Below are 244,652 nucleotides of genomic sequence, written 5' to 3'. Positions count from 1 at the left end.
CCAGACAGCAGGACCCAGCCCCCACCCCCACCTGAGGAGCATGCATTCTAAAAATGGATGAATTCATTATAAAACGATTCATTCGTCTGATATTTCCTTGCAGAGGAGGGTTGACAAAAGCTAACAAACGCTGAATCACGTCCACAGAATAACTGCATGTTGCCGCCCCATCGTTTCCAGCGCTGCGTAAACTTTGTCTTTTTCACTCATTTCAGTATAGCGTGAATGCAGAATCTAACTATATTGAAAGTAAACTCACTAATAAGCGCTACAGAGTTTCATCATGCAGTGAGTTCACGACTCTGTTTGTTTACAAGGATGATGGTTAAAACAGCGCACAAACACCGTCGCTAAGTGACTACATTGTTAACGCTTGCTGCCAGCTTGACTTAAAGTTCAGTATGACAAGTCCGGGCGGGTTTCCGGGCTGTGGGTAAATGCTACTGTGTGGAGGGGCTCTAAGCAGGGTGCTTGTGCTGTAGGCATGCAACAACAATATTCCCATCCAATTCACTTTCCCTGGGACCGTTGTCAAATTTCGGGGGAAAAAAAAATTCTGAATTTTCCTCCCTTTGTACACCTGCCATTCCCCGATCCTTCCCAACCATGGATATCACACATCTCGACGCGCGGGAAGGGAGAAAATCCTCTTTATGCACTTACCTTCTTTATCACACAGTGATGATCCCATCTTACGCATCTATTCAAAAGCGAGAGCGAGGAGGGCTGGTCGTGCCGAACTTGCCGTGAGAAACCCGAACGGTACGAAAACTTTTTTCTTTTTTTTTTTTAAATCTGAGGTTTAGTCTCTGTTTTTAAACAATGGCAAAAAAAAAATGCAACACGTATTCCAACATGAGATATCCTCATCAGGGTTCAGTGCTTGGCAAGACAGCGCTTAGAGGTGAGTTCCCATACAAAAGGGCATCTATGGTACACAAAGACAAACGACATCAAGTTGCAGAGGTCCGAATGCTGCCGAAGTGGAATGACTGATAAGGAAAACCACCACCATCTTGCAGTTTGGGGAATGTAAAAAAAAAGTGTACATTGAAGCTACAAAGTAGTTCATCTGCACCTAATCTGTAAAAAAAAAAAAATTCCATGCTATTTCACGGTCTTCCTCTGGCCACCTACTTTTAATTTTTCCTATTTTATTAGTTTACATCTATATTCAACATCAGTTCATGCTTTGTTTAAATATTATTTCGGAAACCAAATGTAAGTTTTGTCAAAGAGGGTAACAACCCCGAAGGCTCAGAGCAGGATATTTTGGTTAACTGCTACTATTCACAGTCTTAATAATAGTGATATCTGAGAAAACAATCATGTACGCTGTCTGTAGTCTTGTCACTTATCGTCATCGTACAGAAGATGGAAATGGAAGCACCTCTTGATTGGTCCTCAGTAAAGACGGAATGCCTCTGGCTTGTCCCTTTCAAACCAGCCCACAGCCCCTGATCCATGGGCGCGGACTACAACTTGCGGCCTTGTGTTTGAAAGTAATTAAACTGTCATTCTGTGGCTCATGGTTACGGACACCACACTGGAAAACACAGACACCCTTGGAAAAATGCAAGGGGACTGCAGATCCGTTTAGTCTGAGGCTCCATTTGTGTAAACCTCTGCATGCTCATGTTTTCAATCATGGGGTGCAGGCTGAACAAACGCAAAGGACTGTGGGTATCCCATGCTCTGTGCGCTCGCTATCTGCCTCTAAATGGAGTTTGACATCCATTGTTTGAATCTGTGAATTAACACTGTGGTTTACTTGACTTTATGCACTCTGTATCCAATGCCACTGCTTTGTATGTGTGACTTAGTTGACACTTAATTGTTACAGAAAGCCTCTGTGTGGGGAGTCGCGGTGGCGCAGCGGTGCAGTGGGTTGGACCGGGTCCTGCCCTCCGGTGGGTCTGGGGTTTGAGTCCCCCTTGGGGTGCCTTGCGATGGACTGGCGTCCCTTCCTGGGTGTGTCCCCTCCCCATCGGGCCCTTCGCCCTGTGTTGCCGGGTTAGGCTCTGGCTCCCCGCGACCTCCGTATTGGCCAAGCGGTTCAGACTGTGTGTGTGTGTGTGAGCCTCTGTGTGGCATTCTTTACTACATTCTAGACTGGATTTATTTCTTGATCTGATCACAGGTAAGGGACATGAATTTATTTATTCATTAATTGACAGGTGTTGAGGTACCTGTCAATTAGACATTTACATTGCGAATTCGAAATAGCGTTGACATTTAGGTTCATGTACTGCGAGTGCTCGCTATAAGACTGAGGTTACATACAGTGTGCTGTGTATGTTGAAAAACAGTTCAAATTCTTTTCTTTTGAGAAATCCGTAGTAATTTAAGTGAACTAAGCATTCCAGGTGCTATTTCCTTGTCCTATGTCTCTTTTCAGTGCTCCTCCTCCTGCTGCTGTTCTTGTTGAGCAGAATGTCCCTATCGCACCCAAGCAGAAAAGCAGTTGCCCCAAAGATCATTTTTTGGTCATTTTAACATAAGTTTCTGCCATTTTTCACAGTGATGAATTTACAGATAGTTTGCTTTTGTACTACTTTATTTTTTCTGCTACTTTGTAGTATTTTCATAATGTTCTGCAAAATGAATAAGGTTCAGCAACGTTACATTTACATTTACCTTCATTCATTTAGCAGACGCTTTTGTCCACAGCGACGTACATCTCAGCAAAAGTGCAATTTATGCATTACATTAAGAGAAGGAGACATAGCTGCAGACATGAAAGTCTCAAGCAAACCTAGTTTGTTACCTACCACTTGCTGCACCGAGGTTCATCGTTCAAGTAGGTGCATGAAACACAGGATAGACAAATCCTCATACCCTCCAACCAATTTTTTTTTTTTTAATAATATATATTCTTTTAAATAATATGTTAAATGATATTTGGGACAAGAAAAGCAGAAATGGCCTTTAATTAATTCTTTTAGTATTGTAAATAATGTTAAAAGGGCCATTTAGAAGATAAAATGGCAATTTGGTAAGAATGCAATTGTTAGGAGGCAATTTCCTCAAAAATACATTCCCATGTCATTTAAAACCGGTGATGACTCAGTTTAAATGTTGTTTGAAAAACATTTTTAAACTAGTTTAAATATATCTTAGATTGCTTATTCATTAATTGTTTATTCATTTCTATTTTATGTTGAATATATTACAAAAAATGGGGGCGCGGTGGCGCACTGGGTTGGACCACGGTCCTGCTCTCTGGTGGGTCTGGGGTTCGAGTCCCGCTTGGGGTGCCTTGCGACGGACTGGCGTCCCGTCCTGGGTGTGTCCCCTCCCCCTCCGGCCTTACGCCCTGTGTTACCGGGTAGGCTCCGGTTCCCCGCGACCCCGTATGGGACAAGCGGTTCCGAAAATGTGTGTGTGTATATTACAAAAAGTTATAAATACTTTTACAAATATAAGTATTTTATATATTCCCCATGTGATACTGTCCGTTCAAACCACTCACCCCATACGGGACACGGGGAACTGGAGCCTAACCCGGCACACAGGGCGTAAGGCCGGAGGGGACACACCCAGGACTGGATACCAGTCCCTCGCAAGGCACCCCAAGCGGGACTCGAACCCAAAACCCACCAAAGAGCAGGACCAGGACCAACCCACTGCACCACCGCACCCCCTCATGTGATACCGACTTGCTGGTATTTTTCTTGCCGGTAGCAGGGTTTCTTCATGCTACATCAGCCTTCCCTTAGTTCACTTTTTTCCACACAATATAGTAAATGTAATGGAATAATGTGAATATTTGTTTATGGCAAAATTAGACAACAGGTCTTCTTTTGAATTTTCTATCCATAACTGTTTGGCACTTTTAAAATAAAGGTTTTGCTTATTTTAAAAAGTAAAGTTAGTTGAAAGTTTGTTAACTCCTGGATAATTTGCAGGATCTTGCAATGCCTGTCTCTCTAGGAGCTGAAGCAACATTAAAATTGGACACACAAGTTGTTGGGGGAGACATGGGATGAAGCAAAGAGTGGAGTTCAAGCTTAACTATTTCTCCGTCCAAGGCATTGCTGCATTTACAAACAAGAACAATGTAACCATAATTTAGAGAAGTACATCTGGATATGATCTGAATTTAATTTGGAAGAGGAATCTCCCCTTCAAAGAAAGGGTTGCGCTCTGTGATTGGAGATCATGAAAAGTTTTATTTGTTGAGCTGAACTGTCATTTGGAACGTCAAGAGACAACCTAAACTTTGTCTATGACTACACTGCATCAATGCCGCTCTTGCTTTTTGCAAGCACTTGTGTTTGCATCCAATGATAGCCCTTCATCTCTGCATGACCGTGTTTTGTATTTACACAAGTCACTTTATTGCTTACATAATGAATATTGCTTACATAATCTTAGAGACATCATGGAGGTTGAACTGAAAATCCTAGATTCATATTCATTTTGCTGGCCTGCATTAAATTTGGGGTATGCTAAACAACAGGTCTCCTTCAATTAGAAGAGGTCTTAAAACCATATCTCAACACACAAAAAAATGTCTCACGCTTGAGCAGTTTCATATGAATATCTCTTGAGTTGATTCTTTGCCTTTTGATGAGCTAAATCTCTCGTGACTTACATAATAAAGAATATGGGTGTTGTGAACTTTACTTTATAACAGAATTCCAAACTAAAGGAAATCAGGTATGTAGATATTTAGTTACAGGTTGTTTTATCGATTTTCATTAAGCTGATTTAAATAAGTGTTAAATGAGATTTATGGGGGGCGGGTTTGGCCAGGTCCTGCTCTCTGGTGGGTCTGGGGTTCGAGTCCCACTTGGGGTGCCTTGTGACGGACTGGCGTCCCGTCCTGGGTGTGTCCCCTCCCCCCTCCAGCCTTAAGCCCTGCGTTGCCGGGGTAGGCTCTGGCTCCCCGCGACCCCGCTTGGGACCAGTGGTTTCAGTCAATGTGTGTGTGTGTGTGTGTGTGTGTGTGTGTGTGTGTGTGTGTGTGTGTAAATAAGATTTTTTTTTTAATAAAGCTTAACATATAAATGTTTGCTTGCATTCAGTGAAACAAAACATTTTTCCCCTGTTGATCAAATGACCGTTTAGCAAGAAACACTAGTTACTCCAGTTTTTTATTTGAGCAGAACTAAATATGAGCACAGGACATTTTTCTATAGATGTGAAACACATTAAAACAGAAATGCCTGAGAAAAAACACATGAAGAGTGAAATGTGTTTTCGTGCTGTGAGAGAAAGTACCACTGAATGACTCCACATGCTGTCAGATTTGTGTGTGCATGAGTGACACTGTGTGTGTGGTCACATCTGAGGCTTATAATAATTTTGTTTTTGTGTGTAATGGCAAACATTCAATTTTCTCCTCAATTAACTACAACAAGCGGTCCTGTGTTTACATTCAATTTCCAGCTCTCAGTTTTTTTGAGTTTTACTGGCAAAGCTAATTTCTTTGGTGAGACCTTACATTACATACAGTATGAATGTACAGTACATGCCAAAAATGTTTTGTGCAAATATTTTCTGTATCTGCAAATCTGAACTTCAGAAATGTAACTGTATCTATCTATGTGTCTTTTTAATGGGAGAAAAGACATCTGTGAAACAACTGAGTTATTTCAGGAAAGTTAAACTGTAAAAATGTAAGGTTTTTAAAAATGTTTCTTATGTTAAGAAGGGTAATTCTTTACTTAATTGCTGCAGGTTTTTGCTGTTTCTATGAATCTCTGTTAGATGCCCTTGGGCAGCCTATTAGGAAATGAGCTATAGAAAAAATTAACTGAATCTGAACTGATTTTAATTTTGACACCAAAACTGCACATTTTATATACAAACACACAGTCTGAACCGCTTGTCCCATGCGGGGGTCACAGGGAGCTGTAGCCTAACCCAGCAACACAGGGCGTAAAGCTGCAGGGGGAGGGGACACACCCTGGACGGGATGCCAGTCCATCACAAGCTACCCCAAGCGGGACTCGAACCCCAGACCCGCCAGAGAGCAGGACCTGGTCCAACCCACCGTGCCGCCGTGCCCCCCATATGCAAACACTATATGCAAATTTGCCTTTGTGTTATTATATCTAATGGATTCCGTACATAGGCATACTCTTGTTTTCACTCTAAATGAATTCTTGGAGATTCTTAGAGACTGGGAATTCAAACTGTTCTATGTTTTATTTTTTCACAGCAAAACACCTATGGGATTTGAGAGGCCGCTAGATGAGAAGATAAGAACATCTATGCATGTCAAATCTGAAGATCACCCGAAGATTAAAATAAATATTTCAGTGACACACATTTCAAACAATTTGTTGACTTCTTTTTTCACTGACTGGGATAACCTCTTGAGTGAGTCATTTTCAGTTCCAAATCCAGATGTGTATGTTGTGTGGGAGAAGATGTTTTGCCAACCTTGTGAAGATATTTTTGGGGGAAATGTCTCCACAACAATAGTAAACCCTGAAAAACAGATCCTGTGGGGACACACCCATGACTGTGTACTGTGTCTGTGACTGAATGTGGCTATATGTGTGGCAGTATACAGATGTGTGTGTGTGTTGGTGTTCTTTCTTTTCCATATGAGGGTGTGACACTGGTAAAGATCTGCATGGGAATTCATAAGAGGGAAGCCAGAAAGTGCCACCCCCTCCACACTACCACATGAACATCCTGGACCCTGACCGAGCCGTCCCCACCTCCCTCCCCCCCCGCACAGGGACAAGGGGACTGAATTCACCAGGGGGCTCACTCACGCCAGGGCTGTTTGTTTCCGCCGTTGCTGGCAGGACTCCCCCTGGAAGAGGGGGAAAAAGAACTGTGATGAAAAGATACAAAAGACAGGCTCCCGGAGGTCCGGTGCTTAGCCTGAGCGTGGCGCTTTTGCTCTGCTTAGTGTTGAGTCGAAGCAGGGGCCTGCCTTCCCCTGGGGGGGACAGTGCGTGAGGAAAGAAGAGAGAGCTGAGGCATGAGACTCCGCTCAGCATCTGTATGTGTGTGTTTTAAAGACAGAACAATAAATGCATTTTCATGCATCAATACACGCATTTAAATTTGCATTTACATTTATCAGTTTCGCTGGCACTTTCTTCTAAAGCGCCGTACATCTCGGAAAACAATACGCAAGTGCCCAACACCAGCAGAAGGAGAAACTTGGATGCAGAAACATGAAACTTGAGTACTGTCTGTTAGTGACATGAATAAATGTATAAAATGTATAAATATAAACCAGTAGCTGCATTCAGAGGTTTTTAATTTTAATTTAAATATATATATTTTATGGGGGGTGCGGTGGCGCAGTGGGTTGGACCACGGTCCTGCTGTCCGGTGGGTCTGGGGTTCGAGTCCCGCTTGGGGTGCCTTGCGACGGACTGGCGTCCTGTCCTGGGTGTGTCCCCTCCCCCTCCGGCCTTACGCCCTGTGTTACCGGGTAGGCTCCGGTTCCCCGTGACCCCGTATGGGACAAGCGGTTCTGAAAATGTGTGTGTGTGTATATATATTTTTTCATTAAAATATTAATTTCACTAATTATTTGAACCCATCAAATGCACAGTCATTTTTCAAAAGATTCACTGGCAGCCAAGAACTAGAAGAAGTGCAACAAAAGTTTTAAAACGACACAGGTTCGAATCCAACCTGGTGCTATTGTACCCGTTATCGAGGTACTTGCTCTAAATTGCTGCGGTAAAAAATGACCTGGCTGTATAAATGGGTACGTCACTAGAGGAAAGCGGCAGTTAAACGAAGCGTAAAATTAAAGTTGATCCAAAATGTGCAGGCTTCTGGCTAGTGGGGCATAAAGATAATCTTAAAGGTCTCAGAAAAAACTGACAGAGCTTAGAAACTTGGACAACCTTGGTGCTTGGCCTGGGAAAGTGAACAGTCTGAGAGCGAGGGCATCTAGCCTCCCTGAACAAAGCGAGGGAGCACAGCTGCCTCTCGAAGGTGCACGGCTGCTGCCGTTTGTAGCCGAGATGCTGGATGAGTTTGTCCTCTGGATCTCGCTTGTCTTCTCACCGACCACGTGACCCCAGGGCTTCAGAGACTAACAGCGGCCCGCCGCCCCTGCTTCATATCTTAAATGACGTTTAGCCAAACACGGCTTCCCTGATCTGCCTCCCCGGCCGGCTGGCAGGGCGCGGGACTCGGGGCCAACGGGTTGGATTTGTTTGAGTTCCAATATGAAAATAAAGCAATGGTCTGTCATGTTATTATCTGGTTAGGTGCACCTTAGTCGTTTGCCCTGTCTTCCCTCTCTCTCGCGTGGTAATCTGATATGAAATGGTGCCAGGGCTTGTTTGAATAACGAGTCAGATTACTTCTGTCAAACATGACATTTTTCAAGGCACGAGCACACTATATGGTACGGGGCTCATGGCACGAGCTGTGTTTCCCAGATGTAAACTTTGCAAAAACAAACTTTTTTTTTTTTTTCCCACATTCACGTGTGTCTATCAGGCACTCTCATCTAGAATCATTAGTAGTGCTTTCTTCTTATATGTATATCTACACCTGGATTAATTTATATGGGCAGCTTTATACTATGTGCAGAAGAACTGCTGAATAACAAGATACGACTCCATCTGTTCATTCTATTCTATCAATAACACTTTCTCCAGTGCAGGGTTGTGGTGGTATAGAGCCTATCCCAGAAACACTGGGTGTGAGGCAGAGCACACCCTGGACAGGACAACAGTCCATCATGGGGGACTCACAGACATCGGTTCACTTACACAGTCACATACCGCAGCCAAGTTGTAGTCATCAATTGACCTAAAACACATGTGTTGGACTGTGGGAGGAAATGGGAGCACCTGGAGGAAACCCACGCAACCATGGGAGGAGCAGACAGACTCCACGCAGACTGAGCTGGATTCTAACCCATGTCTGAACCCACACCCATGGGTTCCATGAGGCCCCAGCACTACCCATGCCACCAGTAGGATCCTATTTATCTGACAACAGAAACTTCTAGAAAGTTAACTAAGCAGGTCAAAGAACTTGGGGAAGGCTCGTTGTGTCTGATGATGCATTACTGGACCTGAAAGTTTGTTCGCAATGAGATGGGTTCAGGCTAACTGTCCCCAGGAAGATGACACACAGTTTAGCTCAAAGTTCTGTGTGTTCCACGTGTAGCTGTCTGGCCTTTGGTGATCTCTGCTGAAGCTCCTGAGCAAGTCAGCTGGAGCTTCTTCCTGTGGACTGGAGCGAAGAGTCACCTGCACTTTGCTCCAGAGGTGTCGGATGGTTTGTAGACAGGTGACACGCTTGCCAAGAGGCGAGTTGATTTGAAGCCGTACGGCTGAAGACTGCTTTACCCCTTTTCGTCGAAATGCACGGAGGTGTTTGTTTCATTTACCAAGGGAAGCAACCCTTGAGAACATTGAGCCCTTCGTGGAAAGCAACTTACGAGGACAACGGCTCATGCTACGCGCAGCCTGCATTCAGGAGAAGCCACAGAAACTGCCTCTTGTCAGTATTTAGAGAGTATCGCTGGATTTAGCATTTTTGACATGTTGCTGACAGTCACAACCATAATCATACCAGACTGACTATGAGATGCAAGCAGCAGATATTTAAGCCACTAGAAAAACACAAAGGCAGATGTGAAACTGTTTATTTAAAATGCCTAGAAGTTTCGCAGGAGAGCACTGGTATGCACTTTGCGGGTGTGACTGGACATAAGGAAACAGCCTGTGATTACAAGAACCGAGAAGACCTCCATGACAGCTTGTGCTGCCCGCGAGTGGTCTGTAACCATAGACTGGTAAGTGTGGAGTGGTAACCATAACCTCCATTGCTGCTTCCTTTGCCCGTGGACACATGGATGACCAGCAGGTCGACTGAGCGATTCCTTCTTCCTAGCAAGCACCCTGGTGTCTGGTATCGGTCAGGGGTTAGGATGCCAGACCATACCTGGAAGCAAGACTGCAGTCACATCAGTGAGCCAGACACAGTGGTTCACACTGTCTAAACCGTAGTCTGCAAATGGATCAAAGAGAGAATGTGTAAAGAATAAAACAATGAATGTTGCAAATTGCTCGGAACTGGAAGTCTTCCGAGCAAGGAAACAATGTGAGGTTACATAATCCTTGTCAGGCCTGTGCCTGGTGAATTTGTGTGTGTGTGTGTGTGTGTGTGTGTGTGCGTGCGTGCGTGCGCACGCAGTTTTTTGGGACAGTGCAAAGCAAAGACACTCATGGTCTTGACTCATGTTTGTTAAGTGTCCTGCAGTAGAAACTGCCGTGAAATGAATGTACCATTTGTAATGCAATCCAAGGCGATGTAGCATCTCTAATGAAACGTTCTATGGTTTTTAATGGTTTATATCATTTCGATCGTGAATCTGAAATCCTGAAAAGCAATTTTAAACAAAATAAGTAGCACATTGCAAGGTTTTTTTTTTTTTCCCCCCATTTTTGACTCACATTTACTCATTTAGCTGACACACACACACACACACATACATTTTCAGAACCGCTTGTCCCATACAGGGTAGCGGGGAACCAGAACCAACCCGGCAACACAGGGCGTAAGGCCGGAGAGGGAGGGGACACACCCAGGACGGGACGCCAGTCCGCCGCAAGGCACCCCAAGCGGGACTCGAACCCCAGACCCACCGGAGAGCAGGACTGCGGCCCAACCCACTGTGCCACTGTGCCACTGCGTCCCCCCCATTTAGGTGACACTTTACTCCAAAGCGTCTTATACTTATTTACCCATTTATACAGCTGGGTAATTTTACTGGAGCGATTCGGGGTGAGTAAAGCAATGTACTACAGCTGAAGGTGGGTAACCTGTGGGTCCAAAGGCAGCAACTCAAACCACAATACCAGCTGCCCCTTTTAAGAAAAACTCCTCCAAATTCCACTCTCTCCGGGATAGCTCTGATGACACAGAGAGTATTTCAGTGAGGATGCATTTGACGTTGTTGCGGTGACTGATGAAACTGTTATCTGTGGCCACCCAAAGACTGTCAACAGTGGGCAGGTGTGTGTGTCCATTGTAGATGATCTCACTGAAACACCTCCATGACGCTGGTCTTTAAACTACGGGCAGATCTGACAGGTGCCTTTCTGGACGGATCTTGTCCAGGTTGTACAATTCAGAGAAGAACAGTGAATCCCAGGACAGCAGTGAGAAATTACACCCCGGAAAATGATCCAGTACAGATGCCACCATCTTCAGTATTTTGTGGGGTACGACATAACGGCCCTCCCCGCAAGCTGTTTTTAACACCGTTCATTTAAAGGAAATTAAAAAATTGTTTTCCAGCAGGCAGTGCGAATAGGTGATGAAAGATGTTCAGTGGGAGCCAACTTCAGGGAAAAGGCCCAGAGGGGTCAGTGGCATTACTGGAGGAGAAAATGCATACCCACCAATGCCCCTCAACCGAATCCACATTCCCTCCCTGCCATTCACACACACACACACGCACACACAGTATGCTCAGTCAACATACCAAAGCCGAGATGCATGCAGATATTTTCCAATCCCTTCTAAATTGTACATGTTGCACAAGAAAAACCTAACGTGCGTGCACATGTACTGTAAAAAACACTGGTGTTTGACTAGAGAGGAAAGCAGAATGGGGTGGTTTACTCTGTCCCTGCCCCAGCACAATGGCACAGAGGGAAAGAATGCTTTGTTTGTGAGGAAGTTAATATATTTGCAAATAACGCAATAATCCGCGCATAGGCTACTGCCAAACATGCCAGTGTTTGCTTGGTTATTAGACGTAAAAGAATGCCTCGAACCCTCTCATGTACAAGTAAAGGCAAACGCTTTTTATTGTGCTTGCTTTTTTCTTCTCGGAAGCCCGGGAAGGGAGCGATCGCCCCGGAACAGCCCCGCCAGGCATTCAGACCACACACGCGGCCCTATTTAGTTTACACCGCTTTTAAATAGAATGCTGTTTGGCTTAGGCGAGGCCCCACAGTCCCTTTGTTTAACAGTTTTTTGTTTTGTTTGTTTTTACGTGCTGAAGTGAACTTTTGTGGGGGCCTGTCATGGAATATGATCTTTGTAGCCATGTCACCACCCACCCACGCCAGTCTCAGGATCTTAACCCCCTTACGACCTTCCTCCGCACCCTATCCCCCCCCCCCTCAGTCCAGCAGGGCGCAGCAACATTGATCATCTCTGGTTTGAGGGGGGGATAAAGACGCTTGGTAATATACATGATAATTAATAAACAGCAATGTGTTTTTACGCTTTTCCGGGCGATGATAGAATGATCGGTGTCCAGCAGATGTGTGCAGGAGAAGTTAATGAGCTGGTAGATAAAGTAATTCCCTCTAGTGGCCAAACAGGAAACTCAACATGAGCCAATATGATTTAATCCAAACTTGGTTTGCGAGCATTTGAACTGTAGCGGTCTTCTAATTCCTCCTGCATGGTCCTGCTTGACTTCGAGGTAAAAGACTACACAATACTTCTTTTTGAAGTGAAACAACATCTACACCAAATGCGGTTCTGTGAGACATCTGTCAACACACACACACACACACACACAGGCAGACACCGTCTGAAACCGCTTGTCCCATACGGGGTCGCGAGGAGCCGGAGCCTAACCCGGCAACACGGGGCATAAGGCTGGAGGGGGAGGGGACACACCCGGGATGGGACGCCAGTCCGTCGCAAGCCACCCCAAGCAGGACTCGAGCCCCAGACCCACCAGAGAGCGGGACCCCGCCCCCCATCTGTCAATATTTAATACAAATTCATACCAGAATACAAATGACCATGAATAAATCCATTCAGAGCATGCAGAATTTTGTTATTTTTGACTGGAGAATTTTGAACTTATTTATGACCGAGTATACTATCATGACAGAAAAAGGACAATTGGTGGTGCAGTAGTTAGAGCTGCTGCCTTTGGGACCCATAGGTTAAAATCTCACCTCTGAGCAAGGTACTTACCCTAAATTATTTGAGTAAAAGTTACCAAACTGTATAAATTATAGGTAGATTAACATTGTAAGTTGCTTTGGAGAAAAGCAACTGCTAAAGGAATAAATTTTAAATAGAAAAAGATGCTCTAAGAGAAAGGTCTTCAACACATTGTCAACTATACGCTGAGTTTTCCCAAATAAAATGGGTGCATAACGTACACCACGGCCCTCCATGCAATTAAAGATGTATTAAATCATGGCAACTTAATTGCTTGATGAACTTTTTATTACCTGTTCAATACATCACATAACTGATTTAGCCATTTCTTCAGAGAATTGTCCCTACACTTTTTCATGGAGTGCCCCCAATCTTCAGCTTTTACCGAGGATTTAGTTTTGAATCGAGCCCAGAGCGAAAGTCTTTTATAGACCTGTAAAGTGATAAGTGACTTCTTTCGCACTCTGACACTGACATTATTCTCATATTTTTGGCAAACTCATTTCCTGCCTTCCTCATCCAAATGAATATGGAAATAATAATGAAGCAATAAAAATCAAGAAAAATCCTCCATGCCATGAATCATCCACCCAGGTTGGAGGAAACATCCAAACAGCCATCTGCCTGTATTATTAAAAGACAACACAGTGAAAAGTAAACTTTGAGTGCTCTGAACTAGGTAATGAAGAGTGACTGATTACAGCAGCTGTAGCCAGTTAGTCAACGGGAACACAGACACTTGACCCAAACACTTTCACATGGGTCAAACGGGTCATTTCTCCATGAGATCACCCTTGTTAGAGCTTGGTATGCGTCTTTCTTGGTCCTGTTCTAGCCCAGCTGGCAGGCGCTTGGAAATAGAAACCTTCCTGCGCTGTGCTTGTTCAGTCAGTGCTTTATCGTGAATGAATTGACTACGGAGAGGTCCTACATGCCATATTCCAATGTAACCGTTGCATAAGTGTATGTCTATGGAACGTGGTCCCTTAATTGCAAATCTTTCTCCGCTTTCCTACTGTTTCTGGCGACTGACATTTTCAAGCGTTACTTTCAAATAGTTGAATTTTGTTTAAACAAGTGAGAAGTTTGTGTCCCTACGTTAAAATTCCATTAATCACCCGATCTAATTCCTGCACATTTCACTGCATTTACATACGCTAATAAAATCTCCAGGGCAGTTTTGCTCTGAACGTGCAATGTAAGAGCCTGTATGGTGACTTCTGAAACTTTGCAGTGGTCACAGTGTCAGCCTTGGTCATGGATGATCACAGTGTTCGTAGGGTTAGTCAGGCCTGCTGGTGGAATGTCGCAGTGTCTGTGGTTCTGCTCAGCCCTGGTTCTCGATCACAGTGTCTGTAGCATTACTCAACCATTGTCCTGCATGGTCACAGTGGGATTACTCTGCTGTGCTCCTGGATGGCCACAGTGTCTGTGGAATTATACAGCTGTGGGCCTGCATGGTCACAGTATATTTTGGATTGCTCTGCCATGGTCTCGGAGGGTCAAAGTGTTTACAGGATTGCTTTAACCTTGAAGACTAGAGTATCTAATATCTGTTCAGCTTTGGGTCACAGTGTCTGCAGGATTTTCAGTGTTATTGTGGGATTTACAAAGCTACAGTGAATGAGCACCGTGTCTGAATGCCTCAGATTTGGTGCAGAGAGGTAGCAGTATTTTCGGAAGTACTTAGACCTCCTCCAGGAAAGCTACAATCTCTGTATCACTACTTAACTCTCCTTTTGGACGGTCATAATCTCTACAGGGACACCCACAGAGTAAACCTTGGACAATGTCCATTGACTGAAAATATCCAGTGAATGTCTTATCTATGACATTGAATTAACAAAGAAGAAACTGTGATAGACCTAGGTCAATTCAGTCACCTGTTCCTAAACAGTTCATCCATTAAGAAGGATTTCTGCAGAATTATATCATCTGGCATTTATTTTGACTGAGTACAGTATACGAACAATAAGACAGTGATTTGGACCGAGAAAGCACAATGCAATATCGGCTGGGAAAGTCATCGGGCATTACAGTCTGGCTCTGAGTGTGCGTGGGATGTGGCTTTACAATGGGGACCACACAGAGAGAGGAAGGGAGGGAGAGAGAATTCAAATCACAGAGCACCTGCTCTGGAAAGTAGCCCAGCAGACAGCATTTTCAGAGACGCGACAATGAGTGGATTCTGAGGGCAGTAGGCCATCAACAGGCCCCCGTAGAGCAGTAACATAGCAGCATTCCAGAATGCCTCTTATTAATATGTACCACCCTGTACTTCAAAAGCGCCAGTTTCAGATTTCATGGAAATTACAGGCTGTTGTTTTTTTTTCTCTCTGTGCAGGGGTCAAGAAGACTCTCTGGTTAATTACACCTTGCTCTTTAGAGTCTCTCCGGGCTGAAAGTGATATGAGAGCAGGCATGGTGTTTAACGCTATACATCTTAAGGGTTTGTCACCTAATACAGATCAGTGAAAAGGTTCATAGAAGCTTTTTATCTTTTTTCAACTGTGCCAGTCGCTAAACAGCAATTTCACCTGTGAGAGACACCTAAATTGAGTCCTTAAGCCAGGCACATGTTTAAAGGAGCCTGGGCCCAGTTTGTAAGGAGGGTTTTTGACAGATTCCTATGTTATGTCCCACAGCTATCATACCCTCTCTCAACTGGATCACCTGGCAGAGTGTGGAATAACTGCACATCTGGTTCTCAAGAGATCCAGGTGTCCTTGTCACCTGTCATAGTCTCTCTCCATAGCATAGGCATAACCCAATTGTGTAGCCTGACTGAGAAGATGCAGGTACATACTGGCATGACTGGCAGTCAGTGATCTTGTGTCTCTTGTATTCAGTGGGAATTCAGGGATAGGCAAGATGCCACGCTCAGCTGGAGATGGTACTGGATAAACAGCAGTAGATAATATAATTAATTACTGGTTCAAACTCTGTAGCTTTTTTTTGTATTAAAATAACGACGTTTTTATATACAAAAAGGGCAGGATACAGAACACTGTCAGGACATCAGGAAAGAAGTGGGTCTGCAGTAGATAAAATCTGCATTCTAAAATGCTGGATGAGATTTAGCAGTTCTGAGGGAGAGACTGAACTCATTCCTTACAACAGAGGCAAAAGATAACCTATGAACTTTAACTTTTGTGATCTGTTTAGAGTGGGACCACCAAGCAGCCAAAGGCAGAGGAGTGCAGCACTCTTGCAAGGGTGCAAATTTGCTATAAATTAATACTGTACACATCTCTATACAACTCTGGTCATCCAGTAATAAAGTGAAGAAGAAAGATTAGCAAAGATTAAATAAGTGAAATATCTGTAGAAGCAGGGAAACTGAGAGAATACTGTGGACAGAAGCAAATCCAAGATGTGTGCTTCCTCTTCATCCACCAATTCTTGCATCAAAGCCAGGCCTCATGCCTCATGTCTTTATGATTCAACACCCATTCACTTTCTACCGTATTTAAACCAAACTAGTTTTCCATTGGTAACCACTATGTGAAAGCAAAGACTTTTCTCTGGCCCTCCTTCATCACTGCCACGGCGCTGGGCAAATGGTCCATTTCTGAACAAACAGGAAAGGCTGGGATTCCACCAGTCCTCCCACTCTGGTACCAAGGCCAGTAATGTATTGTATAGCCATGCATTTTCATGAGACGTTTCCGAGCCCAAGACCTTCTTAGGTAAACTGCAAGTGTTTCCAGTTCCAGATTTTCTTAGTGGCTTGCAGCTATGTAGGAGAAAGCAAGGGGTGTTAAATGACCCATGGGCAATGTTGGAACTGGCATGCACTTTAGGCCTCCATATGGCTAACATCCCTGCGGTTTTAGCTCCATGCATCACATAACTCAAAGAAGAACAATTTGCAACAGCAACACGTCTTGAACTTGTATCAAACATATTAGCCATTTTAGAACATCTGATCATTTTGTTTGCAAAGAACTGCGACGTGACTGAAAAAAGCACCGAAAAGTACCAGTCCAAAAGACGAACACGAACCCATAATGCACTGGAGAAGCATCTCTGAGCTTTTACAGAGCAGCTCTACTGAGCTCCTCTGCAGTTCCTTGAGCTCTTATGTGGTATATACTGTATGTATGACTTATCTTAGGGGAAAAGAATGTGGTGATTCCATAAAGCGCTATGCAGTCACCCCTCCCCTCCCACAATTTGTTTGTTGTGTTCAATGTGGGAATGGGAGGCAGAACATTCTGCCGTGCTCTTGCACTGTGTTTGTTCTCAGATCAGCTGGTTCCATTGCTGGCCAAAAGAGGCCCATCAGGCTGAGGAGACAGAAAGTAGGAGTTATACTTTATGGCTGACATGCTTATTGTAGCCAGGCCTGGCAAACAAAAGGCCCCTCAATGGGGTTACTGTATAATGAGCACCAGTTCAGTTGTAGATATGTTGTTTCAGTGTTTCCGTCCCACTGCAGTACAAAGGGAAGAGCCTTCAAATCCAGGTCAGGTCTCTTGTAGAGTAGCACTTTACTGGGCAAAATCATTTTAGTCATTGGCAGATTAATTTTCTTGTTCGCAGGGAATGCGAGTTTCATGACACTGCAGCGGAGGGTGGGATCTCTCCTGGCATTGCCCTGTCTGAGAAGAGAGAGACATGAACCGTGTTGGATTTTCAAGCGTGGTTTTCTTTTGTGGCTTTTTAATGGAGTCTCTCTAAAGGAAGAGAAAGAAGAAAAAAGCCTGGATCCGATTCAAAGCTGCTTGGAAGAGAGTCAAGTTTTGTACAACTTAATTAAAAAGCATGGCAGCACCCATGTTTGCTCTCAAGTGCCATTGGGGTAAATTATGTAAATAGACTACTTTTTGTTTGGGAGATCTTTTTCAGATTCCTATTGAACACGATCATCTGCTTGACGGATAAAGTATGATAGTTCGGTAGGACTATGCAATGTTTCAGTTTTTTTAACACAAACAATTTAGTGCAGAAAGACAGTCATTGTGTAAAAAAGATATTAAGCTGCTCTGTTGCACAAAACAGAGCACAAAACTCTGCCAGTACAGGAGTCCAGCCTCTTTCCTCAAAGAGAAAATTGTGCACAATTACAGAAACATACAAACTTACTGAATCATTTTTGCTGACGAATTAGTAGAAATCTATTTTTCACGTGTATGAAAACAATTCGCTTGGCCTGTTAATAGCTATCTTTAGTATAAGGTCTTACGTAACTTCATTTACAATTTCACATTTAACCTGGTCCTCTTCTGGCACTTCACCCTAGAACCCATCGCTCAAGGGAAACACATTTGTTAACCGCTAAACTGCACTCCAAAGATTTTCATAAAACTGACATGCATTCAGTTCGTTGACCCTCCAATACTGCCAAGAACACTGACAGCAGAATATGGATATGAAAAAGTTATATGCACCCTGCAAAAAAATACTTCCTGCCAGTCATTATAAATTTAATCTGTATTGTACCATGTTTATCCAGTACAGTAAAACTCAAGAGTTGAGTTCACATGAGTAAAACACAAATTGCTACCCTGGGGTCAATTTTGTAATGAGAAGTTACACTTGACTTGTCTATATAAGGCATGATTGCACGATGGAGTGTAATTATCCATTAGGTCCAGTGATGAAACCCATCCTCATACCATAAACCCCCCAAAACTGAAGACAGAACAAAGGAGAAACATCATCCCCGTTTTCCATTTTTGCAACGAATGCTTATGCAGCTCAAACTGTCCTTTTTGGCATGGATGTAATTGCTTTTGGCCCTCGTCACCGAGTGACTCATGGGAGAATGGCAGGCGAGAGATGGACCATTTCATAAGCAGCAGGAGAAGACAAATGGACCATTTGTTTTTTTCTGTGAAAATGTTTGGTTCTGACCATCAACAAACTTGTAGTAAATATTTTAATTCTGGACTATGTACTCAATTAGCTGCCCACTCTAGAAGTCCCATAATAATTGTAGGTGTTAGAGAATGGACACTCCGGCATTCGGGAACGCCTCAAGGTCTCATTTGAAGACTGAAGATTGAAAAATCGTGAAAAGTCCAAAATTCAGGAGTCCAGCCACAACTGTCCCACTGTTTTCAGCGGCAAACACATTGTCCTCAGGGTTAGATACAACCTGCTCGCAACTTTTTGAAAAACAGTTGACTTTGCATTCAGAAACAAAACTCTAAGTAAGAAATTAAATTTATAAAACAATGAAGCTAGTTATAAAGCAGAAATATGTTGGGAAAAATACATAAACTGAGTGTTTACAGAAAAACCATCTAAGTATGGGATACAAATGTGGAATAATAAACACTGAGCCAGCATTGAAACATGTTTTGTTGGCATGGATTTAATTCATGTTTTTTTCCCCTTCGGTACATAGCCGAGCAGATGAAACCACGCACTAGGCCATGCTACACTGCTATACAAAAATGGAACTTTTTGTTCTCGCTTTCTCAACAGTGCGAATTTATAGAGCAGCTGCTGCAGATGTTCCCAGAGAGAAATCCAAACACTGATGTCAATCCGTTTACATACTGTGCTAGATCACACACTTGTTCTTCCACTGATTCACAGACTTTCTAAAGTCTCAAAGAACGAAAAAAAGGCATAAAATCTTGATATTTTCATATACAAATTATTTTTGTAATTTCTAACCCATTTCTAGTAACAAAACAGATTAGTCAACTATTTTACATGTTTAAGAAATTTACAATATATGTAATTTTATGCATACACCACAAAATGTGCCGTAAGATATTTTCCGTATTTTATTTATAGACTTGCTGTGTTTACGGAAATTGTTTTTCTATCGTCTACTCTAGACCCAATTTCTCAGAAATAATGTAAAATTGTACTGCTTTTCTTCCCCACTTAATATGCACTAAACTAAGGATGAAGAAAGCTGCGCTCTGCTATCCACATGAGAATGTACTTTTGTTTCCTATAGTATACACATTCTCTGCAATTATCTTTTCAATTAACAGTGTTATGACATGAAAACAGGTGTTTTCACTCAGTTTTTCAACTGATAATGTAAACTAATCCTAGTCTGAATTTTTGGTATAACTGACCATAATTCCATCTGACAATTTTATGGAAACATGCAGACACATTTTTTAAATTTGAATTATAAACATATACATTATTTTTCATGTGTCTGTGATTTTTCATTGTCATCACATCTGAGCATATAATTACTAGTTACTAAAATAACATTGAAAAATATCATTTCATGAAACTAACAGTTTTTTGAGTAATATTTTACTTTAGCTCTACTTGTCTTTTGCAGCTGAGAAGCCAAACTGGAACTGAATAAAACAGAATATGAGTCTTTTTTTTAACAGAGCTAGTGTGATGTTTACTGTAATGTGGTAAAGATTGTGTTATTTTCAATGATAACAGTGATAAATTCAGAGTTTCACTGTCAGATATTTCAGGCAATATTAACTAGATTAGATAATTAGATTTTTTCTTCTTCTTTGTGAAAAAACAATTACTATATAAATTTATTTAGCAGATGCCTTTGTTCCAGGGACTTTGCAATGATTTTACCCATTTGTACAGTTAGGTAATTTTTACTAAATCAACTCAGGTAAAGTACCTGATCAAAGGTACAACAGCACGAGTGAGATTTAAACCCGGAATGTGGAACATGCAGGTTGTAATGCAACAGCGATATAGAACACATTACCAGAACAAATACATAAATATTTAAGAAAACAAACTCTACAGATAGCACAGTGGTTCAGCACAGATATACACATACACACATATGACATCGGCCTATATGTGCATACTCTATATAGACACACATAAGCAACCAAGCAATTATTTTTCTACTTAATCATAGATGTGGTTACTTATTTGTGTATGTATGTATGTATGTATGGGATGAATAATGTTTCATTCATTCATTCATTCATTCATTCATTCATATTCTTTATCAGTATAAACAGTCAGGCACTGTCAGCAGAAGCTTTAAGAAAGGTACAGAAAAATAAACAACAACAATAACAACAACAACAACATAATAATAATAACAATAATAATAATAATAATAATAATAATAATAATAATAATGTTATTTTTGTTCGTATATTATTTTATGTATTATTATTGTTATTTTATCTTCTTCTTCTTATTATTATTATTATTATTATTATTTGAATTAGAAATAAGGGAATAAAGTGTGGAAAGTGCTGCTGCTGGTTGCAAAGACACCTTTTACGGAAGACTTAGCGTAACAGCTAGCAACGGCTGCAACCGGGCTGCTTACTCATCATGCACATTTCATACGTTCAGGTTTATTTTATTTCTCTTATTGATGAATTACGACACACAGGGCAGTGTTTTAAAAATAATTATTCAGATAATTTTCGTTCGCACGGACTTGTCTTCCGGAGCCTGAACATACTAGTCCTATGAAGATTTTAACTCGTTCACTAGTTACTAGTAGTTAGCCGAGGAGTAGCAAGCAAGCTAAGCTAGCTCTGTCGGACGGCTTTGTTTTCCCAAAACTGTAATAACTTTTTTAAAATACATATTTCCAGACGCCTTATAATCGTGTACATTTGCACAAGCGAAGTTTGTTTTTTGCAGTTTAAATTGAGTAGCAGTTAAATTGCTGTGCCCGAGAAGTGCAGCAGCAGTGAGTAACGCGTCCAGAGATGGACCATCGGCCCGCCCGGCACTTACGACGACGTCTCTGCTAGGTTTTTAAGCGATTTTAAAGAAAAAAAATTGTATTTTAAATCCTGTTCTCGTACCGTAAAACATACAAACAGCAATGAAAACCAATGGCGGCAGAATTGGAGGGACCATCACAATCGGATGGACAAGGTTTGATAAACGTTTAACATTAATTTAACACGAACACTGACTGACTTCTGCTGAGGTAACTAGACACACTACTAGTATGACATAAAATGTTTGAGGGCATTCATTCCCTCTGTCGAAGTGTTACTATTATTATTTACATAAACTATCATTTTTGGAATATTTGTAAAAGAGTCACAGCAAAAAAAAACACTTTTTTACCAGTGTATACTTAACCTTTACTTACTTAGCTCAGCTGACACTTATATCAGAGAGAGTTCCTTACAATGTTTATAATAATGAGACATTATTAAAAACAAAATATTGGTATTGTTTTCAAATTAGGAGTATCTTAAGACTTACTGTGGCTGGTATATTAGTGCTTCTGGTGAGTTCAGTGATTGTATCTCACTGTCACTGTGTTTTCACTTCCATCAGCTATGTTTGCCTTAATTACTCATGTTGGTTTTTACCTTTATTTTTAAGAAAATTTCTTATTTTAAGAAAATGCATCTCCTAAAATACACCAAGAAAAACTGAGTTTCATACAAGGCTTTTTGTCCGATTCCAGAAAGCTGCCTGCATGGGTTCTGCTGGAATGTGACACATTAACACTAACGCTTATTTGTATTTAATTAGCATGTTTTTTCTCCAAAGTGATAAACACCTCAGACCATACAAATTAGTTTATTGTCAAAGCACAGCTTGTTTGCCTGGTTTTATCATTTTGTTGGTAAACATAACTCATTCTGTACCAGGAGAAAAAGTGTAGGGGGGTGTGGTGGCGCAGCGGGTTTGACCGGGGCCTCCTCTCCAGTAGGTCTGGGGTTCGAGTCCTGCTTGGGATGCCTTGCGATGGACTGGTGTCCCGTCCTGGGTGTGTCCCCTCACCCTCCAGCCTTGCGCCCTGTGTTGCCGGGTTAGGCTCCGGCTCGCCACAATTTCAGCAAACGTGTGTGTGAGAAGAAGTGTGAAAACAAATGATAAATACAAGAATAAACTTAGCAGATTGCTGAGTACCTATGTTTAGGTAGAAAATGGAGGAGGTGGGTATCACTGCCACAGCAGAGCTCTTTTGGTGATTTATAGATTCTTCTGCAGGTTCTGGGGAGACTGCCGAAGTGGGGAAATTACTGCATGATGATGTGGAGGAGACAATGGGAGTCACTGACCATGAGACAGTTGAGGAGCCAGACCTCACGCCCCCCACATTCAAGCCACCAGTGGAGGAAAAGCCCCTTTTCCATGACAGCCGTAGGCCCCCCAGCGCCTCGGTGCCATACAAGCTTTCCATCAGTGGAGAAAGCATTCCATACACCATCAATCGGTATCTACGGGACTATCAGCGGGAGGGTGTGTGCTTCATCTACAACAATTATGTAAACTCTAGAGGCTGCATTCTGGGCGATGACATGGGCCTTGGGAAGACCATACAGGTAAATAACCTGTGAAAGATTTTGCTGGCTTTATGCCATAATTTGTCTGAGCCTTAAAAAAGCTTACAGTTATTTGAATTGTATTTGTTTGGAGCAGCGGACTGATGATGGGAGATTTTTTAAGTGCAGTGTTTATTTCTTTGCATGCTCAACAGGTATGCTTTTGTCGGTCCTTTTTCTCTGACATTATACAGGTGATTGCTTTTCTGGCTGCTGTCCTGCACAAAACAGGAACATGGGATGATGTTGAAAACAATGTTCCACATTTTTTACTGTCTCAGAGATCTTCTAAGCCATGCAGAATCAGTAAGGTAATTTTATTTTTTCTGTGATGAGCTGCAGATACTTTAGAAACCATTAAGGACTGATCTTTAAAATGTGTTGTATGTGTTCTGTATCATCTGAAGTTTTCAGGGTCAGTCAATGGGTTTACACCTGTCTGAAAATGGACAAGGCCCAAACACAGTAGATCTTTCCAATTTCATTAAAGTACGAATGGACTGTAACTCTGTCAGTCATTTGTAAACATGTAAAATTTTCTGTGTCTTAGGTGTTCCTCATCGTGGCTCCACTCTCTGTACTCTACAACTGGAAGGATGAGCTTGACACCTGGGGTCACTTCCGCATCATTGTCGTCCATGGCACCAGGAAGGAAGAAGAGTTTGCCCGTGTGAGGAGGGGGAGGTGTGAAATTGCCCTGACTACCTATGAAACACTTCGACTTTGCATGGACCAGTTCAACAGGTGCTTTTCAAGTGAATAGTGGTGACTGCAGTGCTAAATGACATTTAATATAAACCCTAGTCTGTAGCGTTTGAACTGTTTTTTCTAGATGAATAGTGAATGCGTACAGCAGATGGGAAATCAGTGCTCTCTTTGAGTTTACACTCGTAGCTGAACCAATTTAATACCTTTTTCAGAGCTCTTTTTGTTATAAGTTGAGGTGGAAAAACCAGCTGGACTTGGTCTTCCTGGACCTGTCCTGCTCTTTTTGTTTTTGTGCTTGCAAGGTTAGCATAGAGTGTTAAGTGTTTGGAATGATTTATTGGAGCTAGAATAGAGCTTGTTCTCATTCATTTAGCAGTTTTCTACTTATTTATTTGCCTATTAAATAACATAAATGGCTATTCTTGAAGACGTGGATAATGCTTCAAATAATGCATTATTGTGAGCTGACATTTTACGTTATTGGCTTTTAAATTTTATTAATGCCTGTGGCTTGTAGATCAGATTCCTTTTTATAAATGTGTTCTGTGTGGTAACCTGGCAAATCCCTCTGCTTCCTTGGCAGTATCAACTGGTCTGCCATCATTGTGGATGAGGTCCACAGGCTTAAAAATCCCAACTCGCAGATCACCCAGGCCATGAAGGAGATGAAATGTAAGGTTCGGATAGGACTGACGGGCACCATTCTGCAGAACAACTTGGAGGAGTTGTGGTGCGTCATGGACTGGTGAGTCTCCTACAGTGAACTAAGGAGACTACAGAATGTTGGAGCCTTCTCCACCAAACACATTTTCAAACATTTAGACTCAAAAGGAAGGATAGCTGCTGCGCATCAGTACTTTTAAGACTACATACATATTTGCTCATACATTGGAGTTAAGAAGCACACTTTCTGTGAGTTTCTGATGGGGGGGGGTTGAATTATCATTGTCTCATATGGGGGGAAAAATCAGGTCCTGGATAATGTTTGATAAAATTCATTAAAATACCAAAATTTAAAGGTATTTTTATGCATGAAAATATATTTTCAGTATATTTTGTAAGATTTGTAACAAAAAATATTTGTACCTTGTTTTTAATGTTAATATTTTCATTCATTTATCCATTAACAACTTGCAGAGTGTTTAATGCAGAGTTGTTCTGGTTTTACACTTATCCCATGGGGCATGGGGAAGGGTACACCCTGGAAATTTGTGATAATTTGTCTCTCAGATGTTTCTGCTGTAAAGAAATAATGTTCTCAAAATCACCATGTCTTTCACTCTGCAAAGCACATGGACAGTACAGCGATAGAGGTGCTGCATAATATAACCCCCTAACCATTTGATCCCCGCTGCAGCAGTAGTATACATGACTAAGATATTTAGCCTGAATTAATCCAGCTGTCACCAGTAGAAATTGCTCTGCTGTATGAATAGCTATTTTAAAAATGTATCAGCTAATCAGATTAATAATAGTATCGAGTCAACTATTCCAATTGTGATTTTATATTTACCTTAACTGAGAGTTTGAAGTATTGAAAAAACAGATAAAGAAATGACGTACTCTATTATTTCTTATGGGGGGAAGAAAATTTAAATTTACAAGCCCATCTTACAATCACCCCAAAATCACTCTGAATGATGCCCAATATCACAAGAAAAATGTTGAGTAACATTAAAATAGAATGAATCACAAAAATATTGTGTATAAACTACTGATTTCATAATGTAAAGTTACAATGATAGTGTCTGTGAAATAAGTTGAAGAAGAAAAAGGCTATCTATTGCATTTAAACGAACGAATGAATAATTTGGAAATTGAAGCACAGTGGTACAAAAGAGATGCTACAAACATGAGACTGTGGGGTGCCAGACCACAAGTGACTGTCTGGGCATGCAGTTCCCATAGTGCTGTCACATAGCCTTTTGGTGCTGTTAGTCTGTTTGTCACTCTGGGCTGAATGTGACAGACAGAAAACAGGATGAATAAAAAATGAAAATCTGGACCGAAAAATGGTAACTGGTATTAATAATCGGGGATTGAATAAATAAAAAAAGACCAAATCATGGGGAATGAGTGTAATTGGTTTTATTAAAGGACAAGCACAGTGTCCTCATACTTTGCATGTTAGTGAATAAAATGCCTGCTGTGAAAGTAAAATGTCCATGTAAACCAAGCTAAAATGCCATTGTACTGAATAAGAAACCTTTTATATGAAAAAGGATATATATTTTCATTAGTTGTTGTAATGTTTCATTCCACGGGGCCATGAAAATGCATCAAACAATCTAAAAGCACCAAACTGTTTAAAACCCTTTGGATAAATAATCCAGTACAACTATTAAACAGTTGTCGTTGCAATAGAATTATAATATTGATAATGCAAAGTTCCAACATAATTGTAGCTTCCAGTAGCCAGTCTTTGGAGGTTTGGTCCAGGGTTGAAGTAAATCTGGTTTACCATTTATTCATTTTTTGATAACCAGATATCTCTTCTGCTGCTGTCTTTTCAATGTGGAATTTGCAGGGCTAACCCGGGCTGCCTGGGCAGCCTTGAGTGCTTCAGAAACCGTTTTGCTGAACCTATTGAGCGGGGTCAGAGGCGCAGCACCACCAAGCGGGCGCTGGCCTTAGGCAGGGAGGCAGTGCGCCAGCTGTCCCGGCAGCTCATCCGCTGGTTTCTCAGGAGAACCAAGGCTCTCATCTGGAGCCAGCTGCCCAAGAAAGAAGACAGGGTGAGTGCAGAGACAGCAATGATTCACAGGTCTTCCACGTTGATTTCGTCAGATAAAGTCAGAAGAAGTTTGCTTAGAAGGCGTGTAACGATGACTACTTGTGATCCTAAACCGTTGGAAGTTTTGGACGTTCAACTGAAAGAACCTGAACACTGAAGGAACAAAATAATTATGAATTTTTGGAATTTGCATGTTTGGAAATACATCTTATGGCAATGTGTTGTCCAGTTTAAAAAAAACAGCACATTTACTACAGATGTGTGTAAGACATTGTGTTGTAATATTTCAGCTTAGTTATAAAACGTGCATGTATTAAATTCACAGTGAAAAATGTTACTTTTCCCAAGTTACAGATTCAGAACATTCACAATACTTGTTTACAGTTTGATTTTGGTTATTGTTATATTCACATTAGTTAAGCTGTGTTAATGGTATTGAAAAACTAAATACAAAATGCAGGGGGTGACTTCGGGGCTAAGTGACGTGTTGCAATCGTTTCAAAATATCCTACAGTGCTTTAAAGTATCAGCAGATGGTCTTTGTAAGGTTAGCTTGCATTGCTGCTTAAGGTGTACAACTATTTTGTTCAGTTACAGCAAGTGTGGTTTCTGGTCACAGTGTCAAATGTTAAGGTTTCCCCGTGGCCACTCTTCTCCTTTCTCCAGGTGGTATTCTGTTCCCTGACGGACTTCCAGGAGACGGTGTACCGCACAGTGCTGGACTCAGAAGATGTCTCCCTGCTTCTGCGCAGTGGAGAGCGCTGTTGTGGCAGTGGACGAACCAGGAGCAAGTGCTGCTTTAAGGTATCTTGTTTTCCATACTGTATGTTACCCTCATCTGACTTAAACATTGGACATCCGTCAGTGAATTCCAGACGCGTCACTCTGATGGATGCTGTTAATGCTTGTTCAGTGATTACCATATTGAAACAAAACTTGAAGAGTCCCTTTCCCATTATCGATGTTTAAATGTCTTAATTTATAATCTGGAGCGTTTTATTGAAAGCCTGAACTGATTGTTGACTTAAGTTGTTGTTAAATATTACTCTGTAATCTGTGGTTATTGCATGTGTGTTTAATAGGCGTGTGTAACTATCCCTTCCTCTCATTAAGGGTCATCGCATTTTGTCATGCAGTTGTAATGCTACCTAATGGCATTAGCAGTTAATTTTTCCATTTTGGTAATTAAGACTTTTTTTGTATGACTTTATATTCTGTTGAAGATGAAGGTCTTCAGGCTCCTGAAATCCCAGAACTTTAAGATATGCTCCTAATAATGTATACCTGATGTATACTTTTCACAGCATGGTCAATAGATGGTGCCATTTTTTTCCATATTTTTGTTATGGATAATTTATTATTTATTACAAATACTGTAATAATTTTAAAAAGACTCATTATAAAAATGCTTTGTATGTTATGAGTTATGTAATTTTAATCAGTGTTTCTGTTAATAAAATGAAATTAATGTTTGAAGTAATCCAGTATCAATATCAAATTGTAAACCAGTATAAAATATCTAAAATGTCTTTTCTTGTGTGGACAGAACAACTCAAAGGGGGTACCAGTGAAAGATGTGTATTTCAGCTACCTGGCCATACTGAGGAAGGTGGCTAACCATGTGGCCTTACTGCAGCCCAGAGGGAGCACCAGTAAAAAGCAGGTATCTCTTTCAGGGAGCGAGGAACATGCTAATTTATTGCTGAATTACAGCCTGCAGACTTTTCAAGCCACAGGAGTTGGAGTAAATAGTGCAGTAGTAGTACTGCTACTAGGTACTGGAATGGGAGCATTTGTAGCCAAATTGTCATCAAATTACATAATAATAATAATAATAATAATAATCACATATTTTTATTCATATTTATGTCACAGATCTTGCCCCAGTAATACTGTGTCTGCAGTATTATCTATTAACTTACCATTTTTCAAATTTTTTTATTTTATACATCTTAGGAGCAGTACGTGAATGAAATCTGCGAGAAAGTTTTCCAGAAATTTCCAGGCTTCACCCAGAGGTGCAAGCAGGCTGCCTTCGAGGCCATGTCAGACCCAGTGTACAGCGGAAAAATGAAGGTACAGGAAGTAGCAGATGTGGGTCTGGTGATGGTGATAATTCCGTAATGGGCCTAAATGAGCTCGGTGCCATAGCAAACCTATTCTTTACAACAGCGGCCTTTTTTTCTTTTTATATGACCGCTTTCAAACTATAAATGTTTGAAAACAAGTATGGAATTCCTTTCATCTCATCCACTTTAATTTAAAGTTATAAAGGTTTTTCTCCAACATAATTAGCTTCAGAGTTTCTTTTTTTGGCTGTATACCAATCCTTTTTTAGGCTGAATCATGGGAGTATTTTTTTTTTTCCAATGTGCACAAAGCTCTCATGTAGAACCTCCTTTGGCGGAGTGGTACCTCTTGGCCTGAATCCACTTGGGCGCGTGTGGACGCATCCCTTGAAAATGACCAGAGCAGCGTTTTTCTGAGCCCTGGCCTGATCTGTCCCTGCAGTGGCGTGTCGTGGAGTAAGGACCTGTGATTGGCAAGCATGGCTCTCTGCAGGCTCCCTCAAGCAAATGGCATATTCTGTAATACTGCCAGGGTGTTTTGAATGAGAGCTGCTTCCAAAATCAACACCACAACCTTGCCCCCACCCAAAGTAAAATCCTTACATGAAGCCATTTTGTGCATTTTTCACTATATGCAACACTGTACATGTGGACTCAGCTGGGACGCCAGAATGTGGCCCGTGATTATAATCAAAGGTAGCTTGGTTTGCACTTTCAAAGATGACCTCAGTGTGTGCAGAAGAAGCCAGGACAGACTTTGGCTTTCCTGCACAGAGCAGCCATAGAAAGCCTACTTGCTTCCAAGTTTTCCTATTTTGCCGCTATGCATAATTTATAAGCCTTAATTTAATCTTGAATTTTAATATGTTCTAACTTTATTTTGTAATAATGTGATTGTTAAATCAGTTTATTAGACACTTGCCTCATGTCTGAAAAACATATTGTTATCTGAAATATTTGTCACTGCGTGAGAAGAGCGCTCTATAAAAATGAATTGAATTGAAAAATAAATATTGATTATTTTTAAAAGAATGAGTACATTTGAAAATGTAATGTGATTATGTCAAAAAAAAGTTTAAAAGATTAAAAAAAAAAGAAGTCAAAACCTTAAATACTAATACTAAATTAAATACAAATATTTAACTGCCTGTGAAATTTTAGTAAATTCTTCATTGTTCAGTTTTCTTTATATCCGAAGATATTGAAAATATTATTTAAAATGTGTCATGATTTAAGTAATAACATGGGTAAAATAAACTGAAATATTTAATAAATGGATTTTTGCTTTTCTGTGCCATTTTCTGCTGTCTGTTGCAGGTTCTGCAGAGGCTGCTCAATCATTATGTACAGAACAAAGACAAAGTGCTCCTCTTTTCCATCTCCACCAAGGCAAGTTTGTGTGTGTGTGTGTTTACTTTGACCAGCAGTGTAACCCCGGTGATGACGAAACACAAGGTTTTTGTAGGGAGTTTGATGAGCTGTATCCTGTGACGTCATTTCGGTACACTTTCTGTTTAGTTTAGTTTATGTTCACCCCAAAACATTATATTGTGGAATGGTCAAGAGGGGGTCTCTAACAGAAGCTTGGGTGTCTCTGACTCATATTTTTTGTCTCTCCCACATGTATTTATTCACAATAATGATCAAAAGCCTTTTACCAATTCAGCACATTTTTGCATTGATGTATTAAAATACAGTACTGTAAGACAAAGGTGAGGTTTTATGCTGCAGTCAAAAATCTTTGTTTGCATGGAATAGTTTTTAATTTGAAAAGGAGGTTCATGTGGTTGGAGATGTTTTGCCTCAGACTAGGTCCACTAATAGATTAGATGACACCAGATGACCAGGGACATAATTATTATTGTGATATTAATGGTGCAAATTCTTGAAGTCTGGATAACTAATGTTTGTATATAAACTGTCTGAATAATATTGGATGGTGTGTTTCTTAAACTGCTTTAATAATATGAACTGGTGTTCTCATTATTTAGTAAACTAGCAATAAATAGAGATTGGTGAAACTATGAGGTAAATGTAATGGAGGAAGGAGATGTCAGGACACTAAATGAAATGTGGAGTTGGTGAGATGAGGTGCTCCATACGGTGGCCAGGAAGAGGTTAATGGGATCGATGTTCTCCTTGCACCCCTCAGCTCCTGGACATCCTGGAGAGCTACTGCATGGCAGCTGGGATTGAGTACAGGAGGTTGGATGGTACCACCAAGTCGAAGGACCGAGTTAAAATCGTCAAGGAGTTCAACAGTTCACTGGACATCAACATCTGCCTGGTGTCCACTATGTGAGGGCACACATTTGCTTGAGTAGCTAATAGTATATCTTATAATAATTTACCTTACCTCCCCTGTCAATTCCCACAATTTTGTGGTCTGATTTCTCTTCTGTGGTCCAAGGGCTGGTGGGCTAGGACTGAATTTTGTTGGTGCAAACATTGTGGTGTTATTTGACCCCACATGGAACCCGGCCAGTGACCTTCAGGCTGTTGATAGGTGGGTACTTCTTGTGGCATGAACTCTGAGATGTGTTGATGTTGACACCGGTCTCTGTCCTTCAGGACTTAACATTTGCCTTTCTTTAAATTCATTGTGTTGTTCCCAACCTATAGACAAACACATGCAGGTTCACTGTATCTCCCTATCTCTGTACTGGTTTTATCCTTGTTTTTCTTTGGTCTTTAGTGTCTTATGTGTTTTATTGATTCTGTTGCTTGTTCTTCATTACTGTCAGTCTTATATCATCAGATGATGGGAAGTAGTAAGGCTTTCTCTTGTGTCTATTTCCCTTTGTAGGGCATATCGCATTGGCCAGTATAGAGATGTGACAGTGCTCAGGCTGATTTCGCTGGGCACGGTAGAGGAGATCATTTATCTGCGACAGGTTTACAAACAGGTCTGAATTGTCTTGTTGATATTCTTGTGTGTGATATCATATTAACATGATATTACCACCCAGCATTATACTGGAAACATCAAATTTCAGTAGTTTCTATAACCATGAACTTATGGCCATATTACACTTTGAGTAAATTTACTGGAGTTCAAGTCTCGCTCCACAGTATTACACTAGTATCCTTGAAGAAGGCACCTATCCTGAAATTGCTTGAGTAAAATACCCAGCAATATAAGTGGTTCAAGCACTGTGAATCACTTTGGGTGGAAGGATCTCCCAAGACCAAAAATTACATATGTCACTAATTGTAATTCTGAACATCTGTTTATCAGTTGCTTGTTTCAGTTTATTTTAATAGAGCGCTCTACTCACACTCTGACACAGAATATTGAACAAAGGATCACAAGTTACAGTAGCATTGGTAAAATGTTAGTTATACATTTAATGACTGTAAGAATTACACCCACTAGTAAAGCTATTAAGTAAGTTAACTGGCATTGGAGGAAAGAAAAACAAAAATCCGAACAAAAAGACAAGAGAAAATAAACTTCTGAAAGTCCAAGTGCCAGTGGCTGCCCACCCTTCCTGGGGATTCTAAAAAGAAAAAGAATGCCAGTAGTGACCGTTAACAGAAGCAAAACTATGCAACTGTTTCTGACATTGCTATAGTCACTAGAGTGAATACATTGACGTCTGTGTGCAGCTGTGCTTATCACATCCATTATGGCATAAAGTCATGAGCTCCAGTCAGCTTGGATTGTTGGTGTTACAGCCAGTCTTGTCGTGTTTGTAACTAATCCTGAAGACCCACACATTTTGTAGGTTATAAAAAACAGAATCACTTATGTTTTTGGTTATAATTCATGAAGATTCAGCATTTTTCAGAAATAATCCATCCTTCGTGTCATGTCCATCATTGTACTATTTGAGAAGAATGCTCCTGGTTTAAGTGATATCATTTTGGCCAACTGTTCAGTTCTTCTGGAAGAATAATGACGTGTGTGGATGCAGTTTTTTCTGTTGTCCAGTAAAGTGGTAGAAATGACTGCTGTTGTTTTTTTGTGTCTTCTCCCCCCTCTTCCTGTTTTGGGTAATGAAGCAACTGCAGTCAGCTGTGGTAGGGAAGGAGCACGCACGGCGCTATTTCGAAGCCATACAGGGGCCAGATGGCCACTCTGGGGAGCTGTTTGGGGTCCGCAACCTGTTCCGGCTGCAGACCCAGGGCACCTGTCTCACGAAGCAGATCCTGGAGGTAATGTGAATGTGTGAAACACTATTGGCATTCTGAGAACACACCCTGTTCCTCTTCTTGAACCATCTGAAAGCAATATGCTCATTTCTGTGAAGTCTGAACATTGGAGTCATATCCAGGATACTGGAAAACAACACTGTATTACTAATGTGACATACCACATTGGGTCTGTGTCAGAACATTAATCTGGAGCAATTTAATGTGTCAGAGAAGGGCTTGCAAAAAAATTTGCTACAGAACACTCAGGCCCGAGTAGTCAGTAAGACTTATTAGTGACCAGAGTAGAGATCACTCCAATTAATCCAAATTTTTAAATCAGATGTACTTTATTAAAAGGTACAAGAACAGCAGCTCCTGTCCATTTGACTCTTGACTCATAATCACTGTTTCATGAATACTCTATAAATAAGAAATTCCTACAAAGAACACTGTCCAGAGGTAGACAAGATAAAATAATTAGAAATACAACACTATTTCTAAAAAATGAAAAAAGCAGTATATGTTGTTCACCTTTAAGTGCAGACAACTGCACATTAAGTTGGAACCATAGGTATTGCATAGAGGTGTGGGATGATTGAGAGCTGGCACTTCACTTGTGGCTCAAAACTGGCCGATGTAGAAGGCATATTATCTACACAATGTTCATATTCTCTTTTTGCTTCCACTCTTCTGAAAAACTGCAGCACTTACCATTTGTGTTTGCTTTCTCTCAGTACATTGAATACTGCATTGGTGCATGATTCGTATGCTTGTCATCTTTTTTAGAAAAAATAAATAGTAGATTTAAAAGTTTGTAACAATGAAAAAAATTGTCACTCAAGTTCATAAGTCAACTGTTTTATATTAAATAGCGTTACCCAGATTTTGAAGTTCTTCATTAAAATACATTCTTCAGACTTTGTTTTATGGAGGCAAAAAGTGTGTCAACCAACATTCAGACTTTGAGCCAAACGTGTTCTGTTTGTGTGACAGAGGGAGGGACACCTGGAGGCAGGCATCATGATGGCTCGCACAGCAGCAGTGGCGAGGAGAGAGAACGTGAGTAATTTTCTTTGCAGTGACCCAGGTTTTCAGTGTTTTTGCGCTACTGTTTCTTTTTTATAATGGTCTCTGTTAAGAAACCCCTTTGTAATATGTCTCTTCCCACAGATGAAATAGAAATCAGAATGTAGACATTGCCACCTACAAACTCCATGGAAACCATTCTTATGTTCATGCCGTTGTCAGCTATTGCTTAACTAACATCAGTTTAGGGAATCTTTTCTGTTTACCTCATTTGTGAGCACAATGCTTCTCCAGTTCCAGGACACAGACACAGTTTGGATATCACTAGTACACGTAATCCTAATGATTTTATGGAAATGATTTGCCTACATACGGTGTCCATGAATAGTAACTCCAGTGACAAGTTTCTGTAATCTGAAAATTTTACCTTCAGGTGTCTTTTTTTTTTTTCCTCTCTGCTGCAGGCAGCTAAAGAGCAACCAAGGGAGGCGTTTCCTAGAGGGGAATGCAGCAAGACAGATGTAGGGGGAGCTGCAGGAGTTTTGGATTTCAGCAGTGCCAGTGAGGATGAGGGTGGGCATAGTGCTCGTAAGAAGCCTTCGACCAGTACTGGGGAGGAAGAACAGTATCCTCGTGGCTCCTTGTCTGGTGGCCTAAGCCTCCTCCACCATGGGTTTTCCAGATACCTCCAAGGTAATGGGGCAAGTACTGTGAGATGCAGTGCCAGTGAGAAGAGCAGCATGGATGAGGAAGATGCTCATCGAAAAGAAGGCCACCCAGCCTGTTCAACACATCCCAAGTGGACAGTTTCAAGTGATTCTGAGGGGGATTTAAACCAAAATGAGTGTGAGAACAGGATGGTGTCCGGTGCTAGGAAAAGGGATCCAAATAATGTCTCCAGAGGTCCCCAAGTTTCAGCAGCTGTTTGCAGGAAATTGAGAGCCAAGAGGAGGAGAGTGGGCCAAAATCTAGGCCTGGGGGATCCCTGGGAGTCAGAGTCCTCCTCAGACAATGCTGAAGACGTTAAACGCATCACTGAATGCCTGCCTGGCAGTGCATGCAAGGCAGAGCACAATGCTGATGAGACGGGTGAAACAGAAACCCCAAAACCCATGGGTCAGACACATGCCAGCAATCTAAGTGGTACCGCTGACAATGGGAAGAAACACTATAGACTGGGCTCAGTTAAAGCAGAACATCTGTGTCAGCCACTGGCAGGGATGGACCTCACCTGTTCAGGGCATGAAGGTCTCTTCAAAGCAAATAAATCCCAGGCAGACACCTACGAGGCTTCAGTGCACAAAGCTTTCACTACTAATGATCCAAGGAAAACTGGCAGAACCATATGCAAGGGACTGACGAGTGAAGATGCAGTGCAGCCTGGCAAAGATCATCATGTTGGATCCATTGACAAATTATTAGGTAATATTGCAATAAAGTATAAAATACTACAAGATGCTTTAGATAAAAGGTCACCAAAACGACATATTGGTAATGGCACTAGCAGTAATACTAGCCCACATCTTGTTTGTCAGTTGCTTTTGTGTAACCATTTGCTGTGTAACAGTTTGCTCATCCAAGGTTATTCTGGATCCATAGATTTTACAGGCTTTACAGACTTGGCAGTATTTTCAATTATAGACACACTGAAACCGCTTGTTCCAAGAGGGGTCGCGGTGTGTCCCCTCCCCCTCCAGTTTTATGCCCTGTATTTCCGGGTTAGGCTCCAGTTTGCTGTGACCCCACTTTGGACAATCAGTTTGACTCTGTGTGTGTGTGTGTGTGTGTGTGTGTGTGTGTGTGTGTGTGTGTGTGTGTGTGTGTGTGTGTGTGTGTGTGTGTGTACATTGATATTTTGCACAGATAGCTATGTTTCATTGTGAGTCCATTGATCAGTTGATCATTTTAAGCTTGCTTGTTCTGCTAGCTTTTCAGATATTCTCATAAAATGACATAGGTGTGGCTCTCGTAACTTTGACTTTCAGAAAAGCCATTGTTAAACATGTGAAATGCATGGTTTACTATTTACTCTGATGACGGTTTAACCACTGACATTATTGAGTAAAGGACTGTACTTTTACCCTCAGATGGAGTACAGGAAGTTGTGTACATACACTCCAATCAGCATGTTGTGGGTTCCAGTAAAGTGGAGGAGCGCCTCAGTCGTGCTGCCATCCGGGACGTGTTCTGCTATCGGAGGAACTCGCAGGCTCCGGCCAATCAGCTGTTGGAGAGCATGGAGGTGAGCTTCTGCTAGCCTAATCGTTGTTGCAGATGTGCAGTGTAGGTTAGGGCCACCCATACTGGTGTTAGGCAATACAATTGCAAAGTAATATCAGCTAATATATCCCTTAAGTTAGAGATAATGACATGAAAATGTTTTTGGGCTGTTTTCCCGTAAATCTCTTATTATCTGGATGCATCAGATCTTTTCAGAATCAGGTTCACATTATTACTAAAACAGTTGTGTTTAAGTAAGTCAGAGAATCTTGGAAAGATTTTTTTTTTTTAATATAAATTTTAAAAAGCGCCTTTCCAGCAATCTCGGATATAATGTGTATGTGCTCTTTTCGTTGGGTTTCAGACACTATCAGCAGAGGCAAGAGCGATAGACCATGCAGGGGCTGGACCACAGGTACCCTCTGTGAAACACCCGGTTACCCAGACCCTGAAGACTGTCCATCGTACTCGAAATGTCACGTTTATCATTGGGGAGACACCTAGCGCCATTCGTAGGTAAGGTCCGGGACGTGTGCTAAGCTGGGGGTGACCCACACTTTTGGTAGTTTTTGGGGAAACATAATAATTAGAATCTGATGTGAACTTGAAAAACCATTTTGAGTGTCTTATGACCTAGATTTTTACCTCCATAAAGCCTTAAAGGGCTGAGGTAAAACAAAAGTCGGCATACACTGGTGCCTTCCAGGACCAGTGTCATCAAAATATTCTGAAATCCATAAAAAATAGCCACAGCTGCAGAACTTGCACCTGAGAAAATAATTTTACCTGTATCCAACAAACATTGGTACGGTCACATTTGGTTCTGTTCTGCACATTTTACTATGTTTGTTGGTTCGTGTGTCCCCATGGACAAATTTATTTCTGTAAAATGGCAAGTATGCTACTGCTCTCATTCTTCTAAAACCAAACTTTGTCAAAGTTTAGACTTCATGCATCAAAAAACCACCGATTACCATTTCTTTCTTAGAGCCTAGTGCATTCTGTGCTCATGTCGTTTTCCTCCAAGGAATGCTGGAAAGTCTATTGCTTGAGAGTGCTAAACATACTCCATCAGACCAGAACTATATAAGCACAACATGATAAATTTAACCCTGTGTTAAACAATGACTAATGGCACACTTGCACATGTGTCTGGAAAGGGGACCCCCGTAGGACAGAAACAAATTTTAAAAAGCATCTAGTGAATACATCCTGTAATTATATAAAAAAAAAAAAAAAAAAAAAAAAACATAAAAAAGTGAAAAAGCCCAAGGAGGAAATTCCCGGCAGTATGAGGCTGCATGCCAGCTCCTGCCGCAGCTGTGGGTGAGAACACCCCCTGCTTGGTCCTGGGGGCGGGACCACCCTGGAGTGACCCATGCTGCCAGCAATGGCCGCATTTGGGCCTTATCCTGCTGTGGTAGTTTTTCCGACCCCCGGGGCAAAGAGGCCCTGGAATTGTCCTCATTGCTTATAGACCCCAAGACCACAGTTTGTTACCACAGTGGAAAAGGATTTAATTTTATACCTTTTTTTTTTTTTTTTTTTTTTTTTTAAATCCCTAACTTAAAATTGCTGTTTCAATTAAGTCTAGACAGAGTTTTTTTTATTTGCCATTCCTAAAGAAAGTCAATGAATTGCAGAAAGACCTTGAAATTGGTTCACCTAATTTTGTTGCCTTTTTCACGCAAGTACCATGCTTTTCTCCATCAGGAGGGAACTGGAAGAGATGGCAACCTTCTTCAAGGCTGCATCCGTACAGGATTTTGCAGAAGATCTGTTGAAAAGCACCTCAGACATGCGACAGGCCATGCTGAAGGACTTCTACAGCAGCCGGAGCCCAGATCTGAAGGCTCTTCTGAGCAGGATTCTTCCAGACCCAGTGGTGGCACAGCCCAGCTCTCCTACAACAGCCAAACAATTTCAGCCTCGTACTTCATTGTCCTCTGTCTCACGGAAGCAAAAGACCAGCTGTGCAGTGAGGAGCTATGGTTCCAGATCTAAATCCTGCATTATACACCAGAAGTTAGATGTTGCCAAGCAGACATCACCAGAGAGAGAGAGGGACAAGGGGTGTCTAAACTCACGTATTGTAGAGACCCCTGAGGGCTATGATGCTCATCTGAAAGGCACTTCTGAGTCTGGTCCTCTGGCTGGACCTTCCAACAAACTGTGTAAAAAATCAAACAAACCTTCCTCTACCTCTGTACCCACACAAGACCTTCCTAGGTCCTTGCATGACAACAAAGCTCTCTTGGGACATGAGAACCCCCCAACCTTCTCTTCTTCCACAGGCTCAGAACTCAGGAGCCATAAGCATTTCCTGTCAGACCTGATAGGAGACACCTCCATTCTGGATGACTTCTTCCAAAGGAAGCCCAAGACAGCCCAACCCACTGGCCTACCTGCTGCGAGTCGAGGAGAGAGATCGAAGAACCGCTGCAGGGATGTGTGGGATATCCTCAATGAAGGAAATGAGGAGTGCATAAACAAGCTGACAGATTTGTCACAGGTGGAGATGATGTGCAAGAATGCAAAAGTAGCTGGCAAAGCTAAACACATAGAAAACAGCGAGGGCACTCAGCTCTGGCGGAAGAATGAGAAGTTTCTGTGGAAGAAATAGGGCATATGGTTATACTGACTTGCGAGACATGCTCTGAACCCAGCCACTTGTTTACAGAACCAGAAGCATTATGTCTTTTTAATTAATTAGTATTTATTTCTGCTGGAAGTGGTTTCCATTGAAGTTGAACAGCTCCTGGAGTTGTGTTTACACAAAATGTCAAAATGCATTATAAGGCTGAAATATGACCGGTCGTATGAAATAGTGTAATTAGATTCATGTTCAATTAGTCAAAAATGCTGCATATATTCTATTTAAAGTGGTAGTGATGTGGTTGCACTGAATGGCTCCAGTTAAAGTATGCAGCTGTGTAAATGGGTCAAATATTGTAATTTGCTTTGGATAACTCTCAGCTAAGCAACGGTTTAATAATAGTAATAATAATAATAATAATAATAATTGAACACAACAGTACTGTACATGTGGCACAGCACAGCCCAGGGGAAGTACTACTTGCATTTAACTGTACATGGCGACTCTTCCTTTCCACCTCTGGGCATCCTTGGGCCTCACTCACATCCTTGTCAGGCACTTTAATTTTTTCACTTGTTCAGCCTGACAACATGGAATACGTGTGTCTCTCCATGTGGTTAGCGCTAACGACAGGGGAAGTATGTAACAAAGGGTCTCTGTAAAACTAAAGAAAACTAAAGAAGAAAACTATGCTTTTTTGGCACTTTTTTGCTTTTGTCCTTCATAATAGGGGTAACTGTTGCCTCGCTGTCAAATGTCCCAGGTTCTAATCCCTGCTTCTAATTTACCATTGAGCTAGGTACTTACCCTGATTTATTCTAGTAAAAATGACCCAACTCTATAAATGTGTAAACAAACTGAGTAGCTGCGGATACAAAAGTTTCACTATAAGTGTGCTAAAAGAAAAAATGGTAGAAAATCTAACATGCTGTAATTTCAGCATCAGATCACAAAAGATCATTTCTGTAAAATGTTTTTATTTGTGCATTTGCACAGCAGTATTTTCCCATTAAAATGACAACACGGCAGACATGCAAAAAAGAAGCTAAGATGCAGGAAGGGGTGAAAAGTGCCCCATTTTAATCAGTTCAGTGTGCGAAAGTGCAACAAGTAGTTTTTGTTCAAAATTGGAAAATCTTTTTCAAGATGACACCCACAATCCCCTGCATTACTGCTGTGGTTGACCAGATTGCTGGCCCGCAGATGGCCTGCCAGTAGCCCCCCAACAGAGTGGTGCTCTCCTGGACGACTTGCCTGTTAAGTTGAGCAGTTTCATGATGCATGAGCTTGAATGAGCCATGATATCCAAAGTTCGCACATGGCTGTGACGTCTGTTCCGCAAAGATGGAAAGCACTAGTCAAAGCGATGTGTCCGAGTGGAAAAAACTTATAGTGGGGCTTTTTTAGACATCTTTGTTATTCAGTATGATCAATGGACCACACTCCTGCTGTCCACCCTTGCTGTGGTTTATGAGAAAAGGTGGGAAGACTCATCTCTGATGCAGTTGTTTAGTCTTGGCCCTCATGTACAAACATGAACACAGTGCAGGCTGTGTCTTTGAAAAGGGAGAGGCCAGAAGTGGTCTGAATGTGTGTGTGTGTGGGCATCTGTAATGTTTGGAGTGTGTACTCAGCACCTCTGGTTGCGCAGAACTTCGTCAGTGTGTTCACAAGGCAGCTGAGCGCCTCTGTCAGCAGGGATTGCTCACCGTTAGCCACACTCCCCCTTCTCCGTGTGTGGTCTCGTTCACTGCACGCACGCCGACCACTTGCTGTCATACCACTCAACACCCATCCTGGAAAGAAAGGCAGCAGGAGGTGATTAGATTTAAACCCCCTTTGTCATACCCTTAGATGCTGCTTTGCTCGCATTCCTTACCTGTTGTGGATTTTCTTTTTCGATAGAATGGAAGGTCTCCGTTTTGATCTGCATAGCATTTCAAGGCGAGTAAGATACCTGTTTGCTTGGCGGATTACACAAAACTAACATATTTGCACAGCTTGATTCTAGTTTAAGCCAGCACAACTAGAGCGCGTTTCCCAACAGTACAACCTCCCTCCCTTGTCTGAGCTTCACGTTAAGAATGAAGACCAGCGTTTTTATGGCCGTGCCCACACCGTGCAATGCGGCCCTCGCTGTCTGAACCTCTAAACATACAAACTGTGGTAGATGTGGGGTGAAGGTGGCTGCATGGGTGGGGCAGAGGCTGAGGACCGCACCACTTGCAACAAAGCTGACTGTCATTCATATAAAAATGCAAACAGAAAACAGATGTGACCTCCTTGAACCCAAGACCAAAACGCAGCAAGACAAAGGGAGGCAAGGAAATGGCCACATGGGTTCTCCCAGTGCTGCTCACAGCCTTCAAGTCAGCTGCCTGATGTTCTTCCCTGGACTGTGCAAGCAACTGGTTTTCGTGTTTGTTTATTCAGTTAGCAGATGTTTTTCTCCAAGGCGACTTACAATGTTAAAGTACTTACTACAATTCACCCATTCATACAGTTAGGTAATTTAGGGTAAGTACTTTGCTCAAGAGCACTACAGCAGTAGGTGGGATTCAACCCTGTGACCTTCAGCTATGAAGGCAACAGCTCTAACTGCTATGTCATACCCTCAGACACACGTTCCTTACCCCTCTTCATTTGTCTTCAGTGTTGGTAGCAAACCTTACATGTCTTCCCAACATTTGTAACTCCATCGAGTACTGTAATTATTTTTGACCCTCTTATATCTTGTAAGTTATGTTAATTATAGTCTGGTGTTTGTTCTAATGGTGGTACAGTGGGTTATGCTGCTTCCTCTCAACACCTGGGCTGTTTCAGCAGGGGTTTGAATCTGGCTCAGGCCATGTGGAGTTTACATGTTCTCGTCTTTGCATGGGTTTCCTCAAAGGGTCCAAAGATGCCTTTTAGGTTACCTAGTGATTCAAAATTTTACTTTGTGTGTGGCTGCCCTGCGATGGACTGGCAACCTGTACAGGATGTACCTGACTAGCCTTGTGTCCTATGCATCCAAGACAGGCTCTGAACCCCCATGACCTTCACTTGAACAAGTGGTTACTAAGTCGGTGCTTGTTTTAACAACGTAAAATACATAAAAATAAACGGCGTGCCCAGATGAAATTATCTAATGTTAGAAACATGGAAAGAAAGACAACAATGATTACCTAATGGAGTAGTTCCGCTGTGATCTAACCCTCAGTTAATATTGTATTGACCTGAAACGTGATCTGGAACTAGGGGAGTAAGTAAAGTGTCAGAGGGAGTGCTGGTGCTAATGAGAATCTGCTTTGTAAATGTAGGAAATGCGTGAAGTCTTGAGGATGGCAGAAAGGGCGAGGTGTTTATCCAGAGATCACCTTTCTGGTGTCATCAAACTCTTACTGGTGCGTCTCGTCAGGTCGCCCCTTGGGAGCAAACGTCACGCCGCAGCAATGAGGTTAACTTGGGAAGCGGGAGGTATTTCCTACGCTCAATTACGCCGTGACTGTGCCCTTCTGTGAGATGCCCAACCTGGTGGCCACATTAACACTCTGTGGCATTTCCAGTCTCAGGGCAGTTTAAAGGAGGTTGCTGTCGGTGGTCTGCCAGGTGACACGTGAACATCCCGATCACTTTCATTCACACCTCTCATGCTCCATCTCTCCCTATGGCCCTGGCGAACGGGCTGCAGCAAAACGGGTTTTTGTCACCAAGGTCTGCAGCGGACGCACTGGCGTTCGGGTTGGACACCTGGCCAAGGACTGGGACATGCAGACTGTATTGGCACACAGAGCTGCAGCCCTGGGACAGACATGCAAATAATCAATTAAAACCAGAAATGTCTGAAAGCTCCACTTTGCTCTGCACCAGGGAGCAACACAGCAGATGTCCCATGTGGTGCTGCATAAAAGAGGCATTTAAATATGAAGTTATGGCATTCGATATACATTTATGAGTCATTATCCCTAAGGCTGATTTCATCTCAGCGCCGTGCCTTTGTCATAGTTTGCACGCAGTTCAGCACAGCACCAGAATGTACATTTTTGTAAGCGTGAGAGTGTGTCAGCGTGCGCAAGATTGTTTGTACATATGCCTGTCCATTTATTGGTCTGCTGTAATTAATTTGGAAAAGTATCATGAAACGGTACCTTCCAAAGCATGACCTAATTGCATTTTATTATATTTCTTTCCATCTTCAGAAAAGAAAATGGAGCAGAAAAGAAAATATTTGTTGGCGTGAAACAATGTTGATATCATAAATCAAAATGCCACCAGGCAGAAAGGATGGATGTAAACAGAATGCATCATCAGATTAGGCTCCAGACTGGTGTAAGCTGGGGAGCGAGCGGACTGCAGAGAGCTTGCTGAATGAACGTGCAGTTGTGCGGAAATGATTCCCAGAGCGATGCGCTGACCGCGCTAAGAGCCAACGCGCTCATTTTGGGCACTGCGCCACCCTGTCCCGTTATGGGAGAAGCAGATTCTCTGTTTTAACCTGAAAGCCAGGTGTCAAACCCCATTCGAGTTACAATCGGAAGATGACCTGATGTGGAAAAGCCGTTGTGTAAGAGTCATTCACTGTGTGTGTGTGTCCGGGGGGGGACTAACTGCAAATATTTCTCTCTTTTTTTTTTTTTGCTCGTGTGAGAAGCGGGCAGGTGTGTTTGTGTGCCTGTGTGTGTTCGCTTGTGTACCAGGGGGATTGATTTCTGATGTGTGTGAGCACAGCCGCGGTCGCTGCCCTTCAGCTGCCGCACGCCGGGGCCCAAGACCGCGGGCAAAGAGCCTCGCTCCGACACGCTCTTGTTTGGCAAAAAGGAGAGAGTGCTGATAGGCCTTGGTAAACAGAGAGGTGAGCACCTGTCCTGACAGCACCCCCTACCCCTCCCTTCATGGGCAGGGGGCGGGGGGCTCCCACCTGGGACTGCTGGGTATAATGCACCCATCTGTGTCCGTCGACACACAGGCCATCCATCCCCACACCTGTTCAAACCCGAGGGGCCGCCTAGGGTTTTAATCCCTGCTCGCTTCTAGGTTCTCTCTGTAGCCTCTGTTCACATCTGGTTTTTTAAAATAATACATTGTTTTTAATCCATTTCTTTTCACCAGTTTGGGGTGTATCTACAGGCAAAATGCCCAAGTATTACCTTGTGATTATGGCGATGAGTAATATAGTTTAACGAGTGCTACGTCACAATGAGAAAAGGGACGTTGCCATTTTGACTGCACGTCTACTCTAATAAATGTCATCTTTTCGGAGCAATTTATGTTTATTTAGCAGACACTTTTCTCCAATGTAGCTGGCAGCTCAAAATTATTATTTAATTATTTTATTTTATTTTATTTTTTCCCTCCCTTGACTTTCAGTTGGGAGTTTTTTCGTTCCTTTTCTCCGTAGCCAGTAGACATACTTATAGCTTTAGTAACTGCATGGATAATGTATTACTCAAATATACAGTCAACTGTATTACTTGTTCATTCGTTTCATGCCTTTGTTCAGTGCTCTGTATCACAGTGTGAGAGCACTCGATCAAAATGAATTGAATTTAATGAAATACATATATAATAACTCAAAAGTTATTGTTACTTTAACATTTTTAAGCAAAATGATAGACAGCTGGATGTAGTGTTTCTATCTTAGGAATCTGTTTTTTTACTTGTTACTGAGCGTGGTCCTTTCATGTTTGACCTCATCCAACAGCGGTTATGTTGCAAATTAAGCAGCGTTTTCATACGTCTGCTCCAGGAAACAGTGTACAGAGTTTGGACAGTAACATCTAGACTTACGTCCTTCTTACTTAAGTGCCTGGGTGGCTCTCGTCATCGTTTTGCTCCGGTGAGATGGAGATTTTTTTTTTTCCTCGCAATAACGTGCTATCAACGGTCTGTCTCAAATGACGACTGACGTGTAAGAAGTTCATGTTTTCGTTTTCAATAGTTACAGAACTGTCATAAGATATCAGGGGGGTCATCTTAGAGTCCAGACGGCCTAGTGGGTTTGGATTTTATCCCAGGTCACACCTGTGTCGTCTCCCCTTCATTGCATCCACACCTTGCTTTAATTAAAAAGCTAAACTTCTGCCTTAAATATCTAAAGGCCACATTTGTTAAATTAAAATATTCTCTTCTCACTTCAGAAGCTCAGCTCTTTTGTCACATTGTTCCCGGTGTTTGTAAAGCACCTTATAACTTATACACCTGATTTCTGAAGCGATTCAGATTGTCTCAAAGGAAAATCATCCATTTTCTTACAATTACCTGCAACGTTTTACGGAAAGTATGAAGCCACAATCCTTTCCTCCGGGCAAACAATGTGAACATCACAGAAACAGAAAAGCACAGTTCCAAAATTGTACTGCATTCGTTTTATTAGCTTCTGAAAAGAATCCTATTTTAGGTAAGGAGTGTTTTCAGACTGTAGGTAGGTAAAATGATTGCTTTGTCCCGAAATGCGTACGAACGTCTCGTATACGGTTAAAAGTGAAATGAAAACATCCAGCTGCTTGACGTGCGGAAACGCTGATTACAACCAGACTGTGGCCAGTTCTCGGCTCTTGGACGTGTCCACCGTTAAGTCCCGGCCGCTCTCCGTGTTCCCGAGCCTTCGCCCTCGGATGTGTCGTTACAACGTGAGCCAGCGCCGGCTGTCAGGGCGCAGGACGCGGCTGTTTTCCTTTGGTCGATTTGCTTGTTTGTAGATGTCAGGGGCAGACGGGGTGCTCAGCTGGATTGGTACGAGGCTGCCGTCCTTCGTGGACCAATCCAGCACGTGAAGGGCTTCGCTAGGGGTTCCTTTTGGGCTGAAACACCACAAAACCCACTTGTTCGGTTTATGAAACATCTATTTCATAACCCTGTGCAGAGCTAGACCTCACATCGTTGTCATATTTCAAGAATGTTTATTATTATAATATTTCAAGAAGCTTACATTATCATGGTGAACAGAGCAAGTTCATGCAGATGTTTGTTGACCCATTTGAAAGATCTAGAATGCATCATAGTAAAATTGACATAACCACAGAGCTATACATAATAACAATACAATATACATTGATTGATTGTTTGAAAAAATTATTTTTTGTGTCTTCTGAATGCGTTTGCTTTGCTTCATTCCAGTGACCAGGCAACAGCGATATTACTCACTGGAATGATACTGTGTACTGTAGTACCGCTTCCTCCTTTAATAATTAGTTGTTTATAATGTGTTATTTTCAAAGGATAGATGGGAATTCTTTAAGAGGGAAATGTACGATCACAATTTAGCTTCACGTATTTCTGCCGGCTTTACTAGTTGAAACCAGAGAAGGACCATATCTCTGACTACGGTCGTCCCCCAGCCAGCGAAGGGCAAAGGCCAGTGCCGTGACAAGACAGCAGGTGGGATGGGCAGCAGTGGGGGTTTGTCCTGCTGGGGGAATTTAGCAGGACTCATCTTCGCTGAATGGGTTCACCTTTTACCGAGGGAGTTAGCCCCACCTCCCCGTTTCGGTACCATGCCACAGAGCCCTCGACCCCAGCAAGGTCCTAAGTCCTTTGCTGTTAAACCTTTCTTCTTTACTAGGATGTATATTTCACCGCCACATTTTCTCCAACTTCATCAGCAGCTGGCTGATCAAAAAGCGCATGAAGTCGACTTCAGTGTGCAATTCTGGGAAATTTCTCCCCCCTTTGTGCTGGAGGGTAATGGTGGGAGCAGCACTGAACAGCCGATGACGCACGCAGCACTGCGTAAGGCAACGTGCTGCCGCGGTGATGGGAGGTTCGGCTGCTCGCTTGCTTTCCTGGCCGAGAGCTCAGAGCTAAACTGTAATTATAACCCAACGTTGCGGATCATATTTTGGGTCATACTTACGAGGCTTTAGGGTTTGCTGCAGATGAGCAAAGGCTTGTGGCCTCAGATGAGCTTAGCCTTCTTATGGCGGCACTATTTCGCCTCTTGAGTTGACAGCTGTCAGCGTGCAACGTGTGTCGCGTGGAACACAGTTCGTTCATGTGGAGAACTGGAAATGAGCACTTTTGTCCTTGAGTGTATGCACAGTGCATTGGAAACCATTGGCTGATTGATTGGTAATTGTCTGATTTTGAGAGAGAGAGAGAGAAAAAAAAACTTGTATACCTGTAATACCTGTTCACATCATGCCATTAACCTCATTTCAGGAGCAAAAGAGCATGACCTTGTCATCATACCATCTAACTGATCATGCCCATCTCTACCAGGCAAAATGCCAGGACTCGAGGGTGGAAATCACAACCGGAGGGTACCAAGATACAGCCTCTGGCTTCACCCGCAATGCGACAGCATCCAATTCCAACAAAACTTCCGAGGAGTGAGAGACACCTCCCGGAGTCCAGTTTTCAGATGCAGAAACAACTGAAAGGCTCTAGTGCCCATGAACTCACCTCTCATGATATTATCTCCAAATGACCCCAGGCTGCTGGTTAGCCGTGTGGCCAAAGTGAGTGAAGATATTGTAAAATAAAATATATTGATTACTTCTGCTAAATAAATAGGAAAAAAGAGAAGAATCTACTGAAGGCAGTCCACTCGAGTCTAAATGGTGACGTTTTTGAATATTTTAAAAAAACTATCTATATCATCTGTTCGCTTCCAACTGTAAGATCACACAAGCAGTAAACATTTAGTAAATGTACTCTGCCTTATGCCCTATGCTTGATGAGCTCTGGACCCCCGTGGCCCTGCAAGTGGTTACTGATCACGGATGAGTGAAAAAAACAGTAGAGAACAAGGTTTCAAGATGGGTACATGTGATCTATGCACGTTTGGTTCAAGTAAGCATCTCTTTTCTGGGGCCAAAGCGTGAAACGCAAGGCAGTGGCTACAAATACAGTCCATGGCTTTGTCAGCTCAAACTCGCAAACTATGGTGTCCAAGCAAGCGCTCTAACTGCAAGGCCAACATATCAGTTTTACTTTACCAGTGACCTCTTTCTCTGGGTCTATTGGACAACATGAGCCTCTGCAACAGATCAAGTGTGCGTGTAAACCCAAGTGGTCATTTTTAATAATACAGAAAGGATGGAAAGTTTTGAACCTCGAGTAAATATTTAATGCAGCAAGAAGTAAACATAAACAAAGAGGCAATGTATGAAGAGTCCTCTGTAGCGCTGCCAAAGATCCGCGTCGTTCTGGCCTTTGTTTAGTGCATCTGGGACCGTGCGCTGCGATCTGACTGTCTGCTTCCATGTTTATCTTTATAGCCTCTTCAAGGGCTGCCATACGAGCAGAACCCTGTCCTCCATATGGCAACGCGTTTTCTAAGGCCGTCCGAATGGCTCGTGGGGATGCTGGGGGTCTCAGGGGAACCGGCCCTGACACGGACTGGGTGCCATTATTGCTGACAGCACATTTTCATTATCAGCTGTGAGAGGAAAAATGCTAAAACCTTCAAGTGGAATGAAATGTCCATTTAAGTTCAACTAAATAGTCCTTTGATTCCTTTTCATGACCTTAAGAAAAGATGACAAAGTTTAAAAGGGTGGCACAGCGAGTAGCGCTGCTGTCTCACAGCGCCTGGGTGGTGTCAAAGGTTCAATCCTCGTTCAGCCTGCGTGGAGTTTGCACGTTCTCCCCATGCCTGCTTGGGTTTCCTCCCACAGTCCAAAGACATGCTGTTCAGATTCCCTCATAGTGTGTGTGAGTGACAATGACGGAGAGAGAGTGTGTTCCACTGATGTATGGATGAGTGACCCAGTGTATATAGTGTATCTAGCAGTGTAAGTTACCTTGGTGAATAAGGTGTGTGGGCTGATAACACTACGTGGAGTTCATTGGAAGTCGCGTTGGAGAAAAGTGTCTGCTAAACACACACACACACACACACACATTTTCAGAACCGCTTGTCCCAGATGGGGTCGCGGGGAACCGGAGCCTACCCGGCAACACAGGGCGTAAGGCCGGAGGGGGAGGGGACACACCCAGGATGGGACGCCAGTCCACCGCAAGGCACCCCAAGCGGGACTCGAACCCCAGACCCACTGGAGAGCAGGAATGTGGTCCAACCCACTGCGCTACCGCGCCCCCTCGTCTGCTAAACAAGTAAATGTAAAAGGTTACAGTGCAACCGAAGACAATCTTATTGGGAAATGTAAAGCGAGAGTGCAATGTACAGTACAGGTTGAGTGAAAAGTGTGAATGTACCTGGATAACCTCAGTAAAAGTTGAACTGGACAGAAGACTGAAAGCAGAGCAACCTAAAAGTGTCCCACATCTGGGAACACACGGCGTTTCATTTCCTGCTCGGAGGTCCTAACCGAATGCCTGGTGAGAAAAGCTGGATTCAAGCAGATGTGCTCCAATTTGTGACGCGTATTTGTTAAATATTACACGTATGCAGGTCTAACAGGTGGAGCTGAACACTCACACAGTGCCCCTCGTGCTGCTAACACCCCTCATCTGGTGCGTCCGCAGTCCGGCCAAGCGGGACTTGGCGACATGACAGGAGCTCAAGACTGATAATAGTTAAAGTGACAATAATAGGGAAAATGCGCAAACGTGCGACGATGCGACCGGGCGGAATTGTTCGAAGGACTCGACGTCTTCGGCTACGTGACCGAGCGATAACGTTTCTTTTGCGGAGTCCAATGGCAGCCCAACGCAAAACACAGTGAGCGCGATCAGTTTCTTTACTCTCTAGGGACGCTGATGTTTCTCCAAGCTCAGTCACGTTTCAGTCGGTTCTCTTAGACATTCGGCTTCGAGGGCAGCCGTGTCCTTATTTGGTCCCGAGCGCAAGGTGGCCGGGCTCTGACGAACGACTTGGGTGGGCTCCGGCGGCTGTCTTCTCTCTAAGGACTGGAGGGAAGGTTCGGAACGAGCCGCTTCGCCTCGGCTTCGTCCGTTTGAACGTGAAACGCGAGGCGTTCGGAGAAGCGCGCATTCAGGGTGCCGCGGGGTTCCGCCGCAAAGGCCCTCCGAGGCTTATCGCTCAACGGGCGCACGTGTAGCTACGTCGCAGCCGTGACCACAGAGTAGATAGAGCGGTTGAGTGCACGCTCGCCGAGGAACACGATGGCACCGAGCGCTTCTTTGCTGAAGAGAAGAGCTGTTCATGCGATGTGCTTCCTGTGTAAGCGTTCCTACAAAGACAGGAAATGTTTTGCATGCTCGTAACATCGTTTCTCATCGTGCTGGAAATTCCCGTCAGCAGAACACCTATCATTAAGTTTGGGACTAATAGTTATCCTGTCGGAAATAGGGAGAGGGCGTGAAGTTGCCGTAAGGGCCGAAGAAGCCGTTTCGTGGGGCTCGGATTGCTGTCCGGTCCGCGGGCCCCGGGCCCCGGGCCGGGAGGTTCGCCGCGCTTTGTTTCCCCCGCGCGGCCCGTTTGTCAAACCTACTTATGAGAAAGGCTTTGCGATATTGAAATTTGCGAGAAACTTTCGTAATGCCAATTCTGGGACCTGTCTCATGTGTAGAGAATTTTGTAACTTCCGCAATTATTTCTTGCCTGTTAGGAGGCTTTAATGTGTTTTTAGTTGTGGGAAACGTTCGCCTGTTCCTAGTACCCGCTTTTCTAGTTGCGCTGCGTTCCATGGGGCCCGACTGACAACTGTGTTCGACGAGCTCCCCCTAGTGGTCAACTCGTGCAGTTTCCTGTACAGGTGAGTTTGGTAGAAATACAGTCCAGAAATAATTTTGTGCTGTGCGGAAATTATTATTATTATTGTTTAATAACAATGCACTCAGAACTAAGAAAAATTGTGTGAAAGGGTTAGAAGAAAGAATGTATGTTACACTAAAACTTGCAATACATCGCATTATGTTTAGGGCTGAAATGTTGAAATATCATCTACGCTTAACTCTTTACAAATGATATTGACAGTAAGACTAAGCACCTGTGCTCGCGGCTTTTTTTTTTTACTTCCGGTTCAGCTTTGCAGAGTCATTTAACTTTCGGGGTGAACAGATTTCCCAAGAATTCACACGTCGAGAACGAGCTTCTTTTTGTGTATAGGCTATATATTTGTGTAATAAAAACAAAAAAACTTGCTTGTAAGGAAAAGTCCCGAACAGTGTTTACAGTGCCGTTCGATATTGGAGTAATTTTCAAACATTTATTTCAAACATTTTATTTTTTTTCATATTCACAAAGACACTTGCCTTTTTTGTGTCGCTTCTAGTTGTTAACTTATACCTCTAACTTACATGTATAGTTTCAGGTATTGTCAAGAATTTGCTCTTCAGGACAAATTATTCGCTGAAAATCATCGCGGACAACTGGTGGTGTCATTTAGGCGACGACTTAATAAAATCTTAATTTTATATATATGTGATTAATATTTATAATAATATATAAAATTATACATATGAGTAATAAAATCTTTATCTACCCTTATAACAGCTAATACAAGTGTAACAACACACACAGACATATTGTGTATATCTTAGTAGAGAAGTCATCTTATACGCGCTTTTATATATTCAGTCATATTTATAAATATATAAAACATAATCCTCAAATGCCAGATCTTGGTTTAAACGTCACATACACAGGCAGAATACTCTCAGAAAAAATCCCGCGAAACGTGCACTCAAATCATTGGACACTGAAAGAGTGTATTCATGTTTAATACAAAATGTTTAAATCTATTACACAAATACATTTTATTGATTTAGACTCGTTAATTACAACATTAAACCGCTTTTCTCGGCTCAGTCGCAGCTTCCCGCCCACGGAAACAATGACGTCAGCAAAGAGTGTTCCCGCGCAAACGGCACGCGCCGCGGTGGGAGGTACCGCTGGAGCCCCGGGTTCCGTTTGGCGCTTGTCGCTAGATGGTGTGTAACGTCTCCATTTCGTACTTCGTCAACTGGCAGCTGAGCTTTTACAATTTCCTCCTTATGTGGCCGTACGTTTGGGGTTACGTGCCCTCATTCTTTGGCCTCCTTGGCTTATTTGCGCAGCACTTCGTTGACACTGGTGAATTGATTTCACGTCAAGAAGCTGCACATCAGGAAAATGTGACATTCAGCATTGAAGAACTTTGCGTTGCGGGCCGGTAGCGTTTTCTCATTTCGTGTTGAGCGTTAATTTTGTCCTTCAGCACAACGGCATGGACGCCTCAGAGAACGCCCTTGTTTTGCTGCGGAGGAAAGGCCGGGGGATGAGCGGTTGCGCCGTGTCTCTCGAGTCTTTCGGCCGAATTCTCCGTGACCTGGGGATGCGGGCTCCTGGTCGGCTTGAGATTCAGGACGTGTGACCTTCCGTCAATCGCATACTCGCATCGAAATCGCAGAATCTCACTCAAATCTGGCAACACCTGCTACATGGGACACAGGGACAGCTGGTACCGTAGTGGTTTGAGCTGCTGCCTTGGGACCCAAAGGTCTCGGGTTTGATTCCCACTTTCAGCCGTGGTACCCTTGAGCGAAGTATTTACCCTAAAATTGCTCCTGCAAAAATTTCCCAGCTGTACCTTAATGTTGTAAGTTGCTTTGGAGGAATGTGTCAGCTAAACGAATAAATATAAACGTATGTAAATGTGGGACAAGTGGTTCAGCAGGAAAGATCTAGACAGGTTGAGGGGAAAGTTGTGTGTGTGTGTAGGTTGGCTGTCTGCAAATGTGCTGTATGGCAGGAACCTAGGAGGGAGGCAAAAGGCCCAAAGGAACAACCCTGTGCCCCCTATCCTTTAGAGCAACCTGAGGAAATTTTTATTCCCATGGCCCACTGGCTCTCTGAACCCTCACGATGAGGTTTTGTTTTTGCTCTGTGTTTCCCAAGGGCTCCGTGCTGAACCGGCTGGTCAGGTGCAGAAGGCTGCTCGATGTGACCGAACTTTAAACAAATATTTATATAACATCTTGTCAGCCTCGGCCGAGGAGTTCACCTCCAAGGTCAACGCGCTCTCGGTCACAATCATTGTGGGAATTATCCCAACCGCGTACAGCACTGCCTCATAAGTTACCTGCACTGATCTACAGAAATATTTCCTTTTCACATTAAACTTTTATTTGAAAGGAAGCTCCTACCAGGAAATCCTCTGCTTTGCTTCCGCAACACAATTATGTAATTAACTGCATGGATTCTGTTTTCCCTGAGTTCATGATTAAAAAAGCCAACATTGATTGGACTTGTGATCGCTTTTCTACACCTAACCATCAAAAAAATTAAAATATAGCAAATCAGTTCAAAACCAGTCTAAAATGGCCAGTAAGTTTTAAAATTCGTAAAACATTTTTCTGCATCATAGCGATAATATTCCACCGCATATACTGACAAGGCTGAATCGACTGAGAAATTGTACCTATTATTCAACCATCCAGAGCAGCAAACCTTTATGAAACTTCTCAAATGCTGTTGTTTTAAATGTCATTTTTATGAGCCTGAGTTCTGACTCTTCTGTTAATATAAGCCTCCATTTTTTCTTGCATGACATCACTATGGAAGATTTTCTTTGGGATGTTTCCAATGATAGAACCCTGTGGGAAGAGCAGCTGTGAGACTGGTCATTTCCCCACCACCCTAGTATTTGTAATCACCACAATCTCTATCAAAATTCTAGGACTACTGCACTTCATGCACTAAAATTATACTATGATGTTTGGTAAAAATAAACCATATTTTTTCAGCTTAATAATTAATTACTCTCTTCCTTTTTATCTAACCAGCAACACAGCAAGATATTGTCTGGAAGCTTCAGGTTAAGTAATGGTGCTGATCAGCAGTAACCTTTGGAACTCCAGTATGTTACTGCTACTTTTCCTTATGCCAAAAAACTGGAAAAAATAATTGTTTGGCAAGGTTGTCTTATATCGTTTACCAACAAATCATACCAATTGACCAGTTTTAAATCTTTGGTATCTGATTTGTTTTGTTTTCGGACTGTGTTCTACATATAGAAAAGATACGTGAACAATGCCAGGTCAACAGGCAAGCAAGATCAGCACACTGAACATGAAGCCCTGGAACTGACCACACATAGGAAGGATCTATTGACCAACTGTGTGTCCTTTACCAGGATCCAGTGAGAGATGCTGCCATACGTGTGGTCTCCTGTCATCACGTAATTCAGAGACGTCCTCACAAACTCCTCTGCCGTAAATGTGACTAAGTTGGGCTCTTGGTAACCACTCATTGCCGTGGAGACTCCAAAGGGGGTCACCGTCTGCAAATGTGTACAAAGCAAGGAAGTATGCTGGATAAGGACAGGGATGTGAAACCTCAAGGTTGCTGGTTCCAGTCTCTAGACTGGCACTTGTATGGTACTCTTATGCAAGGTGATACACCTTAAACAGCAGCAGTAAAATACACAGCTGCATAAATGGGTAAAATTTTAAGATGCTTTAGTTTCCAGTTAAGAATACTGTATAAATAATAAGCGGAGCTCAATTACCTGGATTATGATTCCTTTTGCTTTGTACTCAGCTTGGAGACCACGAGAAAATCTCTCTGCGAAAACCTGGGCGTTAAATGAACCGGTGAGTAATGTAAACATTTTAAAAGCACATTAACTGTGTGTTTCCTCTAAAACATAACGATACGCAACCATGTCTTGACTTATTCAAAACCAGAAAAACAAAATCACGGAAAGCCTAGGGAGAGTTTAAAACAGTCTAAATGGGAAAGTGTTCATGGAAGACACTGGATGCATTGCTAAGCTTTTTAGCCTGGACGTGTGGTAATAAAAGCTGAACGCACTGACCTTTGACGCTCCGTATATAGAGTACATCGGCCAAGGAACATAAGCCACACCAGATGAAATGTTGAGAATTAATCCTCTCTTCCTTTGAGAGGAACACATAATTTAGTTTACTTGTCTTATTCATTTACATTTACCCATTTCACAAATGTTTTTCTCCAAACTTACAATTTAAAAAAAAATACCAAAATATATTCAGAAAAAAAAAAACTGACAAAAAGCTTCAAAAAGACACACAACTAACAAAACACTGTTTGTACTGCTATTTGAGCCACTATTACCAAGAAGTAGCCAATGTAAATTTTAGCTGGGTGTTTAAAGTGGTACTGCTGTAAACTGAAAAGTGATAATATTTTGCATGGAAATAAATATGACATCAAAAGGCCTTTGGTTCAGCTGCATGATGCTGTCTGAGCTTTTACCTTTTTTCCATCCCTGGTAAGACTACCCTGCACATCTGTGAAGTAAAATGAAGGTGTTTGAGTTAAAAAGGTCATAATTTAATAATAAAAGAAATCTTTTACATTCTCATATGGCGTATGTCTTTGGATTTTGGGCCTTCCACTTTATGAACCATGACTCTATAAATCTGGAATTTTTGCAGACTCTAGAGAATGTTACAGTTTATTAATAGGGTGACCTACCAGTCCTGGTGGAATAACAACTGTAACAGGGAAATGACCAGTTAAGGAGAAGTGACTAGTTCTGCATTGTCAGCAACAGGTTTTTGAACATTGAACAGTTCGGTGGGATTACTATCCAGGTCCGGGATGCTCACAAGTTTCACTCGGTGTGGCAAGCCATGCCACAGCTGGCGCTAGGGAAATATACGAAAGCCAGCCGTGCAATAAATTTCCCTGGAGCGAACCTAAACGTCCAGTCCTGCTAGAACAGGGCTTGGCACTCTGAGGTATGTATCATGAGTAATAAATAGCTTTTGCAGCTGCAACCTCAAAATTTAATTTTCAGATTATATAGGAGGAGGGAAATGACATTTATTTGAAATGGCGCTCAAGGACTGTCCTGTTCTGCCCATCGCCCAGGTGTTTTTTAGGTAAGTCCTTGAAGGCACATAGTGCAGCACTGTCCTTATCCTGTATTCTGTTTAACAAACTAACACATCTATGATTTTATTCAGGCAACTTGAGGTATACCTCCACCGCAATCTTTGACAGCTGTGCCTTATTTAGGATTCAGGGCTTAATGTCAGTGAAGGCAAACACACTCAAGAGTTCCCTTGGCCTGATACCATGATTCTTGCTGGGAAGGCTGGCCTGGCACAATTGTGGAAGTTGGGCTGGACTGACTGACTAACTGATTGACTATCCATCCATCCATCCATCCATCCATCCATCCATCCATCCATCCACCCACCTATCTAATCAACTCAACTGCTGTAATACCAATGAGTAGGGTGTTTACTCTCAAATGCTCTAGTAAAACACCAGGGTCCATTTAAACGCAGTCACAAAAGAAAAAGACTTTGAGGGGAAAAAACAGAGAAATGTTGCTCCAGTTGTCTGTTCATAGTCATCAGAACTCACCTCTGTTAAACTCTTTACATTACAGTTGATCAAATCTGTGATTTTCTGGAACAATAAATAAAAAAAATTACTCAGGCAATCAAAAACTCATGGCAGCACATCTTTCTCTGTTCTGTTAATAAAGAGATATTTGCCAATTACTGTAAATATACTGTAACTGCTAAACAGTAAGAACACACACACACAGAGTCTGAAACCGCTTGTCCCATACGGGGTCACGGGGAGCCAGAGCCTAACTTGGCAACACCCGGGACAGGATGCCAGTCTGTCACAAGGCACCCTAAGCAGGACTTGAACCCCACACCCACCAGAGAGCAGGACCCAGCCAAACCCACTGTGCCACCATGCCCCCCTCACAGTAAAAACCTATCTGCGAAATACTCCCCAGTAGAACTGGCAAGTTTTATAAAATCAGAAATGGAATTCCTATAACTTTCGTTTTTCATTGCAGTATTTTGTTCAGGGGGGGCGTCCCGTCCTGGGTGTGTCCCCTCCCCCTCCGGCCTTTCGCCCTGTGTTACTGGGTAGGCTCCAGTTCCCCGTGACCCCGTCTGGGACGAGCAGTTCTGAAGGTGTGTGTGTGTGTGTGTGTGTGTATTTTGTTCAGAAATATTGAACAATTAAGTTTGTCTGGCAAACTCAGAGACTTATTCAAATCTCTCCTTTTTTCACAGGGGGAATTTGCTCTGATCTCACGTAGTCTCCTCCCTGGATGCCCCATTCCTGCCACCTGTCCGTGGGAACGGCATGGGGTGTGCCCACCAGACCGCCTGCTATGTGGACGCTTCCGAGCGGGTCGTTCTTACCTGGGCCAAGTCTTCTTGCTCAAGGAACAGGCAAGCTTTTGCACTAGGGAGCATCCCCACATTGTTCACTGCGGGAGCAGAATGGATGGGTTCAATTAAGCAGGGCAATTATTATGCGCAGGTCAGCGTACACCCAAAAGTCAGAATGACGTACCTAGAACACCAACTTCTAAGCCCCTCAGGCTCTCCATTATGTGCTCATAAATGTCATCCTTAGTGAAGTCGGCTGTGATGATTTTCACCCGTTGCCCAGTCAGAGCCCCTGCAGAAAACATGTTGAAAGTCATAGCGCAGATCTCCATGACAGCAGAACGTCAGCGCGAAAGCTGCTGAAGCTGTGAGTCCCCTCACCTATTTCCTGCGCGGCTTTTTCCAGCTTCCACAGAGTTCTGCTCATGAGTACTATGTCCATTCCATGCTTTGCCAGCTGCACGACACATATGAGAGTAACAGATGTTGGTCTTGCTGCATGAAATAAATAACTGAGATTGGAATTCATCTACAGGGGGGTGCGGTGGCGCAGTGGGTTGGACCACGGTCCTGCGCTCCGGTGGGTCTGGGGTTCGAGTCCCGCTTCGGGTGCCTTGCGACGGACTGGCGTCCCGTCCTGGGTGTGTCCCCTCCCCCTCCAGCCTTACGCTCTGTGTTGCCGGGTAGGCTCTGGTTCCCCGTGACCCCGTATGGGACAAGCTGTTCTGAAAATGTGTGTGTGTGTGTGTGTGTGTGTGGAATTCATCTGTGAATCCAAGGGAATGTTCTTCCGTCAATGGCCATCGGACACGGGCCTCCTGTTGCACTGAGGCTCTCAACCAATGTGCTGCTTTGGGTTTTGGCTTCCAGTGTTTGCTCAGTTACAGGCCCACAAAGGTTCATCTCAAAGAGCAATGACCATTGAGGGGACCATGACCCAATGTAGAAATTATGGTTGTAACCAAGCCATTGAAATGGAACAATGGGGATGATTCGAAGAAATTTTTCCTTTTTAGAACTTCTCAGTATCCTGTGCGATCACTGTAGCTTTCTGCAGGAACCGAACTCTGGTTCAAAATTTAACATAGGACAGAAGGTACTGTAGTGGTAAGAGCAGCCACTTTATCCCCAAAGGGCCCAGGCTTGGATCACATCCCCTGCTGTGACAGTGCTGTGACGATTACCTCAACTGCATATGCTTTCCCGATGCCATCAGATCCCCCAGATATCACTGCAACGAAGAAAAATACCGCTCGTGGATTCAGTCCGAACGCTGCATGACAAAATCCATGTAAATACACAGTGATTACCTACTTTGGTATTTGTTCAGTAATTCAACGAAACAACTAAAATAGTAGGGCACAGTGAAGAATCCTCCATGCATTGTGAATTACTGCTGATCTTCAGTGTATATTACAGCACAGATATACAATATCATATATCCAGTGTACACCCAATGTCCAACATATGAACCACAGCGATACTGGTGGTCCCCAAGTTACGACTGGATTACGTTCCGCAAAACCCATCGTAAGTCGAAAATATCGTAAGTCGAAAATGCATTTAATACACCTAACCCTACCGAACATCATAGCCTAGCATTCGTGCAATGACCATTAGGGTCTTGCTGCCTTCATACCAGGCGATTATCTTGAGTTTCTCCTCAAGGGTAATTGCCCTCCTCTTCTTCTTCCCACCAGTAGCAGGAGACACAGATGGGCGTTTCTGTGACGTTATGGATGCGCAAAACACAACCGCGTGACAGACCGGGAGATGCGGATCGCTGCCGCTACCCAGCATCACGAGAGAATATCGCACCGCATTTCACCTTTCCCAGGAAAATTCAAAATTCAAAGTACGGTTTCTACTGAATGTCAATCGCCAGCTCAACGTCGTAAAGTCGGAAAATCGTCAGTTGAACCATCGTAAGTCGAGGAGCATCTGTGTATTTTCTCACAACATGTGAATGAAATGTAAAGGGTTGGGGTGCAGAACAAGAGAATCTCTTGCTGTGCAGCAGAACACCGAAGATCCTGCAGGGATGTCCCGGCAACATTCCCTCTGGGGCACGATGCGATTCTGCGGACTGTGCCTTGTTTGTGTGGCTTTGGACGGAGTATCATTTGTTTTAATGCGGTGTTCCCACAGGCTCCGTCTGCGCGCAGCTTTTTGATAAAGGAGCAGCAAGGACAATGGCAGACAGGCAGAGAGGCAGAGGACTTTGGCTGGGCTCCGTTCCAGCATCCTCCCAGGCCGGGTCCAGCCCATAGCATTTCTTTCACATCGAAGATCTGGAACTCTGTCCTTTCCTGGGGTATTCAGTGCTTTACTCTGTGTACTCCAGCCTCTAAGCTAATACTTTGACTCGGCATCTTAAAAACTGCGTAGTGCCATTTTTAACTTTCCAGCCGTTTATTCAAGTAGACATTTGAACAAGGACACTTAGGATGTTTTGTGGAATTATCCAGATACTTCAAATATCTTCTGATACTGCTGGATCACAAATGAAGTCAGTGTAGGTACTGCAAAGTCATGTGGTCAAGAGGAAATATTTAAAAGCAAAATTATTTATTGTCTTGAGGTTTTGCAAATGATTAAAACTAAATATATTTGTTGCATAGCTTACAATGTTAAACTACTAACAATCATTTACGCTGCTGGGCAATTTAACTGGAGCAATCAGGGTAAGTACCTCAAAGATACTACAGCCGGAGGTGGGTTTCAAATCTGCAACCTTTGGGTCCAAAGGCAGCAGCTCTTACCGCTGTGCTGCCAGCTGCCCCCTTTTTTTTTTGGTATTTCAATAAATACCAACCAACAAGTTCCAGCCTTTCAAAGCAGCCGTGGAGATCTTGCTTAATCGTTTCCACCTCTGAAATGCTGAACGGATGAGAATTTTACCGTAATCGGTGCCCAGTACACTTGCTTATAGAATTCGGCTCTCATTTTTAACAGAAAAAAAAAAAAAAAGACGTTGCGAACCTGTTAGACTGCCCTCATTTCAAAATCTTATTTTTTCTGCAATCATCCCAAAAACAGCAGAGCCACATCTGGAAATAAAAAAATCGATATTAATGAGCCGTGAACGTAACGGTTTGCTGTCGCCTCCCACACCTGTGCATGTTTACTGCAGGGTGGGGCTATTACTGAGACCATGGGCCACCCTGATGTGGATGTGTACATCTTTATTTCTCAGCTCTGAGACGTTCCTGAAGGGAAATTCAAAAGCGAACATGTATTTCCAGTTTAGGAGTGACGGAGCAGACTGGAACAACACTAACAGGGTGAAAGCTCTCCAGACCGTAAAGCAAATACATGATGCTGGATTTTCTTTTTTTTTCCCGCCTATTTTATACTATTTTGTTGTTCCGCACTATGATTTATGCTTAAATTTGAGCAGTAGCGGGGATGGAATTAAACACTGGTCTTCTTTACCTTGAGCAGTGTTTTTTAAACATCCTGGTTTGTAGCGGTCCGTTGAAAAAAGATACACACACACATTAAGTGTGACACTGAATAACAAGAGTTATCTCGTACTTTCAAGGACAAATAAGCATCTTGTTCGGGTCTCCCCGGATGAAGAGCGCACCGAACCATACAGAGAAATCGACCGCTTTGCCTGTTAGTGCTCAATTTGTGTCTTTTCAAACTCGATCGCTTCAGCTCTATCCCCCAAAGACGTTTTTATTGCTAGACTGCATCTACTGTAATTCTTTAGTTTTAAGCTTTACTTGTGATAATATGAATCAAATTTGTCAGGCACTATATTTTTGCAAGGTTCATGTCTGGTTTTCCTAGCAAATGGGGAAAAAAAAAAAAGTTTGGCTTTGGCACAAATTTTGGCACTGTAGCAGTCCAGAAAGATTTTGTTGTTCTCATTTAAAATGTTAGTATAGAAAAACATTTCTCTTTTTGAAGTTGTGGTGTAAAGTTCACATCTGTTTCTGCAAAGACCAAATATCATGGAAAATTTCCCTGTTTTAAGCTAATTAAGAACCAAAACCAGCACTCCCTGTCTGCACCCCATCCCTTGACTGGAAGTTTGAGGAAAGTTTGGTTTGGAGGACCTGCTGCAGAGACCATTCCGGAAAATCTCAAGTGCTCAGGAACAATTTGACCAGACATGCACATTAGGTGGGTATGGGACCCTGACTTTTATCTCACCGCTAGCTACTTAGCTCACTTAATTTCAACCATACTGCCATGTTGGTTTTTCCATTTTCCAAGTTTTGTGCCATGATCTGTCAATGCCAGCAGAGCTGGAGATGGACTTTCACCCTGCTGGGACTGAGTTTAGCGTGGTACAGCGTAATGGCTGCAGCAGGGAAGCTTATCATGGGGCTGCGGACGCTAGGATTGGTTAGGGTAACGACGGACAGGTTGAGAGCTGGGTTTCTAGAAATAGAGAAATAAACTTGTGTAAGCTTTATTACCAGCAAGTCAAAACATCTTAATGATGGATAGGTGTAAATATGACAAATGGGAGTTTGCTCTCCAGTATATTCGCACGTTTCCTTCACCGACAAGGACGCATGTTGGGTTTTCACAGCCCTGCTGAGCTCGGTCACTTGGCGAAATGGAATAAGAATCTCTTTCTCATCTCGTACTCCAAGGTCTCTGTGAGCATACAAAATGGTACAGTCTACAGCCGCTGGGTCTTGAATCATGTCTGGAACGTTGTTGACCAGCTTGTAGGCGCCAGTAGATCGGATGAGCCGGATGCCACAAGGTTAATGTGTTGTTGTTTTTATTTTTATGCTTAGCTGATGTTTAACTCCAGAATGGCTTGCAGTTCGACCAGTCTGTACAGCTGAGTATTTTAACAGGAGCGATTAAGGCAACGTCACTGCTGAGCACTATACTACCTGCTTAATCTAAACTCACATATAGAAAAAAAAGGTGAGTATAGTGCTCTGGTTTTCTCCCACAGTCCAAAGACATGTGTTTCAGGTAAACTTTTGACTCAAAATTGTCCAGAGTGTGGGTAAATGGCTAGATAGTTTAGTATAGTGTATTTAGCATTGTAAAAAAAAACAAAAGAATAAACACAAACGGTCCAAAAGTAACAAGTGACACTGAAATTGTTCTCTGTTGTGTAACCCCTGTACCTGCCAAAAACAGATTCTCAAAAGGATTTTGAACTGTGTTTATGTACATGAGTCTTGTGCGAGAATTATAATTTCATCTGCAGACTAGCTGTAGCATAATTGTGTCAGAATGGTCTAAATTGAAGGTGACTGTGACTTTTTTACAGCAACTTCATATTTGCTCTTGAGAAATCAGCTTGAAGTTTGCTCTTGATATTTATTCTTTAGGGACAGCTCGTAGTGGGGTGGTTACAGTTACTGCCTTCGGACTCAAAGGTTGCAGGTCTGAACTGCACCTCCGGCTGCAGTACCCTTGAGCAAGGTACTTACCCAAAATTGCTCCGGTAAAATTACCCAGCTGTAAAAATGGGTAAAAAACTGTAGGTAGATTAACATGGTAAGTTGCTTTGGAGAAAAGCATCAGCTAAACGAATAAACGTAAAAAAGAACAAAAAGGAGAAGGCACTGTCGAAACAAGTATGAATACCATGCACATCAGTTTCCCTGGAATGTTTAATTCTACTGCCATTATTGCCCTATATACCTACCAAAAATTTCTGTAGTCTCTAATGCAATAATTAATAGTGGAAACCTCATTTATTTGTCTTTTTAAAAACATAAGCACATAATTTTTGTAACTGATATGTACATTGCATCCCTTTTGAATATGCAGTGGTGTAAATAACTATAAAACGCACCTTGGACAACTTACCCGCCCACTGACCCAAGGAGGTGAAGAAAGAGTTAGGTAGTGGGGACCACATCCTGGCGAAAGCCATCTTCACCAGGCTCAGGAGTTTAGACCCATAAAACAAGACGACCGCTGCCCCGACAGACACGAAGAGCAACTCCGCAAACGCCATGGCAGCTCACACCCGAGTTCCTCCCCGCTGCCGTCCTGCAGGCGGCTTGTTTTTATTTTCTGCTCCCTGCCACCTGTGGCTCCTCCTGAGCTCTGCGGAGGCGCAAACCGCCACACCGGCATTCTTGCGCCGGGCGGCGGGGGACGTGTCCCTTCGAACCCTCTCCGGCACGACTCCTCCCTGCAAGCGAGGCATTACTGTCAACACCCAGCTCCACACGACATGTTCACCGCTTGCACTTTGTTCGATTCCCTTTTCTCATTTCAGATTGAGAAACGGAATACATGCCACATATTTATCTTGCGCTATCAGCACAGAGACAGAGAAATATTTGTAGTTATGTCAACTTTGAGGGCCGTGTCCTTACAAGTATCCTTCGCTAGACGCTCAGACGCAGACATATGAAACAATCATGCAAATAATATACCCATGGTGGTCCAGTTTCATAGAACATTCACACACACAGAGGCCGAAACCACTTGTCCCAAGTGGGGTTGGGGGGAGCCCAACCCGGCAACACAGAGCGCAGGGCTGAAGGGGAGGGGACGCACCCAGGATGGGACACCAGTCCATCGCAAGGTACCCCAAGGAGGACTCGAACCCCAGACCCGCCAGAGAGCAGGTCAAACCCGCTGCGCCACCACACCCCTTCCAGACGACATTCAGAGTAAGATTATGTATTTTTTTGCAGCCTCAAAAAAAGCAAACACCTTTTCGTGTTTTTCACCTCGACCTTAAAAAATAAGGTTTGCTGTGCAATCGAGCTACTTCGAATCATTTTTGTGCATTTCACTATCAACAGACAGCAAGAACAAACTTGCTATACTGTAACTACCCTTTGTTACTGGTGTTCCAGCAAGGAATGCATGCACGCACACATTGACTGAAACCGCTTGTCCTGAGGGGGTTTGCGGCGAACCAGAGCCTAACCCAGCAACACAGGGCGCAAGGCTGGAGGGGACACACCCAGGACGGGACGCCAGTCCATTGCAAGGCACCCCAAGCAGGACTCGAACTCCAGACCCGCCAGACAGCAGGACCCGGCCAAACCTGCTGTGCCACCACACCTTACCATGAGTGCGGAATACATTTATTGTAAATAGTTGCATTATGGGAAAATGTGAAATGTAAGTGTGCAACCGCTGGGGGGCACTTCTGGGGAAAATGATGGGGTGACCATGTTTGCCAGTATATTAAAAGAGAGTCTGGGAGTGCTAAGGAGTCTGGGAAGGATGATGAGAAGTGCAGGTCCTACAGGAAACAGGGTCCTCAGACTGAGAGCGTCATTTTCTTGTGCACCGGTGTTCAACAAAACGTCTGAGATAGACGCTGTCTGTGTGTTCTTCTTCGCCCCATCCAGACCCACGGTGCTGTGCGCCACAGCACTTTACTCTGCACACTCGGAGTCCCCACTTGAGAAGCCACTCCGATAATTTGTCGATATTATTTTCAGCGAGGGAGCGAGTTATGTCCTCTTCTGGGGCGTAAGAACATTCCAAACGTTGACATTTACGGTACGTGCTAACTACAGGCCTCAGAATGTGAGAGAAAGGAAAGGCCAAGGACCCTTCTGGGCTTCTGACAGACAAAATGGCAAAGAGCTGCAAGGAACTGGTTCACATAAGGAAAAGTCAGTGTGAATTTTCTGAACAATTTTAATCCAGCCAAAAAAAAAAAAAAAAATGTGTTTTAAACTGTAGTCTACCGATTTTCCTCATCAGCAGATTGAAAAAAACATCCACTGCTGTGTGATCTGTGGAAAAGTGATATGGTGCTTGTGGTAAACCTGTACAGTTCCCTATAAACTTATAACCCCATCCGCCCACGAACAGAAATGAATTCGCCATGAATAACTGAGCTATTCCGACAGCGCACCGCTCCGTTAAGCCTCAGTAAGAAACTCGCCATCTGTAATTTGGCGCCCTCTGCTGGACGGAAATGGAAACGTTTAATGAGCCAGTCTAATTGGTCCGGGGACGTTCAGCATGAACGAACTCATTCATACTGTAATGACCCGAATGAGAACGGAACCACACTAGGGGTAGTTCTAAAAGGGCTGGGCTTTATTAAGGTTCTGATCAATAGGACGGAGTGCGGTCGCGTCCGCAACCAACGACCATAACACTTTTTAGAACAAATATAACAGAGCGAGCGCACGCTTCCCACTTTCGCAGCCTCTCTGTCCAGCTCTCCGCATGCGCACTCTGATACTTCTTACGTCACACGTATTCTCTCAAACGCTGTAAGAGTGAACAACCGAGCAAAGAGGAAATAACGGAATATAACACATGAACGCAACAGAAAACCCATTTAACAATCAAGTAACAAAAGGTCCCGCAGGGTATTACAACACGTAACAAAATACGTATGCGTATAATTGTATTTTATTTTTTTTTTACATTTAAATTTATTTATTTAGCAGACGCTTTTCCCAGTGATTTCCAGTGAACTCTATGTAGTGTTATTAGCCCACACTGCTAGATACACTACTTACACTGGGTCACTCATTGACACTCACACGCTACATATTTTAATTTGCCGATTTAGGTTCGTTCACCAATAAATACACTGCAAATAGTTCTCACCAACGAAACGAACATAACATTTTTTATAAAGCACATCTTCACCATTAACACAGTTAAAAACTATATAGGCAGCGAGGACGAAGCGATGCCGGGGGTACACAGAGAATAAGCTACAAAACAAACAAGCAAGCAAATAATGAAAAATCAAACAATTATTTTGTAATGACATTGTGTGTTGATTAAAAGTAAGATATAATGCCTGGAACTATTACTAGTAATAATGTATTTTCTAATACCCGACTCAGCGCACTTAAGGTGTGTGAGCAACAGAAGCGGCACCAGCGCGTGACCCTGCGCGACTCGCGTCAGGTGTTTCACACGTCATCATTGTGCGCAGCAATTTCGTCATCGTTGCGCACAGCTGCGGTTGGTGTGTTTCGCCATGTTTGCGCGCCGCGGCACATGTTCGATGCGTCATCGCCGGGCGCCGCACTGCTTGTGTATGGCGCCATCCTAACAACGCGTGTGCGTTTCTGCTCGAAGCTGACGCCAGCGCAGTTCTCACATTCCGCACTACAGTCTTTTCACAGCAGGTCAGTAATGTTGGAACGGGTACGGCGGCCGCCTCAGAGTCCCGCTCCGCTCGCCTCGCGCTGTGAGCGGGGTTCCAGCTCCGCAGTGCAGTGGATCTGGGCCTGAGACAGAGTGAGTGTGAGTGTGTGTAGGCCGGTGTGTTTTGTCGGTTGCTGTGTGTGTGTGTGTGTTCCTGCTGTACAGGACTGTGCGCACACACACGTTTGGGGACATTCACATTGTAGTTAAACATGATGAAGTTCAATTCTACAGTCCCGAGTGTTTCTTCTTGTTTTCTTCTTGTGTTTGTGGCCGGACGACGTTGCCTAGTAGTACTACTACTAGTAGTAGTAGAAGAAACTGGAAATTTTCACCCAGAGACACTGTCTGCCTGGTCACCAACCCCCTGCACCAGTGCAGCACTGCGACGATTATAATAATAATGATGATGATGGTGATTGGGCTTATGCTGACCCGCCGGTGATGTTGGTTCAAATCCAGGTGGTGGCTCTCTCTCTCTCTCTCTCTCTCTCTCTCTCTCCAACCAATCAATGCCATCATCTACTCTGTTTTCTGAGCTGTTAGGTCTTACCCCTGAGCCAGGTGACATTTACGTTACATTTTTACATGATTTATTCATTAGCTGACACTTTTCTCCAAGCGACTTGCAAGGTTAACCACCTACAGTTATTTAGGCATTTATACAGCTGGGTAACTTTACTGGAGCAATTAGAGTAAGTACCTTGCTCAAGGGTACTGCAGCCAGAGGTGGGGATCGAACCTGCAACCTGCAACCTTTGGGTCCAAAGGCAGAAACCCTGACCGCTACGGTACCAGCTGTCCCTGGCGCTGCTGTGTCTGTGCCTCAGAGAGCTGACGGTACCCTTACATTGATGGTACGACATGAAGACAACGGCGGTGAGGTGTGGTATACCTCACACTAGACAGCTCTGTCTTGCTGTACTTTGATTAGTTGGATGTGCTTTAATAGCGCAGATGATCAATCTGCAAGCTCTGTCATCTACACATTCTGGTCTGGTCTGGCTGCTGACAAACACTTCTGCTGGTGAGCAGCTTTTTCCAACATTTATGACTTCAGGTTCCTGCACAGAGCCTAGTGTTGTACCCTGGAGAAATCTATGGACCTCTGATGTCAAGGTGAGTGCAGCAGGCCATCCGGTACAGAAGACACTTTGAACGGAAGTGGCTGCCAAACAACTGGGTCATAGAACTAACAAACATCTGTATAGGGGTCTCCGCCAAGGGTTGACGTGGTTTGTCATGACTTGGGCTGAGTGGTCTCGACAACACTGGATTCCAGTAAATGGTGTGTGTGTGTGTTGGGCTGATGTTGCACTGTGAGTCATTCCTAAAACAGTGTTTCATCAACACAGGGATGGTTTTGTCCAACACAGTGTCGAGTTTTTTTGGACTTCGCTAAATTGAGATTGACTGCAAGATGAAATTTCCTACAGTTGAAAAATATTCCTATCTAACCTACAGTGAAAGCGTAGCATCATTGATTTCTTAAATGTTTTTTAAAAAAAAAAAAAAAAAAACAAAAACTCTGGTATGGTGGAGTTCATTCCTTCAGTTGAAGGTCTGTTTGCACCCCACTTGAAATGTTACATGGATGGAGGTATGTAAAGGTCTCCTTAAACGTGTGGGTGATTCTGGTGCAGCACTTGTCTGAACGTTCCCGGTTGAACCCCCCTCCCGCAAATTTTTGAAAAAATGATTACCTAATGATGTTAGTCGCCTCGACAAATGAGTCACTTGAATAAAGTGCAATAATTGTGTGCCTGTCTAATCTGTCTGTGATGGTTACATACTAATATGTGCAATTAGTCATGAAGCAGGTGTAGTGGATGTAAAGACTGTAAGTGTACAATTTTTTCGTACATGGCAATGCAGTTCAAATGAATGGTTCCGTTTCTTGCCACCTCTGATGTTTTTGTCACATATACTGTTCTCTAGTCCTGTTAGTGGCCAGGGGTGCCATGAGATTGTCATTAATTTTGACTTTGCTGGATCATCTTAATTTTCATCATATATTTTTGACAAGTGTTTACTACAGCAGAATGTAGTAATTTTCTTGAATAAATGTCCTTTATTTTATAGTGCTACGCATGTATTATGGCTGATTAGGCTAAAGTAAATGAATATAACAGTTTCCATCTGCTTTATATAAATTTATTTGTTCACAATTGTCCAATAAGTGATCAGTTTGTCGGTTGACACATTTGACTCGTGTAAGAGTCATGAGTCACTTTATTACCTATTTAAATTGTATTGACTAAGATCAAAAGTGTTCTTGGGTGAACTGCTCCAATGGGAACCTGTCTCGTGCTGCCATTAAAAAAAGACAAATAACTTGAAGGATTCATTGCTTAAAAAAAAAAAAAAAAAGGTTGAAAACCACTGGTTTTGCCTGTCTGACTTTAGCTCCTTTCTGCCACCTTGTGGCGGAATCGTGGCAGTGCAGGTTGCATTCTGGTTAAAGGACCACACTTGTTAACAGAAGGCTGCTGTTTCAAGTCCCATGAGGAGCTGCGCTCAGCCTGAATGACTCCACTTAAACATACAGCTTTATAAATGGACATCTTTGTAAGGTGTTTTGGATAAATGTGTCTGCTTTGGGTAGATGGTGGTAATAAATAATTCATAGAGGAATTTATTAATTTTTGTAAACCGTTTATGCAGAGAGTATGAGTGCCGCTGTCCAGTGTGGCAGATGAGGCCCCAGACACGATCCTATTGGAAAGTCGTCAAGACACAAAGCAGCCCAGCGGACAAATACAGCAACAGGATGTTAGCACGTGCATCGGTGCAGTGCTGGCCTCTTGGGTTCTGTCTGCGTTTTTAATTAAAGTGTCTCCATTGCAGTTTGAGTACTTTTTGTTTGTGCTGATTTGAATTTTAAACCAAGCAATGCAAAGTGAATATGGAGTGCTCTGGTGCAGCAGTGTTCCCCTCTCAACCTCGCAGAGTTAATTTGCTTAATCGCGAAAGGATACTGTAAGGAGTGTCCAGCTGTGACATTTTTTTACTAGTCAGATAATCAGGTCTATATAGTTATCAATTTATCCATTCTGAATAAACCATTGATTTTAGCTGTTTGTTCCTGTGAATCTGCACGGAATTGGCGTAGTGGGGCAGTGACTAGTATAGTGGTTAGGGTCACTCCTTTACAGTCAGAAGGGTCCTGGTTTGAGTCCTGCTCCTGCTTTGAGCAAGGTACTTACCATGAACTGTTCTTACGCAGGTCTTTACACCTGTTTCTCCTTATGTTTACTTTTGTAATGGTTGACAGCTGTTGTACAGCATTCACAGCTGGGAGGTTTTGGAACTTTGGGAGTATGAACCTCCCCTCCCCACCTCACCCTGAACGTGTTGACATGCTCGTAGGCTTTATGGACTCTGCAATAGTCCTATTTGTGGTAGTGCCTTAGGCTGCCAAGTTAATTCTACAAACTAAATGAGATTCTTCCTCCTTTTTCCTTAACTACTTCATTAAAGGTTACATAGACTACACATTTTTAATTAAAGGGGTTTCTCATGGAAACCAGAAGCTTATGTCGGCCTGTTATTTTGAAAGCATGTTTGACCTATTGTAATATTTTCTTGAAATGTTTTTGAAATTAGTGTTGGTGCAGCGTTCAGTTATTCTCATATTCTTATTGGATAAAATTCCACTGAGACCCAGTAGCTGAATATCCGTGCCACGGCCTCCACGTTCGTTTCCCCCAAGTTAATGTGTTAATTTCCCCATGTTCCTCGTTTCTGGCTTCCTCAGGGTTCCCATGGACATCAACAGCGCCAGCTCTGTGGTCCTACAGGCCCTGACACAGGCCACCAGCCAGGACACGGCCGTGTTGAAGCCGGCCGAAGAGCAGCTGAAGCAATGGGAGACTCAGCCTGGCTTCTACTCTGTGCTGTTGGTAGGTCTCCCTGCTGCCCCAGACCCACAGACCTTTGCAATAATTTGACTTGTAACACTCTGTGTTTGATGAGCATCCCCACACCACTAACAGCTCCTCTTTGTCTGCCTTGCCCATATCAGCCAGAGTTTGCTCATCCTTGCAGCACAGCCTCTTACTGGGTGGTCAGGAAACACGTTCAGGGTGGCAGGCTCTTGAATTTCATCTGCCAGGTACAGGTGTTACACACACAGTGACATGTGATGAGTGTGTGTGTGTGTGTGTGTGTGTGTATACACGAGAGAATAGAGAGAGAGGGGAACAATACACAGATTTTCTTGATAGTTATTGCTCTGATTTCTTTTTAATGTTGTTCCTGGAAAACAAAACACTGCTTCAGGAAACCTATTTTGTGGGTTATGGTTTCTATGCAGTAGCTGCAAAAGATAAAATTTTTACGCGGCAAACTGAACTGGCTGTGTGGGGCTCCATCCAGAGCCCTCGGTACAGTACCGGGGACCAACGCAACTGTGCTCTTATTTTCATCAAAGACCATAATAACCCCACACTTGCCTCTGATGGTCATAGACGTGTTAGATGGGAAGTGCAGGGAATGGATAAACTGTGAAAGGTTCACACAAGGAAATCTGAGCATCAGTTGAAGGCCTCCAAAGTGTAAGGGATAATCTGTTACCTTTCTGTTCCTTAATTGTTTATCGTGATTATTTTAAAAAATGCATGTATAACATTTCTGCTGCATGTGATTTTAAAAATACAACTGGAAGTCAGTGCATTTTTGGTGTGCATGGGGTGTGAGAGAAGGCACACTGTAGAGATCACCATGTTGTGAGCTCCGGCACATTCCGGTGCGAGTGAGGGGGACTGCAGTGCCCTGTCCGTCCTCCTTTCCACACAGGCTGCTGTCTCGCTGTTTTTCATCACTGTATACACCTCTGGGGGCAGGGTATTATTGCCATTTGACAGAGCGTGATGCAGCTTGCCTGTCTCCATTGTGGCGAGGCAAGGCGGGTGGGTGCTGGGGGGCCCAAACGGTAGGGGGTCATGCAGTGGGGAGAAACTCAAGCCCACGGCATATACTCTTGGTTTTGGATCTCAGCTGTACCAGGTCCACATTCTGATACGGTCTTTGTACTGTTACCCTGAAACAAAGTGCTGAGCCATTCACCTCCTGAATTATATATTTCTATTAAATGCATCACAAAACCTGATGTTTATTTTAATATTTTCTACTTTTGATTTTTTTTCCCCACTCGCTGAGTAGATTCACAGTATAGATCTCATCACCGCCTAGAATAACACACTATCGATCTTGTCAGTTTTAATAGGGTTTTTAACCTCGTTAGCATTTATTCTTAATGGAAGAATGTTGTTATAGGACTTATAGTATTTGTGTTATAATGGAAAAGGAAGTTGAATGTAATGAAACAAAGTAATTCAATGTGTAATCACATTTTTGATACATTTGCACTTATTAATTTAGCTGATTCTTTTATCCAAAGCACCTTACAGTGTTAAAACTACCTGCAGTTATTTACCCATTTATTCGGTTAGGTAATTTTTACCTGTGCAGCTTCAGGGTAAGTACCTTGATGAAGGGTATTACAGTAGGAGGTGGGATTCAAGACTGTAATCTCTGAATCCAAAGGCAGGTATTCGTACCACTATGTGACCTGCTGTCCCGAAAAACCATTTGTCCTTGATTATTTGTCCCATTTCCCCCCAGAATATCTTCAACAACCACATGCTGGACGTGAACGTTCGATGGCTGGCAGTCCTGTACTTCAAGAATGGGATTGACCGCTACTGGAGGAGAGTAGCACCGCAGTAAGTCTCTGCTCTCTTCTACCAACTTAACAAAATTCTGCCTTGGAGGGTCATTTTTTCCTACTTTAGGATCTTGTCCCAATATCTGGGGGAAAAAGGTCTCTAACTTTTTAATGTCTATCTGAATAAATCTCTATGCAAATGGAATAGAAAGGCTACCGTTCCTCATATCAGTTATATGGATGTGCAGTACAGCCATTCTATATACCTACATTGTACCATAGAAGGGCAACATTACACTATAAATTCAGTAGTCAACATAACAATGAAATAAATGTGTGGTAGTGCTACACAATTAGTAGTGCTCTTTGTGGTTATTGAAGGTGTTTCTGACACACGGTTGAAATGTTTAGATTTTTTAAAAAATAAAATAGCTTTGGTCTGAAGTGTCTGTGTTCTGGGGGGTTCTTTTATCTTCCCTCTTCTGGTTTGCGTGTTTTGTGTTTGATACACATGGGTTGTATGTGTTGGGCTATACAGAGTGCGTGTGCCGTTTTGCACCCTGCACCAGTGTTTCTCTTGCTCCTTTTCCACATCTGAGCTCAAAATGGGAATTTGGCAATGCTAATGTGTGACTGCGCTTAGTCCGCTGCCCATTTGTTTGGGTCTTTAATGCCATTCAGCTGAAGTGATCTTTAAAGTGCTGAAACTGCCTTTGCTCATCTGACGTACGCAGAGCTTCTCTGAAGTTATGCATCCGTTGCCTTCGAATTGGCGGAAAGCCCTTTAAGTGGACCATGCTGATGCTGCGCCTATTATCTTCCGGAAGCAGCTTTTTTTGGTAACATGATTCACATGTTGAACACTTGAGCGAGTTACTTTTATCAGACAAGGTTTTAGTTAATCGCAGGTCTACTTTCTTCAGCGGGGCCTCGGGAGGGGGCAGTTCAATTTGCTGCTCAAAGCCCACCGATTTGCCCTGTGATGCTTACGCTGGAGTGGAGACAGAGACCAGTTATTTGACCCCTTCAGACATCACTTCTACAAGTGGACCTGATGTGTCCACTTACAGAGGTAAAAAGGAGAAGGGACACCTCGCTCTTGATCGTGCGGAAAATGTCAGTGCGTTCGTTGCTCATCACCGCAACATTTGAAACGAAGCCCTTAACCCCTGGAGCACAAGTGAGACTTGAGCCAAAGCCGGAGTTCCTGTCTCTAGTATCTCATGCTACATGGTTAAAGGTCCTTTTTCTGCAAAAAGGCATGAGAATGATGAGCACGCACACAAAATGTCTACAACCGCTTGTCCTGAGCGGGATTGCGGCGAACCGGAACCTAACCCGGCAACATGGAGCGCAAGGCTATGGGGGAAGGGACACACCCCGGACAGGACGCCGGTCCACTGCAAGGCACCCCAAGCAGGACTCTATCCTCAGACCCACCACAGAGCAGGCCTCGGCCAAACCCGCTGCACCGCCATGCCCCCCTTAAACGCTGAGCAATCAGACATACAGTATTTCATTTACACTTACAAACTCATTTAGTTGTTTGCCATCTAGGATTTGTCATTTTTCCTGTCAATGTCGTGTTCAGTTATGTTCCACAGTATGGACATGTGAGAGCTAACCACACTCTCTAATAAAGGTCACACACTCATAAGACCATCTTTACAGTCTTGCACTTGTAACAGAATTGACTGGTTTATCACGATGTGAACAGAAAGTCTCAAGCTGATGTGTCACACATTGCAAGAACAGGGTGTAAATTTTTTTTTAAAGCATTGAGTTTCTGCAGACAGTTGTAAACAGTGGCAAATGTGTCTAACTCACTGTGTTGTCTCTGTCTTAGTGCACTGTCAGAGGAGGAGAAGATGTCACTCCGCGCTGGCCTCATTACCAACTTCAATGAGCCGGTCAACCAGGTCAGCGCTCCAGACGAGTGGCAGCCGGTTCTGAACCACACCAAATCTTTGCCAGTTGGAATGTTGAGCGGAGGGATCTGTGCAATTCACAATAAGCGTGTTTCTCGTCCACATTTCCAGAGTTTTGGCTTTGATCCTGTAAACCTTGATAGTTCAACTTGTGCGTATGGTCTGATTCATAAAGGATGGCTGCATAGCTTTGTGGTACAGTCACTACACTTGACATGCACTGCTAGATTTATTTGCACTTATAGTGCACTGTCACTTGGGGAAAATTGACTTCGCACTGCAATGTTAATTTAAAAGCAAGGAAGAAGTGTTTCCTAGAATTCAAAACGTGGAACATCTCAGTTGTATGAACATGCAGGCCCGCTGAAATATTACAGGCTCAAATTTTTGGAGTGCCAGGTCCTGTTCTTCTGCAATAGAATGGTCCTTGAATTTTCTGCTGTATAAGTGGCTAAAATTGAGAGATGCCGCAAATCAAAACTGTGGCTAGGCTTAGGTAAACAATCATAACAAGGTATATTTCCCACAATGCGTAAATGTTGCTTCCAGCAATGGGTGGAAGTGGAAGTCTTGTGAGCCACTTGGTTGACTGCTCTTCAGAATAAACTGTAAGAATTCATATTCCTGGTTGATCTCTGTTACCACACAGATCGCCACCCAGATCGCAGTACTCATAGCCAAGGTGGCCCGATTGGACTGCCCACGGCAGTGGCCCGAGCTCATCCCCATTCTGCTGGAGTCCGTCAAGGTCCAGGATGGCCTGCAACAGCACCGGGCCCTGCTCACTTTCTACCATGTTACCAAGACCCTGGCCTCTAAGCGACTTGCCGCAGACAGGAAGCTCTTCCAGGATGTAAGTGTGGAATGGGGGCTGTGCTTTTAGCTGGTATTTCAGCCTACTGTGATGAGACAACCTTCTGATGGCGAGAAATGCTTTGTATGTAGTCAATTCCCCCCCCCCAATTTATGTGTGTGAGCTAAAGCGTGGTGTGAAAAAGAACAGTAGGTAATACCCCATGTGACATATCAAAATGGGTTATTCGTGCTTTAACAGATTGTTTTAAGCGTGTAAGCAGTAAATCATATTCTGCCTTTGAACTTACCTCCTGAAAAACACTTGCCGGGAATCAACTGTGACAGCGACTGCAGGTGATGTGAGGTGGAGTAGCTAAGCTTCAGTCTTGGGCTGCATTTTAAAAATGCACGTGTTCTTCTGGTAAAGCTTCCTGTTGGTTCCAATTTAACATGTTCAGTTAAAGAAACAAAAGAATTTATGTGCCGTGAACTGGCACCCTGTCTGGTTTGTACCCTGTTTACCTCACTGTGTTTCCACTGTGACCCTGTATTGGACAAATTTTAATAGATCAGGAGTTCTTAACTATTTTTATACCATAGACCCCTTTGGCAGTCCACTGAAGCCTATAGACCCTTTTTCAGAATAATGTATTTAAATGCATAAAATACATAGGATTACAAAGGAAACCAATTATATTAAAATAGTTATCAAAACATGAAAGCATAGTAATGAAATACATATGCTTACCACATTAAATAACAAGACTGTACATTGAAAATATAGGCAAGTTAGAATAATTTTTTTAAATTATTTTTTAATGACATCAGTGTGAAGGCTGATGTTGCTTAGCTTGAATAAGAACATTAACCTGTTGGGTGGCCTTTGAAAACGCAACATGCATGTCATGTTGGACATCCAATCACTTTAAATTTTTTTTCTTTTGATGGTTACAAGTGTTAAAAATTGCTGTTGTTGCAAATGGAATTAAAACTTCCATAGGTCACTTCACCTGATAGTTAACCAGCTTTTTTGCACTTGGTGACAAAGTCACAAGTACTGCAGATACTACTGTGATTTGTTGCTTACATTCATAACTGGGTATGATGCCGAATTTCATTTAGAGGTTAGTTAAAGGTGTAATTCCCCACCCAATCCAAGTTCACGGACACCTTATTATAGATGATGAATGAATGGATTAAAAAATTTTTCTAATTTCCTCATGCACAGGTAGTTCCACCATAATGTAGATACTTGTGCTCTGCTTGTGTCCTTTAATGCTGAATGGTAAAACACACTTGGGCTTTTAAAACTTTAATTATGTTGCGGTTGAGTCCCTGCTACTCTTGTGCTGCCTATTGACCTCAGACCCATGCAGTTAGGGAAAGGTACTTTTAAATTATTTGATGGAAGTCATTTTTCTGCTGAGGAAGGAATCTTGCACCTTTTCTTCCTTTTGTTTCTGTAAAAGTTAAATATTTCTGCTGACTAGCAGGTGTCCTCATCGAAAATGCATGAGAAAAGTTCTGTCTTTCCTAATGTTCTGAAATGCAGTCCATCGGAGAGCAGGTTTGATTCACAGGCTCATTTTGACTTAAGGAGTGCCTCCATACATCCAATTTGGCAAAAATTGAGTTCTTCATCGACCTCAGCAGAAGGTTGTTGATGGAATAGCAACTCAGTTCTGGTGAGGGCAACCTGCAAGACATCAGGACTCCAAATCCAACAACCACTGGAAGCAAAATTAGTGCTTTCAAGACCAACAGAACAGTTAGTGGAAACTACATCATAAATACTCGAGTTCTGAAGGTTGTAGAAACAACCGAAGACTCTTGATGCTTCTATTTGGTTCTGCACTTTTCCAGGCTGTGGACTGTGTATGAAACCTGCTGCCGTTGGGGGAGCCCAGCCCAGGCCAGCCCAGCCTTTCCTTTTTTATGGTACTGGGGATTTCTTAACATAAGGGTTTTTTCCCCTTTCAATTTCACCGGGCACACACATTCTCCTTCCGTATTCAGTGTATTTACACCCCTCCCCACAGTACCCCGGCTTTTGTACAGCTTCTTTCATTACCGTTGAAATTATATAGCAAAGTATTCTAATAAGTAACACTTATTTCAATAATGATGGTACATGGTTCTTAATCCCTGTTTGTTTTTTTTTCCCCCTTTAATGCAATGTGAACTCATCTCTGTGACAATGTTTGTGAAATGCTCTAGCAATTTAAACAAATTCCTATATGTTAGCTGAGCTTTTTTAAACTTTTTTGTTTATTGTAGCCATGTCTCTCAGCCATACTTGATATTGCTTACCAGATGTAATTTGTACATGATCTTTGTGCCCAGACAGTTTTAATCTGCTGTATTGGGGTTGCTTTTGTTCCGAAGAAGCCAACATCAATTTTCCTGCTTTAACTCCTTTTACCAGAATAGTATTAATCTTATTAAAAGGAAGAACATTAATTTCCTGAGGAAATTAACGGATGGTCCAGCATCTGCTCCAGGGGAGACATTGAAATGAAGCAAAACAGCAGAGTTTGGATGGAACGACTTTCTGCTTCTGTTATACCAATCACAGAGTGCAACCATTTTAATAAATCATCCCTTTCGAAGTTAATGGTTTAATGAGTAGTCTGTACATGAGCAAGAAATAACTTTTCTTAAAGTGTGAATGAATAGCTCAATCCACTGTATAGCCCGCTTTCCCCAGCAGCTAGTTCTCTCATTTGCACTTATAGGATGGAGCCAGAATAATTTTTGGGAACAACATGGAAAGTTTGACAAACTATCTCAGCTTGTGTGAATTTTCAAGTTCAATCCAATTTTTTTTTTTTTTGGTAATTGGGAATGGCTCATTTTATATGTAATACATCCCTTTTTTAACATTTGTGCATTTGGCTCGCCCCCATATGATTCATGTTCAAGATTTTCTCTTGCGGTTATGCTGAATTTGGTTTGTTTTGTGAAATTGGATCTATACATATTTATGATCATGGCACATTGTCTGTAGATTAGCTTTTTGGAAAAATCATACTATGCTGAGAACTAATTTCTACTGGAGCAGATTTATCCCCCCCCCCCCCACAAAATTTATCATGGAGAAAATGAAGAGTCTTAACCCCTTAATATTAGAAGAAAATACCAACGCTTATTTAAGAAATTTAATTAAGGTGTATCGGCAGTGCGGAGATGCTTTTGTAAAAGAGGTATTTGGTACCTATTGTTATTGATCTGAATGTAATCATAATGAACATTTTACTACAGCTGACTGGTACAGTTGAGGAATCTGATAATAGGAAATATAATCATCTCAAGTCATCTTGGATGTCATTCCTGCGTCATATGTTTCAAGATTGTAGAATGACATTTTCAGAGGCTGTAATGACAGTCTTACTGGAAGTGCATTCAAGGTTTGATTGTGGAGCCGCAGTCTTTGCATTTTGAAATGCTTTTCCTCTTCACACTGATTTTTGCTGTCTTCTAACAAAACCGTCAGGCCCCTCCAGTCATGGTTGTAGTCAGCCTTAGACAACGGCCTCATTTCTTTCTACTCATGTGCGTCGGTAAAATGGTCTTTGGCCAAACTAAGTAGCTCGTTGCATTATATCCTCGTGGGACTCAATTAAGAAAAGGTTTTTAGATATTTTTGTAGTATTTCTCAAAATGTTATTCAAGCCCCACCGTAAGTATGTGATATCATTTAAAAGCATAAAATATCCTGTACAAGGATATCCGGTATATTCTATAATTTAGGAAGCACACTTGAAAATGTGTCTTCTAGAGTCATCCAGAGTGATTTGTTGGGTCTTGGAGGGCATAATGCGGTTACTTTTGATGAGCTTCATATTAACTATCCCTGTTGTTTTGTACCCATCCTGTATTCCTCCAAGATATAAAGCTACCTTCTGTCAATCTAAGGAAATATTACTCTTGGTACATATGGGAAAGTAAAATGTACAGTTTTTTTTTTTTTTTAAATGTATCCATTGATTTATTTCCTGTATGACAAAAATATTGTAGATTTTAAACGAAAGAACAAGGTGACACTATATTTACAGAGAGACAGCAGATAAGATCTGTTCAGATATTCTTTATTAGCGATGAAGTGATTAGGGCGCATTACTATACATTTCTGTGACGAATTATACCACGTACAGATTTTTGTAAATGTTTAGTTCTGTTGCACGATCACATTCTTGCTTCCTTGCTCATTAGTTACCGTTATATAATGTAACCCGAGCTATTAGAAATGTTTTTCAGTGCTGTGCTTCCTAAATGTTACAGGAGTATTAATCTTATTTTGAGATTAGGTGCCGATGGTGTGAGATCGATTTTGCGAATCGGTCACTGTGTGTATTGTGTTATCAGTTCCATCAAGCAGTCTGTGGTTATATTAGTCTAAACTGCTGACCTTTTCTCCCTCATAAGAAAGTCAATGACTTATGCACTGTTTTCACCGCTGCCGGGTGTCAAGCTGTAAGGATGGGGGTTTAGGTCTCTAAAACACAACTGTGGTGAGTACAAGGTATATGTGGCACGAGAGTTTGTTGAATTATATATATATATATATATTTATATATATTTTTCCATTTATTTTTTTTTCCTTTTGAAGACTAATTGGAAGTCTTGTTTGCAATTTCTTGGTCTGCCAGACTAAAATTGTGATCCCCCCCCCCCCCACACACCTTTTTTTTTTTTTTTCCCCCCTCTCCTTTCAGGCAACCAGGCCTGCTAAACTAAATGAAATCCTGAAATAGGAATGCATGAAAAGAGTGGTGCTAAAGAGGAATATTGGGTACCTCCAGCGGAGAAACAGTTCTTAGGCTCTTCCCAGTAATACACACACGTGCACTTGCTCTTTATTGGCTCGGTTTACTCTATTTCTACAGATCAAGTATAATGGAAGAAATGAGACACTCCCTCCTTTTCTGAACCTGCAATTAATTTGGTATCAGCTATAATGTGACTTAGCAGGTGGTGCTGCTGCTCCGCTCTTCCACCATTACGGGTTCAGATTTGGCCCCAGCTGTCCGTGTTGTTTTTCTGCACCGTTTCTGGTTTTTCTCCAAACTTTACGGCTTCCTTCCGCAGGCCAAAGACCTGGTTTTCAGGTGAATCGCAAACTCTCGAATCTGTTTACATTAGTCTGTCTCTGTCTGTCTGTCTGTCTGTCTGTCATACTATACTCAGCCCTAACACCTTCTGCTTCTTGGTAATGGCTGAGCTGCTCTTACTTGACAAGCTTGTGATAACGGATTTATGAATGATACTGTGATAATTAATAGTTAAAAGTGAGAGCATAAGTATTGGATGTTGACTTTTAACATTATAAAAATCCATGGAAAAGCCTGGCGTGCAGGACTACTTTTCACAGGTACTGGATCTGAAGCTTACCTCTAGGTGGTGCTGTGTTTCTGCACGTTGTGTTTGCACTCATCTGTTTCTCAAACAGCCTTGCGTGTGCCCGCGTGTGTATCCGAGTGTTTCTTAGGCTCTCCGTGTCTTTTGGAGGCAGAGCGTGAGACTGGCATTTCTGCACATTTTGTCTAGCCACAGTGTAACGCTGTATTTTGACATGGAGTGGCTTTTCTCAAATGCCCATTTACTGGCAGAGATCCCAAAAAGATGGCAGGAATTGGAAGCACGACATTGGATTTCTCAGAGTGGCCGGTATCAGATAGGCCAGCCTGGTAATTACTGGCTTTCTGTGGCGCTGGGCCGGGACCCATCATCTCTAAGAGCACCGACTTGCCTCGCTGTGTTGGGAGTGTGCTTTGACTGCCTTTCCCAACAGTCTAACGGCAGTGCTGCTTTGTGGGTTTGAACCTGCGACCTTTGTTGAAAAGACCCAATTTCTTCAACACTGTTCCTCCTCCTTTTGGGTACATCACATTTACATTCATTTAGCAGATGCTTTTCTCCAAAACGACTTCCAAAGAACTCTTTGTAGTGTTACCAGCCCACACCTTATTCACCAAGGTGACTTACACTGCTAGATACACTACTTACAATGGGTCACTCATCCATACATCAGTGGAACACACTCTCTCTGTCACTCACACACTATGGGGGAACCTGAACAGCATGTCTTTGGACTGTAGGAGGAAACCAGAGCACCTGGAGGAAAGCTGGAAGAAAGCGCTGCAAAACCGTGTCTCGGTTTCCCTCTATTTTATACGCTACCTGCTCCGTCTTAATAGGGCCTGAGGATAGCCAGACCCCAGGTTTAATTTAGAATTCCTGTTTGTTTGTGGCTATATGTGCAGTGTCACTTTCTGATTAATTGCATCCCATGTATATTATGCATGCAGGGTCCCCTAGCTCCAGGTGCCAGTGTGTGTGTGCGCACAACTGTTGCGTACGAGCTGTCGTACATAAGGCCCATCCTCGAGGTGAATGGAACTCAGCTGTTTAATGGACTCTTCGCTGCATTTCCAGTTTGGAAAGTACAGTATTTAATCACTGCAAGACATTCCCTCCCAGTGGAATTCAGTTGAATGAATTTTGGTATAGTGCCCTTCCCAACATGTTGCTTTAAGATGCTTGCGAGAGCAAGGCAAATAATGTAATACAAATGGTGCAAGAGGACACACAACAATTAACAGGAACAAATAACTCTTCTTAAGCACATTTTAAATCAAGTACAGAAGAAAACGGACAATCAGTTCCATTTATTAGCAGGCTACCAGGTGTAAATTTTTGAACCAGCAGGAGGTTGTTGGTTCAAATCCCAGAGATGGAGTTTGGCTAAAAGCATTGAATTATATTGAAATGTTCTGACATATGACTTAAATTATAAAAAAAATTGTAATCCATTAAATTTGCCTTGTCTTCTGCAGGTGTATGTCTAGCACGCATTTAGTGTGTCGGGGAAGTGTACAGATTCGTAATGTTCCCATTGTAGTAGCCTTGAATAATATACTTGTATACTCTGTGATGAAGCAGCTGTATAAATTAGTAAAAAGCATCAGCTAAGCGACAAAGTGATGATGAGGATGATAATCAATGCATAACTAATCTGATTGACATTTGTTTTAGAAATTAGTTTTACTAACAGCAGTTGTCCACCCCCTTGAGAGACATGCGAAGGCATGTGGTAAGATCAGATGCTGTTTTGTGCTTCTGCGTGAGTCAGATCCTCTATTGTGTTGAGCCTCCAAAGCCCCTTGCTTCTGTTTCACTAGTTTATTACACTATAGTTCATGGATTACTTTTAAGTCAGAAAGTAGAAAGCATTAAAAAATAAAGTTTTGAGCTGGTTGATAGTCTGAAAAGTGGTCTTGTATGGTGCTGTTAGATAACTCTGATAAGGCAGATGATTAAAAGATGTATCTGTTGGTTTTAGAAAAGATGATGTGTTGCGCGCAGAGATTTCTGGGGCTGTAGACTTCACAGCGATCAGGGGATTTCAAAGAGAACGAAGCGCCTTTCTGGAGGGACTGACAGGACTAGTGTGAATAAATGTGTTGTGTAAAGCATCTGAGGAATTGTTGCCCTTGCCTACACCGTGTGTGAAGGTGAGCTGTGTGTTGTACTGTCATGCGGTCTACTCCAGCTGCCAGCTGACGAGATCCGGCCCGGCGGGGAATGCACGCTTCTGGTGTTTGATTTTGTGCAGCAAAGGTGTGCGGAGGACTGCTTTTATCTGTGTACCTTTGGAACATTTGCAGCACAAATCTTTCTCATGCGCTCAGCAACCACCGGTGGGCATCCTGACCCTCCGTGACGGATGGCAGCAATTATCTACCGTTACAGGCTTGCCTTTGAGCCTCAGCATTGCGTCACGAGTCTGTCTTCTAGTACACGCACGTTCACCCTGAGGCTCAAGCGCACGTACTTGTGGGGTTAATTCCCTGCAAAGTGGCACGTTCCTGTCGTGTTTGTTCAGTTCTGGGCTGCTGAGACCCTTGTGCAGGTGTGGATCGTTGACCGCTCTAAAGCTGCGAAACCACAGCAGACAACGTTCCGAACAAAGCGTTCGCCGCCAGGCAAGCTTTGCGTGTGGGTTTGGCTGAAGTTCAGCACAAGGTTGCCCCAAGCGTTATGGCATGACCCACTGAGTCTATTTCAGGCGGCGCACACCTGCTTCTCTGCATCCCCTGGAAGGAGCTCTGACGGCATTGCGGTGGGTTCTCGATGGGAAGCCGGCACATTCACGCATGCAGCATGAATAGTCGGTGGTCAGGAGAGAAAGCATAAAAGTCCATTTCCACGTGTATATACACACACTTCCTTTTACCCCCTGATGCCCTCTGTCCCACACAGCTGCTTTGTAGTGCGGTCGTATGTAAGTCCACCTTCAAACACCACCTATAAAAGTTGCCAAAAACTGGCGCCACTCAGGATTCTGTTTGCCTCGGGTTTTCTCTAAATCCCGCTGGATATGTGCAAAGCTGTCATTGGGCTTGGCATCCTCCGAAACGCCGCGCGGCCCACCAGGACACACCGCTACACCCCCACCCCCCCCCCCCCCCCACCCCCTGTGCCACCACCACTGCTGCTCTGCTGTCGCGTAGAAGGAGGAGGAAAGCAAACCATTCAACTTCCAAGTCACCTGTGGCTTCGCAGCCATCTGTAGATGCTCTTATGTCGAACCGGTCCATGCATACAAACGCTATGGGCAAACAGATTGCTTTCAAATTGCCTGTAGGCATTCTGTCTCAGAAATTGTTTCCGCGCCCTTTTGCTACGGAGAGGCAATTGAGCGTAGTAGTGTGGTGATTCCTGTCAGTTGCCGCTTTTTTGAAGGTGCCCATGTACCTACTGTGCACTTTGCATGATTGCTCTGTATATATCTCAGTTTACAGATATAGGGGTCATGACTGAACAGGTAGAATTTGTTCATTTTAGGAGGCTTCTGGCACTAATAGAACAGGATTTTATCGTTGTTTAGCATTATGGAATACGTAAACATGCATTTATGGAGAAGACAAGGAAACCAAATTTTTTTTTTTTTTTTTTTGAAGTAACTAAGATAAGCGTTTGGACTTTTCAGCAGTTTGAGAGGTGCTTAAGGCCAAGTGCCCCCCCCGCGCAGTACGCAAATGCACATAATGGATTTGCGTATGAGTTTTGCATTTTTGTCCTTTATTTTTACCACGAACTCAGTTGGTTCCCAGTTCCATTTAATCTCTCAATCTTAAAACTCATTTTCTAGCCATGTACTTGCTGTGTGTGCCAAGATCGACACGTATTGCAGAAAGAGCTGGCCGGCAGCATTAGAATTCCGATCTGTTCCGACCTCTCGCCGTCTCCCAAGGGCACCCCCGTAGTGCATGTTCATCTGGAGTTCCCCTTCTGTAATTCCTTTCCTCTTTACGCCTAATTTAATGCCCAAATTTGAGCCTTGATTCTCCCTAATCAGCCGTATGATTCTTTCTTTAATAGCCCATGATTTTCTCTGTATAGCACTAGCTGACACTGGGCAACACTGCCTGCTAGGGGCCTGAATGGTAAATGATATAAACAGCATGTGAGGTGGCACAAATTATTAGTGGAGCCTTTGATTGTTACTGTACTAATGTACTGGTTTCATTATACAGCTGTAATAATTGAATGTGAGTTTAATACAAAAAGCATCTTCAATGTGATGGCTCAATTGTAGCTCCCTGTCTGTAGAAGAGGCCCACAGCAGTGATGCTCAGTATGCAGCTCCATATCTTTTGGCTCTACTCAGTTATTTGCTGTAGACTTGATTTGACTTTGCTGCTCTGCCTCTGGTCATTGCAGTTTGTTAATTTTTTTGAGCAGTTCTTAGTTGGAGATCAGCAGATTTTGTGTATACATTGTTGGGTTGTTTTACTTAAGGGGTACAATTATTTTCAAACATCTGCTTTATACCTTCCCCAGGTCCTGACCCTTCGCTCTTTCATAGGAACACATGGAGGAGAAATGTGTAGCTGATCAGATTTCAGTTCTACAGAAGTCATCAATATCAATTTGTAAAGATGGAAGTTTTTATTGAAACACTACTTGGGGTACAAGAGAAGGGCCCTTTCAAAAAGTTGTTGTCATTGCTATTAAGTCCTTGTGCCAGACTACTACGGTACCTTCTATCCTGTATAGTACTTCATCTGTAAGCATTTGACAGCTTTGATTTACCACGTGTACACACCTGCTGTGAACCTTGCTTCTGTATTTAATTTGTTTTATTATCTACCTAATAGTTTCAGTGGTTTAGTCAGATTATAAATGAATAAATGATGGTAATTTTAGAAAAGATCATTCTGCTGTCAGACAGTTTTGTGCTTTGAATACTCAAAGGGAGCTTTTTTTTAATCCTGTCTGTCTTGGCACAAAGCAACCCACCTGTTTGCTGTTTTGTGTGTGTGTGTGTTTTTTTTTTTTTGCAGCAACTCTCTATGGTCGTGTCAACCTCAGGAAAATAAAATCAGTTTCATTTCTCTATATAGGCTGCCGAATGTAATAACTTATTTTGTGCCATTGGTATCTTTAAGATTTAGAATGTACTTTACCCATAGTAGCTGCAATAATTAGTGTCTAGAGCATCATATAAGTGATGCGGGGGAGGAAGAAGTGCTGCTTCTTAAAATTAACAGTCAACTTGTTTCAGTACTTGGCAGGTCATCACATACTTCTTGATTAAACATCACCCCAGTCAAATATAAGCACACAGACTAGATTTCCTCTAGTATCTGTACGTTGAATATTAATGGTGAAGTAAGGATTCTGTTTTTTTCAGAGCAGCCAACTTGTTTTACAAAACACTCGGAAGGTGATCCCAGGTTGGCTGTGTCGGCAAAGCTTGTAGCCTTCTCTTTCTGTCTGTCTTTCGCTCTCCACCTTAATGAATACTGTTCCCTGATTATCATGCCACGGCCAGCTTCCGCTGCCATGAAAACTCTTAAGCACCGGAGAGCTTTATGTTTGAGTTGGAAGATGCTTGATGGGAATGTTAAGCATTCCATCCTACGCACTTGTCCCGTCAAACCTAATTGGTTTGTAACTCTGGGTTTCTAAGGCTCTTCCAGCACAGCTCTTCCGTGCCCTCCTGTGTTTGGTGGCCTCGAAAGGTAGCCTCACTTTTTCATTTCTTCGTGGTGGCACAGCTCGCACAGCTCTCACAGCTCTCTGTTGTTTAAGGTGACAAAAACTCACTATACTCAGACTTAACTGTCCTGTTCTGACGTGATGGGAATTCTGCCCGTTGTTGTGTGCTGTGTATGGGACTCGCCTCTTTGTAACCTCGGCGCCTGAGCGAATGCCTCAAAAGCACATCGTTGGTAACAGGATTTCTGTTACGAATAGTTCTTCATCATTTACTGATTTGTCTGAAATTTTGACAGGAAATATTTGGATGCCATCCTTCATTTTGATGGAGAAAGTGTGGACTGATAAGGCCACAGATCTTAATATGATGTGGGATTTCACAACAGAATTATTCTGACATTTATTTCATTGTACAAGATTTTTTTTTTTTTTTTTTGGATGTGGTCTTCAGTGAAAATGAGACTGCAACTCTGTGCCTCTTGAATTCAAAGGAAAGGTGTACGTGAATGAAATAAAACACCACCATCAGTATTTTATGCTTTGTATTTTTTTTTTTTTTTTTTAAAAACACGCTACTCGTGTCTTTACAAATTGCTACTGATTATTTTTAATAGCCTTTCACATCCTTTAAAATATATTTTGAAATGTTAGTGGAAAATAGGATTCCATTAACTGAATGAATAAATGTAACGTTCTTTCCATTTTACTCATGTTTTTGAATTTGAAAACCATTTAGCCTATTGTCAGTAACTTGTCCAATTTCAGTTGTCAAATGTTCAACTACGGTACGCTAAATGTCGTCTTTTTTTATATCGAAAATAGCTCTGTATTTTAATAATGAATGTCAACTACACTTAAGCTGTAATGAAGGAGGAATTCAGTAATATTTTGATATAAAAATCAAGAGATGTTGAGAAATGTGAGCGCTGGAGGCCCTTTCCAGTGTGCATTGCATTTAGGAGCCTCTACGTTCTTTAATTACTGTAGGCCACAGAATGCAGTGCCTGCCACTGCTTACAAGAGTTCTGCAATTAAGAAGTTTTATTCTGTACTCTTTAAATCCCCTCACAAATACAGTGAAATGTTCCCGGCATTGTGAATCTCCCAGAAAACCGTTCCGAGTAGAGGGCATGGACTGCAGCTGTGATCTCTGAAGTGAACAAAGACATGGACACAGACTGCAGCAGTGAGCTGTAGAAGGCATTTTGCTCTCATGATTTTGTTTTTGAATAATGGTTTTTTCCAAGAATTAGAGATGCTGCACAGCGCAGCATTGCAGTTATGGCTCATACCATGCAATGGTTTGCTGAATCTCCCTCAAGATACTTGCACTAAATTGGTACAGTGATAGTACCCTACTGCATAAGTACCTCAATCATTGTAAGTTTGCTCACCTAACCTCATAAGTGACCTTGGACTAAATAAGATAATAAAGAATAGAGGAGAAGTAACTTATTTGCAGGGATGCAAACTTTACAGCAGTTCTCAAACAAGCAGTACGTAAGATGCATGGTTGTGAAGACCTGACCTTCTTTTTGTCCAGATTTGAGCACTGTAGGAGTGCATGTTGAAGAGAGGCAGGGAAGAGTGCAATCTCAACCTCCAGCTAACCTCTTGGTCCCTCTGCTCATTTGCTCACACACAGGAGTAGGCAGAGCCCTGCTGAATAATTCACACACTGGCCATACGTCTACTTCTATAATCACCCTTTCTTCCTCCTTTCACCTGGTGACAATGCAGGGTTTCTCCTGCCAACCATTTGGGTGGTAATCAGTGATGATGAATTGAGAGGATTTCGTTGATTTGTGCCCAGTAACGTTTCCTCGGTTCTGCGCCACCAGGCTGGCTCTGATGCCAGTCTCTGAACAGCCTTATTTCATTAATTTGAGCTTTAGCAGCAGAGCTCCTTCCTTGAGCTGCTTTGCTGTCAGTGGTTTACAGAGGTTTGGAAAGATCCTACTGGGCTAAATACTAACTGGGTTGAGGTGGGACTCACTCTCTCTCATACAGTCCAGCCAAGATGACACGGTCATAATATGTAAAGGGTTTGTCTGAATATTATATATTAATATGCATCTGCTGAAAGTAATCTCTGTGTGCCAGTTGGTTTTTAACTAGAAACCTCTGTTATTGGCTGCAGCAGTTATTGTAAGCAGATTACCTAAAACTCTGCATCTGTGTTAAACCTAACTTTTGCCCCTGCTTGTTGGACTCGAGTGAATGTGAATAATTTTAAAATGTTAAGGACAGGCGTTAAAATTTAACCAGCCTTTCTAGTGCTAAGAACCACTTACAAAAATCTGAAATGAGTAGCATGTTTAATTCTTTTTTTTTTTTTTATGTGTGGTGTTGAGTATTTCACCTTTTAATCACTGCTTTTAGTGTTGAACTTAAGGTTTTTATTGGGTGTCTCCGTTGACACAGCATAGTTTGCTGTGAAATGTCAGTGTCTGTATTTTGCTTCAAGGCGAGGCATTTTTATTTCTTTATTTAGCGAATGCTTTTCTCCAAACACCTCATTTACACTGTTAGGTTTGTATGCTAATCTCACTCTCTCATTCAGTTTTGTTAACTGCTTGTCCTGCTCATGGTCACGGCAATACAGAGCCTATCGCAGAATCACTTCCTGGAAGGCCTGGGAGTATACCTTGGACAGGATGTCCATCCATCACACGGTTTTTTTTAATCTAGTTGGCTGGATCCCTACAGCTGAGTAATTTTTACTTGAGCAATTCAGGTAGAGTACCTTGCTCAAAAGTATGATGTTGGGACTGCAATTTGGACCCGGGTCTTTTGATTCCAAAGTTGCGCTGCCTACTGCCCTTTTGAATTTGATTTCTTGGTCTTATTATAGGGAGAAATTTACATTGATTATTTACTAACAAAGATTGTAACAAGATAACACAGTTGCACAAAAGGAAAGCATAAAGGTTTATAGGACAGTAGTGCTCATTTAGACAAATTGCCACGTAGACGGAATGAGGCTCCTCTAGTTTGTATCGTAGCGTCAGTGAAAAAGTGAAATTTTATACTTAAAGGGAAAGAACACAAATGTTTATTTTGGATACTGCTTTTGAGTCATTTTTGTTGAAATTTCTGTAAAGATATTACATGAAGTAGTATGAAGTATTCTAATGTGTGAATTATACTTCTGTAACTTTTTATAAGCTTTCAAAAATATAATGAGGGACTTTGGTTTAGGCTTCAGTGACTTGGCCTTAACATTTACTTGCACTGCAAAATTAAAGATTTAACACCACCACACTGCTTTTTTTTTTTTTTTTTGTTTTGGGGGCTTAGTCACATTTCCAAGGTAAATTTTCCGTTTCTATTCTGCACAAAAACATCAAAAGCCTGCAGGGAACATATTGTTGGAGATTTTTTTTTTTTTTCTTTTTGGAAAACAACCTAAAGCAGCTGCAAGGAGTTTTTAAATTAGTGGTGGGAGGCCGGCAGAGCGGTATGAAATGTATGGGTTTGAATTCCCACTGTACCTGCGAGCGAGGTTACACAGCCTCAGGTGCAGTATAAACATGTACTGGAAAAATATGCATGGTGAGATCTTTGGAAGTCGCCTGGGACAAAGGCCTCAGTGAGGCATACAAATGGGAGAGAGAAAAACAGAGGTACGTCTCCTGTCTTAATAAATGTAAAAGTGTTTTTTTAAACCATCTGACTGCCATGCGTCTTGATTTCCACTGCAGAAAAATGGCAAGGTTGTAAATCTGAAACACTGTTACAGGTGCCTTCCTCATTATAGTTTTCCTTTCCCCAAACAATTTGGAGTCTTGTATTTTTCTTAAGATGGAATTGCAATAAGAAGCTTAATTGAAAGGCAAAATCTTATTTAAAATGGGACAGTTGCCAGTATTTGCTGTTTTTTTTTGGAATGTGATTCATATGAAAGGGGGTGGATTAAAACACTGCATAATTTACTTGAAAGGAATAAGTTAAATGGCTTTAATTTGCATATGGAAGTTTTTTAAATTATAAAAGGGCACATTTTAATCTCCTGACATTCATCCATCGTTCAGCAATCTACACATATTTCTTTTATCATTGCTGAGTAATTATGCTGTCAGCAGATTGTCCAAATGGATGTTTGTTTATTCTCCTCCTTAGAGCAACTCAATCTGTGTTGCCTGAGGTACAACACAAGGGAATTGTTTGTTTTATTCCTGTTCATAAATTATATTTGCAGGGGCCTGTTGCACATTTAAAAATAAGGAAGGTGAGTTGCCCTGAGATGTCCTTTTAGTGGGAATACAGAGCAACACTCATTCCTTTCTATGCAAGCACAAATTCTACAAGTTCATCGTCTTTCTACTTCTGTGGCTCATTGTTTTGTCAATTATAACATTTTGAAACAAGAGTTTTGTTTGTGTTCGCCCAGTCCAGCCCGTCACACTTCAGTTTCACAGACTCTGAATATCAAGTTGGAATTCTTGTAGCCGTAAGCATGGCATTCGGCTCGCACAGCAAGAGTCCACGTGTGCCTATTATTAAACGTGAGATAATAAGCTGAAAGCGCCATAAAATGCCTTGGGTAAGGTGTAGACATTTTCTGGAAATTAGAAAATCTACCTCACAATTCTGGGGAATTGCCATTGCCAAGTGATTTTTTCAAACTTAGCAAAATGAATCACACCCGGTAGGTTGTTGGGATACGTACTCTCAAATCTAACGCCAATACAACTCCTGTGTGAAATTAAGTTGTTTTTTTTTTTTTTTTTTTTTTTTTGATACTTTCGGTAGTCTCAGACTGGACACAGGAGATCCTGGAACACAACGATGATCACGGTAATCTGCAGCGACAAACTCCCACCGCGCAACCCAGTCCACACAGACTGCCGAGCAGTCGTCATCTCTGTGGACATCCACATGAGTCCCCCCCCCCGTGTGTCTCAAACAACGGCTGGGAACTGCTTTTATGTGAGCTCTCCTGTATGTCTGTCTGCATTGCGTTTGTGTTTGTGTGTGAGTGAGAAATGCAAAATGAGAATCCCTGTTCCTTTATTGCAGCCAGCAGTGAAAACAAGCACCTTATAAAGTATTAAAGCGCTTTCATCGGGTCCCTGCGTCATTAGAATAATGGGGATCATTATCTTCAGAGCACTGGAGAGCGTGCGGGGGAAAGAGCCCTTTCATATCAACTTAATTTCTATTAGGCCAATGCTGTTTGATTATAATCCTGGCACCGCATAGAACCGTTCTCGGTCCGCTCTCCCAGGTCTTTAAAGATTCATTTGCTGTTTAGAAAATGCGGGACACATCTGATTGACTGCAGCTGAATTGTAGGTTCGGTTAATGTTGTGTGGCTTTCGTATTTTTTCCAGCTTTACATTAGAATTGGAAAAGAAATGTTCAAGGTGCCTTTTTGTCTGTGTTTTACATTTTTATGTTGCATTTAAAAGGTCTTGGTATTAAAGATAAATGTGCTGTTTTGAAAACTCTTTCGTAGTATTGTAATGTATGATGCAATTGTGCTGGTATGACTTTCTGTTGTCAGAACAGCACACGCTTTTTGCATTTCTCTAGCTGGTTGAGAGAAAGAGAACATCTTGTGAAAATGAAGTTAGTAACCGCATACCTTAGAGAGATGGATTTATGGAAGATTTTAATTCGTAGTATAATTATATTTTATGATGCAATGTTTAGGGGAGGCACAGTGGCACAGCAGGTAGTGCTAGTGAGTCACAGCTCTCGGGCTGTGATTTTGGATGTGGGTTCGTATCCAACTTTTTCTCTATGGGGTTTGCGTGTTTGAGTAGATTTCCTCCAGGTGTTCCTGTTGCGTCTCTCAGCCCAGAGACCTGTGTTTTAGGTAAATTGGTGACTCTAAACAGCCCAAATTAAGAACTGTGTGTGTGTGTGTGTGTGTGTGTGAGATTGCCCTGTGATGGACTGCTTTCAAATAGTTCACACTGTCCTTGATTCATTCCTCTATAATCAAAGTGTACCCAGATTCGCATCCTATGCTTCCACGACCCGGTGGTTATTAATGATGGATGAATGATATAATGTTCACTTGATAACTTAGTTTTTCTTTTTACAACTTTATTTCTGTATAATATTGTTCTCTACAAGCTTAGCCCCAGAAATTACAAAACAAAGTGCAAAAAATACAGACATGTAATGTAGCACTGGTAATTACAGTTGACATGATTGTATCTGGCAGTCATCCAGAATGGTAGCTGTATGAAGTTTGTGTATTAAATAATTTACTGTGTTATTGATTAGCTGATCTTTTACGGTATGATTCTAAACGTAAGCTATGTTTGAGTACGTCGTGAATAAACACACCCGCAGAGCACGTCATGCTAATTTTGTATCATTAAATAAATCGGAGTCCTTTAAAGCTCTTGAGTTCTATGTCATTTGAAAGAAAATTGATTTGTTTTTCTTCTTAGTCTGGTTTGTTTTTCTGGTTTTCAAAATACGGTGGAAGAAAGATATTTATCCCGAGTTAATGTCCAGTTGAACCAACAAAATAAGCACGCAGTTTAAGAAAAATACTTTTGACAGAGTGTTCCTTGCCACTTGGACTGTCTATGCTTTGTCTTCTGTGATCTCAGAAGGTTTTCTGTAGCCGTAATGCCAGCCATTGTTTATTGTGCATTGACGTGTGGGATTGGGTAGATGTTCCCCATAAAATTGTGCCTTTCAAACACTACTTTTAACTTGACCCTAAATGTGAATTATAAGGCTTTTCTTTTTCCCAAATAAACCTTTTAAAAGCTGTCCCTTGTTTTAACTGTGCATCCAGTAGTACTTAAATTGGATTTTGTATGCCAGCTCCCAGTTGTACTGGAGAAAAGCAAATCCTGAATGTTTTATTATTAGTGGTGGTAGTAGTAGCAGTTTAAATAGCAGTAATCGTAGTACTACAAGTAATTGAGGTATTGGTAGCAAGAGTATCACTTCTGGCAGTGGCAGTAAGAGATATTAATGGTTATGCTGAAGGTGTGAGTGCGAGCGTCATAGAAACCTTTCTTACTTTTCTCCCCCAGCTGGCTGCAGGCATCTACAGCTTTGCCTGTTCACTGTGGAACCACCACACTGACACGTTCCTGCAGCAGGTCTGCGCTGGCGATGAAGCAGCTGCCATCAACTCCTTAGAGAGAACATTACTGTCATTGAAAGGTGCGCTCCTCCCTGTGAACGCACACGCATGCATGCGCACTGTTCACACACCTTCATATAACCACCTTAACAGTAGTTTGGGTGCTTTTTGACTCTTAAGAATTGAGTGCGTTGTGGAGCTGAGAGTTCACTTTAGTGCTCAAAGGAAATCTGGAGAAGAAAAACTTAGCTGTTTGCAGGTACACACATAGATTGGGTAGAAAATGGGTGTGGTACACAGAAACATGGATGTGGAGGCACATTTTTAGCCTGGGGATCCACAACCAGTTGCAGATTTCTCTCATTCTCTACTCAGACTGGCACCCACACACTGACAGATACATATATTAACTAAAACCAAGCGGACAGACATGAAAACCTCCTTCTGCCACAACTTAAACCCTCGTTGCCTTCAGAGAGGTGGTAAGGGGAGGAAAAGGCATGCTTCTTAATTTTTCTTTTTTTTTGTAATTACTCCTGTGGTTTAGTGATTTGAAAAACATGGATGAGTGCTGGACATGTCTGTCATTTCAGTCAGTGCATTGTATTTCTGCACTCATCCTCAGTCATTGGTTGAGTGTTTGGGAGCCTGGAACAGAGCAGGAATTTAATTCCACCCCAAGATTAAATGCTTGTGTTCATCAAAACCATTAAGTGATAACAGCAGGTTGCTGCTGTGGTATGATGTTGCTGTTGCCTTCTTAAGGACTCCAACAGAGGCATGTGTCATAGTTGTATAACTAAAACTTTTTTTCTCTCTCACGTGCAGTTCTGCGGAAGCTGACCGTTCATGGATTTAATGAACCTCACGAGAACATGGAGGTCATGGTAAGTGAGGACCAGCCTCGAGAGAATAGGGCTGCAAACCAGTGCAAGCACAGCTCAGAGTGGGCTTTTTATGTTGAGTTAGGTGGGGGCCTCTGCTTTCTTGCGTTCTTCATACATTGGTTCTTGTAGTAATTCTGTTACAAGTCACATCCCTAACCTTTGCTGCTGTGTTAAACCCTGCTGAGCTCAAGCGTCTTTACCCCCACCCCTACTGTCATTTTCATAAAGAATGAAAAAGGGGAGAGATGATGATGATGTCCCAATGTTAATTACATAATTTGCACATAGGGCTCACTTCAAAGTCATCCCTGGTTCACGCATGGTCAAAACCGATCATTTGCAAATTTGAAAGGTGAGTGTTGAAGGAGCCCTGTACTCTGGCAGTTAATGAGATTGCTCCTGAGCCTTTCCCCCACTACCCCCTGACATCAACTTATTTGACTTTTGGTGAGAATTCAGAGGTTTTTTCCTGACTCCCCAGAGATGATCTTCCGAATAGTGTTTGAACCTTTGCAGCTTATTTCTGGTTTCCTATGTTTTCCTCTTTGGAATTACTTCTGGAGACAATGAATAAAACTTGTCTATTTCTGAAGTTATATATCTATGAGGTTGACACACTGTTTGGTTACTGCCTTACGTTTACATTTATTTGTTAACCAGACACTTTTCTCCAAAGCAGTGTAAAGTCAAAGTAAGCAAAAGTGCATTTGACCAACAAACTGGGGTGATTCTTGCCACTTTGTCTAATACCACCATTTTGTCAGCAGACGACATACCATTTACATTTATTTATTTAGCAGATGCTTTTCTCCAAAGCGCCTTCCAACAAAATATGTAGCTTTATCAGTCCATACCTTATTTGCCAAGGTGACTTACAATGTTAATACTGTACACTACTTACAATCGGTCACTCATCCATACATCAGTGGAACACACACTATCACTCTCACACTATGGGTGAACAACCTCAACAGCATGTCTTTGGACTGTGGGAGGAAACCAGAGCACCCGGAGGAAACCCAGGCAGACACGGGGAGAACATGCAAATTCCACATAGACTGAGCGGGGGTAGAACCCACTTCCTCTCACACCACCAAGATGCTGTGAGACAGCAGCGCTACTCGCTGTTCAACCTGCATATAGAATTGATAGGGAATACAATTTTTTGACATATGTAGTACAGTTTCACGGAGCAGACAGATCAGGTGGAAAATGGGTCTGAGTGAAATGTATTACCTACTTCCACACCCAGCGTGAGATCTGTGCTCTTCGCAGTTTTAGGACCCCCATGTCTCAGCATGTACCCTCAAACAAGTTCCCAGAGCATATGTAAATACATGTAGAGTGTTGCCTATTTTCTAGAAAATCTTAGGAGAGCAGAGAAGCTTGTTTGATAGCCTTATTTAAAACACATTAGAAATATACATTTTTACTTTGAATTGATAGTAATACAGTTTGACCAGTTCGACTTAAATTTAATAGTGAAGAGTTGAGGATATAAATAGCTCTGCATTTAGTGTGGATAATTGTTATGGTTTTTAAGGAGCAGTGTGGGCATATGCAGCTTCAGACATTAAAAATCCATTGCCTAGTCTCTTATTTAGGCTTTTAGTGAGAGGCGGTTCCCGCTTGAGTCTGGAGAGTCGACAGTTAGGAAGAAGAATGCTTTTATTGTTGCAAATGATCTCTGTACCAACTCTGGTAGGAAACTGCTTCTGAAATATTTGCACGGATAAATGCTGTCATGAGATGGGCACTTAACCTGGATGTATTCCGCAAACAGTCACCTGTGTAAATAAGCAAAGGGGGTAAAATAATATGCTATTTAAATGGATTCAGATTAGTATGTCTAAGAAAGTACATAATATACATAATGCTGTGTAATGTGTATTGGAATTGTCAAGAGCAAGACAATACAAACTGAAACCCACAGAAATAATTAGATTTAATATAGTTATTAAGCAAACAATTCAGATATTTTTGAAAGCAGGAATTACTGACATATGCTTATTCACTGACAAACTTGAAGTTTTTAGATGCTTGTTGGAGATCGAAATCAGTTGTCACCTGAAATAATTGTCTTTTACTGATATATTCCAGAAATAGACAAACCAGCATACAATGCTTAATTGGGAGCTGAACACATATTGGCAAGATGGCACCATTACCGTTATTGTGCCCTTTATATACATTTGTGGAATTCAGGACTATAAGTCAAGTTCAGCAAAATGTTCCAGGAAATTCAGAACAGTGATTAGAGGTTCTTTAATATGCTTTCCATTTGTACTCCAGAACTCTGAATTGAACAGAAGATTGTCAGATATGGATAGAAAGCCAGTAGGCAATGAAAAGTGATCAAATAATGTTATGAAAGTAGAACTAAATTACCTTTTCAGTTAAGTAACTTTGCCTTAATAGACTTCTTATTGTCCCTGAAAGAGTGAATTACTTTTTTGGTTGTGTTCTGAATAAGTGCTAAAAATAAGAAACACTTTGCCACATTAGACTATTTCTACCTTCTGTCACCTTGATGTGACTAAAATTAATTTGTACAGTCAATCGGGAGGTTATGATTAAGTTGAACAAATAATGTAAAAATCATTTGCATTGCGCACGCACACACAATGTCTACAATCGCTTGTCCCGAGTGGGGTCGCGGTGAACCAGAGCCTAACCCGGAAATACAGGGTGCAAGGCTGAGGAGGGAGGGGACACACCCAGGATGGGGCGCGAGTCCGCTGCAAGGCACCCCAACCAGACCCACCACAGAGCACGCCCCAGCCAAACCTGCTGTGCCACCGTGCCCCCCTTCATTTGCATTGCATTCCATTTGCATTGCTTTTTGCCTTATATGCATTCCCTTTTTTGCTGTATCTTTACATCTATTTATTTAGGAGACTCTTTTTTTCCCAAAGTGACTTTCAATGAACTCTATGTAGTGTTATCAGCCCACACACCTCATTCACCAAGGTGACTTACACTGCTAGATACACTACGTGCCGTGGGTCACTCATCCATACATCTGTGGAACTACAAGTGAACCTGAACAGCATGTCTTTAGATTATGGGAGGAAACCCACGCAGACATGGCGAGAACATGCAAACTCCACACAGACTGAGCGGGGATTGAACCCACGTTCTCTTGCAGTACTCAGTGTGCTACTATGCTGCCTCTCTACAGAGGAGAGTAGTATTCCTAAAACACTGATGTTCTAAGAATTGAATCCAATTAAAGAAGACGTGGAAACTTAGATGTCCTGTTTCTCTAGCATCTCAGACAACATTACAGCTTTTGGTGCTGTCTGGTGAAGATGCAGCAAACTTGCTGTTCTCCAAAAGATACCCATGAAAGAACTGATACAGATACTGATGGAAGAACTCATCCTTTCCAAGAAAATCTGATCACTCAAGTGCAGAAATCAACCAGAAAAGAAAAGCACCGTGCTATCAAGCTTCACCAGTCTTCACAGACATATAATTCCCCGGCTCAGCTCATCCATGTGGTTTGGAGAGAGACAATTATATCCTCAAACCTCATCAGAGTAGCTGAAAAGCTGATGACAGTTGTTCTATCAGAAGATTTGGATTTGGTTTTAAAAAAAGATTCTTTGAAGCTCTGGAGGAGGGGAAAGAAACTTGTAATATTGTTCAGGTGGCTGCTGAAACTGCTGTCTCTACATCTTTCTTTGCATTTCCTTTGATTTGACTTCCAGAGAACTTGTGCCAGATTCGAAAACGCGTTAAAAGACTTCATATTATATTTATGTGGTTGTACATGAAATCCCATGTCTTGCGTATCCTTTAACTGATTTTTACAGCTTGAAGGGTAAAACACTGGTGGCCTGCTTGGAATTTAATCAGTTATGGAGAAAGTTTTGCTCTCTGTAGGGCTACTTTTCTTAATGATAGGTGATATATGTTATACCAGGGCTTCTTTACCTATTAGATTACAGCAGTGTTGTAACAGCTATAGACAGGCCTACTTCCTGGCAACAGTAATGCAGTAATGTGGTACAGCTATCCAAAAAAGTGTGTATTCAGAAAATATGCATTTAAAATAGTGTTTTAAATGGTTGTTAAATGAATGAACAACTTACATTTACATGCATTCATTTAGCAGGCGCTTTTCTCCAATGTGACGTACATGTCATAGAAAATACAATTTTTGCATTACCTTAGGGGAAAGAGACATAGCTACAGATGTGTGATTCTTAAGTACCGTTAGTTTCCTTCCTTCACCATGTGCACTGATGTTCATCACACAAGTAGCTGCATAAAACGTTACCAGAATATCGCCGATTCCCAATCACCTTCCTAGTATTTTTGAGATGCATATAAATATAGTATCAGTTTAGTAATTTTGTTCACTTATTGTAGATATTCAGAAAAGCTTTTCATTGAGAGACTTGTATGGCATGTGCTTATGCTTCATGCACTTTTGGAGCTGGATTTTCAGAGAAGCAACTTAAGTGTTGTTCTGAAGGGTACAATGGCAGGGCCCCCACCTAAAACCTGGTGTCCTCAAACAGTTTCTCATTTCTCCTTAATCAAATCCATGTTACCAAAGTGTCTCTGCCAAGTAGAGCATCTACTCCATTGTGTCATGGACAGCATGTGGTCCCTGGAATTAATGTAAATGTGAGGATTGCATTTAGATAGCAAGCAGAGGTTCCTTACATCACATCAATCAACATGTCTGCCAAGCATACAAATAGCACTGAAGACTGAGAAGCACAGGATCTTGGACTAATTTCTTGATACTTATACAATTTGATACTGGACTCTGAGTTCAAGTGTTTTACATTTCAACAAACAGAATTGAATAGAATTAACATCAGGTGATGGCTGCTTCAGTAATTAATGTAGTGCTTTTGGAGAACCTTTGTTTGAAACCACGAAATAACGGAGAAATACAAATAAGGGTAAAAGTAGCTGTCAGGTTTTTTGCAGATGAGTGTAAAGGTAATACAATGAAAACTTGATTTGGAATACATTCTAGATGATTGCTGCCCCTTTACTTCTCAGCTTTGTGCCAGAGCCCTGTGAGCAGGCTTTTGAAGTGTGACATTTGGGTTACGCCTCTGTTCCTCACAGCAGAGTACTACATCTGCCCATCCATCTTTAGCGAGTTACACCACTGTAATCTCTTGTTTGTAGCTGTGATATACCACAGTGGTCAGAGGCTGTTTAACACTTTGTCATTTCCCTCCGATGTAGACATGCCCATAAAACACTCTTCTGCTCCAATCTCCCCTCCCACCCCTTAGCTTTCAAAAACCAAGCCAACCAGAATACAAAAGAAGCATTCCCTTTTGGCTCTTGATTTATGGAACCTTCTGTGGATAATTTAGTATTTTAAAATGCATTTCTTCCATCTGTCTGAGCTTCATTAGTTGAACTGTTTTTATTTGTGTGTTAGCACACAATGTTATGACTGTTAAAGATACTTTGGGGAGGTGGACCTCAGTTTGATCTGTCATCACACTTCAGATTAGAGATGAGCCATCCTAACCTGGTCTCCTGCAGCCTAAGCTGTTGTGTCCATCAGGTTGCTTGGCCATGAGCCTGTCCAGCCCTGGGCTTACTGCCCGCCAGATGGCAAAGAGCACTGCTGCCCACCATCTGCCCAGACACCGGCAGAGATTCTGAACAGAGGGGCCATAAAGTTTACCTGTCGCCTCACCTGTTGACACCGAAGCCAGATGTGGCTTTGAAAGGGTTAGGATTTCACTGAGTTGAAGACATCAGTGGTGGTAGAGGAATCCGCTGTTTTGTCTTTGTCAGGTGTCATTGTCCAGTTTCTACTGTGTCTCTGAAAAGGACATGTCAGAAGCCAGATGGCCAGTGCTTACGGAGCTGGATGTCCTAGGGTTCAGCATGTCTGTCCAGTGCTTGGCTGAAGAGTACAACAGCAGGGTTACTTCCTGGAGATGAGTCACAGGTCCTTCACTACGACCTGCTGGGTTCTGATTTGAACCCGCTCCACTAGATCTAAGCGGTGGAATGGCCACCTGCTGTGTGATGCAGTGCCGCCTATGCTGGTTTTATTTTAAATTTAAAATTGAAATTCCCATTAGGGGAGGTCTCCATAGCTGTCCCCAGTGGGAATGGCAAAATACACTGGGGCTGTTCTTTCAGTGTTTCATTTTAAGATTATCTACTTTCCCTCCAGACAGAACTGTTGTTTACAAAAAATGAAAATAATAATAAAGATAATTGGAGTAAAAAATGTAGTCTGGGCCACGTTCTTGGAAGCTCCTGAAGTGGCTCAGGAAGTGCTTACCCCTAAGCGCTCAGATTTAATTAGCCGTGATCAGATTAGGCCAGCGTTCATCATCTCTGTAAATAAGCAGCCTGACCCCTTGGCCTTAAGGGAAGCCATATTGCAGTGCCCGTTCTGCCGTGTTGAAACTCCCTGCTGCATACTACTCCCACTCCCTTCAAGGATGTGGATTTGGGAATCCTTGCGGTTGTCCTCGCTCTGCCTCCCTTATTAATACTGAATGATGAGTCACCTAAGGTGATGTTGAAGGAGCAAATTTGTGAGAAATGCCACAGCCTCTGTTGCTCGGTGAGTCTGGTGCATTAACAGTGTGTGGAGTGTTTGCATTTCAGAGAGCAACCCCTAAACACTTGAGCAAGAGGTTGGTGGAAAATGATGTTTGCAATTTATAATTTCTGAGCACCTGGTGCACGTTAAATTTTACATTGGGAAAATTTCATACTAGTTATAGATGCATATCATCTGTAACTTGAAGGGTCCCTCTTGGAGGTCTGGCCCCTGTACACTTTAGTGGTGGACATCATCTGCAGTACTCCCCTTCAGATGAAACCTGAAGCTGAATAAAAGGGTTTGGAAAAAATGGAAAGTCACTTGGGATAAAAGCATCAACAAAACAATAACCAATGCTGCATAGCTTCTGGGAGGTGTGGATTTCTAAGATGACCATATTCATTTTACAGTGATTTTTAACTACCAAGAAAACTTTGCCTTGTGTAGTTTATAATGGCTCACACACTTAAAAATTCTCTTCGTTGTTTCAGTGGTCTGTTTGTCATCTTCCTTCTGTAAAACAAGGCCATGGTGCGTGACAGGCAAGCACGGGTTCAGCTGCGTTCAACTGTTGAAATGTACCGTTGGAGTTGGGTCTCGGAGTTGAGGGCGTTCACCCCTACGGCTCCGATATTGCAGTGTTTGAGGTAAACATGACTCGGTCAAGTTGTTATGCGTAAGTCTCCTGTCTGAATGTCTCCCTTTCTCGCTTGCTGTCTCACCCCTGCAGGGCTTCCTGAATGCTGTCTTTGAGAGACTGAAGCAGTTCCTCGAATGCTGTAAGTACGCCACTACCTCTTCTTTCAGCACCTTACTATCTGTGGCTAATCGCAAAGCAGAGCCATGGCCTGCGCCCATCCCTGTTGTTTTTCCCTCTGCAGAGGGTCTTTGTTATCGCAGCATGACAAAGGGATTAGCTTTCATCTCGATGGACGGCACAGGGACACATTGCTATCGCGCACCGGTATCGCAGACAATATGTTTTCATTATCCAAATGGTAGTGTGGATTCTTATTGCGTGCACCCCCACCACCACTGCTTGTGTGTTGGGAGAAGGGTGATAACAGAGGCTTATGAGCTAATGGTGTGTGGAAGTGTCAGTCTCTAACAGGTCAACAGGTCTGCTGGGCCTCACTGTCCACTTCTTTTGTTCCTGTTTTATTTATGACTGCCTTTATATTGCAGGCAGCTTTCAGTGCAGCTCATTAACCTCAGTAATGACATGAAAGTTTGCATTTGTAATCAACAGCCAAATGGCTGCCAAATTAAAAAGAAAAAAGAACATGAAAGTTGTATGTATTGAATTTCATAGCGTTTAGCTTGTTTTATTGAAGCCCTTTGCATTCTTAACGCATTTTGTAAAGCGGGCCTGTTGAAGTTGATGGGAGGGAATAAGTCAACGGAGCATTTTGTCTCATTTCCCCCCTCAAAGAAACAAAATCCGGTGAGTTATTTTCAGTGCATCCTGCTGTCTGTTGCCATAGGGCATCCACCTTCTAAGCTTTGCACAGTGGTTGTTTGTTTGTTTGTTTACCTGATGCATGGTGTGCTTAGCTTGTGACCGGAGTGAACCAGAAAACTCTGAGGTAGGTCATTGTAGAGGTAAACCATATCCCCACATGCTCAATCAAGAAGGATTCTCCTGGATGTGAACAAACATTGCTTCTGTCTGCCTTTGCCTTCTAGCTCTCATTTCCCTTTTCTTCTTTCATTGAGACACAGACCGTAGTGCTCAAAGTCAAGGTGTCAGTGCAGCTAATCTAGGGTTGGTGTTTTTTGTTTTTTTTTTGATGTGGGCCTAGTCGTCGTCCCCCCCCCCCCCCCCCCCCACTGCTGTTTACCAAAGGTGCCAGTATCACCTCCCTCTTCTGTGTTCTCAGTTTCGGTTAAGAGGGATTTTCAGGGATGACCAGACGTATCTCTAGAGAATTGAGGTCTCCAGACTTCGGCTCTGGCCAAGTAGCTAAGTTCTGCTTGCTTCTCGGCTGGTCTTTGGAGTAAGCAGGCTTTGATCCACTAGAAGGAACAGAGAAGAAGGGGAACTTCAGACGTTTGTGGGAATTTCTTGGGTTAGCGTGGTCATGGGGAAGGAATTGTGAATTGTCTTTCATAATTTGTGATGCATAACGGCAGTATTCGGGGAGTGCACCGATGCTCTTTGTGTTCAGCAAAGCAGTGTTTGAGTAAATCCTGGCTTTAACGGTCCTGTGGCTGTGATGGCCTCAGGACTCATGATGCAACTGCTTATTAAATTACTTCAGTAAGTACTCAGCTAGGGCAGTTTGTGGAATGCAGATGGTTTTAATCACTTCAGATAAGAGAAATAGCCTTGCTGAGTCTGTATGCATGTGTGATGTGGTTGAAGACACATGAGTTTCACATTAGAGCACTGACATATTGAAAGGTTTCTTGATGGCTTGTGTTTCATCCTCAGGCAGACAAGTGGGATCCCAGAATCCATGCCGAGAGAAGCTGGAGAAAACCATAATACTGTACACTAAAGTTGTAAGTTAAGGGGAAAAAGATTTTAAAGCCTGTATTAGAATTGTGATTGCATTCAATATTACTTAGTTACTTAACACTTAACTTGTTTATTCATTAAATTTCAGCCCTTTTGTTCTCTATTTTGGGTTTAATGTTGACAACATTTTGTGTCTTTGTTGGTTTTCATGGTAAAATTGGTTTAAAAAAGGTAAAAAGCTGTTAAGACAGAGACATAAACTGTAAGTATTCTGTTATCACATATGCTACAGTGTTAAATATGTGGTGCAATGAACTCAAATTAAGTCATTATTGCTCAAAAATCCAAAAAACCTAAATTTGTTCTCCTGTTTACTAATATTCAATTAAATTGAATTTATTTTTATAGAGCACTCTTCTCACACAGTGACAGTTTTAATAACAAACCAGAGGTTAGAGCAAAAACCTCGATGTACTGCAGCAAAATTAAAGAGTACCTTTGTATATTGATCCTGGATCACATGTATTACTGAATCAATGCAAACCAGGGTTGGAGAGCTCAGCTTGTTCTGGGCCACAGGATGTGTTGGTCTTAATTATTACCGAATAAGTTAAGTGGAGAGAATACCTTGCTTGGTTTTTCAAATGTGAACCAAGCACAGATTAATTAAACTGTATTGTTTAAAACCTGTTGGACTCCCACCCTTGAGGACTGGAGTTATGCGCAGGAGATGTAAATGTTGAAAGGGAGAACGATTAGTTAAAGACCACTGTGGATTACCACTCTGGAATACCAAATCCTGTAATAGGTACACCATTTTCTTTGGCTTGATTTGTTTTTGTTCCACAGCTGCTGGACTTCCTGGAGTACCACCCATATCCCTTCATTCCCCTCATACGGTGTTCGCTGGAGTTTGCCGTCAGCTATGTGTTCACAGAGGTTGGCGAGGGTGTCGTTTTTGAACGCTTTATTGTGCAGTGCATGAACCTTGTCAAGATGATTGTCAAGAATGATGCCTACAAGCCTGCCAAGAACATCGAAGGTTCGTCTCCTTTTAGCAAAGCAGTTAATACCTAAATGCATTTTGCAAGGTGTAAATCACGTGTTGGCGACCACATAAATTGCTGTCCTTTGTTTCTGGCACAATGCCGAGATGCGTCATAACAGGTAAAAGTGTGTAGTCTTTGCCAGGTTTATGTCTTTGGACTACAGATATCAACAAAAGCAGGTCACAGCTGACTTCTACCACATGCCAGTCATCTTGGGTTTCTAAAATGAATTAATGTAGGGTTCTTTTAAAATCATTTATTTTTTCAATTGGTAAACTCACAAGGGTGGTGGAGTGCATGAAAGACGAAAATACCGCTTAAAAGCAGTAAATTTATCGAAGGCATCTGAACAATCTGTATATTTGACAGACCAATTTTAAAGGCCATTCCCTCTGCCCAGTTCCTGTGTCCGATGTGTAATTTCCAGTCATTGTGTGTTTTCAGGGAAAAATAAAGCCGATAAAGGACGCTTGCTATAGATGTTTATCAGTATTTTGAAATGTTGCACTGTCTGGTTGCTGGAGAATACAGTTGTCCTCTAGAATGGCTTCCTCCTTCACCTTTCAGACAGCAAGCCAGAGATCTTGGAGGCACATAGGATAAAGACAGAGTTTTTCACTCACCCTACCCTGACGGAGATTGGCAGGAGATTGGTGTCCCACTACTTCCTGCTAACTGAGGAAGAGCTTGCCATGTGGGAGGAAGATCCTGAAAGTTTTGGTATGTCAAAAAAAAAAGGGAAGGTAAAAATGCAAAACCTTCTCACTCAGCAGGGCCCCAGTGTTCATGAATAGTTTATAAACATTGTTCATAAATAATGTTTTTAATGTACTTTGGGTTATGTTTGAGCGCAAAGGTAATCAGTGTCTGGACTCGACCTCTGTGGTGCCCAGGAGAGCACAGAGGAATAAAGTTTGATCCATTTTCATTAAAGTGGTCTGTGACACTTGGTGGGAGGAGACCTCCCAGTATGTGATGAATGGCATAGACAAAAGTAGACAAGTGAGACCTTCTGTGAAACTCACGTTGCCAGCGATGACAAGGAACGACACACAAGTCGCCAGGGGTGATGTTGCAGTGTGTAGTTTTCAGACTGGAGAGTTCTGCCCAGCATCCCGCAGAGTGACACTCCACTTTTTTCAGCTGAATTGCCTTTCACTTTCAGCTCTAAAACAAAATGTGATTCCGGCCTTGTATGTCTGTGTTCAAACCTCTGTAACTTTTGCTACTTTCACATTAACTGGGTTTGAGTTAGGGCAGCTAATGCCTCCCCTCTCCGATCACTGACAGCTACAGCTTCAGTGTCCACAGGATTTTTATGTAGCATAGTGTCAAAATTAGAGTAACCTGGCTATTTTTTTTAATTCATATTAGGATTTTGGACTGGTAGGGCTGATCTGTATTTTGTGACAATTTATTTATAGTGCAATAATAGAGTGTATATTTTACTTTTTCTGAGCGCAGTTATTCCCCTGTGACTCCCAGCTTTGGGAGGTTATTCTTTTATCCCCATGTAATTCTGAGCTCACTTTTGACTTGTGACCCTGTGATGGAGAAAGCGCTCAAGTTAGAGATGAAGGATAGCAGGCTTTCTAAGCCAAGTCAGCACTTTTCCAACGTGGGAAATGTGCCAGTGATCACATTAATGGAGTATCTGTCGCAGATGACACCATAAACGGAGTCTCTGTTGCCGTTGTGCTTGGGTGGGAGGGGAAAAGTGAGGGACTGTGTTAACTACAGTTGTGTCCTACTAAAGTCATTGCTTTCGGAGTAAAAGTTGGGCCGTAGAATTTGCAAGAGTTAGTCATTTGGTTTTAGCTTGGAAGGATTACTATGGTGATGGAACACCTGGTGTATGTCACATAGAGGGCATTTCCATGGATGCTGAATGTGGGCGGAGCACGGTGAGCACATACTTATTTTTAGACACCTGTGTGTGCGCTTGTGTGGTTGCTTCAAGCAGGAAATTTGCCTTTAAAAAAATTCTTCATGTCAAGATGTAAATTAAGTTTGGTGTATACATTAAATGTCAAATGCAAATTTCCACAGCTTCATATGACATAGCTTCTTTATCCGTATTTACCTTTTGATTATATTTATTTTTTAATGACCGTATTATCCAGGACATGTAGGAATTGCTGAAGGGTACAAAGCACTGAAACAACTCTGTATGTGACTATGTCCTGCTCTGACCGTATTTCATTCTGAGAGCTGCACCTTGGACACCTTTAAGGGACTGCTGATATACTGCAAAGCATGTAGCCATGGCGAAAAAATACCCACATAAGTTGCTGTTTGACAAAAAACAAATTGGCGCTGTAAATTCTTTATTTTTATTGCAGTCTTTGTGTATCATAGGCCAAAGCTTCTTGCAGTGTTTGAGTCAGCCCTTTTGTGTCTACAGCAGAAAGCCAGACTAATACTTTATCTCTCTCCATTTGCCTTTCGCAGCTGTGGAGGAAACAGGGGGTGACTCCTGGAAGTACAGTCTACGGGTGAGTAGAACTCCAGCCCCATGGAGGTAAAAAGCAGAATTTTCTGTAGAAGTGGAAAAAACAGAAAGAGTAAATGCTTTGATTAATAGAAGAAAATCTAGCTTTTCAGCCTACTTTTTAGCAATTGAATGAACCTCTCATGTTGTCAAGTCCAATGAAGTCTTCAGTATTTCTTTCCTGTGCGATATTTTAAGTTAAACCTCATGTGTGCACAGTAACAGTAAACAGCCCATGGCTGGCTCATGTTCCAGCTTCCAGTCACTTTTTCAGTAGTTGATTTCTGAAGCCTCTAAAGGCAGTTATGCATGTTCATCAAGTCATTGCAGCAATATAGAGACTACAACAGTAGAATAGTACCAGCCTTCAGTTGTCTGATTTGAACCAGACTAGAAATGAACACAATTAGTTGTTTCTGGGGGTGTGCTCGGGTGGCATGCTGCATCACATCACGGAAAAGAGGGGAGCTTAGATTGGATGAAGCACGTGAGCTCAAATGTGCCTTGCGTTGCCATCCGCCGTTCCGCCATCGTGTTTTTTTTTTTTTTTCCCCCTTTTTCCTGCCTCTTTATTTCTTGTCTCGATCCCATGTGGTGCTGGCCCCATCATGTCCTCACCTGGCGGCCTGGTACATATGCCATCTTCTGTGTCAGGCTTCCTTAAGCCAATTTCATTAGTTCTCTCAACTTGTTTTCTTTTTCACCTTTAGCCAGTTTGTGTGTGTTTTTTTTTTTTTACCCGTTGCGATTTATTGCATACATTTCTCTACAGTATGCCTTCTGTAACCTTTTAAAAAGGTTGCTTTTGATATTTTTATATCCCTGAGAAAAGAAAGTTGCAGTTGGCTTTGGTGATAGCGATGCAGACTGGAGCTGTCAGCCTCAATTTGTGTATGTGGTAAATTTTGCCGTTCAAACAGGTAGATGTGTACCATTTGCTTTTAAACACTAAGCCACAAGTTGTTGCTTAGTGAAATTTATCATGTTTGACCTCAAACGTGGCTGTCAGTGAACAAGATGCTATAGTCCTGTGGAGAACATTGTCAATCAGGACTCAGCTATGTTTCTGCTTCTGTGGAGGATGCTGGATCTATTGTGCAAAGAACAATGCGGACAGTTAGGAGTGCTGGTTTAAGTAAAACTTGTGCAGCATGCAGTGCTTATTTCATTTGGTTTGAGGCCCTTGTTTTTATGCTGGTGTGTTTGCTCACTTGCTAGTGTGTGTGTTTGGCTGTGTTCTTGTTCACTCAAATTTTCTTTTCACAGCCATGCACAGAAGTTCTGTTCCTCGATATTTTCCACAACTACAGTCAGACACTGACCCCGGTACTGCTGGACATGGTACAGAATCTGCAAGGTATTCTCCATGATTTTAACACCATCTCATCCTAAAACAGTTGCTCCTCAGTGTTCTAGTATATTAAGCCCCTGTCTTCCATTTTATTGAATTTACCTTCTTACCAACTTGCTTATAATTTATATTTTATTAGACTAAACGTATTGTAATAAGTTAATAAGTATTGAAGCATTTCTAACAGTGCAGTTTGTAGATAATGTAAGTACCTTATTGTCTTAATGCAGTCATTTATCAGCTGTGCTGTCCTTCACTTTCATAAGGCTAATTTATCAGTCGCATCTTGCGGTGTCTTGCTTACGTGCTATGCTGCCCTGAATTTTGCAGAAAAAATACATTAGTATTCAATCTTAGTAGTAAAGCTTATGTTGTGGGACTGACAAAGGCCATTAACAGACTCGTTTTGTGAATTTAGATAATGTACTCTTAGTTTTGACTTCTTGTTTTATCAATGTTCAAGGTGTGTATTTTATAAAATAATCCAAGGACTAATTTTTGTTTGTTTCTTGTTGTGTAAATGAGGTGTTTGTTCTAGGATTATTTTTTTAAAATGTGTTCTGTCCTAATAAAGTAATTATTTGGCCTTCATAAGGTATGAACCATGCCAGTCCATACTTACCCCTTTTCTAGCCAGCCTGTCAGTGGGACAGCAGCAGCAGCGCTCTGAGAAATCTGTCAGATGCAGTTGAGAGTGGCAGTCTTCTATTAAACCACTCAAGCCTCCTCAAAATGTTTGGAAGTTGTAGTTTTATCGGTTCATCCATTTTACTATCTAGCTAGTCAGTCTTATTTCTTAATCTTCCACCCCCCCCATGCACTGTCCTCTGACAGATTGTTGAAAATGCATATCTGTTAAATCTACCTGGCTTCCTGTTACACAGCATTTTGAAATGGTACATCCCACGCGTGACAGTTTTAACTTCACTGTATGAAACACTATTTGAATAAACGTCTATAAAGTCCTTCTCGGAGGCATTGTTAATTTGTTTTTGCTAAATAATTTGTTACGATTTTATCATTATAATTGTCTCTGTGTTATCATAATTATCTTGTTGTGTTGGAATAATAGGGCACTGCACTTCTAATAATACATAAGCTGTTCCCTGTCAGGATAAAATTGCTTTTTTCAGAATGAATGGGGAAATAGACTGGATAAATCTACACCATCTAGGGAATGTTAAACATCATTTAAGGGAATCTGCAATGGAGATGCCTCTGTAGCAGGGTGTGCTGGGTAATAATTCCAGCAGTGGCATGGGGATCCTTTTATAACTGCACAACACACAGTTTTGACCACCAGTGGATTCCATAAAGTGCAAATTGTGGTACTGTATATAAAAAAGCAGCATAACTATAATTATCAGATTTAAAGTCAACAAAGTACTAGTGAAACTCTTTCTTCCTTTGGAGTGTTCTTCTGCTGGACTGTTCAGATACCAGTAAATATCACTTAGAATCGTTCAACGAACAAGAGAAGTGTCCCACAAAAGCTTTTCTTCATCAGTATTCCATAGGAAAATGTTGAGAATATCTTCATGTTGCTTTTTCTCAGGGCCAACCAATGTAGAAGATCCAGTGAGACTCCTCATTAAGGATGCGGGTATGAGTGTTTCTTCTCTCCGTCCAGTACTTAGACGCTTACCCATATGTAACAATGCATGCAAATAATTTAATTCTCCATTTTCATTGACGTATGACTGCACTAATGTACAGGATAGCAGTTGATTTTTCTGTCTTTTAAATCATCCCACTGACCAGTCTGATTTATAACTTTTTCCTTTCCTAAAGCCATTGTCTACATAGTCTAAGACCTTTCATTACAATCTCTAATACTATAACTCAGTATATATCTCAGGTTGTTTAAGCAGTCCATGTTGTCTCAGAAAATCGAAAATTAGAATGCACTAGCATTTGTGAATGGTATCGCTTCAGGCTGAGCTTGTGGTGATTATGGTTTCTGGGTCAGATGCTGTTCCCCCGATCTGCACTTTCATGGGGCTGGAAACTTTAAATGTACTCACGGCATAATTTTAAGGAACATGACATTTTAGGCACTTTGTTTTCTCATGGCTAAAATTGCAGACATCTCTCAGTAAATTTTGCACCCTTATCCATGTCCACTTCAAGTTTTAGTTGCTGTAGATGCCACTCTGAGACCACATTTGAAGGTTTCAAGCAGGGTTTAGATGGAAAAATTTAAATGCTGCATACATTGTCCTGCATGTTAAATTAAACATTGTATTGCAGACCTGACAAAACAGTGATTTAGAGTGAATGCTCATGAATCATTTTTATAATTATACAACTGAATGAAGATCTTCTGAAGATATGCAATTGCTGTATTTTTGAACGTGATTTATTCCGTTTGATGCAGTACTGGTAGTTGTGCTCTTCCATGAACCATGCTCGCTCGCTCGCTCACCAGCCCCTGTGTTTCCTCTCTCATTCCAGTGTACAATGCAGTAGGGCTTGCTGCATATGAACTATTTGACAACGTGGATTTTGACTCGTGGTTCAAGAACCAGCTTCTGGCTGAGCTCCAAGTCAGCCATCACAGGTACTCCCTAATGTCTGTAATGAATCACTGTTACATGAAGTCTCGTTCTAAGTCCTTGTTTCTCAGCAGTGTGCATCAGTCGGCACAAGCAATCTTCCTTCTCCCACTTTGCATCCTAACCTTTAATCCCCATCCCACATCGTCATAGAATAATTAATTCCATGCCTACTAGAGTGCACGTAGAGAGCAGTGGATGGTGTGTTAGGTGATGGGCCAACCTTAGGCATCATAGGGGTGTGTTGTGCACCTGGTCCATGTAGAGTGATCTCACAGGGCTGTCTGTCCACTGGGAAATGGGAGGCTAGCGATGTGTGGACGCACTCCCACATCAAAGCACTCTGCTTGTTTTCTACATCAAAGTCTTGTCCCCCCCCCCCACCAAATTTATCTTAGGTGGTTTACTTTTTCAAAGGGAATCTTGGATGAAACGTACAATCTGAAACTTCTGACGCTTTTTACGGTAGGGTCGTATTGCATTTTTATCTCTAGAGAGAGGTAGGTAAACGAAACCCAATAATCTTTCCAGCTCTGACTTTCCTCGTTGTTCAGATTCATCGGAGTTGATGGGGTAGCCCAAGGGTATAAGAAAGCTTCTTTTTTATTAGTAAAATAGCTTCTTCATGTTTGAAAGGGGGCAGCAGAAGAGATCTGAATGAGCAATTTTCTAAAAGCCCTTTTGAAGGTGTGGTGGTAGTGGCATTGTGGCTCTTGCTGTCGCTCATTATAGTGAAGATTGCATCCCCAGAGTGTCTTCAAACCCAGGGCTTTGTGAACTTTCCTCATCCGCTGTCCCACGAATACATGTCATAAGGAAATTAAGCTGCTACTCTCATTGTGCCCAGAAATGAAAAATTTTGTGCAGAGGATCTCTTGTAGTGCTTGGGATTTACCTAACACCGTTTGTTTTATGCTGCAGTTGGTGTACCTTCTGTCTGTCCGTTGGTCATGCTTACAAATTTCAGAAAGAGCTTAAATACTGAAAACTCATGTCCTTCAGCTTGCCATACTGTCTTAAAAATTAGGCAGGAAAAGCAAAGTACTTTGATTTATTTTTGTTGTCCTGAATGAGTGCCTGTGGTTTGTCCATAGTTTGTTGCAGTGCTTTGAAAACACTCAGTCACACTGTTCTTGTGAAATTAATTTCATTTGTAAAGATAATTTGGACTTAGAGCAGCATTGTGTACTTGGTAAGCAAACTGCTAGAGGCTGCAAGAAGCTCTTCAATGTTGAAACTGTAAGAGATTTGACTTAAACAAGTGGCTGCACTTTCTGTGTAAACAGTTGCTGCTGGTACATTTTTCATTTGGGTGGCATGCTTATCAAATGAGACATTTTATTGATGCTTGATTCCAAGGACTTCATTTGTTACGGTCCGGACCCTTTCTCTGTTTCTGTGGTTGACTTGATGGATATTGCTTTAGAGTAGACCTTCGTGAGATACGGTTGTAGAGTTGTTGAAAAATTGAAAAAGGTGACTGGACTTGCCCTTTGACAGTCATTGGTCTATGAAATGGGGGGGAACTGGGAAGGCAACTCTAGTGGACTACTAATAACTTCAACAGGGGCGAATATGAAAAAGTGAACTAGACTAGTGTTTCAGAGCTGCTCTCTCAGGACTGTCAACCGCAACATGACAGCCTACACAAGTAGGTCTTTCATGTCCCCACTGAAGTAGATAGAAAAGGGGGTGCTAAAATCTAGTTACTGATCCATAAACTCCTTATGTGTTAAAGAGGCGAGGGTAGGAAAATGCAACAGTGTGAAAATGGCTTAACTATGGCATCTGTAACTTGACTAACCCTAAGATGACTAATATCACAGTAGGCATACTGCAGATACGGGACCGCTCCGGGATGGTTGGATCAGTTTTACGCCTAATAGTTATGAACTAGTACATCCATATGTGTGTTTCTGACTTGAACTAAAAATTGATTTTGAATCCCAAGGATGTGCAGATTATTTTTAAAAGAGGCATGTATGAGCGGATATATGAAGTAAATCCATCTCTTTGTATTTCTTTATCATCTGTGATGCAAGGTGCTGCCAGTGTGTTGCCAATCCGTTCACTTAGAAAGAAATGTGATTGCAGTCTAAATTAGAAATGGAAATTAGATTAGACAGATATCATTTCTCTGCAATATGAATAGATTTGCATTTCAATAAAGTAATTGCCATTGTAGGGAGGACCATGCAGAAGTATTGACATTTGCAGCCAAGCAATCTGGTTTTTCTCCTTAAATTAATGATTATTTAAGAAATTTAATAAAAGATTTAGCTAAACATAAATATATTATTGTGGGTCTAAACAGAACACTCTGTGTGCTTCTTTTGGCATCTCTTTGACCATAATTTGCATGTGTAATCCTTAGAGCTGTTCCATTGTTTTTCTTTGATGAAAATGAACAACTATTGAATTACTGTCTGCCTGGAATGTGAGGGGAAATGCAGCATGTAAATATTTATAGCAATGCTGTTTTCAGTAGGTGCTCCCTTGGAAGTGATCAGATGTGATTGACACAGGAGATGTATTCCCTTGGGTTGTTGTCAGCTCTGTGAGATGGATGACTTTCCTCAATTAAAGGATCGTTGCTTGCTAAGGATCGGGCCTGATTTGTCTTCTCCCGCTTCTTGCAAGCAGCTGTCATAATTGATACCTTTTATACTTGAGAGAAGGATGTCACTGAGGCCATGCGACTCGGGCACGGAGGCCAAGCCAATGGTGCCCTGAATCCAAATGTGTTCGTCACTTGATATTATAGATCGCCTGACCTTCCTTGTGGCTAGCTTTCCATAGCTGTGTTGGCTTCTCTGAAATGCATCCGGGATGATTACAATCTTGGGACGTGTCTGTGACTTAAAGTTCCCAGATAGACAACTGCCCAAGAACACCATTGTGAGCTGCTTCATCTTAAAGGATGATTTACATATCAGTCTTTGGGTCTTGAACTTACAACCTTGTTGTACTGAAAAGAATGGTCTCCTACCCAAAAAGTATGTGTGTGTATATGTGTGTGTGTGTGTGTATATGTGTGTGTGTGTGTGTGTGTGTGTGTGTGTATATATATATATATATACACACACACACACACACACACACTTTCAACAATGACCTTCTGAGCAAAGCAAGGAAATGACGGTGGGCATGGAGTGTGTGGTTCTTAGATATCCAGTCTTTAAATTCACTCCAGGAAAGAGTCACTTTATGCAAACATTTCTAATCTCTAATTGAATGAGCCACTTGACTGAATGTCAGTTTTAGCTCTGCCAACAGTACTGCAGGCAGCTATTCAGGCTGCACAGCCAACATTTAGCAAAAATCTGCTTTTCCATTAAATTGGTTGTCCTGTTTCCCCCTCCCCCCCCCCACAATGTACTATGATCTATCATGTGACATTTAAGAATATAGTCTCCCCCCCATTTTTGTGCCCCCCTTTCAATTTGTCTGCATCTGTACTACGAAGGCCTGCTATTTTTGGACTGGGCAAGCCTTTACTTCAGAATATCTTGAGACCCCTGTGGTTTCATAATTCCTTCAGCTTTGGGTTGTTTTGGGCTTGTCGCATGTGCTCACAACAGAATTTAAAAACTTGGAGTATAAATGAGGAATTAGGGATGTACGGTATTAGGGATGTGTGTCAGTTGTTCAAGCTGTTTGTTAAGGTAAAGAGAATCAGGAAAGACAAAGTGGTGCTGACTGAGTTGTCCTGTTGGCGCTACGTGGTAACTGCCTGGGTGCACCAGCTGAAGTGTTGAACGCTCCGAACGAGCTCTTGTCAACCGGCAGCAGTAATTACTGTGTTGCTGGTCGCCTCGGTCCAGGAATGCGATAGCTCGTTAATTTGGGTCATCGACGCACAAATATTCAATTCAGCGGCTCCAGAAGCAGGATGTTGCCCGGGGATGCTCCTGCTGAAATGAAAAGAACGTAGATCTCACAAGGCTGTTAATGACCTCTGCATGATGTAGTAGGCTCTCTGAACTGTGGTGCTGATGGAGGAGGGGCTTGCAGGAGATGAAGGAGGTTGTGTTGGCACAGACCTGCCTTCTCTCTGTCAGAAGGTGGGATTAGACCCAAGCAAGTCCGAAACAGTGGTCAAGACTGTATATAATATCCTTAGAAAAAGATTGTTCAGTTTAGCTAATAATTCTAATTTCTTATATTATTGTTAAATTTAAGATTCAAAATCATTGATTATTCTGATGCTGTTCAGGTGTTGCTTTATCTATTGTGTATATGTGTAATACAAGTTTGTATCTCACACTTTATTTATCGCCCATTTATATTTCTTCTTGCTTTTTCCCACTCTTGCACTGGATATCTTTGACTAAACAAATCTGAGTGAAAAGTGTCTTCTACTACTTACTTGGTTGTGATATGGAAGGAATGAACATGAAATGGCATTTTGAGGCAATGTTGTGTTTAAAAATAGGATTTCTCTTTTGCAAGAACGCATTAGGAAGCCAGAGCTGTTACTTGGTAACAGATTGACTTCCTACTATACAGCCATTATGTACTGATAGACGAGTGATTACAGTTTCTCCTCGAAATAAGTTCTGCCTTCTAAAGCAGTGCTGGAATGTGTATTTCTTTAGAAAGTTTGAAGTTGTGCATTTCCATCAGTCTGTATGTCCTCTCCTCCGCCGGATTTAGGTAATGTTTTCTTCTTATATTTTACTTCCTCCCAGCTACAAGCTCATACGTCGGCGTGTGATCTGGCTCATCGGACAATGGATCTCGGTGAAGTTCAAGTCAGATCTGCGGCCGCTGCTGTACGAGGCCATTCTAAGCCTGATGCAAGACCCTGACCTTGTGGTAGGTCAAAAAAAGAAAAAATAAATAAATAAAATAACGCATGACTCCCTGTTCACCTGAAGAAGTGGAAAAAAGAATTTTTGTTAATGTTAAAAACCCCAAAGTCAGATTTAGTTAATTATCAGACAAGGCCTTATTTAAAAAAAAATAAAAAATAAAAAAATAAAAGGTGCCTCAGCAGTATTTTTGTTGAAGGCCAGTTAACACGGTTTCTATTTGAGGTAAGTTATTTGAGTTTCCCCATACTTATGTCATACTTACAGTATGCATCATGGTTAAAAGTAACTATAGCACATTCTTGTTTCTCAGATACTTTGAGAAGATGCAAAGCATATATTCTGTCTGTCCTTTCACATGGCACTGTAGTTTGTTCATTTCTACTGTGTTTTTACCCTTGGCCATTTTTTTTGCCATAGCTTCTCCATTTAAGAAAAAATAAATCTGAGAAGTGATAATAGTAGTTCTGTTTATGAATAGCTGTGGATTATTTCTGTGTGTATGTTTGTAACCATGGCTGTTCAGTGGGGGGATCTGAGAAGTAGTCATTATGCAGTTAATGCATGATGGAACTGCAATTAACTGATATAGACAATGTAAAAGCCAGTGAGCCTGGTTTTTAATGTGTTGGGCAATTGACTGTGTTCTGGAAGTGCAGGCTGTGAAAACATCTGAGTATAAAAGAAAAGCTGGAGTATATGTAGACTTTGGTTTCAAAACAAACTAGAGATATTAATGGTCTGTATCTGGACTAACTGACCACTCTGGGATAAAACTAGGATGAAACCAGGGTCTTGGTTCATTTGTGCATTATACTTTCAATTAAGATGTTAATGGAAAAGAGAAGGTACTGTGTAGTTCGTGTTCAGACTGCAAATACATTGCAGTCCTTCAGTTTTCTCCAACTTGACTTACAGTATTGGGTTTGTGTACTAGGGTACAGCAGGGAAACTTTTTTTACAGTATCAATTCAGGGTTAGCACCTTGTGTAGTATACCATAGCAAGAAGTGACATTGAAACCCAGGCCCTTTGACTGCAACACAGCGGTTCTAACCTCTACACTACATGGAATATACTCAAATGGAGCGTTTTGATGGATTTGTCCTGACTGAAGAGTTTTTAGCTTGACCTTGTGTTGCGCTGTGCTGTTGTTTCATATATATTTCTGCAGGTGTGTGCCTGGTTCTCTGCATGTGCAGTCTGTGTCTGTCTGGAAAGGAGTTATTTATGTTGGATTTCAGTACATGTTCTAAAAGTGATAAGGAAGGGGCCCGAAACTTATTTTAGTTAAAAATGACGGGTTTGGGATTCCGTTATCTTTTATCGTTTTCATTTCTGGAAGCTGTTGAGAGAGGTGAAAGGTCAGTGTCGGTCTGTGGTCCTTTGCTAGGAGTGGACCTTATCTTAGCTTTTCAGTGCCCCCCATCCAGACTGCAGCTCATGAGATCGCCAGCTTTGTGCTGGATTTGCTAGTATGGAGCAAATCATCATATGTAAGAAGCTGCAATATAGACCAGCAAAAGCAACAAGTACCACAGCAGCTTTAGGGAATAGTGTATATAAAATTGCTTATTTTTTCCCTGCTTTTTTCTTGCACCTTAGAAAGTATAACTGATGGGGTAAGGAAACAGCTGGTGCAGTATTAAGAAACTGCTATTGTGTGTAAAAGACTTAAATTCAGGTCCCTGAGGGCTAGAGAGGAATTTTTATGTAGACATGAGCCTTGCAGAAGTTTATGTATCATTTATAGCATGGCTTTATGTTTCATCCAAATAGATGGAGATATGCACTGTACAAATGTATACCAAATTTAAAAAAAAAAAAAAAAAAAACATGCATTCAGTATGTATGAGTACTGATTTTTTTCCCTTTTTTTTTTTTTTTGGAAAGCCTTTTTTAGTGCAGTATGAATGCCAGCAACAGTGACTTATTAGTCTCCCTTTGTCCAGCTTACAGCAGACACTGCACTCTGCAGCTGCAACTGGGCAAAGTGGACATGTGGGAGCTGGGAGGGGGGGTGCTGTGGATCATGGGTGACACAAGCATCTCTCCCCAGATACCGGTCTTCATGGCAGCTTTCGTTTCGGGACATAATTGGCTGTAACTGTAGGAGACAACTGCTCTTGGTGTCTAGTCTTGCCATGAGGGGCCTTTTAATATTTATTTATTTCACCCATTCCCTAATAGTTCAGCGCTGGGGAGCAGGAGAGCGAGCAGCACCAAGGGGTGTAATTATCTCCGCCTCTTTATGCTGATGGCGCCACAGGGACGCGGCGGCCAGAGTGGGTCTGACGATGGTTAATGGCACGCCGGTGATTTTCAGAGAGCCATCGAAAGAGACAGACTGCAACTCTTTCTTCCTCCATTTTTGATGAATCCCCCCTCCCCCCGGACAGCCACCCACAACCTGCTTCCTCGATTGTGTCTTGATTACAGCTTTAAGGGTAGTGGGATGGAGAGGGTGAGGCTCCTGACAGACACTGCTGTCTCAGACTAGGGTGGGCGGAAAGTCATATCCCATCAATAACGGAAGCAATTATGTCCATCGTCCCTAAAATGTCCAGTAACATTTAACTTTCTCTTCTCTCTCACACATACCCCCACACTGTCTCACCACTGTCCAGCTTTGGACTGTTCCACCATCTGGGTCAGCACCTAGTGGAATGGGACCGCTCAGGTTGCATTAAATACTTGTCTTCCACTCACGATGCCGTAGGTGGGACTCCTGTTTTGTATTCAGTTCCACACAATTCCATCTGAATACAAATAAAGGGCTGTGTTTTCTTCTTTGAAGCACTGCTAGAGAGGGCTTATATGATTGACATCAGTGCTTTTGTGCTTTTGTCACTCTACTTGATGTAACCTGGTGTAAGAAGTAAATGAGTGAGTGAAGAGGGCGTAGAAACTCTGGAATGGGGGGGAAGCCAGTTAAGCAAAGGCCGGTTAAATGACTAGCTGTTAATTGGATTGGATATACCTGAACACTCAACTATTGTAAGTCCAGGCTATACAGTGCATTGATTGCAGAGTACGAATTACAACCGTTATTTGTTTAATGTTGTTACTGTAATGCATTGGTAGTATTTAAATGAGGATTAGAAATGCAGCTGTGTTAATACATTTAAAGTTAAAGGTGGACTGTTGCCGCCAGACTGTTACTGCCCCACGGCTCCTGGGCTATGGGTTCAGACATGGGTTTGAGTCTGGCTTTGTCTCTGTGGAGTTTGCATGTTCTCTCTGTGCGCGCTTGGGATTCTTCTTGGTGCTCTGATTTTCTCCTACAGTCAAAAGTTTTTCTCCCCTTTTCTTTCCCTCTTCTTCAGGTGACCTGATGACTCAAAACTGCTCTTAGTCTGTCTGTTTTACATTGCTCTGCCATGTACCCAGTTGAGCAGTCATAGGTACGTTAGTATAGTACATCTAGCATTGTAAATTGATTTGAACAAAAACATCTGCTAAATAAACATAAAATGACACAAGTTTCCAAGGGCAGTATTTGCCTTCTCACATTACTGTATATGTATACACTCAGGAAAAATTACGCAGATGGTGCTGCTGATTTCACTCTTTGGAGCACAAGTGACACACAATGCAGAGTATGGACTTTATATGGAACTGTGAGTGACTTATAGAACTCTATACATTGGGGAATGCACTGAATCATTCATGAAGTTGTGAATTTTATATTACACTTGCTGAATATTACGGTGTCCCTTCACCTTTGCAAATGTGATCAAGTCCCCCCAGCCACTGGTCTTGGTTTAGCTTGAACTCGGAAAAACACATTCTGCATTCTGTGTGCAGAAGGTTGTAGAAAGGACCCACAGAGGGTGTTTTTCTTTCCATACCCATCACTTATACATTCCATAACAGTATAACAGGTTGTAAATGGAAAAACCCATGGTAATTTACAGCATGAGTAAATCCAGGATATTGACCTGAGACCAGAGAGGTTGCTTCCAGGAGTCTGGATGCGTATTTGCAAAATTCAGGGGAGATGAGCTATCCTGGCAAAGCCAAGGGCACGAGACCATGTTGGAGGGGAGGTGCGTTGATCCAAAACAGGTCCTGTCATGTCGATTGAGAGCAGCGAGGACCCTGAGTCTAAACAGACATGACAGGTAACTGCAGGGCAAGATGGGTTAAAGGAAGCCACCTTGCACATGCTGAAGGTTTTTGGGGGGGTTTCGCCTATTTCTGCCAGTGAGCCCCTCTCTTAAAGCAGCTGAGGCGGCTTGGCGACTCATCGGTGCGTGGCCTCTGGAGGTACTGAAGCGCAAAACAATCACAGAAAACATGCTAAGAATACATTGCAAATGCTGATGTGGTGCCTCTAACATTTGTTTGATTTTCTTTTACCATGTTCTGTAATGATTCAGAGGTGAGGTGAAACCCTGGACTTCATGGGAAAGTCTTTTGTTGTTCTGGCCCCTGGGGGCCCTTGACATGCTACACATTTCATGGAGAGCTTATTTTATGTAAAAGACTTGAACTTCATCACGGTGGCAGCCCTTTTAATACAGGGCACAACTGCATAGCTGTGTTTTTCACGTCGCCTTTCATTGCCAGTCAAGATCCATTTGAAGGTTATCCAAATTACAAATGTAACCCCCTGGGGTTTTCCTCTGCTGAGAGAATCCCTCACTCTGCTCTGCTCTGGCATGTTGGGAGAATACAACCCAAAACCTTGGGGACGGAACCAGCAATGTTATGTCACAAAGGGAGAATTTTGCAAATGTGTCAATGCACATCCCATTGAGGTTTTGTCAAGTGAATGCCAGAAAGCTGTAAAGCTTTCATGTTCCACCCCACCAGTATATTGATGTGTTGCTGTTTCTTTGCTCATCCTCCCCCTGGGTTGCAAACATTTTCAGGCTTTAAGCAGATAAGGTGCCCACCAGGGCACCACAAGTCCTGAGTGGTTCAGTCGTGTTTTGGCCAGTGTGTTATCCCAGTTTGCATTAACACAAACTGATGTTCTCCTGTCGTACCAATAAGTTACAGCAAATAAGAGTGCAGTAAGGAATTTCTAGAGTACAGATACTAATCCAAGCTGTAAATAAAGATTTTTTGCAACTGTGTAGGATTTATGAGTAAAAGACTTGATTTGAGCTGTTTTGTAAATATCTGTCCAGTGTACAGTGTCTCACAGTAATCCTTGTGACCAGTATCCCCCTCATTCTACAGTTTACTTTGTTTTTGCTGCCAAAAGGAATTCGAATTTTTAAATACATGTATGTACATTACATTTATTTGTTTAACAGATGCTTTTCTCTAAAGCGACTTCCAATGAACTCTATGTAGTGTTACGAGCCCACACCTTATTCACCGCGGTGATTTACACTGCTGGATACACTACTTACAATAGGTTGCTCATCAATACATTAGTGAAACACAATCTCTCTGTCATTCACACGCTATAGGGGAACCTGAACAGCATGCCTTTGGGCTGTGGGAAGAAACCAGAGCACGTAGAGGAAACCCACGCAGACAGCCGGAGAATATGCAGACTCCACACAGATTGAGCAGAGATTGAACCCATGTCCTCTCATACCACCTGGGCACCGTTAGACAACAGCACTACTCCCTATGCCACCGTGCGATCCAAAATACAACTTTTTTTCTTGTAATGGTGTACATTTTGTTAATGTTCGACATAGTTTCTCTCCAATTACTATTTCTCTAAAGTACAAATGTATTCTCCAAACACTGGAGAACATGACTAAGCTGATTGTTCTGCACACACTCATACAGAAATGCACTCTGTTCTTACTGTCTTTCTCTCACTCACTCACACACACACACACACACACACACACACACACAAAAAAAAAACAACACGGTGGTCCCCATTGCCTCTGGGCTCCAGCTTGAGTAGAATGTGACAAGCCTGTTGTAGACCTATGGAGGTAATAGGTCAAGGTCAACAGAGTAGGTTCTAAAGTAATTCATCTGGGAACCTCAATTCACTTTTTTTTTTTTTTTTTTTTTTTTTTTTTTTTTTTAAAAGTGCCCTTCATAAATCTCCAGGTAGTAGTGAATTGTTCAGTAGCCTGGCCAGCAATGGGGGTATGTGGACTGTATGTTCTACTCATAAGTCATGCTGCCCCATCCATCACAGACCATCAGAGACCCTGCACCATGTTGTCTTCCCTACCTGATCTTATGCCACAAATCATCATACCATGAAATCACAAAAAGCAGCATATTAAATTTATTTCATTGATGGGTGCTTTCTGCAAAGCAATGTAGAATTCAGAGTACAAAACAAGCAAAAGTGCATCATAACAACAAATGGAGATATATAGATGGAGACACATGATTGTCAGGCTGCATTAAGTCTGATGCCCCACTTTAAACTAGAATACATTGTATTGGTAAATGCATATAGAATTGGTAGGAGTGCAGTTTTTTTTTTTTTTTTTTTTAAAAAAGGGGAACATCATTATGTGAGCAGCAGCAGATATATGGAAATTACAAGGTACTTGACAGAAAATCTAATGCGCTTATGGATTAAATGGGAGATCTAGAGAGAAGTCTGAAAAAGATGTTTTGAGACTCCTTTTGAAAGTTGAGGGGTTCAGCAGTTCTGAGTGGAAGAGCGAGTTCATCCCACCACATTGCAGCCAGAACTCAGAACCTTCAGGCTTTTGATGCTGCACCTCTTAGCATATTCATTAAATATTATAGGGCTGTGGTTGTAGGAAAATCTGAGAATTCCAGCGGCAGAGTGAACAGCTTTGACCTGATGCTGACTTAAAATCGTAAAAATGCAGAAACATAGAAATTAACTTCTCAGTTTTTTTTATTACTAAATCCTCATTACACACAATGCTTTTCTTTTTGACTTCATTATCAAAAAAGAAACCCATTGATAGCATTTCACACGCATTTGTCAGGTTGTCTTTGTATGATTTCATACAACCGTGCTGTGACCCCAGGTCGGTGTCTGGGGATGCTCCGCAGCTCTTGTTGTTTTCTCTAAGCTGTTGAAGATGCAATTGACAGCCCTAATGGCATTTCATTACTTTTCTTTTCTCCCTCCATCCTGCACAGATGAGCTGGGTATTCAGAAGTGGAAAGTCGGATTAAGGACTATTACCGTAAGCGCGAGAGAGAAATTCCAGAGAACAATGGCACCGAGTGGGATGCGGAGGACAGAAGTAGGGTAGTTGTAGGCTTGCACAAACACCCAGTATAGCCTGCACAATCAATCATCAAACGGGAGGTGGGGAGGCACTTTGCAGATGAGCTGAATTTGGCTTTCATTTCAGGTGCTTCAACAAGGCGGGGGCTGACAGTTCTCTAGTTTGCTTCGCAGACATGCTAAACAAACAAAGCCCACTGTCCCATCTTATCACAGCTGCCTATTCCGTAACGTCATTTGGCAGTCACTTGAAGCCCTTCACTAATCGTGGGTTGAATAAACAATTTCTCACACACGGTGCCAAATAGGAAAATGTTGCAAGTGATACAGTATACAGACTTCTTTGTGGTTTATTTTGCATTCGAGCAAAACAACATCTCCTTTTGTTGGCAGCATTGCCGTACTCCTTCATTGAAATGATGTGGCTTATTAAACTACCGAATGTCTTCCAAGATGATGCTGCGCAGTATGCCAGATGCTGGGTTTCCTTCCAAGCAGTCCTTGTGACACCCATTATTCAAGAAGACTTTTTTTATGATTAGTGGGTATTTCGCTCAGGACCCAAGGACAGAAACCCTGCTGTAATTTCAAAGCTTTTCTGCTATTTAAGGCCAATAATGACTGAGTGGAATGTAGATTAAAAGGGAGGTGTCCAAGTCGAAACATTTTCTGCAGAAAACTCCCGGAACTTGACTCGCCGGGAACGGTTCCACTCAACTGTTAGCCACATCAAGCAAGGATCATAATTTTTGGCAATGCCAGAGCTAAAGCCCATTAGCTACCGGCCTTGGGGGCTCCTGATGGAGCTGGCAGGGTTCGACAGGCCCGTGGAACATCGCCTAATTGAGTGGGCAGTGGTGCGGAGCCTGCTTCAGTCAAGCGAGAGGTGTGGAGAAAACACCTCTCTGATATGGAGTCCTGAGGACAGCATCCTACAGCCCTGTAGAGTCTCACATTCCTGCATTCAACAGGGGAGAGCAAAACATTTTGTCATGGCTCTGGGGAAAATGTCAAAACTGCATGTTGAAATGAGTATTGTGTCATAATCTAATTTCTGATCTAGAATATTAGCAATCTAAAGTCTTTCTGCTTACAGTTCAGATTGCTCCAATTTTTTCTTCTTTGTTTGCAGGTCCGAATTGAGACGGCTACAACTCTGAAGCTCAATATCCTTTTGAAAGGCCTCGGAACCTTGCTTTTTGGACTTTGGTATTCGTTTCTCTCAAAAAATATAACATTTACCATTGTTTCTCAGTTACTTATGAACATCGAAGGGAAAAGGGCTCTTGTGTTTGAAAATTGTGGCTAAATGCAGTTTGACTTGGTGGTTTTTTGTGTTATTTTGTAAGATGTAACATTTAGTCCTCCCAAGTTCTCCCTCACTATTCTAAGCCATTAAATTGCCCCTGCTTTATTAAAGAAGTAAATTGAGTTTATCAAAGGGTTGTTTGAGAAGGTAGTTGATCCTTGTTTTCCTTGATTTGTGCTGAAATGCAACGTAATGTCTTTAAGTGCAGTCACTTAGCAAATGCTCCTCTGGGAGAACAACCTCCCTTCTTCCACTAATGTTCTCCTGGCCTTCACGATTACGTGCCTTAACATGTCGTTACCTGTGGACGATTTTGAGTTCAGGACTGAACAGTTCCTGCCGGTATGTTTCTCTTCCTTCTGCATTTCCTTTATTTTTCATTTTCCTCCCCACCCTCACCACCCCCCTTGGCTTTGCATTTACCTTTATTCATTTAGCTGATGCTTTTCTCCAAAGCGACTTAACAATGTAAGATATTTACAATTTTTTTACCCATTTGCATACTTTTACTGTAACAATTTAGTGTAAGTACCTTGCTCAAGGGTACTACAGCCGGAGGTGGGAACCAAAAGGCAGCAACTTTAACCACTATGCTACCAGCTGCCTCCTTTATGCACTTTTTTGTTATAAGCAAACACTTCCACATACTTTAAAACATAAAAATAGTTAATGTTTAATTAATAAAAAAACCTAAATTAGGCTTGTTTATGTATGATGAAAATATAGATTTGTGTCATACTGTAAATTTGAACTAAATTTTTATTGTTATTGAAATCCCTCATTTCTTACATTTAAAAAAAAAAATCTGTCATATCATCCACTGTGATAACAATCAATCTAATTTGAGTTTAACTGGGTTGTTAGACCACTTAGCTGCACTCCGTTCTGCTCTGTGTGTCTCACGCTCTGCCTTGTTGTGATTTTACTGCTCTTCCCATCCCCCCCCATCCTTAGTACCTGGAGTCCATCTTCAGCTTGCTCTTCCAGCTACTGCAGCAGGTCACAGAGTGTGATACCAAGATGCAGGTCCTTCACGTCATCTCCTGTGTCATAGAGAGGGTCAACATCCAGGTGAGCTGCTGAAGGTGCCAGGTGTCAGTTTCCCCATTTTGGAGGTAAAAAGGGATGGATTCCAAAGAGTTGTTTCCCTAGAGCCCCAAGTTTAAGCATTGACTTGGTGAGCCCTAGGTTCAAAAGGAAAGGTTTACCTTCAGATAGCTGGGCACCTAAAGCAAGTTACTGTCCTTGGGGACGACTTCTCTTCTCCCAGGAAAACTTTTAGCTTGGGCTTGGTTTTTGTGACCTTCAAGTGGTGCAGATTCAGAAAACGTATTTATCTCTTCGTTTAAAAATTGTTGTTTAAATGAAACTTTTATTTGGGGGGGATTAAGGCAATCAGGATTTACTGTTGGTGTTAAATCAATTTGGTCCCTTAATAGTTTCCACACTTGATTGTGACATGAAAAATGAATGACACAACTTCAGAGCAAGTAGAACTAACTTTTGTGTGTCTAATACATTGGACCTTGCAAGCCCCCATGTGTGTTGGTTTTATTGGTGCTAATCACTTAATTATGCTTTATTATTTATTAAGCTGTTGATTGGATGCATTGCATAATTCAAATGATACTAAACTGAACTTATCTGATGACTCACCGTAATTTTTGATGGTAAATTGAATTTGTGTTATTCGAGGACTTTAATGAAAAGATTTTTGTCTCTGAAAATGAATGCGTTCATTATTTAAATTTAAAGCTGTTGCAATAATTAGGTACTTAATTGTTCTTACCCTCAGAAGCTAACTTAAACGCTTGATTAATCAACATGAAATTTAATAGTAATATATTTGTTTTTGCTTAAGGTTCAGGAAAGATTAAATGATGTTTCCTGACACAAAATCTGTTTATAGAGCTATCACGTTATGCTTTTTGAATGATTTGTTTAAAATAATCAAATTCATTTATTCAAAATATCAATAAAATTATTAATAGCTTACGTGCAAGAAAAACCAGCGTGCACAGAACCACCGCTAAGAACCACCAGACTGAGAGACATCTACACTTGGGTAATATTTGTTCTTTGGCAGGAACAAATATGAGTGTCTGCTCTTCCAATAACGACACCAAGCAAGGCTTATTTATTATAATGTGAAATGGTTTAAACTGTAATGCTCTGCACTTTCTTCACATCTAATGTCATCAGTGAAACCTTTGAATACGGGACTCCAAAATTCATGCCTTATGCAGTTTTATCTTAGAACTGGTTTGAAATGATAATCCGTTGGTGGAATGCTCAAAAATATTAATTCCACTTTTTGGCAGTAGTCTCGCTTTGTAACATGTCTGAACGTGGTAAAGCTACGTTCATACTGTCATCTCAGAGGAAATGTTTTAATGAGGCTGTAACTTTTTAATGACTTTTCCTGTGTTCACTTTGCTCAGCCTTTGATTTGATATGATATATAATATTAAAGTACAACTGGAGAAATGACCCTGTGGTTCGTTTGATTTCCCTTTTTGACGTTTATTAACAGCCCTTGAAATTCTGAAGCAATGGGTCAGTCTCAAGGTAAAGCAGTTTGAAATCATGTCAGGGCCCCTGAATCTTTCAACGGGAACAAACATAAAGGCATACACACTGAGGCATCGTAATTCACTTTATCTCTCACAAGCCTCGCCGTGTTGAACACTAGATCTTCAGAAATCAATCCTGTTGTGCGCTGCCCAACTTCTTTTCATTCCTAAATTAGAAGGACACCGATATGTTGTGGGCACGGGGGTGCTTTTGTAAGCAGTAGCTGTTATTCCGGCTGTGTTTTTGTGACTTTTTTATTGAGAGGCTTGTGCTGTATTAATGGGTGTTTTATATTTGTAGCAGTGAGTTGCTCAAGTTGCTCCAGGCTGCTGAAGACCTGAGGGTCCTCTTAAGGTGTGAATCCAAGTCTGGCATATTGGTCTTATTGAGTAGAGGAAAGAATAGTATACTGGGCAGTCTTGGCCATGCTTCTGCAAGGCAGCCATCAGTAAGATATTGTTTTGGAGTTTTAGTTTTGTTATTAGAGTTTGATGATTGTCAGAACTTCATGATGAATTATTCATATCCTTTTCCCCCTGTGTGACTTCTGTAGCTGTAGAAATTAAATCACTTCCAGGATTGGCTCCGTGATCATTTCCTCGTTTCCTCTCCCTGGAACGAGCAGGGCAGGGGTGCAGGTGAGGGTGGGTACCGTTAATGGATTCACTTGTTATTCCGTACTAATACCGGTGTAATGAGGAGCGAGGGCTGCAGAACAAAGGAAAGAAAGAAAGAAAAATACTGGGAAAAGACATTACAGTTTAACATTAAAACATTTTTATACCTCTGGATGTAAGTCTGTCAAACCCTGAATGTGATAATTTTATGTTTGACACATGAACCATGTGTTCGTATGGTGCCGCTCAACCCGTTTCATCATTAAGATGTGTCGTCTTGCAAAGATGTTGGTGGTTGTCTTCAGACGTACTCAGGATAGGCCTGTGTTTGTTGCCATTGCAATTCATTGGAAAAAAGCTGAATTCATAAGCTTCTTTCTTCTGTTTTTCAGGTCTGTTTTTTTAATTTCTAATGTCAGAGGAAAGAGGAATGATGCAATATGTGTGTTCAACAGATCCGGCCATACGTGGGCTGCCTGGTTCAGTACCTGCCCCTCCTATGGAAGCAATCAGAGGAGCACAACATGCTGCGCTGCGCCATCCTCACCACTCTCGTCCACCTCGTTCAGGTACTGTGTGCACATCTGTGTACATATATGCTGGTACTGAGGATGTGACTCAGATAAACACCATTGCTGTACCACTGGTGCCTCCAGCTAACCTTAGATCCTGGTCCTAACAAGTGGCGAAATGGTGTACCTTCCTTCACATCACGGTGTTGTGGTCATTCTCTTCCGGAAGGCTCTGAAGCAACATGGAGAATCCTCCAACCTCATCTTGGAGGAACTGCTGTTCAGCATGGCATTTGAGCGGTTTTTATTGCAAGGAGAATTTCATTGCAACAAGTTGCCATTTTTACCTTTTTTTTTTTTTTTTTGTGCTTGTGTGTGGTGGGGAAAAGCCGTTCCAAATGACTTCAGTGGATTTTGATGAGCCCTATAGTGCTAATGTTAGCCACACAAGCCTTGGAATGAGACTTTAACACCACCGCTCTCTCCTTCCAGTGTACTACTGAAGGCCACAGCCACAAGAAAGTTGGCAAAACATCTGCTTGATTGAGATGCTCTGTGCAAAATCTTTAATTTGGCAGTTAGAAAACTGCCATGTCTAGGGCCTTTTCTGAGCTACATTGCTGCAAGCCTACTGGAACAAGTTTTTACAAGGTGCTCTGTGTTAACATTTTTCAATTAGTTATCTTTTGTCTACTTACTCCCACTCCCCTCCCCCACCCAACACCAACAATGTGGAACTGCACTGTAATTTAGGACCCAATGTCACCTTTGACCCCTTGCTACTCACCTAATCATTGACTCGCTTAACAGTGCTGTCAGTCTGCATGTGAGCTGCATCCGTTTCAGGCAATACATCCGTGTAAAAACGATGTAATTGGAATTTTAATTGCCCACCAGGCTTTAGGGGTGTCATTTGACGGAATGTATCATTTAATAAATTGTTTGGTGCCAGTTAATGGAGACTGCTGCTTTTGCGTCCTAGTGAAAATGATCTTGAGGTTGCGCAAGGACGTGGCTCAGATATGTTGCCTTAGCGCAGTGCCTCTGCATTCATTTCTCTTTTCTGCTTCTTCCTATTAGCTCTAATTGTCTCTCTGTTGCTTCTTCACATACGTGTTTTTGAATGTGGCTAAATGAGATGTTTGCTTACAATATTAAATATTGATGTGTATTTCTGTATCCAGTGGATGAGACTGTCATGCTTGATGGCTTTTTGTGTAATTGACAATGACTCATTTATACCATGACATTGTTTTCTGTTTTAAAGCCCTGCAGGTATTTAGTTACCCTACTATCACACACACGTACACTCATTTACTCGCACTCACATATACATCCGAAGCATAATTCAAAGTCACCCATTTGAAATGCGTACCTTTGCAATGTTGGGGAAATCTACGCAAACATGCAAATTAATGGTACAGAACATGCAGATTCATGGTACATGTACAGACAAAGCTGGATTCAGACGCATGTCTGGACCCACAACCCAGGTGCTGTGAGGCACCACCGACCCTTTGCTGGTTTTGCATTGGTCACTATATGTTTTTGTGTTGTTTTTTTTTTTTTTTTCCTCCTTCTTCTTCTCTGTACCTCTTCTGCCTTGGATTCCCTATGGATCTGGTTAAGTTACCATCTGAGGATATGCAAAGTTGTTTCCTTGTGGGGAATCCATATCCAAAGTTCAGTGTCCTTAAAAAGTACTTGATTGGCAGGCTTTTAACAATGGTACATGCCAACTGCTGCAATATAAGTTTGTTCCCTTCATTTAATGAACCTGCAATATAAATTTGCACAATCCCCCAGCATCACTGATATTGCCGTGTAGTGTATTGTGTACTTTGAACCGGCAAGCTGTACTGTAAACATATGTGTTTCAGTGACTCCTTCCAGGGGGGCTTGGAACACTGGGGTACTGCACCAGTGGGTTTGTCACCCCTTTTCAATTGGGGCCCTACTGTAGTACCCTCGATTGAGAAACTTCACCTGAATTGCTCCAATGAAATATGTAGTGGTATATATGGACTAAAGGAACAATTAAGTAACTAGTAGTTGTAGATGACAGCTTCTGTGCAAATTCTGTGTGATAATAACTTAGTTTAATTTGTAATTATAATAATTATTGCTTTCATCTAAAGAGACTTTTAGTGTAGAGTATTTTAACCAATTTGTACAGCTGGGTGTTTTTACTTGAACATTTCAACTACCTTTCCTTGGGGGTAGATGTTTTTGGACAAGCAGACAGTGTTGTGATTATCACTGTTTCTTATGTGCTGTTGCAGGGACTTGGAGCGGAGAGCAAGAACTTATACCCATTCCTGCTGCCCGTCATCCAGCTGAGCACAGATGTGTCCCAGCCTCCCCACGTGTATCTGCTGGAGGATGGCCTGGAGCTCTGGTACACCCCCAGCATGTCTAAATTCTTTCTGGCCTTAGCTGACAAACATTCATACCTGTTTAAACACATGCATACACTTGCACGTATTCTCTGAGTCTGTAGCAGTGTCCTCTGTAAGAAAGTTTCCAAGTCTTTACACGCATCCACCCTGGGTGAAACGTTTCTAAGTAGTTAACGTTCTTGCTTAAAGGGGAGTTAGTTAATCATATGTGATTACTGTGGTTGGAAGTCATACGCAGAGGACAGTGACTGAAAAGATCTCTTGCACAGACTCACCTTTTCATTCAGGTTCACCTTTGTAGCTAGCTGCTTTTTTTAGCAAGCCCATCTTTGTCTTTTCTTTTTTTTTTTTCTTCTTCTTCTTTTTGAAGAACAACTCTGGAGGGGAGTCATGTGGCACAGCTAACAATATTCTGGATTTTGTTTTTTCCAGTTTGTGGCATGTCATTACAACTCTCCACTTTCATACAGTCCTTTGCAAACCTTCCAATCATTGTTCAAAACACAGTTATGAAACATTCGTATATTAAATGCACAATTTTATGAAAAATATATTTTTCATCTGTATTTTTCGGTGCAATTTTCTTGCATAATTTGAAACGGGTTAAAATACATTTATCATCACTGCAAGTTCTATAGTGCATTGATATCTTTGATCTGATTACTGAGGAGCAAGTAAGATAATATTTTTTCATTACATCTAACTTAGCAGATAACCTTATTTGTGGTGTTTTGTTTAGCTGAGATTTTTACAGTTTACTCATTTATGCAGTTGTTTATCCAAGATGGCTGAGGCACACCTCGCTAAAGTACCGAACAACTAGCCAGCAGACTTGGAATCTGCCATCCGTTGGACACAAGTCTCACACTGCTGCAACTTCTTGTTAAGCACACATGGAAGATGGATGCATTGTCAAAGTGTGATGGTCATTGTGAGTCAAGTGTATTCTCACCTCTGTGGGGAAGCATGGTCTGTCTAGCTCTGCAGCAGCTCGTTCTCATAATGCCAGTGAAGTCCAGCTCCATCTCAGTTGTGGTGGTAAGTCTTGCTGCAGACTTCAGTGGAGCTCAGAAGCAAATGTTCCTCAGGACATGAGCTTTTCTCTTTTGGTCTAGTTGTCTAGTGGGCTTCTACCATAATCCTGCCTAGGCCGAGGGTTTGCTGTGCAAGAATGTACTGACCCCACACCGGGGAAGTTTTATGTATGGTAAAAACTGACTTTGGTTCTGTTTGAGGGTGATTTAATTTTTTTTTTTTTTGGTTGTCCACAGGATATAAATTATGAGTTTAAACTTCAACGTTTTAAATATCAGTTTGTTGGAGCATATGACTTACTGGATTTGTCAAAGACAAATTTTATCTCAAACTTAACATTTGTTTTTTATGTCTTTGTAGTACATTTGAACAGCTGGACCTCAGCAGCTGGGTCTAAAATGAGCTTTTAAATTATTCACACAGTAGGTCTGTAGACCACCAGTGGGTTCATGGTAATAACGGAACCTTAAGGCTTATTGATCATCTCAGAATAAAAGAGCTTTTGCTATTGGATGGAATCAGAACAAACAACAACAAAATGTAGCTCAGGCCACTGAATAGTCCCTAAATCATTTGGTTCTTTATGTTCTTGCCTCGTGCCTCCAACCAGATAAAAGGGATTTTTTTGTATTGATTGATTTCAAGCATACACAGTAATCTTTGCATTCCTTGGTTATTATTTTTTTTCCCCCAGGTAATTTTTTTTTATCAAGCACTGGAAGTCTCAAAAGTCATTGTTAGAATTAATTAAGGAAAAAAGGCAACTGAAGCTCTTCCTAGATGTTCCTTTTATTTTCACAAGCAGCTGGTTGTTCTTCCTGCGAACAGCACCTCCCTTTGTGTTCTCCCTTGGCCAAGAGCAAACATGCGTCTGTCGTGCTTAAGTAAACAGTGTTATTAATCTCTCTCAACTAGCCGCAGTGCCCCTTCTGATTTTGCTCCCTCCTTTTAATGAACCGACAGCAAGTGGTCCTTAATCACCATTCCAGCAACCTGCGCCGCATTCTCACAGCAACCTCTTGTCAGCACGGGAACCTGTGCACTGTGGGCCGCTCGCTCGATCACTGTGCCTGGCTCAATAGCTTGCATACCGCCGTCATTGCCTTGTCCTTCTCTGGAGTTAGTGGTTTCTATGTCTGTCTTTCTCTCTCTCTCACTCTCTCTCTCTCTCTCACTCACACACACACACACACACACACACACACACACACACACACACACACCCCAGCTGTCTTCTTCCCCTGGTTTTAAACTCCATAACATTAGCATAGCATCAGTGGGTCCCAGTGGAGCCTTGCATCACATCATTAATGCTATTAAAAAGATTTCATGGTGTATAAACCACCATTTCACAAATCTGTTTTAGTTTTTGGGAAATGATTTGTTTAGAAGTTGTGTGCAACTCGTGACACATTAGTGCAGCTTCTGGGTGCCGACTGGCGAGTGGAAAAGTTAAGGTTAGATGATACGCCTTAACACAGTATTTTTTGTGTGTAATGGAGACTGCTGGTTACGGGGCGCATATAAAAGCAAAGAAGATGTTCAAGTTAATGGATGTTAGTGCAGTAGAAAAGAAGCCACTGTGAGTTTGGCATTATTGTCGCTGTACTGTGTTGCTGTCTGAAAACGTCTCAGTGCTGCTCACCACACTTACACATACTCTTTGTAAGTCCAGTGCTTGACACAACACACCGATTTTTGATTCTCTTCCCAACAGCATGCAGGGCTCAGTGCCGCATGTGTTTCTTGCATTTCACACTGTGCTCTCAAAATGGTTTCATATGGTAAGATAATAAACCACATCCAGAGAATAAATATATGAGTAGCAAGGTCCAGCTTCCCTCATACTCCCTAAAGTCATTCCCTCTAGAATTATAGGGTACTAACTATGTTGTGTGTGGGTTTTTTTTTTTTTTTTTTTGCCTTACTTCTCTATGCCTGTTCTTAAGTGATTTCACATTCTTCATTTCCAGGAAGAAATTAAAGCATATCCAGGTCATATTAACAAGCTACCAGTGAAGCACACAGAAAGCTGACTTGCTTAGTCATCTGATCACATTCTGTTATTTTATTTTTTTTTTTTTTTTTTTATAAGTGTGGGAGTGATGATGGACACATTGGGTAATGTGAATAGACTGCCCTTTGCATTGCGATGAGGAGATTAACAGCAATGTAAACGGGGTCTCCCCACCGTCTGGGATGTGTCACTGCCTTTTTAGGGCATTCCAGAAATGCCATTATGCCGTGGCATGCGAGAGAGGGAAACGCAGTGTAGGCATCACCTTACTGAATGGCATTCGACTGGTCGGATTCTCATCACTACATGTATTGTCAGTTCTGTGGCTGTAAGTTCCTTTTAATAGCATGTACATATTCATGTCAAGTCATTTATAATTGGTCTCGGTCTCCTAGTTAATTGTCTCTCACCTGATTTTTCTAATTAAATGTGCGATAATGCCTGCCATTCCTCTTTGGCTGAAGGCTTATCTGAATGGGAGCTGACACACTTGTGTCTTCAGTGTTCCTTTTTGTTCCTTTGGAATCCTTCTAAATTATCTGCTTGTGCTTGTTTTCTCCTACATTTTTCGCTTTTGGATGTTTTTGTTGTTCAGAGTTCCAAGCATCTCACTGAACCTATCATGATCGCATTGGCCAGAATGTTTTTTATTTATTTATTTTTTTTTTTAAAATTATTATTATTATTATAAAGAAAACATGCAAAACAAGGAGTCTATTTCCGGTTCTTTGTATTAGATTTCTGGATTGTTGGTTTCCAAGGTTACTTCTTCAGGACTAACTAATGACATTAAAAAGCTGTACATGCTGTGCCTTGCAAAAGTATTCAGACCCTTTCCTATGCAGTCACATTTATTCAGATTAATCTTCAAAACATTTTTGAAACATAGCATTTTATTGAAAAATTAACGTATGAACATGCTAATAGTACGGCAAGTGTAATGACATTTGGTTTGACATTGACAGGAAGGACTAAATTGTGTTAATTGTTCAAGCATTCTGCCCTCTGCTTAGAATATTGCAGGAGGAACTTTTTCTAGATTTACAATTTGAGCTTTTTTGGGGAAATCAATTTTAACTTTGCACACTGAATCTCTCCAGGCTCTCTCTCTCTCTCTCTCTCTCTCTCTCTCCAGATTTTCAAGCTGTATCACAGATATAGCAACAAACTGTACATGAAATATTAGAATGAGATGCTATAGGAATGGACTGCATACGTTTACAAACTGCTGTTTGTCTTAATTTTGGCTTTCCCTGCTGGCAGTCACATGTTGCCTTATCTTAGGCTGTGTGCTGCGTTTTTAATGCTAGGAGACATTTCTGATTTAAATACAGTTCACTCGAGGTGGGTTACTGGGTCAGGGCCTCGCACACCTGAAGCCGTGCGCTTTCAACCTGCCGAAGTAAACTGAACACGATCAAACAGCAGTCATTAAGGATCTTGTCATCATGAGTGCTCAGTTGTCAGTTTACTATGATGCTCTCTAGAGTTAATGCATTTTTTCATAGTTATTCCATTGTCAGGCCAGCAAGTGTCTACCACGTGTACTTGTTGCTAGTTCTTTGTTAAATGAGTACTTCTTGACATTCATTTCACTGTCCCTCAGTCAGAGTTAGCTAACATTATGTTGCTTCTTTCCAGGTTGGTGACACTAGAGAACTGCCCTTCTATTACTCCGGAGCTTCTCAGAGTCTTCCAGAACATGTCTGCTCTTCTTGGTATGTCATTTTTCAGTGGCTGTGTATGATCTCTCGTGCCCCTGTCTGCTCCAGGTAGTCTTATTTCTGGGTCAGTGCCGGGTTTCAAAGGCCCAAGAGAGCAAGGGGCCAGCGAAGCCCGGGGCACACATCGGAGGTCCGATACCTCGGTCTGATACCCCTCAGTGCACCCGTCTCTTTGTCTTCCTTATTCTGGGTTTTTCCTCATATGATGCCTCTGAGCTGAAGCCTGCCTTTGGTATGTGTGGTTGATCAGATAGAAGAAGAGTTGTCTCATCCCGAACATCAGCTTCAACAGAGAACTGCAGAGTCTAATGCTCTCTGTTGTTGCTTTGCTGTCGTACCTCATTTTTTATCTGATGGGAATGGTTATTTGATGAAGAGGAAGGTTTTGTGTTTCTTGTTGATGTTTTGAGGGGCATCCAGGTTTACAGTATGAGAGAGGAGTCTCTTGTGTCACTACCGAATTTATGGTTTTGTGTTTGATCAGATGGTGTCATCTGTACTTGCATTTTGCAGCAGATGTGTTTTATCAGATGGAAGCTTTCCCCTCTCCAGTGGCTGTGCTGAGGGGGACCCAGTTTCATTTGTCTCCTCGCCAGGTTCAATTGTTTGATCTGACGGAAGGCTCAGTGTCTCCAGTGGCTACGTCGTTCTGTGTCCAACTTGACAAGCTTCCCATGTCTCCCTGCTGTCATGCTCGACTCCAGTTTGATCGGTGGGATCTGCTGCACAGATGGTGCTTGCGTCCGGCTGATCAGCCCTGGTTCCTCCCGGCCCGCTGAGGCAACAGTTAATGCTTCTTTCTTCTTGGGAGGAAGGTCTCCTGCGTCTTCTTGCCGATGGTCTGTCCCGGCTCACTCACCAACCCATGCAGGAAATGAAGTGTAAATCACGCTGAGGCGGATATCAACAGCATCGTGGTTACGTTGTAATTTCCCCCATAGGGGACATGGGTGGAGGTGGATGCTTAGGTGGAAACCCAGCTAGCTTTGAATGATTCTGCAGATAATGATACCAGTAATAACATTGAGTGACGGGAGCCAGTCATATAAGTACAAACTATTGGAGATGAGAAGTCAAAGGTGACTTTTGGTGAAAGCAGCCTGCTGTGTATTTCAATAGAACAGTTCTGCCATTGGGGGGCATGGTGGTGCAGTGGGTTTGCCTGGGGCCTGCTCTTTGGCGGGTCTGGGGTTCAAGTCCCGCTTGGGGTGCCTTGTGATGGACTTACGTTCCGTCCTGGGTGTGTCCCCTCCCCCTCCGGCCTTACGCCCTGAATTGCCGGGTAGGCTCTGTTTCCCTGTGACCCCGTATGGGACAAGCGGTTTCAGACTGTGTGTGTGTGTGTGTGTGTGAGAGAGAGAATTATGCCATTTACCAAAACAGATCAGTTTATGTTTATATGTCTCAAAGTACATTGCATGCTGTTCCTTGGCTACTAACCTGCAACCCTCCAGTTTCTTTACCATATGTTGCTAACATTTGCATTTTGGTTTTCTTGGTTTTTCTTTGTGCATTTTCATGTCAGCCACGTATATTACAGATTGGTTCTGCAGTTCTCTACAGGTATATGGGTTGAATTAAGGAGGTTCCATAAAACCAAGTGTTGTCAGGTTTTTTTGTAATGAAGAAAATTGATAGGTAACCTTTATAAAGGCTTACCATTCTGGCAGCCTGCTTTTTCTAGAACAAACACAAGAGAGACTCCAGCAAGTTGGGTCCCACATAATTTCAAGGAGATTACATGGATGAGCTTGTTTATGCAGCCGTGGCATTAATAAACACAGTGATAGGCTCAGCAGCGTTTTAATGATGATGCCATACCTTTCTGCTGAGATGGATTGGCTCAGTTTATCAGAGACACCACACTCCAAAGTTGGTAGCACGCTCATTTTTATTTTTGTGCCTGACAGTTCTAACACTGTTTCTCCGTTCACTACAGTGAACTCTGGTGGAGCAGGCAATGGGGGGCAGCAAAAAATCCGTTGTTAAATATGGAACCTATTTATTCTTTTGATTTAATGTACCATCGAAGTGAGTACACCTCATCACGCTAACAGCCTGAAAGTATTAGCCCGCTCGACGACGCAGGTGTGAATGGCGAATTTCCTGGTCCTTTGGTAAAAACCTTATTAGTGCAGTTGTCATGCTTCCCATTAAGGCCAGGAAGCCCGGAAGGTGGTGTGAGAGCCTGCTCGCCATCGCTTCTGCTGATGCCCTTGCTGCGGAGGGACGAGAGGTGGCAGGGACCTCAAAACAGTCCAGATTTTCATAAGAAGCAATATAGAAAAAAAACTGTATAAAAATTGCTTGCTTTGCAAGTGTTACTGAATCCAAATTCTTTTAGGATACATTTGTATACATGTAGTATGGTTGAGTAAAATTGTAATGTCTACTACTTGATGCTGTTTGGATAATATATTTTTCAATGAAAATAACTCTGGACCCTGCTATAGAGTCATAAAAATGAAGGAAATGAGTCTTATACTGACAGAGCATATCAACTCAGTGAGCCGTGTTTCTGACAAGCTGAATATCTGACACTTCGCTGAACAAATGTTCTGAAACTTTCCGCATTGTCATTGAGGCCTGTCAAATATGTGTTGAAGAGCTTGCCACAGTAAAAATGGCTATCAGTGAAGAATGTGTTCTTTTTTCAGATTGGATGGCTAAACCCTGTTTTATCTCTTGCAGCTACACTTTTTGAAAGAAGATTGAATAGGGGCCATTAAATAGGAGCCTCCACCAGTGAGGATTAGATGTAGACTGTGATTCTTTTGGACTTGGACAATTCTGGCAAAGTCAGGGGGGGTCACAAGGAAGCAGGATAATATGTTTAGTCTGCTCAACCCCTCTTTATCCCTGAAATAGAAACATGCCACCTCAACCAACATACACAGAAGGCAAACTTTGAGAGATTGTTGCTCTTTCTGAAGTCGCAATGGTGGTGTTCGTTGTTCCCTCTGAGTTGTGTGCTTCTGCATAATTAAGCATGTGCACATGGCAAAATCACACACATAGCATCCATTTTCCAGTCATCAAAAATTTTATTACATGAAAATGCAGTGTAAGTGGCCTGGTGGCTGCCTGCTTCTATGAGGCCAATAATGCTGTTCTCGCTGATCCTTTAACTTTTTATAGTCCTGCAATTTGTCACATCATCATGGAGCACATATTTCAGCTATAGTTAAAAATCTTGCACAAAAATAGTTCACATAACACACAGTGTCTTAGAAATTGAAGAGGACATTGGTGGCATCTTGTGGAATGTCACTTTGGCCATTTCCCAACCCTGCCTGCTGCACTCATAACCCTGATGAAGCACCGCCTGCTTCCTGGGTGGATTCTGCAGGTGAATGTGCAGCTGGGTCCTCTTTGGTTTTCATAGCTGAAGCACTGTTTGGTTTTGCATTCATTTACTTTGAGAGCGCCATGCCAATAAGAGTGAGTTACAGTAACAGGAATCAGCAGCCCTTTCATCCGTCCGCGAGACTGCGAGAAAGACTGCATGTACTTTTTTTAAAATTCTGTTCTAATATAGGATGTGAACGCCTAATCCGCTTTAACACCTAATCTGCGTCTCCGCGTCATCGTGCCACTGCTTCCTGCCGTGCTGCTTAATGGGGCCCGCGGCTGGAGCCCTCCTGCCAGCGCTAATGTGCTGTGACAGCTGTGGTCCGTCAAGGTTGCTTTGCGCGCAGCATCGTGCTCCCCATCTGCACACGCTTCAGATTCATCACCACCTTTCCGCAGTCTTCACGACAAAGTGCTGCAGACAGCCTTGGCTGGCTTGTGTTGTGTGCATTGAGCACCCCCCTGATTGGTGCCTTCATTGTATAGTCATTGTGCGCTCTCCTCTGTACGATATGTGAGTAGATTGACCGAGGAAGTCCGAATCACCTTCCCTTCTTATTCCTCTACAGTTGGGAATCCTTGCTGACACTACAGTCAAGTGTTGTACTTTCTAACGGAGAACTAGGATCTCTTGAACTGGGCGCAATCCAGTATGAGACGTGCAAGTGGAGAATTGCGTTTTACTCAAATACAGTGGCACAAACATCAGTTCTTTTCTGATGGTTTATTTTGTGTTTAATTACAGTGACCCTTTTATGAAGATCACGTAGTGTAGAAGTTTGGCAGCAAATACAGAAACACCATTTTGTGTTTTGGGAGAATTAACGCATTGAGGGAGTCGAGAAAAGGATTGTTAGCACCACTGTAACATTTAGGTGCAGCAAAGAAGTCTTGTTCTTATGGAAATGGAGTTTCCATCAGATTTTCATTAAGGGTCACAGGCACTTGTACTGCTGTGAGATACTTAAAATTATTTCTGGAAATCTCCAACTGTAAAAAGGTGAGTATAGTGTGGCACCACTTTGGGTGAAAGAATTTGCTGAGCAAATTAATTATGTCCAAAAATCGGATTAGTATGCATTAGCATGCAGATCTCTCATTGCAGAAGGATACAAGTGCGCTTTGGCTGGTGAAGAGTATGTCTGTGTGTCTGTGGCCTCACATGAGAGGACTGTCAAGGACAATGGCCTTGCTATTTTATATGCCATGAAGGATTTCTTTGGTGTTCATACAGACTTGTTTGTGTTTCGGGGCAAAGCTTTCACCATTTACTATGTTTTCTGGAGACCAAGACTTGCACAAGCAGCATTTTGCCTTTACACTATGATGGTTTATGAGTATGAGTTTGCATATGAATCCTTTTTTTCTTTATGGTTTTTGAGGGAGGAGCTTGCAGCTTTGGTATAGCCATATTCCACAAAGACTTTGTTTCAGTATCCATCCCATCCCCACAGCAGCTTTCCAGGCTACTCCATCAACAACAGGTTAACTCTTGACCTGCACATAGGCCATATAGACTTCCCTGTCCCCATCCCTACAGGCAGAAAGTAGGTCTTAAATTTGTCACTTTACTTTATACATGACACCTCGCCCGTCTTATCACTCCTGCCATGTGGTATATTTGACTTGGGTTGGTCTCTGTTGAGTTCAAGCAGTGGACTCCCAGCCCCGAACCCTTACTTTATGCCTGCTGTTCTGAGACCACCGTTTTAACAGCGCTACTCTGCCGACTCGTTAGTCATTCACATTCACCTTTAGCGGCCAGCGGTCCTTTTCATTCATACACCCCCCCACTGAGAATGATGAAGGCCTTGCTCTGTCTCTGGTCTCCCTTGACACTATCACTCTCCCAATGCAGGAAATATGACTCTCCCAATGCAGTATTTCATTTTGTCTTTTCTTTAAACAAATTGTTCGTAGAAGATATATCTCTGTGCTCAGATTATTAAAGCAGGAGGTGATAAGAATGCATTTTGCTTCTCTGTACTTTTTTTTTTTTTTTTTTTTTACTCGTTAGGTGAATAGTGGTCAGAGCAGATGTGGAGATGTGGGCCTGTGTTCACCTATCTCAAGTTATTCTAGCTCTTGTGCTTCCAGTGAGTAATAAAAGAATTGAAGAATTGGATAACTTGCTATGCCTCAAGACATGTATAATTATTTATCTGTCAATTTATTTATGGTTTCCCTTTTTCGAAAGTCGTAAAGTATCTCTTAATACCTGACAAGGAGCTTATCAGCCATAAGCAGTTAAAGTACTCGTTGTACGTGAAGGCTCGATGCTCTTGAAGAAAACTATATGCAGATTAAAAAAAAAAACCTCCCAACCAAAGTGAGATATTCAGGTGTCTAATTTAAATATTTTACTTATGGTTATAAAAGCTTTGAAAATGGTGACAGCCTTTTTTGTCAGCTGGAAGCAGTAGTGGGTGGCGAGCTGAAACAACTTGCAAACAAGTGGAAAAGATAGGAAAGCGTAAGGTGTTCCAAATCTCTTTAAATTGTTAGTGTTTGGGGGTACTCATGAAGGGTGAAGTAAAAAAGTACATAATTTTTAGGTAAACAGAAGTAGCTGTGGCTCTCTGTATTTGACAGGTCAGTGTGACGGTGCACATACACACAAGGCTGGAAGTGCAATTATACTTATGTTCCTCTGTGGGGGAATTTTGAGGAATAGTAACAAATTATTAAAACTGAAGTTTATGATCCTGAAATGCCTGCTGCTGTGGTCTTTGGTTATTTTCATAGGACATGCTCTGAATGCTGAAGTTGCAGGAGGAAGTTAATGTGAGGCAGAGAATGAAAGTGGTGCTCCTGTTTCGGCTGAGATGAAGGCGGTCAAAGTGGTAAAAAAGTGAAAGCCATAAAAGCATATGCTTCCATTCACAGTGACTTGAAGTACTCTGGGAAATGTGTTTTGTTTAAAACGCTGTCTTACTGCATCCCTACCCTTGTCTGTCACTCCGTTCTTTCATCAGTGTTGGTACCAGAATCTCAGATGAACAGCTATGTTTACATTTATTCATTTAACAGATGTTATTCTCCAAAGTGACTTATAATGAATGGTATGTAGTATTTTGCTGACACCTTTTCATTCAAGGGGACGTGAATAGTAGATAACACTACAGTACACTACCTACAGTCAGTCAGTCATTTATATACCAGAGCAACGCTCACCCTTTGGGCAATCCAAAGTCACCAATTAGACAGTGGGAGGAAACCAACATGAACATGTGGAGTACATGCTGACTCCACACAGACTGATGGGGGATCGAATACGCATCCTCTTATGTTGTCCGCATGTGATGCAACAACACTACTTGTGCCCCCGCGTCACCCTATGTGAACTCCACCGGCCTTAACGTGCTATTGCATGAGATGGACGGTACGGTATCATTTAATCTAGAGATGGACTGAAACTACATATGTTTTGGTTCTTTTTGTACCTTTTGAGATGTCAAGAAGTTCCAGATTTTCAGAAGTTCAGTTATACAAATGAACAAAGTCTGAAAGTTATGCTGTTTTAGTTATCTCCTAATTATATATTTGACCAGCATGCTACCCTTGTGTCATCACTGAAGATCTGTATTTATTTTATCTGACCTTAAAGAATCTGTGTTTACTTGTAGTATCAATGTTTGAAACGGTACAGAAGAAAGAGATTTTGGTTGTACGCCACCATCACTGATACCTTTTAAATATCCATTTAATGCCAGCTTTGTCTCTTGGAAATAACTAATTTGACACAGCAGGGTGCACATCATTATCTGCTCTTAAATACAGATTTTGAAGAAAGGACTGATTACATAGATCCATCAATAAATTAAAGGAGCATTTAGATTTTATCACCTACAGCTGCCTTTCTGTCTTCGCTGATAACGAAGGGAGCGGGAAGGCTAAAGCATGGAAGCCTTTGTTCAGGGGCACCAGAGGAGGTCTCTTCTGCAGCATCGTTCAGCAAGTATGTTATACCAAGGGTACACAAACAGTTATCTACTAGACTTGCAGGTTACTTTACCGCTGCATTGCTGTAGTTACTCTGTAGTACAAGGAAGTTAAACTGCTCTTAGCTGTTGATGCTGCTGGCATTTTACTGTTTGTGAATTTCCCTAATTTTCCGTAATATTCCTTGGCCCTGTTTGACGCCTTGACTCTTAGGGATGTGTTATAGCTCATGAAATATATAACCTATTTGCTGTGGTGTTCTGTTAACCTCACTGGCTTCAGGCAGTAAAGATTCCGGGGAAGGCAAAGGTCATTGAAAGCATTATTTTGAGCAATTTCCTTTTTGTATTCATTTGTAAAGCTGATGTGGTTTGAGGCAGAATACCCATGGCATTCTGGGAACATTGATCAGTCATAAAGAGAGATTTGTGTGTGTTTTTTTCAAAATGTGTTGAGAGGACATTGGCACCCTGTCCCATTTTCCATGATCTCGGCACTCCTCAGTGTACAAGTTTCCTGCTATGGGGTGCAGATGAAGCCCTTGATTTTACTGCCTCTCTCACTTTTTCAAGCCAGCCCACCCCAGCACCTCTATACTCCCACCGTTAACGTTTGCTCTATTTTTCATTCTGCTGCATCAGTGTTCTTTTATGACTTCTTCTCAAGCATTAATTGATTTTTTTTTTTTTTTTTTTTGAAAATGGGTGTAGCAATGTCACTGAGAGAGACAGAGAAGCAGCACTTAGAAATCCTTCCTACAGTATCTGGGAACAGGTTTCCAAGTGTATAAGGGTCTTTTCAGCAGCCGTTTCTTAAGTGGAGACAAACCTCTCTGGATGGAGCTGAATGAACTCATTCAGTTTTGTGGACAGTGGCGTTATCCTTCTGCCCTGGTCACTATAAAATACCTGGCATTTATGGACCCTCACCAGCTTTGCTCTGGCATGACTTGAAAGCTGGCTTCAAAGTGGAGGCCAATCAGAGTCACCCTTGCTTGCTCCGTACCTGGACTACTTCAGAGGTCTCTGCCCGTTGAAATAGTCTTTCAGTGAATTCCTGGAGACTTGAAAATATGTGTGGCAGAAGTGTTTAGTATGTATGCCCTGTAAAATTACTTTCTCTACGGATATTTTACAGATCTGAAGAGGTAAAGATCATTATGTGGTTGTTGCAGGTACAAAAAAATTCTGCACATTTTACCCAATTTGTTACACATGGTCACATTTTTCAACAGTAATTGTTTAACCTCTTCCACTTTGCCATCATCAAAGCTCGATCAGCCATAAGCAGAGGTTCTTCTTCTGTATTGGTTCATTTCATATCCTTGAGTCAGAGAAATGTGTCAAAGGTGCTCTTATGGAGCTTTGGATGTGGCATTTTCTTTGCTAGGTGTCAGTTTATAGCCGTAAACCGACTGAAACTACTGCAAGAAAGCCGGTGTACTAACACAAATAAACATGCCAGCCCACCAGGAAGATTCGGATGAGTATCTCGGAAATCGATGGAACGGCGATTGACTCTTATCCCTTTGAAATCCTGAGCTGAGGTACATGACACTCTCCTGATGCCCACTTTGCCTTCCACCCAGTATATTTGTGGCTTTTAATTCTGTAATCACGCCAATAACCAGCTATGCGTTTATCTTTTGCTGCCTTGCTCAGGTTAACATCAGTAGGTCACAAGTGATGCTACACTTGTCTGAGTCTGTCAGATCCACCTAGAGAACCTTTCAGAAACAAAGGGTGGTTCTTCCTGTGCCCTTTGTTCTGCAAAGTTTGGGATTCCCTTAGAAATTTTTAATAATTTGTCATTTCAGGGTTGATTCTGGAGAACTGAAATGTCACCTGGGACTTTTGTTCCTGATCGTATTACCAGATAGGAACACATGTTAGAAAGAATTTATATTCATTAGCTGCTGGAAAAGCCATTAATGGATTAATGAAGCAGCATAAATCAGTAATTATTCTAATGGTGACCAGTTCTAATGAACTCAGTAGTTTACTGCTGGATTTCAAAAAAGGTGCAGCTACTGTAAATCAGATTTATTGTTGTGTAAGGTTTCTGCAGTTCTTTAGTACATTTGACAATTTTAAATTCTTTTTGTCATACAGTAAGTAATATGAAGACAAATTGCTCATCCAACTCCTGCGTTTAAAGCTAATTTTACAGCACGTTGGGCATTTATGCCGAGACCTTCTCTGGCACTTGCAAAGTTAACAATGACAGAATAATTTTAGATATCTTTGTGGTGCTCTGAAAAGTGTAGAGCATTATAAATTGGTTTCCACTCTGCTTTCGTAGTGAAGTTTACTGTTATGAAGCATTTGCAGGGGAGTAGACATCACAAATCCACTGCCAAGGTCAGCACTAAAATGGTCAGAATATATTTATTAATGATTTAATGGTAATATTTTCTTGAAATGTCAGTTGAAAAAGGGATTTTAGTTCATTTTGATGAATAATTGGAGCAGCTGGTAGTGTAGTGGTTAGAGCTGTTACCTTTGGACCAAAAAGTCGCAGGTTTGATCCCCACTTCCAGCTGTAGTACCCTTGAGTAAGGTATTTACCCTGAATTGCTCCAGTAATATTAGCCAGCTGTATAAATGGGTAGGTAACTAAGTACCATAACATTGTAAGTTGCTTTGGAGGAAGGTGTCAGCTAAATGAGTAAATGTAAAAATATGCCACTTGGACTTTACTGACAAAAGGTGCACTATTACTTCAAGGTAGCCACACATTTTTATTTGTATTAAGACTGCAGTTAGTACAGTTTCAAACTGGAACTTGTAACTACAAGTTTCTTTCTCAGCTCTTTTACATGTTTCTTATTTGGCATTTTTACAGATCAGCTACAGTGGTGATTTGGGGGGCGGGGTACAGTTTATCCAGTTTCGCTGATGTTTTCGATATGTTTTAGATAATAGATTTGTCTGTCACGCACAGCTTGGTCTCACTTTTAGATTTAATGATTAAGAGGGCATGCTCAGAGAATGCATTGTGCATGCCAGTTTTTCTTAAATCATACATGACCTCGTCAGCATCATTTAGAGATTCTCTCTGTCAAAAAAATTTAAATGTCAACCAATCAGTGCAAACTGAACTCTCAGACTTGGCGTGATATCCTTCTGTACAGTGTGTCTATGGGCAGTTTTCAAGGGCGAGTGTGTGTGAGGGTGGGTTGAAAACTGATACCTTGCCTGTGGGGTAGAATGGGTGATCTTTTTTTCGGGGGCTTTGTGTAAAATAGTGATGGTAGCAGGTCACAAATATTTTCTATAGGAAGAGGTTTTAGTTCCCTCTGTCAGGGAAATGTGATTTTTTCCTGCTGTTAGTGATTCATTTTTATTCTCTGTGAAACAACAGCTGCTGCACTATAAGTGCCAGGGAGTCCTCTGGGTGCTTCCAGTAAGTTTAGAGATGAGGAATAAGCTATTCTCTAAGTATACTTCAAGAACCTGCTTGACACCATGCACACTCTGGGTCTTGTTATGTATGAAGCCAAGATAAAAAGTTGCAATGATTTTGGCAGAAAGCTGTGGACCGTCTATTCGGGCATAAGCAGTATCGATTAAAAAAAGCAGCTTTGATTTAATGAGCTTTCCAGTTTTTCCATTTTTTTATTTCTTGAAAATTCTGCAGAAGTAATGTAATTCTTAATGATTAATGCCTGTTTTGTTCCAAATGCTGCCCTGTTGCCTATAAATGGCTGCTTTAATAAAAAAAAAAAAATGCATTCATAATTATTGAATTTTTTTCTGTTCACCAATGTGCATGGCAGTTAAATTAGTGTGAAATCGTCTCTTGAAACAGCATTGAAGACCGTGCTCATGAGTCCAAGCAGGCCTGAGTCATCTCCCTTGCACAGACACTGTGTGTACTTGTTCCTCTCAGGGCCATCTGTGGCCATTTCTGCTGGCGCAAATCGATGCAGAAATGAGGCCATCAGTTTGCCTTAATTTACTATAAATATTGTTTCTCTCTGAAGCACAAAGGCCGTTGTTCCAGGTAATGAGAGCATCATTACAAATTTTAACTGCCTGCGGTGGGGTTTTCTGATGTCAATGATGCAGAATGTTGGTTCTGCTTAGTCTGTAATGCCTGTATGTACCAGACAGTATATGTGGAAGACTGCTGCCTACATGGTATAGAACAGGGGTGTTCAAACTGGTTTAAGTGCCACACTTATAAAAATCACAGTAAATGACTAACTTAATCCCAGATGTATTTTATTGTATAATGCAACTGTATATACAGTATAGGATATATGAACATACTGTACTTTTCTTGCCAGACAGAGTTCTGGTAAAAGTTCATCAAAGAGAAATTGTTGAACTTTTCCTTCAAGTTAGTTGCTAAAAATCACCACTTTATAATAATGCAACTGAAATAGACTGGTGTCCTAACCAGGGTGTACCCTGCCCTGCTTAGCCTTACAACCTGTGCTTCCTGTAAACCTGACTTGGACAAGCAGTTAAAGATATTGAGTGACTGAGATGACGATAAAGATTTTTAAAAATTGAACATTTTTACAGTGTTCTCAGCACTAGTGGCCAACTAATCAATATGGTGAGCCGTAGTGTGTTATGGCAATAAGTTTTTTTTTTTTTTTTTTTTTTTTTTTTTTTAAAACAAACTTTTTTCTGAGGGTGTACCTGCTCAAAATATTCTTTACAAATTTGACATTCAAAATCGGTTTCTGTTTCTTGGCAATTTCAGCTGCTTCACGCCTTGCTGTGATCAGTGATTCTGGCTGCAGTTTTTTTTTTTTTTTTAAGAAATAGTTTGGATACCTTGACTTCACAAAACTGGATGTGAAGTCTGTCGAACATAGATGTGTTTTGTGCCATAACATGTTTTAGTGGGTTTTTCCCGTAAGGATAGAAACTACTGTATTGCATATCAGACAAATGGGTTTGTTCCTTATTTCAGTTTATATCACACAATTTGCGATGCACCTGGACACATTAGTGGTCTAACCTGAAGTCGCTGGCTATTTTGAGTCTTTCAACATTAGACCTCCTCCCCTAGTTAAGAAATACAGCTTCACTCATGTAGCTCGAAAGGTCCTATAATCGTCAAACTTTTGTCATGATACAGAAGCCGTGTTCAGCACTCAAGTTCAAGTAAATACACATCTAGAATAAATTTTTGCTCTGGTTGTTGCATGGTTATATATGCACATCAATTTTTCAACAGGTTGCAAAAAAAAAACAGTTTTTCTCAAGGTATACTCTCTGCCACTGATGAAATAAATATTCATGAAGAGAAGAAGTAGCATTTAAATTGTCTCTCACTTGATATTACAATCATTAACTGTGAATAGGGCAAATACCAAGCTGTTTGATGCCCATCTCATTTCGGGTTTCAGCTTTTTTTTTTTTTTTTTTTTTTTTTTTTAATTCAGATGGTCTGTCTTTGTTCCTAAAATGTAGAAACGTAAGTCAACAGGATGCTTCCTGCAGGTTGGTGATAGGCAGGGGTGTTAGGGGATCATAGACAGAACACAGTGTACCTTTTCTACTTTTCTTGATTGTACCGCATGCATGCATTGACATTGATGGTTCTTTGACTGATCTCCACAGTGTTCCCTTAATTGGTTGCTCAAAGGATCAGCCATGGGATGTTTAGTCTTACAGTATCTGGCCACTACCGGAATATTCTGGGAAGTGTTTTCAGAAGGAGATAAAAGAGCATGTGTTTATGGAGGCCCAGCAGGACCTCTTTACATACTTCTGCTAAAAGTTGATAGGTTCAAAGTGGGGGACGACATGTGTTTGTGTAGGCATTCCTCCAGGCTTCACATGCACTTTTTATTGGAGTCAGAACCTGATACTGGAACATGCTTGTGCTCTAGCTCTTGCAGCTCAGCTGTGTTATGTGCCAAACATACACATTCTTTTCCCTTCTCTTGGTTCATGTCGTGCTTGTAGGAGGAGAGAGTCACACTTCAAGTTATTAGGATTAGTTGCTCCTCATTAAGTCTGTTAACATTTTGGAAAAATGTTTCCAGAGAGTTATGAGTTTCAGTAGTAGCCAACATATTCACAGAGAATGTTCTGTCGTACAAAGTTTTCATATGAATTTCATTCAACATATTTTGTTCATGTGCCTTTGCAATCAGTACTATATATTAGGACTACAAGTGCCCTTTAAGAGCACAATTTTTCTGTTTTCCATTGAAAATGTACTGTATGTTCCCCTCTGTCCTGCTGGAGGGAAAAGACTCATTTGTAGTCTGTACGAAGTCTCAAGCCAGTACCAAACACAATCTGTAAGGGAAGTGAAAGGTAAAATAAAATTTTGAGTTTGAGACTGCATATTGGGTGATATCTTTACGTCATGCCCACGAGCCAGTGTACCACCTCAAAAAAATCTATCAAAAAGTAATTACACTGCCCATAGAGGATTAGGAGCTGGCAGCATTCTTGCCTTGTGACAGTGATTGCCGTAGGGGAACTTATCATCGCGGCTTCATTTTGGGAGAAAATTTGTCTCCGTCAACTTCAGAACCCCCCCCCCCCCCCCTTTTTTTTTTTCTTTTTTTTGGAAACACCATACAGCAACAGGTAATGTGATTACGAAGAGATTTACACAGTGGTATGGTCTACATAATTTTGCATTCAAATGTTTAGGGAGGTGGTTGTCGTAGCCTACGCAACGGTGACAAATTTAAAATGTTTCAGTAAATTCCCACCTGTTCATTTCTAAAGTTTAAGGTGCTATGATAAGGGTTCCATTTATAACTTTTATTTTCTCTGTATTCTTTATTTGCAGTTCAGCAAGTCAACTGCATACTGAAAAAGAGGGTATATAGTCACCATATTTGCCTGTATTCACTAATTGCTTGATTTTGTGTTGGCCAAACAAGATTTGTAATTTAATAAAAAGAATATGATTGTCCTTTGGCTTTTTAGGTCTATGTTTTGGTGTCTGTTTACATTTTGCCCTTTTTTAAAAAAAAAAAAAAAACTTACTGTATCAAAAGGTGGGTTTTTTTTTTTTTTTTTTGCTATAAAATGATTCATAGTTCCAAAACACTTTCAGGTGGCTTCATTGCATGTTGGCCACCTTGGTGAAAAAGACGTTTATGTTATTTGGTTTGTTTTCAGTGTCCTTCACAACAGAGATACTGATGCGATGTACTACAAAAATAGTAAAGTCTTTATCTAGACTGACCTGGACTTTACTATTTTTGATCCTCCCTCCTCCACTATTTCTGTCTTTTTCGGTAGTTCTGTCTCTCAGGACTAGACAATGGAAAATCCTGGTAGGTGACAATTCAGCTTGTGGCAAGCTCCTTTTAGCCCCTCTCTGCTTCCTCCAAGTCCCCCCCCCCCCCCCCTTCCAGGGCTAAAACATTAAAAAGTCTTTAATTTCTCCAGGGTCTCATGCTAATAAATTATTCACACAACCTTGAAATGTGTTATTGCTATCTGACCACAAAAAACATATGTCTCTGTGAAATGGAAAACTGAAGCTTTCTATTATTTAATAATGATATTTATGCATTTTTGGTGCGAAACTCCAAAGGGAGGCACAAATAAGTTTTGCTAAAGCATTGTAAGATATGAAATGTAATCTGGAGAGGTTTTATCTTTAAAAAGTCCTTGACCACATAGGAGTCTTGGCAGTGGGTGGGGATGTCTGTTTTTGAGTAGTTCATAATTTTTAAATTCTGTTGTCTTTTGATCTGAAATCAAGTGTTAATGTGTATTTGATCATACTGTGGAGTGCAGCGGTGAAAGCCTGGCCTGCCCGTGGTCTTATACATCTGCTGAGTGAGTCAGCATCAAGTGTGTGAGTGTCACAGTCAAATGAGTCGCATTGCACAACAGAGGAATTCTCAGGACTCTGGTGTGAGGACTTTGTCACAACACTTGGCTTCCGAGTGTCCGATCACAGCTGGGCTCTGCCAGACCTGGCACTGAGAGGCAAAGGTGTTGACCCAAGTTTCTGCTGGCCTCTGGCATGCTGCGATGGGGCTTGTTTCCACATTATTAATCATGGAACATGGTACATCTTGTCTCCCCCACACCTTTACGTTATGCCAACACTAATATGTCGGCTCTCTCTTGTCCTCCAGAGCTGAGTTCTGAAAATCTCCGGACGTGTTTCCAGATCATCAATGGGTACACGTACCTGTCAGCCACAGAATTCCTCCAGGTCAGTGCTGGTGAAAGTGCAGCGGCTTTTTTGTTTGGGCTCTGTTTTTCCCAGTGGAGAACTGAATGGGCAGGCTATAATTGCACAGTGCTCTGTCCCTGGTGAGAGTTGCAATCGGCTGTAAACACAAGACCCAGGGTACTGGTGCCAGGACACATCTAATTATTCACTCCACATGGTGGGGGTGAGTCTCTGTAGTCCTTTCTCTTCTTTTCCATCCTACCCAGAACTATGCGGAGGGCCTGTGCCGATCATTCTGTGAGCTGCTGAAGGACATCACCAATGAGGGACAGGTCCAGGTGCTGAAGGTGAGCTTCAGACCATAACTGCTCATGCAACACTTTATAGCCTACCTGTCCTCCTACTTAGATGAGCAGAGTTTTGCAGATTGAAGGAACACATGCCTTTTCCTGGGGTATAAAGAAATGTTCTCATTTACAAGGTCATCATTTAAGCAATCTAGGCACCTTTTTCAAGTGTGCATTGACAGTGCTGCACTAAACTTGAGTCCAGGACCTTGCTCACTTCTCCACCTGTTGTCCTGCAAAATCTTCTCTGTACACTTCTTTTGGTGACCTAAGTCATGACAGATTTTTGAGATTTCTTTTGTTTTCAAAGTAAGCAGATGGGAAGTCATGAAGGAATAGACATTTAAAACTTTGAGAGTATCAGTCAAGTTTCACTCTCACGTTATCCTATTCCCAAGAAATTTGCTGTTTGCTGTGTTCAAGTATGACTTTATTTCTTTAAATAAGTGGAGTTTAGATCATGAGTGGAGCTATCAAACTGTTGAGTGTGTTCCCTCATAGTGTTAGTGAGAGTATGTGTGTGGGTGCTTGGGGCACTTGCATCACATTGCAGCTTCTGAAAGCATCTTAACAGGTATTGCAGCTCTGAGGCCTAATCTACCGAACATCATAGCCTAACATACATGCAATGATGATTACGGTCTTGCCACCTTCATGCTGGGCAATTATCTTGAGTTTCTTCTCAAGAGTAATTGCCCTCCTCCTCTTCTTCCAACTGGTAGTAGGAGACACAAATGGGCGTTTCTGTGACATTATGGATGCCCAACACAACGTACATATAGAGGGTGTATCTGTATAGCGACCGCATGGCAGACTAGGAGATGGGATGCTGGGCAGCGGCAGCGATCTGCAAGAGAGTATTGTCCTGTGTATTGCTTGCCTGGGCAAAAATCAAAATTCAAAATTCGAAGTACGTTTCTACTGAATATCTGTGGCCAGCTCACTATCATAAAGTCGAAGAAATCGTCAGTCGCACCATCGTAAATTGGGGACCATCTGTATCCATTGTGAGCAAGAAGAGGGAACCAAAGGTGAAATGAACCTCATGAGAGAGCAAGCTTTATTATTCCACAAGCTGTTGGATAACAGTAAACAAAAAATATGTCCTCAATTCATGAACACGATCTCCGGTGGACACAAGCTTAAGGGCAATGCAAACCAGAGTGGGAACAAGAAAATAGCTACAAGGCAGTTCCAAACAACTTAGTGAAGGCCCCACAGCAGGTGGTTGTCTTTCCCAGAAGAAGGGGGAAAGGAAATCCTGCACCACCAAAGCAGCAAACTGTCGTCACCCTCACTGTGTGTGTTCCTGCTTTCACTCTCGCAGTGGGGGTTTCTCACGTTCCCACACCACTGAGGTCGGTGGTTGCTGCCACACTGGTGGCCACCTGTGAAAAAAAGGCACAACTGAGTCCATTCGTCAGCCTGCCTCGGGTGTCGACTGTCCCGCTGTCTCCTACGTGTACCCTTATCTCCTCCTTTGATGAGGAGATTGCTCGCTGGTGTGTTACTGGGGCACTGTATCCTGTCCTGAGTGCTCCCAGGGAGCTGTCCAGGGTGCTGACCATGCCTTTGCCTGTTCCAGATCACACCATTATGATTTAATGGTTGAAATATAAGATGCAAGAAGTATGTGATGTATTTAACTTTGATACAAGTGGAAAAAGTACAGGAATAGCTTCTGCTGTTATCAAGTTGATGTACGTTTACATTTATTCATTTAACAGACGCTTTTGTCCAAAGCGACGTACATCTCGGCAAAAGTACAATTTATGCATTACATTAAGAGAAAGAGACATAGCTGCAGACATGAAAGTCTTAAGTAAACCTAGTTTGATGCCGCTTGCTGCACCGAGGTTCATCGTTCGAGTAGGTGCATAAATGATGTAGAATATAACTGAGAATCCTGCCTTTGAGTTTCATGCTTTTGCTCCAGTGCCTGTTCAGTGTAAGTGGTATGCAGCCTGTGTTCCTTAACTTAGTATCTATATTTATTCATATCTTACTCTTTAACATTAATACTTTAGCTGGAGGCTGGAGGTTTTTTTTTTTTTTTTTTTTTTTTTTTTTTTTGTTTTGTTTTGTCTTGTCTCAATTTAAAATATTTTTACACCCTTGACACAGCCTGTGTCTGGCCCTTGCAGTGCACAGATTGTGTGACACAGGTCTCTGACAACAGGTTGTTTAAGTCTCCCAGTGGTGCAACACAGAGAACTGTGAAATTCTCTGCCTTCTTTGTTTGAATGGCTCACAAGGCAAAGGTACTGCACTTATTTTTGCTCTTTTAAAGTGAACCTCACATGGTTTGCATTGTCTTACTGATGTTCCTAGAGTTAAATGGAAATAATGGGAATTGACTTGCATTAGAAATGCAACTTGCAGTGGCACAGAAAGGCTGAGTGCTTGCGTTGTACCTGTGTGATTCCCACTGTCCAGCACTTTCATGTTTTGTGGCTGCTTTTGTGCTCTCAGAGTTGATGATCTTTACCAAGTCCTTGGCAGACTCTATCAGCCAGGCTATCATAGACTTCAGAATCCATCAGGGTTTGGTAGACCTTCATTCTTCTGCAAGATTACAAAATGAAATACACCTAAAAGTTATATTTCAGTTTGTTAAAGTGCATAAACTCTCTGGATAATGAAGGGCAACTTAGACTCATGGCATGCGACGTCAGCTGTGAAAACTTATTTCCAGTAAATGTGCACACACCTTTGACCGGTGCTGTAGGTTAAAAGCTGCACTGGTCCTTTAAAATGCTCTAGGCAGAGTGTAGACTTGAATGCTCTGATGACTTGAGCTCAGTGTCGTGTGTGTGTTTGTGTGTGTGTGTGTAAGTTTTCAGTGTCAGAGTGAGTGGGCCTCTTTTTCAGAGTCAATTTCATTAACCTTGAAGTTCACGCCTGTAATTTGTCTGTTAAATGGCTATGTCTCTAATGTCCAGCCGCTGAAAATGGAGCTGGAACTCTGCACTTTTTAATTGTCTAATTAATTTGCTGTAATGTTATCCATGACAGAAAATTGTTTCCAGGCAAATGTGTATACTTTTTATTGACAGAGATTTAATTAATGCTAAAACTTGAGGGTGCAAGGTGAAGCGGTTGTTAGGATCTTGGCTTGGAACAGAAAAAACTGAAAGCTTTTGTTTCCAAATCATGCTTTTGTTTTGTTATGTTGCGAAGGAAGGTAAACCTCAAATTTACGAATTCAGGTTGCTTTTGCCTTACCTCATAAAGATCTCAACCGCACACACGCACACACTGTCTGAAACCACTTGTCCCAAGCGGGGTTGCGCCAAACCGGAGCCTAACCCAGCAACACAGGGTGTAGGGCTGGAGGGGGAGGGGACACACCCAGGACGGGAGACTAGTCCGTCGCAAGGCACCCCAAGCAGGTCTCGAACCCCAGGCCTACCAGAGAGCAGGCACAGGGTCAAACCTGCTGTGCCATCTCACCCCCCCCCCGTCTCAACTCTAATAGTCACTTGTTTAATATTTTACTGTAGTTTTGTAGCTTCAAGAAGTTTATTTGCATTAATGAAGGTCTGTTCAAATGAGACAGCAGATTAATTTGCTCTGCAAAAATCCAGTAAGATCAAGAACGCACATTTATCGTAATTATTTAGAAATGACAATTTCACCCTTAAGTAGTACAGTACAATCTGTTCCTTTAAATGCTGCTTTACCTTTACTCTGGGTGTTATGTTAATCTTTCATTGTTTTTCATAAAACCCAAATCAAGATTTAGTCTCAAAAATTTGACACATCTTGGTCTCAGCGACTGGATTGTCAGACACCTCCAACACCCACCCTTCCCTTCCGCTTCTTAACTTGCACATTATTATTTAACTGCCGTAATTGCTAAGGGGCTTTCTGAACACTTTTTTTTTTTTTTTTTTTTTTTTTTTTTTTTTTTTAATAGAAATTTCTTCAGATCTTTAAATTCTAGCAAAAGGTGTTTCGTTATTTGCTGCAGGCTGTGTGGCATTTTCTGGCAATCATCGGATAAGCACTGTGACATTTTTGTGAATAAACCTGGGAATTTGTACAGTACATTTCGTTTGCAGCTTTTCATTTATTTAGCTTTTTTAAGGGGCATGTAGACCTGCTTGCCATAGTAATATATTCATGAGACTTCCGTTACAGATAAATACTGTCTGACCTGACAAATGCAAACAATGAATTCTTTTCAGCCTTTACTGATGGCACGTTTCAGAAGTGATGGTTTTTGACGAGAGTCTGTCAGCCCTGGTCACCATGGTGAAGTCTTTCATTCATGGCCTTGAAGGATAAATTGCCATAGTAACCCATGGTTTGTTTGTATATATGTCTATTGAGCCTGGACTGTAGTAATTCTGACCTTGGGTTCTAATTATTGAAATTCATTTTTCCCCTGCTCTGTACTTCTTCATCCCCTTGGATAGTTGTTAGAAATCAGTACACACTGCTTGTTGCAGAGTCATTTAATAATTAAAATTTCTTCTACTTTGTTTACAGAGCACTGCATAACTTCAAAATAAATGTGTTTGGTGTATATTGTTTAGACTTTGATGAACACATTGCTTACAATCCCACAGGAGTTTAGGGCCATTTCTGTAGCCTTCATTTTCAACTGAGAGTTTTTCACTTTATCTTTCTGTCAGCAGGAAGTGTTATGTAAATTCCAGATTAAATGAAAAGATTATTTTCTGAGATGACAGTTGATCCCTGTTCTTTTCACCTACGTCTGGTTTCAGGAATGTATCCCATATGGTAGTAGAAAACTAGGTTTATTAATTTTGCTGTTTTTTGGCTCTGGGAATATGTTGCCAGGACGTAAAATATTTTCTGAATGTCATCTCTTTTACAATTTCAGGGCATCAATCAGAGCAAAAAGGCAAGCAGTTCTATTTACACTTGTATTTCGGTCTAATAAACCTCTGTTTGTTTGCCTGCGAGGACGTGTGTAGCTCCTGAGGCTGGATGGTGATGTTTGTTGCCCAGGTGCCAGGTTCCTGTTCCTCAGAGGTCTGAACTCAGATCCCCCGATTTTCACACAGTGAACCTCAAAGGCATGAGACACAGTTGTGATAAATCCCACCAGACAGCTAGCTAACATCCCTGTATTATTTTAAATGTGAAATTTAAGTTTGGTACATGTTTTCCAAAAGGTTCCATACCAGAAAATGGCTAATATGTTAATCAAATGCAGTGGGACAGATAAACTTGTTTTTATATCTAGGCTGAAGTGAATTTATGCATTTGTGTTCAAGAATGGTTCCTAAAAGTTTGAATATTAAGTATCTAATGATAATCTGAAAAACCTTGCAAAACCTTAGTCCACTTCCTCTGTGCTTTGAAACAGAGTTAAAACTGAAGACAGACTTTCAAAGGGAAACATTTGTATAAGAATTATGCTTTTGCTTGTCTGTTTAAAAGAAGTTATCACGCTGTTTAGGTCTGATGACAACCTCTGATTTAACTGTTGAGTGCTAATGCTACTGGCAGATATCAACATGTCAGGTGGTAGAGGTGGGGCACCTTCTCATTTATTGCCAAGTGGAGGTGATGTTTTATATTGAAAACAACAAGCAATCTTCAAATCAATCTTCATCGATACTTTGATTTTTCCAAGCTGTTCCCTTTTTGCAACCATGCCACCACAGTTTTCTTGCTAATGATTTTTGTAGACCATGTCTTAAAACATAATTTTGTGGTCATTGTACTTTGAAACACATTTGCTCTTAAGATGCCTGGTATTCATTCATGTACTCATCATCTTGTCCTTAGTATATAGACATTTGTATTTAAGCATGGATTGGATTATTTGGATTGACTTTATTTTTCACCTAATTGAGAAGGATGGTCTAACCTTTCATTAGTATGTAAATGGTTTTTTTTTTTTTTTTTTTTTTTTTTATTAATGCTGCTCAGTAGTGATGTTTGATCTGTCATAATAACATTACTGAGTCTAATTTATGCCTGGTCTCCCTGCCTGAAGTGTACTGTCTGAACCAGGGGCTAGCGGTCATTCAGACCTTGCGGGGCCTCCAGTTCATACTGGGATCTAGTCAGCAGCTACATTCTAATGCCTGACTTCAGTTAAGCTGTAGCTTTTGAACAAGAATAAAGTCTATGTTTCTTCTTCTTTCTTCTGTAATATCAAAGGTGTAATGAGCCATAGCCATCATTTCAAAATGAATTTGAAATGACAGAACTGTGTACTTTTTTTTTAAATATATGATTTTGAATTATTATTTTACTGTCGGTTTATCTGCATTGTCGCATGGATATGTGATAGCAGGCCTAATCTTGGTGCTCCTACATATTTGTTGCCTAAGAGATAGAAATAAAATAACCAGGTTGTGTTGCCCTGTGGTATTTAACAAATTGTTTCTTTACAATATAAATTGAATCAAAACTAATGTTTTCACATGAAGTGCATGTTTTTTTTAAGTTGCAGTATTTTCTGATGTTTCGACAGTTTTTGGATGAAAATAGTTCATCAGCCATGAAGCATAAGAGGTGAATTTTGTTTAGATTCAGATTCCTGTGTCCATTCAGTTCCCTTCCTGTATTGCTCTTAGCAGATAGAATTCCTGTAAAAAAGAAAAAGGTTGCAAAGATTTATTTTGTTTATTTCTTAAGTGTATATTTGCATACATTTTAGAGTAGTGGTGGCCTACAGCTGTGCTGAGGAGCAGAGAGTCACCTGTGCACCTGGTGAGATGCATCATACAACTTCTGCAGGGGGAGTGATGGCAGGGCTCCCAAACACATTGCACAACGTGCAGAATCTGGCTCTCTGCACAACTGTGACATAGGGTGTGCCGAAATAAGAGGAAAAATGTTGACACCGAAAAGGATGTGCTGAAAAAGCGTCTCTGGACTGTTTTCTAAAGGAATTGGGGATAATTAGGCTAATTAACAGGCAGAGAAATTGAATGTGCAGTTAAGGGATAGGTGGAAATTGCAACCACTAAGACGTTTTCTGCAGAGGCCATTTGGTTTGGCACTAGCAGGAAAATATCAGCATATTTATCTCTTTGGACTGTTTCATCCTGTGTATCATAAGCACTTTTGTCACACAGCATTTCAGGAAGTGTTGTGAGGTGACAATTTTGAATTGCTTACTTTGGTTTTTTTTTTTTTTTAAATTTCTTGATTGTAATGCAGATGGCTAGAAGCAAGTCAGTTTGTGTGTGTAATGGACTGCAGTTTCAGGCATTGTAACCAATGTTTCTTCATCAGTTTGGATGTCTAAGTAGATTTGCTTATGTAAGTAAGTGGTGGATGATGGATGACTATAAATTAAATTTCTCTTTGTACTGTGCGCTGTACAATGTTTAGGTAAGTTATGTTCAGGTTCTTCTTGAGACAAATGTTTGTGTTAAAATATTTTTCTTTTCTTTGCCTTTTTTAACTTTACACGACTTTAATAAAAAATGGAATATCATCATCTAAAATGTTTTTCTTACATTCCTCATTTTAACCCCGTTTAATTAACCATCCAAGTAGTTTTCTAAAAGTCTGCCTCCCTCCCGCTTCTGTATCTTAGTCAGTGCTTAAGATGCACCTTCTCCTTATTCCTTTGTTGCTGTCTTTAAGTACCTCACTCAGAGGTTTAATTTCCTATAGCCTCAGAGTAGAACGCATGGGGAAGAAAACAAAGGGTCTGCTGTCTGATTTGCTGACATGTTTCTTGTGAATTTAATATGCCTGTCTTTGTAATATTTTTTCCTTTCTCTAGCAGTTGCTGAACTATGCTGATCTTTATGCCCTATCCTAGTTAACATTCCCCCCCCCCCCCCCCCACAATATTTACCCTATTTACTTTTCCAGTAGTGAACAGTTATTTGACTGCATACCTATCTGTATGGTGCTATCAGCTTGTGAATTAAGGTTGGCAAATTCCCAGCTGGATACGTATGGATAACACATTTTGCAGGTTTCGTTCTTAATGCCTTGGTTTATGTCCCTTTGAAGGCGGCTTATCACAGTGATGATTATCTTGCACCATTGTTCATTGACTTCCTTCTCTTCCAGGTGGTTGAAATTGCTATAAAAGTGAGCCCTCTTTTGGGTGCCCACATGTTCCAACCCCTTCTGCCCAATGTCTTCCGTGGGATTATAGATGGAGAGGTGGGTTAGTTTCCAACATACTGATAATGTCATACAGGATATGTATTTGTCAGCATGAGAAGCCGTGGGATAAAACCTTCTGCTTTTTTGGTCGTTGCGTTTGGTTTATCTTTTCAGAGGTATCCCGTCGTGATGTCAACTTACCTGGGTGTGATCGGACGCGTGCTTCTGCAGAACTCCAGCTTTTTCTCCTCCCTCCTCACACAAATGGCTGGGGAGTTCAACCAGGAGGTACGGAACCTTCACCTGTGGATTAGTGATTTTTATTCCCCCATTTTATTTCATCGCTTTAATTCACGTTATCCCTTCTGGGTCACTGCAGTCATCTTTCTCTTGACTAAGGTGTTCCATGCTGGTGGAACAGCTTCACTGAAATGTAGATTATCTGGCAAGTCTGGGTTAATGCAGGCAGACTGCAGGCTGAAATAATAGGTTTGGATCCTGCCGTGCTCATGGCTCCTGTGGAGAGCCTTGAATAATTGCCTGAGTGCCTGGACAGCCCTGCTGGAGGGCATAGGTGGGAGTCTTCATGTTTCTCCGTTAAAGTGTGACAGAGTCCACCAATCATTCCTTCTCTAGATAAGGATGAAACCGCAGTATCTCAGCATAGGGATTCAAACGGATAACCCTGTGGTCTTGGGTTTGGTCCCTGTTTCTTCTCTGCAAGCTGGTTTCATGCTGCTGAAATTACATTAGAGATTTCCCAAGGAAGTGCTGGGTTTGTCTGCAACAGAGTGGAAAATTCAGCTCTTGTTTAGAATCAGATAGCTATTTGTGCCTTTAACTGAGGAAATACAAACTTCTCAAAGAGCAGACAAGGTAGAATGCCATTTCTTGTAGTCTGGCAGAACCTTGCTTTATTGCTTTTAAACTTGGTCTTATGAAACACTTACTCTTACATTTTTTGCATCCATTTTATGCATAAATTGAGTTTGCGAACACACTGGCAGGAGAACTGAGTAAATCCGTTATCTAATATCTGCAGTGTTTCACATTTCAGGGCAGAAAGCAATTTTGTTATATAATTGATTTATTGTTCCAGCTGTTTTACACCAGATTGCTATTAAACAATAGTCTGTTCTACTGAATACATTTTGATAACTTTTAATGTCAAACAATGTCGTTAAATTCAAACGTTACCTGAATACATTTTGTTTGACAAAGAACACCCGGAGCCTAGTTTAAACATGACTTTAAGCCTTTGAAATGTGCTCTTTTTGGTGTTTCGTTTTTTTTTTTTTTTAGCTTTTAAAAAAAAAAAACATTAAAGCAACATTCAGATACAGAAAAGCAACTCGCATCTAGCAACAATTATGCAGGATTTTCTCTAACCCGATCTGTCACCTGTCTTTTATTTAAAGAAAAGAAAAGAAATAAGCATAAATGAATAAACAGTTCTGGGTTTTGTGCCAAAAGTTTCACGGCTGCAGCTCTAATTTGGTCCCAGCGGAACAGTGCCGTAGGTTGTGCTTCTTGACACATTCCGCTGTGTTGAACATCTCACACCAGCCATGGTTTACCTAATCACCACAACATATGCTGCACGGTCAGCCGCAAAATTATTCAAAGCATCAGCAGATAAAAATATGAAACTACAGAGCATGGACTCTGCTCTCTTCAAAGACTTCCAAATTCTTTTCTGTATATATGTGTGCGTGTCTGTGTGTGATAGCTCTCTAATGTGTACGTCTTGTATGGGACACAAGTCCTCTTCCACAATCCCTGTGTTTCCAGGACAGTCTCTGGACCACTGCATTGGACAAGCAGTTATTGAGAGCTATAAATATCTATTAATAGATATTTATAACCTTTACAGGACATTATAAGCAAGCAAAGCACTCTTTTTAAAAGTAGACTATAAGTCTTGCTGCAAAGTCTCCTGACAGCAGTACGGATTGCAAGTTATGTGTAGTGCTCACAGGAGGTTCAAAGGGATTTGTAAAGCAAAAGGTAAGCTAATATGGTGAAGACCTTTCAGTACAATATTTTTGGTAACATTAATCTGATAGTATCTATCACTTTTGTTCATTTACCATGTACTCAGTCGCAGTTTCATATGTGCTAAAAGCAAGCATTTCTATAATCTAACTGTAACAGATGGACCAACTCCTGGGGAGTCTGATCGAGATGTGGGTAGAGCGCATGGACAATATCACACAGCCAGAGAGGAGGAAGCTCTCAGCACTGGCTCTGCTCTCACTGCTTCCATCAGACAACAGGTGAGTCATAGTGCCCACGCCTGGCAGCCCATTGCTCAGCTGACACCCTCCAGGTAGCCAGGTAGGCAGTCTGTGCCTTGGTGACACTGTCCATTGAGTTCAACTCAACATGAGAGCAGTGACAAGGCCTCTGAAAAGGCACTTCCATCTTGCTGTTTAGAAGAGACACCCTGATGGTTTTGTGTTGCCGTGTAGGGTGATCCGAAGCATTACTCATGTGTTGTATAAATGTATTTGAACATAGACTTAAATGCCCCAAATTCAAAATGCTAACAAACAATCTGAAATATATTTGCTGCCCTTTATTATAAGAAAACCTGCTTAGTGGGACATACAGGACAAAACACGAGCTCGTGAAAATGAACTCATCACCCAAAGTAATTAAATCACAATTACAAAGGCCGCTATACAGGTTAATCGTATTAATTTGAATACTAGGAAATGGCTAGTCAGCTGTAAAAAAGATGTCATAGTCAGCACTTTAACATACGAGTTTCTAAAGGAATAGGAGACACCTAGCCGAGTTTGGTAGTGGCCGTTTAGTTAGCCACTTTGCAGTTGTGTAAAATGTGTTCAGTGATTTAATGTGGCTATAAGAATGGTGTTAGATAACGATATATGCCAAACAAGAGAACTGTTTAGAAACATTGACCATTGGTTGCAAGTCGAAACTCATTCACTGTTTTTAGTGTAATGGGTAGCACAGTGGTTCGGCGGGTAACGCTTGTGCCTCACATCACCTAGACTTTGCATGTGAGTTTGAATCCAACTCAGGTTGTGTAGAGTTTGCTTGTTTCCTCCTATGGTCCAAGCATGTGTTTCAGATGAACTAGAGAATCTAAAATTGTCCCAGATGTGTTTATGTGTAAATGTGTTGCATTGTTCTGCTGTTACAAATGGCTGAGTTGATTGTATGAAATTAGTGCAGTGTGTCTAGCATTGGACCCCTTGGACAAAGGTTTCAGTTAAATACTAATAATAATAAATATTGTATGTCACTTTGTAGAAAACTGTCTGCATGTAAATGTAGTCCCTGAAAACCACAAAGCAGCATCCTCAGAGATGGCCGCAGAATATCAAACGCCTCTGTAACCTCGTGTCACCATAAACTATGAAACGTCTCTCAATGTGAAATTGTTATGAATTGCAGCAGCACTTAGTTTGACAGTATCATCTTTGTCACTGATCTTGAGCTTAGTTTGATACATATTTGGGTGCTACTGTTAAGCTTCCGTTATGGCCTTATTAATCCATATAAATATGCAATGTTCTGTTCTCAATTCAAAGTCATTGTCTGAGTCTCGTGGTGCCGCGCTGTCACCAGGCTCTTTTGAAGAAGGCATTTTTATATTCCACTTCTGCCTACTTCAGCAGAACAGTTTAATCACTTATGTGTAAGAGCTGGCCGGCCCAATCAGTGCAAGTCTTTCGAGATAACCGTATGGGTTAAGCAGTGAAACTATTTTATCATAGTAATTGTTATAAACCCTTCATTTTATGCCCAAGTACAAAAGGTAAGTTTGTGTAACTGTGCCTGCCACCTTGCCTGGGTGGAAATGTTGTGCGGTGGTGGCTGCGTGAGGGCAAGAATCTAGACTCTCCTGTGTCCCCACGATGGCCAAGGGCCTTTTCATTGTCTTGATGACTCAGTCTATGGAATACTGAGCATTTTGCTCCATCTGCCCTCATTAAATATTCAGGTGTAATAAGTGCAGTGTTTTAGGTTATATTTAGGTTAATTCAGTATGTCACCTTAAGCTGTTTTCAAGTGATTGTGCTTCTTTGAGATCCATAATGATAAGGTAAATACTGTGTGTCATGTCAGACGTTTTCAAGAAGTGGCACCATGATGTATCTCATTAATTACTAAGTGAAACAGGGGAATGTGGGTTGAATTGAAAACCACCATTGCACATGGTCGTCTGTGGAATGTGGTAGTATTGATGGTTCAAGTCCCCCCTACATACAGTGTAGTAGACTGAGTAAAACCTACAGTTATGTCTGAAAACAAATTATTCAACAAGTTTAAAAGTGTGCTCTTCAATTTCAATTCAGACATTATCTGTGTGTTGACATTAGCAAGCCCTTGGTGTAGCTGCAGATGTAGTTCCCCTCGGTTTCTCGAATCCTGTGTGAGCATTGCATCAAAGCAGCTCTGTGGTGGCACGTTCAAAGATAGTGCTGCATTGTGTGTCTAAGATGAATGCCTTTTAAGGATCCACAGATATGCATGCTGTTTTCAAAACCACACGCTACATATCCGTCATTTTCACTTTATCAGTTCTCTCGAGTGTCGACTAAGAAGGGAAAGCAATGTGTTTTTATATTGTGTTCTGTTTGGGCTTCTAACAATGTAATGTGCCATTTTACTTTTTCTGGAGAAGTATTTTTTGTGGCTTTGTTTGTTTTTAACTGGCACCTGAAATGCAGGAACCACAGAAAAACTGTGGCTGGCATGAATACATAACCTGAACAGCTTTACAGGCTTTTACCTGTTGAATTTGATGCTAGAGTCTTTTATGCACACCGGCGGGATTGTAGTTGTTATGAGTATGATGTCTGGCGATGGGTATGCCAGACCAGGCAGCTAACCCTAACCCTGAACAGTCACTGAGAAATGGTGGTCTCTGTTGTTCATTAACACAATAAATTGCAGCATATTTCTAGTAGGCATGGTTATGGAATTGGATGCGAAAATATAAATTCTTAAAATTTGATTTCTTGGGGTGAGGATCGTATGTTTATCCACCTCATGCTTTGTATGGTTCCAGTTGGATTTGCTTGAACTTTTAATCAGGAGTGAATTAAAATGACTCTTTAACCCGTCCATGTTTTCCATGCAGAAGTCGGGATATCCCAGCGTATTTCACGTTGTTATTTACACATAGCACTACCATACTTTGAAGGTGATCGCCACACGGAGTTGAGATCCCTAAGTGGAAATACAGGCCACTTTTTAAGGAATGAAGATTTCCTTCCTTACAATGGTCCCACTCAGCAGTAATGGTGATATGGTTTACATTACATGGGTAATTCCACCCACCAAGCAATTTCTATAGATATGATAATTTTTTAACATATGGTACAATGGTATATATTTACCATATACCATTTAACCTCCATGGTGTCAGTGACATTTGTCCTTTTATTATTGCTGCATAAACATGATGTTATCCTGTCTTAATCTGCCAGAGGCTTGGGGACAGTTTGGATTTTTGTTTATATTTGTTGGATTAAAAGATCATTACTGTTACTGAAGGATTAAAATTGTTCAGTGTGCAACTGAAATTTCACAACCACCAGAGTCAGACAGCAGGAGGTACATTGTTATATCTTTATTAACTATCACTGAATTGAGTGTGATGCAATGGAGGATAAATTATTGTTAATGTTTCACTTAAAATATTCTTAAAATACTAAAATATTGTTACTGTATACCTTAGTATATATGTTACTATATACAGTCTTGAGAATGGATTAACTATTTTCCGGTGAAGAATCTGAGGAGTGAATTTTTTAGGATTGTGTTGTTATTTTTGCACGTACTGATTTACTTTGACAGCAAAGTATGGAAAAAGAGTCCCTTTAAATAAATTTTAATTAAAGGTATATAATGTGAATGTTAATTTTTGCACTTGTAGGGAGGTACTTTTTTGATATGGATATGCTCCAGATGATTTAACAGTCCTGTCCTTTTTATAAACCTGATTAGTTTTTACATTTTGATCCACAGCATGAATTCAGGAACCATCTGCCTCCATTTTAGTTATGGCAGGTTCCATTTTCATGATTGTAATTGGTTTTGATTATGCAAAATGTCAGGCAGGACAGCATGTAAATTAGCAGCCCAGCTCCATTTTGTTTCTTCTCCCGAGACCGAAGGATTATATTTTTAGTGTACAGGACATTTCCTGAGCCAAGTCAAGAAAGTCGGTTAGTGTTTTTGTCTCATGCACAGACACAGTTAAATGGTGTCTACCTGCTGAAACCACGTAAAGTACAACAATCTCACTGAATGCTACATTAGTCCCTTGCATTTTACCAACATGAGGACATATGTAGAAGGATCAGGACTTTATTTAAACATCCAGGGCGAGATAGTATGTAGTTTTGTTAAGGTTTGACTGGGGGATATGAATTCTAGGATGAAACTTTTGCTAAATTGGACCATTGTGTAGACTGACTGCCCTTTATGAATTATGTGGAGTGAAACTGCCCCTGATTGATTTTGATCTTTAATTTAACCTCTATTATTCTTTGGAGAAGTGTCTGCTAAATAAATAACAGTAATACCATTAAAACTATAGGTTTTTCATTTGTTTTTCATTTTCTCACGTTGGAGTTCATTTATAATTTATTGATTTTCCTTCCTTGGCCACATTTCCCTTAATGGGCAGTGAATAAAATTGTTAATGTTTGTTTGCAGATTTTGAGCACTTGCACAGATATTGAATACGTCCAAGCATGACATTTCCATGACCAAGCATTTATACACAGTTACCCCACTATCCTGCAACTGTTGCTTAAATTTTTCTCACTGCAGTGGAGGAGCCCAGGTGGCCTGGTATGATTGGAATAGAGGGGCTCGCTCCTGAAAGCCCATCATTTTCATGCATGGCAGCAAACCGCTTCCAGCTTTCCATGAAAACAAGAGCACCAGACACATCTGGAGCATTGGTGCCATAAACATCTGAAAGCTCACAGTCTGAACTGACAGACTGCAGGGCAGTTGTGCAAGTCTGATATGTGTGGTCAGACTGTCCATTATCCGTAACCACTTTTCCACTCAGTCTAGCACACGGTGGCATGCGATGGGCAGCCTGTGACACTGCCTCCTTCGTTCTGCATCTCTGCAGGGCAGTCAGCTCATTACTATGGTAACTTTCTCATTGTGTCAGTTGCATGTCACCCTCTTAAGCTCTTTACAGCAGTTTACTCCCTCAATAGTGAAAGTGTATACTGAGCATCATGGCATCAATATTGTTAAAAGGGTACTCTTAGGGACAGCCACCACAGCAGGTGTCTTTCAGGTGATACTTGCGAGTAAATGAGCAGTAATCCGGATCTGTGATTCAAAAATAGGACGTTAGGGTTATCAGATTCGAACGGTTGAGGTTTAAAATGAGAGCATCCACTAAACAAATGTTGTAATCTAAACATCAGATAAATCCAGCCCATCCAGAAGGTCTTTGTTTTCAATAATGTACATTCTTTCTCATCACACATCCTTCAGTGTAGCATCATCCTGTTACATATTACTACATCTTTTCTTGAGTTTCTTGTCTTCATTTTGGTAAAAGGTATATGGCAGCTGTTTTTATATGGTTATGAAATTGGGTTTAAAGTTTTATATGTTCATGGGAGGCCAGTGTAGTGGGTAGAGCTGCTATCTTTGAATCCAAAGATCATAGGTTTGAATCCCACTGACTGCTATAGTAACCTTGAGCAAGGTAGTTGCCAGAAATTTCTAGAGTAAAATTTTCCCAGCTGTATAAATGTGCAAATAAATGTAGCTGGCTTAACATTGTAGGTTGCTTTGGAGAAAGGTGTCAGTAAAATGAATAAATGTAAATCCCATTTTTAACCTTGAGCAAGATATGTTATCCTTGTTCAGTAGTTAATTTCCTGTTCATTTAATTCATAAAGTTCTAAAGCATTTGGAACAAAAGTGTAAAGGGAATAAAGAAAGACGACAATGTTGGTGTAAATAAAATATTATCATTGTAAAACTAAAAACTGAACTGAAAAACTGAACTTTTTATGTGTATTAAACTCAAGCTTACTAAACTGATCTAAATGCAGTCTCTACCTTCTTCTGCAGTAATAATAAAGGCAGTGTTCTCTCTCAAACAGATTATGGGCTGCACAAAGATTGTCTTTAAAACTGCTTTCCAACTAATTTAGGGCAGCTTTACTAGAAATGTTCTGATTGGTTTCTTTGTCATTTTAAAAGCTCCCTTTGTATTTTTCATAAGCAGAATGCTTGCAATCGGACAATCCTGCCGACCAGGGTATTATTTCCAGTGCAAACAACTGCACAGATGAAAGTACATGAATTTTAAAATATGGTAAATTTAAAGTAATCCTTCTGTGTTGTTTGACCCTGAGTTTGTTAGCCTGAGCTTGAACAAATTAACATGAATGCCAACCAGAGGGTAATTATTCTGCAGCAACATCTTGTGACAGACTGTATCAAAGTTACAGGATAATTTCATTCTGATTTTCTTTGTTAAAATTAAACCCCTGCATAGCTAGAGCAAACCCTTTGTTTTTTTTTTGTTTTTTTTTTTTGTTTTTTTTCCTCCCTACCGCTGCTATGGGAAGAGCAAAATATGTTTGAGCAAATCAGTAGCATTGAAATAATAATTGTCTAAATCCACAGGACTGTTTTCAAAGTGAAATTGCTTTCCAGTCCTCTGGCCTTTTTTCCCCCTGATTTTCCACAGGGGAGTAAGGCGGATGTACCCCTGTGGTTAATAGGCCTGTCAAGCGAAGGTATGTGTAAAGAACCTCTTCGGCTGGGGCCCACCTCTGCTTCTTCCTTTGTCTCCACCTTTTTGACCGTGGTGGGCACGGTAGATAAAAGCACTTTGTAACACTTCATTACGGTTGATTTCAACACGATCCATCACTTTCTCGTTCACAAGGATTGCTTCCTTCACCCCAAGGCGATGAAAACTTTTCATAAACTTCTACGTTGAAATCAGAGGGTCCGGCTTTTCGCCCATTTGTTAGGTAATTAAGTTTGAGAGGGAACCGTGTATTGCAGATGTGTTTTATTTATTTATTTGGTTGTACTTATTTATGAAACAGCGGGGTGCTGGGTGGACACTGGGGCCGATGCTTTGTAATGATTGCGAGCGAGCCAAGGAAGTGCCAGCATTTAGCAGGAGGGGATGTTGTAACATCAAAGCGCCGGCGATCAAAGTTGCTTCCTTTTTGTTCGCCTGTTCACCCCTGGGTGCTGTTTCACATAAAGGGTTCCCATCCTATTCTACTCCTCAAATATCCCTCTTCTTGTTGGGACCGTAAGCTCACTGCAAAGCCCTTGTGGCTTGGAAAAATATAAAAGATAAGATCAATCAGTCTGTTGAAAATTAGACTCTGCAGATGAACTACATTAAGTGTCGGGGACTTGGCTCCGTGTTTGATTGATGTCTGATGAAACATTGAGTTCTGTCTGGATTGAAACGCTTGGTTACTTCTGGTGGCCTCTGAATGAATCTCTGTATGTTTCTTGAGAAAGTGAGCATCACTGGCATGTGTACATCCCAAGAATGCACCACCCACCCCAATGCATTTAAACATACAATTCTGACTTCCTATGGCAACTTTCCAGAACAACTTTCCAGAACAGAACAAGGTGATGAACACAAAAGTGAAACCCAGGGTTTCACTTTTGTGTTGATCACCTTGTTCTGTTCTGCTGAGATGTCAAACCGCCGTTGCCTGAAGTTGTCACCCTGCTCTGTCAGAACCCTCCGCCTTTGCTTGAGAGCAGCGTCTCTCGGCCGCTAGCTAATGACGGCAGAGTGACAAAAAGGCCACGCGCTGAGTTGGTCGTGATACCCAGGAGCACCGTGCATTGCCACATGGCTGTCACAGCTGAGGAGCCCTGGTTCTGAGGTGAGGAGTGCCTTCCAATTGCATCGCCTTGATTGACAACAGCTGCCTCTCCTGTATTCTCACTTGCTGTCCATTACAGGATCTTGTTCTTTCAAGGCAAAATTGTCCTTTCAAGCCACCTGTCCTTGAAAATTTTATAAAGGATTGAATTGGAAAAAATACTCCATGGAGGACAGGGACTGAAGTAATTAAATAGCCTGGTTAATTTCATAGAATACAATTGTCAACTCATCACTTATTAATTTAATGTGCTTGGTGCTACACTTGGGAAGTCCATAAACAGCATTTGCTCATTATCTGACCAATTGAAGCCTTCTGTCCCAAGCCGCGGTGATGCCAGCAGTGCTACTTCCACAACCGCCATCACTGCAGAGTTCCTTGTCACATCTGGCAGATGCCATTTCCTGGTGAAGCTTGACACTAAAGAGTGTGACTGGCCTTGTACCTGAGAAGAAAATACCTTTACTCACCGGGCCTCTATCTTCCTGCCCCCCCTTTCCCCACCCCATCCACTACAATCCGCTCTGCTGACCAGTGGCAGATCAATTTAGGGTGGGAGTTGTGATAAGACCCAGCACCACAGTAGCGGTAGGCTGTGATTGTGGGTTTGTTTGATGCTGTTTTCCCCCACTATGTGAATCAGGCTCAGTATGTCTCACCCAGCTTTATAAATCAGGCTCTTGAACCACAAAACAGGAAATACGGAGGGTTAAAACTAGGAAGAAAACGTGATGAAGTGGGAAGTGGTGCTGATTTAGCAGCCTGAATGTCTTTCTCTGTACTCCTTATACAAAGGTGATCATGTTTTCACTGTGTTTGAACTTGTTTTTGACCCTTTACTGCTTGATGTTGAAAAGACACAGGCAGCACTTCAGACCACACACACCTCCAAAGTCTTGGAGTTTCACATTTTTTTTTCTTCTTTTAACTTTTTTCATATTTTGTCCACCAAACAAAACTGTCAATGTACTCATAAGATATAAATAACTATTTTGGAATGAGCAAGTTGTCTGCTGTTGGTATTGTGCTTGATTCTGTGTTGTATGTATTCTAATACAAGATTTGCCAAGTCAGCTCAGAATATTATGTCCAAAGTTCTTGAGACCTTGAATAATGAGTCTAAATCAGAGATGGACAATAAAGGCCTTAAAAAGCTGCAGGGTCTGCTGGTTTGTGCCACAATTCAGGTGATTAATACAAATGACCTTTTCCATAAGCTATAATATTATCTGTCTTTTACCTGTAAAAAATAGTTGCTGATTTAAAAAAAATGGCTCGTCAATAAATTACTCATGTTGTGGTATTCCAGTGAGTATATCAAGTTTCTATTTAGTTTTTTTTTTTTTCTTTTTCTTCACTGTGAGATTTGAGTCAAAGACTGAAATGACTTATTTTTGCTTCTGGTGGATTTGATTGTTTTGTCTGCAGTGTCATCCAGGATAAATTCTGCGGCATCATTAACATTTGTGTGGAGGCACTCCATGACGTGATGACAGAGGACCCCGAGACGGGAACCTTCAAAGAGTAAGTGGGGGTCTCGCACAGATAACTCTTCTCACGGGCTGAGCCAATGTGTTTGCCTAATGGGCTGTTTAAGAGACAAATGAATGGAAAACAATCAAGGGCTTACAGCCCTTGTTTTGATTGCTCAAGTTACACTTGAAAGAAGCTGAATGAAATGTTCATACTGGATTTTGTTCATATGCAAACATTTTCAAGCAAACACTTGTGTTTCTGTCTGCATTTTTTTGCCCAGAATTAAAAATTTTTCTGACTTAAGTGTGCATAGAGATGAATAATGCACGGAAAGTTAAATGTCATCCTAAAGCTGTCGAGAGGAATGTATTTGATTTTTCTGTCTTCTGTATTCCTTCACTGGAATATTGTGTAGCTGTATAAATCGTTGGCTTTGTGTGAAAGTTGCTGAACCCCAAGGCATTTTTAGTTTGAGAATATCCATCACAGTCAAAAAAAAAAAAAAAAAAAGGTGTGAAGACAAGTCCAGCTCATCATTATGTACCACAGTTTTGAATAGATGAGTGTGACTGTGAATGCATGTATTAATGAGTATATGAACGAGTCTGCAGGAGATCTTGTGCCTAAAGGTGCCCTTGATGTAAATTTGCATGGATAATGCAAAATACAAGGAATAAATAATACTTGTTAGTTATTATTTATTATATTTATGTATTTCACTGTTGTCCGAGGTGATTTAAAACTTCTGTGCTACACTAAAGGTGTTTGTAACTTAGTTTGGATTTCGTGCACTGTACTCATGAGAAGAATGAAGCATTATGTAAGATCATAAAGTTCCACTTTGACTCAACAACATCACAACTCTGAATCAAAATAGAAACTAAAACAACAACTTTATCGCACTCTGGTCCTTAGTGGAAAGTCCAAAAAATTAGACATGTCTTACAGGTGAGGTGTGAGGGTGTGAGAGAGTGCTTGTGGATCATGATGTGTCTGTTGGCAACTCGTTCCACCACACGGGATGAAGGGAGAGGGAAGGCAGGCAATAGAAACATAGAACTGGGCAATCAAGACAAAAAGCACAAGTGATGAAGCTGAAGTGAAGGGTATGTGGAGGAACAAATAGGTAGGCCAAAGAGCTGAACATTGGGAATCATGGTAGGTGAGGACCGGGGTGGAGCCAATTTTGCGAAGAAAAAACAGAGATGGTTGTTATGTGTAGCAAGGGCACAGAACACCAGCTTTTCTGTAAAGTTATTAATACCTTACCAGGGCTCACTGCATTAGGACCATGGACTAAACTTGCAACTGGATACCAGCAGCGGTTATGAAAGATTTTATTTAGCTGTTATAAAATTAATAGGGACACTAACAGGTCCCAGAGGAGATATGATAGGAAAATGACAAGGAGGACTCAAGAGTCAACATCAAGGTTTTGGACAGATTAGGAAGGTGAGAGATGGTCACAGTGTTAACCGTCACTGATAGGTGAAGGTCAGAAACAGAGGAAACGAAGAAGTGACGGAATAAGACATCTCACTTTTGACAGCTTCAACTGTCTGAATGGTGATGGGCATCCATCCAGGCAAGAATAACTGCTAGACACTCATAACTCTCAATATATGAAATAAAAAGGTGTGTCCCCACTACTCTTTGCCAGTTGCATGCTGATGACCCATTTTGAGGAGCCGAAGCTGACCGATGATGAGGAGCCACCTACAGAACAAGACAAGAGGAAGAAGCTGGTAAGGTCACAAGGGTTGTGCTGAAGTTTTTCTGAGCTGTTATTTTCAAACCATTCTCAAATTTTGCAACTGACTTCTGTCTACACTTTGTTAGTTTGAAATGTGGTTTTAAGCAAGATAGTTTTGTTTGTGTTTTTTAACATTGTAAAGAAATAACGTTTTGCCTGTCTAAAACCTGAACGGATTATGTCTTAGAATGTTTAATTATTTTCACAAGTAAGCAATGATTTTTAAGGATGTTCCGACAGGCGTGTATGATTTAGCCAGCAAGCAGCATGTTGCAACCCATTTTCCCCAGATATATAGTATGTAATAAAGTAGTGATTTAGCTAATGTTTAGTTGTAATTTCTACAGTAATTTTTAATAGAAGTAATTGTGTGAATAGTAGAAAAAAATAATTTGGGCAGTAGGAAGTAATTTACTTTGAGGTGTGATAGCCTCAGTGTTTTCCAGCAGCTGCATGATATGATTTATTCCTGACATGTTGTTAAGCAGAGGGGAGCTTTTTGTTGCCTGTCCTGCACCAGCAAGATCTTCATGGACACTCTTCCTGTTTCTGTATTTAATTAATATTTTAGAATAGCTCCAGAAGTGTTGGGATGCTTAGGAATATGATCCTGTTCTTTGGCAAGTGTTGCTTTTCTTCATTATATGGTTTTGTGACTACTGTATCTAGTTTAACCTAAATTTTTATTAATGGCTTTATTGCTGTAACTTTGGCAAGTCTTTGTGTACGAATGAAACAGTGGCTTCTAAAGAAGGTTTTCTTTCTATTTCATCTTAATGGATATTTAGGCTCTGTGCACACCATCCAGAATGATTATGATGGTGGTGATTAAGGCAACTCCTGTTGCTCATGTGTTTTGATGGGAAACTCCCTCAGTGGTGTTAAGGAACAATTGTCTATGTGTGTGGTTGGACATCAAAATCTGGAGTGATACATGTTTAACACTTTATATGTCTCCCTCCAACCATGTCTTTCTGCAACTTCATTTTAAAATCCTGATGAGTCCTTAAAGTATCTCATAAACCATGTCGAAGTTCCTGAAAAATATGTAAACAGCTGTTCAATAATTTCATCCTGTATTTTTTCTGCTCTGGCAACCTTCTAGGTGGTCTGTTGTTGATGGAAGTGAACCACTGACCCAACTCTAAACAATTGTACTAATTTAATTTCTTACATTATTCTGTTTTTTTATATTGCTCTGGAATTTGAAAGTGCATCTTTTATGTTCTTTCTAGACAGTTAATGGAATGTGTAGCCTTCAGACAATTTTTATATTCTGAACAGTTCTGCATACAGTATACCTGTTATTGCAGAATTTGTAACCCAGCTGCTCAACCGAATCCCCAAGTAATACACACATCCATATTTATTTTTCCACACTTTCATCTAAGTTGTAAATGAAGACATCTCATGCTGACTCATGCATCTGAATTCATTGTTCTGACTACCAAGAGCTAATTCAAATGGAGGCCTCTCACTGCGTGTGTTTGTGTGTGTGTTTGTGTCTGTGAGGATGCGTGCATGCAGGCGTGTATAGCAGTTTTTCTGTGCACGAATGTGTTTTTATGATTACTTTATGGAAACTTGTCTGATTTCTAAGAAAGAAAGAAAATATACCAAAGGCTTTTCTTACGTTGCGCTGTTTGTTCTCACATGTATGCATGTAGCTGTGTTTGTGTGTTGTTAAAGGATGCATATTTATTGTAGAAAAATAATGGTGTTATATTTGCAGTGGACTTTTCAAATTTCAAACACCCCATTAATTTTTAGTTATTTTGTGGTTTCAGTCTTTTTTCAAGTACTCTGCCCAAAGGATGTAATACAAGGTGTCCCTGGAACTTAAGCCACCCTCCAGTAAAAAGTGGGTGCAGCCTGTATGCCCTGGAGGTTTGTCGAGCTTATGGAGCCCTGTGTCTGTATCTCGGTCCTGCTGCATACACCTATGTGTTGCTTTCTAAGACCCTGACAGTGTCTCCCTCATCCAATGCAGGGGTACTGACACACATATCAGTGAAGGACCAGGTGGTCCTGCTCTTCCTTACTAAACCACCACTGCACCAAGGCGGTCTGTTCCTGCTTCCAAACTCTCTAGACTGATTTTTATGTCCTTACCGTCCTATCTTCCTTTTCCTTTCTGTTGGTAATAATGTTTAATGCTTTTGCATTATGAGCCCATTGCCTTCTGTGGGAGTCCAGCTCACACAAATCTACTATGCCTTGCAAGAGCAGAATGTCAAATATGGCTGGATGCTGTCAGGGTGATTAGATACGGTTGTTTCTGGCATTTCAAGCCATTACTGGGAGACTTAGTTTATTGTATTGTTCTTTCTGTCCTTTCTTCATTTGCACTTAAAAAAAAAAAACACACACACTTATAAAAAAAAAATACACATTTAGTATTCCCAAGTTACTTAGGTATGAAGACCTGCTGGAGAATGTTGACAGCTGAGAAATAGCTTCATATGTATGACGCTTGCAGGGAGCATGTTTGAGGAAAAAGTTGCCTTTGCCCTGTTTGACAGTACAGAGTGAGCTGTCTGTGTATACCCTGTTTTAGTGGGAATAGTTCTATAAATACAGTAACAAAATACAAGCTTGTGAAATGTTTTGTTCTAATGTTGTTTGCAAATTGAAAGTTGAGCTGAAATCAGTTGCAGTACTTCACTTTGCTGCTCAGTGACACTGTTGCAGTAATGTGCAAAAAAGCACCAGAAATTGAGTGACGGTTAAGGACTTGAATATACAGCCAATTGTGAAGGTACACTGCTGTACGTTTGGGAGAAAGTTCTTTGCATAAATTACTTATTCAGCTGTTAAAAAAAAAAAAAAAAAAAAGGGATGATGAGGAAACTTTCCAGTTTGTCCGTCCATCCATCCATCCATCCATCCATCCATTTTCAGAGAGGGATGTGGTAATGAGTGCAACCTACTAGTACCCAGCCTGAAAAGAGAAACCATTCATTCATTATCAATAGCTGCTTGTCTAGTGCAGAGCTGCGGTGGTTCAGTTTCTGGAGTCCATCACTAGGAGTGGGGGCCAAGTACACCCTGGTCAGGATACTAAGTCACAGGGCAGTGACACACACTTTCACTCAGTTTCACATACTAAAGACAGTTCAGAGTCATCAGTTCCTCTGAAATGCATGTCTTTGAGAAGTGGTATCGAACCAGAATGGCCAGTGGAGACATGCAAACAACACAAACTGAGCCAGACTTGAAGCTATGTTTAAACCTACAGCCCAGCTGTGAGGCCGTAGTACTACCCACTGCACCACCATGCCGTGAGTGGAACCTCTGAGTGGAAATCTTAATATTCACGCTTACACCTATGCACTCACACAGTGTGGAAGCTTAAGTGTTCTTTCTGTACAGGTTCCCAATGTAGTGAATTAAAGCACATGTTTTGAAATAATGAAAGGCAGAAAGACAAAATTAGTAAGCAGTTTAAGAAATAAATATTGGATTACGTAATATAGTATTCAGAGGGTATATTTAAATAAGAAAAACATTCATGGAACTATTCCCTTTTGTAGGAGGAGGAACAGTAATGATTTTTTTTCTCTTCTACTACAAAAAAATTCAACCCATCTGCTTTTAAAGCATAGAGTATGCTATGAAAAGGCCAGAAACCTAAAGTGAGCTGGGAAAAAGAAAACTTGGCCTGGGGAGACCAGATTTGGTCTGCCTGAATTATTCATCGTAGTTGAGTATCCATTTATTTCTTTAACCATACTTTCATCCATACGATCTATAATTTAAAGGAAAATTCAAATTTGTCAGATTAATGGAAGGATTTCTCTTGTCCTATCTGAAGTGAACACACACTCATTACAGTACCTGCTGTGAGTCAGCCACTTCAGTGTTTGAAAATTAAATTGCTTTGCCTGTGAGTCCCAACAGGCTTAAATTCACGTGGAATATTGACCAGCTGTTTGTAAAATGGCCCAGACTCTGAGGTAGTCCTCTCTTGTTCTCTGAAATTCTTCTGATTTAGCCTACCTACTGTCTTATTTCACTGATTCAGGGACATTAAGGGTTCAGTTGTTGTTCAGCTGCAGCTTGCTCAAGATTGCTCAGTCTTATTTCAGGGACCAAAGTATGTTAGCTGTCAGAAAAAAAAAAATGCTTAATTAAATATCAATTAAGTTTTTATTTTAAATTAATTAGTACATCAGGGCCACATTTTGTCAAGTGCTTGCAATGATTTTGTTGTTTGTATGTAGGACTCTTTTTGGCTTAGTGGTGGTTTTGTGAAAAATGCTTTCACTGCACTCTCCTGCTGTTTCTTACATACTGCAGTAACCAGTTTGAAATTTTAAGTGTGTTATAAAGTATCACCCCCACCTAAGGAGATGATGTGGCTCATTGGAAATGAATGCCTGAACTAGCAAGTTGTAAGCCCTCTGAGGGCTTCAGCACCAAATGCACCCACTGTTTGTTCCTCCGCTCCAGCACATCCCCAGGGAACCTGTTTCAGAGTGGGCTGCAAATAAAACCCACTAGCAGGAGTGGCTGTTTATCCAGAGTCTGCCGGAGTGCTGAGAAAAAGCTGTTTGCTAAATGGAACATCAGGCCTGGCGTGGTATGCAAGAAGATCTTTGTCGAAAGTGCACCAAAACACCAGTAAGGGGGATGGGTAACACCAACAGCGGTAAGAGTGGAGACATGACCTTAGCTAACAAAAGCCCCAAGCAGTTGTTAAGCTTGCAGTTACTGTTGCCTTATTGCATAGTGGTTTAGAAGAAACTGAGATCTTGAGTTGGTATGATAGGGATGCAGCGAATTGGTACGGGCGAAACGAGCATTTCGTTTCATAAATATTTTCCATTGCATATTACATACCATGTTTAACACTATTGATTATCCGAATCACCTTTTACTTGTTATGATTATGTCCAGAAAATGTCACAGATTGGAATATGGAACTGTTTTATTTTAATAGCTTAAAATGTCGCTACCGCTGTTTAATCTTTTCAAAGTGAAATTTAGTAGCAGTCAAAAATATTGCAGATACATTCTCACGCACCAGTATTTTAATGTGGTTAAGTAGTAGGGTTTGTGACCAAAAGGGATTCCCTGTTATCACAGTTTTTTTTTGGGACAAGGTATTTGATATTTCCATGCTAAATAATCAGGTGAATGTGTAGACAGTGGAATGCCTTTTAAGTCTCTTTGGATATGATTATGTGAGTTAAATACTGCAGCTTAAAACAGTGGGTTATTCAAAGACAAAAAAGCATACTTCAGAATTTAAGGTGCAAACCATGTTATTGACCCTGAATTGGTCTCTCCTTGTGTGTTTGTTAGAGCTCTCCTGTGAACAATGACATTGTTGATGATGTACTTCTTGTGTTGGTTCTGTTTTTGTCATTGCATGTCTATGTGTGCTTATGTAGTCAGTATCTTCCTTCAACTGATTTGTCCATATTTCCGCATTTTGAGCCCTCATGGTGTATGGATTGGATTTGGCCTTGAATGTTAGCCATGCGCACTGCAAATGCCCATCTATGCCTGCTGGCAATGGCTTACTGATTTGGTATGACCTCTTTGGCACCCCAGTGAAGTCGAAAGTAGGCCTGAAGCTTTCTCCTCATAGGGCTTTAGCACTTGTATTGTTTTATACAATGTTTTAACAACTTACAAGTGCCTCACCTAGCTTTAGACATCCTGCAGTCAGCTAATGGAGGGTTTCCCCAGTGCTTTACAACAACAAATTCATACCATGCTGGGGTTTGTCAGATGAAAATCACTAAGAAATGTGCAATCTGGTATTATATTATTAGTGGTTTTAAATGAGATGGAACCCCAACAAGTTAAAGGACTCCCAGTCCTTTTACATACTCAAACTTTTTTTTTTTTTTTTTTAACTTCCTTGGTTATCCTTATTTCACCAACATTTTGCCCAAAATGTCAGTTATATTCCATTGCTGTACCCCTTCAGGTCATGGCAAGCTAGTGTCACAGGTCACATTGCTGGGACTGCATTTAGCTCTTAGTAGGCACTACATGCAGAATTCTCAGATGGATGAGGACTAATAGATGCTTTGGTTGGCAGACTTGTACTGAGCTTTTGTTTGGCAGATTTAGGTGTCTTCAACAGAAAGAACTGAAACTTATCCACTGCCCCAGTGGTGAGTTCGGGAAGCATTAAACATACACCTTCTGTATTGACTCCTGTATTTTCTCTATTCTGCGATATAATGGCCCTTCATGACAAGAATGGCTACCTGTGATGGAAGCATTTGTGCTAGTGTCGTTGGCATAATAACAGAAATAGAGCAGAAGCTAGAGCTGAAAAAATATTTGACATATCATCCATCCATTGTCATAAACTGCTTATTCAGTACAGGGTTCCAGTGCTTTGGAGCCAAATCTGCAAAGCATACAGTGCAAGGCAGTATATACCCTGAAAAGTATGCAAGGCTGTCATAAGTGACACACAGTCGCACACCAAGGCCAATTCAAAGTCGCCAATTCAAAGTCACCAATTCACCTGAAACATATGTTGGGACTGTGGGAGAACACTGGAGCGCCAAGAGGAAACCTTGCGCCAGTAACAGAAGAGCTTTCAAACTCCACACAAACTGCAAAATATGTTTAAACACATCGAGTGCATTTTTTTTTTCCCATTACATATATGTTAAAGGCTTTCTTTTATTGCCTAAGAGTCCATGGGTGTTTGCTGATAATCCGTTTAAATAGTGTGTTCTTTCAAATTGAAATTTAAAGGAATTAATGTCCATGAAGATGAATTGCAGTAATTAAGTAAAATATGGACATCTGTGAAACGTATAAATTCCCTCGTTCCCAAATTAACTTTTATGCCCAACATCCAGCTTTCACGCGCAGTCCGATCCAGTGATGTGCAGTGGGATTGGATTGAAATTAAGGGATGTAGTAGAGTCTTATCTCCTGGGCACAGGCAGAGAGCACTGTGTGTTTATTTAGCAATGGCACGTACATCATAAATTGGGTGATTATACAGTGGTTATGGAATGTTCTAGGAGCCTGTGGCATTGTGATCAAAGGGGGACATACTTGCAAACAACGCCTCAGCGAATGTTTGTCAATAATTATGCTATAGCTACAAACAGAATCCATAACGCCATTGGGCTTTTGTATTTTTATGTTACTTAGACTTGGCATTTAGGAAGCAACTGAGTTCTATTTAAAAGTAAGAACATTATACAATAATGAAATTTCCCAGCACTATCAAAATGAGAAGTGCAGTATCTCACTGAGGGGAAAAAGGAGGTTGTGTTTTCACCTGGACATCTGACTTGGCCAGTAAATCCGCAGGACTTTTGTTGCTTACAGAAAAGGCTCTCATTCCAACCCGACTGTCCTGATCTCAAACACCTGAAATGTGATCACGGCTGGAATTGCTTTGCACTTGGTACGTGCACCTTATCGAGAATAGTCCACATCGCCGCTTGACCACATGGGCTGAATCAAGAGGAGAAAGCACCCTCTTCATATTTCAGGGAGCTTAATTGCAAGGTGCAGATTTTGGTGATGTTTGGAAAAGTTGCTTGGATGCAGCCTTAGAACCACTCATTTAAAACACCAGTTTGCCACATGGTGTCAGCCAAAGAGGCCACTCTACTCTCTGCAGTGGCTTTGTACCTTTGGAGGTTTAATCCACTAATAAAATATTGTTGGGCTAATTTTTGCCAGTTTAAGTGGAATATCTAAGTATATTTTTAAAGTAATACTCTCATCCCCCCTTATTTTGTCTCTTAATACCCATTTTTTTGCCCATATGGTCCAGGTTTATTAATACCACTTTTCATGAATTGGTCCCATTTTTTATATATCAGGCCTGTGACCTCCTGGCTTGGCCCAACACATTTGGTCAGGTGTAATAAATTGTTTCAATAAATGATTAATTTACTTAAATTAATAGATTATCAATTTAAATATGAGTCTTCATTTCCTCAGTCCAGTTGCATGCTATCACAGCAAATTTACTTTATGAAATCATTATTTTTAATGTATTTTATATATACTTAACTATGTATGCATTTTATTTATGGTTCACGTTCAGGAATAATTCGGACCGTATAACAGAGGATAAGTGCAATTGGTCATTTAGCATGATTCAAGAGCTCATATGTTTCCAGTTTTCAAGAATCATTTGTTTGTTACTGTTTGCTGTGAACCTTGAAATTACAGTATTTATCAGAAGGTGGTAAGTTTTGGAAATTTGAACATGAGGAATAATAGTGACAATGCAAAGCAGAAACAAGTCTGAATGGTAAGCTCTGATCCTGTTTGTCCTTTGCTGAGAACTCAGACATGTTTTGCAGTTTATCTACTATTTGTATCATCTCTATTTGCAGTATTTGTGTATTGTTTGGTTTTTTATTTTAGGCTCATATCACCAACACATACCCAATATTAGTAGAAAAGGTGACTGGTGATTTAAATACTATATTATTTGTGATTACTCAAATATTTAGCATTAGCTCCAGAATTTGTTTTTTTTTTTTTTTTTTTTTAAAACTTTGTTGATTTTTTCCTACCGCAAGCACATGCCCGTGTTAACCTGAAGCCAAAGTGATAGAAGTCAATTGGCTCTGGAGCTTTTTGTGCTCATTTTGTTTTTTGAATTCACAGCAAATCTGCATAGTGTACTTTGACATGAAAGCTTCACAACAGCCTGATAATGTAATGTTATATTGCCTTTTTTCCTGATATGCTTTTTCCACAGTCTTTTCAAGAACACTTAGTTGATATGTTTCATTGTTGCTGGTATAAAAATCAGTGCGTGCTGATATTTTATCAGTAGTCTGGTATATTTAACACATTCTGGCTTGAACAATAACAAAGCACACAAATGAGTTATGGAGAGGAGCATTAGCTAGAGAAGCTGGTGTGATGGTTCACATGATGGAGTATGATGGTTCAGGCCATTTTCCCCCTTCCAGCATTTTGGACTTTGCAGTCACAACACACATTGTATTTGACACACTACTTCTTTGCACCAAAGCAATTGTAAAGAATAATGGAATGACAAAATCAGACAGACTTTTGTCTATAACATGAGTGATGCACAAGTTTTTAGATTAAAATGTGTTTTTCAAAGTCTGGTGAAACTAAAATGTGGGTAAAATAATTGTCTTGTAAGTTTGTTACAAAGGAACATTAAATTGGCATGTGTCCATGATGAAGAACATTGAAGTTCTGTAGTCATTTGATATAGATTTGCCCAGGGAGTCTTATTGTAGCTGTTGTCACCATTGTGACAACATTGCAGCTTTCTGGTATCGCTTCAGAGATTTTCTGTAATTCCAAAATTATCCACAACTTCATACACTTTTATTCCCATCAAAAAATACAACAGATCATGGTTCGTACATCCAGATGTCCAAACATCTTGCATTACATTTGACTATACAGTATCTGGGGAGTATCTGTGCTGTGTGCTGCCAGTTGGGGGGATTACCTTTCCAGCAGCTGTGAAGGGCTTGGTAAAGACGGAGCAGGTGTGGGACAGTCAAATTAATGAAATTTTTTCTGATGACCCAATGCAAAATTACTGGCAAAGAAAAAAACATTTATATGAATGAAAGACAGCATTGTTACAGGCTTATTCTTTCTTTAGTAATAACATATTGTTGGTAACCATCAGCCCCAGTGGAACTGCCATCATAGGCATTGCTTCTAGATGGGCAGAGAACTCACCTTCTGCTGCATGGCTACACAGCCGAAGCTGCTGCTCTGCTCATTTGAATTCGGAGATGAACACAGCACTGAAATCAGCTCAAAAAGCATGCGTCCACAGTTCAGACCTATCAAATACATAAATCCACATAAGCAGAATGCCACAATTTTACTCTTTGGGTGTTTTTAATGCCACGCCTCTCTATCAGTAGTGAGCTTTCACATTTAAACATCTGTCTGCGTACATATTTTCGGTGTTCTACACCAAAATGAGTTTTATTGACCAAACCTGTCTGTGTTAAGGCGGCAGTAACCATGGAAACTGACAGCTTTGGCTTAGTAAAGCCAAGTGAGAGCTGTCTGTCAATCATTAGCGCTAAACTCCTGCTATGCTGCCGTTGGCTGTGGTTGTATAATACAGTACAAGCACATGTAATTGCTTACCAAAGTGAAAACGAGGAAAGAACTTTCCTTGTTCTACAAAACTTGCACTGTTTGCTGGCGTTGGAAATTGTGGGGTTATTACTAGGACAAGCCTCTTAGAAGCTAGCTCACCAATATATTTTGTGTGTTTGTTTTAAAACGGCGAGACACAATGGATATCTGTAAAATGGTTCATTGGTGCAAAGAATGTGTGTGTGTGTGTATGTGTATGAGTAATGTCTACACACATATGTTTAGCCTTTCTCTCATTTTCAACCTCACAAATATTGTCATAAAATGGGAATTTGAGCTTAACTGTAGAATGAAACCGTATTTCTATTGAGTAAATTCAGAGGGTATACGTTTACTCTTTAAAACACGAGATTTAAAAAAAAAAAAAAAAAAATTTCTTAAGGTTCTGGACTTAACGGCATCCTGGTGCTTATAGAGAAACAAATCTCCATATGTCAGTCCCCCCCCCTCACAAAACAAAACCTCCTTGTTTTGAATAATGAGGCATGTCTTCAGCATGTTTGTCTTCTTTAGAAACTGTTCTGAGCTCTGCTTAGGGAACATGTATATATATATCCATCTCTTATTTTTTTAATGGCACTACAGCGGCAGGGGCTAGATTGTATCATATGAATTATCTGCTCATAAAAGGCATTTGAATAAAGGCCCCATCAATTCAGCCCGATTGCATAATGGTTTGGAAACTCACCAGTTGTAATTCAGTACTTTGTGAATGCCAGAAGAGAATAGTGTGACCGGCTGGTATCGAACGCTCAATTAGTATTGAGTGGCCGTCTGAAAAAGGTAATTGCCACATCCTCTACCCTTGGAGCCGCAGCCAGGTACTTTCTTCCACAGTTTGTTGTCTGGAATAAAAGCACATCTTTAGCATTAAAGATGAAATATGACAATTTATCCTGCGAGTTCTGCCCTGGCCTCCCTGGACTTGTTGATGGGCATTGTTGGGAGGTCTGCAGAATCCACGTTTAGGGTGACTGTGAGGGAGCAGGGTCACAGAGAATGAAGACTTAGCCATCTCCTGTAGTATTTAGCTCCAGGTGGCATGCTGTAGAAGCCATCAGTGTGACCGAGTGCAAGTGTCCTTGTGAAGGAAATGCAAGCGTGTGGCACTTGACGTACCGGAAGAGGCATACTCACAAAGGATAGTTGGCTAAGTTCAGCTACCTGAGGTATGTTTAAGCCAGCTTCTCCATAGTTCTCACCTGACCATGATGTGGCTCCCACTTTCAGTTCAGTATAAACTGAGTATATGCCAACTTACCAGGGTTTTTGATGGAAAGGCACATGAATATTGTAGTCATTTCGAAGTATTACATAGCATTGTGTCACAAGGGATAATTATGAAAGGTGAAGACGGGGGCAACAAGGCACAATGTTTTCTCTCTGCTGAGAACAGAGTAAGATGTAATTAAATTCTGAATCTCTCCCTCCTGCACCTTTACCCCACCCTGGCCTCCCCCTGTCCCTAGCAGTGCATGAATTGCAAATGACCTGTCACAAGGTGAAGAAATGTTCTTTGACGCACAGCGGTGGTGTGCCCCAGTGGCAGTGGAGCAGTGAATGAAATGGCATGCTGTAAGACCCCTGATTGGTATTCCGCCAGACCAGACCCTTCCGCATGATCACCCTAATGAAAGTGGAATCTTAAGGACACCGATCCATATCCATCTGACATTTCAGATTACAGGACATCCGACCGGCAACTGATGAACCACAAAGAGGTGTGCGAGATGGAGAAAGATGTTTTACAGTAGTTTGTTTGTATAGCAACTTACTGAAAGTCAGAAAGCATCTCACTGTATTTGAATAGAACTTTATTTGACGCTGCTGTATTTCCATTTATTCATTTAGCTGACGCTGTTCTCCAAAGCAATTTACAATGTTGAGGTTACAGTTATTAAAGCTTACAATTATTTACCCATTTATACAGCTGGGTAATTTTTATTGGAGCACTTTAGGGTAAGTACCTTGCTCGGGGGTGCGGTGGCGCGGTGGGTTTGTCCGGGTCCTGTTCTTCGGTGGGCCTGGGGTTCGAGTCCCGCTTGGGATGCCTTGCGACGGACTCGCGTCCCGTCCTGGGTGTGTCCCCTCCCCCTCCGGCCTTACGCCCTGTGTGCCAGGTTAGGCTCCAGTTCCCCGTGCCCCATATGGGGCGAGCGGTTCGGACGGACCTTGCTCAAGGGTACTATATCCGGAGGTGGGGTCGAACCTGTGACCTTCAGATCCAGAGGCAGTAGCTCTTACTACTCCATTACCAGCCCCCCCTCCCCCCCGTGTTATACTGGGGTACTTTGTGTCAAATTTCATATTTACACAGTAGTCCAAATGAAACCCATGCTCAGTGCAAAATGGCATAAGGAATGAGAAACTGTGGCTTTCAGTTTTGAAGTTCTTACTTCTCACCGGATTTGAATATTTCTCTAGAAACTCAAAATTTTTTGTTTATGTATGAAGTGGCAGGTTTTACAAAAAAATATGTTGGTCTCTTTCTAATCATTTCTATGAAAATAGGTTATGTGTCTTGACAGAGGCCATTGATGTGGTTTTCTCATGTTATTTTTGTTTTGGTTTTGTAGAAAAGATCTGTCAGCTTTTTGACAGGTACACTGTGGCCCTGAGATCCTTCTGACAGCCATGACACATTAAACATGAGAACATAAGAGGTGTTGCAGACGGCTGCTTTGGCCTGTCTTGCTTATTTGAGTATTTAACAACTACAGCAGACAAGGAAGCAGTCGGTTGGTTACCCGTCCTTGGGTTCTGCTTCACTTTCCCCTGCTTGCAAGATGTCCCACAGAAAGAGAGACGACGACAGAGGTGCAGGCCTGGGTTCAAGCTAGGAGACTGGCACACTTGGGCACAGGTTAAAGTGCTGCGGTTCTTTCTCTTGACCAAGTGGTTCTCTGTTTCGCTGTGTGCTGTTACTGAAACCCATGAGAGTGTTAGGTTTTAGCTTCCTCCAGGTTTTCTTAAACAGGGGAGCAGGTGTTCTTCTTACAGTTGTATTAATACATTCAATTATTATTTACTCGTTTGATGCAGAAATGTCCAAATATAAGTTGAAAAATTGACCATTGTGTTCAACTGTTAGTGCAGCTCTGCAGTAGTTTTGTTTGAGCTGTTGAACTGATTGCTAAGCAGTTTTATATACATTTGCATTTATTTAGCTTTTCTCTAAAGTGATGTAGAGGTGAGTAAACAAAAATGCATTTCACTAATAGACGGATGCCGAAGCAGATATGTGATTCTCTAAGTACATTGTTAGTCTATGCTAATACGACCACATTTGCTAGCTAGCATTAAACAAGTAGCTACATATAGAAAAGAAAGGGGTATGTTTGTTTGTTTCTTTTTTAAAGTTTATGACAGGTAATTAACTGAAAGTTCATGAAGCTGAAAATCAGGAGAGAAATGGCTAATAGTGGAACAGACCCTTCTGCAAAGTTGCGAGGGTTTCAGCATTTCTGAGGGACAGAGGGAGCTCATTCCACCAAACTGAAGCCGGACCTGAGACCTTTTGGCTTTTGATTTTAGACTACTTGTGCAGGGGACCACCAAGCAGCCAGTGGTGGTGGGGCATAGTGGTCTGGTTGAGGCATAATGAGTGATCAAGTCATAATCACTTTGCATTGTTTGATGGTATTGTAGGCCATGACCAGGATCTTGAACTTAATATGGGCAGCTACAGGCACCCAATGGAAAGAGATGAGGAGGAGGAATACATGGGATATACTTATATGGGATACGTACAGTGTAATGGCATGGCGTGGCTTGTCAGGAAGCGGAAAATGGAAAGGGTTCCAGTTTTGTCAAAGAACTTTTGAAAGCTGCCAACTTGGTGATTTTAAGGAAAGTGTTGAATATCCCTGTGCACAACCAAAAAATTCAAGGTTAAACAAATTGTATTTTTCCCTCCCTTCACTTCCAAAATAAATGGTTCCCTTCTAGAAGAGTTTGTCAGGGAGTGTTAGAAATGGACTTATGAAGTGTCACCATGTGATTTATGGACCCCCTCAATCGGCATGCAGAGGGGTGCCATGGTGCAGACAATGACACCGGACCCACGTACTCAGAAGTCCACACAGAGAATGCCTTTTTCCTTGAAAACTTGTAGAGGGCATTTAAAACTGCTCCACATTTTTTAAAAATATAAATTAAATTAATCATATAAATTAAAATAATTAATATAATTATCACTGTATGTTTTCCTATAGAACGACTTTGTAGTGAGACAAAGTTTCGGGTCTGGGGTTTGAGCCCTGCTTGGGGTGCCTTGCGATGAGCTGGCATCCCATTCAGGGTGTGTCCCCTCCCCCTCCGGCCTTGGACCCTGTGTTGCCAGGTAGGCTCTGGCTCACCACGACCTCACTGGGGATAAGCAGTTGTTGACGTGGGTTGGTTGGTTGGTTGGTTTCTCAGTGTTTATAAACTCCACGCGACATTGTTTGCTTCATGCAGTTATGGAAAAGAATGATACTGCCCTGAGGCTACAGTGGATTGTTACAGCCTCTGTCACAATTTATACAGGCAGTTACATTTTACTCTCCATTACAATTAGGAACTGTTTAACTGTTCATTCAGAACTCCTGTGCCTTGCCAGTGTTCAGTGGTAAAGGCTTTTTTCAAAGTGCAATGAAACGGTTGCCCTGTAACGGTTTGGAATGATGCACTAATTTGTATAACTTCGTTGCTTCAAAATTCGCAGTATTTCTTGCTGTTCCTGCATGGCCAATACAGAGCAGAAAAGCTCAACTCTGGAGGCGATCAGTACTGCCAGATTATTATTTACTTATTTTCACAACATATTAGTTGTGTAAATGTTTCATACAGTCAAAGATGCCTCCTTCATCTTGCTGTGTAATTTACAAGGTAAAAGGTGTGAAGATATGACCCTACCTTTTTTACCTTGATGTGTTTTGCTTTTGGTTCATTTTTGGTTAGTTTCACATCACTGTCTGACAGATCATAATAAGACCGATTTCATGGTTCTCTCTTCATAATCTGGGAAATGGTAAGAATTTAGTAACATGGCAGTGTAAGGTTTTTTTTTTTTTTTTTTTTTTTTTCCAGCATTTTTATTTATTCATTTATTTTATATTCACCTAAGACTGATCACAATTGCCTTGCCTTTCCTTTCTACTATTGTAAAGTAGCATTTGTGTGTTGTCAATCATATGAAAGTTACCGGTAAAGCAAAGGGATCATTATTATTGTTGTTTAGGGCTGAACCCAAGCAGCTGGTGTCAATCTGGACTGTTTCTGGTCTCTGAATTGGGTCCAGTGAACGCTGATTGATTGCCCTCTCAGGGGAGCGTCAAGGCTGCAGTCGACAGATCGTTTTACTGCGAGGCCCCTTATTCACCGTGTCTGTCTGAGCAGTTTTACGAGGTGCCCAGGGTCACACAGCATGCTCCTAATCTGACCAAACGGATTGTGACCAATCTTTGCCGTTGAGAATCTTTCAGGCTTTGCCACTCCTCGAAGATGAAATATGCTTCCATTGGTTAAATCTAGCAAAGGTTATGGGTATTCTGTCACAGCTGGGCTGTTCTGTACTGCATGATTGAAGGTTTGCTCGGTTTCACCCCTCCCCATCTTTTGTGTGGATCATGTCGGTTGGAAAAACATAAGGTTTATACTCTGGTTCTTTCTACTTAGTGTGAGGGCCCTGCATTTTGGGTCCTACTGCTTTAACTAAAGTCTAAGCAAGCCGTGGCAAGTTCTGCATTGTTTGAATGTTGAGTCGTCGAAATGATGGCATCTGCCTCCATTGCTCTTTTAATCCATCATTTTTCTCTTTTTGAGGATTAATTTATTGTGAATTTGCTGGTGCATTTTTTTTCTGTTTTGAACATCAAATTCATAATTACGTTTCTTTACATATATTTCTAAGTTATCTATTTCATAGATACTTAACCACCTTAAAAGTCAAGCCTTTTAACCCTATTTTCAAGAGTTGTTCTTTGCAGTAGTGTTCTCTGCTACCCTGTATGTTAATTTTCTTTGTATAACAAGTGTCTTCTGATGGAGTTGCCTTGGCTTCAAGGTTTCAAAACTTGAACACTGCCAAAAACTGCCTTTCTGTCTGTTTACTATATTATTAAATGTCCTTTCTGTGCACAGTGATCTGAGATTCTGACTTGTTCAGCTGTAATCGGAAATGGCCATTTCAGTTCTTTAACGCTCCTCTGAAAAGACCATTCCAGCATCTTGAAGGACGGGTTTTTTTTTTTTTTTTTTTTTTTTTTTTTTTTTTTTTTTTTAAAAAGTCAAATAGTTTTTTTTTTTTTTTTTTTTATCAAGTTTTAATATTCACTCATCTGAAATTTTTCTGCTCTCTTAAAAGTGCTATTTTGACTCTCATGCATCCAAGCTAAGTTTTGTACTGGATGATTTTGCTTAAATTGTCCTCAGTGTCATTCTACCCCTTGCTCAACAGATTCACTTGTCCTCTGTGGTTGAACAACGCCTTCCTGCCCTGTTCTCTCCCAGCACAAATATCATGAATAAATCATTATAGTCAGGCACTTTCACCGTTTCAGAGAAACCTTCAGCAGTTGTGCCCATTTCTCACAAACTCTGTGCTGACAGTGACACAACCAGTAATTACAGTCCAATCTCCTGCCCTTGTTTTGAGCCAGATTTCAAAACCTCCCAGCACCTCCCAAATGTTCACCCATATGGCTTCAATTGAGCTATTTACGCCATTCCAACCTGGCTTTTGTGCCAAGCCTGGCATGGAAACTGCGCTGGTTAAAATTCACATTGACCTCTTTGTCTTTGGCTCCTGTGTACATTTGACGCCCCCATCCTGCTGGACTTACTGCGAACTGTCAACTGTTCGTGATAATATTCATAATGAAATTTTTTGTGGCTCTGGAATGATGGGCTGGAGTTTCTCAAACAGCTTTGCCTTTATTTACGTCATATCCCACCTTAATCTTCCTACACAGGGTGTCAGGGTTCTCCAAAGACTGCTTTCTAGTATCTCATTTAGATTCTTCATGGTATTTTATTCCCTAAAGGGTCTTGGTGTCTGTCCTTAACCATTGTACCCACGACCTCACTTTCACTAGCAGAGCCTACACTTTAACTGGCGATGCTGACAGCTCATAGATATATGTGCATGAACACCGCATCCGCTCCCAACCTTGCCTTCTCCATCTAGAACGCTTGCCCTTCAGACATCAGTGGGTAAGGACTTGGATTTTTAAACCAAAGTTATGACTGCAGCCTCTAAATGTGTGGTGACTAAAACTGTCAGAGCCTCTTAAGTGGATCAACTGGGTGTCATCTTTGATCCTACACTCACGATTTGATGCCCATGCCCTATGCAATATTAAAATATTGTATCTCCATCTGCAGTTTCCATTGCATAACTTTGCACCTCACAAGCAAAGAGAATACTGTTCAGCATTGCACCTGAAGCATGTCAGATATGCAGGGCTGTAGAGTGCGGTAACTCTAAAGCTGCAGTTTAAAGCATTGTGTTCGATGGGGTAAGCAGCCTTCAGAAGAAGAGTAGAGCTCAGTAAACAACCGTCTATAATAGAAGAACCTGAGAACGATCCCTCACTTTATGTGGGCACTTTTATGACTCCCCCCCCTTTTTGTCTCTCTAAGATGAACGCTCACAAATGCACGTTATGATAATCTTGTCATCTCGCTGGTCATTCACCAGAGCTAACTTTGACTGCTGCATCAGCTCTCGCCCAGGGTGTTTTATTCATGGTTTTGACAAATGTTGAAAACAGGAAGATAAAATAAAATTTGGCCTCCCTTTGTTCTTATTGCTTCACTTGGACATAAACTTTTGTTGTTTACAGCATCTGCCCAAGTTCCCGCTACAGAAAGAAAGTATTGTTCAATTCACAGTTCCTTTTTGCCCAAACCAGGAGAAATAATGTTGTCCCTTCTTCATCTGCAGCCGCTTTGATCGCCTTGCCTTCCACATATTCCACCCTTGCCCACTTTAATCACCTGTGACCCAGGTCGCAGTGACGTAATGCCAGGTGTGTTTTTGGAGAGCTGCATCTCCCCATGCCTGTCTACTTCTGTTTAAACACACTTATGGTTTAAAAATAAGTTTGCGAAATAAAAATAAAAAAGAGCTATCGTGGTCGACTCCAAGCTATACTGTCAATGAAACTGAAAGTGTACTTTATCTTTATTTGTTTGCATAACATGGGCTTTTATCCAGTAGAACTTATACGGCTAAGAAATGAACACTTCCTGTCATTAGCGCTACAGTGCTGCACGATAGCGGGTGGTGTAATGGTTAAGGACAATGACTCGTAACCTGAATTTGCTGGTTCAAGATCCACTGCTGAGGTTCCCCACTGTGAGGTACTTACCCATATCTCCTCCAGAAAAAGTATCCAGCTGTTCAAATGGGGAAAAATTGTTGTTCACTTTGGTTAAAAGCATCAGCAAAGCATTGAAACAATTACCTAGATGAACATTTTAATGTGTGATGTTTTCAGTGAAATTTCGATGTGGACAACCTGTGTCATCATTTGAAAGGGTGTTGGGAAGTTACCTCGATGCATTCCAGAGGTCTGCTGGACAGGAACTCCACTAGCCCACTCAACACAGTAGTGGAGGCGCTTACTGCATCGCTGCCGAGACTCTCCCTCCTTGAATGCTAATCAGGGAATTACAATTTGTTTGGCTTCATTTACTAAGGAAATTATCACAATTAAGGCGTAATCCTCTCACTGCAACGAAGATCATGAACTTGTTCGATTTATTATGTTAAGCTGTTGACTTTCACCCTTCCTCTTCCCCTTCCTCTCACTTTTTCAAGATTTATCATTTGCCTCCTATTCTGCCATGTTTATCATTTGCAGAAGGCACTGCATGTCACTGCCCTGGTTGTCTCTCTCCCTCATCTCTCCTCCTCTTTCTTCTCTGGACCTCTGTGGCTCCCAAATTCAGAACCCAGGACAGTGCTGGTAGAGCTGTCACTAGGCACAGAGAACAGGTTTCTGGACCCTCCCATCACAGACACACACCCTTTTCGCACCATGGGCCAGGTTTAGTCACTCCATTGATGTCTGACCTGAGACGCAAATATGTAGGATTAGTACTTGCTCCTTTGTCGTAACTTTCGGCATCTGTGTTTCTGTGTGTGACGGTGTGAATAATGAACAAGGAAATGAGAAAGTAGAAATGATGAAATTGAGGTAAGCGTTCCTTGCGATGAGCCAGAAGAGAGCTGGGTTGTTGAAAAATTAGTACGGACATACGTGTGTGTTCTCAGTCTATTCTGCTTGGCGTCTGCGGCGCCTCCCTGGGTTCAGCCTGATGTGTTAATCAAGAGCAGCTCATCACTCTGGCAAGTACATGTGCAAAAAAAGTCAGTTCACATGACTGCTGACCACTGCCTCTCTATTACAGACCGCATATCGCTGTACTGACCACTGCTTCATGCGGCTTACCACTGCCTCTGTTTTACAGACCGCTGTCTTGTATCGCTGTACTGACCACTGCTTCATACTATTGACCACTGCTTCACAGAAAAAATGAATTTGCCTCAGTATGTGACTGTAAATCTTTTTTTTCTTTGTTACTCTGTGGTCATGAGGTTCTTTCATAGTCCTTTTTGAGATGTGGATGCACAAATAGTTTCTTTACATGCAAAGTTACGTTCCTCTATTAGTATGCAGCACTAGAAACTGGTTCTGACAATAGATTTCTTGTAAACAGCTGGTTGTTTGTAGTTTCCTTTTTATTTCATAATTACATTGAGGAACCCGCTATAGACGTTGCTCGAACACTTGCACTTATATACATTAAGCTATTCCAGCCACGAACAAAATACAGCAGTTGATATTAGCTTCTCAAGCTCATTAATTCCTTCCAAATTAAACAAAAAAATTGGTACTATAAATTTTAATTAACTGATTAGTTTCATGTTATTGCCCACGCATATATGATTAGTCTCAGAAGAGCTCATGAGGTGGAACTTAATCATTCAGATACCTTAAATGCAGATGTTTGCAGTAACCTTGTCTTTTAAAATAGAATTTTGATTTGGTGGTAGTGTCCGCAGCCATCGTTATCACTGTGGAAACCATGCTATAAAACCAGGTTGTTGCATAGAACACATTTTCCATGTTAAATAACATACAATTATGGATGTTTGCCTATGAAAGCTGTCGGTTTTTGTAAATTCTGAGTTGCACGTCAGTTTGGAGAAGATGTCTGCCAAAGACTTAAATATAATGAAAACTTTCTTTTATGAAAACCTAGAAATCAATGTGTGCATATGTGTTTCTGAGATTTAAGAAAAATCTGCTTATCTCACTCTTTCTGCTGTTTCTGCCATGCACCTCTTGGCTTCATATCTGTAGACAATAGTTTTGTGTCTCAGACTGATGGTGTCCCACCAGGTCTCCGTGTGAGCTGAAGATCCAGCGAGGCTTCTGTGGTGTAAACACCTCTGTATTGCATAATGTTCTCCGGCACAGTCTGCTGTCGGCGCACGATAAGCGGCGTGCTCCAGGAGGGCAACTGTGGACGTCTGGTCAGAGGCCAGTCCTTCTGTTGCACTCCTACGTTCACTGTGACGTTTGTGGCCCCCCATCAATCTCTAGCCTTTTTTTTGTGGTTTTATTCTCCCTCCCTCAATCAGTGTGGCAGACATCCAATTGCTCCTCTCCCATGTTTCTGTCCATATCGTAGTCCTGTCGAGCCGGATGTGTCCACGCTGCTTCACATGCCGATCCGGTAACACGTGGGACAAGGATTACTGGGAGTTTTAATCCTTACTAACAGGATTACTGTGATAGGGGCTGACTGTTGCAGCACTGCATAGCCAGAGATGTCAAAGGTGAGAGGCAGCCCAGTGTGCTGGTGGGAGGGGGTCCCCAGCCCTCTGTGCCCTGTATGCGCCTTTCTCACTGAACTTAGTTTGTGTTTCCCAGTGTTATGGAATAAAGCACCGCCCAGACAATGGCTTGACAGTACATATGTCTGCGCTCTGTACAGCATTAACCTTGTAAAGTGCTGGTATTAATCTCTTACATTTACATTCATTCATTTAGCTGATGCTTTTCAAAGCAATTTATAGTATTAAACTAATTAATGTTATTTATCCATTTATATAACTGGGTCATTTTTACAGGATCCATTCAGGGTACGTACCTTGCCGAAGTGTATTGCAGCAGGAGGTGGGATTCCAACTTCCAGCCTCCAAGTTCTGAGGTTGACCTCTAGCACAACATGCAAACTTTGATTAGTTACCCCACTCTTTTAGAATAGATTTCTCATCAGAAAATTCCCTAAAATGAAGTACAGGAACTTTGAATTCTTACTTAATCCATTTTTCTGAATTCCTACTGTGCTGTGTACAGTAGCGTAGGTTGCTTGTTAGTACCGTGACATTTACTGGTTTCCCAGTTATACCAGTGATTTCACCGCATGACATGCTGGACAGCTCATGGAGAGCGCAGCATTCTTCAAAGACCTGCTGCACCTTCTCGTACCCTGGAATTGTGTAATCAATAATGCAAGACTCGGTAGCAGCTCCTGCCATCAGTTTCGTTTGTCCTAGTTCTTCCTGTAAGGGCCTGGAAGCTGACGTTCAACTGTCTCTCAGACATGGCTCAGGGTTCTGGTTCTAAGGGATGCACTGAACAGTTTTGCTGAAACTAATAATTACCTGTTACGGTTGTACTTTGACACAGCTGTTGCGTAGCTTGCAGCCAGAGATGGTTAAGTGAAGGAGTGTTTTTGAGTTGTGTAGCTCAGCAGTACCTTGAGAACACACTAGAAGGTGCAGTCTTTTGATTCTCCTGTGCTTGCAACTGTCTGCCAGGGAAGTGTAGTCAGGGCAAGTTGCAGGCTTTTACTGCATGGACCTCAGCTGGCATTGTCCCATCATAATTGCTGTAACAAGCTTAACAGCCCACCCTATTCCCCACAACCACATCATAATTTAGCTATTTATGATTTAAAAAAAAAAGCTTCTTCGGTTAATTTCATTTTAATATGCACGCAAATTATCCGTAAGCAATGGATTCCCTCCCAAAGACTGGCCTGTGTCTCTCGCTTCTCTCACAGATGAACAAGGAAATGTGATTCAGTCCTAAGTAAGACGGGATTAAGGGTCTCCGTCTACCTGTCAGGCACAGCATTTGGACTGCCACATAAGTTGTAGTGTGACCTCTGTGCCTCAGACAGCCCAGGCCGCTGGCTGTCAGCTGTAATGTACAGCGTGATCAACAGCAGTTCATTGTACAGTATTTGGGGGCTGAGGTAATGATCAGCCCACTAATTAGGGATTCTCAGTTGAATTGCTCTGTCAAAGCCAGCACTGAATTTATTTTTTTAATTGCCGGAGATGCCTTGTGTGATAATAGGCCTGAGAATAATGAAAAATGTTCAGATGGTGTGGAGAGAGACATGGATAAAGATGAAGCTTTGATTAAAAACATGATCAGGATGACTGTACTGTAGAGAGTGATGGAATGGTAACTTCTCAGTTAATCAGTGCTCTCTTTAGCCTGGTCGAGTACATGTACTTATTGCCATAAAAGTCAAACTGCTAATTCCAGCTATACCACTGAAACAAACATTTTTGGCAGAGCTAACATATGACCATAACACACACATGCCATTTATTTAGGTCTGTATTTATTTTTTTTTTATTGTTTTATTTTAAAAATCAGAGTCCGTTTTTCAAGTCGGCTGTGATTTCCCCTCATGCACCAGTGCAGTTGCACTGCTACTTTGAAAGTTGGCCTTTCATTTTTGTTTGCTAATCCACAATAAGGGTTATATTACCGGTGATGTGTTTTCAGTGAAATTTTCTTCTGTTCAATTGAACATCGATAGCAAACTGCTGAATTTGTGTACGTGATTAAGACAACCAAGCGTTACTGTATATTTGTATGAAAATAATGTTGAATCATGTATAGATACTAAAGGCATGCTGCTGGCACGTACATTAAACATTTGATGTGATACCCACCCCCTTGGTTGATGCATTTTTTTAATTGTTACACATGAATCACCTGTCAATCACTGACACTTTCTCTGCTCTTTAAAATAAAACAAAATAGGTAATGTTCACTGGGACCACAATTTAAAAGGTCTTTTCAAATTCGTCTTCCCGGTAGTCACAGTAGTGACTGTGTCATTGGGGAAGTTGATTAGAGCATCTGCCCTGCAGATGGGCTTTTGTGTGTGTGTGTGTGTGTGTGTGTGTGTGTCTCTCTCCTGACACCACACAAACATTTACATAGTGAGCTGGGACACCACTTATCTGTTATGAACCTGTCGGACTTGTGATGGCAGTAGGAAGGTCCTGTGCTGTCATAACCATCCAGACTGGGCTTCTCCTCATTCGGTCCTCACTGCTTATATGTCCCTTTTCTCCTTTCAGCTGGCCCTGGAGGACCCGGTCCACAGTGTGTCCCTGCAGCGCTACGTGTACGAGAAGCTGAAGGCCCAGCAGCTGCTGATGGGAGACCAAGGCTTCCAGGCACTCATGGAGACCGTGGACACGGAGATCGTCCGACAGCTTCAAGAGTTCCTCCAGGGACTCTGAGTGGAGGAGGCCAGGCGCTGAAGGGATGGATACACACAGGAGCCCCGCGGAACCTCCAACCCACCTGCTGCCAGCACCACCACCAACTCTGTCTAGTGTTGTATGGACAGATCCTTACCAGAGCTTCCATTTTAGCTATTCTTATTGCTGCTTTGTTTTACTATCCTGGGGAGGACTGAGCTTTTAGGAAGAAGACGGAAATGGGGTAGGAAGGGAGGGAGCTTCACTGGGCGACATCATACAGGTTACCTGCTACCTCCAAAAGCAGCATCTTTGGACTTTTTGTATCAAGAAAGTAGTGTGGTGGTGATTGGGATTCATACACAGAAGGACCTGAGCAGTGTTTACAGATTTATTCTTAACATAAAATCAGAAATATAATTTTGTATGTATGTAAAATATGGAGTGTATTCTGCATGATGGGTTTTTTTTTTTTTTTTTTCTTCCTTTTAATTTTGCTTAACAGGAGGTCAAGTATGACACAACTACTGAAATGACTGGGCGCGTTTGTAATTCTCTGCCTCACCTTATGGTTCAATCACTCACACTTACACTTTTATGAAGATGTGCTTTGTATGTATGCTTAGGTTAGGATTGCAACACTTTTACTAAGGAACAGCTGCTGTTTGCTCATGTACCGGTCTCACCAGGTGCTTAAGAGCTCTATGGAAACCAAAAATGTGATTAAGTGCATGGTTTTCTGCATCGGAACCACGTAAGGGTGGACAGACTTCCTACAAGTACTGAAGGTTGTTTTTTTTTTTCTTTCCCCTTTTCCTTTTTCACGCAGAACTTTAGGATTCGTTAAAGCTGGTTAGCTCTGTTTGTCATGAGAGAAACAGTATGGCAGCGTGGGAGAGATTTTGTACAGAACACTTGCATACACTAGCTGGATAGTCACTGTGATTGAATACAGTAGCATATGAAAATGACGGCCTTACACAATCAGCCTTACTTTAACCTTGAATCTTTACCCTGGAGTTTTTCCTTTAATACTTTTTCTTAGTGGTTTTTTGTTTTGGATAAAGATTAGCCTGTTTTCGGACTGACGTCATATTGTTAACGGAGCATTGATATTTTTAATACAGTAGCACTATATCCTTTTTTGCCATTTAGTTTAAAATGAGGTCCTTGTGCATTTTCAGTGAATCAATGCCAATAAAGTCAAGTACATGGTTCAACAGGTAAATGTACTTTGCAATTTCTCATCACTAAAAACAGTTTTGGATGGTGTGTGGACAGATGAGGGGGGTCCTTAAACAGTTGGACATAATTGTGACCTTCATTGTGGTAAAGCTACTACTAAGCAGTTTGTTTAACATTATTCACAGACTTTACATAATAATGAAGTGCTAAACTTTTATTGCTGAGGTGAAGTGTAAAATTGGACCTCATCCTTTCTTATACTTCTGCCATAATCTTCAGCTTTCTTCCCAAGAAAGTGTAAAGGGTGGTACAGTGTAACCGCAGTGCTTGATTTCAGAAAAGAAGCTGTATGTATACACACTCATTCACATACACAACTGATGGTACTGCAAATAAAATTTTAGGAGCACTGCAATTTTACTGTTTGTCTCCAAATAAAGTGGCTTCTCTTGTGACTGGTGTAGAGCTGTGGAAGTTAATTTCTAGATCTCCTTGTGACTGCCTGGAAAAACTGTTAAAATACAGAATATGCCCTCTTTTAGAATGCAGGTCCTTGATTGTCCCTTGGAAATTGTAAATGCTGGTCAAATTCGGTGCCACACGAAGTTCTTTAGCCCTCTGCCGAAATTGTTAACCTCTTAAGTATAATGTATTGACATATCTTAAGTTGAACGACGTTGCCTTCAGAGATTGTTTACTGGTCTATGGTAGCGCAAACTCATATTGATGAAACTGGCAATGAGTTGAGAGTAAAGACCTCATCTTGTTAACCACCAAGACTCAGACTCCTCTCCTCTCACCCTACCTGCCGTTGAGATGCTCTAATTAGAACAGAATCCAGATGAGGCTCCTAATCAACTATAAATCTAGTTACACATCAAGCTTTAACTCCCCATCACATGGCTGGTATTGGAAGATTTGTGGTTTTTTTTTTTTTTTTGTCGTCCCTCCTGTACCCTACCGACCACTGATAACATACTAATTATTGTTGCTATTAATACTTTGCTTATCTGTTGTACCCATTTGTGCAGAAGTGCTTCTGGTTAAGTACTCGATGGGACTGTACCAGTGCACCGTATGCCCCCTTTCTATTATGTCTACATTTTAAAGGATTTATGTTACTGTTTCCAGTGTACAATTGCACTGTTCTGGTTATGCTGAGTATTCCTGCCAACTTCAGACCTGCTAAGCCTTGGTTGCACTGTTGATTCATTGTTTTTATTTCAGAGCTTCCATTTTGATTTTATGCAAAGAGAATATCTTTAGCCCTCGTACTATCATATCGTTACATAACTTGTTTGCCGCACAGAGTCAGTCATCCGAGGCAGCTTGCAGCGTGTACACCTGTCACAGATGTTCCACCTGGATGTGAATTTGCGTTTCAGCTGAACAAATGTTTAGAAATGCAGTGCTGCGATCCAGCAGACCGGAAAATTGTATATGGAATTATACGTTTCAAGTTGATCTGCTTGGTTGGCCCGTGTTTTGTTTTTTTTTTTTTTTTTTTTTTTTTTCTCTTCTCCTCTCCTCCTTTCTTTTCAATTATTTTAGGTCTGTGGGCAGTGAACTTAAACTCTCAGCAAACAAATTGTAAGCTGTGTAAATCACTTTGGATAAAATCATAAGCCGCAGCAAGCGCATAACGCAAATGATGTAATTAGAATGCCAGAACGCCCATCCTGACTGCTATATCTGTCTCTTCTTTGCAAAAGCTTGGTGAGAAGATCTTGACAGACAGTAATTATTAATGCAGAAGAGGCCGATATGTAAATTAGCCTTCACCTTCTTAGCAGAGCTACCGTGAGTTCATCTGAGGGTAACCTTGTGTATCGTGCTGATGGATGCAGGGGTCACTGGCTGTTTGGGAGACAGACAAGCATAGAGGCGTTCTCCATTACAATGTCAGAAGGCAGAAACAGCACCCAGAAGACAATTAGTTCCTGGGTTCCTTTTGATAGTGTTTATTTCACCTCGAAAAAAAATACAGCAGCATCTCTACTCATCTCTTGGTCGATGGTTTTCAGGGCACCGCTCTCAGCCATACAGTGACTGGAGGTGTATTATGGACCCGGGAGCAGCCAAGCATGACATTAGATGTGGTCCTTCTCAAGAGCACTCTATGTGACTGCTGCTGCAGAGGCAAGAATCTGGCACCCTTTTGGTTCCGGTCCAGTGCACTGTTGGCTAAATGGCTCTTCTGTGGTCTGTCGCTGTTTATCGTTAGCTCAGGTCTGATTGAGATGGAACATGTAAGCCTGGTTCATCCTGGAACCATTTTGTTTACTAAGTGCAGATCATCTGTAGAACTCCAGTTAAATCCAGATGCTAAACATCTACTAAGAAAAGTTGATTTTGTTATTTGATATTGAACAAGCAATATGTTGGAGGGAGCATTTATTTATTCGTCTTGTAGACATCTTCATCTAAAGTAATTTGCACATTTTTTTTCTTCTTCCTTTGTGAGAGTTTTGTAGAAAATGTGTTTCAAAATATGTTAGAAAGGCAGTTAACAGATTTGCAGTTTTATTTTCAGGTCTGTATTACTCAGTTTCTGCTAAGACCTAGTGGCAAATATTTTGCGTGTCCTGGATGCTGAAGAAATGTTGACGAAGAACAGTCGTAATAAAGTGTCTGTAGATATGTGTGTGTACAGGGGAGAGCAGTGTCCCTGGGCAGGACTGTAAGTAAGTAAACCAATTTTGAAGCTGTCCGCAAATCCGCTCGCTGGCATGGCCTTGAGATCCGATTTCCCACAGAAGGATGTCATTTCATATTGTACATACGGAAGAAAACAAGCTAGTCTTACACGCTGGCCAACAAAGTGGTCCGTTAGCAAGTCAGCCAGAGTCAGTGAGTGTATTTGATATGTGTTCACTCTCTTCTCCCTCTCCTCCTCTCTGCAGGGGTTCGGTAGCATTAGTGTGTTGCATGTTAACCTACTGCAGCTGGGTAAGAATGAGCTTGACGCTAAACCTCACACCTGTTAACTGTCTGGAGATCTCTCTTTTTCTGTACAGGTGGTCTGCCTTGTGAGTTCAGTATTTTCCCCAATCATAAGGACATTTGGTGTTCCACTCCTTAACCTGGGGTCACATGGGTCAAACCTTGGGTCAAGGATGTCCGCTCCCCCTTTCTTTGAGCTTGAGTCATGTTGAGTTGTCATGTCTGTGCCCTGTTGTATTGTTTTGTCTTTGCACTGTTTTTGTTCTTCTTGTTCTTGCTGCCCCCCCATGCTCCCCACCCCCAATGCACACTACTGTAGGAAGAGAGAACCGTACCACAACAATTTCGCTGTATATGTCAAGTACACGTCAGTGAAGCTTGAGACTTGAGAAGGTGTACAGATGGAAAGATGCATCTACTATATACACATGGAGTGCAAGGTGTCACAGCTCACTGTCATATGAAGCAGGCAATATGATGATCTTTACAAGTAATAAGACATTCAAACTGCATATTCATAAGTTCAAGACAAATTCATGAATTTAGGTTAAAGTCTTTCCTTGTCTCTAACAGTTATGATCTGAGATGGTGTCTTCCGAGAATGCGCAGGGTAAATACGCTCTTTATATTTCTATGCGTTTTAAGTAAGGAGTCTCTGCTTGAACTGCCGCAAACTAAACCTTCAGTTTGAGTATTATTTCTGAAAAAAGTCAGAAGAACTAAAATGACTTAAGAACTGTACCTTCACAACAAGGTTGTTGTTAGCCTTTCCTGGTAGAGAATCTTGGAAAAACAACTGGAAGTGTATTAAAACGAAATCTTGAAGACCATCATATAGACTAGTAGTGCCATTTGTTTAACGGAGGTGTAAGAAACAAGGACCTGACAGCATTCTGGCAACGTACACGTCAGCCTTTGTTGTGCCGCCGTCCCCTTACCCAGGTCTCCCAGAAGATGGGTTAAACAGCGATACAAAAGAGTTTGTGAGGTTTGGCACTGACAGGAGCAACTGTTCAGTGTGGTTCTCCAAACACACCCTATATTTGAAATTCACCCCTCCATCTGCTCTGGCTTGAGGCAGTGATCAGGGCACACAGAAGCCTTGGAGAACTTCAAGTACTGGGGCCCTGTGGATGGGCTATTCAGCTTCCTCAACACAGTCTCTCACAGAATTTTGTGTTTTGCAGGACATCTTTTTATCCGTGTATGCCACAGAAGGGAGGGTTCATTGCCCAAGGTTTGAGCACAAATGTAGTGCTTAGTACTTTCCTAGCAAAGAATTTGAACTCTCCCTGGAACTGCGTTTCAGTTACTGTGTTGTGCAGCACAGGCTGTCAGATAAGCTTCCCATCCTTTACTACTGCTCTGAATTTACAAAATCCGTAAATTTAAAGTGTCCTTTATGTAAAAATTCAAAAAAATGCATTGAATGTGTGGTTCGGATTTGGACAGGGCTGCAGTCCTAAAAGGCAAGGTCCTTTTTCACACATTTACTACAGTAAAAATGCAGCTGAATAAATGCATAAGGCTGTACAACCACACAGTAATCACGTGGTTCATGTAATACAACCAAGAAGTGTTTTTAAGAAACCCTTTTATCTGCTTACGTACTGGAAAGTATCTTGTCTGTGTGTATTTTTGACACTTTGAGCATATCTGGAGTAGTTCTGTATCTCATCTGAAACTGATGGCTCATGACTTTCCCTGGAAAGGCTCACTGACCATGAAGAGGATTGTGATTTTTCTGTCGGTTGACTGTCATTGCCTTCCACTTCAAGCCGATGTAATGGCGGAGGGGTGTGTGTGTGTGTGTGTGTGTGTTGTGTGGCGGGCTGCGGCTGGCAGATCTCTGCCAGTTTACTTTGGCAGCTCTGACTGGGAAAGCAGTCAGATGTGAAGGGCACCCACCAAGCATATTGTTGCCAAACGTGCTATTGAAGCGGAGGTCAAGAGAATCCCTCAGAAGAAGCCATCTCTGCTGTCTTCGGTGGCATGGGCAGAGGAAGGATTTATGAGTGATCCTTAAAAATTTATAAATGTGTGTTCCTGAAGGGGGGCAAAAAAGTCAAAAATAAATATGATTTTTCACTCTTATTGAACTTTTTTCTTTCATTTTCTCCCGTGGCCTCCACCATTCTTCTGCTTAGTGGAGGGTTTAAACATTCTCTGTCATAGCCAAGTTCCTCCGTCGCAGATCTGTGTAAAAATTCTGCTTCTATTGTATGCATTTAATGCAGCTACAGTTTCTGGTATAATTACTTTTTTATAATTATATCAGAGAGTTCTGGGCAATTTAGGTAAGTGGGCTTGAAAAATGGCAAATGGCCCTTAATGAGTCCTCCTGTTCTTCTAAACTCACATACACTGAGCTGTTAATACTGACCAGAGATGTCCTCACACTCACAGGCTGTGTGACTCAACTAAAGTACTTTTACTGGAACCAGTCGTTTGAATAGTAGCCATCATTTCAGTTATCAAGGAAATTCTGTCCTCCCGTAGCCAGAAGACCTTTCCTGCCTAGAACTCCAGAGCGGGAGTGTTGAGAATTTTTTTTTTTTTCTTCATTGATTGAACTAGGCTAAAGTAGACTGGTGAAAGGTTTTATTTTTTTCTTTGGAACATAGGTTAAAATTACCCTAATTCTAGGTAACCGCTTTGTAATGTGATATGTGATCAAATCTTCCTCCTGGGGCTTCATTCTAGTTGACGCCTTGTAATCATGAATTTCTTTCCATCCCCTTTCAAAGTGTTTTATATAGCTGCATTTTTGTTTGATACTTTTTTGTAAGGATTAACTGCTCATTTAGTGTACATGTGAGACAGTCTGTTCCCTCAAGACAGCTTACAGGACAGCTGGTAGTGTAGTGGTTGGAGCTACTGCCTTTGGACCTGAAGGTTGCAAGTTTGAGCCTCACCTCTGGTTGTAGTACCCTTGAGCAAGGTACTTATCCTAAATTCCTCCAGTAAAATTACCCAGCTATATAAATGGATAAATAATTGTAAGCTTCTTTGGAGAAAAGCTCCAGCTAAATGAATAAATGTAATGTAAGCTGGAATAAGCACAATTAGTGAAAGTAAGCTTTCATTGCCACTCAACAGCTGCACTATTGTTGCTGAAGAGAAGTTCAGTCACAAAGTTGGCCATACTTTTTCATCTAATAAGTTCAGAAAATCAAATTAAATTTTCCCTTTGGGCAAAATACATTTTTATAATGATTTTTTGGAAAGTAAAAGTGTTGTCAATGTGTTGCACTGGAACTAAAGTGATACCTAGGACTGCAAATGTATTGGTTTTAATTGATGAGATCGATTTGCCAAACTGACTCTAGGTTCCTTATGAGCTCCTTAGTTACTTCTAGGCCTGGCTAATCTGAAGAACCTGCCCAGGGCTTTTACTCCATTAGTGTGACCAATCACCTGTCATGCTCCTGTGCTCTTACCTAATTGTGGAGTGTTCATCCAGTTGATGAACGCATGGGGTCAGTCCCATGCTGTGACAACTCAAGCGCAATAATCCAAGCAGCCTTGTACTTGTCCCTAGCCTGCTTCTCCCCGAGGCTCAAAATGAAGCATGTCCGACCTTTGACACCCAAGCAAGTTACGGAGTTAACGGATATGCTCAACTTTGTCATTCATGTATCCTGTGCACTAAGTTCAACTTCGGTTAAAAACAGAACACTGAATAGGAGATGGGCTACAGTATGAAGCAGGCTGGCCCAGTGTGCGGTTGCGAGGCGGACAGGATGTTGAATAGCTGCGAATGGACTCCTACGGGCCGAGACTGAGAGAGCATCGTCAGACTGAAATGTCTGCTTTAGTCTCCTCTGTGGGCCAACAAGGAAAGATGATGTTGAATTCTGTCGGGAAAATGCCTAGTGAGCAAGCCTGCAGGCACTGCTCAAGTGAACAGGAGCAGTAAATCATTGTCTGAAAACGTAAAAAAAAGAAAAAAAATCCTATGTCATCATCTCCAGGTTCATCTCGATTTTAATGCCGTTTAACCATCGACTCATTAAGAGACAATTTGGCAGTTTTATTAATCCCTGTGGTGGTGTTACTGATGATGGACAGGAAAGAGCGCTTGAGAAAAGGGACTGGCAAGTCCTATCGAGTGAAGTTCTTGACAAAATTACGTTATCGCTTACTGCACCGAGAATCAATATCCTCTTTCAGGCAGGTCATTGTTTGGTTACGTTCTAATAAACATAATGCCAAGTCTCGCAGCACATGCAGCGCATTCATCTTTCTCTTTCACAGCAATAAATTGAACACAAAAAGACAAATGCTATTCATACCTGGCAGCCCAGCGCTCATTAACTTCAAGTATTGATTCAGGTGTCTCTGCTTTTCTTCAGTTAACCTCAGGTCACAGATTACCGAGGAATTAAGTCAAGATCCTTCTAACAATTTCTGTGGTGTACCACGTTGCCCATCGTGCCTGTCACTGGGGTAGTTACTGTGTGTAAAAGCTTGGTAGAGTGGGAAAAACACCGAAAGTGGAATTTTGGACCTTGATCTTTATGTGTGGGAGGGAGGAAACCTAACAGTTGTGGTTCACACACGCTTCGCTGACGGTCCTCACCGTCTTGTGTCTCTTGTGTCTTTTGCTATTCCCTGCTGCCAAATCCTCGTGATTATCTTCTTCTCTGTGCCACCCCGCGCCTCCCTGCCCATCTGCAGGTGATTATCGTGACACGCTGGTATAAATAAACAGCGAAGGCTTTCTCGCCGCTGAGATGAACGGGGTCCAAGAATGGAGCACCGGGAGTATCGGCGGATCTTAAGTGTGAGAAGGGGAGGGGTAGAGGAACTACCCTCGTTACGTTCGATCCGAGTCTAGTTTTCCTCCACGTGAGCACAGGGAGAGATGAAGGAGAAGCTGAAGGCATTCACAGATTGCCTCCTATTACAAGGGCGAGGGCTGGAGGGTGGGTGCGCGCACTAGGGTTTCGGCTACATGTTGTTACACAGCACCAACAAACAGATCGCGAATATCTCATTAGCACAGTGTTCCGAGAGCCCGTGTTGTGAGAATGCAAAGACTTTGGCTCCGCATCTTTAATTATTTACATCGCGGTTATTAAATAACTTTGTAGTGTCATTTTTACAGCTGCCTGCGGGTCATCGTGCGCCATGTACGTGCGTTCGCTGCATTCGAGTGCTGGCAACGTAGTCGCAGTTCTCGGCGCGCTCGTTTTTAAAGTGCGTGCAAGGATTAGTCTCAATGGCAAGTTTCCAGCTGCGGCCGCATCCTTGTGAGCAAGGAGGTGAGTGAGAATAAACCACACGGTCACCGAATTGTTAGTGTGTTCTCTCCCCTTCCTCCTTCCCCGGTATAGCCTCGGGAAAAGAAGAAGAAGAAGAAGAAAAAAGTGTTGCAATTTGACTCCGGTAATGAAGCAGGACGCCTCCGGACCAGGACACTTCACCCTGACAAATATTGCTTTTGAGTTGGCCTCTTACTCGTCTCCAGTGTGCCGTCCTCCCACACACACACACACACACAAAGCAACTGATTGATGACAGACATAATTACAATGAAATCTGAAAACAGGAAAATAACCACAAACCACAGTTTGACTGCTTCGCTGTCAAATGATTTCTCCGAAGGGGAGGAAACGGTACAAAGTACAAAGGCTCTGCAGCCCGTATCTATATAAATTATCAGGTGTCCGTACAGACGATGCCGGATTGTCTCCTGCACCGTTTCTTGTTTTCTTCGGGATTGAAGCAGAAATTTCATCTCTTTTAAAATGTTCCCTGTTATTGTGAAAGACCCATGCTCAGTGCTGTGTGTGTTTGAGTGTCCTGCCTTATGGGAAAAAGTACAAAGGTGTGATCCCTCAGTTGTGATGCTCAAGGAACAGAGGACATGTCTCAAGAAATGTTTTGCAGTGTTTTCTTGCTTGGTCTTTTTCCCTCTATTTTGTGATGCCCAGAAGTAATATAAAAGTGAGCCTGAGGTGAGGTGGTTATATGACGTCTCTTGGACACGGCCATCCCTCGATGCATCCTTCTCTCCTGTTTTGCTGCCGGTCGTCAACGAACGGCACCCGTGTTGAAGAAGAACGTGCGAGGAACCACGAGTCCAAAAGACACCTCTTCCATAATGATCCCAGTGTCTAAGGCTCATTCTTACAAGAAGTGCATCGCACATTATTTTTAACATGTAATTAATCACAGCAATATTGTCATCACTGTCATTTTCTCCTCTCCCTGTATAAGCCTGCGAATTGCAGCACTGCTTCTAGGAGACCTTCCAAGCACAACTGCTTTTCCTCTTCTAAGACCCCTGCAGGTTATAAATAAATGGGTTTATTTCAAAACTCTACTTCTGAGTGCCTTGGGGCTACGATAATGATATCACGTGTTCTTTATTTTCTAACAACAAATCATTGTCTACGTTGTGTCAAGAACTGGCTTCCTAATGTAAATAAGGAGCTATTGTTCATCGTTCATCTCCTCGTGTATCTGTCCTAGTAACCAGAATAAGCTGCATTTTCATTCCAGTGGAAGTACAGTATGTACCACCTACCTCAAGCCAGCCACTTTTTCTAGTCAAATGTTTTTAGCTTAGCTTTATCTGTTTTTTTTCTCTTTCGAAATTAATTCAGCATTTCCCTGAATGAAAAGAATGTCAATATTATACAATCCACATTTATATTGGATATGTGTGGCTATATAAGGGGTATAAGGGGGGGCATGGTGGCACAGCGGGTTTGACTGGGTCCTGCTCTCCGGTGAGTCTGGGGTTCGAGTCCCTCTTGGGGTGCCTTGCGATGGACTGGCATCCCATCCTGGATGCGTCCCCTCCCCCTCCAGCCTTGTGCCCTGTGTTGCCGTGTTAGGCTCCGGTTCGCCGTGACCCTGCTCGGGACAAGCGGCCTCAGCCAGTGTGTGTGTGTGTGTGTGTGTGTGTGTGTGTGTGTGGATATATAAGATAATACAATCCACATTTTTTTTTTTTTTTTTTTTATCATTCAGAGCGTAACCCACACAAACTGAGATGTGTTTAAATTGTGAGCAGTGAAGCGTTCGCTTTGCTCAATGAAGCAAGAAAGTGCATGCTTAGCAGTGTGTCACTACAGTTTGCTGCAAGGAGAGATGCTGCAGGTGCCTGTTCAGCGGCTCTGAAGAGACATCGCAGACTCCGACGTGCCTCGAACACCTCCCTCGACCAACACCGCCGACATTCGCCAGAACCTTCTCCGTTCATCCCGGTGCAGATTCACGCAAAGTTCAAAGGTTCCAGTTGTTTTTCTGAGAACTTGCCAGATAGTCTGTTTACGGAGGAGATGGGCAGGTTCTCTGTTTCTCTTTCAAATTCAAATCCCCCTTTCCTCCCCCCTCGGTATCGTAGGACCGATCAGTCCCCCCCCCCCAGATCTGGCTCCTTCCGCACACAGTGTCCTCCCTAGAAACATCAATGGAGCTTCATATGAACCTCTTGCTCATCACACAGTCAATGTGTACAGCCTGCTCCCCTCTCCTGTCCTCACAGAGCCCCTCGCTCTCTCATTGTTTCCTTTGATTAGAATTTGTCACCGTAGACAAGTAATCTGCCGTCTTTTGTCATTTTCGAACCCTGCGGCATTCTTCTGTGCTTCGAAATGCATCTGCGCTCCGACAACTCATGCTGTGTTTCTTACGCTGTCTTGTAAATGGCCTGCCTGTAATAACAGTGTGCGCGCTGTCCCGAGGCTCTCCCCGCGTTAGCAAAGTGTGTTTCGTGACCAGCTGGAACACAACTCTATTCGAAAAAAGATGGCTCGTTCATTCGCTGAGGTTTATGATGATATTTACTTTTTGGTGTTGACAAAAATATAATTGCTGTTTTTTTTTCGTATTTCTCAACATGGGATTCTGGTCTTATTGTGCTTGATGCGCAAAGATATTAGTTTCCCCGTTTTACAAAAAGGGTGAATTGGCTGAACTGCTTGAGGGATTTCTTCCTGGTGTTTTACAACGTGTGTATCTGTGAATGGAATGCGCACACGGTACATCTGGAGTTTTCCGATTCCAAAGGAGTTTTGTCTTTGATCTGAAGCACATCCAGGATTTGAGCGGAGGTTTTGGCGGCCTGTGAAACTCTCATTATTCACCCTGAACTCCGCTTAACTTGAATAACCGTGATCACTTTTATAGGCGGTAAAATCTCTGTACCCAAGAGGTGAGTGAGGAAGGTCATCCTCCTTTCTCTGTGGGTCTAGGCTCATGTTCCCCATGTATACCTTCATTTTTTAAGGTCAAAATCATTTCTACACTGGATATTGCACACTTCAGTGTAAAAATGATATCCATCTGTGAAGTTACTTGAGGTAATACTCACCTAAGATGTTCAGGCATTGTCATTTCTTAAATTTCTTAAAATAGTCCGCTTCCTCATAATTGCTCCTACTAATATGATGCCTTTTTTAGACTAATTGAAATTCGCTGCCCAGTGATTTACATTTTGCTTTATCTTTAGTCATTAGGCGCTCTCTTCCCCAAAGCAACTTACAAACTATCAGTCAGTTTGCAAAAGGAGGTCGGTGTAGTCGGCTGATGGATTTTTGCTGCGTAGTCTACGCCGCACATTTGTGTTATTTCCAAAGCGCCGACCGCGGCACGCGAGCGCATTCCGGAAACCGTCCAATGGGAGCGACCGGGCTGAGCTGCTGTCCCTCGTCCTCCTTGCGGTTCCCCCTGTGGCCCCGAGAGGGCGCTCTCCCTGAGGACTGGCGCACGCTCTCGGCGCTCTCGGCGCTCCCGGCGCTCTCGCTTCCTTTCTCAGAGCTCCCCTTTCAGTTACATTGCTTTCTAATTTCAGCTCTTCCAGCTCCCACCCACAAGCCTCGCTCATCTGCTAGCTTCTTCATTTTGTCCAAGCAAAAAAGAGATTTGGAATTAATGCCAAAACATAAATGCCTTTGTTTTTCTTCGGGAACTGTCTTTTAAACTGATAATTGCTTGGAAACATGTTTTATAGTTTTCTCTTTTGTACTTTTAGTATTTTCCTTTTTCCCAGCATCGCATTCTATGGTTTTGAGTTTCTCTACTTGTGTTTCCTTGCTTTTATGTTTTTGTTTTGCTGACTTAAGTCCTTTTGCTGCTTGTTTTCTTTGTGTTCCGTGCTTCTGAAACAGGGCTCCCTGTTTTAGTACGAGTCCCCCAGTATTTTCCTCATCTCTGATCTGAATCCCTGTTGTTGCGTCGTGTCGTTTTCATTTAGAGTGGCTCCCTTTAGATTGGCAAAATGTAGTAAATAGGTCGTAGATTGGGGATCTCTTACGAAACAGAGCTGCTTCTTCTTTCCCCACATTCTAGCAACCCCTACATTTACCACAGTCTAATCCGCATCTGCTCCACAAATCCCGCATCGGGGGTTGGACATTTGCCCACAACCAGAGGTTTTACACCCTCTACCTTGACCTCAGAGTGCAGCTGACCCAACCTGTCTTGTGTAGAAAATAATTCACAAATCAGGCTGTTTTCAACTTATTTCATTTCACTCTTATCAGGTGACATTCTGTTGCTTTTCAAATTAGAGCCATGGAAACTAGCTCATAGTGTCTGTCACCCAAATGTAATCCCAAGACTGAGAGCAGCCGGTCTGATGGCTCGACTTAGTTTGGATTTCCGTGGGGGTTCAGAGGCCTGGGGCAGCCCATCACACAGTCCTGTAGGAAAAAAAAAGAAATCCCCATATAATGAAACAGGTACAATCAATCCAGCTCAGCTGCAACAGACCACAGACAGGGCTGTGTGTAAAGGGCTTTGAAGGGCTCTGCTAAAAACTGATTCCCTTTTATTACCACTGGCCGCACGCATTTTGATGGAACCAAATACTGCTACCTGTGGGACCACTCTGCGATACTGTGGCCTGGTGGAAAATGCTTTTTTGGCACAACTCCCACTCTGCAATATCAAGTCACTCTCAGTATGTATATGAGATTTTATCAGTTTCATAGCACACTAAAAAGGCAATCTGCTGAACCCAGCTAGAAATGTGGGGCATCAGTTAACGTATGAATGTCATTAATATACCACAGTGACTGCCAGATTTTAATGATTGCATATAAATGTGGTCCTGCACATGGTTCTGATAAATGGTTATTATACATCTGAACACACTGACTGCCTCTTTGAATTCATCATCTTGAAAAAGTCATTTGTCCAGACAAGGATATAAAAAAATGATCAAATTAAATGTTTTTCGAGAAACATGCTCCTCAACAAATGTGTTCATAACAGACTCATTACATATGAATTAAATTCTGACTTTACTGTTAATCACCCGTCCGAGTTAATATCACAGCACCCATAACTTTGCGATAGCAGTGCGGGGACCAACCTTTACTGGACAACCAGTTCCACCAGTGAAAAATAGGGTCAAAGTGTCTCACTCTGGCCTTGTTAAGGACATGAGTGTTATTCAGATATCATTTTTTATGACAGGACTATGCCTGTACAGCAAGTTGCATAGAGTGTGCACTGCCTCAACTTGCTCACCTGAACTGCAGAGTATTAAATCCTATCTGCAGTAAGGAATCATGAGGGATTACTGTGTTACAGTTTGGCCTCAAACCACAAACTCTTTGTGCTTCCGATGCAATGTTTTGTTGAGCGCTTCCAATGTGACATTTCCAGTTCATTTCTCATTCGCAACAGTGGTTTTTGTTTCCAGTTGCTGTTAGATTTGTTTTGTTGAGCTCTTTCAGCAGACCAACGCCTCGCATCAATCGTACATCATAAACCTTCAGCAGGTTAAGAAAAATACCAAAAGGCATTTCCTTGTTAAATAGAACTATAATAAACCTACCTTACCTTGCTTTGTAATTCTCTAATTCATCTTCAGTAAGAACTTCTGTCCCTGATACATACCCTTTAGCCCATTTAACAGCTAAGAATTCTTAAATCTATTATAAGCGTACACTTAGTGAGTCTGTAGTTTCCTTTTCATTTCATTCATTATACATGTTTCTCAGAAAGCATTACAAAAAAGTTCTTTTGAAGATGTTTTAGCTCTCTGGAGGTTAATCTAATGCGATCATCTGCATACAGCACTCAGTAGTTATTTGCGAAACAGAAAATCGTAACAGTGTAATTGCTGCCGTTTTGTTTCGGGCCACTTAGCTGTGTAATCTTAATGGCATCTGAATTTCATCCACTCAGCCCCAACGAAGTGCGTGTGCTAAGAAAAGATGGAACTGAGAACATGGCCAGTTCCTGTCAAACCACGTTTGAACGGCCCGTCCTTTGCTCTATACATGTCTATAATGGTGTCTCTTTGCTGGAATAGGTTTCAGTGCTCTGTGGTCCAAGTCACATTTCCCATGTTTGACTCGCATCCCCAGGTCTCCTCTTGCTGGCTGTGCTGGCAGCTGTGGTTCAGCGCTGCCACTGGCTGATAGCTTTGTGTCAACGGCTCGGAGACGAACGGCATCAAGAGCTTACCTCTATCCTCCTTGGGTGGCTAGAGGGCAGGATCCACACCTCTCTGCACTGCTAGATACAAGGGGGACGGGTGGGGCACTTCCAGGCAAGTGGGGGCTCCAGCTGAACTGGGAAGTCGCCCAAAATTCTTTTTGTGTCCAAAAAGAGTTTCCCATGATGCATCGCAGCAGGCTGGGAAGCGGTCGGGCCGAAGATGCGCAACATTGCAAACTCTTGACTTGAATAGCAATGTGATTTAGCTCACGTTAAACAGCGTGGAGATTCCGGCCCTAAGTACATTGGATTCACAGTGCCTCACATGACTGTTCCTGTGCTGTGCCTTCATGACAGATGACATATGTTACAAGCAGCAATGCATGCTGTGTTGTAAAGAAGCACCAGGTGTCTGTCACACTGGTACACTTATTCATAAATCACGCTAATAGCTCTAATGGTGTGCAGTGGGGACTGTGTGTTAGCAGTGGCTGATCACAGCCAGTCTATGGTTCAAGGGTAAATGGAGCAGCCAACACTTCATTAGGCAATGATGTCAGATGAAACCTGTTCATTTCATTCCTGATCTTCAGTTTTAATTTAATGTTCAGCCACAGGAAGTCTGCTGTTGAACACAGTGATCCTTCACATAACTTGCGTTTGATATGATGAGAATTTTTGCAGAACTTGATGGAACTACTTCAGGAACATTCTAGAAAGCAGCTTTCATGTTGGCAAAAGGAAAGTTCTTTCTGTTCTGCCTTAATAGCACCATTAATGAGAGTCTGTTGAAACAGTGAAGTGTTTTACTGTACTGCAATAGTGCCAGAATTTGTTTTTTCTATTATTCTGTAAATCTAACAACACACTTCACACTTATGTTATTGATTAGTACCAGTCTAATTTAACTTGTTGTATTACCCCGAAAATCAAATCCAAGTTGACACTTCTCACCAGTAAATTTGAAAAAGTGAGAGAGGCACAATGAAGAATGCAGGTGGTATTGTAAAGCAGCAGACTTCTGTATGCTTCACTTATTTACTTTTCTAAGTGGGAGGCAATTTAAGTTTGATTTTGTTTGTTTTCTAAGCCTCACTGAAGTATTGATCATTACTGCTGATCAAACCTGTTCCGTTCTCTGATTGCAGTAATTGCCATGTGCTGCAGCTCAAAGCCCCACCCAGCCCCTGTGGCTGACCCCTCACCACATCCCCCATCTCCGTCCGCCCAAAATCTAAGAGAGAGCGAGAGAGAGAGAGAGAGAGAGAGAGAGAGAGAGAGAGCGATTTGCCGTGTGTACAAAAACAGAGAGCACAAACACTCTCTGTCCACGACAAAGGATTCAGTCGTGTGTTTGAAGGCCTGTATTGATCTGCCCGCATGTTTCAGGAATTGTACCACTGCCATCTGAAAGTGCCTGCTGGGAGGACATTCTCAGCTAAATGCCTTCGTTTCCGCATCTGTGTTGCACTCGTGCTCCATCACCCCCGTCGCCCCAGCACACCCTTCAGTAAAGTCCAAGCATATTCTCCATGTCGCTCTACCGGGCTGCTTCGCATTTCTCAGTCTCACAGAGGATGATGGGATTCCCTTCCCGAGCCCTCGGTGACGTTAATTCCTTCCTTGCCAAAGACATGCCATACTGAGAGAGATTGATCACAGCGGTCCCCGCTGAAATCAAGACATTCTTTCCTAGGGCTTCAGGGTGGTGTACATTACTTAAATGTATTGATTATGTTTTAGAGATGATGGCAGATCGTTGTAAGTCAGCAGTACCTGGGTACATAAAAGCACTTAGCCTGTGTAAAACCTCACATCTACATCATTTCCTCCTTTGTGTTCTGTGCGTAGAAAAAAAAAAAATGTTCAAAATGTCAAATTATCATAAATTGTTTATGTACGACACCCATGTGTTTAGCACTGAAGAGGGCTAATTTTCAAAATGAATTTTTAAAAAAAAATCATAATTGAACCACAGACACTGTTTGCTTTTCTTGTTCTCTGATTAAGGGTTTTACATCTATTTATTTAGGGTTTTCTCCAAACTGACTTACAGTGTTAAGCTACACTGATTTACCCATTAATGCAGCTGGGATCAATTCAGGGTTAGCACCTTTTTAAAAGGCACTTCAGCAGGAGGCGAGACTGAAACCCGGGTCCTCTGAACGCAAGGCAGTGGCTTTAGCCCCTATACCACCTGCTGCCCAGGTATTTATTGATACTCGATATAAATTCTAAGTCTGGCTGCCATATGATGCTGCTGTGCTTGTAAGCCATTGATGCAGACATGTTACTACAGCTCTCTCATGGCCACAGCAGCATCGCAAGGGACCCGGTCTTAGAACTTGACTGCAGCACATAGAACTGTGGAAGCGTACCGCGTGTCAAGAAGCAGCACATCCAGTGACACTCTGAGGGAAACGTGAGGAGGCCATGGAAAGAACTCGGTGAAAGGTAGCAGAACTGTCATTTTCCAGTCCTGCGGTTTGCTCTGCTCGGGCGCAAGGAGCGCAAACGCGAATGACCGGGTGTAGCAGGTGGCATCGTACTTCAGGAGAGAGTGCTGTAACATGAAGTCATCGAAAGGGCCCTGCTGCAGTACTTGTAATGTCCTTAGCCTGAAAGTGCTGCAGTGAAATAAAATATGATCTGTTCTTCGATGCTGGTGAGCGTTGCTTCTCTCATCGCTTTACAAGTGACTATGAGTAATTTTGTGCATCACTTGGGTAAGAGCTCTGGCTAAGCAACAGGATGTCAATATCAACACTCTGTGAGACTTAAGAATTTTTTTGAAGAATTTAATTGTGCACAAAAGCCTGCGGTTATGTGGTTTTCTTGAATGTGAAGAATGATTGCAGGACAAAAAAAGTTCTGATTTGGTGTAACAGTTTTTTTTGGGGGGTGGAAGAAAGCAGCAGTGGAGCAGAATGAGATGATGACTCTGATGAAAGAGGCCGCAGCTCATGGAACACAAGGAGGAAGGCTGAGGCTGGGAGTGGCTCTGCTGCTGTCATCTTGGTGGTCTGCTGAAGAACCTGCTCCGCTCTTGCCTGGGAGCTCCAGCCCATCGATCCCAGACAAACAGAAATATCTCTTCCTGGGCTGTGGGTTCGGCCCCAGGATGGCGGCTTACTTTAGGCTTCCAGAGGGCCTGGATTTTACATTGGATATATGGTATTTCCCCAAATAGGAAGTATGTGGACTGTAATATAGGTTTTTTTCTAACTTCCGTCTGACAAGTCTGCTGTCACACTGTAAATATGCATTAAAGAGACAATACAGGTGAAAATGGGAGATGTACAGAACACCTGAGGAACGGGGACTTTCATCATCCACACACCACTCTAGAGTTTGATCTTTTGCAGCAGGACATCAGATAAGAGTAGACCAGTTTTTTTTTTTTTTTTTTAAATTGTTTTTGGTCTTATTTAAATCTGATTGATTCACCCAAAGGGAGACGCTGGGGTACGGCAGGCTTGACTGGGTCCCGCTCTCTGGTGCGTCTGGGGTTCGAGCCCTGCTTGGGGTGCCTTGTGATGGACTGGCACCCTGTCCTAGGTGTCCCCCCTCCTCCTCCTCCAGCCTCATGCCCTCTGTTGCCGGGTTAGGCTCCGGTTTGCCGTGATCCCGCTTGGGACAAGCGGTTTCAGACAGTGTGTGTGTGTGTGTGTGTGTGTGTGTGTGTGTGATTCACCCGATCTGTTAATGCAACCTATTTTTCGTGTAATATCAACATGATGATAATGTCTGCCAAACGAATAACTGTAAATGTAAGTATTCAGCGGTTAGTGTCAACTAAGAAAAAAGCCACAATAAAGCCAATGCATAGATTGCAGGATGCAAATTTCCTGTGCAAAAAAAATTTGTCTATCACATTTTCGGCACGTAACTAAGAACATTTGCATGGGAATACACGTCTGAAGCATGGAAGCATGGATCTCATCTCTGGAGCTCAGCCCCTGGTGAAAGGACTCTTTTCAGGCTGAAGCTGCTTCCGCCAACTTGTCGAATCTCTCCGTTCTCAGCCACCCTCGGTGTGTCTCATTCGCACTGAATGCTAATCTGCCTCTAAAGGCTCCATAAAAAGAAAACGAAACGTCAATTTGAAATTGTTTCCGAACACCTTTTTCGTTTCATGGAAAACATGCTGATAAAGGATAATCTGTGACTCTAAAAAGAGCAGTAACTGCAGTTAAAAGAAATGGGTATGAACAGTCTAATATGTCTGTATATGTGGTCCCAGGTGAGATGTATGGAGTAAATGGGGTTTCGTTTCCCTGCGATGGCGCAGTGCCTAGCGTGAAAACTTGGGCGGAAGATGGCAATGAAAACTTTTGCCAGTTAAAAGCTTTTTATTGCACATGATGTTGGATTAGCTCATGTGGTCACCCAGTAACTTCAGCAGCAGTAGACAAAGAGGTAAAATATAATATGCTTTACTCTTCGGGTCATGTTTCTATTTTTCTAAATCCGGCTGGGGTTAATATCTTTAATTTCTGTTTTAAATTTGGCATGTGACAATATTAATGTATTGTGTTCTATGCTTAGCGTTGTATTTTCTTGGCAGACCGTTTTTGAGAAAGAAAGAAAAATGTATGCTTTTGCATCTATTACTATTTTTCTCTAACTGTTCTCTTTTATTTTTCTACGGCTGTTTCTATGTATATACAACAAAATGTTATAAATCTTTTCTATTTATATAGATTGATATTTCAGGTTCAGAAACTGGGTTTCAGGGCCACTTATTGAAGGTTACAGCTGCAGCCAATTTCATTGGGCACGAGTCCAGTTCCCTCCACCAACTAGACGGCCTGTTGTCCTTTTTATTCTATTCAGGAACAGAAACAATCTCATCCAAGGAAATTTGTTACACAATACAGCAGCTTTCATTGTTATAGAGCAGCAATAATGGATGAGTAATTTTCTCAAGGGGACAACCGCAGTGTGACAGGAAAGAAATGTATCCAACTGGAAGCAAGAGAAATTATAACTATCTAGAAACTTTCTGATGAAATTCAGAAAAATTACTTTACTGTGTTTCATTGTTAAGAGTTCATCTCCATATCATCAGTAACAACAATATTACTCGGGAGGCATTAATTTTGCCGGTGAAATTCAAAACAGAAAATGAGTTAATCAGGTCCGTACCACGTTCTCCGACGTGCCCGCAGCGAAATATACAGGTATGTATCCGGCCCGTTCCGGATTCAAATCAGCAATCGGCAGCTCCAGAATCCAGTATTACCTTGCCGCACCTGAGGATTACTGCTGTGCTTCTCATCACTGCTTTTATTTGATTTCAGAATGCAGATATTTGACTTTATATTGCTGACGTCTCAGAGGCAGGGTTAACAAGCGCGCTTCATTGTTGATGAGTGTCAGTTATTCCACAGCTGAGATATTTCCACGCAAGAACGAGCCTCTAAGCTGTTTGCTTATTGAGGACGATAACAAGAGGGTAGCGTGACCGGGGGGGCTTGTCCTGAAAAAAGAAAAACGGGTTCTCTTTCGGGTCACTTTGCCGTGCTCTTTGGTCCCATGCAATGCGCTGTGACTTAGTTAAACCAGAAAAAGACTTTAAAAATAGTTTCAATATTGGCTTTGTTGTCTCTCTGTCGTTCCTGATGATAGAAAATTGAGAATCGATGTTTTAACTACATCACCGTTTCTGTCTTTTTTTTTTTTTTTCTCCTTGTTCTCCCGCCCTGTTTTATGTCTGATTTTTCCATGAGCCCAGCGAAGTGGTCTTGTCGGCATAGGAATCAAGTAATCTCCGTGGAACCTCTGCATCTATTTTGCACGAAAGGTCTCCTGAGCATTTCTCCTCTGAGGTTTCGTATATTACCCCTTTCTTCTCCTTCACCGTGAGGAATGTTATTGAGGCTGTTGGGAACCTCATCTTAAAATGCAGGGGTTTTAATGACGCACTTTTGCCTACAGTGGTTAAGTCACTGAACTTCACTCACACGCTTCTTGACCCAATAAGAGTTTAATCTACGCATTTCTAACCCGAGGGTTTTTGGTTCAGGAATAAACCTGCAGTTTCGCTGTTGAGAAAGATGGATAACCTGAATTATAAAACACCTAGATGGATGAAGCTAAAAGCTGCTTTAAACAATTTTTCCACGACGCTCTTGCGATGCTAAAACCTCACCTACTGTTCTACATTTGAGCGAGATGCGTAACCTTAATTGCTTTAGTATCTGGTTTCTTTATTCAAGTGTAACATTTAAAGCATCATTTGCAATGCCATTAGCTTTTCTGTCTCATGCATTTTCACACTTTGAGTACTTCAGAAATAACAGAATGCGCTGGCTGACGATCAGGGCTGAATCTTTCCTGATTTCTAGCGTTAGAAGAGCAGTTTGCAGAGATAGAAACAGAACCAAAGCAGACCTTTAGCCATTAAATACTTGTTTTCTTCGATCTCTGGGCTAAGCAGTGGGAGCAATTGGGAGAGATTTTTTTGGTAACAACAGAACAATAACATGAGATTCTGCTTTAATAGGATCTACAGTATATTGCACACACATACATTGACTGAAACCGCTTGTCCAAAGTGGGGTCGCGACGAATCGGAGCCTAACCCGTCAACACAGGGTGCCAGGCTGCAGGAGAAGGGGACACACCCAGGACGGGACGCCAGTCCATTGCAAGGCACCCCAAGCAGGAGTCGAACTCCAGACCCACCAGAGAGCAGGCACATTCCAAACCCGCTGCGCCGCCGCGCCCCCCAAATACAGTATATTGCTTAACATTAAAATTTTACGAATGGAATGATTTGAGCGGGACGTGCTTTCTGTCTCATCTTGATATTTCCATTTCACACATCTAGAACAGAAAACTGTTCTACAGGAGAAGTTGAAGGAAGCTGTCATGAGAAACCTCACACAATAAAGAGGGGAGACTTCAAGTTGCCACTGCGGTTAAAGCGCGAAACAAACGGCAGTGCATACAGTAACAGCTCTGACCGATCTGGTCATGTATATATCTAAGATTCTGGAACCTGTGTGCGGTAACAGCTTTGGCCACTCTAGTCACACATACATCTAAATCAGAAGCACAGGCTCTGTCTGTATCACAGCCAATCTTTGATGTCATAAGATAATTGCCCGTCATCAGTACAGAGTCTGCAGCCCCCATGTCTCCATGGAGACCAGCTCTGGTGTCTGTCTGCTGCAAGCACTTAAGTGGACCATATTGTTTCCGATGGAACAGCGAGAACCTTTGACCAGATAATAAAAATAACAATACATGAATCAGCAAAAAACTATTGATTATGTCCGGCATGGTTTGCCATGCTCATATTTGTCTAATATGTATTGATTTACGATCCGCTGCCCCATTCTCATGCATAGCACTTGAAGGGTGATGCACTGATTTCAAGACTGTTGTGTGATGATGGGGGACTTGGAGTTAAGTCACACCGCGTTCTCCTGTCCATTCCGCATGCTTGTTTATCTTCATTCCTCCATTCAACTTCAAGTATGGATGTAGCAGGCAGAATATCAAGCCGTATCCATCTCCTGGACTGGCAGCTGCACCTGGAGAGGGCTCCCTGACAGAACCTTATAAGGACTGCAGACAGTGATGAGGAGATTACAAATCATGGTTTTGTGTTTCTGCAGCTGTATACTTTCCATTTGTGAGGATTGTTGTTGTTTGATAGAGTTTCCCTTTTTTTTACACATCTGAGCCAACAGGCCATTTTCCTTTGTTGGTTGTTTGGATGGTGCTAATATGTGTTTCAGTGCCCTGTTATCATGGACTGTAAATCAAATAAGACCTTGACTCTACCTATCACTGCCTCACGTGTAGTCATTTCCTGGACCGGGCATGGCCAGGCATGTCAGTAAAGGTTACAGGTTGTCTGGCAGTTGTTGCGTTTTCACGGCAAACGTGATTCAACGTGTATTCATGACTGGAGAGAACTGAGCATGAAAAGCAAAGAGAAAAAAAAATGTTTTTGTGACTGACCGTCAGTGGGTGGATGGAGATGAGAGTTTAATTTAGGCCCTGAGAAATGACAAGTTCATTTGACAAGCTGAGGTATGACAAGCTGAGTCACACTTAGTTTTAATCCAAGTGCAAAGTGATTTTCAATCCTTACTTTTGAAGAAATATTTAAGATGGTGCTAAATTCTGTCATGCCTTGTATCTTCATTTTATTTCCAGGCATTTCAGTATGCAATGGTGGATAAGAGCATCTGACACGTGATGAGAAGAAATAATAACTGGCGATAAAGCGCACATAACCACAAATTACCTTTTATTAAATTATCATTTATCCTGGATGAAATCCCTCTCATGAATGTGTTCCTTTTATGAATGTGTTATGAATAACAATAATAATAAAGAATAGTTTTAGAACATGCAAAAAATTGCTTTCAAAAGTGTAACAGGTTTTGAAAACAATCTCTGTGAGGATCAAATTTCCAGTGACAGCGTATCCCTTAGCTGTATCTGTGTTTGTTGGAGAGGAGAGAGGACAATGAGTGAGAGGGTTGCGATGCATGAAAGAATCCATGAAAGATGAAGGTGTGTGGACGTCCTAGACAAAGACACAAAACCAGTGTGTAAGACCTGTCACAGCCTGGCCGGTCGAGTGTTGGGGTGACAACTGAGTGTTGTGGCGATTACGGGTAGGAAGAAATGGTCAGAGGGGACAACTCTCTACTGTGCCACTCAAGACTTGAAGATGCCACTTCAGCACCGCTGAAGATCTCCCTGGTTTCCAGTGTCAGACAGAGGATTGAAGAGGTCACCTTAGATGTTGTGGGGGAGGGGAATTCTGTAGTAATAGGACCACAGAGACACCCCTTCCTTCTGGCTAAGAGGGATGTCCCACAAGACCCATCCCTCATGAACTTCCCAGCCAAAGTCAAACAATCATGAATGGCTGATGGCTCTACAGCTTTCCAAACTGGTTCTCTTTCTGCAAGCTCTTCTGCAATGTGTTTTCTTTTTTTTCAACAGATTAAAAAAATATACATGCAAAGAAAGGAGTAATACCAATGTAGATGGGTTTAAGGAAAGGCCAAATGGATAAGTAATAACTGATTGATACAAAGCTCCAGAGTGGAAGATTTTTGAGTGTATAGTAAAAGCTTTTAGTCAGTTTTCCAGGACAGACCTCAGAAAGCGAACTGGTAAACTCAAGGTGACAATGTTAATGATGGCAGACAAATCTTCACACACAGAGCAATGGTGCCATTTACACTGACTCAGCTGTGAGAGCAAATTCTTTTTTTTCTAAATCAGAGCGAAGGAACCAAGTGTTCATTTTGCAATAATTTTCTAGTGCCTACATGAAAAGACAACACAGAGAACAAATTTTAAGACTGGAGAAGTGGTTCTTTTGAACGTACTACAAATGCACCAGCAAGCGTTTCATCAGTCTAAGCAGAATAATTGGCAAAATATCAGTAAGTTCTGGGTCAGAAAGTAAGAAAGTGTTCATTCTAACATCACGTCACTTCAGACACCATTTATTTCTTATTGCCGTTGAAGATGCCGTAGACTTGTGGGGTTTTGTCACATTAAAAATTTTGACAGGAGTGCGTTGACCTGACCTTCAGTACAATCCCTGGTGTTTCACTGCTTTCCCTATTGCTGCACCCTGTTGTACCACGACGACAGACATATCGGTGTGTGCTTTGTATGTACTGTGTTTAAAGTCAGTGTGCATACTGCGTGTGTGCGTGTGCATCTGTAAGAAACACCATACGTTCATTCATATGTGTACGTGTTCATTACGTGTACTTTGTGGACAAGTACGTGTGAATTAGTATTGCTGTGTATGTGTAAATATGTATTTAGCAATACATGCATGTGTTTCTATGTGAATAAGACTATATGTAAGAACACAGAAAAATGCAGTGTGTCCACTGGATGTTCCATCCACTCTCCTGCTGTCGACTCAGCCACTACCAAGCAATAAATCACTCTGCGCAGAAAAAGTCTTAATACTGAAATGGACACCAATTAATAATGTAAAGGTTCATTTAAATCAGTCTGGATGCAGATAACGGTCTTTAATAGAACTTGCCTTATACTGGCCAGGGAAGATTTGATATCAGCCTTTCTCCAGTTCAAATGACTTCATGATCATGATGATCCTCGAAGGGCTTGGTGAATATGAAGACTTCATGTAGCTGTACCAGCATTTGTTGATTCTTAGCTGTTTATTTTTGGATGACATTGCATAATTACGGCTGAAAGCAAAAATTGCTACAGTCAGTAATAATATTAAACCTTTTATGTTTTTTCTTCTGGTTTAATATATTTAATCTTTTTCTTTAGCATCATTCAGTTTAAGCATTAATTATAGTAGAACTCAGACGTTGCAGACTTCCCCCTATTTCAGTTCTTCAAGAGGAGAATTAAAGTAAATTGAGAACAAACGCATCAAAGGCCTGAATTATTATTTTTTTTTACAGACCACAATGACAACACACATGCAAAATAACAATATACATTTTTATGTGAATGTAAACTGTTGCCCCTGCCCGCCTCAATACTCATTTGTTTGAACTCATTTGAAAGTTTTATAATTTGACTTATTAATTAATGTTTGGAAGACAGGGCGGGTGATACATTTAAATTTTGTCCATATCAACAACTATTTTCTCCTTGCCTGAACTGCTACATTCCAGATCAGACATTGAAATTAGATTTGAGCTGTTTATGAAAATAGAGTAACATCATTATGGAGTTCATAGTAACTTTATCTGATGTTACTAACAAAATTTAATCTGTGTGTAAGCAGAGCGATTAAGATGCATGTATTGAGATTTTTATTGATTGCAAAGTAATGGGTGAACTTCCAAATAATTCCTAATTACACAAGTTAAGAATGTTACTCAAGATCTCTATTAGATTTGAACCAACATCCATGTGAATGCATGAACAAACATGTACCTACTCCTCCCTGCTAGGGGCAAGAAAGTTTACACTATATACTTGGATTGTCAATCACACCTCCACGCAGGATTCTCTCCCTGAAGCAGTAATAACGGGAAAGAAATGGAATCAATGAAGCATCCACAGATAGCGGGAGCCTCCGGCTGCAGCGCCACATTTTCCTAATGAGATTCCAGCGTGCAGGAGAGCCTACGCTGGGGCTCATGGCATTCGCTCAGTGGCACTTACTCTCAGAAGATCTAGGCCCACACAGCAGTGGTGTCAGCCATGTGGGTGGTCTTCATCACCCTCTTCATTCCACACACTGACTTTCTAATGAAAGGGAGGAAGGGGCCTTTGCAATGGCCCTATAGTATGGGTGGAGGTAGGAGTGGAGTTGCTGAAATTTGTGTACTTAAACCAGGTATGGGGAGATGAACACAGAGCAAAGCAGACAAATTATCATAGTAATAAATATATAGCTAGACTCACTGGGCAATTTCTGGCCCTTCTGGCATGCCTGCAGTTTGCAGAATCACATGGGAATCTCCCTGATTACATAACATAACATGCTGGTCTGTGAGCTTTTACAACGATATGATCTTTTTGTATGATAAGTTAATATCCTTAGAGAACGGAAATGTTTTTTCTTCTGATTTACAGATATGAGAGATTACACCCCTCAGCCAGCTTTAAATTATGTTTTCCCTCCCCCATTTACACACAGATGCAAACTACATTATCACATACTTGTGAGGAAAGCACAACATTTTTCACACACAATGGCTACAACCACTTGTCCCGAGCCGGAGCCTAACCCGGCAACGAGCAAGGCCGGAGGGGGAGGCGATACAACCAAGACGGGACGCCAGTCCATCGCAAGGCACCCCAAGTGGGACTTGAACCCAAACCCGCCACAGAGCAGGCTCCGGCCAAACCCGCTGCGCCCCCACACCCAAAATTTTTCAGCACTTCAGTTTTTTTCACAAATCACCAAAGAGCTGCTAATTTAACCACACTTGGTCCCTGTTTGCAGATGGGGTCGATAGTCGGTGAAACACTGAAAACAAAAAGCAGGTGGCGCAGAGCTCCTGCAGTGAAGCTGGCAATTCTTGGAGTGCAATCTCAAAAAGCCCAACTATCTTGTAACTGTGAAAAACTTTGTGCACACATTTAACGTGCATTGTGTGTTGCTCATGTCAAGTACATGTGAGACTTCTTGAAAATGATTTAAATATGCTCGTTTGTGTCTGTGAACCAAATATAGTCTTTTATTTAGGGTGCTGTTTTATTAGAATGATGTAGTTTTCTGTTGCAGCTGTGATTTCAGTTAGTTTTATACACCAAACCAGCAAAAACATTTACTTTTCACTCACGCGCAACAAGAAATCCTGACAATGTTAGAAGAACGCAAAACATACTGGGCATCCTGAGCCACCACTGTGCATCTAGTCTGCAATTCCTAGAAGATGCTGTGACCTCACCGATGCTGGTACCTGTTGTATTTCATGTGCCCCGTGCTGACTCTGGATGCAGATGAGGACAAACTGCCTGTGGGTTTGCGAAGAGGCCTGTGTGATTCACAGCCACTGCACCGTGTCACGTCTCCTCCCAGGAGTTCTGCGATGTCTCTGAGCCCACAGCTCCAGCTGTGACAGCTGCCCAAACCAATGCTCAGCGTGAGTTATGTCCTCTCAGAATTTATCAGTGTCATAGAGAAGTTTATGGGCTTGGTGAGTGTGAGGGTTGCCCCACTCTGCCGAGGGACAGTGATGGTTTGTGTACATCCTGTCGCGAGGTATCTAAGGTTTTCAGAAGTATTTTTTGTTGTTAAAACAGAAAGCATAATGCTAATATCACTCCCCTTTCCAAAACTGTTACTGAGTGAAAGTTTACCTGAACATACTAAGAATGTGCAAACTGCATACACAAAAACAACACTAAACACTGATGTTGCAGAGTTAGGAAGGTGAAACACTAAATTCCCACTTTGCAGTATAATTCATAATTAAGTTGACATATTAAGTGTAACTTGCCCTTAGAGATCTGCTCAGAAAGTGAATTATCGCGAAGAGAAATCTACATTACCGTTAATTACGATCGGAAAAATAAAAAATACCTCCCTGAGCTAAGGTTAATTTATTTCATCACCAAACACACAAAATACCTGTCTTATCTTCTAAACACTGAGATATTCTAATTCAAAATCAAGTCTAAAATATTAAAACAGCTCAGCACACCTGTAGATCCAGGCTTAAGGTCCACATGTTGAAATTCAGCTATACATAATTCATCTGTGTGCTCCTTTTTTCTTCCACCATTGACTTAATATTATTGTGCTATTATTTTATTTTGTTTTTTACTTCTGGGCAACAAAGCTTGTAACACTGGTGCCTCACAGCTCCTGGACCATGGATTCAAACATGGGTTTGAATCTGGCTCAGTCTGTGCAGAGTTCGCACGTTCTAACCATGTTCGTATGGGGTAGGGTTAGGGTTTCCTCCCACAGTGAAGTGATCTCTTTAATTCACCTGCAGTGTATGTGAGGAGTGTATGACTTGGATTGACTGATGGCTCATCCAGGATGTACCCTACCTTTCACCTTATGTGCTTTATACCTGATAGAATTTTTCCATCTCCTGCAAAGTATACTTAAACATCACATTTCTCTTAAGAGACTATTTATAAGGGATAATACTATTATTATCATCTCAGGTAATATTGCCTGGATGCAGGGGGTAACATTGTTAGATCTTTACTGAGCAGTTCTCAAAATGGTGACACTAAAATTAAAAGGCATTCACTTACAGACAGCTGAATTTACACCTGAATCATTTTCACCTTTTGAATTCCCATTATTATTGCTTTGTGGATGACAGACATGTACCGAGAATGCACAATGAAATAAAACCTCCTTTGTTTGGCATTATTTTGACAGTCAAGCAGTATCCCAAACCTAATTAACATTTAACAGGTTTCTCTTTAGAATCTGAAAGCCAGATTCTGCTGACAATAAAAGTATATTGAAAGAAGACAAATAAATGCACATTTTTTCTGCATACACTGTTATATATCGTATATACAATATTGTACAAAATAATGCTTGAAACCAAAAACTGTGGCACCTCCTTAAAAAATGATTTAAATCATCAGTAATTGTCAAAACAATACAAGTTTGAAATACGCTAATAAAATTGTGCAAAATTCTGGGAATGAATAAAGAACAGGGGACCTCATCTGCATTTTTACCTTACATATCTATGGTGTCATTTGTGACAAATGTCCACTCAACATCCTTTGTCTTGGCAGCAGTGTCTGCTATGTGCCATGAAGAGATATGTGACTGGAAACTTGGAAACTGAACCGCTTTTCGAAAAAGACATTGATTTGATCCGCGCAGGACAGATTGGTTCTCTGAGGGCATACAACAGGTGATGAGCTGGTGGAAAAAGTGACTTGGAAAGTGTCTCCGTGCTAAAGGTGAAGACATTCCTAAGGGTAAGTGTGCTCCAATTATTCAAATGTTCACAATTTTAATGGGTCAAAATTCCATGTAGGCTTAATTGCTCCTGTGAACATTCATCATTGTTTAGCACTGCTATGGGCTAGATGTCATTCTTGTTCTGTCACTGTTACCCATCTGTCTTGTGCACCACCATTATTATTCTGCTTTTTCTCTTTAGAGAAGAGCTAAACGGAATTTTAAATTTTAATTCAATTTTTGTCTCTTTGGAGCATTTCTACTGATTTCTCAAAGTTAAATGGAATGCGAGACCTTGAATCTTTGACGGCTGCGGTGATGCTGTCTAGACCAAAGGAAATGCCAGGGTTTTGTGTGTGCGTGTCTTCACTCTACACATAAATGGTGCCAAACACGCATGCAACCACACTTTTACAAAGGAAGATCGGTTCTCTTTAACCCAGTTCCCATCCACTTGGATTTTTGTCCCTCTGTTCTCTGTTCTCATGGGGTTATTTTCAAACATCACAAATAGAATGCCTGAGGCTGGAGATCTGCGTACCTTCATTCTGCTGCAAGATGTTCATGTATGGCACTCGATCATTTCCCTCTATGAAGTTTTCTATAATGTCCCTGCCTTCAAGCAAGACCTGGTGTCCAGACCGCAGTTGGAGGTGTTTCTGTATTCCATTTTCCTGTGCATTTACAGTAGCTCTTCCCTGCAGCAGATGTAGCCCCCTGGGAGCTGGTCAATGGCATCCCACTTGTAACCCAGGACGATACAATCTGTGCATTGCCATTTTCAGTCATACTTGGCACTGTCTGAGCACCTTGTGATCTCAAACACCATCATGAAACAATCATTTTGGAATTGTCTATATGCAGCTAACTACACCGGACATACGGCTCCATGTTGTATTTTTCTGTGGTAAAAGTCTGCGTCATAGAAAATTACGTTCCAGAGTCCCACCAGTGAACATTCAGACACCGATCACCTCAATGATTTCTTTTGTAACAATGAAAATGCTCATTTTTCTAACTCTTAATCAGAAATGTAATTCATGCTGACCCCTGATCATGTCGCAGAGCCCACAGAAACAGTTGCTGACAATTGCTTCATCGTAGGGCTAGATCAGAGAATGAACCGAGCTGAGATTCCTGATGATGCAATCAATTATGTCTCTCAAGGCTCATCTCCTTCCTGTGGTTCTTCCCAGTTTTGTCTGGTATTCGTTAAGAAATGTCACTTACCTCTGGCTGAAGCACCTACTTCGTGCACAGAGCACACACCAGCCACTATTGTTTGCCACTCTTAAAAAATGTATACAGGCAGTCTCCGGATTACAAACGAGTTCTGTTCCTAAATTTGCCTTTAAGATGAATTTGTACGTAAGTCGGAACACTTAGGTATGGTGTGTGCCTAACGTCAATTAATCAAATGTTTCTCTTAATATATAGTATACAGCATAGTGTACCTTTCTATTCATGAAAAACATTAAAGAAACACCTCTGGATACAGTAAAAAATCTTTAACATAATACTACAGAAATAATAATAATAATACAATGTAATGATGTAATGATATAATGATTACAATAATAATAAATGTTACAATGTTATTTATAATAAAGAGAGGAGGAGGAGAGAGAATGTGTGTGTGTATAAAAAACATTTAAGAAACTTTAATGTTTGCTTTTCCAAGGTTCGTTGGCATTTCACCTTTTTCCGATCGCTTTATTGTTTCCACTTTAATTTCAATCGTGATTGTTTTCCTTTTCTTCGATGCATCACCATCACTTGCACTACTACGGGTTGGTCGGACGTTCGGAACCCGGGGGCTGCCTGTGTTTAATATTTAATAATTTCAACCCTTGTAAGATACCTTACACGTAGGAATCTGTTAAATGAGGAACAATAAATAACTAAGACACCAGACACCTGTGGTTCATTATAGATACCCTAGGGACACAAACTGAGACATACATTTACATTTATATTTATTCATTTAGCAGACGCTTCTCTCTAAAGCGATGTGCGTCTCAGAGACAAATACAATGAGCACGTTACATATATCAAGCAGACCAGTGTGACCAGTAGCAGTTTGCAGGCTAGTGGGGCAAAGCCGCCAACGATGAGCCATGTGTAGCCTCCAAGTGATGGGGACTTACTGATCCGGTCTGACTCTGTTGCCGTGCCAACGGCTGGAGCAACTGTGATGGGGAATAGAGCCCAATGCTATTGGTGTCAGTGTGAGCGAGGCCACAAGATGCCCGACTAACTAAATGCTCCCTTGCGGACCCTGTAATTGTTCCTTCTGAAACTCAAGTGCAGCCCCAGGGATCACCTGTGCAAAACTCAACTTGCAGATGTTCCAACTTCAACCAAGTACTGGACATAACATAATTCCCCAGTGAAGCTTTAGAACGTTCCCTTAAACATACACGCAGTACTCTTTGAATTAACACTGTGAAGACACCAAAATCTATTATAATCTGAGATAAGCAGCAAGGCTAATAAACATACTCATATCATGTTTTTATATTAATCTGTATTTAACAAAAAAAATCTGGTAATTTGCAGGAAGAAAGGGTTGGAATTTATGCTGTTATTTGTTATCTTTTACACACATAAAAGGCCAAATATAAAGACATTGCTCTTAAGAGATTATTGCCAGAAATTTTCCACCTCCAGACAAATGGTTTACAGATACAAACAATTTCAATCCCCTGTACATGGCAAGACATCAAGGCACAGACTGGGGTTTGTAAAGGGATTTTATGAGTTGGTTGAAGAGACCAGTTCTTTTCCCGTCTTCTGATTTCTTACGTGTGTATGATCCCTGAGAGAACATTGACAATAATATCCAGCATCAGACAAACACTTTTTTTTGCTGTAGGTTGCAGTTTTTATGCGGGAAAAATAAGTAAAATACTTCAACATTTGCCAAAATGGAAAACAAATCAGTTTACGAACGATTATATTACTAGAAATAGTGTGAGGTTACCGAATACATTTCATAATTTAATTAAAGTCCTTATTTATTGATCGATTGCTCTTTTAATTCGTTCCCGAACTAGTTCGCGATGCTGATGAGATTCTCAATAAATCTCGTCGTATTTCTTGCTTTTAGTTCTTTATTAATGCTAAGCAGTTAAAAGCTACAAAGTAACCTTTTTCACTGTCAACCGAGTATTGGTCGGGCAAATGTTAACTATGCGAAGGAGCTGAGAAAAGAAAAAAAAAAAACTAAAATCTTTATGTAATATATTTATAACAATTTACAAATATGTTTCTGTCATATTTGTATCAACTGTTATGATTGTGCATTTTTAGCATTCCATAAACCGCTGTTCTTTTTATTTCCAAAAAAAAAAAGGATAGAAAAATAACATATAAGTATAACAAGAATACAGTTTTTTGACGTTTAAATAAAAACAGGTGTAAATTTGAAATGCATTTTATCTGACCCGTTATTACAAGGTAATTTATAATGACAGATACCCAACTTCGGAGTGATTTCAGGATTTAAGCAGGAGAATGTTTTTTTTTTTTGGATCAGTTCATAAAGTAGCTTGAACAAAGTGCAACAGGAGCGGGATTCGAACCAATATCACTGAGACTGCGAAGAAATTGCCCTAAACACTAGATTTTCGAAAGGTTTTTATGCTCTCCAAGTCGGCACAAGGGAACAAAGTGGACCACACACAGGTGTGTTTCAGTAACTGCGTAGTTTATTGGTTCAACGCTACTAAGCAGCTCCAGTGTTGAGTATCGGTGGGAAAAAAAAACTGTCCCGAACAAATTACTACACGTGGAATATGCGGCACACGGCTCGATGAGATTTTTTTTTTTTGCGTGGAAATACAACGATACGTTGCAAATGCAGAACACGAGATACATGAAATAGCGCGATGCACGTTCTCCTCTCCCATGTCTTTTGTGTTACCTGCGCGGACAGCCAACCTGTCCTTTTACAGAAGATTATTATTATTATTATTATTATTATTATTATTTTCCCAAAAATGAACAGAAACAGAGTCTCTGGAGGCTCGAGTCAAGAAGACCCCCGCTCCCTCCCCTCCTTCTGCATGGGCGCACGTCGAGGGGTGCAAAAAAGTCATCAGGTGCAAAATCAACGCTTCTTCACCAACATGTATGTAATTTTTTTTTTTTTTTTTTTTTCTCCATCGAGAAAAAGTTTCAGGGTCTATAAAATTTGCATTTGACGATTTTCTTGAAAGCACTTTGGAAGTCCTTGTTGAAGTAGGCGTATATGATGGGGTTCAGGAGGGAATTGGAGTAGCCGAGCCAGTTGATGACATCCCCGAGCCACTGCGGCATGTAGCACCTCTCCCGGCAGAAAGGCAACACCAGGGCCACTATGAAGAAGGGCAGCCAGCAGAGGATGAAGGTGCCCATAATGATGCCCAGGGTCTTGACTGTCTTGCGCTCTCGCGCCAGGGCCATTTTCTTCTTCGCCTCCGCACTCTTCTCGCTCCTAGTCTCGAAGCAGGGGGCCGAGCGGGGGGTGTTGGGCAGCGGCAGATGATGCTTGGAGTTGACGCTCGAGTTGTGCACCTCGATGATCTCGAGCGACTCGCCGTCCGCGTCGGCGTCCGCGTGCCGCACCGCGCCATTGGCGCACGCGCTCGGCTTGGGCTCCACGCTGCGCTTCCAGTTCTTGCCCGCCTCCCCGTTGGACTTCTTGTGGAGGGCGGCCGGGGACACCACCAAGCACCTGTCCGACACTTTCTTCCTCTCCGTTTTGCGAACCGTCTTTCGGATGCGAAACCTGGCAGCTTTAAATATCTTGCCATAGAGAACCAGCATGAGAAAGAGCGGGATGTAGAAAGCGCCGAAGGTGGAGTAGATGGTGTAGCCGGGGTCTTGGCTTATGGTGCACGCGTCGGGGTTCGCTCTGTCCTCCGGTTTCCTCCACCCCAGCATCGGTGGGATGGATATGGAGAAGCCAATTATCCAAGTAAGGCTGATGAGGATGGCGGCTCTTCTGGGAGTCCTCTTGTTCACATAGTCTATGGGGTCGGTGATCGCCCAGTACCTGTCCAGCGCGATCGCGCACAGGTGCAGGATGGAAGAAGTGCAACACAACACGTCCAAAGAAATGAAAATGTCACAAGTTACCTGTCCGAGGGTCCACTTGTTTAAGACCTGGTAAAGGGCTGCCATGGGCAACACCAGCACGGAAACCATGAGGTCCGTCACGGCCAGGGATCCGATCAGGTAGTTGGCCACATTCTGTAGGGACCTCTCCAGGGCGATGGCAGCCACCACGCACGTATTCCCGAAGATGGCACAGAGGATGAGCGCTGCGAGGAACAGGGAGGTGACAATCTGGTAACTTAGAGGCACTTCGACCAGCACGGTCGCGTTTCCACCATTCCGGACGGGACGATCCACCTGTGTGGTGTTGTTCGTATTTTCCATGTCGAGAGGACATAGAGAGATTGGGGTGTCGGGAGTTCAGTCCCTGCCGGTGCCGGTGTCGGTACTGGACTCTATAATAATAATTCCATCCCGGCTGGGAATCATGACGCTGTGTGGATGGAGTACCGCCGGAGTCCCAGTCAGCTGTGTCAGTCACTGCCAGTGCGTGGTGTGTCAGTGCTGTACTCGGTGGTGCCGCGAGTCGCTGGAGTCTGGTGACGAAGTGAATTCATTTATAGGAGCGGTGGAAGGTACGTCAGATGGCGGAGAGGTCGGCGCGCGCACACACACACACACACACACACACACACACACACACACACTGCAGTTTATTATCCACTTTCATTTTCTGTGCGAACACCGTACCGCGCGCAAACGTTTCGTTTGCTCGCTCTAATCCAAGCACTTCATTCCATCTCTCTGGACTTCTATTTATAAATACGTGCATTTTTACCTGAAATACAGATATATAGGAATCCTGCGTTTGTAGCTCAGAATTATTTCACATGATCTTTTTCGGAGGCTCAGTTTTCTTATCAGTTTCCGGAAAATCATTTCTGTTGGAAATGCTTTGTTGTAAACTTTGATTTTAGTCCAAGATTATAAGTATATCTGGGCGTTTTCGTGATTTTTTTTAAACAAATCAAAACCGTTTAGTTTTAAAAGTGAAAGTTTTTTGTGAGCAAGACGAAAAGGACTGATGATATTCAGACGCGTTTTATTTATGTAGAATTAGTTGCAACACCTTTATACTACTCAGCTTTTCATTTTTATTATATAATATTGTAAAAAAGAAAACGTAAAATATATTTTAGTCTAAATAAAATGCGGTTCATAATTACGGTAAATGACTGTTGTTGTCTTGGTCGTCATCCGTCGCACGACGTGTTTGGTTCCCGCGTGGATTTCACCGCACCGCCGCGCGCCGTCGGTCTCTTTCAGGACCTCGAGAGCTCCGCGCGCGCGGAAGGCGTCTGCTGCCATCTGCCGCGAGACTTCGGCGTGTGAAGAGCGAGCGAAACGAGTGGCCTGAAAAATATGAAACACAAATTGCTCGACAGTTCGTTCAACAGTTATAATGATTCTGGGTTGTGTTTTTTTCTTTTTTTTTTTTTTTTTTTGCTTTTCTTAAAAAAATTTTATCGATGTGTGCCTTACACTTTGCTTCCATCAACACCAGACAGTAAAAAAACACAAAAGTTCAGAGCAGCTGTCAGGGCCAAGATCTATAAAAGAGATATTAATAATGAATGCTACAGGCAGTACTACCAATACAATAATACGGTGTGTGTAAATCTATATATATAGATTGAGTGGGTGGCAGTCTGTATGCACTGCGGTGTGTATATCTCATACGTTCATCACAGAGACGTCGCAGTTCCAACCCTGAGATGTACAGCAAATCCATAAAACTCGTTTCAGCAGAGTTGACCCATCATGTAATCTAGGAACGTCTTCCCTGTCAACTCTTTTAGTGTGTCTTGAAAAGTCAGAAAACAGTTCTTATTCAGTTTTAATTAAAACCCAACATTTGTATTGCAAATCACTGCAAGCTACTACACCGATTGCCGCAAAATTCTGAAACATTTGTCCGCTTTCGGCTTTGACAAATACACCGACATCTCCATCTCTGGGCAGTCTGTCCCTTACAGTAGATGTTATACTGTGTGTTTGAATGTGAAAATATTGATCCTGCTTTGTACTGACACAAGCATCACGCTGTCAAACATGAGAGCTTCAGGGAATGGGTGTTTCCTGGGGAAAAGTGCAGCGATGACTGCTGATGTGTGTTAGAAGCGCGGCCCAGTTACAATACACACACAGCTGACTGATGACAGCCGCTGACACACAGATTCAGAAACACAGAGCTATAGAGCTACAGAGATACAGAAAAACAGGTAGAAGGAGCTGTACAGATATTTTTAACAGATTCCTCTGAGTACAGCAAATGGTTGCGTTTATCTTCTCCTTAAAACATATTTTTTGTAATTCATGGCACTTAATTCCAGTAAAATGGATTACAGTAGTTATCTTGGTTATATCGTATAATGATGTCTTTATTGAATGAAGCTTAAATTGGTTTGAAGATTAAATATTCAGACGATTAATATAATAAATATTGTTTTGTATATGGGGTGCGGTGGCGCAGTGGGTTGGACCACCGTCCTGCTCTCCGGTGGGTCTGGGGTTCGAGTCCTGCTTGGGGTGCCTTGTGATGGACTGGCGTCCCGTCCTGGGTGTGTCCCCTCCCCCTCTGGCCTTACGCCCTGTGTTATCAGGTAGGCTCCGGTTCCCTGTGACCCCGTATGGGACAAGCGGTTCTGAAAGTGTGTGTGTTTTGTATATCACAGCTATATTATAATTGTATTACAGCTGTATCCCACAGTTTGTTAAACATACAACCTGTAAAAAAATAAGTACAGGGAATTTATTTGGAAATTGTTGGACAAGTTGCATTTAGAAGTTTCAAAATGCTTTAAATGTACAAAAAATGAAATCCCTACAGTTTTGAATAAAGTTTGGCAGACCGGTGACATAGTGAATAGCGCTGCTCTCTCATAGCGCCTGGGTGGTGGGAGAGGACATGGGTTCGATTCCCTCCGCTCAGTCTGTGTCGTGTCTGCATGTTCTCCCCATGTCTGCATGGGTTTCTTCCGGGTGCTCCGGTTTCCTCCCACAGTCCAAGGACATGCTGTTCAGGTTCACCCATAGTGTGTGAGTGACAGAGAGAGTGTATTCCACTTATGTATTGATGAGCAACCCATTGTAAGTAGTGTATCTAGCAGTGTAAGTCACCTTGGTCAATAAGGTGTGTGGGCTCATAACACTACGTAGAGTTCATTGGAAGTCGCTTTGCAGAAAAGTGTCTGCAAAATCAATGTTACATTTCTTAGTTTGTTTTTCCTTGTAAAATGTAAATAATGTTTTCAATATTGGTACTGCTCTCTATACAGTGAGGGTGTTACTATCATGTTCACCAGATGCTTTATGGTGTTCCCATTCCAGGATATGATGTGAATCTGAGACTTCAGTCCCGTTATACTCTCTAATATTAGAATTAGCTATACCTTGTTATCTAATGCAGCTGTCTCAATTGGTCTTAGTCAGCTTTGTCATAGAATGTGCATCAGACATGCAATGATATTTAAAATGAAGGTCATTTCAGTTCTATTTCGTGTATATGTGCAGCCCACTTATTACTCTAAACTGGCAAACTGTTACTGAACCACAAAGCACAAGACAGCCTATCTTCAGTTATTTTCAAAATGATCACTAGACCAAAGAAGCAAATATAAGTGAAGAATGCTATGTTTTTTTAAGGCTGATACTAAATATAATTGAAATGTATACAGTTTTTTAGTAATCAGTACACTGTGGCATGCAAAAGCACTGCAGGCTGTCTAATAATCCCTTCGTTATTCTAAATCTCTGCTAGAGCTGTTGTTCGGTTCCTCAAAGGAAATGTCTGCATTCTTAGTGATTGTATTCAACTTTTTTTGCTGTGTTCCAGCTGACACAGGTGTTTGTGTGGTTTGTGTCTGTTCACCAGCCATGACCTTGCCTTGGTACAAAAGCCTCTCTTTTTTTTACAGGCTTCAAGGACATTTGGCACAGCTGCCTATAGAACTCTGTCATAAAGCACCTGATGGCAACAGGTGGGTGACTGATAAGGGTGAGGAGCAAGCACAGGGGGCTATGGGTGCCCAAAACACACACACACACACACACACGCACACACACACACAGACACACACAGCCCTACCATCTGAACAGCTGCAGCATGCTAAACGTGGAGGCCACAGATGTAGCAGCTATGTCCAACGATAGGTCCATATATCTTCTGGATGGGGGTTAACATGTGACATAGTGTGGATCCTTTTGTATGTTCCATTTGATTATGTAAAACTACTATAAAATAAATTTGATTTTTCAAAACCCTGACAAAGAAGATCATTTTCAGCAAGAGAAGATTTTATCAGAGCCTCATATAGCCAAACAACAGAAAGTCCCAGGTAACACTGGTTTCATCAATAAGAAACACTTCTTGACATTTTGGCTGAAAAAACAACATTTTAGCTCTCGCTCTGATCGAAGGGTTGCCTTTTCCCCTAAATTTATTTAAGCAGCTGTATTTCATGTGTAAATTGTAACAATGGATTTTAATGACGTTCCATCTTAAAGTGTTCTAGAGAATTACATATAATTCCATTCTGCGATCCCCGTGTCTGACGTATTATTTGTGTCCATAGGTTTTGTTCTCCTCACGTATGTTCTGACTTTTTTCAGAACACATGACTGGCATGGAGAGGATGATGGGAGTTGGTGTTCAGACCCTCTTAAATGATTCCATCTCCATCACAGGACTTTCAACATGCTGCTCTGCATTTTCATACCAAGTAATTAAAATGCAAAAAAAAGAAATGCTAATGAAGAACTGTCAACTGCCCTTTTTAACAGTCAGAAGCTTCACAGAGCTTAGTGAAATGACTGTCTTATTCACAGAACCTGGGGGACTTCAGAGAGGTGTAAACTGTTTTATGGAGGATGTACGTACAAAGGTGTTTCTTCCATATTCTAACACCTGTCACAGTTGCCATAGAGATATCATCACCTATATTGAGATAAACCTAATGTGTTCCCTGGATGTTTCCTTGCCTCATTTTTTCCTCATTTACATTTTTCACAATTGCACTCTCATATTTCTTATTGCTTTCATAGCATGTCAGCTGAGTGTGACATAAATCATTTCACAATTCACCTGCATGTAAGTATCTACTTAAGTTAAGACAAACTATTGCCTGTGGAAGACTGGGTCACTCGAATATTTCTCAAACGCTGATCGTGTTCGATTCATCATGATTTATGTAACCTTTCTGAAACATTGTGTAATTGTGCCATTTTGTGTTCCATACTAATCTCAGGCAGGGTTAATCTCACCAGCAGACGGCGCCTATTTCCAGTTTGCATTACCACAAGTCCTACCGCACTGGTGCTCCCACACAAGGGTTTTGCTTACATCACACGGAATAGCACCTCACAGGATAATGATTCCTGCCCTCTGTGTGCTGCTTTGCATCTTTTCTCCGTGTGCGTGTCTCCTTGTGCATTATGAAATGATGACAAACAATTGTTTCCAAAACGGGCTGTATCACATGTGTGTTCGAGTGTCCTGTGGTAGACCCATTTTCAGCTTGCACCATGCCTTATGCTTCCTGGGATCACTTCCAAATCACTGACCATGATGGGGTAAATGGCTACTAAAAAAAAGATGCACCACATATTATACAATACAGCAGACAGGAGTCCAGCCCCACCCCAAACTTACCGCACTGACAGCTACACCTGGGGAGACGTGTATTAGGAGGAAACGAGCACCGTGTGCAGGCAATGAAGTTCAGTCAGCGACTCTGTTTAACAAGACTGAGAAATCAAGTTAGTGCGTTACACTCTGGTGCTGTAATTGGACTTCTGAGCTGTTGCTGTGAATTTCTTGTCGCGTTTTGTTTTGCCAGTTCACTGTTGAAAGGCTATTTCTGTTTGTGAATTATTTTCTTAAAGTTTTGGTAGGTTCATAACATTATCTTGAATTACAGTGGAAAAGCCTGAATCCTGTTACTGTGCTTAGCCACTTTGTGCACCAGACACAACCCTGTATGTTACAGTGGTCCTTTCTATTTTTTTGCCAGTTTTTGCATCACACAAATCCTACATCAGTCCCCTATGCTGCTGTCACATGATAGGAAGATGCTTTCCAAGTTGTCATCACCTCCATCTCTGTCTGCGCTATGGTATAAATAACTACCATGATGGTTACTGAAAGCAGAGATTGAGCAGCTGTTCCTGTGAGAAGAGTGGAGAATTTGCAGATGGATCTGTTTTAGATCCCTGAATCTTTCCAAAAGCTCTGTGTGTTTTGAAATATTTGCCTTGCCACCATGAATAATCAGGATAATTATTATTCAATGCAGACTTTTCCTTATCAAACACTTGCTATTGGTATCTGCTGTTGTATTCATTATTGATCATCTCTTATCCTAATGTAAGGTCCCGCTAGTCCTGATCAAGACCAAAAATTTGGGATCGCACAGGAGATATTAACCACACTCAGTCCAGTGGAGTGTGTTCTTGATGATGCGTGACCTTCACATCTGTTTTCCCACCATAGGTGAAGGGAAAACTGCCGTGTAAGACCATTTTCCGTCCATGGTTTTGCTGGGACTTTTTAATGGTTCTGCTGGTGTGTTGTTTTATCGTCATTGTGACTTTCATTGCGATTATGTGTGAGTTGTTGAGGTAGTGCATTTGCTGGATGTGTGTTTCCTCAGGAAAGTGTGCAGCTGCACAGATGCTCCATTCTATGGTCAGAGCTGAAGGTGTGATTAGACTCTGAGGGCATCGCGTCACACGGGTGGCAGCACGATCTCCAGAGCTTCACTTCCCCGTTACCACCGGAGGCGGAAGGGTCCGTGCTCCTGAGCTATCTGTTTCTGTCATGTTTCAGCTTTCCTCAATTGCACTAACCTGGGACAACAACTAAAATCAGCTGAAGAAAGAAGTAACATGAGCAGCATGTAATATCCAATTCTAGAAGAAAATTGAGGTCTGAAGGGAAATGAAAAGAAACTGGTAGTGAATTACATACACAAAATATACCCGAAAAAAGGTGGGATTTGATCTGCCACACTGTTAATAATGGTTTTCACAGGTTTTTTAGTGAAGGGCCCCTGAGGCAGTAAGAATAACGCCACCATGATTGCCTCTTACGAGGCCTGATTGTCTCTGGCTCTTCCGCTCTAAAACCACACACTTGGCCTTTTTTCCTCCTCCCAGTGGTGGCACAGCCCTCTGCCTTGTGGGAGGAAAGTGCTCTCACAGTAAATGGACTTTGTCCTCTTCAGGGAACTCGCCACCTCTTGTTGCTTTAGACTCCAGACTGGAGCCATTACCAGCCATGGTACAAATTATTTTTCTTTTCAGACTCATGAATTCATAGCAGTCCTCTGCATTTTTCCTTTGCTTCGCTTATACGAAACTATCAGATTAACTTCACAATTACGGTGAGGCAGTCTTTTTATTACTAAAAACATCAAACACCCATTTTGTATCTCCACATAGCTTTTTATCCCAAAGTGTTGGCAGTTATTAAAGAGTTACAGTTTTTCCTAGTTTTAATTCATATCACCTTGGAGATTATCTTTATTTATATACATGTATGGTATAAAAAACCCATTAGCTCATCTGAATCTAATAGACTTGAGGACTAAATTGAGGTTGGAAATAAAAAGAAATCTAGGACATGAACTAAATGCAGGAGAGGTGTTCAAGAAGACATCATTTAAAGAGTTGTTGACAGCACTCTGCTTTAGCATGAAGCTTATTTGCACTCTGACCAGAAAACTGAGGTTTCCAGTTTCTGAACAAGGTTTTCTTGGACACCGACAGCATGACCTTCATACAGAGATGAAGTCAAACAGATAGGAGTACCAGAGAGGACTGTTTGAGAAGAAGCAGGACTGTCGGACAATCAAATTTATCTAAATAAGATGACAACCTGCAAGACGATAAACCATTACCGCGTTTAAGATATCAAAGCTAGACTGCCTGCTAAAGAACGCTTGATGATGAATTGACAGATACATGTTTAGGTTGGAATCTTGTGCAGTTACTGAGGAGCATTCAAGACCTTGCTATGGAATGTCAGAAATCGCATTGAAAGACTAATTCTGCCAGATAGGGCACGTTCAAAATATGGAGAAAGAAAAGATAAGTGATCTCTTACCTTTAAATGGATGGTACACTGAATTTGACACTGATCTTGTAATCTGGTTGGGCCATTTCCTGCTCAGAAGGTATTACTTCTCTGACAAAAATAGTTTGACCTCTGACACTGCTGATAGCCACGTGTTTTAGAATGAGCATAGTGCCTCTACTCAACAGTGAAGGACTACCAATTTGGAACCCTTTTAGCTGAAGGGTTCCAGTCTTGTTTCACACCTAACCTTGTTATCTATAGCCCTCGAATGTGTTCCATTCAAGGAGATCCAAAAACAAGAATAATGGCTTTTGGAATCCTGCTCAGCATTGAAAACATGCAAATTGTTTCAAAAAAGGAGGCTTTAAAGTCACCTCTGATAATTATCGTGGTGTTCTCCAACAACAAGATCAGGATTCCTGACAACAAGTTTGCAAATGCAGCTTTGTAAATAATGCTTTGTTTTTGGTCTGTTATATGAAGTGTTATTGGTCTGTAAGACCTGAATGGTTTGTGAATTGAGTTTTCTGTTATTGCTGAATGCAGTTTTCTAAACTGCCATGAAACTGCAGTCCATTTTTGCTGATCAGTCATGATATAAAAATATGTAAAAACAAAGTCAAAGCAGCTTTATTGTCATTTTGACCGTATACAACTGGTACAGTATACAGTGAAACGAAACAATGTTCCTCCAGGACCATGGTGCTATACAGAACCGACTCAGAGCTACCTACACACACACATTTTCTGAACCGTTTGTCCCATACGGGGTTGCGGGGAACCGGAGCCTACCCGGCAACACAGGGCGTAAGGCCAGAGGGGGAGGGGACACACCCAGGACGGGACGCCAGTCCGTCGCAAGGTACCCCAAGCGGGACTCGAACCCCAGACCCACCGGAAAGCAGGACCCGGTCCAACCCACCACGCCACTGCACCCCCCGACTACCTACACAATAAACAATAAATATATATTTATTTATATATAAACACAAAAATAAATATAAACAATAAATATACAAAAACTTTAAATGTAAACATACTACTTACATTTTAGCAGCAATTTAAGAAAAAGGAGTGCAAGAACTTGCCAAGGGAGTGGAATGGTGTTCAGTTGAGTATGGGTGTGTGTGTGTGTGTGTGTGTGTGTGTGTGTGTGTGGGTTGGTGTTAGTCCAGCCCCTGGGTACTGAGGAGTCTGATGGCTTGGGGAAAGAAACTGTTACACAGTTTGGCCGTGAGAGCCCGAATATTTTGGTACCTTTTGCCAGACACCATTAGGGTGAAGAGTTTGTGTGAGGGGTGCGAGGGGTGATCCGCAATGCTGGTGGCTTTGGGGATGTAGCGTGTGCTGTAAATGTCTGTGATGGAGGGAGAGAGACACCGATGATCTTCTCATCAGTTTATTATCCATTGCTGGGTCTTGCGATTTCCAAACCAGGCAGTGCTGCAGCTGCTCAGGATGCTCTCAATAATCCCTCTGTAGAATGTGGTGAGGATAGGGGGTGGGAGATGGGCTTTCCTCAACCTTTGCAAAAAGTAGAGATGCTGCTGGGCTTTCTTGGCTATGGAGCTGGTGTTGAGGGACCAGGTGAGGTTCTCCACCAGGTGAACACCAAGGAATTTGGTGCTCTTGACATTTTGCATGGAGGGGCCGTCGATGGTCAGTGGAAAGTGGTTGCTCCATGTTCTCTTAAAGTCAACATCCATCTCTCTTGTTTTGTCCACGTTCACAGGCAGGTTATTGGCTCTGCACCAGTCCATTAGCCGCTGCACCTCCTCTCTGTATGCCAACTCGTCGTTCTTGCTGATGAGACCCACCACGGTGTCGTCGGCGAGCTTGATGATGGGGTTCGAGCTGTGCATTGTTACTAGGTATGAGAATGAGTACTTCCTTTTGAGGGTATTTGTCCTTTGCTATTATTTAGTGCTGATACACCCAAGAAAAGTTTTGCATCAACAAACCCCTTACTTTGATGCACAAGTAATATAAGGCAATATGAAAAATTTTCATCACTGGATGAGATAAGGATGTTGTCTCTACAAAAGGGGCCACAAAGGCTACAATGGAGCCACTCATGCTCTGCAAAAAAGGTCAAGACCCTTAGCAACTTGATCTTAATGTTAAAATGCCTGCAGAGCTTACAAGGAGACACATTTCCTTATCTAAGAAGACTAGACCTCGTAGGTCTTGGCTGCATCTTCAGATTAGTAGCACAAAACAATTTATCTGAGTAGTTGGGAAGCAGCTCTCAAAACTATGACGAACACATTTCCTAAAAGCTGCAGGCATGATTTGGCTCTGAGCCTATGGAGCCTTGTTCAGCTGGAAGATGGATGCTCTTATCTGGCTAGAAGTAGGTACTTTATTTTGGTGACCCACCTGGACCTGAGGGCGGCTTAGTAAAATCTACCCTTGCACTTCATATTCAGGTTCTTCGGGGTGATTCTATCATAGCAGAGAGTGCTATGGCCCCACCTTTCAGCAATGCCTTTGAAGCAATACAAATTTGTGGCACTGTAGCCTTTAAGGGACGGTTACTTCTTCTATCATTAAAATTCTTCCATCTCTCTTTGTTTGAAATAAAATAAAACATGCACAGCTCACAGTGCAAAATAACACTGCTTCAAATTCCAGTTGAATATATGAAAAGGATTTCATCAGGGTTTGAGTTAGGCCAGTTGACATTAGAAAAACCATTTATCTAGATTTTTGAATGAAAATAAAGCAAATTTCAAAGAATGCAACATTTATTTAACATTTAATTTAAAAAAAAATGCAAGTTTTTCATTAATATTCTGTCAGCTACAATCTTAAAAAATCCTGCAGCACCCTTCATGCTCCGTTAGATATTTAAGTTCCCACAAGAGGTAGACACAAAAATGCTGTATAAATATCACCATGTTATAATATACATTGGTTTTGTCAGCTCTGACCAAGTTTTATCATTATTCTTTTTCATCAAAGTTTGGACACCTTCTGTAACCTTCTGAGGACCTTCTAGTGGACCTTCTGAGTCCACTGAATACATTTGCATACCGTAATATTTATACTGTAGTTTTTTGTTACAAAATCTACAATGGAGGGTTGCAGCGGTCTGGCACCAATCTAGGAATCAAAGGGCATGAGACATACCCTGAATCACCCAGAATCCATTTTCTGTTTCCCACTGTTTAGTTTTGTACTGCACTGTGTGCTCAAGACATAAGGTACAGTACATTTAAAAAAATCAAGCACTGATGAAAACGGCTACAGCTCTTTTATGGTTTTAGTCAGACGCCATTTCATTAAGCATCTCTTCACAACAGTAAACTTTAAAGAATATTGGCAAATGTTGCATTAGAAGAATAAGTATTGGTGCTATTGTAAATTGGGGGACCCAATGGTGCAGTGGATTTGGCCAGGTACTACTCTGTGGTGGGTCTGGGGTTCAAGTCCTGTTTGGGATGCCCTGTGGTAGATTGGCATCCCATCCTGAGTGTGTCCCCTCCCACCTCTACCCTGTGCTACTGGGCTAGGCTCTGACTTACCATCACCCCGCTTGGGACAGGCAGTTATAGACACTTTTTTGTGTGTGTTATTGTAAATTAACAACTCCACGAGGCTCTGAATGTATATTAAAACTTTATGCAATGTACAACAGTGAACAATGATGGAATGAAACAGGATGTTAAGAAAATCTGACTGTTGAATAAATATATGAGGTGAAATGACATGACGTTCTTTTCTTTTATCTTTGCCTCTGTTGGGTTTCACCAATCAGGGCTTCTGAAAAAGTAAGTTTCTCCACATTATTTTCTCTGATCGACTCTCTAGGGACATGAAAGATTCTCTTCTAAACTCTACACATCAGCCATGGCTGCTTCTATATTTCCATCTGACCCCATCCTTGTAGTTGCAGGAATACAGCATTGCTCCTCTGTTTAAAATATAACTGTTTTTGAAGGAGCTGACCCATTGGTGCTCCATTCTGAGTGGCGCATATCTATGCTATTACACTGGAAAACGACACATGATAAAAACAGAGCAAGCTGAACTGCTTTTATTCTGCACTGTTTCCAAACACCAGCTGTCAGCTGTTTCCAACACAAAGCAGTCAGGTGTTACCTCAGACTGACTGGGGGTGTCATAAACCTTATCCTGTGACTTGACCTGCAGCTTTTCAAATGTTGCATAAATCTTTGCTGATTCAAGGTGGTTGACCAGGATGCTGGAGCGTGGATGGCAACAGCACCTGCCATGGATCGCAGCAGCTCCAGAATATGGTTTGGCTGTCGTTAACCTGAAGCGAAAAGGTTCTGTTATTGAATAGATGCTGGTTCTGGATTGAACGTTAGCTGGGAGCCTATCAGAATCAGGAGTGACAACTGTCTCATTGAAATTCTCTAATAATGACTTTTACCGATAGTAAAAGATACAACTTTCAGTTTTACACTTTAAACATGTATGCAGTGCACTAACTGTGAGAGTAATTCATATTTAGTTGTGTCAGCTAAATGTAAGTATATGCATAAATCATTGGTGGTAAGAGTGCAAAATATTCAATTACAACATAGGAAAAAAACTGCATTAGACTTGCTGTAAATAGATGGAAATCTACTGCACAAAATACTCCATCTTTGGTTGACCTCAATCTGCAATACTAAAAATAAAACTCATTTCCAAAGATACAGTTTTCTTGTGATTTCATCAAAATGACATATGAAAGACATATCTGAGGAAAAATATCAGTGCACCATTGTGATGCATTCCATTATGGCTGCTAAATACTTCTTTTTTCTTTTCAGACTTTGCCCTTGAATTTACACAATCTCAACTATCATCTGTCCCAGTCCTGCATTCGGATCAAAGCCAAAGCATATTTCAGCAACGTGAGGGAATCTTAATCATGCACTTAGTTACATATGCATCTATGGAAATTATTACATAATATTTCTTAGCAGATTCAACGAGATACTGAAATTAATTTACAAGTCCATACTTTACCAGGTTCGGTACTGAATATTTTACAGAAGCAACTGAGGTTATCTTTCCTCTTGAATAGTAAAACTATAATTTCTTGCAGCAAGTTGTTATTTACTCCCCTAACCGACAACACACACAGTGTAATAAATCGACATGAAGTATAAGTTGATCTTTTGCATTTCAGTAAAAAAATTAATCTCAAACTGTCATACGTGCAAATACCATCTATTCGTAACGGAATTTCCACTTCTGATGATGAGCAGATGTAAATGAAATGACTGTTTAATCTTGTAATGTAAAATGCAAAAATTGTTTAAAGTGAATATGAGTAATTTTACTGATTGCAATAAATAGATACAACATTGAACTTAGATTTTAGTCATTAGACTTTGACTTTAATTTTTCAGTTCCTAGTTAGTTTAAACTCTCAGCGCAGCCCCATTCCTTTTTGCATGAACAAAACGCACTCCAAAAATTGTCCTTAAGGTAAAAAAAAAAATCGGTGTAACGAAAACACTGTTTGTATTTATTGGGAAAACAGTAACACATTTTCTATCACTTTTAAAGAAAGCATACAAATACCGCTGTATTTAAAAAGGATTCTGTTATAATGTAAAAGGTGAGTTTGATGGAGACGCTGCACCAATATACACACTGCGCTGGTAGATATGACCCCCCCGGGCGGAGAGAGTGACAGGAGAAGAAATGCGCTTAAAGTGACAGTGCTTCTATTACATTTCAACTCTTGGGCTGTGATAAAGACATGTAATCCTTCAGAAGTACACAGCGCTCCAAATATATTAAATTTGCTGGAGGGAGTGGGGCGGGCGAGGGGGGGAGCGGTGTTTACAGGTACATATCTTCTTCAGTTCTGTATGTTTCTGTAATAATAAGAAGACGCGGTTTTCACAGCAAAAATATTTATTTAATGTACGGCTAATCGTCATGATTATAGCCGCGTCTTACATTTTACATGATTTATTCACTTAGCAGATGCTTTGTTTGTCCAAAGCTACGTACATCTCAGCAAAAGTACAATTTATGCATTACATAAAAAAAGAGAAAGAGAAATGGCTGCAGACAAGTATTGAAGTAAAACCAGTTTGTTACCTACCACTTGCCGACTTGCTTCACCGAGGTTCCTCGTTCAACTTCAAGTATAAAACACAGGATTATAGAAATCCTCATACCCTCCTACCATTTTTTTCTTTTTTTTTTAAATATTATAAGATACACAAGCAAGCAAATGCCGGCAGAGTAGTGGCTGAATAAACTAAGGCTATCTGCCTGGGGATGCTCATGAAGTTAAGGCTTTAAGGTACATGAACATTTCCAATACATGAGCTGGAGAGATCTTGGGCGAAGTGAGTCCAGAAAAGGTGAGTTTTCAGACCCTTCTTGAATGTAGACAGAGTTTCAGCAGTTCTGAGTGAGAGGGGAAGGTCATTCCACCACAACGGAGCCAGAACCGAGAACCCCTGTCACCTGTGCTTTACCTTTCGTGCGCGGGACCACCAAGCGAGTAGAAAACTTATACCCAGTAGTTCTTACTTTTCACTGAACTGGTAAAATATGTAATTATAAGGATAAGTTATCAAATATAGTAAGGATTATGTTAGAAGGAAGGGCAAAATAAATCTGGAAATATAGTTGTTGAAGCGGCAGGGATCCCAGGTTGTCCCGGTCCACCACTAGCAGCAGTCCGAACTGTACCACTAGGAGTGGAGTATGTAGTACAAACCACACTTTTTCATTTTTAGTCATCCGGAATATCTTTAAAAGTTGACCATATAGAATATAGGATGTTAAATGTCAATGTCTTTTACCAAAAGGTATTTCTCATAAATTATAGATATGCTTTTTATTTAAGCCTGCCACAATTTCACTTGCTATGCACGTTTCATTTACAGGCAATACAGTACTGTTATCATTTATAAACCTTTTATTAGTTCTTCACATAAACTGTCATGAGGTTGAATCAAAGGGTTGTGTTGATGAGTTCCAAGTGTACTTTAAACATGCCATTTTTCCTAAAGTCCTGCTTCCGCTAAGAGCTGAAAGGCCAGTTTGCCAGTCCATCACAATGTGCATTGCTGTTCTTTTCATTCACGTTTGTTTCATGGAAATGTTCCAGATTTCTGGCAATGTGGTGGCACACGTGGTTCTTTACATTTTCATTTATATTTATTCATTTAAAAGACTCTTTTCTCCAAAGTAACACATATCTCTGAGAACAATACAAAAAGCTGATTATACCAACATAAAGAGAGATTTGGATGCAGACATGCAGTTTTCGAGTGCATTTTCCTCTTCTTCTTCAGTTGTTCTTCTGACAAAAGTAATCTTATTCACTTTGAGAAACCATACGAAGGCTCGTGATCTCAAAGGTCCATACCTTCTGATT

At 41.6% G+C, this 244,652-nt stretch overlaps 4 protein-coding genes across 7 annotated transcripts; 2 read left to right on the top strand and 2 right to left on the bottom strand.

Annotated features, from left to right (window-relative positions):
* Positions 1-21,089: 21,089 nt before the first annotated feature.
* Positions 21,090-39,232, top strand: ercc6l2 (excision repair cross-complementation group 6-like 2). 2 transcript variants are annotated; one of them, XM_018758900.2, is made up of 19 exons: positions 21,090-21,684; positions 22,762-23,096; positions 23,291-23,407; positions 23,647-23,780; positions 24,388-24,549; positions 26,332-26,539; positions 27,205-27,342; positions 28,085-28,201; positions 28,495-28,614; positions 29,925-29,996; positions 30,760-30,905; positions 31,018-31,113; positions 31,414-31,513; positions 32,613-32,765; positions 33,738-33,803; positions 34,235-35,192; positions 35,858-36,012; positions 36,355-36,506; positions 37,704-39,232. In XM_018758900.2, the coding sequence occupies exons 1-19, from the start codon at positions 21,642-21,644 to the stop codon at positions 38,611-38,613; spliced, it is 4,182 nt and encodes a 1,393-aa protein (XP_018614416.2). In that variant the 5' UTR covers positions 21,090-21,641; the 3' UTR covers positions 38,614-39,232. The 2 variants fall into 2 exon arrangements, with proteins under 2 accessions (XP_018614416.2, XP_018614415.2); XM_018758899.2 differs by having other exon boundaries at positions 23,647-23,840.
* A 12,794-nt stretch (positions 39,233-52,026) lies between these two features.
* Positions 52,027-62,628, bottom strand: hsd17b3 (hydroxysteroid (17-beta) dehydrogenase 3). The gene is made up of 11 exons (XM_018758941.2): positions 62,350-62,628; positions 57,735-57,781; positions 56,932-57,007; positions 56,735-56,842; positions 56,581-56,648; positions 55,775-55,819; positions 54,653-54,687; positions 54,234-54,315; positions 53,925-53,990; positions 53,547-53,696; positions 52,027-53,010 (listed from the first exon to the last, which is right to left on the bottom strand). The coding sequence occupies exons 1-11, from the start codon at positions 62,498-62,500 to the stop codon at positions 52,894-52,896; spliced, it is 945 nt and encodes a 314-aa protein (XP_018614457.1). The 5' UTR covers positions 62,501-62,628; the 3' UTR covers positions 52,027-52,893.
* A 2,854-nt stretch (positions 62,629-65,482) lies between these two features.
* On the top strand, positions 65,483-195,890 carry ipo11 (importin 11). 2 transcript variants are annotated; one of them, XM_018759315.2, is made up of 30 exons: positions 65,483-65,618; positions 69,395-69,539; positions 71,263-71,363; positions 73,152-73,224; positions 73,883-74,086; positions 92,046-92,178; positions 92,927-92,985; positions 100,269-100,317; positions 101,973-102,043; positions 102,849-103,041; positions 103,616-103,768; positions 105,500-105,543; positions 106,806-106,896; positions 108,446-108,493; positions 109,345-109,450; positions 114,137-114,263; positions 122,541-122,574; positions 123,019-123,059; positions 123,672-123,788; positions 126,364-126,477; positions 128,703-128,818; positions 133,513-133,589; positions 148,972-149,051; positions 149,279-149,359; positions 157,382-157,477; positions 157,595-157,708; positions 159,575-159,696; positions 168,751-168,846; positions 170,459-170,543; positions 194,064-195,890. In XM_018759315.2, exons 1-30 carry the CDS (start codon positions 65,488-65,490, stop codon positions 194,226-194,228), a joined length of 3,066 nt encoding a protein of 1,021 aa, XP_018614831.1. In that variant the 5' UTR covers positions 65,483-65,487; the 3' UTR covers positions 194,229-195,890. The 2 variants fall into 2 exon arrangements, with proteins under 2 accessions (XP_018614831.1, XP_018614832.1); XM_018759316.2 differs by lacking the exon at positions 65,483-65,618 and adding an exon at positions 65,645-65,730.
* Positions 195,891-227,871: 31,981 nt separating this feature from the next.
* htr1aa (5-hydroxytryptamine (serotonin) receptor 1A a) lies at positions 227,872-230,439 on the bottom strand. Of its 2 annotated transcripts, XM_018759073.2 has the most exons (2): positions 230,376-230,439; positions 227,872-229,415 (listed from the first exon to the last, which is right to left on the bottom strand). In XM_018759073.2, the coding sequence occupies exons 1-2, from the start codon at positions 230,404-230,406 to the stop codon at positions 228,289-228,291; spliced, it is 1,158 nt and encodes a 385-aa protein (XP_018614589.1). In that variant the 5' UTR covers positions 230,407-230,439; the 3' UTR covers positions 227,872-228,288. The 2 variants fall into 2 exon arrangements, with proteins under 2 accessions (XP_018614589.1, XP_029115411.1); XM_029259578.1 differs by lacking the exon at positions 230,376-230,439 and having other exon boundaries at positions 227,872-229,690.
* Between the last annotated feature and the right edge of the window lie 14,213 nt (positions 230,440-244,652).

Source organism: Scleropages formosus, chromosome 17 (genome assembly GCF_900964775.1).
Source record: "Scleropages formosus chromosome 17, fSclFor1.1, whole genome shotgun sequence".
Classification (NCBI taxonomy): Eukaryota; Metazoa; Chordata; class Actinopteri; order Osteoglossiformes; family Osteoglossidae; genus Scleropages; species Scleropages formosus.
This window is presented reverse-complemented; position numbering and strand designations above follow the sequence as displayed.

Coding starts and splice junctions, on each gene's coding strand:
- ercc6l2 (XM_018758899.2), top strand. CDS start 21,642: ATGGCGGCAGAATTGGAGGGACCATCACAATCGGATGGACAAG. Junction 36,013..36,354: donor AGCTGTTGGAGAGCATGGAG/GTGAGCTTCTGC, acceptor GTTGGGTTTCAG/ACACTATCAGCAGAGGCAAG. Junction 36,507..37,703: donor ACACCTAGCGCCATTCGTAG/GTAAGGTCCGGG, acceptor TTTCTCCATCAG/GAGGGAACTGGAAGAGATGG.
- hsd17b3 (XM_018758941.2), bottom strand. CDS start 62,500: ATGGCGTTTGCGGAGTTGCTCTTCGTGTCTGTCGGGGCAGCGGTCGTC. Junction 56,843..56,931: donor AAAAGCCGCGCAGGAAATAG/GTGAGGGGACTC, acceptor TGTTTTCTGCAG/GGGCTCTGACTGGGCAACGG. Junction 55,820..56,580: donor AGCAAGAAGACTTGGCCCAG/GTAAGAACGACC, acceptor TTATTGTTCCAG/AAAATCACAGATTTGATCAA.
- ipo11 (XM_018759315.2), top strand. CDS start 65,488: ATGTTCGATGCGTCATCGCCGGGCGCCGCACTGCTTGTGTATGGCGCC. Junction 74,087..92,045: donor ACAGGAAGCTCTTCCAGGAT/GTAAGTGTGGAA, acceptor TTTCTCCCCCAG/CTGGCTGCAGGCATCTACAG. Junction 114,264..122,540: donor TGCAAGACCCTGACCTTGTG/GTAGGTCAAAAA, acceptor CTTTGTTTGCAG/GTCCGAATTGAGACGGCTAC.
- htr1aa (XM_029259578.1), bottom strand. CDS start 229,533: ATGGAAAATACGAACAACACCACACAGGTGGATCGTCCCGTCCGGAAT.